The following is a 288,358-nucleotide window of genomic DNA, read 5'->3' on the forward strand; positions in this document are numbered from 1 at the left end:
GAATAGCAGCTATCTTTGTTCTAGCTTAAGGTGGACATCAAAAATCTTAATGCTGAAACCTGTAGTATAGCTTTTAACATTGCTTTTTGTCTTTTAATGCTTTCAACCTCACAGGGACTTCACCTACGAAGTATGCAAAAACAGGGAAAACACTGGTCTCATGGCTACCCAGTGGCATTTCTGTGGATATAACGGAATGCTTTATAAAAGTAATGGACTAGCTTTTATAAAAAGTGTCCTAAAGCAAAGCTTTTAGAAGACATCTAATAGTATGCTATGAAGGATTTTTTTGTGGGTTTTGCTTTGTGTTTCATGGTGTACTCTTCATAATCAGTGAAGTGACGGGCAAGTTAGACAAGCTGCTACATGTGAATAAATGAATCAATACGTCAAACTAATGTAGTAGTGTGGGAAAGCAAGAAGGTGTCCATTGTCAGTGAGAAGAGGCTGGGGGGGGTGAGAGTGGATACGCCTTGCAATTTGCTCTGACAAACATTTTTCCACAGATTTCAGAAGTAGAAGGTCTGTGTCAAGACTGAAGACCTGCATTATGCTTTCAATCTTCTCTCTGTTTCGTACACCTCAGAGGGAAATAAAATCCTGTCTTCTCAAAGGGGAGACCGAATGTGAAGTGCTAGAGTACTTCTCTCTCAGACTTGAGTCACAGCTATTGTTCATGCAGATGGGAGCACCAGAGAGAAGAGTAAAGCCCACAGCAGTCTTCTGCTCAGGTGGTTGATTCGAGTAGAGGAAACCAGCAGCACTCTCAACTGGTCTCACACAGCTATTTCAAAGGGGGAAAAATTCCCTTTCAACAGATAAATGTCAAACTGTATGATTGCACTGTATGATTGTATGTATTGCACTGTATGATGCCAATCATCTAGAGAAGACCGTGCCATGGAAAGGCATAATTTATGTAAGACGAACTAAGTATAGTGGCTCTCCAAAGCTTTCATATCCCAAGTAGTGTTGAAGTTTTGTTGCTTTACAGCACTTGCTAGTAAGTAAACGTAGCAAGACCAGAATTCTGATACAGCAAGTATTTCTCCAGATCTAACAATTTAAGATTCTTAAAGATTATTCCTTTTCCCATCCCCTTTATAGTGTTTTGGGACTTACATCAGTTATTGCTTTAAGTGTAATTCTCCTCGGATGTCCGATTTGCCTGAGAGATGTAAGTGTTTGTGCCGGCATGGCATTTCACTGGAAATGAAAGCCACAGTTCAGCAGTTTAGATTTAAGCCTGCTGAATTTTGGAGAGAAAATTCCTTTCCCGAATTTGGGAGTCACCCCAGCAACTCACATGCTATGCATGCCAAGTGGAAGCAGAAGGGTGGAAGCTGAATGGAGAGCAGGATTGCATCGAAAGGCCTGAAAGTTAGATACGTAAATAATGGCTGAAAAATGTACTTTCTTAACTAGCTTTAAAAAATGTTTTCTAGTAAAAATACAGTGAATGGAGTTGCTATAGCTACCAGCAGGGTTTTTTGGAGAACTTCTTTAGGTACTTACTGTTTAGTTGTACACAAATGCATAGTTTTTCTTAGTCTGAGGATTCAGCATCACCTTGTGTTTGGATTCTCTCCTGAAGCATTTAAGCTGCCACTGGTAAGCAGCAGCAGCGCTTAGAGTTTCTGGAGAAAGTAGAAAAAGGTGAGGTGTTATGTTGGTCTTGAGAATTCTTTTTTTTTCCTCTCTTTATTGCACAAGTGAAACGTTGCTAATGTAGCTGAGCTAGTGTGTTATTTCGTTTCTTATTTGTTTGTCTGTTTGGGGTTCTTTTTAGGCTAAGGAATGGGGTTTCATGTTTACCTTAGTAAGGAAAAAATTCAAATTCTTTAATTATTAACCACCAGCCTAGCAGCTCATTCTGGGCCCTAGAAGCCAGGGAAAGGTTTCAGATTAAAACATGACACTGCAAACAGAAGATGAATGCATTCATTCTAGAGATCAAGTACATCAGGCGATGGTAACTGAGCACTTGAACAACTTTCTAGTTCTGGTGTGGGAATATTCTGTCTCATAAATCAAGATTGATGGCTCTCTAGAGCAGGAAAAGTATTGCAACTTTTGTACAAGATATAGATGAGATACTGCTATTATTAAGAATAATGTTGGACTTATGTTGGCCAGGAGTTCAGACTGTACATAATCGTTCCTTTCGTCTGTAATAATCTATAAATAAGAGTTGTTCCCTGAATACATCAACATGAATATGAAAAACTTTCGTACATTAAATTAGGTCTCATAAGTATCCATGGAAAACAAGAGTTATAACACCTGGTTTTATCTAACAAAGAATAGGCTGTCAGTCTTGCTAACAGAGACAAAACAGCAAAACAAGCACAATCCCATCAACTTTTTTTTTTTTTTTTAATTGGCAACAGATAGATTAAAACAGTTACTCTTCAGAGAACAACTGTGTTTGAAATATTTGCTTATCTCTATATGGGGTAAATTCACGTGCATCTGTGCCCATCATGGTGGTGTATCAGTACTTTGGCATTTTCCTTGGCATCAGAAGGAAAGCAAAGCAAAGTACCTGCTTGCTGCTCAGTGGGGCAGGAAATCTAGTGACAAAAAAGATGTGTAAAAGGCCAAGGTACTCAGTGCCTTTTTGTAACCTTTATTTTACTGGTGAGGACTGTCTTCAGGCCTCCAGGTTCCTGAGCCTACTTGCAGAGTCAGCGAGCCCAAAGCATTACCCGCTGGCATTTAGGACAGTTGGACCTCAGGGCTGACTTCATCCAGTGCAGTTTATGGGTACAGAAAATTCAAACTGAAGTTTAACCCTTTAGGCAATCCAGGATTCCATGAATGCCCCGTAGTTTTAGTTCCCATATTCATTATAATTCACCCAGAAACTGGACTAAATCCTGCACAGGATGTTCTTAAGCTCTCTTTGTGTAAACTAGTGTGAAAGTTCAAAAAGACATTGCTTTTCCTAGCTCCGTTTTGGTCCTTCTACCCAAACCTGCTTTTCTAAGACGATGTCATCATTCAGGAAGGGGTATCTCTTTAGAAATCTAGATGTGCTGCCTTCTGTTCCCCATTAGACAAAGACTTTATACTCAAGTCTTTTCACCCCCTGCCTCTGAACTTGCTAAAGTTTCCTATTATGACCCTTACCATCTGTTAGCTGTTGCTGCTTTTGGCTGACTTTCTTATGTCATCTTGACCAGATAGACATCTGTTGAAATATCAGTATCTGTTGAAATATCAATATCTAAATCTTAGCTGTTTGTCTAGGCTCCTTTTATTGCGTCTGGGTGAAATAAGCACTTCTTGTGAGTAGTTCATTTATTTTACTCAATCTCCTTAGAAAGAGATAAAATCAATCTGGGTATGGATTTTTTTTCTTTTTTTCTTTTTCCCTCCATGAAGCTGAAAGGGGACCCATCCTCATGAGCTCAAGTATAAAACCACATACAATGTTAGTTAGACACCTACAATCTAAACGTAAATGAGATAAATCCCAGCCAAAGCTCTGCAATGTCTTAGGAAATAGCCTAGTGTGAGACAGTATCTTAAATTCATCTTTAAAGTCTAGAAAGGCACAGATGTAATTTGATTTAAGTTCTAGCACTGCTGTCTAAGTGGGTATCTCTTTTCCATTTCTACAATTTTTCCATGTCTTTTCTCCCCCACCAAAGTTTCTAATTTTGCATTTGCTATTATTTTCCTGGTAACTATTGTATGTCCTGCCATCTGATCCTGTCTCTCCCATTTTCAGTCGTCTCTGTTTTCAAGGAAATACTGCTTTCCTGATGTCATCACATAGCCCTTGGCCATCTACCTGAACAGAGCACATGGATAAAGATAGAGTATCATAAAAGACCTACACCTAAAGATCAATACCCTGTTCCTGTGATAACAATTCAGTCTGCAAGGTTGTCACCAGTTTTGGAAGTAATGGGAACTTTGAAAATTTTTGCATCCTTATCCATTTGAAAATATCCTCCCTTCAACTATCAGATAAAATCTTTGATATCTACTATTGCCTTCCCGATAGCTGTATCTTCTTTTAAGGTACAAATTCAGAATATTACATATGAAGAAGTAAGGAAAGGGAATCGAGTAAGTTTCTAAGTTACAGGTCTTTTTGAGACAGCTTGGTGTCACACTTCTTCCTACAGTTAATTATGAAAATTTGAGCTATGAAAAAATGAGAATGTTAGGAAGACCTGAGTTTGATGTTGTTCCATGTTTCATCCATGTGATTCCTTCTATTCCTTTATTTCTTTCATGGCCCTTTCCCTTTCTGCTTTCTCTTTCCTGCAACAGAGTGACTGCTGCTGCTTCTGAGACTTGTGGGAACAATTAAAAGGAAGGAATCAGAGTGGAGGGGATGGGACGGGGTGCAAGTTGAGATGGTTCAAAACCCTTCCAGCCAATGTCAGAATTATTGACCTGACACTGTCGCACCCCTTAAGCACGGACAGGTAGACCCAGCTGTTGTGCAGGGGTAGCTGGTAGTGACATTTCTTATCAGCTATTAAGTGATAGGGTTCCTGCGGCTGCCAGTTGCCTGGCGCGAGAGCTGTGTATGGGCAGTAGAGCACAACTTTCAGTTTCTTATCCTTTCTATGTGGGTGACAATGGTGATGAGAGGCCTTCCTGGTAGAAAATAGGGGTAGTTTGCATGTTTTCTCTGTTTTTTCCTGTTTAATTTACAGCTTTCAGAACCTTATTTGCTGTACTTCTTTTAAGTGTCTTCTTCATCAGCTTCCTGTTTTCCATCTTACTCACAGCCCTGGAAGCAGCAATGCCAAGAAAAGTGACAAGGCAGAACTTCGCTGCAGGTCTCCCACTGCCAGGATCATGGCAAGGTCACAGAAGGATTCACAAGCAGTGATTTCCTGTGTGTGGCATTCAGAAAGTGAGAGGAGTAAAGTGTGGTTTATCTCAATCTCAGACTCAGGATCTCTGTGACACTGGATAAACTCTGCTTCTGCTTGACTCCTCTGTGTTCCCCTTACCTGCTAGTCCCATGTTGATGATGGCCACCGTGCTGGGCAGAGATGGCTGAGATGTAAAGGATATGCTATCTAACTTGTCTTCACTCAAAGCTGCTGCTGCATTAAGGCTGTGCTGCTTATTTCTCTTATTTCTTTTACTTTAAAGGAATCTATGATGTTGATGGTGAAGACATCCACAATGCAGACCTCAATGATCAGAGAAGATGAGTCCTCCTCTCTCCTCCTAGCCCCAGGTCCTTTCATGGGAGAGAGAAGCATCTGAGGTTAGAGCCAAAAAAGACTTGTGGCACTCGCTTCCAAGATTTTCAGTCTCAAATCCTCCATACAACCTCCCCGCTCTGCAGACACCTAAACTGGTTAAGTTGTCCAACCTTAGAGTTCTGTTGTTGGGTCTTCCCAGAATTGCCTCTGCTTTAAATGATTTGAGTTATGCAATTATGAGAAATAAAAGCAGCAATCCTGCGTGGGTTCCAGTCCCACTTTGTGTTTCAGGTCAGTTCCCAAAATGCTTTGCTGCCATGCTGCAATGTCAACTAACTGTGAATCGCTTTCTACAGTGGGGCCCTGCTGCAACAAGGAGGCAAAGAATGGCCTTTTCCCAGAATACCTGGTGGGAAAAGGTTGCTTGCCAGCTGCCTATATGCGTTCAGCTGTCCTTTTTCTTTCTTGTGTTTTAAAAGAGAAGTGGCAATGCTTGTTCTCGGTAGACAAGAGCATGGAGATATTCAGCTTGGGTGGGTTTCAGGCAGTGGATACTGCACAGGGGACAATGCCTCCTGCAAGTGTTGGGTAAAGAGGGAAAGCTTCAGAAAGGGGCAAGGCCGAGGATGTAACCCTGCCATCTGCAGCTCCCCAAGTAACAACAGCTATCTCTTGTTTTCATGGTCTTTCTTCACAGATCTTTCACTTTTGCTGGTATGTTGGTGTCCACAGTAAGCTCTGGGTTTTATTACAAAGACCAAGACCATGGAAATTAGACCATGGAAAGGCTTTGCAATACTAAATCTCTTAATCAAATGTAGTTGTTGTTTCTGAACAAACTTTCATGACATTAGATGACCATCAACTTCTTGGAACATGTGGAGGAGAAATTCACCCACATAGTCCAAGTAGGAGGCATTGATGTGCCTGTATTTGGGAAATTTTCTGTCATCTGGACAGTGCAGCAGAAGCGTTGGGAAGTGGTGGGTGAGTGCGTGGTACACTTCAAGTTAGCATAGTCCTGTTAATAACCCTGAGAGTGACAGACAATTGGTATGAGCTCATTTCTGGAGCTTGTAGGGATTCTGCTAATCCTTATCCAGGCCATTATCATAAGGCATAGGGCAAGAAATCCAAAGCAATTCTTCCTTGCATTGGCCCCAGGAGAAGTTCTGGGAAATGCATTCACCAGGCTCCTCTTTGTTCAGAAAGTATGTTGCCTATTTTCCAGACAGATTTAGGCTGTTAGCCCATTCCGATTCCTCGCTCCAGCTCTGCTAGCTGACTATATAAAGCCATGACATATGGGTCTTTTTACTGACATAATCCTCTACTGTACTAAAAAAGAAAATATTAAGTTTCATTCCAAGAGCTGGAAGAACTTCCATGAGGATATAAAAAGCAGGAAATGGGCTCTATAAGAGTAGAGCACTTTCATATTGAATAGCCTCGAGGGGCTCAATGTTAAAGGCTTCTTCCTAATAGTTAATGTGGGCTGGAACAGCTCTGCCTCTGCTTGACAGGAAATGGGATTTGTGGGACTTTCCTACAGGTTATAGGGCTTAGGCCAAAGGACTGGTGTTCTGTGATCCTGGAATAAATCAACATGCTCCACACACACAGCAGTAAGGACAGCCTGAGCCTGTAGTACTGGGGACAAATCTCAGGATTTTCCATTCCACAGCAAACTATTTCTGCAGTTTGAACTGTTTGCTTCCTCTGTGGACATCATTTTCATCTTTGTCTTGCTTACATCACTCCTCGTTAATCTGGACACCTTGCAGCCAGCAGTGGCTGTGGATTTAAATGGATGAATTGGGCTCCTCTTCCTATGAAGGCCAGTGAATAATGTTATTTACTACCCTAAGTAGCCAATGTGCCTTGTGTTACATGCAGGTGGTGGACTTTCCAGTTCTAGGACGTGTGTATGCTGCAAACCCTGCTTCAGTGACAACACGAGAGACATTTGAGAGTTGTGTTAAGTTTAAAAGAAGTAGGCAAGGGACCATGGACAAAGTTTTCTAACTTAGCCAGGGTGCGATAGAGTCGTTACTGGGATGGGTGAGCTGTGCAACTGCTATTAAGTCATGTAGCTTGACGTGTGTGTTCCCTCCTATTAAGTCCATCACCATTCATAAATTATTATGTATCCAATCATTTCATTGTATTAATATCTGCAGGATTCAAACACATTTGTACCCCAATGGATGAGTCACTGCAGAGGCATAATATGTACTAACGTGCCGTGTAAATGACTTGCAATCTATGTGACTCAAATTGTGTGTTTGGGGATATTTCGGGGGTAGGAAAGGATAGCTCCCAAATAAGATTATGACAAGTTAACTGACCTCTGAGTCTCCTGTTCTGTTCCTAATTCTCTGCTGCATGCTAAAGAGGTTCAAGCTAGTGTTTTCCAATGGTAAATAACTAAAAATCAAGGAGAAAAAATTGATTTATACAAAACGCAGCACTGAGAGGCTACTTTGCTATAAAGAAAAATGAATCTAGAAGTATCGAACCGATGCTTCAGTTTCAAGTTCAAGATATTCTTCCTGGTTTTGCCAGCTAGTAAATAAACCTGAGGAAAGAAGCTGTCAGTATGAGCACTACAGGTGCTGGCGCCTGGTTCTTGGGCAAACCCTGCTTTCCAGGCATTGTTTTCCCAAATCAGATAGGCAAAACTTCCCCTTATCAGGTCTCCTAATCCCTTGGACCCCATATACATGCTGAGACACTTCCTGTGAGTCTTTTCCTTAATAATTACTTCAGTCAGATTAACTAAGATGCTTGTGGAACAATGTTTTATACAGAGACAGCATTTGAGATGTAGAATTTCTTTTGAAATTCAAATTCCTTATTAGCTGCAGTGAGACAGGGTTACCACTTGGCTGGTCAATAAACACATGTGTTCGTATGGTGCAGTATGGATTTTCCTTACAGACTGGTTGATGATGCCAAAGCCAAGAACTGCTGGGTGTAACTTTCTCAAACATCGCTTGAGAATGTACTTTTTCTGCACTAGCAAGGTATGTAGCTTGTTTCTAGCTCCTGGCAAGTTATGTCAGGAGACTGAGAGACAGTTGCACTTTGTGGCATGCCCTTAAGACTTGCTTTAGCTATTTGGCCAGATCTAAAAAGTTTGGAGCATCATTTTGTGGCATCTGTTCTCCTGGGCACAGCAGCAGGGGCACCGCAGAACAGAGTGCACCCATGTCTTGTCCCATCAGGGAACTGGGATGTAGACACAGCACGTGACTGCTCCCACCATGTGAGTGCAGCCTATTTATAGGAGAGATAAGAAAATTAATTTGGCACGGGTTCATGGAAGACAGGTCCTGCTTGACCAACCTGATCTCCTTCTATGACCAGGTGACCCGCCTAGTGGATGAGGGAAAGGCTGTGGATGTGGTCTACCTGGACTTCAGTAAAGCCTTTGACACTGTCTCCCACAGCATTCTCCTAGAGAAGCTGGCGACTCACGGCCTAGACAGGTGCACTCTTCGCTGGGTAAAAAACTGGCTGGACGGCCGAGCCCAGAGAGTTGTGGTCAACGGAGTTAAATCCAGTTGGCGGCCGGTCACGAGCGGTGTTCCCCAGGGCTCAGTACTGGGGCCGGTCCTGTTCAATATCTTTATCAACGATCTGGACGAGGGGATCGAGTGCTCCCTCAGTCAGTTTGCAGACGACACCAAGGTGGGCGGGAGTTTGATCTGCTGGAGGGTAGGAAGGCTCTGCAGAGGGACCTGGACAGGCTGGATCGATGGGCCGAGGCCAACTGCATGAGGTTCAACAAGGCCAAGTGCCGGGTCCTGCACTTGGGCCACAACAACCCCAGGCAACGCTACAGGCTTGGGGAAGAGTGGCTGGAAAGCTGCCCAGAGGAAAAGGACCTGGGGGTGTTGGTCGACAGCTGGCTGAACATGAGCCGGCCGTGTGCTCAGGTGGCCAAGAAGGCCAACGGCATCCTGGCCTGTATCAGAACTAGTGTGGCCAGCAGGAGCAGGGAGGTGATCGTGCCCCTGTACTTGGCACTGGTGAGGCCACACCTCGAATCCTGTGTTCAGTTTTGGGCCCCTCACTACAAGAAGGACATGGAGGTGCTGGAGCGTGTCCAGAGGAGGGCAACGAAGCTGGTGAAGGGCCTGGAGCACAAGCCTTATGAGGAGCGGCTGAGGGAACTGGGGTTGTTTAGCCTGGAGAAGAGGAGGCTGAGGGGAGACCTCATCGCGCTCTACAACTACCTGAAAGGAGGTTGTAGTGAGGTGGGTGTTGGTCTCTTCTGCCAAGTAACTAGCGATAGGACAAGAGGAAATGGCCTCAAGTTGCGCCAAGGGAGGTTTAGATTGAACATTAGGAGAAATGTCTTTACTGAAAGAGTGGTCAGGCCTTGGAACAGGCTGCCCAGGGAAGTGGTGGAGTCACCATCCCTGGAGGTATTTAAAAGACGTGTAGATGAGGCCCTTAGGGACATGGTGTAGTGGGCATGGTGGTGTTGGGTTGACGGTTGGACACGATGATCTTAGAGGTCTTTTCCAACCTGTATGATTCTATGATTCTATGATTCTATGATTCTAATGGTGGTGTGGATTTGGTAGTACCCTGTAGGGTACTAGGATTTGGGAGATTCTATCATAAAGACTTTTTAGGTTTTGGGTTTTGTTAGCCAATCTGTAGACAGATTTCTAAGCTTGACATGCAAGGGTACAATTTAAATCTGGAGTTACTTCCCCTGGACAAATCACTGAAAAGTTATACTTGGGGGTATTGCATCAAGGTTTTAGCCTGCAGACACTGCGTGGCTGCAGCAGGCAAAAATACATTGCAAAGTCCTCGTCTAGCACTTAGGGTATTTTAGAATTGCAGCGATTTGGCAGGCAACCAGTAAGAGCTTGTTTTAAAGTGTAGATGCATTTACAAAGGGGTCAATTTGAGGGATGCATGATCCAAGCACAGGTTAAGGAGTCAGGAGTGGCTGAATTCTAATTCAGACCTTCTCTCAGGTTTCCTTGTGCGTGCACGTGCAACACCACAGAGGTTAAAAGAATGTTTCTAAGGCTGCAAAGTGGAGCATGCAGAAATTAGGAAATGCCCATGCTGAGTTAATCCAGTCCCCCTTGGAGAATGCTTTATGGCCCTCTAAGACTCTTGGTTACGCTCCTCTCTATGATATTTTTTCCCATTCAATTCCTGTCTTGTTCTGTCTCCTGGACAGATACCTGTCACTTTGGAGACAGCTATTTATTATTTTTCCCCTCCTAATTGTTCAGTATGGACTTTATTTCTTGCACGATCAAACTTATTTCCAATTGCAGCAATATTAATCATTCATGGGCCCTGGTAGTTCCCGCACCAAGTACTTCAGACAGTAATGGAGTTCAGCTAAGGCAAATAAATTGATGGGTCTGAATGGTCTGCTGATCTTTCCCACCACCCTATTTCATCTCCTCTAAAGCTGACGGATTGCTTTGGCTAGCATTCATGCTAACCATCTCCCTGTGTCTGATCAGTTTTTTAGGGATTGGGGTAGAAGTTGCTCTTGAGACATGATACTGCAAAAGAAGAGAAGAAAGGTCTCAGCCCCTGCAGCCTCGCCGGCACTTAGAGCAGGCATTGGAGAGCTGTTCACTAGCAGCGTGCATGAATGTCCCCATCCAACATACTGCGGGGCTGCTGACAGTCTCCTCCTTGATTTCGGCAGACTTTGGATCAGTTGTAGTTGAACAAAGAACCTCAGGAACAACTCTGGTGTTAGCAGAGAATTTTCTGCTCTATTATTCACATGGGTTTTGAAATAATGCCCACTGAAATCAATGGTCCTCTTTTCATTAACTACAGTTGGCTTTGGATCAGGCCTGGGAAGATGCATATCTTCCAGAAATGCCATCGGATGATTTCTTTAAAAAGCGTCGAACAAAGATGTACGACCACATGGGCTGATCGGGGGGAAGAAAGTCCCATCTCTCTTTTATACGGTTGGCTTCCTGCTCATATCAGCAATAATTTAGATAATTAAATTGCTTAGTTCAGTAGTTGGAAGAGGCACGATCAACAAGCTGACTCTACTAAGATGTCAGATGTATTAGTGTTCTGGGTTTTTTTGTTGTTTTTCTTTTTTGTGTGTGTGTGAAAAGCTGTATAATTGGACACTGTCTTTTTCACCCTAGGCTAACCTCTTCTTCAGAGGAGCATACCAAAGACATTTAAAATCACATTATGAATGCCAGCATAGTTAGAACATTTATATGGCGTATGGTGATGTTCAGTGGCAGCAGACGAATGGATGAAATTAAGCACAATAATAGTATCAGCCCCCCTTGGATTTAACAGTAAGATGAACAGTTCAATGGTATAATTTAGTAAAACATAAGTAAAAGCTCAGATATGTTAATGAGTAGACTAAAGTCCATAACTGGACATGCTTTTTACATTCAGCCTTGAATCACTGATCTTTGTACTGTCCCTGTAGGGTTTTTGAACTTTTGCTCGCACGAGGTAGAAGCAGTTTTATTAAATCACACTCCTGAAATGCTCATCTTACTATTGACTCCAGTTTTGCTTTGTTTTGTTTTATTAATATTTGTGACTGAATCACTCCTCTGAAGGATGAAAGAGATCACAGAAAGTGTTCTGGTTTTTTCCATCTCTAACTCACGTGGTTTTTGCTGTTGGTGACATCTCTCAAACCAGGGCAGAAGAGCAGTCTCTGGAGAGGCTGAGACAGGGAATATCTTGTGCTTAAATTGCTTGTCTTAGAAATGCCGTGAAGATTTCTTCCCTGCCACATTCTTTGTATCTGCCCCTTCTTTTCCCTTTATTTTTTCAAGTTGCCATTTCTAAACAAACAGTTTTGCTTCTATCCTTTCATACAAGTTTTTCCCTCCTTGTGCCTTGAATTACAATGATGCGACAACATTATCTGAGAAGCAAGGTTAGAACAAAGTCACTATATGTCCCTTCAGGATCAGGCTCTGGCAGGACAAAGACAGAGAGTGGGATAGAAAACACCATCATCTTATTTGCAATGGACAGGGGTTTCATTTTCTAAATAAACTGATGTCAGGATATTCTTTGACTTTGGTTCAATCAGGAATAAACCCCATGATAAAATGCAGTTCAGTCAGGAATAAACCCCATGCACAGCTGGCCTGCATTTTATCATGTGGGTATGTATGTGATTCTTTGGAAAGCAGAGCCCTAGCTCTGTTCCCAGCCTCAAGGGATAAAGCTTACGAAGAGAAAGCAGCACCCCTTAAAATGCAGGAGTGCAAGGAAAGCCCAACAGTGAGCAAAACATTCAAATACATTTGAGATGAGAAAACCCAGTTCTTCCTCAGCATTTTTTTTTTCATGCTGCTTTTTATGAGCGTACATTGTCCAAAGAGTGTTTACTTATTCTCCAAAAGCAGAGAGGCCTTACCATGGATGCTCGCTGACCTAAAACTCTATACCAACCCCCCTGAAAAAGCCATACCGAAGCTGAAGGTTATATAGAGCTTGTGTCTATATCTTCTGCATATTGTTTGTTCAGCTGTGAGGCGGTATGAATAGCTTAGTACTATGCCTGTATTTTAAGTGTAGAGAGCTCACTGTAACATTTACCAGCACGCTTTTCAGCCTGGATGCCATTCCCACATCATGTTTGCATGTAGCCAGAATTATTCACCTTTTTTTTTCCCATTAAACTATTAAAAACGGGGCCTCAGACACAAAGTCCGCAGTTTGGTAATAAACCCGGATGTGATAGGATTTGTTAATTCTTTTTGCAATATCACTTAATACATCTAAATATGTCACAGGGGAATCCCAAAGTGATGTTTGTGAGATAAAAGGAAAAAAGGAGGTATTTTTAAAGGATGTACATTGACTTAGGCCACTTTGAGGAAAATTATTCCCACATGATAGGCTGAACTAAAAATAATAGTAATTAAAAAATCCACATTGGCCATTTGGAAATAGGGTCAGCTAAACAGAATTTCTTATTCTTGGATCACTCTGAAGCCTAAACTGTCCCACTTTTGGCTCCTTTTCGACCCTTTCTCCTGGAAGGGGAAATAAATGTTGATCAGCGGCTGTAATCTCAAACTGGGCTCAGGTTCACAGTGACAGACTGAGGTGGGAAAGAAACCAGTATGGAAAACCCATCACTAAAAATGCTTTATCTCCAATCTTTCTTCTAATATCCCTGAAGACTTTCTTGCCATGATGTGAGGCCTGTTGATGTGAATGGGGCAATTTTCTGTCACTGATATATCCACACATAAAGTAGTTGCAAGTTAAGAGACTTGGTTCAATTCTTCATGCTATAAAAATGGATGAAATGATGTATTTTGGCCTGAATGCAAGAATAATATTGAACCACAAATGTGTATTAAAGCCACCACAGGTTATGATTATAGATTTTAAGCAGATGTTCTGATTTGATTTGGTTTTTTTTTTTTCCCACTATTTATAGCCTAAATGACTGTTCTGAGACACCTTTCAGCATTCATAATGCAGCAATGAGCTCTTGAAGAGTTTTGGCAAAAAATGGAGAGGAATGATGCCTTAGAGACGCAGCTCTCAGACCTGGTCATGTAGGTAGTCCTTCTGCTGGGGCAGAAGACACGCGTGTACCAAGTGAGCCACCTCCACCAAGCTCCCCGTCACGCCGCGTCTGCTGCCTGTCGAGCCAGCGTCGGTCCATCCCGCCGCCGTTCTGCTGACTGACACCAGCTGGTGCTCTGCTCCTTTTATCCTGGCCTCATGCGGGTTAGCAGCTGGCAAAGACTGTTTTTAATAGTGTATTTATAAAACTTTGCCGCCCTGCAAGTCCAGACACAGAGAAAGGACGTTTTGAGCTCTCAGCACTGGAAGTGCAGAACGCCCCATGGCAGATCTGGTTTCCCATCTCTCGCTGCCGCCACTAACCTGCTCTTCCATCACCAGTGCCAGAAAACAATGTTTCCTAAAAAATACACAGGAGGAAAAACCTTGGGCTGAAGGCTCCTATAGCTATTTTAAGTAATGCTTGTCCTGATCCCTCTGCAGGCAGCTGCCTGATCGGTATTTCAGTAATGTACTTATTTAAAAGGAAATTCTAACTACTGTAGGGCACGGTGATATTTTCATGCCCTTTTTACCCTGCAACCTTTTCCATCTCGCTCAAACCTGAGCACCTCACTGTCTCGTAGGGACACCGTCTGGCTGAGGTGTAAACTACAGCACCTGCTTGTGCCCTTTGGATTTAGGGGTGGTACTTGAATGAGCATGCTTTCTTTTTCTTTTTTTTTTTCTTTTTTTTTATTTTTTTCTTGCATTTAAGTTCCACTGCTGGCAGATGGAACTGCCGAAGATAGAACTTCCAAATTTTATTTGCAGGGTGCAGGGTTTATTAGATGTATCGCTTTCCTCCTTGTCTGCATATGATACGGACTTTTGAAAATATAGGGGCCTGTATTTTGTCCTGGGAATAAGGATTTACAGCTATGTCTCAAGGACTACATAAGATTTTCCCCTTTTTTATTTCGTAAACCAGAATGATGTGCACTTTATTTCTGATATACATGGTAGAGATAGGCTCAGCATTTGACAGATCAAGACTGGTTTTGAACACATGCTGACATTACCATTCTTTTGTCTGTGATTCCCACAGAACCCTATTGCTTTGAAAAGGAATACCCTAGAATGCATAACTGACCTTGCAGTAATGATCTACAACGTACAGTGTCCCCTTCATGCCTCTTTTACCTGGCAATCAACAGCAAGAAGCTGATGTGCATGTTAAAAGACAGAGGAAGCAGAAATTCCCTAAGAAAATGAACAAAGAAATCTGTGCATTAAAGAGGAAAAGATGGATTCAGGAGCTGGGAGAAAGTTTTCCAAAATGATTCCTTAAGCAGTAAAGAGCTACAGAGTGGAAACGGTTTTCCTGCGTACATAGTATATAGAACTGCAATGATTTTATGGTCTGTCTAATAAAAAATAATAAACCAACAGCAATAAGTAAATAATAAAATTTTTAAAAAATGACTTGGTCTAGTGTTAGAAAACACAGCTAAACTTTTAACAGCCCAGCCGCTTTGCCTGGCTCGTTACAATACCGGCTGCCTTCAGTGGCTTCAGTCAAGGTAAACTCAAACCAACGACCTTAAACTGAAGATCATCCACCTGAGCTTCCGCACTCCTTTAAACTAAACAGTGGAAAGATGTGTTTTGAAGCTGCTGAGTTTAATCCTATAGAGAAGGACCAATAGCAACAAATATGTAATGAAAACAGCCATGTATTTTTAGCGTTCGTCATTTCTGAGACTCGGGAACTGAAAGCAGCAATGGGTGAAGTGGCAACCAGTTGTGTGATATTTGCGGTGGTTCCTATCTCGGCTCTGCGTTGTGTATCTCCTAATGATGAATGCGTGGGAGGGCCAGGTCAGGAATCATTTCCACTCCAGTGCGTTGATTGTGTAGTTGGCAGTGGGCTCAATTAAAGTATAATAATCTGGTAATCTCTGTCCTTTTTCCATTCAGGCTGCTGCACACTGAATAGAGCCAGTGAAAGGCCATAGCTTTTGAAAAGTAGGTGAACTCCTGCCTCTTTGTCTGAGCAGTTTGTGTCTAGTCAAACAAAATGACAGGCAGAAGGGACAACTCCCCAAAACGTTGCTCCCATGACTTGCACCATTACTTCTGTTTGTGTTTCTATGAGATAACACTTGCTTTTTATTTTAGGCTACAGATTGGATTTCTAGCAAGATTCTCACCACGGCGAAAAGACAAGCTGATGTGAGACAGGAGATATGTCCATTACGGGAAGCTGCCGCGTGCCCCATCTCCTGGTTCTTCTCACATTCGTGTTCAGCGGGGAGAGAATTGAGGCACAAAGAGCAGGTACGCGCCGTTCGACTTACTGCCTCATGCTAAGTAGCTGCTACGGCTTTTACGTGGCTGAGAAGCTATCGCTGCTAGGAGGAAAACAATATAAAACCCAAGCAAGACATTTACTGCTGAAAAGACATAAAATAGACCTTAGGAATGGAGATAGCTCTGGGATCAAGGTTATGATTTACCTAAGGTCTCTGGTTCTGCTGCAGGCTCAGAAAGATTAGCTCAGCTACCCAGAGCAAGGGGAGCAGCATGCAGTTTACTCTGGATATGCTTCATCTACCCCACACTGGCATGGAGATCAGTTCTTCCATGGCCTTCGGGGGGTTTCAGATTAGCTCTGGTGAATCTTCTGTCTGGCTGGGACTTTCCTAGTGAGCTAAACAGGCCCAGGGCACTGTTCATACCCTCTCTTGGTTCATACTGTCTAGTTGCTAGCATGGTCCCTGGCATGGCTTTCGGTCTGCGCTGATGAGCTCTCTCTCCCAAATGCCACTGAATGCATTAGAGGATGGTGCGGCTGAGGGACTGTTCCTACAGGCAGTCTTGACAAGGACACGTTTTTTCGGGGGGAGTAGGAAGAGATGAGTTATCTGGCTGTGAATGATGCTATACCTCAGGGACAGAAAACAGCTGTATACCCAAGCAGTTTATTGCTATAAAAGCCCAAAGGTACTTTGAGATGGAGGCTTTCTGTCTCTTTTTCTAGGAAAGATGCTATTCTGCAGCCGTGGGTAATTTATAAGAAAGAAAAGGATTTTTTAGACATTCTCTCAGTCTAAGGAATAGAATCATAGAATCATAGAATAGAATCATAGAATAGTTGGGTTGGAAGGGACCTTTAAAGGTCATCTAGTCCAACCCCCCTGCTGTGGGCAGGGACATCTTCAACTAGATCAGGTTGCTCAGAGCCCCGTCCAACCTGACCTCGAATGAAGATTTAGCTGCTTTACAGTTTTGTTATGTGATCTATATAAGGATTTTTGGGTGAAGTTTAATAGGAATAAGCACTTAGTAACAAAACAAAGTGAAATCTCATCTTTTTTTCTGCCTGTGGATCAGTCACAGGAAGGATATGGTGGTACCATTTATATGTTCATTCTGTGATTATTTTAAATAATTTTGGGCTTATGGCTTGTTTGTGAACTATTTTTAATGGTAATATTGCAAAACAGTTGACTGAGTGTCTGACTGGGTGAATACAACTCCTGGAATTATGCTTCCAGAGAGTTTTCCTGTAATTACAAAACTGAAGGTTCACTTTCTATGAATTATCTCCCATATTCCCTTAACGTGAACCGTTTCTGCCAGTAAACAATATTATTATAGCATTCTTGGAAAACAATCAATTTTGTCCAGCAGTGGACATTACTGTGTTAAAAATGCAGATTAATATTTACTAAAAGCTTTTCTGCAGCATTCCATCTCACTGCCATCAGGTCTGTAAGCAAAGAATCACTGACTCTGAGAAAATGATCCTGAAAGACCATCTTTTTCATCCCTGCATACTGCCTGAATAGGCGTCACTTTTTAAACCTTAAACCCCCCTTGTTTTAAGGCTCATTGCCCTTGAACACCAACAGGATTCATTCTGTCTGTTCTGTTTGGTTTTTAATTGCTGTCATCTCACCTGCTGAGAGTCGTTAAAATAAGCAACAGGAAGGTCTGTACCTTGTGGGTTTCATACTTAAACCTTTATATTCTCTGGTTAGTCTCACTTAATTAATGTTCTTTTAGACAGAATAGATTGATATAATAATGAATTGGGGGGGCAGAGTGGAGATTTCTTGCTTACCCTTTACTGTTATATATTATATCCTTCATATTCTGCAAAAATCAAGCAGAACTGCACTTGGCAGTCGAGCCGATATACACAGATGTCGTGTAACTTACACTGATAATATAAAATTATATATTCAATCATCTCCACACTCTGATTACCTGTGAGAGAGTTACTGTGTGTTTCCAGCCAGACCTTTCTTGCTCTGTGGTTAGGGACAAGTGTTCCCTCACTCACAAAATGCCATCATAGAACATGATCCGATGTGGACAGGTTGTTTCCAATGTGATCACATGTGGATGGGTTGTTCCCAATGTGATCCCAATCCCATGTCCATAGGTTGTTCCTGTAGACACCGAAGGAACAGCAGCGGCTGGGTCAGGTCTCTGGGATGTATCCTGCTATGGAAATTAACACAGGAACAGATGATGCTCATTTTTCATCGTCACTCACAAAACACCGGGTGTATACTCAACCACTCTCACGGCCATCGTGCAATACCATGAGCATTGCCCTAAAGCATTATAATGCCTACCTATAATGCTTTTACTCTTATCTGAAGGCAAGTCCTCTTCATGTGGTTGAGCCACCCACACTCCCCTTTCCTGTGCAGTGGGCTGTTCTGGGATTCCTGTCCTCTTCAGGGCAGGTGCACAGCGCCAGGATGATCATAGAATCATAAAGGTTGGAAAAGACCTCTAAGATCATCGAGTCCAACCGTCAACCCAACACCACCATGCCCACTAAACCATGTCCCTAAGCGCCTCATCTACACGTCTTTTAAATACTTCCAGGGATGGGGACTCAACCACTTCCCTGGGCAGCCTGTTCCAAGGCCTGACCACTCTTTCAGTAAAGAAATTTCTCCTAATGTCCAATCTAAACCTCCCTTGGCGCAACTTGAGGCCATTTCCTCTCGTTCTATCGCTTGTTACCTGGGAAGCAAAAAAGCACCAGAGCTAATTTATGAACCGTAAGGTCAAATTTGGGTGTGGGAGAAGACTTTGTGACCTTCTTGTAGGCTCAAATGTTGGAATTCAGTGAGGAAATATGGCAACAGTATCATTCTCCCCACCTTTGGGTAGCATGATTCATATTTCTGTTCACTGAGCTGGCTGTCGAGCAAGTGCTTGACTGGATGAACTGTGTGTGATACCTCCATACTCTTTGGTCTGTTCCAGGGGAAAACATCCTAGTCCTCAGCTAACATCCACATTGGGTGTACATACATCAGTGCTTTAGCTCTGGTCAGGAGTGCAGCAAGGACAGACTACTTCCTAATGGATGGGGAGTCAGGAGCTGGAGGTCTCCCTGGGCTGGAAGGACAGGGTGTCACCAGCCACAGCCTGTCCTACCACCCCCAGCCAGGGAGCAGGGACGGCTGGGGGATGGCAGCCAGGCTCAATGAACAATCCAAATTCCCAGACAAGCTCATAGTGATGAAGCAGGTCCAAGATCAAGCCAGAAACATAAGTCAGGAAGTCAAGGTCTGGATCAGGTCTAAAGACAGCAGTCAGGGTCAGCCATTCTCCAGGCAAGGCCACATAGGTGAGGCAGGTCCAAGGTCTTAGTCACTGACGGACATTTAGTTGCTGGGACCTGGCTGGAACTAGTCTGATGTGAAAACATGCAAACTGTACATGGGAATGCCACTTTTTAATGTATGGAGACCTAAACTGTCCTTGGTGGGCATACCCTGGAGTTATGTATTCTCACAAATACTCTCAGACTTTCTGACCAAGGGAGGTAGTTTGGTCAGTCCAGGTCATAGCCCAGAGGAGGTTATTAACACGGTTGTAGTGGGAACAGTTGGGGGAATCAGGGTCCTCCAGTGAAACGGGAGTCAATAGAACAGATCTGCTCTCAGTGGGTGTGGGTAGACGTGGGCTACCAGCTCAGATCCTGGTAAAGCAGCAGGGTTTAAAGGCAATTGCCAAGAGTTTAGGGGATAGATATAACATCTCCAGTTCAGTGGGACACGGAAGAGCCCTGTTACTCTGAGAGGAATAAAGTGGCACAGGCACTGGTACGGACCAGCTCTCTGTCTTGTATCACTTGTGCTTTGTTCTCCACAAGATTGGTCAAATTAGCTTTTTACCATTGGTTCAAACAAGCAGTTGTACTTTGTGAGATGATGTGAGACAAGAATTACTGGAGAAAAAATGGTTGTTGGTTGTGACCATAGATAAATTGACTTTGTAGAATAGCTTTCAATCTTAAAACGCATAATTTTTTAGGGACTATGGTCTGTAATAGTGAATTAAATAAACATATGTATATATACATTTTGTCCAGTTGGGGCATTATATTGATAAATCTTTGGCATCTGTGGGACATTTATGAATATACTGCCTCTTGGCTTCATATATTCAGAAAGAGCTAGAAAACATCTCCTGGGAGATGTACTTTCTTGGCAAGTGGCTGACAAATATATGACCAGCCTGGCTTCATAGGGCAAGCAAGCTGTAATTAAAATACATTTGCCTTTTGGATTACACAGGCCTCAGATTACAAATATCGTGGCTGGAGCCAAAAGGGTGGTTGTGGGGATAAGTGAACTTTTCCCTTACAAAGCAACTGCCCTTTGTTGTCAAGGAAGCCATCCCAGTATTCAGTGAGTCATCCTTTAGTCAATAGTCAATGGCAAAGAGCCTGAAAATCAAAATAATCTTGTTATAAACTTGTTTCACCAAGATATCATGCTGAGCAAAAGAACTGCTTCTAGCTAAGCATAAATAAATCATAATGTTAATGCAAGAGGAAACATGAAAGCTTCACTACTCAAGGTCAGGATTGGCATAGGCAAGGTCAGGGCAGGTCTCTTGATCTGCCAAGGTCATTTTAGAGCATTGCCTGAGCAAAGGCATTGCAATGAAGTTTGAGAAAAATAGCTTCATATGCATGCAGATGGTGTAGGTGAAAGATTGAGCAAAGGCAGTTAGTAGTGCAGGCAAGAGAAAGGGTTTGCATTTCAAAGCGAAGTGTGTGCTGATCTACCGTAGATGTCCTGAAACAGATGAGGTGAATGACACAGAAGAAAGGCTGAGAATCTGCACTTTCTCTGCAGGATAGGGAGAGTGTTTGCTGCCTCCTCCAAATTGCTCACTAGAGAGCTATGCCTAGGGAATATTTAGTATGTCTGATACTCATCTTTCAGCTTCCCTTAGCGATATTTTCTGCCACTCTTGCAGGCTGCAAGAATGTTCACTATGACCTTGTCTTCATCTTGGATGCCTCCTCCAGCGTCGGAAAAGAAGATTTTGAGAAAGTTCGGCAGTGGGTGTCTAATTTGGTGGAAACTTTTGAGATCGGCCCAGACAAAACCCGTGTGGGTGTGGTGCGATACAGTGATCGTCCAACCACAGAGTTTGACCTGGGAAAGTACAAAACCCGTGAGGAAATCAAAGAGGCTGCACGAAAAATTAAGTATTATGGGGGTAATACAAACACTGGAGATGCTCTCAGGTACATCAACACCTACAGTTTTTCCAAAGAAGCTGGTGGGAGACTTAGTGATCAAACTGTTAAAAAAGTGGCTATCCTTCTGACTGATGGAAGGAGCCAGGATTATGTCTTGGATGCAGCCACTGCAGCCCATCACGCTGGGATTAGGATCTTTGCCGTGGGTGTTGGTGAAGCTTTAAAAGAGGAACTCGATGAGATTGCTTCAGAACCCAAGTCTGCTCACGTGTTTCATGTCTCCGATTACAACGCCATCGATAAAATTCGGGGGAAGCTGAGAAGACGTCTCTGTGAAAGTAAGTAGCGCTCCCAGTTCTTCTACACAATTAGAATTATAATTATAATAGGTTCAGTTAGCATATAGGTATGAAAAGCTGTGATTGCTTTCTTTCATGCTTATAATTCTATGCAGATAATTCTTTATTTTAGTGTCTTCCACCCTGTTCCACTCTGTAAGAAGTCATTTTACTACCTGGAGAGTGATGAAGTGATCACTTCTGGGTTCTTCTGCCCAAGTCAGCATTAACTATAGGTCAGCTTCTAGTGGTCAATTACAGACCAAAAAGTGAACTCCCTTTTGGTTCTGATATAGTTCAGTTATTTCGTAATATTTTGGTCTACTGAATATGAAGGGTGACATCTTATTTATACTCAGAATTTGGTTTATTTTCCTTTATTTTCTGGCATTGGTGTGTGTAAAGAGTGCTATGGATGCTGCAAAAGGATTCTTGTGCTTTTCTGCCTTTCAGCATCCCACCTCTACTGACAACTGGTGTTCACTAGTGCTCTGGCTATAAACCACATAAACTTTGGTGATGTTTTGAATGAATTTTAATGGAGAACAGTGTATGAAATTCACACTGAATAAATGAACTTCGAATTTCCAGCACCCTGAAGAAGACTGTAATGGCATTACAGCTGGTATCTCCCAGCTCTTTAACAGGAACAGCAATCACATATCCCTTTCTCCTTCCATCACTGATAAATCACTCTCTCGTTCTTGGTGACTACATGAAAGTTATCTGGTTTTGCTGCTTTTTTACAGTGTGTGTTGTGGTTACTGTGAGTTCTTTGGGTCAAAATCATGAGACACTGCTCTAGCTCCCAGGTCTGAACTTGAAAGACAACAGATGACTCCCTGTGTAATGCTGTAACACATTGCAGTGTTACAATGACCAGGTCTGCAGGCCAGCAACTTGTCTTACTGTCAGGTAGAACAGAACAGAACAGAACAGAACAGAATAGAATAGAATAGAATAGAATAGAATAGAATGTTTCAGTTGGAAGGGACCTACAACGATCATCTAGTCCAATTGCCTGACCACTTCAGGGCTGACCAAAAGCTAAAGCGTGTTATTAAGGGCATTGTCCAAATGCCTCTTAAACACTGACATGGGGCATTGGTCACCTCTCTAGGAAGCCTGTTCCAGTGTTTGACCACCCTCTCGGTAAAGAAATGCTTCCTAATGTCCAGTCTAAACCTCCCCTGGCTCAGCTTTGATCCATTCCCACTCGTCCTGTCACTGGATCCCAGGGGAGAAGAAGTGACAATAAGTTGCCTGAAAAAAAACAGGCCTTGTAGGTGGTGTTGTGAGGCTCCTTTATTGCTCTCTGTGACCTCCATTTGCAAGAAAAAAGTGCTAGCATAATGTTCAGGGCTTATGTATGTTTCTTAAAGAGTGACTAGCACAAGAGGCATAAACCAGTTGACATTGCCCAACAATATCTAGGTGTGACTGCTTTTTTTGCAGCCTGAATAGAAGGGGGTATGGATAGTGTAATCCCAATACAAATGAAAGTCATGGTGGATGTTGACTGTAAACTGTGCAGACTGAAGGGGCTGGGTCTTTTTGCCTGAAAATCTTATGTGATCATACACATGACTGGGGTAGAATAAAGACGACACCAAGTTGGGCGGGAGTGTTGATCTGCTCGAGGGTAGGAAGGCTCTACAGAGGGACCTGGACAGGCTGGATCAATGGGCTGAGGCCAACTGTATGAGGTTCAACAAGGCCAAGTGCCGGGTCCTGCACTTCGGCCACAACAACCCCAGGCAACGCTACAGGCTTGGGGAAGAGTGGCTGGAAAGCTGCCCAGAGGAAAAGGACCTGGGGGTGCTGGTTGACAGCCGGCTGAACATGAGCCGGCAGTGTGCTCAGGTGGCCAAGAAGGCCAACGGCATCCTGGCTTGTATGAGAAATAGTGTGGCCAGCAGGAGCAGGGAGGTGATCGTGCCCCTGTACTCGGCACTGGTGAGGCCGCACCTCGAATCCTGTGTTCAGTTTTGGGCCCCTCACTACAAGAAGGACATGGAGGTGCTGGAGCATGTCCAGAGAAGGGCAATGAAGCTGGTGAAGGGCCTGGAGCACAAGTCTGATGATGAGCGGCTGAGGGAACTGGGGTTGTTTAGCCTGGAGAAGAGGAGGCTGAGGGGAGACCTCATCGCGCTCTACAACTACCTGAAAGGAGGTTGTAGTGAGGTGGGTGTTGGTCTCTTCTCCCAAGTAACAAGTGATAGGACGAGGGGAAGTGACCTCAAGTTGCGCCAAGGGAGGTTTAGGTTGGACATTAGGAAAGATTTCTTTACTGAAAGAGTGGTCAGGCCTTGGAAGAGGCTGCCCAGGGAAGTGGTTGAGTCCCCACCCCTGGAGGTATTTAAAAGATGTGTAGATGAGGCCCTTAGGGACATGGTGTAGTGGGCATGGTAGTGTTGGGTTGACAGTTGGACTTGATGATCTTAGAGGTCTTTTCCAACCTTGATGATTCTATGATTCTATGATTCTATGAAAGGGTAAACCCTTCTGGTGGGCACACTCAACCAACTCAAAAAATTTCCTGCTGCAGCTGCTGAACTCCCAAAATGTGATTTTCCTTTGAAATTTTATTATGTTCCTTTTGTAAAGCAAGTGTTTTCAGCACTTTGTACCTGGGTCTGTTTGTCACCTTATCAGAAAATCATTTACCCATCTGTCAGAGTATAATGCGATTTGTCTGTGGCTTTCTGAGCCCATACTATGTCCACACGTGTGTGCCCACCACTCCTCATTAGATCACAAAGGATTACTGGGAGCATCCTTCATCCTGAGTGTGATAGCAGTCACTTCCCAAGGTGTTTGTTTCCACCCGCACTAGTGGGTTTGGTGGGGAGAAATAAAGCCTCTAAAAGAGTAAGTGAAAGGGAAGGGTTGAGTTTTATTAGACACAGGGAACTTGTAAGGGGAAAACAGGCTGCTAATGGATTGGTTTCCATGTTAGAACAAAGGGAATCAGACTACCATCAATGAACGTTAATAAGGAAGGGAGAAGAGAGGAGGTAATTAGCTGAACAAACATCGAGCAGATAATGTGCACATATTGAAAATCACTCAGGCAGAATAATGAGATGTAAGGAAGTTAACAGTGACAAGGGGAATTGAGTATCCAGGTACACAGACACAGTGAATGCAGGTGGATTTGAAGAAGTGGATGCAGGATAGAAAGAGAGGTTATATCAACTAAGGCAGCAAACACAGGTGCAATGGACTGATTTCCACAGCAACAGCACTTACAGAAGGTAGATCTGCCATAGGTGTTCCTGAGCAGTGTTCTTTAGATCCAAGGACTCCGATGAGATGCTGTAACATCCCTAGATCCTTCACTCCAGCCTTGATGGGGGACACCTTCTTCTCAGTGTCTGGCCTCAGTCCCTCTCGCTGCAGTTGGAGTCCGTTTTTGTCCTGTTTTCACTGGATATCAAAAGGAGTTTATTCTATTCCTCTGTACATCAGTCTTTTCTGCTTGGAGGGATGTTACATATCTTCCCTAAGTCTTTTCTTCTTAGATTTAAAGCAGGAAAACTGCTCTTCGGCAGTCTTGTCATTTATTTAATTTATTGGTTTGCATGCAAAATGTTTTTAATGAGCATGATGTTTAGATCAGATCTAAACAAACATGAAATTCTTGCTGTCACTGAAGCTGACTGTTAAAATACAGGATAAGACAGTAAGAGCACCATCAGCAGAAGTATTAATGTAGAGGTCAGGTAGCTCCTTTGTTATCTCAGTATGTGATGATGGAACTGTTTGGGGAGATGGGAAAGGGCTGGCAGAGAACAGGACCAAGGGTTTTCTAGTGTGTGTGCCACTTTTAAATTTCATGTTAACACAGTAGGAACAGGAAAGGAGTTCACTGTAAGGGCTATGCCTTACATATATTTAGAAGGTAAAACTTTTAATAGCTGTTGTAGTTTACTTTCTGTAATTTTAATATGACAGCACTGCATAAAACAGGAACATACAAACCACCGAGTGGGTGGAGGACGTGATGAGGGCACACGCCAAATAGCTGTTTAGTTTGTGCACATTCTAAGACAAAAGCATATATTGCCTCAGCCAAGGTAATGTTTTAATAGACATAATCCTTCGTGAGCTCCTGGGAGACGCACGAATCAAAGAGCGGAAATGGTAGAAAGTTTTTTTGTTGTACTGACCAATGATGAGTCTTCCAGTCCTCGTACTGCTGCACTACCGAAATGTGAAGTCGTGCAGTGTTGCAAATACTGAATTTCATGCCAGCAGCTGTTCAGAATCACTTGTCTCTGGTCTCACTAGTCTGTCCTAGACTCATTCATTCCATCTTGCTATATTTGACTGAATTTATTGCTAAGAACATGTCATTAAGTGCATTAATAGCATTTTAGCTCTCATCAGATCTTGTGGAAGTAAGCATAGCAGAATCAAAAAATAACATGTCTGCTCAGTGGGATACTGTGGCAGTAGGAGATATTTTTGCCAAACATCTCCATTACATTCTGGACTATAGTTAGCAGGCAAAAATGGGTGATGTTTTCACAGGAAAGCAGGAGAGATGCATTCTGCTAAAAATTCCAGAGATGCTACATGTTTCCTAAATAGAGTTTCTGCTTATATGTTGTAGAAATAACAACAGACAGCTATGGAATATTTAAAAATATACTAGCATCTGCTTCTGATAGGTAAATAGTAGGTTTATGCTTGTCAAAGAGAACCAGTTTCTTCAATTTCAACCCAGATTTAATTTAAGCTGGATTTGATAAGTTAGTGCATGTACAAAGTTGTCAACCTGGCTTGGATGTGCTAGCACTGGGGTTTAACACTGTCATCTGACATTTAAGCCTCAACGGGGAGAGACGTTGCAATGGTGACCTAAAACACCCGTACTTGCTCGGAGGTAATTGTTTCTTAAAAACACTGATTGCAGTGCTTTGGATGCTGTAATATTTGAGTTTATTCTGTTATCATTAAGTCAGGCAGGTGACAAGATACAGTTTGCAAAGCTGAGCAAAAACATGCCCCAAAACATTCTCACTCTTTACTGGCTCCATAAAACAGAAGCCTGTGACTTGGCACCCGCGGAGTACACGGCGTGTATGTGCGATTACTAAGCCTCTGCTCTACTGCAAAAGTCAGATTTCACAGCTTGAAAATAAATTTGGCTTTAGAGGTACAGTCTCTGCTAAGATTTGTTTTTTTTTTCCTACAACTAGTAATAGGAGAAACACAAGCAGATGTTCTCTAAGGAAGTATTACAGGAGTATTGCGCTCAGCATTGGTCTATGTCCAGTAGTGACTTTCATGTATAATGTAGCCCTTTCTACAACCAGTTTTTAGTTGCCTGTGAGCTTGACCAGCTCCTTGCCGTAATGAGTTCCTCTGCAAATGTGTGGAAGACCAAAAGACGATGTCATATGAATCTCAAATGCTTTGCAAACACAAAGAGATGAAGCTGAAATGTTTCAATGACTGGTTGGTACCAATGGTTTGTCATTGATTTCAGTTGATATAGTGAGGCCTGTGGTAAAATATCAAAAGCACTCACATGTTCTGATGATTCATAACATTTATTTTTCTATTTGTACATGTCTTTGTTGACTTTGGGTTGTGCATGCAGTGCATAAAATATAAGTCTTATGCTACCACTGTTCTGTTTCTGATGCAGAAGGGCTTCCAGCCTTCAAGGCAACACCTTGAACACCATTCAAAATAATAGTCTGCAGGCTTTAGAAATGTCTTTTTTTTGAAGTCAGCTTTGCTCAGGTTCATGATATGTTCACAGGAGAACAGCAAACTGTTTCTTCTTAGCCTTCAATGTTAAAAATATCTCATGCACAGAGACCATAACAAAGGGTAGGCATCTGAATTGCCATATCTTGACTGACAGTTCCTAAGAGACTTATCAATATAGTCAAATCTCGCATGAGTACTGAAATATGTGAATGCATCAGCACCTAACAGTATTTGCCTAACTGTTGACCCCCATTTTATAGTCCCTGTTGAGCTCTGAGATTTCACTGTAAAAACATTCATTTCTAGATAGCTTTGCATTAGACATCATGGAATACGAAAGGAAGTGGAACTCAACAAGCTGGCAGGAGTGAGAATCCTGAAGTATTTTAATGAACTAAGTTGTGGTAGTAGTTTTAATTCTTTTAGTTTATTGAGCAGAATTTGTGGACTTGGGAATTTGTAGACTGGTTTTACTTTCATAGGTGGAGCATGACTTTATTGGGGTTCTTCAAAAGTTCAGCTTAGCAGTAGTTCCAAGTCTTGCTTGGTCTTATTGTAAGAGCCCTTTTTCATTGTTGTGATGGCTTGTAGAGACCTCTTACAAACGTGGACATAGCTTCTTGTCATCTGGCAGAACTCGGTACATGCCACAAGTGCACCTATACATTTACTTGGAAAAATCTGTGGCACGCACCTTCATGTTGAATGCACAGAAGGTTGAGGTGTTTTGGAGTCATAACTGATGTCTAACAGACTGGTTAAAGTCTCATTAGCACAGTATGTCCCATGAAGATAATGTAACTCTTGTGCTTCTAGCTCATGTATACATCACACCTGCCACAGGCAGCATTCTTAGTGGAATATTCCACATTTGGTTGCTTAAGACTATGTCCAGGCTAAGTCCAGCTACTAACATTTTGATTCTCACTTGAAAATCTAGTCATTTCCAGGTGGTTTGGGAAGTCTGTTAAAAGCTCAGCAGACAACTGCTGCTTTTTCAAAAGCTGCAGCTTTGCAGTAACCCAGCTGATATCACCTCTGATATCTCCTGTTGCTTTTTGATGCTCTTCTTCCCCAGCTGCAGTGGTGGCTTTCTCAAACTCTGTAACATCTCCAACTTCTAGCAATCTCTCATGTCACAGATGACAGGATCGCACATCCTTTCATCACCACATTTGCTGGCTAACTGCGGTTTCCTGTGAAGGCGCAAAAGGCCTGTGACAGAATTTCCAACTGATTTATCTTTTGCTTGAAAAAGAAAAAAAAAATCACTTTTCATGGATGATATGCTGGGAGGAGATAAAGTATTTGATGGGCTTAGTGGTGAATGACATTACACAACTTTCTTCTGCCATTGGGTGGGTTGAAGGACAGCCTGCTATCTTGGATTATGGCTCCAGGCAAGACAGCAAAGATATTCTTTTTCTCTTACAGCATTTTTTGTTTTCAAATCAAACGCCCAAAACCCTCAGATCTGATTTTTGACTTGGTCCAGTCATCACCAGTTTAGAGCAAGTCAGTTCCAGAGCTGGTGTCTGACAGGCAGAACTCCTTCAGCTCAGGGAGTGCGCAGTGGCTGCTGGTTGGTCCTCAGTTCCTCCACAGATCATGACTACACTTTTCCCAGATCATGACTACAGTTCTGTTCTGCCACTGTGTAATCTCCATATCATTTAAATAACTTCCTATTTTTCTTGAGACTCTGAAATGAATGGGTTTATTCTGAGAGTAGCAACAGTGCTGTTTTATGACCAGTTAAAGCCAACTCCACTGCTAAAAAAGAAAGTCTTATTCTTCCTATCTTCCTTCTCCCATCTGCCAGCACAGCCATTTATGTGGCCCCACCACGAACTACAGCAGGGAGCCAATGAATGTTCTTGTTTTCTTTCCTGGATTAGTTTTTACTCAGATTTAATTGACCATGCAGCCACATGGACATTTGCTGTCCCAAGGGAGGAAATGGCACAAGGTGAGAACAAATAACTAGGAGTGGGAAGAAGACCTGGATTGCGTCCTTTGGTACAGTGCTAGTTCATATCAGCTTGATGAACATTCGCTAAGGACTTTGGAAAGCTGAGGAAAATCCTCCATGTGCTCCCACCGTAAATGTGAGCCTGTGCTCCCCTATCTTCTGTTTTAAGTGTGCACAAAGTGGATTGCTAGGCAGGTTCTTCCCATTCAAAGTCCGCTTCTAGGCTTCAGCACAGCTTATTTGCCTTGAATAAACTGCATGTTTAACAAAAATATCCCACTGCAGACAGATCTCGTCACGATTCTCTTCCTTTTTCCTTAAATAGGCTTTTCAGTATGCATAATTATTGCTGCTTTACTACTGACTTAGCTTCTGGTTGTTCGAGGGGGTAGCTGTGATGACAGAGCTCTCCCACCTTGGACACGCACTGTGGCTGACTGGGAGCATCTTGCTGGGAGTCACTGGTAGGTGGGATGAGCAAGCTGACCACCAGCTTCACTTCGATACAGACTGTCAGTCCCTCCAGGCAGCACTTTGATACGTCTGTCATCCTGCACCCGGGTACCTTCTCTCCCCCAGAACGGATGTTAGCTCTGTTACAGTTTTGGAAAGTGATTTATCGATTTATTTTTCTTCCCTTGTACGTTGGAACAAGCAATGTCTTGGACATTGCCTTCGGGTGAGGAGGAAATTCAGCCTTGCAGCAGCTGTGGCCTGATTTCTCTTTTTTGCTTAGGGAGCAAAGGTATGAATCCAACAGTCATCCAAACAACATAGTTTTAGAAATAAAAATGGTGTTACTTCTACTCTGTATCAAAATACAGCTGAGAAAAGGAGTCTGTTCCAAACCTGCAGCTTCATACAGACTGCTGGGAACCTTAATAAGGGACTCTGAAGGTAGAAGTATAATAAAATGAGATCGATTAAACCTTTTGCACTTGCCTTTCTTATCTCTAGTTTCTTTCTTTAACAGTTACATACAAATAGTAGCATCATAAAACATGGACAGTCACTTTACATAAAGCAATGAATCTCTGGACTTCCAACCACGTTTTGTCCAAAATCACAGAATCTAGCTGAATGATAACATCTCCTCTAACCTGTAATAGTCTTTCTTGCATTTCAGACAAGAAATCTTTGTGAACAATGTTTGATGTACAGTAAAACTAATTGTAAAGGCAGAGAGAAGATTAGACTCATGACAAATAAAAGTAAGTCCCAAACATTAGAAAGAAACATTGAGACAATCAGGAAAAGTATGAGTCTCAGTGGCAGGAGAAATTACATCTTATGAAAAAGTAATGTGCCGTTTAGAGAACAAAAAGAGGAAAAATATGGTGACTATGGGAGCCATTTCTAAATAGTGTAGGAATGAAAGAGAAATACAGAAATAGGAACAGGCAAAAAGCTGGAACATACTGTCATGTGCTGAAAGTTATTAGTAACTTGTTTTCAACACCGCCTGCAGCCCTCATTGATTTTCAGGAGCTGTAGGTGCTCTGCGCTTTCAAAATCAGGCTGTGTAGCCCAATACTTACCCAGCTGCAATCAGAAGGAGGTTTTCTGTCTGCTCCGGAGGAGTCCGAATGACGGGCCAAAAGAGAGGACTCATCCTTGGGGCAGCACTGTCTGTCTTGGTGTTTGCTTTCTGCTGGACTGATAAGGAATGCTCAGTAGAAAGAATAACCTCTGAAGCTGGGCAGATACTCAGCAGGAGACTGGAGCAAGGCACACAAAAACCTCTGAGGTTTCAGGTTTAGTTACAGGCTTTTCTGTCTAAGCAAGAGATGAAGAAAAAATCCTTGCTATGTGTCCTTCGCAAAGCTAAAAGGTCTTTAAACTTCAGCAGCTCTTGTGCAGTCAGGGCTTTCTTCCTCCTTCATTAACAGCCCCTAAACAGACCTCAGACTGAAAGGACACCACCTATTTAATGTTCTAGGCCTCCTTTTTTTTTTTTTTTTAATGCTTTATGTGGCTATTCCCATAAAAATCTGATAGTATCTTTCAGCACAGGCTATAAATGGAGCTAGACCATCACCTGCCCTGGTTAGGTGCACCTGTAAATTAAAGATTTCCTCTGCTCTCCCTTGATCTGGGAATGTACTTTTATTTAGGATAGGGAAAGCCAAGCCTGGAAAGGTGCTTGGAGATTTAGTCCCAGTTCTGCTGATGGAGCTGGTAGAATTTATTACAAATGACAGAGAAGTGTGAATGTTTGTCAGAGCACGCGAAACCCCATGCAATGTATCAAAAGTCCCATCAGAGCATATTGTGCTTTTCCTGAAACCCAGGTCGTTTCCTGAACCCCACAGCTTCTTATGAAATTAATGTTTCTGTAAATTCCCTATAGCAATAGTGAGCTTTGCCTCACAGGGCTGTTTTGGTTTTTTTTATTCTGGCTCCATATATTCAAGCCTCAAAGTCTTGTGATGAATAACTGCAATGAGAGCTGTAGGTCCTAATATTCCAGGTAATGAGGGAGCCTGGAGGGACCACGGAGGGTGCTGGGTCTCGCAGGGGGGACATGGCTGGTGCTGGTCGCAGGCTGCCCATGACACTTGGGCAAAAGTTTAGCACAAAAACTCTGGCCTGGGTAAATGGCCACTTTCTCTTCAAATAGCTTTGCTGGAAAATTTGTGACCTTTTGCAGTATTGAATCAAGGTCTTCACATCACCTGCAAGTTAAACTGATTTTGGAAACAATTTTGCAGGCAGAAGTGAACTGTAAAAACAAAACCGTGCTCAGACCTAGTTAAGTTGTCACATTAACACCTGAAACAAAATGGGCAGGACCATCTATTTTTAAGATCTGGGATGAAACCATTGCTTCCAGTTCTGTGTCTTGCTGAGCTGTCTTTAGAAGCCCGTGTTGTTTATCCCTGTGCCCAGGACTGAAGCAAAGCTTGTCATTTAGATTTCCAAGGGCTTATTTTGAAGCTGTAGGTAGATTTCTGATACATATAAACCTTGAGTGGACTCTCTGCAAAAGAAATCTTCATGTTATTACTGGAGTTCAAACTCAAATGACATAACCATTTCCTTTTTCTTCCTTCGGAAATATGAACGGGTGCATCCTTTCTTCTGCGGAAGTTTGTAAAGGTTATCAGCCCTTTCTGCCACTGAATTTCAACTTCTCATTTTGTTTCCAAATGAACTGAGCCAACAGGCAAAATTGAATTGTAATGTATCGGTCTGCTGAGAATATTTCTTCCCCAGTGGTAAAGCTGCAGCATGGTTTAGCTGGTGGGCTATTTTTGTTAGTAAATTGTAGGGTTAGTGTTTCAATCCCATCAAGTTCCCAACAAGTTACACCCAAAGACTAAATTCCTTTTCAAATCAGTAATCTTGTTTATAACGTGAAACAAAAGCAGTGGGAGCATTTTGAACACCTAGGAGAACTGCTTTTTGATAAAGTAATAATTAGGTTCTTTAAAATGCAAAGAAGAGATTGTAGCAGGCTCTGCTGTATTAATGTAGTTACAAATGATGGAGTTCAGAGTTCTGCATAAAATGCCTTTCGACATGCTCTCCATTTTGGGAACTGTGACTACTGCTGCTAATGCTGACCTGAAGTAGGGAGGGCATCTTTCAGGGAAGGTAGCTCGGTTGGATACTGTGGGTTTGTCACTTGCCGTCCTAAACTGTTGAATAGCAGTCTCGTGTGATGTCAGGGTTCAAAACCCCGTTCATTTCATTACAGCTTAATAGTCAACATTTAGTGTCAGTTTGGCTATAACTTGATCTGTACTCTAGGAAATTAAGAAATTTCTATGTAAAATATATATGTGTGTGTGTGTGTATAAGACATATTTATTTATATATTTATATATATATTTATATATTTTTTTATATATATGTATAACTCTGGAAAATAAAGCTGTGTCCTTTCAGCCTGAAGCATCAGTCTTTTTTTTACAGTGAGGTAGATAAAAAGCCATAACACGTTAAAGCCCTAGTGAAGATGAAATACAGGACATTTTTACTGCAGTGTAACTACACATGATCAACCCAATCCGCCACCTCTGGGCGAGACTTCGTTTAGCTACACTGCAGTAGAAATCACTGTGCTTTGCTCCCCCAGGGTTTTATAGCAAGATGGATAGCATATATTAGTTATCTACTATAAAAACCTCTCAGTTTTGGCAGCGAAGACAGCTCTGTGAGAGGCTGCAATACTAGTATGACACAAGTAGGATGGTGCAGCAGAATTTTAGTCGCTAGTGCTAACGCTTCCTGGCAAATGACTCTAATAGCTTGAGGGTGTTTCTGAGTTTAAAACAGATGTTGGATCAGAACTGAGATCCATAAATTGAATTAAACAATATTGTATCTTTATATTCAAGTATCTTCAGTTGGGTGATATGCAGTGGCCTGAAAGTTATTTGTCTAGACTCTTTTGATTGTCAGTGGAAAGGAATAGACACCTCCAGAAAGTGATTCATCCTTTTCGAAGACGACTGCCCAAGACAGGTGGCATGATTCAACCTCTGAGTGCCTATCTCTTTTCATTAACTTTTGAGAGAGCTTAGATAACTTGCTCGCACCAAATTCCTCACTTTGACAGCCAAAAGCAAAAAAGTTGAATCTTTCCCTGCTGCATTCTGGGAATACAATAATATTTGGTTTCTTATGCCAGTAAATCAGTCTGTTGGGATTTACGTTGCTGATGCATGTATAGGCCAGGGTGGTTGCAAGCTCAGATGTGTGTGTTGCGTTCCTCATCTAGCTACCTGACGCTGCAGTATTTGTGCAGTCGCAGGAGACAATGCCAGTTTAGAGAACTATTTTCAAGTATTGCCATATGTTTTGGGTCAAACATTGTACTGCTAAATTGTACTTCTTCCCTAAGGGACTACTCCTGTGAGAAGAGTGGGTTCCTCTCCCTTATCTTGGGCTTTTTCCTAAATGTTGTAATAAATCGGCCCTTGAAGTAAAGTGCATTGTGATACTACCTGCTGCAGTCTGTTGACTCATTATAGCAAGGAGATAATGCTTTAAAAAACAGCTAATGGCTGAAATACAATTAAGAGTAAGAGAGAAGGAGACAGCTTTTTTAATTAATGTTGTTGAAAGACACCTTTGCTGCAAATAGCCTTTTTTTGTTGTTAATTGAAGCATGAAGGTTGCATCCTGAGACAGGCCCACAAATCCACTCCTGCTTAATGATCTTTCCGGTTTTCACTGCAACAAAATCAGATCCCAAAACAAACTGTACTCTACTGGAATCAAAACGGGAAGGATGCCAGCTCAGACCAACTCGCATGTTAACGAAGTCTGTGTTACTGGTCCATACCAATTGGCCTCCCATACAGACGAGCAAAGAATTCCCTTGTAGGACCTGGTAAAAAAAAACAGTGGAAGAACTGCTGGTGCATCTTGTGGGTTTGGGGCTATGAATGGGACTGGAAAGCTGGCAGAGCACTTTGAACCAGCAGAGTTCCTAAGTATGGGTTTAGGTAATTAAAAAATCTCTATTCAAGTTTTTGACGAATTCACTGCAGATGCCATTTGTAGAAGTGTCCGTGTGAATGGTGGTTCTGCAGTAGTCTCTGCTCTGCTGGAAGATGGCACGGCTTGTTTTAAATATTTTGACTTTTGTATACAAGCATGGCACTCATAATAAGGATCATGATAAAGGGAGGATGTGCTCAGGGCAGACAAGCCCAGGGGACTGCAACGATCCAGATCGGTCTTTGAGTCTCAGATTCCTGAAACCCAGTCTCAGTGCTCTCTGGTGCAACACACTGCACAGCTCCAGCAAAGGTAAAAGAGTCTATTTGCTATTTTGGGAAGGAAAGTTACTTAGGTGTCTAGGTTAAGAACCTTGGATATCCATTTTTTTCAGTTCCTAACACTGTATTTCCCTGTTCAGTTCCTAACACTATATTTGCCTATACATTTTGGCAGCACCCAGCCTCAGGAGTCCTGTTAGAGTGCAAACACTGGGAATCATGTTCCTGCCCTAGTCCCACTTATCGACAACCTGCAGTCACGGCTCCCCTTCCAGAGAAACGACCCTCTTTCTTGTCACACTTCTGACCCTATTAGTTCAGAGCTCACTGCTTCTATGAAAAGGCTGACACACTATAAAGCCGGAAGGAAGTCATCATTACCTTAGCTGTATCCCATAGGCCATGAGACTTACTTGAACTTTGAGTATATAACAACTCATGGAAAAAAAGCAAAATGTCTTAGAAAATTTACTGTGTTCGTTACAAATCAATATATTTAGGGATGTATGTGCTAACTGTTCCTCCAAGCTATCAGAGCTCTGTGCTGGAATAGTGAGTCATGCATGTTGATTTTTAACAGAGCTGTTTAAGGACTAGTGTAAAATTTGCAGAGCTAGAAATCTTTCAAAAATTCAACATCATTTCCACTAGCTGTTCCTATTTCTATTAGCAAGCATAGCAGCTGATGTTTGGCTTGTTTACCTATCTGTTCTTTGACTCTGTAGTGGCCTTGATACTATCCTGAAGAATTAATTTCCTTGGGCTAATATTATATTTATAATGCGTTTATCACCAACTGAATATTTGCATGCTCACAGCTTTCTATGCTGTGAGACATTGTGGATTCACACAATGTAAGATGGTACACAGGAATCTCTTTAATTTATGACTGGTTCAGAATCAAGGATTTTTATCGTCTATAATTAGCAGCTTATCCCAGTGGGTAGGTTTTTTTTTTTTCATTGTAAATCCTTTTGCATATTATTATTTAGTTAAAAATACTGCCCTGGGTACCTGCTAACAGCACAAGAATACAGCATAGGACCTCTAAACAAATGGAATTAGTGGATGGATTGCTACACCCTGCCACCACATTCAGCTCTACAAACTATTTTTGAGGTGATTACATCTCTCAAGTAATTTGGCTTTGGAGGTGGGTATATTTATTTGTTTTAGTGCATGGGGTCTGTAATAAAGAAAAGCCTCAGCTTTTTTCCTCGATTTTCATGGGTGCATGCCTTGATCATAAAATGTTACGCCCGGATGAAATTTCCAAACCCGTCTCTTGGTCTCACAGGGACAAGAAAGTTTTTCCTTGTTCTGATCCTACTGCAGGTTGTTTCCTTTTTTTAGTTCTTTTATCATTAATGGTCTTAGTTTAGATTATAACTAAAGCAGTAAGTTTTATTTCGGGACTCTCATCTGGAGCATGGAGTAGTTTCACTCATCTGTGTTTATGCTCAGTAATATCTCACTGCTAATTATTTTCCCTGAACTAGTAGTGTAGCAAGATAATAATCGTTTAATTAACCAAACATCTGAGAAAGTATTAGACTCTGATTTGCCACAACTTTGTACAGCTATTGACATCAGTTCTGAGTTATTTCTAGTGAATCCAATGGTTTTCTTAAGCTCACACAGCAGAGCAGTAAAAGACCTCAGAAAAAACCCTTGGCTGACCTGATTTACACGTGGTGCAGTTCCCTTCCTTATGGGAAACCCTAAAGATTTTCCACGAGCACTTTGGTGCACCCAAGCATAAAGAGGATGCGTGTTGGGGCTTAGAGATCCTGGTGTCAGATCCAACCTCTTCAGTCCTAAAATAAATCTTGTCCTACTAGCAGGGAAGATATGCGAAACAAAGGTAGAATTTCTTCTGAGCAGATTGTTCCTCACCCCTGGATATATATGGAGGTATTAGGTATGGGGGATAAGTCCCTACATGTTCCTAGTGTGCTCAGCACAGTCCAGCACTCAAGGTGGACCTGGCCTGGCTCTGTAGGTTTCCAGATGGTGTTTCTGCTCACGTCTCTTCTACTGCTGATGGACAGGCGTCGCCAGTGTCGCTCCAGGACGATGCTATGTTGGTGGAGTTCAGAAGTGGTGCAGGAGCATTTGAGGCTGTAATTGTGCGAGGCTGGCCCTTTTATTTTCTGTTCTTTTCTTTTTTCTTCTCAATAATTGTCTTCCCTTCACCACAAAACGTACAGGAGAAAAAAAGCTTTTCAGGAAAAGTGTTTTCTACCCGTAACTGTGCTGTGGTGGAACGAGAGGGAGAAATGCCAAGATAAATTTATGCCAATAAGTTCATAGTCACAGAGGTTGGTTTGCCTGTGGTTTTCCTCCCCCCACCCACACTTCATTATGGCATAAGCTTCCAAGTAACCTGCTGCCACCAGAAAGCAATGGCACTGAGGGCACCAAGGGCATCCCCCCTTCATCTGCTTTGCCCAGGGAGCCGCTGCCTGTGATTGGATGATTTCAAACTGAGCAGGAGATGAAGTATTGATCAAGTCACTAAGGGAAGGTGCTGGCTGGTCATTTCATTGTGGATATGGGCCCTTCCTGGTGGTCACTGATGGGGGACTCTGCAACTCCCATGGACTCGAGCATCCTCCACAATCCTACCTTGAAATTAGCCTCTTTGGGAGTACGGGCTCTAGCCAGCATCCTTTCTTTTCTCCTCTTCTGCACTCAGTTCTTTTTATAGCATCCACTTTTTTTTAACGTATATATATGCTTTTATATATATATTTAACTGGAAGTGAATCAAGTGATTTTCTTTCAGTCAATGCAAATAAAATCTAGGGAATGGAAACCACAGGGGTGGCTAAACATGCTATTCATGCTGGGTGGATCTGTGCTCCCACGGGGGGGAGCGGAGTGGCCTAATTTCAGAATAGTACAGACTGAGTTTTCATTAAATCAGTAGATGTTTAATTTTATAATTTTGGATGGGAAAGTGGAGAATGTAGACATGTATCTGCAATGTATCTATAATTGTATAGTCATTTCTGCATTTTTTGTTGGGTTTTTGGTGCTGGGGTTTTTTTTTGACACGTTGTGGATGATTTTCCTAGGGTTGGTAGGAGCTATGAAAAAGTAGCTGAAGTCAGTAAAGAGAAATCAGTGTCTGGGTGTTTTCCTGCTCTTAGGCTGAGCTTTTCAAGTCACTTTCTGTCTGAAACATCAGGCTGGATGCTAAGTTTTATTCTTGCTGCGCTTTTGGGTTTGTAGCTGAGGAGGAACTGTGCTAGGGTGAGAGCGTGAAGAAGTGTTTAATGTTATTTTTCACCAAGGAAAACATAACACAGTGCTTACTCCCCTACGATTCTGCCTAGCAACATTAACCTTCCCTGCTGGATACACTCGTTCTGCTGTGGCAGCTCTTTTCAATGAAGGTGAAGCATAAAGAGATGAAATCCAACTGTGGGAAGTGGATACTCTCTTAGTTAAAATGGGCCAACTGAAGAAGTGATTCTAGTAACATTAGGCAACCTTAATTCAAAAGCAATTACATTTAGCAGTTTATCTACATGTATAAAGTAGTTAATGCAAATAATAGATTGGATTTACACGTGCAGCTTTGTGTTTGTCTGGACAGATATTTTGTGATGAAAACTTGGGCTGGCTCAGTGTTTGTGCAAGATGTCAAGAGAGTCATGGCTCTGTGGACATGGTATAGAATCATAGAATCATAGAATCATACAGGTTGGAAAAGACCTCTAAGATCATCGAGTCCAACCGTCAACCCAACACCACCATGCCCACTACACCATGTCCCTAAGGGCCTCATCTACACGTCTTTTAAATACTTCCAGGGATGGGGACTCCACCACTTCCCTGGGCAGCCTGTTCCAAGGCTTGACCACTCTTTCGGTAAAGAAATTTCTCCTAATGTCCAATCTAAACCTCCCTTGGCGCAACTTGAGGCCATTTCCTCTCGTCCTATCGCTAGTTACTTGGCAGAAGAGACCAACACCCACCTCACTACAACCTCTTTTCAGGCAGTTGTAGAGCGCGATGAGGTCTCCCCTCAGCCTCCTCTTCTCCAGACTAAACAACCCCAGTTCCCTCAGTCGCTCCTCATCAGGCTTGTGCTCCAGGCCCTTCACTGGCACTGCCTCCAGTACAGACCCATTGAAACACTGTTCTGCCCTTAGCTGTTGCTTACCCAGCCCTCCTTTCAAATCAGGAGAGATGTGCCTATAGTCTAGTCGTATGTCTCTGTTTTCTGTGTATAGGTCCAAATTCATTCTTGCTCAGTAGTTAGAGCAGGTGTGAATCTGCCTCATGATTCAAGACTTGTTTCTGACCAGAGATGAATCTGGCCTTTCATCAGAACTTCACTGCCCAGAGATAATACTGCCATTCTCTCTTTATGCTCTCAGTGTTTACTAAAAAGACTGTCTCTCTGGTGCTTCTCACTTTTATTATATTTGGAGAAACATGATCTTAGTAACATATTCTGATTAAAAGAATGGATATATTGTGGATTTTTTAGTTATCCTAGTCTAAGGAAACAGTTTAAAATATACTTCCCTTCGAACAAGACTGCCAGACTTAGTGTATCACTCTGCTTTGAGCTGAATCTGAATCTTACCTTTAAATTACTCTTTTATTTGGAGTTGTAAATGACCTTGCACTGACGTAGAATATTCTTGCCACGTTAAACACCGGTATCGCTAATGATCAAAATTCCCAAACCACTTACGGAATAATATGTTAGGAGATATGACCATCAGTGCCCATCATGCCTTTGGAGAAGTATGGAAATGTGAAAACAGTGGGCCCATCAGCTATGTTAAAACGTGTTGCACTTAAGGGAATTGTTGAGTTGACCATAACCCCTGCGCTACAAACCAGACTATAAACACTTTGAAAAATAGTATGGCACGCTGATTGTCTGAATCCCTTCAGCAAGACAAAAGTGGAAACTAAAGGTTGCTTCTTAAGGGGCTTGTAAGAGTCTTTTTTTTCCAACTCCGAGGATAATTAATGACTGGAACAAGATGACCACGGGTGATGGTAGAGTGTGTTCCTCTGGCTTCTTTAAAATGCAGACTGATGCCTTTGAAAGAGATGTGGTCTTGTTCAGCTCAGCCTCAAACTGCTGGCTTTAACAGCATTTTCTTCTGAGAAAGGAGAGATTTGTTTCCAAATGAGCATATATTGCTGTGGGACATGAGATGTCTGATGTCTCGTGTAAGAGGCCTTGATGCTGGTCATAGTTTTTTGTAGCTGTAAAATCTGTGAATCTGGCAGAGAGAGCTGAAAAAAACTCTGTTGAGAGATCACCAATACATTTGCCTTATGCTTTCTCCCAGCAGAAGAGCCACCAAAGTGTCTCTCTCTTAGACTCTGAGCTTTCAGACCCTGGTTGGAGGGACATTTAAAGCTATAAGTGTCTATATGTGTAGGGTTGTTTGCAGAATCTTGGCCCTGGCATGGATGGAAGATGGGAAGAAGGAAAAAATGGCAAACGTTTTTTTGGAAAACACTTCCTTTGATTAGAAGGAAAACTGTGCTTTAATGGAGCTCTAATGGAGATGATTAGAGACAAATTGAAGACTTTTTTTGTCCGAACGGCAATAGAGTGGTTTTCTTGTGTGGTGGCCTGGAAGCCTGCCAAGATGTTTCTCAGTAACTAATCCTGAGTCAGTTATGGGCACAGAAAACAACGCCACGTATCTAACACTTAAGAGGGAAAGAGAGCATACACTCATGCTGGTGATCACTGCAGAAAGCAAGCTCTCACTTTCCCACCAGGAGCGCTGGGTCCATATCGCTCCCCTTGACTTGTCTGCTTCCCAGAGAGGCAGTGGCGGAACAATTCAAGAGGAACTGGCCTTGGGACTGACCGTTATAAAGACAGTCAGTTCTGCTGTGAAACTAATGATGTGGTGGCTAGTGGATGGCTAGGAAAGAAAAGATCCAAGATGGATCAAGTCTAACTTTGAAAGGACTCAGTCCTGCATTGTCTTACTTCGTATATGAAAATTCCCTCTTTCTATAACATCATATGTCATATAAAAACATGTCCTGCCCAAAGAAGTGCCCCTGTGTAGGCCTTTGTAGGATGCCGTCACTGCCATCTGGAAGGCATTCTGCCTGTGTCTCCTCTTGTCTGCCAGGACAGCTACCACTAGTAGCTTAGGGCAACGTCCTGGTGAGGCTTAAACTACCAGTGGCAGCTACCACTGGTACATAAGGACTTAACACATACTTGTCTCCTTTGTGCTCCGTTGCAATTGGTGCTGGAGTAACTCGACCACATCCCTGCTGGTTCTAGATAGCTCAGAGTGAGCTCTGGAATTGAGGCAACCACTTTAAAGGCATCCTTCTCTGTGGATGACTGTGCTGAGGAGTAGTGATGGAGAGCCTGACTCTACACATGCGACCACACACAGTGGGGCAAGGCGGAATGCAACCCCGAGGGATGTGCTGTGTTAACGCAGGTCCTTGGAAGCTACACCACTGCCAGTACAAGGCCTGGGCCCTGGCACTGTCTCATGGGACACTCGGTGGGATGGGTTCATGCTGTGCTAATGAGCTCTTTCTAAACAATGACCAGACGTGGTCCAGGGAATAGCACAGTCCCAGGCCAGGAACCTTTCCCTAATAGGCAGCGGGAATGTGGCATCCTGGTTTTGGGTGGATGGGAGTGGGGAGAATAATTTGGCTCTGCCTTCTCGTCCTCCTGGCCAAAGAACGAGTTTGGTTTGTATAGAAATATAGAAATGTTGAGCACTGTAAAGCAGATGGGATGTTTTGAGTGCGGAAGCATTGGGCTCTACTACACTATTTTGGGGCGTGGGTGGGGGTTCCCTCAGGTAGTCCTGAATGCTGTCATTGTCTTTCCTTTAGTGGCACAGCTATCAGTTTTGTACGTAGTCCTTACGCACATCACATCCTTCACGGTGTCTTCTATGTGGATTTGGGTTTTCATACAGTGAATTGTGAAGTCTAATCTGAGTTGTTGCTTGGATGGGGAGCCCAGTGAAATACAAAAGCTCTGGAACCACATGGCCAAAGCCAAGAATGTAATGTATTATATATAAGGGTTTCTCACTGTTTACCAAGCCAAGGTTGTCTTTGACCTCTCCACAAGGGGAACTTGAGGCATGCTGCCCTTCCTACTTCCTTCCTTTGCTCTCCAATAATTCTGGAGAGCAATTAAAATAATTCTGTGTGAGCCTTATCTAGATTAATCTCTGTTCACCTGAATGTCTCTGCATCCTCAAATTGAGTTTTGGGGGCTAGCAGCCGTAACATGGCACATGGCTGTTTCATAGCAGGCCTTGGTCATTAGGGATTGGGCTTAGTTTGTGGTGTCTTATGTTGCGCTTTTAGCTTTGTTTCTCTGCTATCGGCAACAGCAGTAGACGGGTGTTCGCAAAACAAAACACCCAGCCACATTCTGCACTCATTTACATTGATCTGAATCCAGATTAATTTCACTTTAATGAATGAGTAACTAAGCAAGAGAGTTGGCCTATCACCACACTTAGCACTAATTAGTATTTTTCTTACCAGTGCCTGCAGAAAAGCCAATCTGTTTTGTATTCTGAGCTGAAAAACACCCTCTGGTTTGCAGTAATTTTCACCACCAGCATGTATGTCATTCCTCTGGGCTTCCACAGCTGCTGAGAAAATCCTGTTGCAGGACAAAATAATTTAGCCAAGCTGCTGGTGCTCAGCAAGTGTGGGGCGCGGAAAGCTAGACATGCTCTCTGCCATGGGGACTTTCCTGGTATTCATGCTGGCCTCCGTTTGCTCGTAGCTGTTTTTTGTGATAGCTGCTTTCCATGCAAATAGACCAGCTTTTGTGAAATACCAGCGCGGACCTGTGTGAGTGGCAGCTGTGCTCTGCGGTGAGGGTAGCTTTGCCTTTGTTGGAGGGGTTGGTACTTGCTCTCGGTTATTCAGAGCCTCAATTAAAGGAGGCGAGCCGTGGTTATTAGTTGTGCTCATTGGGGCAGAGCACAATGAGGTCGGCTCGGTGTGCGAGGGAACCCCCTGGATGGTTCAGACAGCTCAGGCCTCCGAAAGACCCAGGGGGAGACGGGGAGGGGAAGAGGACAAAGCTCCGGGTGCTGGTGCCAGGCAGGGACACTTGGACTAAACATGTCATACGGAGTCCTGCTTTCCAGAGGGGATGTGGAGCGATGCGTGGGAATGGTGCCTGTGCCAACAAATCCTGGCAGTGGGGCCTTTGTTCACCGGCGGCTTTTGCTGAGCTGATGGATCCCCTTTCCATTGCCCTGAAGTAGAAGGTGGCAAAGGGCCAACTGGTCCACACTGGGACTTGTGGGGTGTGTTTTGGAGTTATTAAAAGGTTTTTTTTAAGAAATGGATTAACTTCCTTAGCTCTATCTTCCATCTTCTGCATTCCCCTCTCATGTGTGTTCTGCATAATTTTTATAATGAACTTATACTTTCTGCCACTTCCTGCTTTTGGCCGCTCTAGCTAATGGTAATTATACGGAATATTTATAATCTTATCAGAAAGTGTTAATGAAAAGCTTTAATGTGTCTAGCTGTAATCCTGTGGCAGGCTTCACCACTGTTCCTTCATTCACACACAAAGTCCCAGCCCAGTATGTGCTGATACACTTCTGCAAGCACAAAGGTGTTCTCCTGCGATCCTTGTCCAGAAACAATTTCTTCTTCAGGTCAGCACGTAAAATATCCACTCTCCAAGGCTGTACCTCTGCAAGCTAGGTCATGTAAACATGCACAAACCTTTACCACATTCAATTAAGGCTCAAGTTTCTCTTTAAGAGGGGAGGAATCCAGCCTGCAAAAGGTAGCTGGTAACTTCCTTAGGCATCGCAGTCCCTACGATAACATTAGCTCCTCTTCCAGTTCTCCCTCTACATCAGTAACGCATAGCTGCAAGCCAAACCTCACTGAACAGGCAACTTCCCTGGTAAGTAAAGCTGCGATACTATTTTCCCATAGCCCAGGAGGGACAGATGCTATGATCCAGCCCAATTAACAGCTCTGCATTTATCAATAGCTGCATAGCTGTCTAACTCCTCTGTAGCACGCACCCACCAACACCTTCCCCATTGCTTCTGGATCTTATGGGCAACTGGGAATGACCCTCAGGGAGCTTTCTGCAGGGATGATCTTCTGTAGTGCTCCCTGATAAAAACCAAAGCTGATTGCCCTGTTCTTTGCCAGGTGCGTGTGAGCCCTTCTAGCTGTGCCCTCTTTGTGCGTAGAGACACATGAACGTCCCAGCCAAACTCTGTCCCTGCTCCTCCCTGCTTTTATTTGCTTTGTGCCCAACACGCTCTGTATAAAGCATGGGAAACAACCACTAAAGAACTCAAAGGACTACTTTTTTAGGTATAAACTACACTAGCAGTAAACAGCCTCTATGCTAATGCAGAAAGGGGGAGCAATATCTGAGGTAATAGATGTGATAAGGAAAAAAACCCAATTAAATTAAAGCAGTAGAGTCTGCCCAGTTCTCAGTGCCTGTGTGCCTCTTTGGTGCAAGGAGAGCATCTTCGTTTTAGCACTGTGCAAACGCATGACTGGCGGGGGTTTGGAGGCTGCATGACTGTGCCTACCCAGTGCCGTGCTGGAGCCAACGGAGGCGAGCTGGCCCACGGAAAGACATGGTGGGTTGTGCTGAAGAGGATCACAGTGGATCTCCATGCTGAGTGATGCAGATCGAGGATGGGGAGCTTACTATGAAATCCCACTTCACAGCTACACAGCCCTGCCTGGTGATTCTCTAAGCCAGCAGTTCCCAGTATATGCTCCGCAGAAGAATCACTTAGAAGAAAAAAAGACCAAAAGGAAGAAAAGCAATTGTTACTTTGCCTTAAATTTGAAATGCAGGTTCCAGGGATCCCTGAAAAAGAAATAGAGGTGTGCAAATTAAAAAAAAAAATACACAACAACAACCTTTGGGAATTAGTACTTTAAAATGTGCAGTGACTCTGTAAGGACACCTTCTGGAGATGGGTTTCACTATAGACCACTTCTCCTGCTGAACTGCTCCCGAGGCATTTGACGAGAGCAAACGTGTCCTTTCCTGAGTCCACAAGAGCTTTTCTGAAACTGCTTTCCTTCTCAGACTGGAGAGGAGCGTGCAGGATGAGCAATTGCTGAAAGTTGTCCTTCAGGACTCATCAGAGGCTCTCGAGCTGAAATACTGTACTTCTGCCTGCAATTATTTTATTTCTGATTTAAACATCAATTTCAAATCTTTCTTTCCTAACTGGCAGCAGATAAAATAATCCACTTCCCACACCATATAACCCTATGTGTATGGGCTTGCTTACATTACATTGTGTAGGAAAAGAAACATCTCAGAATTGGGATGTTGGGAATTTGGGACCTCTAATTAAATGCCTGTCATAGGGAAAACACTGATTCGTCGAGATTGAAACTTCCTGGGAAAAGCCAATTTAGATAAGTTTTTGGTGATGTAGAGGGATTGGAAAAAAAGTTTTGACGTTATTAAAATGTCTTATTTTGGTCTTTTTTGCGAAGTGAATAAGTTCAAATAAGTTCAGTTCAAAATGTCAATTACTTAATATATTTTTAAAAACCAATGCAAACCACGTTTCCTTTCAGACAGTCAGCTCGGCTCCCTAGAGAGGAACTGTGGGGACGGGTACAGTCACTCCCAGCTTGCAGGTCCTCCGGAGGCACTGATTCTTTCACGCTGTGGTCTACCTTTCCTGGCTGTGTAGCTGAAACTTTTACAGCATTAACTCATCCTGGCATGTCTGTGTGGAGGCTTGGGTTGTGTGGCTGGCAGGCTAGCAGAAGAACAGCACAGTTTGATTCCAAATACATGAATAAGACAGCACAGGTGTGTTGCACAGTGTGGCAGCCCTGTATTACGGCACAGGGCTTGATAAATGGGAGCTTTTCTGGCACAGATAGGCTCTTAGTGGGGAATGAAGACCTCAGTATCCAGAAGCGGCAGGGCTGTAGCTGCTGATTGATACTTGTGTATTTTCTGTCCCTTGAATGGTTTCCTTTTTGTATTCTAGGTTGATTCTCTCCCTCTCCTCTTCTTGCAGAGTTGTCTTGTCTGACGCATCATTTCAGACCTCTTTTTCCTCCTTAAAAATGAGTGATTGACATTTTTGAGCGGGGAAAACTCTGGGGAGGGAAAGGAAGAGGAAGAATGCATTTGAACTATGTGCACCTGGCTTGAGGAACAGAGCTCAGGTCATGCCTGCTTTGATTTATAGCCCCCAAACGCTTGCTTTCCAGGCTCCAGTTGTAACATCCTTTATGTAGCAGAGAGAGGAGGGGGCAGATGCCCTCAAAAGCACTTCCCACTTAGTTGCTTTTCTTTCAGCTGCTCTTAGGCTTCAGAGGAGAGATTCCCGCAAGCCCATGGGATTGAAGTGCTCAGATGCCATGTAAACCTCCCTGGAAAGTATGGGCCTGGGGGCATGTATGGGAACTGGCAGGTGGGTAAGGTTGTTCAGCTAAAAGTAATATTGGACTGAAGTTATCTTTAAAAACATAAGTCAGAAATGCACCCAGTGCTTCAGTCTGGCTTTTTAAAATGTGTTTGAGAGCTGTAAAACCCAAATAGTCCCTTAAAGGTCTGTAAATCGGTAATGATGCCAAACGCCGATGCCAATGACCTTTTTAAACTCTTTGCATGTAAGGAAGCAGGCATTGGGCTTGATTCTGCCATCCTTCACTGATTTTGCATAATGTATTTTTCCAGCTGGACTCTGTAGCATGCAAGAAGGCAGAACCGGAGAGTTTACTGAGCTCTGAAAGCCGACAGCTTGTGGTGGTACCCGATCTGGGACAAGCCCTTGTTCTCACATGATGAGTCACTTCATCCCTACGCTGTTTCCAATGGCGTTCCCAAGGTTTATCCCTGTGAGGATTGTCAGAGGGATGGTTTGCTCTTAAAGGATCTTTTCTGAAGAGCTTTACCACCAAAGAAGTGTCAGGTTGGTTTCTCTAGTTGATGATAGGGCCTTGTGCATGCCCCCAGCTACCTTCTGCCTCTATGTGGCCAGTTCAGCGTCTCGCCCGTGAAAGGTCAAATTCAGGTAGCAGAAGGCTGCAGGCTGCAACCAGGCGAATTGCTGAATTTGCTGGGGTGCATTCAGGTCCTTCTGCCAGGACGTTAATTTATCCTGGCTTCTTCTAAGAGGAAAATAAAGTCACTTCTTTATCTTCAAAACCCCTCTGTTTTGCAAAGGTGATGTTACAATTCTTTACAAAACAAAACCTCTTAACCAGAGTCAAACCTTGTATTTATACGGAAATTTCCTTGCTTTGCTCTTGCAATATAATTATACTGGTTCGAGTCCCAAAGCCACTGTTACAGTAGCCCCCAAAAATACCCACGTGGAAGACGATACTGTTCAATTTGCAGTTGTATAATTACACCAGAAGAGTAATGCCAGTCACAGTCCCTCTTAAACATGTCCTTGAGCTATATTTCTCTCTTGAAAGTTATTTGAGAACAACCAGTGTATATTTATTGATCAGCTGAAAAGGCATCAGCTTTGAACCAAGTTACTTCTAATTAATTCACTTCTGGAAGTACTGTGAAGTAACAGTATGCCATACCTTGATTTCTTGTTATTATTCTGGAGAAGTCGTTGTTTTTATAGCAATTTAACAAATAAAATAACATTTTCAGGCTTCTCAGGATTTGCTTTTTGAAAATCAATTATAAACCCTAACTTGGCACCTCACCATTTTGACAGCACTCAGATTAGGAGATTCTGTGCTCTTGTCTCTGTGTTGTGGCACATGGGAGGGTAATGGACAGACTGGCTTGTACCTGCTGCCGGCAGTGGGATCTGGCTTCAGCAGATCTGCAGCCGTACCGCTCCGTTGGGCTCATCTGGGGAATATGCCTTTCATGAATGCCGAGTGCAAGTGAGATTGATGGGGTCTTATAGCAGAAATACTGTAATGTTCCTATTCAGTGAGAGCCAACCTACCGAAGCTTCGCACTGAGTTTATCTTTAATCTCAGTTGTTTCAATTACAGGACTAACACAGAATTGCTACTTTAAAACCCAAATGAAACAAAAACACCTTCTCTGTTGTGTCAATAGCATTTTACAACATTCGAGTTCACCCTAAAACCAGCCATTGATACAAGAGATTTAGCATTTTTTTGCTACTGTTGCTATCATCTCCCTGTTGTGAAATTTGCTGCTGGCAAAATTTTGCCTCCATATTACTTGTTTAATAGCACAGGAAAAAAGATAAGAGAGATCTGCTTCTGTTAGTGGAGATGCTTCTCCTCCTATTTCTGCAATCAACACTTGCACGTGTAGTATCGATCCTTACAAGTTTTTAAAGGAGTTTAAAGCACAGATGTTTCAGCTCAGCTCTTCTTACAGACCATAGGAGTCTCATTTGTTCGTTACATTGATGGATGTTGGAATTGCCCCATAGCCAATGGTGCAAAATCCAGGAAGAGAAAAGCCTTATTTTATAAGTGAGAAGGGGAGAGAAAACAAAGACATTTTTGGATGCTTGGCAGTTCTGCAGCTGTGAGATGGTCAGCAGGTTAGACGTCTCCCTGGAGTGCTTTCTGTTGCCATCCACAGACTGTTCATCCTCATCTACGCCCCTAGAGAGGCCGTATGTGCTGATCTCTTCCTTCTGCATTTTTGGGATCCTCACTTTGGTAGCTGGTGTAGCTTTCTCTGCCCACAGCCAGGTAAGAAGTACCTCTAATTCTTGTTCTTCATCTGGGCCAAGCAGGAAACTTTCTCAGCCTTGCGACACCCTGCTTCTCTCCAGCCTACGAAGTACAGGCAGCGAACTCAGCTAAAATTCCCCTGAGGAGCCCAGGAGTTGGGTCAGGAGTGACAGGGTCCATTCGTGCCCCTAGAGCAGCCACTGGGGAAGGGCTTGTCGCTGTGGCTGCTGGCTCCTGGAGGTTGTGCTCCAGCTCAACTCCAGACTGTCATCCTGTTGAATATTTTATAGGTCATCAACAAGAAGCCGTTTTCATGGCAATTTATCTGCTAAGGCAATGATCAACCAATGATCAGGAGAAACCCTGCGGTTCGCTGGGATCAAGCACACTCTGCAAGGTGAAGCTTCACCTCTTTCCCAAGGTAGGAGAACCAGAGAGAAAGGGGTGGACTCATGCCCCAGAGTAGCAATCAGCTCACAGCCTGGGTGGAAAGCGCTGCAGCTGCTAATTGCTTTCCTCAAAACCTTGTGCTGTTTGCCGACAAGCTCCTTGGCACACAGTCTGTGTATTTGTTTAGGGGCAGACACAAGCAAATTAGCTTGGAAGTGCCGAGACCTGATGCTATATTCATAGTTCCCATAGTGCCGTTAATTCCCTGTGGGAGCATGTGCAAATTAATTCTGTATGCTGCTCACTTAAATGGTGCTAATTACATCGGTCCCCTTGACAATATACGTCTGCTGTCAGCCGTCCATGAGTTTCTTGCATTTGTGTGGGTGCGTTAGAGAGGGAGAGGCTATCAGTGAGTCCTGCAGCGTAGGTATCCCTTGGAAAGACGAGTCCTCACCAACATTCAGGAGCCTCTCTAGGAAATTTTAAAGGACATCTGAAGATAGGCTAGAGGTTAGAGTATGGGGTCAACCTGGAGATGGGGCTGTTGGGCGTTCAGCGTCCCCTGTGTTGGTGGGGTCGTGTAGTTGTCGCTTCATGTGTGCTGTTGGGGATGAGTACCTGTAGTAGGATGGTCCCTTTTGGAATCAAGATCCAGAGCACGGGACAGACAGAAATGAGAAATAAAAAAGGCAGTGGATGGTGACAAAAGGAGAAGAGAGAGAAGCTTGGATCCGGGGTGAGAAGGTGGCATGAATGCATAGCACAGCCTGCCACACTGTGGGGAAAACAATATTTTGCACATTTATGTGAACAGTTCCGGTGTAAGCGGGGCAGGACAGGAAGCAAAGTGTAGGAAAAGAATTTAATTTTTTTTTTCTTTTTTCACTTTCAAAAAGACTTCAAGTGTTTTGCAAATACCAGAACTCCCTGCATTTCCCCTGTCCCTACTTAAATAAGATACAACATTTCTTGGCTGTGCACTTAGCCCCTTTCCCCACTTTCTTGTTTGAACTGAACACGTTTAAAAATAGGTGACCTGTGACGATAAAATGAATTTAGCATTTTTGCCCAAGAGGCTCCTTTTGATCTTTATTACAGAGCTCTGCTCTTAGCAAAGGATGATATTTACGGGCTGTATCTAAACTAGTCACCGTAAATGTGGCCAGAAGAATTCCTGGCCAATGTAACGCACTCATCTGCGCCGGTGTCTGGCACATTTTGGCCCAGGCGAGCTAACACGTTGTTGGAACATTTCTAGGGCCCAGATGGGTACTTATAACGTGCCAGGGAGTGTTCATGGTCAGCAGCCGCCTTGTTTTGGAGGCTAAGACCATTTGCTAGCATAGACGTGGGCTTGAATATGCCTTGGCCTCGGTACCCAGGAATGCACCCAACCATGCTTGTTTTAATTGGATGGATGTAACTGTGGTGCCTTTGATAGATGTCTAACTTGGGAACCATGTGTCCTTAGGTTCCCCCTGTAACCAGTAGGAAGAGACTAGCTTTTTCAGGGGTAAATCAGGGCACCTAAATTGGGTTTCTGCTCTGAATTGCCCTCTGAGGGAGCCTTGCTTCCCTGTTCCTGTAGAAGGAGCCAAAAAAGAACATCCTCTTGCCTGGGACCTTAAATGTATGTTGCATGAATGCTCTCTGGGGTATAATACCTAGTAGTTTTGCCAGCTCTCCGTGTGGAATATAAAATCTACTGAAGAGTGCGGGGCACTAAAAGTGCGGTTACTCAAAGAACCGCATTTGCTGGCTGCTGTGCTAATAAAGGGGGAGGGAGCCCTGCAAATGCAGAGATCTACACTCCTATTGCAGTCACTTGGGACCTACTCAGCAGCCAGGGGAGTCTGGAGAGCGATTCAGCTGGGTGCTGGTGCATTTTTAGAATAACTTTTTAGTGGTAAAATGTGACAATGTCACAGCCTGGAGATATTATGAGGATGGGTCGTAGCTGTGTTTGCTCTATAAGCTGTGCTGTCCATTTCATTGTATGCATTTATGAGGCCCATCACTGTGATGACAGAGTGCCTTGGGGTGCAAATATGGAAACCTCATCCACAATCAATGTAGGCATTATTTGAAGGGAAAAAGGCAGAATCCACCTTGGCTGCAGTGGCCGTGAACGGGTGATTTTCCTAGCACTGATGGACTTTAATCTTCACAGTTTGAAGGTACAGTGTGATTTCAGAAAGGAAGTGAGAATTGCATAAGGTATTAAACTGCCAGGTGGAATCATATAATTGCTGTGATGCTCTGTTTTATCTACAGCTTGCTACAAATTATAATGTTAGTACAGAAGCAATTGCAGTATCATTACACTGTCAGTACCACCACTGTAGTTGAAAGATATGCCAGTTTTTTTCCTTATGAATTTGTTTCCAAGGGTGGGTGGCACTTTAAGGATCGGTTCATTTGCTGGGAAAGAGTATCTGACAATGAACATTTGCAAAAAGTATTTAGTGAATATGGGCAGAACGTGGAGGTATTCTTTAAAAAAAAGAGGTATTTTTAAAAGAGTGGGGAAAAAAAAAACTTAAATGTTGAGGCTTCTTAATAGACCATGTACAATGTTTTATAAAAGAAAAAAAAGAACAAATAAAGGTGATGCTATATATAGGAGTCACTTTCGTCATCAACTGACTGCAGGGAGTTAAGTGTGCTGGAGGAACTGCTGCACAGCAAACTGTCTAAGTAATTGAAGAGCAGAGCTAATGGGGTCTGGGAAAGCTCCTCTGAGAAACTACTTTCATGAAATCTTCTTAACTTTAAGAAAAATTGTCTCACCAGGCCCTTCCCCTGTAAGTGTAGGCTTCAATGGGAAAATTTGTTTCAATGTAGAAAAAATCTGCAATAGAAACTATTACAGAAAAAATGAAGCTTCCTCTATGCAGGTGCCCCCACACCCCCAAACCAAATCCCCCAAATCTCTCTTATTATTGTTTAGCTCTGGAAAGCACACAAGATCCAGAATTCATCTTTGGACGGTGGCTAAAGAACAGTTATTCCTTGCAAATATTTTGAATTCTGGTTTAAAATTTTTTGGAGACAGCATTTAATGAGGCCTGCATTTGCCAGACTATTTCCTTATCCATGGATAGAATTTGTGGTGGGCTAAAGATTGGTGTCAGAGGATGAAACAACTCAAATGTTTAGGTTGGGAATATAACGTTTTTTTAACAGAAAGTGGGGACTTTCTGTTAATGGAATGGAAAAATGATGGAGATGCAGAGAGTAGCTGAATCTCTGGCAATGCACTGGGTGCTACTGAGATTCTGCAACCCTAAAATTCTTGGTTTGCTGAGAAAAAAAAAAACATGGCAATAAATAATGTTTGCTTTAACCTTCTTGTGTTTCTGTTCTCACCTCTCCACTATATTCTTGTGTAACTTGACAGCTACACGTGTTCAGCATTCATTATACACAAGTCCCTGGAGGAGCCCTTGGCAGCTGAGGGCTTACTTATTTTTGAAAGAATAAAAATGAAAATGAAGAAACTGTTTAAGCAGAGTCCTAAGGACAAAGGGATGGAGCGCTGGCAACTGGGGTTTGTGTTTAGCACTTTACAGGGAAGGTTTCTCCATAGAAAGCCCTAAGGGACAGCAAGATCACACCATTCCTGGCCAGGGATCACCATAACAGACATGATGCCATGACTTCAACCAAACTTTCTAAGTGAGGGAGTTGCCTTCAAAAGGGAGTTTTAGGAAACAGCTACTCAGATTGGCCTCATAGAGAAGGCAGTTCTTCCAATAATTATTCCTATGGTACAGATGGAAATGGAGATTCATAAACTTGTGGGGCGAGGGGGGGAACACCAGGGCCCATCGGTGTGAGCTCCCGCAGCACTGCAGGCTGTGCAGTTCCCCCGCGCGTTGCCTGAGTTCCAGCTCAGCCCCGAGGCAGACAGACGCACAGGCTGGATCTGGGGTTCTCAGCGGGGGGAGAGCCTCATGACCTGCTCATATAAGTCCAGAGGTGGGAAAAGGAAATGTCAGAAAGGAAAAAGTGCCTTATGCTTTCAATCCGTCTCGCTTCGGTTTCAAGGGAGAGTTTGGCAGATTTAATAGCCCACTACTGTGCAAAATAATTTCTTTTTTTTTTTATGTTTATAAACCCTAAATGAATCATTGTCTGTCAAACTAGCCCTTTTTGCCCTGCCTTTGCCTTTACCTTTGCCTTTGCTTTTCCCTTTCCCTTTCCTCTTCTCCTTTTCCTCTCTATCTTCTCTCCTCTCCTCTCCTCTCTTTAATTTTTCTTTTCTTTCTTTCTTCTTTCTTTCTTTCTTTTTTTTCTTTTTCTTTCTTTCCTTCCTTCTTTCCTTCCTTCTTTCCTTCCTTCCTTCTCTCTCCCTCTCCCCCCCCCCGCCTCTCTCTGCTCTTTTCTCTTTCTCTTTCGCTTTTCCCTTTTTCTATTCCTTGTCCTTGACTTTCTTTTGAAATGGCTTGGAGGCAAAGAGACTTAAACTATCAGATCATTCACATTGTTCTTTTCCAAAATCACAGCCCCACTATTACAGTTTCATATCAATATGTTATTAATGTTAATTTAACACTAGTGAAAGTTCCTGAGCTGACATGCTCTTCTGACATGACTCTTACAGTGCATGTACTTTGTAAGACGTGCTGTCTCTTTTAACTTTAAAATATTTGACAGCTTTGGGATTTTTTCATAGGGAATATTCTAAAGGATGATATGTAAAAGTGAGGCTTAAATCACTCATTATCATCAAGCAGATCTCAGCATGATTTCCTTACAGAAAAGGGTGTTACCTGCAGTTAGATCACTTTCAGAAAACTACATTGCGCTTCCTTGAACAAGAAGCTCATACAAACCAAGTCAGCTTGTTCAGTGCTGAGCAGGATTCAGAGGAGGTTTTCACGGTCATACGAGGCAGAACAGAGAGCCCCATATCCTTCAGATTCTTAAGCGTATTTATGATGGGAGTTGCCTCACTTAACTTTACCTGCTTTAAAGTAAAGCATCTATCGCAAACGACATACTCAAGTTCTGTCACTATTCACTGAAGAGGGAGAGTGGTGCATCCCATCCTAAAAATGATGTTCAAGACAGCTGTAGAGGATGCTAAGATAGCTCAGATTAGGTAAGAGTTTCTCAGTGCCCAATGTATTGCATCAATTCTTGGTGTGTTCCCTCTGAAATGAAGTCTGACTGTGACCAAGGGCATCTCCTGAAAGTGTATTCTTGCTGGAAAATACAAAGCTCTTTGGGGTAATTTTAAGTGTTTCTGTCTGTGTTTCTTCTCTAAATCACCACTTCTCTAAATAACCAGGGGTATTAGAGGAAATCTCATAGAGAGGTGTAAAGGAAATCTAGGGAGAGTAGTCTTTCTATGCGAAAGCTAAGCTTTGTAAATGCCAGTCCTAACTATCTTCTTTCATCAAAACCAATAATACTCTACCAGGCGCGCTGTCACTACGAGATGTGTGAGCATCTTTTGAAAGCATTCAGGATACGTTTTCCATAAGCAAATGTCCCCAGTGCTTGGAAACGATTGAATGCCTCTTTCAAAGGTATACAGTGTCCGTTTCTCTTGGAGATTCAATGGTCACTACAACTACAATATTATTTCCTGATATTTTCTGTTGTTACTCATTTGTACTTAAGCAGCTCCTGCAGCAGACATCTTATCAGATGTCCCTTTGTTGCAGAGGACCTTGTAGGTTGGAGTGAGGGAGGACAGGGATCAGGGTGGAAAAACAGAGTACTGGATGTGACACCCTCACCTCCTGCCGGTTCTATGTGCCTGTGGTTATCTGTAAAGATCAACCCAGAAGCAAGGCAGGTAGAAAACTGTTGTCCTTGAGTCAGCACCAAGGCTTGTGTGAGGCTGAACTGGATTCTCTGTTTTCTCACTGATGTGGGATCCACAAACAATTCTAAACAATTTGGAGATGTGTGGAAAAAGAGTGAAAAAGGAGGCTACAAGAATGAAATGGTTATCCTGCATTGAGTAAGTCATCTGCTGAGGAGTCTGTCTCCAGAGGAAGGAGATGATGTTTCAGGTGACACCCTGGGTGGACCTTCTGGTTGTAAGAAGCAAGTGACTCTAGGAGAAGTTCACCAGCCATCCTAATAAAACACAGTCGCCTTCGGCACGTTTGGACTACTAGAGCATAACAACAGTAAAAGAGAAGAAAGATACCTGGGAAAACATATAGCTTTAGTAGAACACTAATAATGGGGCTTTGAAATGATGATAATGTATCACTATTAAAAAATGAAACATTATTCCTATGTATAGCTAGAGACCAGTTTGCCCCATCTCACTCACAAAAAAACAATAAATGATGTTGAACCAGTGAATAAAGCATTACAGAATGGGAATTATCAGGTATTCCTATTCAAGGATTATAATTTTATGAGAAAGAGGTCATCTCTAACAAAACTAATTTCTTTCTGTGGAGACTTACATCTTGGTTGATATGGTAACTACCTAGATATAATACATTTGTTCTTAGGCATTGCTATTGCTTATTGAATTACATTTGCATTAAAAAGTAACACTCTACAATGGATTAAGAGCTGACTGATCTCATGTAGCAGGTGTCAGTGGAAAGTCATCATTTCTAGTGCAACTGTAAAAGGGAATAGCAGTTCTGGTGCTATTAAAAATTTCCATGAACTGCATGGACATAAATGGAAAATCTTTGCTGATAAAATTTGTGGATAAAGCAAAGGATTGACAGAATATTACGTAAAGTTGAGGATAAGGAAGTAGTTTTAAATAATATGTATTTAAAAGCAACTGCAAGCTCATATAGATTTGAATGACATGGCTAGAGAGGACGTAACAAGGACCAGTGGCTAAAAGCTCAGGTCAGTCAGTTATATCTTCTTTGCAAATCTGTAAATGTTTATAAACTAGTAGAGGTGTAGCTGCAATGCAGATTTTACTACTCTTTCTGCCATTTCCGTTGATGCTCATTGCTGCAAATCTAAGCACCGCGAGCGTTTGCTCAAAGTTTGACCTGGGAGTAGCAGAAAGAATAGGCATAAACCCTCTGATGTTAAAATGTTCACCTCTGTCAAGGATCTCACAGAAAGTCTCCACAGGAGAGGAACAGCTTTTGTCTCGCCTTTCCTATCAATGCACCCCTGGGTGTAGCAATTGGTCGCTGGTTGGGACTAATTGATGTGCTGTCAGTCTGGCATACTGCTCCTCTGGACACAAGTAGCCGTGCTGCTAACTTGGATGGTAAAGCACTAACCTCTTTTGTGCCTCTGTGAATTATTCTGTAGCTGGAAAGTGAGCATTGCAATTGTTTTCTTTCCCTTGTGGACTGTTTATGCTTGTGCCTTAGATGCAGACAGGAAAGGAGAAGCCGAAAGGAGCACAGGACATTTGTAAAATGAAGGCCAAAGTGAGGCCATAGTTCTTTAAGAGGTTATAAGAGATTTAAAGGACAGGACTGGAAGAAGGGAATCATTTTATTAACATTGGCATTTCTATTTTTTGTGGCAAGACAGTTCTGCACCAAGGCCAAGCGCATGAGTTTGCTGTATAGTCCTGGTTCCAAAATAAGAGCTAAAACCAGGAAGATTTTGCTAGCTCATGCTTCCCTGCTAGGAAGCCATGGTTCTTTCTAATTGGACCTGGTGCAGAGTGTGCGATGTCATTAAAGATTGAAAATTAAAGATTGAAGTGATAATTTAGATATCTATAATTCAGACATTACCTCCCTGTTGCATGAAGAAGTACACTGCTGTGTCTGAGATGTTTTAGTCTTCCTTGTGTATCTCTCTGCACCAGTCCTGGGCAGCAGAGGTGAATGACATTTTTGTGATTTTATTCATGCCTTCCATTTGTTTTTTCTTTATTTGGGGGAGTTTTGCTCATTTTGATTTCTTATGTTGCTTATTTTACTGCATAGCCATACATCTTCCAGTTCTGAGACTGGGACTCAGAGGTGCTGTTTATTGCACTGACTCAGTGCCTGTAACCAAAAGAGCATTTGTTGTTAGCAAAAACAAAATTCAAAGCATCAGTATAACATCTCCACATTTTGACACTTTTAAGCAAATCTTTTGTCAGGACTGCTTAGTTTTGAATGGGAATAGAGGTGGCCTAACTTTGGCTCTTGCAAGTCTTAATGGTTTAAAAGTTTTTCAACTTTTAAAGTTCTCTTAGAAGAGGAGAGGTTCCCTATTGTCTTGGGAGTGGAGGGGAACCTACTACATGGTTTCACCTGCCTAATGTTAAGACATAGGCAGGTTTGAGTGAAGTATCCTGGCTTTCAAACAACAGGCATCAGGGAGCACAAGGGACCTCTGGCTAAAATCTACATGAAGTGACCCTGTGCATCAATCAGTATTGGTTGTGGTGGTGAAAAAAAAAAAGTGACTACTCTGAATTTTATCTATAGAAGCAGCAGTCTTAAAGATGGTCCAGAGAAAATCTGAAATCCCTGGGTAACACACACTTGCATGTACATTTACCCACGCTCCGGCCTCCCTCACTGCTGCGGCAAAGGGGTGGCTGAATGTGTTCGACTGATTTTGATTGCTGCGTTGGCTGTTGGGGCTTCTGGCAATGGCTTTTACAGTCCCCTTTCTTTCCACTGAGCTGAGACGTGCCACATCTGCAGCTGATAATCTGGAGCGTAAATTCATTAGCACAATAAAGCAGGAAAAATAATCTGATTTCATTGCTAGGCTTAACGCAACATTGTGGAATATTGGATTTTTTACTGAGAGTCAGGAAGCAGGAGGAGAGGTATAGGGCCTGCTGGCAATGTCCTCAGAAAATTCGTGTTTTGTCTCGTGATTTTGGATGTAGCCTCACACACAATTCAAGGTATGCCTGCTGTAGAAAGTCTTCAGAGACCCCTGTGAGATTGTGCCCCATTGGTGAGGGCATTATCTGGGCTTGGGTCACCCCCAGCTCCTGGCTCCCCATCCCTTAGGGAGCAGTTGGCCCTTGCTGCTCTTTACAAACACAACAATTAATGATACTGAAGGAATAACGTACTAAACACCAGGTGGAGATGATGCTAAATACCACATGTGTCAAGATAAGTATTGCAACTGCAGAGGATGTGCGTATTAGCATGTGTACAACGGGGCAAATGAAGGAACGGGAGTTGGCTGTCCTCACCTGGCTGTTCTTTAAATCAGAGAAAGGTCATAAATGTGGGGCTGTGCAAGCGGTGAAAAGTCAGAGGTTCATTTCTATATTCTCATTAAACTGATTGCTTGAGCTACCTGTCCCCGTTGTTTACAAGTGTGCAATTACCTATCAATCTGGAAAAACAAAGCATAAATTGTTACTTCAAAGATATGGCAGGAAAGAGATGGCTAGGTAGACAGTTCTCTGCAGAAAAGCATTTACCTGCGATTGTGTTGACACTAATTAGGAGCATAAGAAATGGCTGACAAAGGCTGGGTATTTTCATGACTTTTTAAAAACCTTTTTGTAGGGGTGAATATTCTTCAAAGTTTTAGTCACATTTAATGCTTTTTTCTGCTTGGACAAACTCAAGGAGCAGACACTTACATAGTCATGGTCCTGGAGGAGCATTAACTGGAGAATCACAAGTAATACAGCAAGATATAGGAGAGTGGGCTTCATTTTTTGCCTCTGACACTGGCCTGCGTTGGGACCTTGGTGTGACTAAAGTCACTTCATCGTTCTGTTCTCTGGATTCCCTTTCCTGTCTTTGCACTTTAGGTTTGAGGTTTTTCTGAGTAGGAGCTGTCCTTTCTGAAAAATTTGGGCAGCACCCCAATGTCAGCTGGGCCTTCAGAAACTCCCTTCCAACAGAACTGGGAGTGGAATAATATTTTGAATTTTCTCAAGTTTTTGTGACTGTCATGTAGATTTACAGACTAGTGAAAGAGAAGAAAACAGAGTGATGTCCTAGCTGAGGGAAAGGCTCAGATCATCTATTCTGTTTGGCTTCTTGGCTGGCCGGTCAGCAAAGAGTGGCTCAAAACTAGACACAGTGTATTGGGTCTCTTGCCCAGCGTGTGGTTAGGGGATAGGACAGGGGAGGGGTATTTAGGGCATAGAGAGAGAGGTAACCAGAATTATTGCATGGGACTATGTGCAAGTGTTGGACACAAGCCAAGAGATCAGCTTTTGTTAGTATCATAGCGTCCAAAATGATGTGTAATAATTTTACACTGGTTCTTTTGCTTTCCAGACGTTCTGTGTCCAAATGTCCATGTGGAAGGAGATCGATTCAAACACACCAATGGAGAGACTGATGAGATTCCAGGTAAAGAGACACTTTTGTGCTGTACATCTGGGAATTGATATAGTATAACTGTACATTTCTAGTGTGGTGTTCTGACCCATTACAGCATTCCTAGTTGGCATTTTCTTAATCCAACACCTATTTGATGGTGGAGAAGTACGTTAGAAACTGCAGGGCTGGAAAAGAGTTATCTGTTGACAGTCGACAGCAAATTAATCATGAGCTTTCTTTTGATATGACAGCAAATTAAAGAGCCAGTGGAGCTTAATGTAGTAGATAGAGGAATGTCTATCTAGTCTTGGAGATGACTTTTTTTTCACCACTCCATGTTTGGTGAGTTTTAATGTCTTTTTTTTGATCTGTGATTGTTATGGAACATCCAAGCACAATGGTAATTGCCACGGAAAAAATGCTTATATATGTGCATATAAGAAAAAAAGAAAGAAAAGTTAACAAGTCCCAAGAAGAATCATCTTTTCTGAAACGCTGGTGAAAAATCACGAGGAGAGCCAGTCTGGTGACAGCTCTGCTTTTCTGTGAGTTCTTATATATCTTTCCAGCCAGCTGAAGGACTTAATCTGTCAGATAAATGCATGGGCTGCACCTCTTTTCTAGCCCCCCAAGACTTTGGGCTGTTGGCAGAGAAAACCTGCCCATCAAGGATGTACTGGGAATATCTGTAACCGACCCAAGAACGTAAGTCATTGCAGTGGGAGGCCGGAGGCTCTTCTGCAGCTTGATTATGAGTAGAAATGGTCAAGGTTTGACAGCTCTGCTACTCGCTCAGAGTTTCGTCATCGGGGGATTTTCACTGCCTGCACAAAATATCAGTTCCGACCGTGCTGTCTGTAGGCAGCTTATTTTGGCTGCAGTCTGATTACATCTAAGCCTTTGATAATGCTGGGTGCTAACATCTTTTTTGATCTTTAGACCCAAACTCTTAATCCCCAAACACCCATTTTCAACTGCTGTCTTTTGCTGGGTCTTGCATCAATCTGTTCTGACAGTCCTCCAGTCACTGGGCTGCATTCAGCAAATAGCCCTACTGATTCTGAATGAACCTATTCGCAGTGGAAGCTGCTGCTCAGAATGAGTAGGAGGATTGTGACCCTCCCCAGATGATCATCTTCCGTGTGATCCTTTCCAGAAGATGTTGCAAATGGCTGTCTATGTCTAATCTGTGTTTATCTGAGTGGAATTTTAATTCATGTGCTATTTAATAGGCTCTATGCTTTTATGTGACTTCAAAAATATATATATTCTGTCGAGCAGTATAAAGGACAAGCATCCCACTTCAGGTCTGGTGCACCTAGAGTGAGGTGTGGATACAGATATGCCTATATATTTATATATGTATATACTTAAGCTCTTCTGTAAAGTTTTTGACTTATTTTTCTTTTTATCTTCAAATCCCACTTTCTTCTAGACTGCAAGTCAATATTCAACATTTTAACTTAAAAAATGACTTTGCAGTCTTAGATCTGAAGACTATTTCATGTTGGAAGGGCCCTATGGAAATCATCTGGTCCAACTTCCTACTCAAAGCAGCGCCTACTTCAAAGTTAGGTCCACTTTGAAGTTAGGACAGGTTGTTCAGGGCCTCGTACAGATGAGTTGTGAGTATCCCCAAAGATGGGCATTCCACAGGTCCTCTGGGCATCTCTTCCAGTTTGGTCACTGTCACACTGATTTTTTTTGTTTCCCCCTAATACCTAATCAGAATTTCCTTTATCGCAACATGTCTGTTCCCTGGTTAGACTGATAGCATAGGGCTGACATTTATTTGACCTAGAGAACCTCTGTTCACTGTAAAGAGTAATCATTCACCATGCCATGCAGTGACTTAATGACAAGATTGTTATATTATTTGATTGAAGTGACGTGCCTGGCCCTTCTTCACCAATACGAGAGGATTTGTAGAAGGTCCCTGATTGCTCTTACGTGGTGTGACAACAATGATTTCTTTCTTCTCCTGTTCCTGGTGATTAGGAAATTGTTTGCCTCTTCTCTGGAAAAAGTTGAATGGATAATGTGGGTCTGCTAAAGGTCATTGTGCTGCTGGAGATGGATCGGTATAGGACCAAAATGCTGATCCACTTCTTATGTACTCCTTACATACTCTATAGCATTTTCTGAAGATTGTGGACCCTTGGGTCCAAATCCAACAGAAAATCATTGCCTTCTCCCAGCTGAAGTAACTGGAAAATTTCTGTTGGCTTAGTATGGCGTGTTTCCTCTTCCAAAAGGATGAGTTGTGCTGTTAGTGGTTGCTGAAAGGCTGAAAGGATTTTCTACGCTGCCCCAAAGAGGACTGCACTTCAGTTTTGAGAAGCAGCCTGCCTCCTGCTCCCTCACACTTGTCAGAGCATTTCAGCTCTGGAATTTCTGTGGATTCACTGGTGACAGCACTGGGGGCTGGCTGTTCCTCTGCTACACAGGTCCTCATATGTTCATGGATTTGAAGTTAACACCTGTATCTTGTGCTCCACTTAATGACAAGCAAAATTGATCCTTGCCCAGCAGGCTCCTAACACAGAACTCTCCATCTTGCACAAGCTTGTTTCTAGATGAACACAAAGTGCAGCCCATAGAATGGAAGCTGCAGTAAATTTCATTTTGGGGACAGGGAAGATGGTAGTAAGAGGCTTCTCAGATTAAACACCTCTTCCCTCTCTCAGACAGGGACAAGACATCAGAACTGCAGGTAAGAGGGACAAAAGTCTTTCTGGGGATTTTTTTTTCCTTATATTTTTATCGGGTGAAATGCACGAGCAGATGGCACAGCCAATTCTTTCACATAGAACATCACTAATGCCAGCCCTTTCTTGTATACCCTACCTGCATACGAGCTATAGCATGACCTGCTACCTTTAAGTCTGTGTCTGCAGTTAAGTGAATGTGAATTGAGTCACTCTGGATTAGTAGAAGTAAAAATAGAAGTTAAATCATAAAATGAGCTATAAAAGGACAGACTTTGAGAGATGAAGGGAACAAGTAGTGTGACTGAGAGGTGGAAGTTGCATGGGATTTTGTTAAGTCAGAGGCTGAGAGTAGGGATGGGGAGGATGACTCCAAGTGAATAAGTACATCAAAAAGCACATTATGACCTGGAAGAATGCCAACAGCCTAAACTGATATTTTTCTTTTAAGAGACAGGTGATTTTTTTTCTTTAGACAAACAGAACTAAGTAAATCTCATCTATCTGGACTTCAGCAAGCATTTGTTGAGTACTGTATTGAAAATCACTGCTAAAATGAAAAAGGGAAGAGATTAATAAAAGTTGTAAAGGGAGCCAGAAACTCGTTTGTGGGAGATAATGATGAAGTTTCTAGGAAAGAGAATAACAAGCCAGAGGGCAGACATAGATGGACCTCCTCAGGGTCCAGTTTTAGGTCTGATCTTCTCTCTGAGTTACCACTATATAGATTGGGATCGGAATATCCTTGAAGGAGGAACTGATTGGCCTCAAAAACCTGGGAGTTTTTCCAACTGACTTGGGACTACTAGTTTAAAAGGTCTGTTATGGCATTTATGGATCAATAACAGGACTTTGTGCTATAAACTCATACTCTGGAAACTGATGGTGTCTTAGTCAGCAGTAAGTCACAGTGCTGTACAGCTGGGGAAAAAGGCAAAGGACATTATTGGACAAGGTAAAGTAGGTCTTGTAGAGATAAGGAAGAATTCATGCGAGTGGACAGGGCTTTGGTTACTGCTTATCTAGAAAAGTGTGCTCAGACCTCCTTAGCTCAGAAAAGATGGATTCAGCCTTGAGGACCTATTAGTGTGTTCAGGAGCCAGAGAGACTATTTTCAAACAGGCGATTAAGCAACTGGGTTTGGTTAATCTTGCAGTGTGCAGGTGGAAAGGGGAGATACTATTGCTTTCTGCAAATAGATCAGAGCAATAGCAGAAGGAAGATAGGGGAATCACTCAAGCTAAAGGACAAAGAGTATAATAAGAAATAGGTATCAACTGTTTAAGAGATACATTCAAGACATTAGAAGAAGGTTTCAAACTGTCGGAGATATGAAGTACTGGAACAAGCGGTGAAATAGTAGTAATGGAGGCAAATAAACAGTGATGGACAGTCATGAGTCCTCTCAGCAGAGGATTGTACTCTGTGACCCTCTGGTATCATAGCATTTAAATAAAAAATCACTAGCTCTAGCATTCAGTAAGGGCTGCCAAAGTGAAATAGGATTGCATGAGGTAAGAATATATAGGCAGCTTTACTGATACAAATTTTGGCAGTGAAGTGAAGTGGCATCTGCTTAACAGTTCATAACACGTAAATTCAGAATATAAACATTGCTGTATGCATTAGAAATCACACAGGGAGTTTTGAGAGAAAGCGAGAAATCTGGTTAGAATACCAGGATAAACTGTTTCTCCTCCAGAAAGTCTGATATTTTGAAGCAATGCTTAATGATACTTTAAAAAAAGTTCTTACAGCATCCTTATGGGTACCATGTTGGTTTTTTTATCAAGTAGAGAAATTAAGACAAAAGAGAGTTTAACTCATCTGCCCTGAAGTATTCAAAATAAAACCCCAGTTGTAATACTTACTGTCTCTTACATTGCTGAATTGTCATTTTGGTTCCATCAGCATTTAACAAAGGATCATGGCCTACTATTAATCATGACCAGGCAGGAAAACACAATGATAACATTTTGCACCCTGAAGATGTGCCCTTGTGTATTTTTATGAATGATTATATTGCATCAAAACAACACATGAAAGTTATTGAAAATGAATTATACTTCTTGAGGTTTTAAAACTTCACATTTGAATTATTTGTACTTTAAACTAGACCTGCAGGACATGGGGTTTGGCTGCAGAAATCTGGATGATCCCTAGAATTAAAAATGGGCTGAGCATTATCCACCAGAGGAGACAATACTCCTTAACAGATACTGACTGCTCTTTTCAGAGGGAATCTGCCACAGAAGGAAGACCTGCAATGATTTCCATAAGTGCTAAGAGAAATTAACCCTGGGGAGCGATACTTCCAACCACTACATCACATTATACATCCCATACAAGCCACATTGGATGGTGTTAATGGGGCAAGGCAGGAACATAAAAGCCCTGACTCTAACTCTTAAGTAGTCACAAAGGCTGTTGTGTATGAAGAACAGCAGAAATTGCATTATGGGTTGCACCACAGACTGACCTCAGCCTCTAACTGTCTTCCCCATCTCGGAAACCTCCATGCGCAAATGAGCAAAATGCCAGCATATTTATGACCTCTGTGTTTTTCTGTAGCTCTATAAAGGATGTTTCGGCATTTTACGATAGAGGCACTGGTTGTAAAACTAGTACCCTACAATTATAGACTGCAGTGGCTGGATTTAACTGTCAGCATGTCTCCAGTGTCCTGCGGTTTGCAGCACAGGGTTCGCATTCCAGAGATGCCAGTGACTCACCAGCTAATTATAATATCCCTGGGACTATTTATATTTGCCCACTAAAACACGTGGTAGCAGGAGGAAATTGGAGTGTCCAGGCTGTTGAACCTGCAGAACGAGCACATTAGACCGATGTCCTCCGGGGGACAAAAGCGTTTTTGTGGTGCCTGTGTGATGGGCATTTTGCCCTCCCTTTGCACTTGGCAGTCCGTATTGTCCCTCTCACAGCCTCCTTGGGAAGCCCCTGAGAGGCAAGTGGAAAATCCATGAATAGCTGCAGAGATTTGTAACGGATCACTGTCTTCAGACAGTAGATGCACAGACTCGGTGGTCACCAGCAAAGACTGCACATATACAGTGAAGGTGAAGCTGATTCATGCGGACACCAGCCACTCTCCTCTCCATCCTCAGTGTTATACCTGTACGGGCAGGACTGGATACACCTACGATGTGGACGGGAGATGGGGCAGAGGGGTGAAGTTTTGCTGTGCCATGGCATAGCCACTTTGCTGTCACATTTTTCAGTGACCCCTCACTAGGCAAAGATAATGGGGAAAGGATTAAGGGCTTCCTATTTCCTCCTCCCCCCACACTTGCCCTAGGAAGTTCCCCATACAAAATTTCATAAAGAGTGATTAGGACTGCCTTGAGTGCTAATGTTCTCCATTCTTTAAGGATCTAGAGAGCTGAATTTGAAACCTGGTTCCTGAGACACATACATCTGGCTACAGCTGCTGAATATCCATGAGAAGTATATAGGGAAAGAAGCAGCTGGCCTGTACCTGTAGTCCCAAGAGTCATTTCAGCCTCCTGTGAGTTGGATGGACTTGTGCTGTGGGGTGGACTTGTCCTCTGGGCTCATAGGTGGGATACCTTCAGTGCGGGTGACCTTAGCAAGTCCCTTTTAGTTTTGTTTTCCAGGAGTCTATGTACTGTGCAATAGCTCATCTTAACGTTATAGTCTAGATCATAGCACTTAAAAGATCTTTGAAGTTTTTCAGAGGTTCCAAGTGATTCACCCCTGTTCAAGGACATTTTAAGACCCAGTAACTCCAAGAAAACTAGGTCAAGCAGGCAAATAATTACCAATAAGTCATCTGTGACTTCTAAGTGTAGCCACTGCAGTCCTATGGGCTAACACTAACCTATGCATTAGATATGCACTGTGGCATGCTGGGTGTCCAGATCCCCCAATTATCCAGCGTGGGGACCTGTGGTGGTTTCTTTTGGGCTTATGTACCAAGGAATTTCCCTTCTACAGAAACTAAAGAATTGGGAAGTGGAAGTGTACAGTCACCCCAACAGGGGGTAGGGTGCCACCAAAGTGTGCATCTGGATTAGGAGCCTGGAAACACTCAAGCATCCTGCAGAGTACGCATAACCACGCAGTCACCGACAGAACTGGGTTCATTTCTTTGAATAAAAACCCCATGTTTTAAATTAATATTTTTCCTAATATGGGCAGAGATGTAGCTATTACCCAACATCATGGATCTCAGTAGACTTCTGGCACTGTGAATGATCTGGCCGATGATAGGCATCAGATCTGTGCTGGAGCAGGTAGCCTGGCTGAGCTGCTCAAAGACATCAGGAAACATGGAGGACGAACACTGAAATTACTTTAGAACCTGCTACTGCAGGAAGAAAACTGGTAACAGCTGAGCAGTTCCTGTGAAAGCCTTTCTCTGGTCTGAATCCCAGCAGTGGCAAATTCTGACTTCTGCATTCACATAAAAGACTTATCAAGGGTTAACCGTGCACAGGAATGTGCACATGAAGTATTCAGATCTACCTGCATGTTAAAAAAAAAAAAAAATAAAGCTATCCTTAAAGGCTTTTTATAAATACTTGTAGCATTTGCTTCTCCAGAAGTTAAACAAGCCAGGATTTTTTCTTATTCCAGTGCATTTGATGTTGATGAAAAGGAAATAAATTTGATTTTTGACTATTCATAGCCCAAGGAGCAACCAGTCCTTTGGCTATAAAAAGACTAATAGATTGGCTAACGATGAGGTACTTCCAGAAATTTCTTGGTCCAAATATTTGAGATTAATTCTACTTCAGAAAGAGATTGCTGCAAAAGAGGGGCCTGGAGAAACCATCCCATAGATTCTTCATCAGTGCAAGCTTTTTGGCCATTGTGCACACATGATAGGAAGAAGGCACATATATCATTTCAATAAACTCCTCCGAACACTTGGAGTTAAATCAGTCTGTCTGATGTGAATGGTCTCTGATGACAGCTGTGGCCAGGTTTTGGTTTACCTGTAGATCTAATCTGTTTTGTACTAATCAGCTGGCATAAAGCAACCACCACAGTCTCGTAGAGAGCAGTACCTACCTGCTTTCATGTTAGGCCCTGCTCATAGCACCTAAAATTAATGGGGATATTTTTATTTTCATGAACAATATGTTGGTGGGGTTTTCCTATAGCCCAGATAGTAGCTCTATAAGGATACCCTAGCAGGCTATGTCTTCATAAGGTGTTTTTCCTCAAATACATTTTCTTACCCTGAAAATAATTCTCGCCTCTTATACAAGCAAGCAGTAGGAATTGTTGCTGGTTATGCTGAATTCATCGGTCTTGCCACTCTGCTCTCATAAACACTTATCTGCTGTAACTTTTTCTCAGCCATATGCATAGACTCCTCTTGGGTGCACCGTGCTGCCAACAAAACTTTTATTCAAAGAAATGTAGAATCCTCCCCTCCGCACTGCTGACCCAAGAGGTGGGTTTGCAGCTATGCCATTTTATGACTTTCCAGAGGAACACAGAGCACCTTAGCGCCCGAGGAACTCAAAAGAGGACTTCAAAATAGAGGAACTAATTAAAATCAGAACCTAATACAAATAGTCCTGGTAAGTTCAGCTGGTGCAAACCTATCTGGCATACAAGGACATCAAAGGAATAATGAACCCCTGTTTAATCTTGTAAATCACTGGAGCAGGAAAGGAGCTGAAAGAGGGACTGTGGCACTATGCCAAATGTCCATCACTGAGAAAATGGAGAATGACTTCAACACAGAAAAGCCTTCAGTAATGAGGCAAAGAGTTCAGTGTCAAAAACAAGCTTTCAGTGTCGTTCAATATGCCACTTCCAACTGTCCGAAAACTGAGAGGCAAACGGGTAAGAGAGAATGAGTGGACTGTTGTAGATCAAGAGGACAATGCATCACATAAAGTGGTGTGTTATTAACATGGGATCAGGCGTTGAAAGGTGCTGCCTCAGAGGCAGCCGCTCTAGACATGTATTTATTTCCTGTTCTTACAACAGGCTGGGGGTTAGATTACAACAGCTCTTTCCAGCAGGTGGGATGACTCTAACTCTGTGTTCACTTCTTTGGTTATGGTTTTGACCTCTCTCATACTGTCTCTTTGGCCTAATTTTCTCATTGGTTTTATATCCCTTTTATCTTTCCTGAAGTGTTATCTTTCCTTTCCTGTGTAAGGCTACCAAGTGCTGTATCTGTCCCCTGTTTTTGACTGATCTTTCCGAAACAGAGTGGCCCCGTAGTTCAACCTGGCCATTGCCTGCTCACCTGCCTCACCGCCTGCCGAAGCTTGCTCCTTTTTGAGGTATAACTCTGTTATATTCCTCAAGCAAGGTTTCTGCTTCTCATAATCCCAAATGAGGATTGGTGCTGGAGCTTTTTGTGATCTGCATGGGACTCTCGTGGCTTGCTGCTTTGCTGGGGCCAAGGAAAAGTAGAAATTGCGTCTCCTCCCACGTGTTGTGATGCAGAGGAAGCAAACCAGGATCAGTAAACCAAGAACTTGAGTAGTGGCATCGTGTATCAGGGGTAAATCTGGTTTATTATTGTTATAAAACTGAGACCATCTAAAGGGTCCTCTAAGCCACCTTATGGAGTATCACCTAGAAGGGAGTAGGCTTGCTGGAAGACACCTTCTTCATGCTGGTGTAAAAGCTGTTTGTGTGCTTCAAAAAAGCTTCATTATTAGCTTAAGCTCTTAGCTGCTGTCCTCACTGAAGTCCGGCAGATCTGGTGAGAAGAAAGTCAGACCAGCATGAAGTGCTGCTTAAATCCCAACTGTAACATCTGTGGAAAAAAAGGGCAATAGGTTAATAGCAAGAACCTCTTTAAAACACTCTTGAGGCCCTTTAATCTATAGACTTTGGAAAATTTTAGAGTTCCAAAATTCCCTTGCAAGCTGCTTGTAAAATATAGCAAATTAATTTTTTTAATGACTTGTGCAACCCCTTTAGTCACCACACTACTTCAGGCAGGGCTTGTAGGCAGCCAGTAAATCTCTCTGGTTTGTTCCTCCACAGGTGCAGTCCTTAATGCTTTAGGAATAAGTCAGATAACCACTGCTGGATGATGATGCTGCATCAAACTGTTGAGCTGGGAGTGCTAGATGTGGGCTGAATTATCCAGGCAAAAAATAAGCTGCTTTTTCTGTCTTTGCTGGAGAGGTGAACTAGAGAGGAATAAAACAGTGCAAGGAGACAGAATTCTTATCCATTGTAAGTCTTCGGAAAGACTTTTAACAGCCAGAGGGAGTTAAAAAAAATTAGTCCAGCAAAAGACTTTCTTTCAACCCCATTTTTACAATCATTGACAATAAGACAGGTCTAAACAGTATCTGAGCTGCAGGACTCTGATCTTACCTGTTGTCTAGATTACCACGAGCAAACAAGTGACACCTGTGTGCCCCACAAGGATGCTGGGACAATGTGAAGATTGAGTGTCTGGCTGCTTTGACGTTGACCCCAGTGTTGTCATCATAGACAGCTCACCAACCCAAGCAGCTGGTCATCAAGAAAGAGGAAAAGGGCTTTCTGACTGCCTCCTGCCAGCACGCCAGAAAGACTAGGACGTTGAAGGATGATAGCCGCAGTGTGCACCTCACCCCCCCTAAATACTACTTCTTGTTGCCAGGTGGAACTATGGTTGGGGCAGCGATATGCTGATAGGGATGTAGGTAATTTTAATGCGATGGAAGAGCCTTGGAGACTGAGACTTCAGTGACCACTTAAAAATATCCCTAATTATCTGATGTTCTGTCAACTCTTGACAGATTTCCTTTCCTGTGGAGGAAGGAACGTCAGGAACAGCAAAAATGCTGTGGCAGATGATGGCTACTATACCAATATCATCAACACACAGTGAATAAATTAGTAGGTCTCCCCTTCACGGTTTGGACACTTTTACTTCTATCCCAGCTCTGAACTGAGATACATCTTGGCTGTCCAGGAATAGCTGTCTTCAGCCTAGAGCATTCTGGAAGATAAGGATGCTAAAGGTACAGTAGAAGAAAAATCATACCCCTCATCTACGCTCTGATTTCAAGTAACTAATTGCCAGACATAGCTGGTTAAATGCACTATTTAACTTCAGAATATGGCATGATAGCACATTTTTTTCTGTTATTTTAGAAGTATATATTAACACAGAAAGTAACTAAGTCAGGTAACAAAAATGAGGGCTCCTTATAGTGGTAATAGCCTTACAGACAATAGTGGAGGAATTGAAAGGGATGTTCAGGACCTAGTGAGCTCTCAGGCTCTTCCTTGTGAGCACAGGCAATCCATGAAAGCTTAACTTTCAAAACCACAGAAATGTTAGGCAAGAAAATTGGTAAGTTCTTGTATTTGGTGAAAAACTCCCAAGTGATACTGTTCTTCCTAGGAATTTATATACTCCTCTAGTCTACCATAAAGTTTATTGCCATTGACTAGTAAAAGTAACAGATGCTGTTTTATCACAGGCAATACAGATTGCTATTTTTAGAAGTCTCAGAGAACCAGTAGCTGATGACAACCTCCCTGACCTTGGCTATTGGTGATACTCCATCAATACATAGTCAAGGCTGATTATTCAGCTGAGAGTTTAAGCAAGACCAGAGTATGGAGCATTTCCTGCAAAAGCTGCTTTGTTTTATATTGGTGCTTGTGGCTGGAAATCCTCCATAATTCATATATTCTGGACACATCACTTGAGGGTCTGATGTCCAGTGCCTTTCCCAATTCCTTTCTCACCTGCTTTCCACATTCCCCTGTGGAGGCTGTTGTCCCACCAGAAACTTTCACAATTAGAAGCAGCCCAGTGGTTCCCCCTGTGGGTGTTATCTTGGTCTCCTTGGGAATGCAAAGCAGGAGACTTTTCTCAGAAGGTTTCTTCAGACTAAAGTTGTTAATGGCTCTCTCCGACTTTGAGAAGACCTTCCAAATGTGCACACTGCTGTGTTTCCTGGCTATTAAAACTTCCCTTTGTTGCTCTGGTTTTCTGGGTTTGGGTGCTGTTTTAATTTGTTTTTTTTTTTGTCCCTGAACACAGGACAGACAGGAAAAGCTCAATATGCACACTAGCTGCCCATATCAGATCCTTAATGGAGCCAGGCAGAAATACAGCTCATGCTCAGGGCAACCAACCATGGCCCTTTAGTCTGGTCTTGAAATAATTACCTGGAAACAAATGTCGTGGCACCACTGGACAAGTACAGAGCTGTTTGATCATCCTTTGGCCACGCTTTAGGGTGTGGTTGGGTGCAGTGTGGACATCTTTCCTGTAAAAGAGAATCTGGTTGCATATTACAGTTAAACGATACAGAAATTGTCCAGTGCCAAGTTTGGCCCATCTTTTCCCTGTAACAGGCAGATCTGGGTGTGTGTTCTGATTCTGGAAAAATGGGCTGCTTCCTGTAAGGCAGTTATTACTCGCAAGTAAAGAGACATTCGGCTGATTTGATCAGCAGAGCAGTGCATAAGAATTTGCTTTTCAAGCCAAGTATGCTGTTAGGAATCTGAGCTTCTCTTTCAGGTCACTATTTTAATTTTAATGTTAATGGACTAGAGTGTGCTGCTTTTCAGGAGATGTAATCATGTTAGAGGGTTTCAGTGGCCCCATATTGTTTTAGTAGCTATAATGAAGTTGGAGGCTTATGATCAAAGAGCATTATTCATCTTATTAATTGCCATATTTATGGCATTAGTGATTAAAGAGTTTATAAGCCAACTGGGAAACCACACCTGGCCTGGTACACAAGAAAACACCTTTTAAACCAAAGCAACTGAGAACAGGAAAGTCCCACCCTTTCATCCTGTGCTCGAGCGGGGTGCAATGACTGGGTAACAGTAGCTTTGTCCTTGCTAATTTAGGCAGGTATGCTCTTTCCCATTTCACTTGTGGAGAGGACTGGGGAGCTATGTGTAGGATCTCATTTTCCCTATGGCACTCACAACGTGGTCCCTCCTTGGTGGTGGAAAAAACAATGGACGGCCCATATTTCTGCTGTCACTCCAGCTAAGAAATGCTGAGTACGACAGACTAAACGGCAAGTGAAGATGTTTGGGGAAAGATCCAAGTGAGCTGTCTCCACTACACCGTTAGCAGCCAGACAGTGCCAGGTGTAAACTCCTCTTCAAGGTTTGGAGAAATGATTACAGCATCCCCTTTTTTTTTCATGTGAACATTGCAGTTCAAGACTGAATTAAAAGCATCATGCTGTCTCCCTCACAATCCCAGTTCCAGTCCTGAAGTCAACAAGGGAACATACTCAAACCAAAGTACTTCCAGGCACATGAAGTAGACAAATTAATACCAATAAAAAATACTATATTGTCCTTCAGCTGAAATAATCTTAGAAGTTATTTAAAACACAAATTCATTTAGAACTTTCCCTATGTGTCTTCTTTCCAGTCCCAGCTGGGCAATCTGCCTTGACTAATTTGTCAGCTCAAATGACAATATTTTGGATTTGCTTTTTTCTTCTCCCACTTAGAAATGCAATGGTATCTGTTTAAGGAAACTGTTACATTAAATGGTCAGGATAACAAACATAAGATATTGCTGGGCTGAATTTAAAAATCTGCAACCTTTATTCAATCCTGATGGCAAATGAGACAATGTAAATAAAAATTGGATGTGATTAGTTAACATTTTTTCCCTCTTTACTTCTGTTTCATTCACTGCACAAAATGGATAGCATTCCCTATGAGTAGAATATATCTCACCCCGCTTCAGCAGTCTGAAAATCACTGTCTGTATGGGCTCCCCTTCTGCTGAGTGGAAGGAGGTAGGCACTTCCAAATACTGATTCAGCCTATCTGTAGATAGGTCCGAGACAGACACGATGAGACATCTTCTTAGAGACTCCTACATCTCTCTGCTGACCCACAAGAGAACCAAGGCAACCTGCAGACATCAGATGCCTCCTTTTTAGACAGCTAAAATTAGGTGGGATGCAACTCATCCTCAGCACAGTTCTTTGTTGTTTAGTGTATGGCCCGATGCCACATTTTCTGTAATGCTTTTGAAATCCTTCAGCAACCGAAGTGTCCATTACCTCATGGGCTTTGGTTGGCAATGGAGTATCTAAGAGTGGAGGCTATCTCACCAGCTATAGCCCTTTACTAGGTGAGGTTTAGCATGCAATCTGAGCATCCTAAGCTCTCTAAGCTAAGCTCTCTTAGCTCTCTAAGCTAATGGAGGGAAACATGCATTTTTGGCATCTGTTTTAGTATGAGATTAATCTTTCCCTAGAAGCACCTGTATTTGATTGTCTGTGCCTAACTGAATGAGAGTCTCTGTTACTACCCTGTCTAGAGAGATGACATTTAACCAGATGAACCCCATGTGAAGTGCTCTGTAAACATGAATTGGTTTGTTTCATAGCTGCCTCTAAGGAAAGTGGAGGCAATAGCTCAATTGGACACAGAACAAATTGATAGTGTGATTAAAACAAAACCATTTGCTGGTTTTGAGTGTGGACTCTGACACATCTAGGGCTTAACTTTCCCATGGACCTACATGACATTTTTCAAAGAACAAACGTGATTCATTCTTTAATGAAAAATATATCAAGAAATTTGCAATTTGCCAATCCATAGCCTGAATAAGAAAAATCTTATTATGATTTACCTGTGTGCTTTATTCAATCCTGAGTGCAAATGAGATAGTCTAAGTTATGAGCATGACTTATTTTCATTACTGCAAGTTCTGCTTGCAAAATAGTTTTAATAACCTTGCATATGTTTCATGGTGTTATTTAGGCTCTCTAAACTGCATGTTGTTAGGAATTCTCAGCAAAAAAAGAAGAGAGATTGATTAAATCTGACTCTTAACTTGTTTCCATTGGAAAAGCATGCTAGTGTGCACACTTCACAGTTGCTTATGATGTGAACATTAGCTTGAGTTGTCAGAGAAAGATGGGAGTAAGTTTAGGTCTGAGCTAATGATGAGAAAACTTAGCAAGAAGTTCATGTCACTGTATCTTGCACTTGTGTATTTTGAGTGATGGAGCTTTATGAGCTCCATGAGATGAGCAATACTCCACAGCTTGAGGACTCTGGTGACTTGACATTACGACATCACTTGGGCAGCATTTTAGCCTTCACCATTCGCAGCTCAGCTGCTGCGAATGGTTAACAATTTCCCTTGCCACTCAGTGTGGTCTCTTCTTACCAGCAACCCTCAACTGCCTTCCTCACATTTCTGTGGATGGTGTAGATGAAGGATACGTACTGCATGGTGAAATGAGCTATGGGAGGGTTTACATGGACAGGTCATACTGGTTTTTTATGAGATAGCCAGAAGGGAGCTCTCATGTTCTGGTAGGCTCTATTTGCTATGATTTATAGCTGCAATCGTGGCTGATTACAGTATGTCAGAAGGGTGTATCACTGGAGTTGTTGCAGAGGTGATTATGAGGTGGAGCCATGAGGCCCTAGAGCATCTTAACTGCCTTATTTGCCCTCCTGAATGTCCAGTAATAGCTGAAAATAGAGTGGACAGGAGGGAAAAGCTGTTGACAACCTGGAAAGTTACTGTAATAGAAAAGTCCTCAACTTGGCACCAGGCAACCATTTCTGTCTTTGCAAAGAATTAAGATTATATTTCCTCAGAAAAAGCTATTTTTTTAAAAAAAAGCTCCATATGGAAGCTTTATGTTTTATTTGCTGTCTGCTGTCATATCTTGATTTGCCTCAAGACTGGCCCACACAGGTTTTTTTGCACCTATTTATTCTTTTAAATTTGAAGAATAATATCATTAGGTGGGTGCCTTTTCCTGTTGGAGTAGTTTTCAAGTGCTGCAGTGGCTTTCAGCCTGTGGGTTGTGAAAGGTTCACGAGGGCAATTAAGAAACCCAAGAATCTTAGGGCCTAAGTTCACCACACAGAAATGTTTATCCTATAAAAGTTTTCAGAGCTCATTAACTGAACAAAGTTAAAAACACTGCCATAGTTTAAAATCAATTTATCAAAATAAGCTACTATACTATCACCAGTTTTGTGTGCTGGAATTACACCTGCAGGAGTTAATTTATGTAATTGTGCATGTGTGAGGGGGAGAAGAGGTTGCAATAGCCCAAATAAAAGAAAAACACAGTCACTGCTCAGTCACTCTCAACCTGGCTTTTGCAGTGTTTTTGCCTCTAACTCCACAGTGTGTCTGGTTCTGGGAGCAGCTATTAGTTTGGATGTGCATCCTGTGGAGCCGGTTTGGAGCTAAAAGCAGGATGGCTGCATCCACACAGTACTGCACCTTCAGGAACTGGATGCATTCAGGAGCATGGCACAATTGTACCCCCCGCTGTCCCTGGCAGGGTTTAGCAGCTGGAACTTCATGTCATAAAAGCATGGGTGCATTGTGGCTGGGACCATATTGACTCTGGAGCTCCATAGACCCCCATGTGTGGTTTATGCCTGGGCTAATAAGCCTTGTCAGAACAAAATCAGAAGCTTTACACAAATGCCTACAATCAATATTAATAGCTTGTGATAATGAAGAGTTGATTGGACTAAGTCATATTAAAATTATTTGAAAAGTGTATGTAGTCAAGTGTCTTGGGCTAGCTGTTTTCAATAAAGACATGGACCTATTTGATTGTATCCAGAGGAAGGCCACGAAAATGATCAGAGGGCTGGAACATCTCTCCTATGAAGAAAGGGTGAGAGAGTTGGGGTTGTTCATCCTGGAGAAGAGAAGGCTCCAGGAAGATGTTATTGTAGAGTTTCAACATATAAAAAGGGCTTATAAGAAAGACCGAGAGAGACTTTTTACCAAGGTCTGTAGTGACAGGGACAAGGGGCAACAGTTGTAAACTGAAAGAGAGTAGATTTAGATTGGAGATAAGGAAAAAAAATTATGGTGAGGGTGGTGAGGCACTGGAACAGGTTGCCTAGAGAAGCTGTGGATACCCCATCATTGGAAGAGTTGAAGGTCAGGTTGGACGGGGTTTTGAGCAACCTGGTCTAGTGAAAGATGTCCCTGCCTGTGGCAGGGGATTGGGACTAGATGATCTTTGAAGATCCCTTCCAACCCAAACCATTCTATGATTCTGTGGTTCTATGATTCTATGAATAAGTGTTTCAGTCTGCACTTGTGCATTTTTCTACATAGGGATTAATGAATTATACAGCATTTTCAGGGTGTTGTGGCAATGCAAACAATAACTATTGATTTCTGGAGAACTCTGTTCTAATCTCTCCAGGACTTTTTACAGTTTGAATTTATGCTTGGTTTTGAATTTTTGGACTAAGAAAATTAGACCATGTCAGAATTTTGTTCTGGCTTTTCCCAACAAGAACAAGGTTAATCTCTGAGGTGCTGTGTTGGTGGGCTGAGATAACTACCTAAGTACAATTGAAGACATGTCCCACTGCCTGAACAATGTCTCGTATTTACAATCCCGTTATGGACAGGATTTGACCTGATGGATTCGTTCAGCGTGAAACAGATTTTTGGAATGAAAGAAAATGGAATTCAGAGCGCTTATGTACGACTTGGAAGCTTCCCTGTTGTTCAGAAAACTGAGTGAGTACCCTGGTTTTTCACTTTATTTTCATCTGAGCCTCTGCTTTACATTGTTTGGTTCCTCCAGGTTAACTCTGTAGTAGTTATCTAGTACCCACACATATATTGCTGCTTTGATCAGCTCTTTCAGTTCTGCTGGCACAGAATTTACACAACGTGGTCAGGAACCTCCACACCAACTACGGGCTTCATCCTGGTAGAGTATGAGCTGGTTTTGGTGTCTCTCAATGGTTGTGAGCAGCAGTATCAAGAAATTCACAAAAGAACTTAAGGCTTAGTAAATAGCCTCTAAAAGGAATATTTGGTAGCACTCCTATTGAGATATATATTTGATAATCACAAGAGACCAGTTCCTAGTAGATGTTGTTATCAATTAACTAATATGAGTTTTGGCCCCCTAAAAGAATGAGCAATTTTTAATCCTGTGTCAACATGGATTCAGTCCTTGGAGCCTTTTATGACCTGAGGCTGCCAGTTGTGTCATAGTCTGTCAGAACAGTTTCTCTTCGGGTTGTCATTTGAGTCCTGCTAGCATTAGCCTTGAAAAGAGCGAGTGCATAATTTCACTGAGTAACCATGAGCCATAGATTGAATTGTCATCATTTACATTTTTGCCGTAAATTTCCCTGTGCTGGTTTGAATTTCAGCTTAAAAAATCGATAGTAATTCTTTTCCTTCTTATGGATGAGGGCTGTTATTTTTTATTCTGTTTTAGCTCTTTTACTCAGCTCACTGCATCTTTGAGATTGTCCTGTGACTTACATTTGCTTGATTTTGCAATATTTTTTTCATCCTGGAGCCAACCTGGATTGATTTGCCCTTATCCCCTCCCTCTCTTTCTCCATATAAACACCCAGTATTTAAAAATAAAAAAAGTACAAATATGATACACTGAAAGGAAAACTGTTTGCTCTAAAGTCCATAAATGATGTCAAGTCTCAGGGTAAGTAAATTCATGATCTGGGAGAAGGCCAGCCAACTGAAGACACCTTGGTCTTGATCAGTAGTATATACATAACTGGTGTGTGTGGGGAGAGGAATAACCTATTTTGTTTGGCTCACAGCAGTCTCTGGGTAGAAAGTCTGCTTGCTGAGGCTTGTAACAGCTAGTGGTAGTGTACTTTATCACTGTAAAACATTACCACCAAGTCTACATAGAAAGAAGCCCTTGAAGTGAAAAAGTCCGATTTCCACTTAGAAATTCTGAGAATGATGATCTACTGAATCTGAGCTCTGGGAGATACTATGACAAATAGGACTAGTGCAATCCTTGGGTGTATGAGCAGGAACTGTCAAGTATGAGCTGACTATCTCCATATCAGGCAACTGAATCACCATTGCTGGGATGCTGTGTCCAGTCTTTATTTCCATAATTCAGTATATAGGAATGGAGTGAACGAAAGTTTAAACAACTGGGAAACAAGTCTAACAGTGAGAAATTCAAGAAGTGCAGTGTAGTCAGGTAAAATTAAGAAGTGGTTAGCAACTGAGGTGATCGCTCTCTGTAAGAACCTCTGGGGAATCAAAATTTAGTAAAGGGTCTTTGGTGCTAAGGATAGTGGTAGACTGAAAGTCGGTGGTTACCTATTGATGACATCAAAAAACAGCATGGAAGAAAGGGCATGCTTTTAACAATGAATGTAATTAAACACTGGAACAAGTTAACAGACATTGCAGACAGTTGTCCATTTGCATTCCTTTTTCAAATTAAGGGTTAAAGTACTTTGTTTTTGTTGTTTCTGTTGTTGTTTTCCCAGAAAGACTGAGGGAGTGAAGCCAGACCAACCAGCCATGTTGACTTTCCTTCTGCTCAGATTGCACCCATTTATTTGTTGTTGTTGTTGTTTTTAAAATAAGTAGAATATTTTATTGCCCAGGACAATTAGAGGTAAAATATTGTCGTGGTTTAACCCTAGCCAGCAATTAAACACCACACGGCCGCTCGCTCACTCCCCCCACTTACGGTGGGATGAGGAGAGAACTGGGAAAGTAAAGTAAGAAAACTCATGCGTTGAGATAAGAACAGTTTAATAATTGAAATAAAGTAAAATAATAATAATAATAATAATAATAATAATAATAATAATAATAGAATATGCAAAGCAAGTGATGCACAATGCAACTGCTCACCACCTGCCAACCAATCCCCACCCAGTCCCCGAGCAACTATCACTGCCCCCTGGCCAACTATCCCCAGCTTATATACTGAGCACAACATCATATGATATGGAATACCCTGTTGGCCAGTTTGGGTCAGCTGTCCTGGCTATGCTCCCTCCCAGCTTCTTGTGCATCTGGCAGAGCATGGGAAGCTGAAAAGTCCTTGACTACCTAAACACTACTTAGCAACAACTAAAACATCAGTGTGTTATCAACATTATTCTCATCCTAAACCTAAAACACAGGACATACCAGCTACTAGGAAGAAAATTAACTCTATCCCAGCCAAAACCAGGACAAACATCCTTAATTAGTATATTGAAATGATTAAGCTTCCTTTTGAATGATTAACTGAAACACGGAATTAAAGAAGAACTTTTATATTTTCAGCCTTTTGTATTTTAACTTCCATACTCCCGTGGTTTGGGAATGAACCCAAACAGATATATCACCATGGAAGGTGTCTGCATATTTGGTTCATTTTAGCCTTTGGATGTCAGGATTCTGGGATGGTGCATGTAGGGTCATTGCTCACAGAAAATGCAATCTTCTAAAGCTGCACAAAACTGATAACTGGAATAATAAACACAACAAAAACGTCTGTCTTGTCTTGCAGATAACCTCGAGTAACATTTAGCAACTGATAGCAACATCTCATAGTTAGATACAAAATCATTAACTGAGTAATATATGTAATTCACTTTATTATCTGCTTAAAGGATTTGTATCCTTTTATATAAGCACTAGTACTTTTACAGAGTGCCAGCTTAGCTCCCTGGGAAATGTGCCTATTCATCTTCCAATCTGGAGCCTACAACTATGAACTTTCTTCCCATTTGTGATGAGGCATCCTGTGATGGTTCTGTGAACAAGCAAGCACAACAGCCAGGAAAGTGGTCGCAATCAATGTACTGGTCACTGAGGGACTTACAGATCTCTCTAGCTGGCTGAAGACTAGTCCCTAAATCTGGCTGGTGCTTCTTCCCACTCCTCAGGTAACGGCGGCTGTCCTACTGTTTGCTTATGGCTCCTCAATTGGTCTTCTGGCCAAAGCTGTGCCCCAGATGTCTGGTTTTGGGAACTCAAGCTTGTTTCTCGTTACTATTTTCTTGGCTAATGCCAAGCTTTTAGCTTACTATCCTGTTCTGTTCTCCATCTATTTCACCTAGTACTGACTCCAGAGCCTTCCTCCTGCCATGTCTATCCCTCAATTTTCTCTTGCCTGATCTGGTTCCAGCCTGGCTTGATCCTCATCCCAGCTGCCACCTCATAGAACTTCCTGATGCTTGGCCTAGCTTCTAGTCATGATCTGTTTGCTCTTTATAAGGGTACAGTGTTGTTTCTGAGTCTTGGTTTTTTTTGGCACATTTTTTGATGTGTTTGTCTGGAGACTTTGGCTCCTCACATCAACTTTGACTTCAGTTACCTGCTTTGGGTTTCTCCATGAGTTCATGACCTGGGCTCATCATTTGTTCTGCTCCCCAGAGAAGAAAATTCTACCCAAAGCTGCCAAGACCTCCTACGCTAAACATGAAGCCTGTTGAACGCTTCCTTATTCCTTACCTCTTCCCAAACATATATTTCATATGAGGAAAGGCAGAGACAACTAAGATTCTTCAGTTTGGAGAAGGGAAGGCTTGGGGGGGATCTTATCCATGTGTATAAATACCTGATGGGGAGGAAGCAAAGAAGAGGGAGCCAGACTCTTCTCAGTGGTATCCAGTGACAGGACAAGAAGCAATAGGAACAAATCAAAAACATGAAATTCAATCTGAACACAAGGAAAACCTTCCTTAGACTAGATGATCTCAAGAGGTCCCTTCCACCCTCAACGAATCTGGGATTTGTGATTCAGTGCTGCACCCTCTCCCACTCTGCTGGCCCCGTCTTTCCCTTTCCCCCACTCTTCCCCCGTACCAGAAGCAGCTGTTAGGCCTGGTCTGTGACCTGTTCCACAATTTCTCATGGTGCTGGAGTTGGAAAAAGGCCAAGATGCTGTGCTGAAGTCAGGGATGAGAGACACGGCTCCTTGCTCTAAGGAAGTGGTGAGAGCAGCCTTCCCAGCTGAACAGCTGAAGGATCTTGCTGTGGCCCCTATCTGATCTCGTGACCTCTGTTGCCAGACAAGTGCTTGTCATCTAGAAGAAACGTGTCTGTCCAAATGTGCTCAAGTTAGTAGGAGAATGTCTATTAGGAGCACACCTGAGGAATTCCTTGTATGCTTCTTCTTTACTAACCAAAGAAACAGGGTGAATTCATGGCCCCCAGCTCTAGGCTCGTATCATGTGTGCTCTTCACCTGTTTGTGTGCTCATGTCAAGTTAGTTTTGGCTGATGTCAAGCAGCATTATCTCAGACAATGCCTGGTGGGCCTGGTGTAGAGGATGGAGCATGCCAGAGACTGCTCCCCAAAGGCAGTTTGGATACGATCACTCTCTTTGGGAAAGAAGCATTCAGTTGAACTTCACTCATGGCTAGCAAATGGACTCTGACCATTATTTACTAGTGTGAATATAGTCTCCTACTTCTAACAAGGTAAAGGAGATGAAGCATGGCTGAGGTGGAATGACTGAAGGCTTTTTTTGTCTTTTAGAGAACAAAAGACTGAGGGGAGAGCTGGTAAACATACAAAAGGCTGCAGCCAAGAGGGGAGAACAACTTGTTCGCATAGTTCCTTGTGGAAAAAAGTTATTTCGGGAAGATTAAACTGCAGCAAGTGAGATTTAGGATAGACTTTTTTTGTAGCATGTAGGATAGTGAAACACAGGAAGAAATTACCTAGGGAGGCTTTATCTATTCCATCACTGAGGTTTCTGAAGTAGAGGCCAAAGAAATGTCTGCCAAGGATGTATGGGTGGTGTTGGTTCTGTGTTGTGACAATCCTTCTACAGTCCTTGCTTTTTCTTTTTCCTTTTCTTTTTTTTTCCCCTTTTTATCATTCTGAGATCCTCCTGGTGATGTGATGCATATGGACAAGAACTGGCTTTCTCCAGCCTTGTTTCAGACATGAAAACCACTAATAGTCAATGAGTTACATTGAGTATTAGTGGGTTTTAGCTGTTGTAGAAGTGGTCAAATTTCCCAAATACATTAATTATGCCCTTCCTCACCAAATGCAGACACCCTATTAATTGTAGTTACATTCAGTGTCTGAAATGAGAACTGATACTCTTCTTTTTCTCCATTGTGTTATTCTTATAGATGTAGGATCTCATGCTGATTGTCACAGATGTAGGTGTTTATGTCAAACAAAAGCATGTAAGAAGGAGGCTATATTGTGAAAATGAGCAATGGCTAAGAGAATCTCCTGCTTGGTTATTATATTTTTTTCTTTGTAGAAGTTGTGATTCACCTGACCTTGGAGTTGGGTTAATCAACCCTTAGACTAACCTGCAGCACTGGGGGATTCTCTTGTCTTGAAGTTTTATAATGGCCTCTTCTGCAATCCATCCTGTTGTCAGAATTATAGGCCAAGGAGCTGGCAGAGTGCTCCCTGTAGGTACCAGGCATCCAGCAAAGCTCCATAATATGGATCATCAGTTCAATTCAGCCTTGAGTGAAAGAAGGAAATAAAACATTTCTGGGGACAGCAATTCCTGCCCTTGGATTCCTAAGTAAAGCTGAGATTCTAGATGGAGATCACTTTTTAGTGAGGAAATAAACAAAAACTCATAAACAGTTTTTGTTATTTATGCAGTGATGCATCTTCGTAAAAGATGCATGAACGAAGGACTTCAGAAATGGCTTTAATCATATCTTCAGAGCAATGAGAGTGTCTTTAAATTCACTTTTGCATGAAGCTTTTCTCTGTCAGGAACTTGCAGCGAGTTCTTTGGCACCTTTAAAAATCAGTTGAGGGTGATAGGTCCTTATAGGTTTCTATCAGTTTAAATCTACCTGATGGGCCATTTGTCAGCCTCTGTGTGATGAGGTGTGGCCAGATTCACAAGGAAATTTAGGTACCTAACTCCCAGTTATTTCTGTGGGCATTAAGCAGCTGAAAACCCTTTTTGAATTTAAGATCGCATGGTGATATTCCTATTCCCAGCTCAGAGGTATCCAGAAAGACTATCTTAGCACAGAGGCCAGCAGTTAGCTCTTCCAGATTTGGTTGTAGATTGTCAGGCCCAAGACTCAATCTTGGGGGATTAATTTCAACCACATGCTCCTATACCTCCCTGCTCAGCAAAGCAGCGATGCCACAGTCACAGCCACTCCCTTTAATTGATACTTGGAAAGAAGCACACCTGCATATGCAGAGTTGAAAAACCATTAGGGAAAGGCAGCACTGAAAGCATGTGTCTGGCTCCTGTTGATGTGATGACAGCAAAAATGCTATGGATCAGGAGGAGAGCAAAGCATCCCCAGAGCTGTTACTCCACTACCTCGTGCCACCACTGGGTTAACTGAGGAACCATTTCTCTGCTTGGTTTTCATTCAGTAGGAGGCTGGAGTTGGTGGTGGGCTGTAGCTAGGAAAGTAGTTCAATATTCTGTATTGGGCACTGTGTGTGCCTAAAATGCGAGTCAGAATCCTAAAGGACAGGAAAGAGAGGGAACTTATTAAACCCAGTTGTGACAGTGACGGTAGGTGGTGAGGAGTGAGTGAAGGTAAATGCATTAGCCATGTATGCTGAAATGACAGAGTTTGAGGAGCTGAGCCATAGGGAAGTGCCCCCACTGGCAGCACTCTCATGTAGAAACATCCATGGTTTTTGTTCAAGAGGATGGGGCGATAAGCAATGCCTTTTCAACTATCAACATTGCCACCTTGCTGAAGTTTCTTGAAGGGGTGGATGTTAAAAACTGAAACATGCATCTTCTTCTCTGACAAACTTGGACACAATGAGTGTACAGAGCCATGTGATAGGAAATTTGCACTAAGACATGTCAATGGTGAAGGGGACCTGGCAGGGTGCCCTGTTGGGAGGGCTGATGTGATTGACCCGACTCTCTCTCGCCAAGCATCCCATAGACTTTCTTGGTGGCCTTCAGTGTCCCAATCATGCCAGTTGTATTCTCCATGGCAACTCTGTCACAACAGTGGCAACTGACACACTTCTTGTTTTGTCATGAAGGGAGGCAGTGCCTGGCTATTTGTGTGCCATGGGAGAGAGGGGTGCTGGGGTGAGGTGGATCTGTGACCAGGGAGGGCTAGTTTGTGAATAGCTGGTACCAAGAAGTGAGACAGCCTTGTCTGCTCTCCTAAAGGAATGATTTTGTAAAGGAGCTACTGGGAGCCTGGTTCAGTTTTCTCTTGTATTGGAAGACTTCAGAGAGTGCCTGTGTCCCCAGCGGGAAGACCAGCTTATAATGGTGGATAGCCTGCATGGACGTTTTATATAACAAAAGCCACAGTAGTGGATGAAACCACAGTGTTCTGAATTTTTAACTTGGCTAAAAAGATAGGAAATTCAAAGCACAGATTAAAAGATGACTGAATATTTTGGCATTAGGAAAGAATGTCTTTCAACCTTTGCTGTAATTGCAAAACAAAGTGTTTTGGAAATTTTGAGGATTTGTACTTTAAACACTATTAAGAGCCTCTAGTTTTGTGTGCCTTTGCGCCAGTTTCTGCATAGTGATAGACTATGTCAAATATTTCTTAAGAGAATCTGTCTTCGTTGCTTTGCTCTTCATTAATTGCTGCCGTTGTGTTTTGTTTTCTAATGGGTCCTTGTGCCTGACTGCTCAGATGTCCGGAAGCAAAGACATGATATTTAGGAAGGGCCTATTTAGGAATGTTCAGAGGAACAGGCTGGCTTGGGCATGAGGAACAATGAAGTTAACTGGGACTCTTCAGCTGGAAAAAGAGATGGCTTAGAGGCATTATAAGCGAAGTTTGCAAAATCATGAATGGCATAAAAAATAGAAAAAGAATAGGTTCATTGTGTTGTCCCTTATAAGAACTGAGCTGGGTCCTAAAGAAACAAGGGGAGGCTCATTATACAGTGGGTAGCAGAGCTATGTGTTTCCTTGCAAAAGGATGTTGTGTATGTAATAAGTTTACCTGAGTTCAAGGGGAGACAGGAAAGTCCATACAAGATAAATCCATAAAAAGTTATTAATGTAGAAATTGTAGTTGTCTCTGAATTTGACCCCTGGATCCCAAAGGGTTGGAGGTAGTTGGAGTGCTGGTTTTGGTTACCTCAGACTTATGCATGGATCATGGCGTCACACTGAGTAAATTTCTAACTAACTAATGTGTTTGTAATGTTTGATTTGAGAAGGTTCTTCTGTTCTCCCAGGCCATCAGCCAAGGAACATCTTCTTGGGCAAGCATGAGGTGTAGTGCCTGTTTTGGGGCAAATATTACAATATTTGTTGCTATAACTGTATATTTATAGAGAGTTTCAGGTGTGCCTGCCCGTTGCCAGATGTCACAGGTCTCTAGTGTATCTAGAGAACAGCAGAATGGTTTATAGATTGCATGAACTGAAGCATCAGGTGAAAAACAACTGCTTTCACATGATGGATACTAGACTACAGATTTTCACCATTTCTTATTTAATTTGAGAGCTTCTCCATTGTTCCAAAAAGGGCTCCTCAAGGACAGAACCACCTGGAGGGCATAAGCTCATGTTCATCTCTCTGCAGGCTGCCAAATACAGCAGATTTTGTAGGAACTATGTGATACTTTTGGGAAGTGTTGCTGGGACAAGAAGTTCTGCTTTTCACTGCTAATCCTGATACATTGCTCTCTTTTTCCCTCCCCATGCCAGGGATGTATTTCCACAGGGTCTGCCTGATGAATATGCCTTTGTAACTACCTTCAAATTCCGGAAGGCTTCCAGAAAAGAAGACTGGTATATTTGGCAGATTATTGACAAGTATGGCATACCACAGGTACGAGGCCCTTTGCAGCCAGCAAGAGCAGCCTTGTTTCTTTTTTGTTGCATGAACCAACTTTCTTGCCTTAACCTCCCACTCCTTTTTCCTTGTGGACTAGTAAAAACCCCTTTGCATGTCTTTCAGTTCATTTTGCCGAAAACCTTTAATTCAAACCCTGGAGGAAGGTTTGCATGGACCTTGATTGTTGTTAGCATGCAAATAGATGTACTAGTTGGAAAGGGGGAGAAAAATGTACCATCCTTGCTCTTGAAACCACTTTCGGGTTTTTGGTTGTTTTGTTCAGGTGGTTCTTGGTTCTGTTTAGAGAAAATATTTTGCCTGTTTGGAAAAACCCAAATGTACCACAGAGCAGTGAGCTATGTCAAGTTTTTGCACGGACTTCTAGATATCATGCAAAGGCATTATGGGTTCCCTACTTAGGATGTGGATTTAACACCTATTATTGCTCCACAAGCCTGAGTCCTGGCTGCTGCAGAATTTGTTCTAATAATTTTTGTCAACTACTCTCAGGTTCTCAGAAGAAAAATACAGTAAGGGTATAATAAAGGGCTGTCTGTTCCTATATAGCATGTTTTTAGCAGCATGCTATAGTTTAGGGGTTTGAATGTGCTTGAGGAGGGAGTGCTTTGGATGGGCTGTATGTTTTTCTGCTCAGTACAAACACGGTACTGATGGCATTACCCATGACTCTAAACTGGGCTCTCGGCGTGGGCTCACATAGCCATATAACGCAGTATTGTTGCTTTGGGACTGGTATTTGAAAGGATTTTGGGAACTCACAGTGAAGGATAGGTGCGGTTTGAGGACTTAGCTAACTGAGTTTCAGGCAATGGTAAAAGGTTCATATGAAAATTATTATCAGCCGCACTTTGTTAAATGAAACATGATTTACTGTGCTACATGTATTCCTAATTCCTGCAGTGTGAGAATGTGTATATCACTCAGTATTTCTTGGAGACAGCTGGAAACTTGAACTGCTTAGGTGCGGAGAGAAAAAAAGCACTCAAGAGTCTCAGTAATATTTTCAAAAGTGCCTTAAATTGTGATGCCAGAAGTACCTTAGAGCCTCATGAGCCTTGTATCATGTAAAGTCAGTAGCGGTTTGGCCACTACATTGCAGACTTGCACAGCTTACAGACTGCAGACGCTTCTGAGCTAACGCTGATCTGAGCTGGCATTTCCAGCCAGCATGGTGCTCAGCTGCATGGAGATGTTGGGTCAGATCTGGAGTCAGCCTACCTTGGGCTGCTTACATCAGACACGGCTCGGTGCCGATGTGGCCAAACTCCTTCCAGCACCGCAGCTTGTGGACACACTGGTGTTCCCCTGGCTCTGCACTTTGCTCCATTCCCTGCTGCTTGCTGGTAACTGCCTGACTTTGGTAAAAGAAGAAATCAATTTGTAAATGAACTAAAAGTATAATGTCTTCAAAAGCTTATTCTTGCCTGCCCCATAGCTTGCAACACGGCGGGCGGGCGTAGCAAGATGCTATTAGGAATGGCTTGTGGGGGGAGAAAGGCAGAGACAGGTAGAGGGAGAAAGATGGAGGGAGGCAGCAGTGGGATTTTGATTCTGCAGGGATCAAGTGGAGTGACATGATTTAATACAGAATTAAAATGGACTTTTTTTTCTACCCTCACTTGAAAATGCTTTGCTTAAGAATGGTCACTTAGGACCTCACTTCTTGTGTTACACTTGATTATTTTAGTCAGAAAGGAAGACATTTGAGGTCATCTGTTCTTAAACCCTTCTAAGGTTCCTGTATTCCTAGGTATCATGTCTTCTATTTCTAATTAACTGGATTAGGCCAGGAACCAGTCTCTGGCACTGCCTTTAAGAGGCATGGCCTGGCTGTGTCCACACTGTGTAATACATGGTCCTAGGTCTCCTCTGAGTCTAAGGCATGATCATTATTGTGTGTTTCAGTTTTCTGTTCAAAGCATCTGAAATAAAGTGTGGGTAGTGCTACAGCTCAGCAGACTGGTTTCATACCAGGCAATGAGGGATTTGTCCATGCCCATGGGACGGTTGAGAACATGTGATGGGTACTAAAGAGCACAAAGCACACAGAGGGAAGTAGTGGAGGAGTGCACAGGATAGAGGGATCCAAAACTGTCTCAACTTTGTCTATCTACCTTTGGGTAGATGCCTCTGACATGTGCTACCACCCAACCATGCCCAAGCATTGCCTGGGAGGCACCAAGGTGGCATGTGCTGAAACCACGCCGAGGATTGTATCCAAAAGAGAATTCTTTAGATGGTCATGGGTCTGCACCAAGCCTGTGCCCTGCCCCATCTTATTTACTAGAATAGGTGTAGGCTCCCTGTCCAATTTCATATCTCAAATAAAACTCTGTCCTCTGCTCTTTGCTTGGGCTTCTCACCACCTCCTGTACCATCCCTGACTTTGGGGTGTCAGTCACAATGGAAGGCAGGCAGGAAGAAGGAGGAGGCTTTGTACTTTACTAGCAAAATCATTTCTGTCTGCCCGTAGGTCTCGATCCGACTGGACGGAGAGAACAAAGCTGTGGAGTACAATGCCATTGGGCTCACCAAGGATGCCGTGAGAGTGGTCTTCAGAAATGCACGAGTCAGTGACCTTTTTGACCGCAGCTGGCACAAAATTGCCCTCAGCATTCAGTCAAAGGCTGTCTCACTTTACATAGACTGCAGACTGGTGCAGATGCTGCCTATTGAAGACAGGGAAAACATTGACATTCAAGGAAAGACTGTGATTGGCAAACGCTTGTATGATAGCGTCCCCATTGATGTAAGTACTGCGTGTGCCGATTAGAGCTGGGGTAACTTTCAGCATTGGGTTTGCAGCATGTGAATGGGGTTTTGGAGGTTATATTGTAATTGACCCTTTTCCTGAAGCAACATCACTGAAACGTTACCTGTGTTACATAGCTAAGACAGATTGGCATCTCATTATGTACATGACTTACTGTTTTCCTATGTGAGACTGTCAGTATTTCTGTAATAGGGATTAAAAATGAGAAATTAATTTCATCTTTCTGTTTAGTCCTAGAATGTTCTATAGTTAAAATCAGAGACAAAGTCATCCACAAATACTGTCAGACTGGGTACTGAACCACACACATAAAGGTCATTTGCAGTCTGATCTTGGCATTATGAATGTTTCCACCTGTGATAGGAACAGATGGGGAAAAAAAGAAAGCTTGTTAACTCAGGAGAGTCATGATATATTCTCAGTTCCTCAGAAAAGATACCTGATATTAAATCACTTTTGGTCCAGTTGAACCGAAGTTGAGACCTGCAGGTTGGACCTGATTGTCCAGTAGTAGTGTTAACCCAGTATAACTTACGCGTGATTGTTTGGTGTTTTGAGACTTGTGTAATCTTTCTTAGCTGTGCAAAATGGATGGAATGTGCATATTAAATGTGCTAATAGCATTTCTCACGCAGGGGTAAATGGTCAGAAGATGCAAGGCACAAGAGAAAAACAAACTTTATGTCTAGATGAAATTCTAGGAAGAATGGAGGTGGTCAGAATATGTCTTCTCAGACAGAAATTTGGCCAGGACACGGGGATTAGCATGCCTCCTTATTTGTAGGAAAACCTGCACCAGAATTTTAATAGGCATATTCCGGTCTCATTAGCTCAGCACTCTTGAAGCACGCTGAGATATTGGACCATTATTGATACAGAGAGAGATAGATATTGACTACAGGATCCATAGAATCACTATGAATTTAGCCCCATCGGGTTTTTGTTTGTATTTCTCTGCACTGTTTGTATCCAAGCAAAAGAACATGCAGTCTTTAATAATTTACTGTTTCTGAGACTATTGCCTCACTTTGTCTTCTAGTTTGATCTTCAACGGATGGTTATTTACTGTGATTCTCGGCATGCTGAGCTGGAGACCTGCTGTGACATTCCCTCTGGACCAGTAAGCTTCTTTTTGTCATTTATTCATTTTCACATGAACACTTTTTGTTGAAATCTATTACATAAATCAGGGAATATATGACAGTGTGGGATTATCAGTTTTTTAATGATGGTGAATGAAACCTAACTATATAATTGGTAATGTAGCAGCGCCAGAAGAGGATCACTGCAGAGGGATGAGTATGAGAAATTTGAAGTTTCCAAGTTACTCTTTCTTTGTCAAACTGTCAGGGGAAACAAAACCCTGAAGTGATGATGGAACAACAAATATTCAGCATGAAATATTCAACACGTTTCCCACTGGTTTTATTTGGGAAAAGCTAAAACAGTACCAGTTGCTGCTTAGTTTCCTATGCCCAGCTCTCATTAGAAATTTCCACTCTCCTTTCACTTTTCTCCCCTCGATCCTGGTTAAAGAGATTCATTGTTCATTTTGCCACGTTTTTCCCTATTGCTTGAATGAGTAGCTTTTGTGGGATTTCATTCCTCACTACGACTCATTTAGCTGTGCATTATCCAGTAATGCCTATGCAGTTTCTCTAAAGCGGGTGGAAGAGCAAGCTTTCTAGCATCAAAGGCTTCATCATGACCTTAAGTGTTTGGGTGTAGTGCCAGGTCACGGTCCTGACAGAAGCACCTCCCCTGGAAGTGAAGCCCACTGTTGGCAACGAGCAAGTTGGCCACCTCAAGACTTTCAACTGCTCCTGTCCTGCTGGACAAAAGGTGAGTGTTGAGATGAGTGTGTTTCATTTGAGACATGCTGGATGGGTTTGGAAATAGGGGTATGACACTGTGCAAGTGAGTTATAAGGAGGGCAGTATTTGTTTGTGAAGCACTTTAAGACCTAGTGGTGGAAAGCACTTCATAGAAAGAGCCAGGCATGTGGTATTGACAGGTGGGATGTCTGTAGAGGTAATGGCAGTCTTTCCAGGTGTTTTCTCTTTACCTAATTCAGTGATTTTGATCATGCTGGTAGTCCTGGTAACAACCTTGAAAACAAAGTGGTTATTCTTATCCAGCCCAGTTACGTGCATCCTTCTTCAAATAAAAAGGAAGAGATTCTGGAGGTAAATATAGGCGCAGTGAAAAAATCTCATAAGCAAGCACAAGCTTTTAAAAGTAGTGTGCTTGCTTGTATTGGTAGTGACTGGGACTTAGAAGCCAGTTTCACTGTCATTGCTCTTGAGAGCATGTAATTTTTAGTCTGTTCTCCACTAAAACCTGAAAACTTTTTTGTTGTCCTCAGTTGCTGTGGGATTGGGCCCCTTGCTCTGTTATATAATGAGAAGATCAGTCTGACTAATCATGTTTTTTTTGTCTTAGGGGGAGAGAGGTCCAGTTGGCCCTGAAGGTCCTAAAGGTCAAAAGGTCAGTAATATGTGCTAGTTCATTTGTTCAATAAAAACAACAACAACAACAACAAAGAAAATAGTTTCAGAGTAAGTTGAAGAGTTGATTTTGAGAAATAAGAGTCAATTTGGCATACAGGAGACTCTGGCCATCTTGTATCTTTGCTCCAGACTTGCATTTGAGCTTCTCTGTTGCTGCTTTATGTCATTCTTAGACTAAGCGTGTTCCAAATTCTTTTCTTGTAGCTTCTAAACTGGCATTTTTGCAAGTTAGTGTTATTCACTAGGTCATGCACAGCTTTCATAAGTCACCTGGAAAACCATGTGCTGCTTCTGTGCTGTGCCTTGCTCAGCGGTACTAGATATGCATAGGTTAGGTAGCAGCCTCCCAGTCACACTTTACAAAATTTCCTGAGGCTAGGGTAAAGGATTAGCCACAATCTGTTATCCTTAGCAAGATTGTCTGAGTCATGAGCTGATGTTAAATATAGGCTACTTTCCTCAGGACTCTTCTTCCTAGATAACAGGGTAGGAGAGTGGTTGTGATCTCTGTTTCAAGTTTCACAGTGCAACCTCTGTATTATTCTACATATTCTGCAAGCTTCTTTGATATGCACATGTGGACATTCAGCATACACACATTTTCCTTCTGTGTTTGGTTACAAATAGAGCTGTGAGACAAATGACTTAAAGGGAACACTTGTACTGGAATAAAACAGATTCACAACATTGCTGAAGAGGTGAAAGTTGGTGGTGTTGGTGGTTCCCAGTTTCACCATCTGTGTGATTAAAAAGATGTTTGGGAACAATTTGTATTCAAAACTATTTCCATCTGACTCACTTCTGTAAGTTCAGTCACTGAATTTATACCTGTTTGGTGAATAAACTAATTGCATCCCATCAAAAACACTGTGAGAGGGGAAAGGAGAAATCTTTGGGTCTTGAAAGGTCAGACATCCTCTGCAATGTGTTGTGGTTTTTTTGGCAAGGCTTGGTCTGCTGTCTGCAGGCAGAAATTTTGGATGATGATGAGATGTGTTTTCTGATAACATGAAAGAACATGGGCACGTTAATGCTCAGATGTGCCCAACTGAAACTGCAGAAAATGTTTCCTTATGCTTCCATGTGTATATAAATAGCAAGTTTCTATTTTAATCTGTGACAACTTAAATAATGATGGGCTGTTTTGAAGAATGGCAGAGTCATGACTGTTGTGAGGAGGTTGCAGAAGGACAATGATGATAATAATAAAAGTACCCTGCAGCAACATCCCGTTGTCTTTCATCTCCTTGACAAGGTCTGTGCACTGGTGAGGATATCTGTACCAGCTAACATGGCACACTACTGGGGTACAGGAGATACTTGATTGAATACAAAACAGTGTATATCCCAGCACAGCATCAGCAGGTTTTCTTTAACAGATCCCAAAATGGCTGTCCCACTCCTGCAGGCAGGTTGCTGAAGAGTTCTGCAGGTGTGTGCGCCTTTTCCCTGGCTGTAGTGGTCTGAGACTTGTATACAGCCGAGGCAGGACTTTGTCACAGTCTCAGGGAGCTGGGGATGATGCTATTTAAATCTAGGCTTTGACAACAATTTGGTACAAATGTGATGATTTGAGACAAATTACTTAGCTTCTCTATCTCCTAAATAATGCAAGTAATAGATTTTGCTCCTGACTTGCAAAGATGTTGTGATTAAATACCGTATACCACCCTTGACAGTAGTTCTTGCATTGCTATTGCGAAGGACCAGCTTGTCACAGTCCCTGCCCTATGTGCAGGAACTAGTATCTCTCTCCTCCTCCCTCTCTCTCTCTGCAACATTATCGAGCCACCCAGGCTAAAATGCTGGCCATGAGGAAGAAAGTGAATGCTATTTGCATCTCCCCAATATTACCACCTGTTACTTTATTAAGGAAAGACTAAGGGCCCACAAAAATATGAGTGGCTTCTGCATTATGTGGTTGTAAGCGTCCACAATATATTTTAGGATCATTCAACTTGGCTCCTCATTTCTAAGGTGCAAGGGTTGTGTTTTAAAGCTTTGTTGTTGTGTAATGAGGAGGGCTGTAAAGCTTTTTTAAGGTAACGAATATCAAAGATTTCCATTTGTTACTTGAATCCAAGAGCTGGGGCTTCAAGAAACACTAAAAAAAAAAAAAAAATTGTAAGATCTCTACTATACTCTTAGGTTTGATGAGAACAGGCTAACAAGCAAGTATAGCATAAGAAAAGGCCAAGCATTCATTGACTAAGCAGAGAGGTGGGAGTAAACAAATGAATAAGGAAGCAAATTATCAGAAAAAGGTGAAAACAGAGTGACATCAGGACTCTGAGTCAAAATTCATCATTTTCTCTATAGACATCATTACTACTGAGCATCTCTTACTTGGGATGAATTGCAAAGCTGAAATCTACCCCTAAATAAGTGGGGCCAAGGGATATTTAAGTAGGCTGCAGGTACTTGAGCATTGTCCAAAAATATTTTACGGGCTGATAGTGAGAAATGCCCTGTGAGAGACTATATGGCCATATAAGAGCTCAGAAGAACATCTGGTTCAGCTGTATCAGAAAAAGAGCACACATCTGGTAGGAGTCACCTGAGAAATGAGTCCCACCAGGTGATACTAATAGGGAGAGAGGTCAGTGTTAAAAAAACAAAACACTCCCACACACCTTTCCCTCAAAACAGGGATCTTTGGAGAAGTTGACAAAGGCAGGAGGACTGTGAAGCTCCTTCTCTAAGCTAAGACAGTTTTTGGATTTGTGTTTGTTTTGTTTTCCCTAGACCAGTAGTAGCTGGTGGCTTTTTCACGCTTTATCCAAAGAAGGAATAATGGCTATGTGGTTCATTCTGTTTTCTTTAAAAAAAAGGTCAGTTTGAGGGTCTGTTAGGTAAAGTGAATGTGGCTGTCGACTCTGAGTTGAAGATGGAGAGATTGGTGTTCAGGTTCTGCTAACCTGAGCTCCTATAGCATATTCCTTCTTTTAGGGGAGGAGGTTTGGACAGGCTTTTCTTATGGTACCATCTGACCAGTGGAAATACACGAAGTGTATAACCAGTGTAGGAAGACAATGAGTTTCTATTCCTCTCTAATTTAAGTCTCCAAAGGCAGGGCAAAACAGGAGCGCTTGCAGTTATTAGAAAAAGTGAAAAAATCCCTCAGAGATGAACACCTCTGTCTCAATCATTCACGCTGCCAAACTGAAGGTAATGCATGGAGACACAGAGTGCACGTTTTGGAAGGAGACACAGTCAAGAACATTATTGGGGAAGAGTGAGGCAGGAAATAGCTTTCAAAGAATTGGTTAACGTGCCCGAAACTTGGTCCTATTGATAAATTTTAGATGCTAACGACAGCCCAGTCTACTTTATTTTCCTTCCGTGCTCGCTCCGCGTGCTGTGTTGTTTGCAGGCAGCCAGCCTGGCTGGTTGGGGCACTGGGTTGATGGTCAACAGGCTTCTGCTCTCTTCCAGCACTGCTATCGATCCGAATTTAGAGAAAATCACTTCTCTGTGAGATCTGGTTTTGTCCACATCACAGAAATGATATTGGTTACCTGCCTTTGGGAAGATTTTGAAGACCAGTGTATTAGACATGCTCTAGCAGGATGTATTTTTTCCTCCAAATTAGAAAGAAGTTTTGATGTACTTTAAGTGACTTAAAAGAGACGGTTGCATAAAAACTTTTACGAATTTTGCCACAGCCTACTTGAATTGACTATGACATTGTTTTTGCATATATGCTGCTTGCTCTGTGAGGTTTCTTTCTTTCGGCAAAAAAATGACAAATGTTAAAGAAATAAACTTTTGTATTTCCTGTGCTTTCAAAAGCCTGTCTTCATCCGAGGAAAAGCAGGCATGATCCTGACAAATGTTTCAGTGTCTGGTGTAGCTAAGCACGTTTTTTGGGGCATAGATCAGGACAAATTGAATAGAGCCACAAAATTAAATCCTACTGTGGTCCATGTGGGGAGATTTGGGGAGTACAAGGGTCATTGGACTTATTGCTGCCGTGGTACTGGAGGGTCCTGCTCTATGTCTGAGACTTTTTCTGTCTATTGCCATGTCTACACTGAAGTCCAAAGTGCCTAAAACTCCCTACAAGCAAAAGACGATAGGTGAGGACATTGTATTTGTTAGTGATGGATAGAGAGCTCAGCACAGCATATTTCTGGTATATACCTTTTGGGTGAGAATCAGGCAGGAGCTAGGTACAGGTGTGTCGGCAGAGCCCTCTGCTCTCCAGCAGCTCCTGGTGCTAGAGGAATCGAAGGATCTGCTGGCAGCACTGCACATAACCTTAAACTATTCTTAGTAATGGGTATATCCTCAGCTGGTCCTTCTTCCAATTTTGAGACTGCGGAGCAGTATGTGAAAATGATTTGCAGGTGTTTTTTCTGCACTTGCTGTTTTTGGCACCACTTTTAGTTCTGTATCTGATGAATATTTATGAAATGATGCATCTTCTTTGATTCTTTATCCCTTTCATCCCTGTCCTTTTTAGGAGACAAGTGAAGAAAAAGTTTTTTTTGGTTTTTGATTGACCATTTTTCTCTTTTCTTCCCTGTGTATTTGCTTCTCCAGTTTTCATTCCTCTACCTATCATAATTTGTATGTTTTCAACTGTCTTTTTCCTGTCTTCCCTTCCCTCTCTTCCACTGGAGCAAGCAAGGAGAACGACTCTGTGTGTTGCACGCTTCTGCGAGGGAAGGGAGGAGTTAGCTGATCATGAAAATTTAGCGTGAATGAAAACAATGGGGTTTGAATTTTTTTAAAAATAACTCTAAAATCTTGACAATGTTTACGGGTTTATTTTTTCCATATTTTAGGTGTGCACCCTCTAGGTCTTACGCAATCCACCCTTCCAAGTCTTTCCTGACTTACTTCAAAAATCCTTGTTTTCTATTACCTCACAAGAGAAAGCTCTCTGCCTTGCCAGTGCACCCTGAAGGCTTCTAGTAGTATTTTCATATGAAAAATAGAATATAAAATCAGTCTGAGAACTTGGACATTCAAGTCAGTATAAATGCAATGACGTATACCCAGTCCTTATGGCAGGAGCTGAAATCTTGGCAGCAGAGCCTGGTGGGATCAGAAGTGTCCACAATCTCAATCAAACCCTTGTTGCATTGCTTCCCAAAAAATCAAAGCAATGGAAAGCTGACCACAAAGTACAAACACTAATGCACACTTCACAAATGAGTCCAACATCGAGGTGTCAGAGGAAATCTCATCTGTTATTTCTATGCCTGTCAAGAGAGGAATGAATTAACTCTATGGTATTAACACCCTTTCTTTTTCAAGGGAGAAAGTGGCAGCCAAGGGTTTCCTGGACTCAGAGGAGAAAAAGGAGAGTCAGTAAGTAAGAAATACCAGAATGATTTTACTTAAGGAGATGGAAATACAAGTAGTTGTTTTCTCTTTTATGGTGAGAATTTGCTCACAATGTCAATGTGCCCTGTTGAATATGTTCCCTCCGCTGGGCCTTTACCCCAGGGGAAAGTTGATCTTTCTGGCACCCAACGACATTTCTTGGAGGGGGAGAAATGGGTGGGTTCATCCCTGAATACAGCTGATAACTGATTTAGTATTGGCCTTCTAATTAAAATATGTAACTTGTGTGTACTTGATTATAGCACAGCTGCATATCCAATGGGGACAGTATGAGGCAACTGAACACAAGAAGATGCAAATCTCTCTCAACTCTTTTACATTTAGATGACCAAGATACAGCTTTCCCCAGCTGCAATTAATGCAAATGCCAGACTGAGTTTTTAGGCTAGAAAATCTTTAACACTCTGTAAAATTCATTCTAATAAGGGTTCTTGGCATCTTTGATTTTGGAAATGTAGTATCAGGCTCTGCCCTGAATAGAAAATAAGATTTTTTTCCTGGCTGCAGTAGGAGAGTTGGGGATAGGTTTTCTGTTTTAATTTGTCACTGAATTATTATCAAGGAATTATGCCCAAAGAAAATTACTTTTGCTATAGTAGCTTCCTGTGACTTGTGTATAGTAGCTTCCTGTGACTTGTGTGTGTATATATATATATAGAGAGAGAGAGATAGATGTGATATATATGGATAGATAGATATATCTCAGATATATAACAAGGAAAACATGAAATATATATTTATAGTGTCATTTGACATCCTTGCTATCAAATGTTCCTTTCCCCCTCTTCTTTCATTTCTAGGGCAGAGCCTATGGCAGAGGAGAAAAAGGAGAAAAGGTAAGATCTAATTCTTCATTGGACTAATTAAATGAGAATTGCTTGCTTTTGCCTTCCGTAGCTCGGAGGTTGCTTCTGGAGTGCACAGGATGCAAGAGATGTGATACAGTTGGATCTTTGTGGGGAACTTCTATATTGTCTTATGCCTCCTTCTGCAGAAAAGCTTTTGAGTGTTCATTGCTTTTCCCCTTCATGTTCTTTGAGTTTCCTTTCTGCATTGGCCATGTAAAATGCTATCAAATTGAAATCATAATCTTTGCTTTGTGTAAGCAGCAGTGAGTTTGTGAAGGATAATGCAGCAATGCAACTGGCTGGAAGGATGAAAAACAAAGGGAAAATATAATTTTAAGTTTATTGAATTTTTCATCAGGATTAAATTTGGGTCATGAGGAGACTGCCACACTGTTTCTTTTAACTGAATATTTTCATTAATAACCTGAAGGACAGAAGCTGGAGTATTTTCTAACCACAAATATTAGGCAGGATAGAGTATTAAGACTCAGAGGTTAAAACTGAGGATACAGAATAAACACTGAAAATTGCTAGGTTATCTGTCTTGGAAAATATGTTCAATGGTGATCAACAATGGGAAACAAGTAGCATGACTGCACTAATTTGCATGAAAAAAAATTTTGGTTTCCAGGCAATTCTGGCTGCAAACTTCCCATTCCCCACAAAAAAAATGAGGCTGCAGACCTAGCCTGCAGAGAAGTAGTTCTTTCTCTTGTAGCTCCATATGACACCTGGTTGTGGGTGTTTTCCTTATCACCAAAATGAAATTTCAAGTGGTGGGGAACAATGGAAAAAGATTGACAGGAGAGTCTAGGAGATAGATGGATGTATTAAGGAAGAAGTCATGGTTCATACTGAAAACGGGATTAAGAATCTGTAGAGCTCTGTTTTCCAGGGGGTCTGTGGCTACCTGATTGCTCAGGGAATTTAAAATAATATTGGATTGTGGTCTGAAAGGAAGAATGCTGCACTAGCGAGAACATGGCATTTATGGTCATTGCATCTTCTCATTTGTTCTTTCTATGATTATGATATATATTGATTGTATATAGTGGTAATGCATCATATGAAATTACAATCTAAATGAGGGTTGCTCATGGCAGGAAATATTATCGAGCCAGGCTAGAGACATGGGGGCTATAAACCACACATTTCTGCATCCATCTTGCTGCAGTCCTCCCACTGACAGCCATTATTTAGCCTTTGAGACTCAGGATTCAGCCTTTGGAAACCAACTCGTGTTTGGCAGGTGGTGAGAGTCAGCAGTCTGATGGGAAACATGATGTTTACAATATGAGTTGTGCTGCAGTTGAAGCAAATTCTTGTTTTCTTATGTTTTGATCTCTGCAGAAAAGTGTTGGAAAACATCATTCCATCTGTATTATCGTCATGCCTAGAAAAATAGGTCTGCAAGTCTGTATTGGAGGGGAAAAAACAAAAAGACCCCACAATATGTGCAGAACTTCTTTGATTGGGATAGCCAAACAACATTGACTGGCCCAAATGAATGCGTAGGCATGGAGATCCCTGAGTTTATGGCCAGCTTGTTTTGTTTATTTGGTACTCATGCCAGCTGAGGTAGCTTGTCCTCATCTGTGGAGGAATTGTATTTGGTACTTGGTGTGTTTGTGCCCCATGTCTGCCCAATTGCTGAGTGTCAGTGCTGCTGTTGAAGGAGAGCAAAGATATATCAGCTGTACATTGCTGGCTTGATTGAAAAGAGAGCCTGGGGATATAGAATCATAGAACATCTCAAGTTGGAAGGGACCCATAAGGATCATCGAGTCCATCTCCCTGCTCCTCGCAGGACTGCCTAAAATTAAACCATATGACTAAGAGCGTTGTCCAGATGTTCCTTGAGCTCTGACAGTCTTGGTGCCGTGACCACTTCCCTGGGGAGCCGGTTCCATGACCGACCACCCTCTCAGTGAAGAACCTTTTCCTAATGTCCAATCTGAACTTCCCCTGATGCAGCTTCATCCCATTTCCTCGTGTCCTATTGCTGGTCACCAGAGAGAGGAGATCAGCACCTCCCCCTCTGCTGCCCCGCTTGAGGAAGTTGTAGACTGCAATGAGGTCACCCTCAGCCTTCTCTTCTCCAAGCTGAACAAACCAAGTGACCTCAGCCGCTCCTCCTAAGTCTTGTCCTCGAGACTTTTCACCATCTTGGTCGCCCTCCTCTGGACACACTCTAATAGTTTGATGTCCTTCTCATATTGAAGCATCCAAAACTGCACACAGTACTTGAGGTGGGGCCGCACCAGTGCAGTGTAGAGTGGGACAATCACCTCCCTCAACCACCTAGCTATGCTGTGCTTGATGCACCCCAGGACATGGTTGGCCCTTTTGGCTGCCAGGACACAGTGTTATTGACTCATATTTAACTTTCCATCAACCCAAACCCCAGATGTCTTTCCGTGGGGCTGTTCTCCAGCCTCTCGTCCCCCAATTTGTACGTATAAGCAGGATTACCCCATCTTAGGTGGAGAATCCTGCACTCGCTTTTGTTGAATTTCAAACAATTGGTGATTGCCCAGCTCTCTAGTCTATCCAGATCTCTCTGTAAGGCCTCTCTACCCTCAAGGGAGTCCACAGCTCCTCCTAGTTTAGTGTCATCAGCAAACTTACTTAATGTACGTTTGATTCCTGTGTCCAGATCATTTATAAAGACATTAAAGAGCACTGGTTCTAAAATTGAGCCCTAGGGAACCCCACTGGTGACTGGACGCCAGCCTGATGTAACTCCATTTACTATAACTCTTTGAGCCTGACTCATTAGCTAATTGGTCACCCAATGTATTATGGATTTGTCTAGCTGTGTGCTGGACTCTTTGTCCAGAAGAGTACTGTGAGGGAGAGTATCAAAGGCTTTGCTAAAATCCCAAACCAACCACATCTACTGGCTTCCCTTGGTCAACTAGGTTAAAAAAGGAAATTAAGTTGGTTAAGCAGAACTTTCCCTTCGTGAACCCGTGCTGGCTATGGCCAATGACTGTCTTGTCTCTCAAGTGTTTTTCAATAACTCCCAGAATAACCTTCTCCATAACTTTACCAGGCACTGAAATGAGACTGACAGGCCTGTAATTACCAGGGTCTTCCTTCTTTCCCTTCTTGAAAATTGGTACATTTGCCAGCTGGACCTCTCCCGATTCCTGTTGAAAAATAATGGAGAGAGGTCTCGCGATAACATCAGCCAGCTCTTTCAGTACCATTGGATGAATCCCATCGGGGCCCCATAGACTTATGTTCATTCAGCTGGAGCAGCAGGTCTCGAACAAGTTCAGAGCCAGCTGGGAGTTTATCATCCCCCCAGTCACGGTCTTCCAATATGGGGCTCTGGGGATCCCAAGGCCCATCATTTGTGTTGAAGACAGAGACGAAGCCTCTGCTTTGTCTATGTCCTTATTTGTGAGGTGACTGACCTCATCAAGCAGTGGACCAATGTTATCTCTGATCTTCCTTTTGCTATTAACATATTTTAAAAAACCCTTTTTGTTGTCCTTCACAGTGCTGGCCAGCTTGTTAACTCTAATTGAGCTTTGGCCACACAATTTTCTCCCTACAGTGGCGAACAGCATCTCTGTAGTCCTCCTGTGTTTCCTTTTTCACCTAAGTTCTAGAAGAAGATCCCTGCTCAGCCAAGCCAGTCTTGTGCCCCACTTGCTTGACTTCCGACACTTTGGAATTGCCTGCTTCTGTGCTCTTAAGAGATGGCTCTTAAAAAATGACCAGCATTCATGGACCCCAATACCTTCAAAAGCAGTTTCCCAGCAGACCCTATTAACTAGCTTCTTCGGCACCCTGAAGTCTGTGCTCCCCATATCCAGGGTGAAAGTTTTGCTGGCAGTTTTTGTCCTGTCACCAATGATTTGAAACTCAACTACTTCATGGTCACTGTGACCAAGAGAGTCACCAATCACCACTTCACCCACGAGTCCCTCTCTGTTTACAAACAACAAATCTAGGAGGGCACCTTTCCTAGTCGGCTTCCTTAGTACCTGCAGCAAGAAGTTATCTTCAACATGCTTCAGAAATTTCCTGGACCTGTTTGTGTCTGCTGTATGATATTTCCAGTTGATGTCTGGGAAGTTAAAATCACCCATAAGGACAAGGGCAGTTGATCTAGAGATACCCCTTAATTCCTTGTAGAATAATTCATCAGTGTCGTTGTCCTGGCTGGGTGGTCGATAGTGGACTCCCACAAAATCCCCTTTATTTGCTTTCCCCTTCATCCTTACCCAGTCGATCTCAACCATGTCATTGCCAACTGTAAGCGCCTTAGAATCCAACCCCTTCCTTACATACAGTGCCACCCCCCCCCCCGCCTGCTCTGCCTATCCCTCCTGAAGAGCCTAGAACCGTCCATCATGGCACCCCAGTCACAGGACTCATCCCACCAGGTTTTGCTTATGCTAATGATGTCATAGCTCTGGGACTGGGCCAAAGCTTCTAGCTCCTCTTGTTTATTCCTCATGCTGCACACATTAGTATAAAGACATTTCAAATGTGCTCCAGTGTACTCAGCACATTGTGGAGCAGACTGAAGGACCTCGCTAGGACACCGTCCCTCAAACATCGGCATGCCGCCCCCAGGCTTTGGCAAGCCTGGTTTTATCCCTTTCCCCCCTTCAAATCTAGTTTAAAGATCGTTCAATGAGCCCTGCTAACTCCTGCGCAAAGATCCTTTTCCCCCTTTGAGGCAGGCGTACCCCGTCTGTCGCCAGCAGGCCTGGTGTCATGCAGACTGACCTGTGATGAAAAAAACCAAAATTCTGCCGGTGACACCAGTCTCGGAGCCAGGTATTGATCTGCTGGGTCTTTCTGTTTCTTTCCTCATCATTCCCTGCAACTGGAAGGATAGAGGGGAACACTACTTGTGCTCCTGATCCCTTAACCAGTCGTCCCAAGGACCTGAAGTCTTGATTGCCCTCGGACTTCTTATTGCAACTTCATCACTGTCTACATGAAAAAGCAGTAACGGATAATAATCCGAGGGCCGTAGTGAAGTTTTCTCTTCACATCTTTAACCCAGGGAGGCAGCAGACTTCCCTAAGAAGTGGGTCCAGTCGGCATATTAGGCCTTCTGTTCCCCTCAGAAGAAAGTCTCCTATGACAGTGCCCTGTCTTTTTTTCTTTATGGAAGTGGTTCTGACGCAGGGCGTAGGCCGACTTAACCTTGGTGACACCTCCAACCTAGGTGAACCATCGTCCTTGTCATTGTTCGGTTCCACTTGCAGAGCCTCGTACCTATTACCAAGGGCACCTGGGAAGGGGGGGTGGTCACGGAAGAGATGTGCCTGCTGTGCTGGGCAGGAACTTGTCACCATTGTCCCTATCCCTCAAGTCACCGCGTTCTGCTGGGGGGAGAGAGGACAAGGAGTCCTCTGTGTCGTGTGTCCTTGTCTGCCTGTGGGCCTGTCCCAGGGCAGGCAGGGTGCGGTTCCCGTGGTCTCTCCCCCTCTCAGACTCCCTGATGCTCCCCAACCTACTCGCCTCCTCCCGGAGCTCTGTCACCCAGCGGAGGAGCTCCTCTGCCTGGGCCACCTCCCTCAGGTGTGCTCACTGCCGCCGGCCGGTCCTGGCCTAAGAGCAGGCACAGCCGGCAGCCCGGCACCTGGGTGGCTGCGTGCTCCCGCCGGAGCCCTGCCTGGGAAGCTGCGTCAGTCGTGGTGGGTGCGGAGCTTAGGGAGGACTCGGCCTTCTGCCGGGTGGATGCCGTTGCTCCCTGGTCGAGCCGGCAGAGCTTCAGCGCCCTTCCTGCACGCCCTTCAGCACAAACTTGCGCTCCCCAGGGGTTTCCTTTACACGTGTGGGGGCTTGGCCACCATTGCTCCTGGCCTCACCCAGGTCTCCTCAGCTGCTGTGGCGCGAGCTGCGGGCTCCTGGCGGGTCTCTTCACTCCTCTCAGGTTCCCCCAGTTCAGGAACCCCCCTGTGCACTGCACTAGAGTGCTCCGCTGCCGATCGTGCCGGCACTGGAGCTGCTTGCCTTGGGAATGTGTTTGTGTGTATAATTTTTCCCGAACACAAAAGATCATCTTCGAGGTCAGCCTTAGGTGCAAAGGTGAGCCTTCAGCAGCAGAAAGGGGCAGGACTGTAAGTGGGGGGACCAGCCATGCAGGCAGTGTGCCTACGGTGGATCAGTATTGCATGTAGGAGCGCAGTACCGTGTCTGCGTCTTGGTGTCAGAAGAAGTGCCCATGAGAGGGAAGAACCACGGGGAGCCGGGATGCAAGTGCCTGCAATGCTAGTTGCCATCTATACTCCTGAAAAAAGGAGAAGAGCCTATGAAATGAAACCCTTCCCAGGTAGGAACCCTTCCTCAGTTGGAAGAAGAGGATTCACGTGGCTCCTTTCTGTTTGCCTGCTGCGCTGCAATGGCTGCATGAGTGTGAATTCTTGTTTTTCACTCTGGCTGTGACAGCTTTATGTTTTCTTGATTTTTATGAGTATAGGCCAGTGCTAGGAAACTGGATCAGAGATGCTGGACTTCAAACAGCTGCAGTCTGTGCAATCATTTCTGTGCATGTGCTGTGGGCTCCTTTATAAGCACAAGGCTCACATCCTACGTGTTGATAGAATAAAGTTATCTCACCTTTGAAAAGACTGAGATGACAAGATTAAAATCATCCCCTTATTATAGTATTGCTCCTCAGCTGTGCTAGTGCCAAACACCTGCCAGATCATGCTTTTGCCAAGTATTGCGTGTAGGGCAATTATGTGAGGTCTGAGGCATTTGTTAGAGGGCAAATCCTGCGCTTTTCCAGGAGGACAGCAGAGGCACTGGCCTTGCTTCTCCAGGCCATTACCTCAGTTATATCACTAAGTTAAAGCCAAAATGATGTTTGTATTAGAATACATAACATGCCAAGCACATCATTAGTGATAAACCAAAAGATGATAACAGCTGTAGCTAAAAACCTAATTCATATCGACAGGAGGTCTTGTGTGACTTTGATAACCAGGAAATTCACTGTGATAGCTCAAGCAACAGCCCAGCGTGTTCTGCCAGGCCTAAATACCTCAGCCTGGTAGCGGATGCTTTTTATGTGCAGAAACATGCACGTGCATATCAAGTAATTGTGCATAGATATAAAAAAAGGAAATAACGTAATGCATCCAGAGGTGCTCATGTAAACTGCTCTCAAGTGGATTTCCTGCTTAGGTGTCATTCAGCTGCCACTGCTCTGTACTGGTTCTTAAATTTCCACTGTTGACTGTCATCTTTCAGCCCTTGGAGTGTTTAATCCCTGTGGCATTAGATATAGTCTGTTATATTTCTGCCCATAAATATGTGCCCCTTTACTGTGTGTTCATTCACTTGTTTTGTACACACTTATGTTATTGAACTGATTATTATACATGGGCAAATATCCAATTCTATAACAGGATCACCATGAAAGGCAATGTTTCGGCTTTATTCCACAGGTTATTCAAATGGACATTTGCTAGACCAGATGGCCTGGTCCTGCAAGGGTTATAACTCAAATCTTCAAACCTCTGTTGATCCAAGAGGAGTAGGTGCAGGAGAAGAGTGAGGGCAGAAGGAACAGCTGAAAAGCATTTTTGAGGATGATTCAAGCAAGATGGGGTTTCAGTGACTCTTGATCAAAGTCAGGGAAATCATGTTTGACAAGGGAGGTTCTGTAGAGTATGAGGTCTGCATTCCTGGGGCACAGCCATCCACATCATGAGCCAGCCTGCCCTTCTAATGCCTCCATATAAAATTTAACTTAGAGACTTTCAAAAACTTATGCCCTTGTCTTGCAAAGCACAGAGTATTATGCAATGGTGCTGAGCCACCCTTCTAGCATCCTATAGGCCAACGGCAGTGAGAAGGCTCTGCGGATGGGAAGGTGCTTGGAAAAGCAATGACTTTGGAGATGATATGATGAAAATCTGTCAAACTTTGAGTGGTGTGGAGATATCAATAGGAAAATTTTTTTCACTGTTTCTTCTGTTGTAAAAGCTAAGGGGAAGCAAATGAAACTAGCTGATGGCAAGTTTAAAATGAACAAAATGAAGTTGCTTTTCATACAGTAGGTATTGGAGCGCCTCTTTGCAGTCTGCTCTGGAGGTTAAAATTTTCTGAGTTTAAAAAAGTGTGTATGAGTTAATTAAAGAGAGACATCTGTAAACATATAGTCAGTACAAAGACATTATCTCTGCTTCAGGATATCAGTGAGTCTCTGCAAACTGCGATTGGTGATAGCAGGACAGTAGGCTGGAGAAGTCTCCCATAAGGCCATTGCTGCAGATGCGATGGGAGCTAGCTAGACCTCTGGCCTGACTGCTGGTAAATATTCTTAGACTTTTGTACAACTCTTGAATATTCCTAACACCCTCATTGCCCAGAAGGGGACAGAAGTTTCCATAGTCAACTCAGGGCTTGGGCCAACACTGTCTATAGCTGTTGAAGAAGAGTAGGAAACACAAGAAAGGTGTCTTGAAACAATTGGGTCAAGTGATCGCTACTGTGATTTTCCACAGGAAACCAATCTGTCAGAGGAGAAAACTCTAACCAGGAGCACCCACCTTCTGCAGAGGTGGTGGATGAAGGTTTCATTATGGTTTACATTGGCACTTCCCTCACTGATATGTTTCCAAGAGTATCCGAGCTTTCCCTTGTGTTTTATCTGTTTCCCTTCATACTAATAATAACATATGCAGCAATGGATATAAGAAACAACTTCAGTAGATTAAGTCTATATTCTCCTAACAATGTTTTTTTTTTCATGGTAATGACTCGCTCTGATAAAAACGCAGAAGGATTATTATAGGGTTTCTAACAAGAATAAAACCTCTGAAGTGGCTTGGCTTATTAGAGATGCAGTGACTGCAAGACCAAGCATAGAAAAGAAAAGCAGGCAGATAGTTCAGGCTCTGGGCTAGGCTGCAGGAGACCCAGGCTTTCTGTCTTTGCCCCGAGGCAGCCAAATATAAGAAAGGTCTGACCTGAAAGCCATGTAACCTTTTTACCCCAGTGCTGTGCTGTCAGCCCAGCTTACCAAATTAGCACAAGCACTGTGCCTCTGGGTCGGGGCTGGCTAGCATCCAGTAACTTGGGGCACAAGAAAATGAATACAGTTCTTCCTGCAAGAGGTGCCGCAGACATAGCTGGAGTCTGATATTGCATGCTGGTTTGATGGCAAAGGAGAGCTTTTGCTTGGCTATTTTTAAGGGATGCATTTTGGGACCAGAAGGGCTCTGTGTGTGACTTTGTTGCAGGTAAAGCTCAGGCTGGAAGTGGTATTTTAGACACACAGAGCTATAATAATGTTTGAGAGTCATGTCCCTGAGTGTCAGGCTGCAGCAAGGACCAGCTGTGCCCTAAGGGAGATGGAGCTGGGAGCAATACCATGACTGGCAGGGCAGGGACCTCACCAGCCAGGGCTTATCCCATAGCACCCCAGCAAAGGAGCAGGATGGGTCAGTGATGGTAGCCAGGTTCAGCCGAGAGTCCAGATCACCAGACTGGTCCACAGCTGATGAAGCAAGTCTAAGTCCAAGCCAGGAAAGTGATTCTGCAAGTCAGGGTCAGGATTAGCAGGGTGCATTGCCAGGCTGCTGCAGTGTAGTTCAAGCCAGGGCCAAAGGTGAGAGCTTAACAACAGCTTCAACACCAAGGAGGGGGAGCTACCATCTGAACTTCTAGAAGCAGGATGTGCTCTCTGAGCACTTACACGATATGGAGCCTGAGCTTGCACGAACCAAGAACTAGTCCTTATCCCTGCAACTTCCAAATAAAACTAATTATTGCTCCAAGAGATTATGTGTGTGTCCTTTTCACTGTTGAAACCTTGAGCCCGGTGCAGGGAAGGTGCTCCAGCGAGGTTACAGGCCTTGTTTGGGCTGCTGTGGTGTTCAGACATTGTCACCAAGTCCCAAAACTCTTAAATACCACCCAGTTTACCCAGGGCTGGTGAGCTGATGGGTGTCTCCGAGAGCCTAGGGAAGCAGCAGGCAGCAGGAGCCTTTGCACATCAGCACCAGGTCGGCGGGCAGTGCTCTTTCAGTGAGCACATCTTGACAGTAATGAGACGGGAAAACATCTCCAAGTTTAGAGATACTATTGAGTTTGAAATTTGAAAACAAAACAAAACCCCAACTGCCGAGTAATTTGTATTCCTTGGAGACAATGGCTGTGGAAATATTGCCGCCTCGGGGCTTGGTTCTTACCGCTCGGATCTTCTTACCTTATTGCAGAATAAAAAATAATGCGAGTGTAGCTCAAACTGACCTGGTAGTGAGAAGTGAAAGTGCAATATCTGCAGGTTTTTTTCTTATTATTTTTTGTGCTGGGAATCATCTGTCTCGGGAACCATTCTTAGCTACTGACTTCATCTGGTTAAGGTCACTCAGCACTTAACCTCTCAGTCCAGCACTTGTATAACAACACCCCATCTCCATTATAAGGCTGTCATGCAGCTCACTGGAGTCATTCGTATCTGTGATTTCTTTTCTGAATCTTCTGATTAAAAGATGAGGTGTATTAATGTTAGTATCTGCCTTACTACTCCGAGTATATTCTGAATCCTCTTGTGTATGTAGGCAATTTCAGTCTGCATGTTGAGTATTTTTGAGTCCTCCTAACTGTAGTTAAAGTACATTCTGCACAGCTAAATAACCATGGTTTGATGGAGTTCTTTTTCTTAACAATAATTAGAGGGTTTTAGATAAATTTTGTGGTTTTCTGTGACCCAGAATAACAGCTGCAGATTGTAATAAACAACTCGAAGCCAGATCACATACTAATTGTGCATCGTGACAGCTTAATTCTCAGCAGTGCAAGAATACTGGTAACTTGGGGTTTTTTCCTTACATAAACTTAGAAAACATTTCTTTCTTTTCAGCATTGGCCTCTGGCTGGCAGGTACATTGCTGGTATATAATGACATCTACTGGCAACCAGAAGTTTGCAAAGTCTCCAGAGCTTGTTTCTTTAGAGGATTTCTCTGCCAAGATCCACTGGCAGTGTGGAGAGGAAGCATGTGAGAAAGATTTGCCAACTTTGTGCTTCTTCTGATAGAAAAGCTGGGGGGGGGGAAACAGATTGCCTTGATTCTGTCATTGATAACTGTTGTTCGAATGCGGGATGCTCCTGAGAGTGATATTGCAGTGGATAGGTATGGATTAGCTGCCTGTTAGGTGGAAAATATAAAAGCTTTCCTAACAGTCTGGAGCATACACTCTGAAGTGGATCTCATAGCCTAATGAATCACAGAGAGCTGAAGCATTCCACGAAGCAAGTTGCTCTCACCAGTATATCAAAGGCATCTTAAGTGTTCCCTGCCCCTCTCCCTGCTACACGTTTTCACATCTATCTAGTTAAACAGCCAGATTTTCCCCTTTCCACTGATCAAAGCTGTTGCCAGGCTGAGTTTCCTTGTTCATGGCTGAGAAGGTGCAGGTGCCTTGTTCATGGGCTCCCTGAAGGTGCAGGTGAGGTCAGGTGAGACCATGGCAGCACCGTGTTTCATGCTGTACTTGCCCAAGTACAACCCTGGGCATCTTTAATTTCCCCTTTTGGGTCTCTCACCCTTTTTCTTAAGCACTACCTAGAGATTTTATGTCTCCCAAAGTCCACAAGGCCTGTTGTCTCTGGCTTTGATAGAAAGATGGTGATTTGTGTCTCAGACCCTGCTGGGTAATGAACATGCACATAGTAGCAATTGCCAGATGAGGAAAATGTGGGATTTTTCATGGCAAATGTTTATGTTCCTGGTGAAACTGTGCATAGACCATTAGTAGTTGTCATTTCAAGAGAATCTGATACATTTGGTGTTGTGAGTGGGTTTGGGTCTCTGGAGACTCAGTTTGTATTTCAGGCTGTATATCATTGGCTCCATAGGGGATCTTGGCCTTAGTTTTTCCCCTTCTTGTGTTCAAGTAAAATGGGGAGAACGATCATGACCTTTGTAATGCAGCCTAAGATTAAAAAGACATAGGAAGTAGCATCACTTTATAAACAAATATGTCTGGTTGGACCAAAACAGTTTATAATTTTGGCAAAGACTTGACTGAGCAGCCTCAGGTATATTTGGCAGTCAATAGAGGCGTATCACTGCAAGTTATAAGTAGGTGGTGACAAGACTTAAGGCAGAATGCTGTCTCCAGTTTGGGCATGACATTTAAAGAGAGACGTGGAGAGATGTTGCTCATTGCAGAGAGCAATGAGAAGAATGATCAGTGATTTTGCAAATTTAACCAGCAGGGAGAGATCGAAAGGAATGGGCTCTGCAAGGAGGGGAGAAATCATGGACTAGATGATGTGATTAATCTTGAGGAAAAGCTTTCTACGTATTTCAGTGAGGCACTGGAATAAATTCTAAGGGGTGAATATGGAATATCAGTAGCAGCAGATGTTTAAGAGCACATTGGCACTGGAGTTTGGAGGGCTCTGATACAGTACTCTGCTGCCCTAATGTGCTCTTCTCAGAGCTACTGAAATTTTTGAGGGGTGTGTGGAGATTTGAAGCATCAGGAACTTCCCAGAAGCAGAGCAAAAGGAATTAACAGATTTTTCTCGCAAGGCAAAATATAAACCAGTACGTAGCAAATCATCCACAAGACCAGAACTATTTTCTGTGTGCTATTTATAGATGTAAGCACATAAATTAATCAATGCCATGATACATGACTGGGTTATTTTTCTACTTCAATGAACACTTCCCCTCTAGCACTTGGCAAGCTGTTTGTCTGGTCCTGAGCAGTGGCAGATGCCAGCAAGGAACATCAGCTTGTACTTTGAGACAAGGAAGTTTTTGGAGCAGAGCTGTTATGTTTTTCACATTTCAAAGTGTCTGGCAAATGTATCTTTAATTGAGGACCCTCTTTTCCCAACCATGCAAACAAGAAAAACTGGAATTTCAGGAACTACTGGTCCTGCTTCTGGGATTCCAACCCACTGTAGTCCAGTTTATTTCTCAAGTTATTCCTCTGTGTAGCAGGATTGTGGTACCAACAGATTCCAGTTATCTTCTGCCTCCTATTCAGTATGTTCAATCGTAAATAAGTCTACAAACCAAACCATTTGACTGTTTCTTCATTTGAACATTTCAGCAATTGATTGAGCAACTCTTCTAGCTTTTGAACAAAAGTATTTCAAACACAACAGCTCCCCGTTGCAGAGGTAGATGCTTTCTTCAAATAAGTACTCCAGCTGGGGCAGTCTTGATTATAGATGAACCAGCAGTTCAATAGTTGTCAAAGGTGTCTGACCACCCCAGTCTTTCAGCAATTACTTATGTAATGAGTGAAGGAGTGCCGTGGTGGGGATGCAACTAATATGAAGGATCTTGGGTGCCAATGACAGCTTTGAAGTCTTTAGGACATTTCCAGGATATTCTGGAAAATTACCTTGATTAGGGTATAGCTGTGTATCACATCAGTAAGCTCTGGTGCATCTTCTCTCCTGCAGTGCCAAGTTTATGGGTGACCATGTGTCAAATTAACTGCTACACAGCTGTTGTTTTATCTATTTTGATGCAAAGGTGGAGTATCAGGTTTCTTCAGAGAAAGATATCTGTTGGTATCCCTGAAAAATGATGCACGCACTTACTCTCCCCAGAAGAACAATGACTAGGACCATATGATGAAGGGTCAGAAGGACCCTTCTGGTCTCATGGTAGGGTCCATGGAGTTCGTGATAGGGTTCAAGGGTTCAGAGACCCTTGAAAGACAAGATCTCCTGAATTTCTCCTGGGGAAGTACTTTTGGGGACTTCTATGCAATGCATTAAATAAAATCTTTGATGTTTGCAGCACGAAAAACGCCCCTAACTATCATTTAACCAGCTGTCTGCATACTGGGTTGGGTTTCCTGATAGACTAGCCAAACCTATGACTTCTACTGACCCCTGTGTATCATGTCCACATGACCTTTCTGTTTATTAAATCAGAATATAATACAGAGACCCAGCAGAGATGATTTTCTTCATTTCTTCACTAAGTGAATTCCAAGTTGAGATGAATGTCTTATTTCTTGTGGAAGAAGAAGATAATGCCAGTTTCGGTGTCAAATTTGCCAAGATATTAATAGGGTTTTAGCATCATTAAGCTAATAGAATCCTGCATCTGTGCATTGGAGAATGGCAATCATTTGTGCTGCCTGTCTGGTCAGCAGATTTTGAAAATGGAGTTGGGTGACATATATCCACTGCAACTCTGCCTCTCAGTTGATCTGCAGATCATCCCTGGCTTTTAATGAAACCTTCGTTTTTGCCTCGCCACACTAAAAAAAGACAAACCCAAAATTTACAATACTTGTCAAGAAAATATATATTTTGTATGGCTGCTGGAGGCAAAGTTGTGAAATCTTTCATTTCACCCTCCTCAAGTTGGTAGCTCCTGAATGGAAAAACCTAGAAAAAAAGATATTACATCCTTCCAGACCATGCGGTCTCTTGGAAGTGTTACATTTGAACCTGAAGACCACACTCAACTTGTGACATCTCTTCTGTCCTCCTTCTTCACTTTTCTCACCAAACAGTGAAAACAGTTTAGTGCGTAACCATAGATCAGCAGTTCTTTTGAACATCAGCTTACCAAGTTAAATGCAGGCCAAAGAGCCAGGAGAGAGAAAGAATAAACTTATCGTTAGGGCACTGACCAAGGACACAGGAAATCTGGAGTGAGTTTCTATCTTTGTCCCAGACTCTGTGACCTTCCATATGTCTTCTGCTCAGTTGTACCTCTGACTCGTCACCCTCGTGAGATGAAAGCTGTATTACAGTTGCTATAACTTCCTTCTCATTTCACAGGGATGCTGTGAAGTTAATTAACAAAGGAGGGAGGGGTGTGCTAATGGTGAAATGGTAACACTGCACAGTTCATTTTTGCTCCTGTTTCCATTTCATCCTGTCCATTTTGTTCTGTTTCTCTTCAGCCCTTGCTATTTTGTCTCCTACCTTGGATATAGATCCCCCAGTTTGCGCAGCTGTCAATATGCTGAGTGTGTGATTCATGGGGTTCTGCTTGGCAGATTTTTGAAGGTCTCCCAATGACACTTTTATTAACATTTGTGACAGGGTTAGAATTCTTTTATTTCATTTTAGGATTAGAAAAGCGGTACTTTTGTGTTAGATGTAGACCAGTTTGGAAGAGAAAATAAAGAAAATGTATAGCATTGACCTTAGAATGATCTATCTTCTGTCATCTGCTCTGTAAGATGAAGGAAAAGACCAGTGATTTACTTGAATTTGACAGGCAAATGAGAATCTAACCATGTGTTTTGGACTGATTTTTTCCCATTATTTTCTTGTTTAGTTTGCTCTCATTTCCATTAACGTAGGCCACAACCCAGAGTTTGAAATAAAATATGTGATTATAGGCCACAGCTGTTCTCAAGTTGGAAGAAATATTTGTAAACTTGGCAGCTGCTTGAGGAGCTGCAAGTGGAGGAAAGAAAAGCAGTTAAACTTGAGTAGATTGCTTAAAAACATCACTGAGGGATTATTCCTTTGTGTGCTTTTGATGTCTCTCTAGGATCCGGTAATACTGAATTGTTCTATCTCTGTACCTTTCCATATACCTGCAGATCCCTTCCTCCTCCATTTTAGGTCTCTTTCTTTTCAGAGAAGTTCTGCTATGAAGCTGGATGTGGCAAAATCCCTGTATTAGTATTCCCAATTTGAGGAAACATATCTCTAGCAATTAGGTTATCTGCTTTTTAATTTCATAGTTATCTCCATTGAGCCATCTGAGGATCTACATGGGATGTAGATACAATTTGGTCCCAGACCATGTACATAATGTTCAGGTGATTCTGGGGGGTAGTGAGGCTCAATATAACCCAAGTGAGGTGAATCATTGGATGATATGCAACAAATTAAGATATATGTGCATATGGTGAGCATGTAATGGAAGGTTTAAAAAAAAACCAAACAACCTTCATGACCATGGTGGGATCACTAACCTAGAGCTGGTATGATCTGGTAAATCCATGTGACGCTGGTGTACCAGGAAAACATCCTTGCTCAGATGCAGAAATCGGATAACTCTGCTCATGTACACCAGCTAATAAAGGAACCTATGTGGGTGTGTCTCTACTTCCCCAGCGTACCTCTGTATTTTTAATGGATGATATGCTTGAAGCCAAGGGGTGTATCTTTATTCTTTGTCACCCTAGTACTCTGTCTGCAGCAGCTGACAGTTGCCTGTGCTCTGAATTTCCTCACAATGTGGCATTTCCTTTTGTTCGTTGGGTCTGGAGAAACCATGTGCCCATATAAGCCCTGCTTTGAGACCCCCCAGGAAGGACAGAATTAGTGGTTAGGCCTTGCTCTGTATCCATTGTAGCTCTGAACACTTCCATTAAAAAGTAAATATAAGCAAATTCAAAATTCTATCCTTTTTACTGAATGCTGACTAAACTTTTCAGTTTAGTATGGCTCAGAAAACCTTCCTAATTTGCTTGCAGTATTTATATAAATTCTTTGAGGAATGAAAGATGGAGTTTTCAGAGTGATTTGTCTAGTGCTACATCCTCGGAGCTTGCAGTATTCAGTATTTTAGGAATTTCCTAAGCCAAGCTGCCATATTTGTTAATCATAGAATCATAGAATCATAGAATCATACAGGTTGGAAAAGACCTCTAAGATCATCGTGTCCAACCGTCAACCCAACACCACCATGCCCACTACACCATGTCCCTAAGGGCCTCATCTACACGTCTTTTAAATACTTCCAGGGATGGGGACTCCACCACTTCCCTGGGCAGCCTGTTCCAAGGCCTGATCACTCTTTCAGTAAAGAAATTTCTCCTAATGTCCAATCTAAACCTCCCTTGGCGCAACTTGAGGCCATTTCCTCTCGTCCTATCGCTTGTTACTTGGGAGAAGAGACCAACACCCACCTCGCTACAACCTCCTTTCAGGTAGTTGTAGAGCGCGATGAGGTCTCCCCTCAGCCTCCTCTTCTCCAGACTAAACAACCCCAGTTCCCTCAGCTGCTCCTCATAAGGCTTGTGCTCCAGGCCCTTCACCAGCTTCGTTGCCCTCCTCTGGACACGCTCCAGCACCTCCATGTCCTTAATGCACTTCTTCACAGGTACAACCACCTACACATTCAAGTTTTTGTCCACAAAACTATTGACCAAGGAAGCAACAGGTCACCCCACCTACAGCATAAAACTACTCCAGAAAGTGTAGGCTGAGCCTAAGGGAAACTGCCTTAGAAACTATACTGTATATATATTGCCCTCCTTAACAACAGTCTCTTCTGCCTTTGCTGTTTCTTCCCAGTTTCCTGGAGGGCCTGGTCCTTGTTACCTTCCTATTCTGGTCCAGATGTTTCTCTAGAAAGGGACTGCCTTCAAAGTTCAGATATCTATAAAGTAGGTGGGTGGCAATAGAAATGCATGGCAAAACCAGAGAGGTGTATTTACATGTCACCACCAGAATCTCATCGTGTTGAAGCTGGGAAGGCAGCCAACCTGTGGGTATATAGTATTATTTTTATCCCTCTCAGTGCCACAACCAGATTTGGCCTTGGTGCAAGGAATGCCATAAGCTTTTCTTCCCCGGGGCTTGACGCCAGCCGCCAAAGCCTACCCGTTTTCCCACTGTGGTGGCTGGATCCTTCAGCCCAGCGCACTTGCAGACCGTGTCTGCTTGGCAGCTATTTCACTGGCCTGTGTTCTCTGCTTCTGCTATTTCTTTATTATATTTACACATTGCTTACAATTTAAACTGAGTTTTGGAAGCACAGTGACTGTAATTTAATATTTATTCATACAGTGTCCAGCAGAGTGATCCAAGCAGGGAACGAATGAGGCATTGCTGTAATTCAAGTAAATAATCGTAGAATAACTACTGAAAAGCAAAAAATGGCATTTGTAGAAATATGTAGCTACCTCTGCACTACGTAACCTCTGTATACTCACAGTCCGTGTCAGTATACGACTTCAGTGCTTGCAGCACCTGCCTGTCCTCTCTCGCTCGGCGGTGTCTGCTTCCGTGTGACCGATTGCACTTCACAACCATATTGCAAGAAAAGTTCTCTGGTTGCTGTAGATCAGATGGCAGCTTGCCAAATCTAGGCTCTTTTGACAAATATTTTGTCAACGATGAGCTAATGAACGTATTTATTCTCTTGCTAACTTTGGTGGAAATGTTCGATTAAAGGCCACTGGCTGTGCAGCACAGAGGATGAAACTAAACATAGGCGGCTGGTTTTTCAGTGGATAAGAAAAGGACAGCATGCTCGTGAGCCTGAAAAGGGAAAAGTACTCAGGAAAATCTGCTGCCTTCTTTTTGAGTTTAATTGCTGGAGCTGAACCTCCCCAGCAAGAACTCCTCTTAAATAACGTTATTTCAGGCCCCTGTGATTTCTTCTTTGGCCAATTTTGTCATTCTCTAATTGCAACTTTCCATGGCTGTGCTGGAGAGAGAGGCGAGCTCTTTTGCTAACCCAACTGACCTAATTGGAAGGGTTGAGGGGAGGGAAGAGACACCTTTTGGGTACACCAGCGCTTCTCTAGGTCTTAGCAGCATGCTGAGCACAATGCTTGGGATTTTACCTGATTAAAAAAATCTGGTGGACAAGTGAAAAGAAAAGGTGATTGTTCTGCGGTGCAGTTCATGCAGCTGGGTAGTTTTTTTAAAAAAATCAAACAAACAAACCAAAAAAAAGTTGCTTAGTGAAGTAAATTGCTCTGGCAACAGGACTCCGTTCCAGTTAGCTGCATCCTCAGCGGGGGTTTTGGCATCTGGCTGCGAGTTAAGGGTGCAAGCTGTTGCTTGCTTTCCCATCCCTGCCCGTAACAGCTACTTTGGCACTATGCAAGCACAGCAGCGTCGATGCTTTTCTGCTTCCTGCTCTCTTCCACTGTTCACTCCTGTAGGTTATGCAGCTTACTTCGTGAACGTGAGAGGTTTGACATAGGCAATACAATCTCTTCTTGTGCCTTTTTTGAGGTTCAAACAGTTGCTGGACTTACCCTTAACCTGGCAGTTTTTTCTGCTTAGTGAGGCATACAAAGCAGCTAGCCAGGGTTAATGGGGAATCAGTGAAAGGGGAAGAAGTAGGAGCCCTTTCCATTCTTTAGCCTGGAGGGGTTCAGTGGTGGCTCCCCAGGAGACATTAAACCTGTCTCTAGAGTCTAGGTTGCTTCTGTGTAGTTTTCTTCTTGGGGAGGAATGGGTAAAGTTGGTGGATACTCAAAGATTTCCACTGCAAACTGGTAAAACTCTCTAGCTTTATTTCCAGTAAAGGGTCAGCTCTGTGCCGGGCTGTCTGATGTATGGCAGTGCTGGGCTTCACTGGATCACATATTCCTGAAGCCCCTCTCCCCTGCTTGGTGACTCTGGAGCTGGTCAGTGGGTGGTAGTTTGGGTTGACCAACTGCATCTGCATGTATGATCACCAAGTAGAGAGAGTCTACAGTGCTTTCCTGTAAATGTCCATGCAGTCTCTTGGCTGTGAGGGCCAACACATCTGCTCTGGGCTTCTCACCTTTGTAGGCAGCTGCTTGAGATCTGTTAAGAGTCAAAAGGACAAAATCACACTGCTTTAGTTAATTAAAAAAATGCAAAAGGAAAAGACTTTTTCTTTTCCTGTGATTCTATTGGCTTAGGAGGCAAGTTACCATTTGCATCTGGGATGAGACGTAACCTTATTGTTGGAGGTTTTCAACACCAAATTGGATAAACCCTGAACAACTTGGTCTGAATTCACTGTTGATGGTGCTTTGAGTGGGAGGTTGGACTTGAAACCTGATAAGGTCCTGTCCAACATGAATGGCTCTATGAGCACTGTACATCAAACTTATTGACTGATGCTAGGATTAATTTGTTCAGCTGTGCCAAGGAGTTGCTACGTCATGGAGAAAAAAAGAAAAAAAAAAAAGGCAAAAGAAGCAGCTAATTAACTGTATTCCTTTACTTTGCATAGAAAAGACACAAACCGTTCTCCTACCTACGCTGCACACTTTGCCATGGAACAGCAGTTCCTTCAAGTTATATTGACCTCTTAGAGCAAACGATTTCCTTAAAAATTACATTTGCTGTTTGATGGGTTTTCTATCTCATTAGGGAGCCATTCAAACACAGCAGATCTGATTTCTACCACTAGCTGCATTGCAAATTCTAGACAGAATGCTTCATGAAGGTTCAGTTAGCAAAAAATGTGATTATAAACGTATCTAATGACTTTAATTTGCGTATACAGCACAAATACTTTCCAGATACTATCTTTTATTAACCTTTAATAAATAAGGCCAGATTTTGTCACTCTGTCTAACATTGACTGGAACCTTGCCCTAGGAATACATCCATCTAAGTCTGCTGAACTACCCATGCAGGGAAAAAAGGTCATATATAAGACTGAGTGTGGCAGAATTTGGCCTGAATTTATCTGCATATGTAGGTAGTCCTTATGTATGTACAGGCAACTTAGAAATATATACATCAACTGCTTAGCCACTTTAATGCTCTTTCAACACGATTCTTCTGTGTTATTGGGTTTTTACAAAAGCAGATGGGGAAAAAGGTCTCAGTCACTTAGCTCTGCTTTGTGGCATGACATTTGCCAGCAGTACTAGTGGCTTTACATCCCACATATGGATGTACACTGTTTCAGGTAGAAGAGACACCGGTAACAGTCCATTAAAGGACTCATGCCAACATCTGTAAAATCCAGCAACTGGGTGCATCAGTCGGAGCATGAACGTGCAGGACAGGCGTAGGCAGGCTGGTGCATCACAACCAAGTACCCCACAACAGCAGGCATAATCCTCCTCCGTTCACAGAGCTCTGGCTGAAACCTACTCTGAATCTTTGGTGAAGTTAGCTGTTGACTATGAGAAGTACCTATTGATAAGGTCTAAACGGAGTGGCTTCCAAGGTTACATTTTGGCCTAATGTGAGCAGGTAAAGAGGAATAAATTCCATCATTTGTTTTTTTCCAAAAATTTCCATGCCGTTGGAAATTTGGCATGGCAGTAAGTTGGCCATGCCAAATTTCAAGTTGTCGTGCTTTGAAATGTATCAACAGGAGAGTTTCTCAGTGAAATGTTTCTATGCTTTAAATACTTTTATTTAACAAGGATAAGTCTCTAATCTTGTTCTTGGAAAAAGACTGGTTCTGGATGGTATTTATAAAAAAGAGGGGAGGGAGGGAGGGATCAGCCAGAGGAAGACACTGGAAAGGAAAATTGAAAGTGAACCTGTTCAAACATGGGCAAGTTGCAGGTGACTGAGAACAGCACCATTACAGCGAGGCAGAGAAGTTGGCCTCAACTCTCAACAGATGATAACTGTGCCGTCTAGAATACACAAATATACCACAGAATGGTATTGGCATTTCATATGAGGTACCTCTTTTCCATTGGTATTTTAGGGTGAAGAAGGTCCCCCCGGCTTTCCTGGACTGAAAGGGGATAAAGGAGAAAAAGTAAGTCCATGTCTTTATTAATTAAACTGTGAAAAGTTAAGTTTAAGCTATTGGGGAAGGTTAGTGAGAACAGGCACTCTTCTAAGTTTTTTGTTTTACCTCTGTGTTTTCTTGTTTTGTGTTAACAATGTACTAAGAAAAGGAGATTATGCTGTTCTACTATTTTTCAGCAAAGTGCACCTTAAAATCTTTAAACCTATTGACGATGCTCAGGCACATTTGACAATTGTATGGAGATCTCACGGGCATGAACTTTGTCTAAACTTTGTAAAACCTCAAAACAGAGTAGAAGTGTGAAACAGAATAGAAACTCAGTGCTAATGCCTCCACAGACAGAAACACCAATATTTCTTCAATATGAAACATGGAAAGCCAAAGATTATCATGTCCTTTCTTGCACCGAACATAAATAAGTTTTGGATTGAGATAGCCTTTAGCTGCTTACTGTGTTATCATCTTTTAAAAAAAAAAAAAAAAGATTATCCTGCACCGAGCTTGCTCTATGGACTAGTATTTACTTTGGACATATTTGTCAGATATGCCTTAAACAACATTTAGGAGGGATTTTAGGAATTTAAACTTTTTCCACTTCTTGTAAAATAGCAAATGTTCAGAATTGCAAGGCAAGATCCCCCTCCAAGTAATACACAGCAAACCAGCTCAGTTTAATCAGAGCCCAGAGTGGCAGTTTGCAGCGCCCATGTCTGTTTCCCATTTGAACCTTTTTTCACAATGCACTTAAAAAGAAACCACTGCAGTGCCTAGAAGTAAAAACACTGAAGCCAGTTCGTCGACATGCACATTGGCTTGCCTGTTGTGTGTCTATTCTCTTTCCATTCTCCATTTGTTCTTTAAATTGCCAGCTGCATGCAGCAAAACTTGCCTTTTCCCTGCGTTTGCTATAGTCCCCGTTAGCTGTGGTGCTGCCAACCTCAATATATTTAGTCCCATTCGTCCTGATGCAAAGGAAGATTTTAAAAGTGGTGCCTGGTTTTCTGTTCCTTTGTTTTCTACAGCTTTGCACCATTCACAGCTCTGAGACTCGCTTGCCGGTGGCCAGGGTAGTTTCTGAGGGCTGCTTGAGTTTTTTAAGACTTACTTTCTGTTTGCTTTTAGGCTCATTACTTCTGTGCATTATAGCTGTGCCTAGAGGCTTCTGAGCTTTGGGATGGGTCCTGTACAAGCATGGAATTAAAAAAAAAAAAAAATAAGAGTATTTAGTGACAAAACAGCAGGTTTTTGAGACGATGGAATGGTGGACAGAGAGACTGAGGGGAGATGGTATTAAGATGACTCAATGGTTACGTGTCTAATGAGCTGCAGAGCTTTTATATTAATTTATTCTTAAATAAGAGTTAAGTGGCCAAGAGTGCCTAGTTCCTCATTAGCAGCTCATCAATTGGCCATAGTGTGTTAATGTCAGCAGCAGCTCCTTCAGAGACTGTAAATAATGTTTGCACTGAAATGATTCTCCTCATTCCTTATTCTTGGCTTGATGCGTTACTCATGTCCTTGCACTTGCAACGGATGTTAATGTTGTGCTGATGATAATTCTGTTGCTGTTACAGGGGTCCCTGGGCTCACCTGGCCCCCCTGGGAAGGATGGAGCAAAAGGAGAAGCCGTAAGCCTTTTTGTTTCTCCCATGTAATCCTTGACTTTCAGTGCAAGGCAGGCAGTGGAAATCAATCTGTATTGAGTGGAACATGTCTTGGGGATTTGTATGGCCATTTTAGGAGTGGCAGAAACAAATGGCAGGAGGTTAATAGCCCCAGCACTCTCCCTCGCATGTTTGCAGCGATGGCAGGTGTCGTATGGATTAGCCATCCTGAGAGGCTCCCGGAGCAGCTCTGTGACCATTCATTAAGATGGGAAAGGGGACAGTCGTGGCAGCCTGCGGTTTGGGACCCGCTGCTGCGGCTGTGTTTGTTAACAGCTGCAGCTGCAGAGCTTGGCCATTTGTTTTTAGTCTGGCAAAGAGTCATCGGCTGGTGGGGATGGCAGGGGGTGCAGGGAACCATCCTGTGCTTGCACAACAGACAAGGGTGAGAGAAATAGATGTATCGGTCACAGAAGCAAGGACCTGAACTCCTCTCGTGCACTGCTAAAAGCTAAGGGCAAAGGAGGAGGTGCAGGGTTAGCTCAAAGAAGGATGAAGCGTACCAAATATTGCCTCTAAGAGGACTACAGTTGAGGCATAAAACCAAAACCACATTTTCCAGAATCTTATATAAGTGTGGTTTAGAGCTTTCTCTCCCCTGCTTGATCACCATCCCTTTGAATTATCTTCATCCCAGTGGTGGACCTTTATAATCTCATTCACTATCCCTTTGGGGCAGTCATTTGGTGGTGATTGGAGGAACATGGGGAAAGGACTCTTTGGAGGGTCAGGCATACACAAAAGTAGTGGTACGCAGCAGAAAAGCTCTTTTTTTCCTGTTAGTTACATGCTGTGTCTGCTTTGTGCCACACTTGTCCCACTTTGGAAAAACTGATAATTTTCCAATGTAGCTTCAGAACTCATGCAACTTCATCACATCACATTTAGCGACAGGATGAGAAGAAATGGCCTCAAGTTGCACCAAGGGAGGTTTAGACTGGACATTAGGAAAAATTTCTTTACTGAAAGAGTGGTCACGCCTTGGAACAGGCTGCCCAGGGAAGTGGTTGAGTCACCAACCCTGGAAGTATTTAAAAGATGTGTAGATGAAGTGCTTAGGGACATGGTATAGTGGGCATGGTGGTGTTGGGTTGACAGTTGGACTCGATGATCTTAGAGGTCTTCTTCAATCTTAATGATTCTGTGATTCTATGATCACACATGGCGTGGTCTGGGATTGGACAGTGACATACGTGGACTTGCAGAATTTCTTATAGGAAGTGTTTATTGCGCTGCAAAGTGACTATTCAAGATCAAATGCATTATGTTATCTCCAGGGAATCCATGATTGTAGACTGTAGTTGGTGCAAGCTGTTCACAACCTAGGGAACTCAATTCTTGTTACTTAGGTGGTCGTGTTTGAAGAGCAGATGAATAGCTGCTACAGTTTTTGGGTTGTCTCTTTCTGCTTTCATTTTTGCAAAGAAAGCACACTGCAAGCTTTCAGATCTCTGGATAATGGTACTCAGGTCTGTATATATTAGATAGAGCTTCCATTTCTAGAGCTGTATGTAATGACTGTTTTGAGCCATCCTAGCCTTTATAGATAAAAGATTAGCATTTACCATCAATATTGCTGTTACTTGCAGGGTGAACCAGGACAGCCAGGAGCATTTGGATTGCCTGGGCCAGCAGGTCCAAAGGTAAGCTTTCCATGTCTTCTTTACGTGTCTTCTTTTCACTGATGTTTTGTATGTGTGGATTGCTTGAATTACTTTTTTTTTATGACTCTTGATATTCTCACTGGTGAATGAAAAACTCAAAATTTTCATCAGGAGTCTGCTAGGATATCAGCAATTAGGCAAGGTATGTAAAGAGAGGAAATTCCCTTTGTTCAATCAACAGCATAGATGGAGAAGGTGAAGAGAACGTGTTTTGGAGCAACACAAGGCTTGCTTCATGTCTTCAGTAAGCCTCCTCAACTCTCACAAAGATGCAGGTGAGAATTATTATCCCTAGTCTATGACTGGGGGAGAGAAAATCATGGAGAGATCCTAGCCTGGATGTTTCTGCTTATTTTGGGAGCTTCACCAGTAGACAGCCGCGAAGTGATACAGGACTTGAGCCAATGCTTGTATCACTGGGTTTGCTTCAAACAAGGTGCTTCTGGATGGGGATCTGGTGAGACTTAGCTGAGCATCAGAAATATGACTAAATTTTGAAGTCCTTCTCCTGAGCAATTCTTTACTCTCAGCTTTCCTTGCCTTGTTCCCTAGTTATTGAGGGGATAAATACCCATCAGCTGGTTTCAATCTTGTTATAACACAAAAAGAAGATGGTGCCCTAGATCGACAAGTGGGTTTTCAGGAGCATCATGCACGGCAAGTTCAGCTCAGCCTATGAAAGGTGCTGCAAGGACAACAGATTGATTGCCCAAATTTACTTCATCCGTTCTGCTCTGGTACAAGCAAAGGTCTTTGAGCATCACATCTTTCTGGAAGAGCTGTATCTGGTCATCTAAACCTCCCACTAAGTTCACTGGTGCCTTTGTCCTCAAATAGGAGTTAAGTACCTGAACACCTTTCCAGATGTAGTCCTGATTGTCACTTGGCTCTATCTAAGAGGACTCTATAAAGCAGTTCATTTATATAGGTCCTTCTGGGTTCCTCAACTATGGAGAGGCGCTTTCTCCAAAATGTCTTTTTTTTCATAGAGGGAAATGTTCATCATTTCCTGAAGTCTCATCAGGAGGATATCAGAACTAATGGTGTGTTTGTGGATTAGCAGAAATACTTGGGTCTCCCATGGTTCTCTGTGGGAGTCATATTGCCTTCAGCAACACGAAGGGGTTGATTGTGGAAGCTGCATGGCAGCCTGTTCACCAGGGGATAAACGACAGCTGCAAAGCAGGGCTGGGCTGGGCTGAGTGGAGGCACGCTGGATATTGTTTTGTCCTTCAGTGGGATTTGGGAGTGGATGAAATCACCCACAAAAGCCTGTCAGTGGCATCTCTCCTATCGTATAAATAAATACATATTTTCTCTCTCCTGCATGTTTCCCACAGTGGAATTACAAACCAGTAGACTATATGATGCTCCTCATGGTATGAAGTTCCTCACCCTTGCTTTGCAAAGCTTTTACAAACCAAGCTAAACTGAAGCATCTACCTCCAGAAGGGCTTGATCCTGGAAAATGCTCCCTATTTCCCACCAGGATCATCAGGCACACATAGTTCAGCCAAGTAATGAGGCAATGCTGAACAGAAGTTCAGCTCTATGGGCTGGGCAGGATAGGTGCTGCTGGGGCTGGACCTAAAGACATCTGACTAGGCAGTGCCAAGTGCTCCCAGGGAAAAGGTGAGCTTGGCTAACTCCAGCCCCTCAGCTACAGTGGCTAAATATAAAACGATGGCGTGCTTTCACAGTGACTTTTATTTACTTCAGCGGATGTGCTGGCTATATGCAGTGTCCTTGAGCTGGATTCTGGCCTGAGCTATTTTAAGAAACAATCCTGACTTTGCTGACAGGGCTTTAAAATCTAAAACATGAATCCACACTTCTTTACTCCTCGGTGTAAAGCCTAACCACCTTATCAGTGTGGAACGCGGTGTGTAGAGATGGGCAGAGTTGGCAATCAGGAAGGTCACATCTCCAGCTACTGTTGTAATGATTGTCTTTTGCCAGATCACTTATTTTTATTTAAAATCGTCAGCATCAATACAGTGGCTCAGGGCTCTACCCCAGGCTCCATGGAGAGCTACCTTGCAGTTTCTCTGGTCGGTTGGGATGCAATCCTTCCCAGCTCAATCCATCTTCATTTACATCGAGCCAGGCAAATACAGTGCACGCTCAGCAGCTCTACGTGCACCCCAGGAAATTCAGCCCCCTGCTTATCTGCTTGGCTGAGGGATTTCCAGTCTTTTGCCTCAGTGGGGATTGCCGGCACTTTCTTTCTTTTAAGGAACTTTTACAGACCTCATTAATTGTGTGAAGCTTCCAGTAGCACCAATAAGGGTCCTGCAGACTTCTCGTAACAGGACTTCAATCCGCAGAGGTACCGTAATGAATGATGAGCTCATTAGGGTACGTGAACGGGTTACAGGAATTAAATGGCCTCGGTTTGTCATCTCTGGTTTTACTGCTTTTGCTGGTCAGTGAAGTCTCCAGGGGAGATTGTTGCTAGCTCAGTGTCTTCATTGTAAAAATGTGTGGGGTTTTTGGTGTTGGGGTTTTTTTCTTTTTCATCAAGCTTGGTGGGTAAACTTCATTGCTCACCAAGAAGGATGTATGATCTTGCTGGCTATGAGCTGGTGGAAGCAAAGAAGAGCTCTCAAAATCAGCGTTGTGCTAATCTGTGTTGGAACTTCTGGTTATAGAAGATGCCACGGTGGTCTGAGATGGCAAGAAATATCCATTGGTCAGTGGAGAAGGCTCCCACATAAATACGTGGGACCTGGCAGGTTAATTTAAATGCAGTAAGTGGGTCCAGAGAAAAAAGGCTATAGCACAGGTCCCTCGCTGTATATTATAGCAGTGAAACAAAGCTTGAATTTTTGAGACCAGGCCCTTTAGCCAGTAAAGTCCTGCAGCAAATATTCAATATTTCCTTCTTTTTTTTCTGTATCTTTAATAAAAGGTTAAAGAGCTTTTTTGTGGCTGTCATTGCTATGGCACCAACATAGCTATAGCATTCCCATCTGAACTGACAGTTATCTGCACTTGATAGAAAAAACAGAGGGAGAGGGGAAAAAAAAATCAAGCCTTTGAAATATAAAGTATTAGGTAAGAGTTTCATTTTGACAAATTTCCTTCTTGTTGTTTGCTTCAGCTGTCTAAGGTCTCACACTTCTCTGGTTTACCAGACATGATCTCAGCACAGGCTTTAAATGGGATCAGCAAGTCTTCTCATCCAACAAACCCAGTTTCTCTATCTGTAACTTTTGCTGAGTGTTATAACCACATTTTATGTAACGGTACTGAGTTGGACTTTGATAATTCGGACAACTCAGAGCAGGCCTTTATTTCTGTATGGGTTTTGCCTAGACTTTGATAGTAGCATTTTTCTGCAGGCTGAAGGCAGAAATTAAGTTCATGCCTGCTGCTCTCCCTCTGCCATTAGAGGACTTGCACCGCTTCCTGACCTTGTAGAGGTCCTCAGGTGCCTGATGTTGTAGAGATCGCAGAGCCACCTCTGCTTGTGCCTAAGCCCAGCTCTTGTTAACCTGCTTGTGAATCTCCCCTCCCCGAGTTTGTTATGTCATTCGCTTCCATACTTAATATGGGTTCAACCACTTTACAGCCGGGCTGATGAACTGCTACAAGCTTCAGGGCATGGCTTCATCTGCTTTAACAAGTCAAGTCCTCTCTGGCAGAGGGAGGGGACAGTTTTGGCAATGCATTCCTTAAAGCAGTGGTGAAACAATAGCCAAGTACAGTCCAGCCAGCCTGCCAGGTCTGTGCTTAACGACTGCTCCAAATGAGATTGTCATTTGGGCTAAGGCAAGTGTAAACAGTGGTGTGACATGACCAGCCTCTTGGGCACTTGCATTGGGACAATAAGCCTCAGTTCTGTTAATAATTCATTGCAAACACATCTTGACTTTTTAATTTTTTTTTTTTAATAAGAATCATCCATTAATATGAAATGTAGAAATGGTTTAAAAATAAAATCTTGATCTGTTTTGAAGCCTTATCCACTACAGCCACCCAATACAGGAGTTAACCAGATTGGGGAGGGAAGTGCGATAAGTAACAAAATAATCAGCCAAATAGGTGATATAAGATGCCAAACCAGTTCTCATAGCCAACTTGTCAGGCCCAGGCTGTCTCCATAGAACGGCTCTGAGGGCTGAGCCTGTTCAGCTGAGGATCCAGACCATTTGCAGACATTGTAAGGCACATAAAAACACACAGTGAGAGTTATCTCCATTTCAGTTTACCTTCTCCAGGGAGAGAGTCAGTGTGCAACCAGCTGAAGGACTGTTGAAATGCACCTGATCCTCTTGCATTTCTCCCACTTATGCTGAAAATAAACATTGGAGAATATAGTTCTGATCTCTTTCTTTTCATTTACTTTTCAAAATATATAACGTTTTGAAGTCTGTGGTTTGTTTATGCTGGGATATAGCCTTTGCTGCAGCATTTGCAGCAATGTACACCCGTGCTGTGTTCCACTAATGCTGTGTTCAGGAGTCAAGACAGAGCTCAATCACCCTGCACACAACAGGCAGGCAATGACTGACGTTGCCAAAACTTCTGAAATAACCTGTAGAAGTACTTGCATGGGACAGTTTGCCTTTGTAGGGCAAGACTGAAAGCAGAAGGCTAAAACTTGCTCGGTCTGAGGACTGGGGGACAGGAGAAAACTTTGGGGAGTCACTTTGGGTAAGTAGCTGGAAAGTCAGATGCTGCTCTGTGTATTAGCACTGAGACAGTCGAGAAGCCTCAACAGCCCCCCATGAGCCCAGGAGTGCAAGCTACAGTTCTGAATAACTGATTTTATTCTTGGTCTTTTATGTGAAACAGTTTCTGATGTTTTACTGTATCTCAATTGCTTGCCAGGGATCTGAGGGAAAACAGGGTCCTCCAGGAATTAAAGGCTATGTAGGAGCACCGGTAAGTCATGGCTTTTATTAAATTTTTGACACTCTAGAAACTTTCTCCACTTTTTGACTGTGTTCTGCCCACCTATCTTTTTTTTATTATTTTTTTATTTTTTGTTAAGCACTATAGGGTATGTCAGACCACTTACCTGTACTATGTCCAAACAGTGACATTTTCTTGACTTCAGTGAGTTTCTTCTGACTTCTTTAAATGAGAACAGACCTGTGGCCAGTAGAGAGATGTCAGCAGAAATTACTTGATTACTGAGATAACAGCTGGTGATTTTGTGATGCTCCCACTGTAATGCAATTGTTTTGGTCTGTGTTGATGCACCATTTATATGGTGCTTGAAAACTTCATCATAACACCAAGAAAAAATACTACCTCTCAGCAAGTTTCCAATCATATTTTCAAAACTGTCAGGGAATAGCTTTTGGGCTCAGGGGACAAACCTGCCTTGAATGAATGGACAGCAAGACCAAAATAAATCAGACTTTATCAAGTTAACATCTCTGTCTTGTGGTCTCACCTTGGCAATTATGGAGGCAGCCTTTAAGCTGGTGTTGTAAAGGCTGATTGGATTTTCTGAGGTTTAATGAACCGACTGTACATCAGTGCACTTTAGTGGCATACCAGACGTGCTCATGCACTGAAAGATTTCCCTCTGCCGTCCAAGGACTTGCTTTACAACTCGCTACAAAGCGGTCCAATGTGTTCAAAAGAGCTTGAGCACTTTTGTCTTTGCCCAGGTGCGTGCCATTTCCCTGTATGGTCTAAGGCTGAATTGTATTAGGCTTGAAGATGATGAAATGAATATGAGGCTGGCATTATCTGCCCGTGTGATAGACTCTTGCAATATTAATGAGATAAATGGACAAAGCTATGAGAACACTTCCTTTCTGCTCCTTGAGTCACCTTTTTGTGTGAGAAGCAAAGAACTCATGTGGTGCACTGGGGGTCCTATCCATTTCTATCGTAAGATTGACATTTGGCTTGGGCTGCTGGGGAGAAGCAAGGTAATAATCATCTACTCAGTTTACATGAGAGCCCCATAGATATTAGTGCATTAAAGGAGTCGTATTTTTAAACCTCCTGCCATTTGCTTTTTGGAAACAGTAGGGTTATTTCTTTGCAGCGTGGGAAGATGTGCAGGCTCAGTTTGGGTTGTTAGAGATGGACAGGGCTGTACAGAGTTTGCTCACAGTCAACCATGGCCTGAAATGTGAAAATCTTAATTATCTAAATCATCCTACGAGCCAAATAAACCCAGACATATAGCTTTCATTAGCATGGAGGTAAGCCTCCACTACAGTGTAAAGTAAATTGAAGTTTAAATACAAATGTATTATTAGGATAAGAAGCATTTTAAGCTTTGGCAGTTTTAGAGAGGTCACTACTGACTGAGCATATTTGTCTGCCTGTAGTCATTAGTTGGTTGCTCAGTTGCTACCATAAAGGTAAAATACAAGGTGCTTCCCGTGACAAGAGAAGATGAAATCTGTTCCTGCCTGTTGAGTCGATCGCCTGTATTAGCATCTCTGTCTTTCATCAAACTAAGCCCCAGCAAATGGTTCTGGGGTACCTGGGAGGAGATGAATAATGCAGTCCAGATGAACACTGGTATTGGATTCACAGCACAAAAATCTGCTTGGGCGTCCAGGACAGGGATTATCTAGCATTTGCCAGTTCTCAGAGGTACCTGCTGTCTGCCTAGCTACTGCATCCAAAACCACCAGGAATGGGCATTCTTGCTTGTTTATGCAATAGGTTTTTCCATCAGTATTGTCCTCTACCTAGGTCCTCATTGTTTATGAGCAACGTGAAAAATGCAGAGCACTGGTTGTTTTCCAGACCATCTGCAGCTGTGGTGGGTTCCCTGTCCCTCCACACTGCTCTTGGCAGGAGGGTCATGTGTCTGTGAGCAATATAATATTACAGACGTTCTTGGGCCCACGGGTCATCCCTGCTCTGTGAGTCTGCTTAGACCGTGCTTGTGGTCAACTTTGAGGACTGGCAACACAGAAAACGTCCTTGAGGTTCACTTGAATAGGTTGTGCAGACATGCACAGTGTTTTGGAGAATATGCCTCTACTTGGATTGAGCTTTATAATCTTTTTTTATTTTTATTTTTAGGGTCTACAAGGAGAAAGAGGAGAAAAGGGAACACGAGGAGACAAGGTATTCCTGCTGCATGCTACGAAAAGCCAGGCTGCTCTTTGCCTTTGCCCCTTGGGTGGGGAGGGCTGCCAGACCAGCAGCTCTGGAGGGTGACTGATGATGGAGTTTCCTCACTGCGTTGCACGTGCCGGTGCTGTCTGGGAATGACCTCCCATGGGAACGCAGGAGGGCTTTACGGATCTCTGCTGTCTACTAAGCACACATTTAGGGACTTCTTGTCCGTGTGTAGCTGGGGATGGAGGAGAGAGAGGAGGGGTGGGGTAAAGGGATGCCTCTGAGGAGATGTAGCAGGGTGTCCACACTGTGTGCACCACCTGAGAGTTGTGAATGACCACTGACTGCTGCTGACCACGTCTGCATCCAGCATTTCCCCATCTCACTGCCATTGCTCAGGTTATCCAATTTCCTACGTTTCTGTCTTCTCCCGTCACCATAAGCTCAATTTTTAATGAGTATCAGGTAATTTCTCTGTTAAAGGTTTCATTCAACTGGTGCTGCTTCCCAGTTCTCTGCTCTTTCCTGTCTGGGAATAGCTGTTTTACACAGCACAGGACTCTCTGGGATTTGACCAAGTGCTTATTATACCTGGAATAAGCATTTAAAAGGGCAGCTGGGTGGACACCAAATCTTTCATTATTTCAGTTTGCTTGTCATGTTCGGAGACACCTCAGATATGCCCACACTTCTGCTGCAGACCTGTGAGGCGGTGCTCGAGGCTCCCCAGAAATGCCTCCAAAAATGCATTTTGCTGCCCCTGCCAGGAGAAGCGGGTGCTGGCTCGCTCCTGCAGTACTGCGTCCAGCTCTGGAGTCCTCAGCACAAGAAAGACATGGACCTGTTGGAGCAGGTCCAGAGGAGGCCACGAAATGATCAGGGGGATGGAACGCCTCTCCTGTGAAGAAAGGCTGAGAGAGTTGGGGTTATTCAGCCTGGAGAAGAGAAGGCTCTAGGGAGACCTTATTGCAGCCTTTCAGTACTTAAAGGGGGCCTATAAGAAAGATGGGGACAAACTTTTTAGCAGGGCCTGTTGTGATAGGACAAGGGGGAATGGTTTTAAACTAAAAGAGGGTAGATTTAGACTAGATATAAGGAAGGAATTTTTTACAATGAGGGTGGTGAAACATGGCACAGGTTGCCCAGAGAGGTTGTAGATGCCCCATCCCTGGAAACATTCAAGGTCAGGTTGGATGAGGCTCTGAGCAACCTGATCTAGTTGAAGATGTTCCTGTTCATGGCAGGGAGGTTGGACTAGATGATCTTTAAAGGTCCCTTCCAACCCAAACTATTCTATGATTATATGACAAGCAGTGGGAGATGGGGCATCACCAGGCTGTCAGTCAGACCCAAGTCACCCCTTTTCTCACGTAGGCAAAACAGGCAGCACGGCCTTTCTTGCAGCCCTGAGCAGTGGCCTCTCTTGCTTATGTCTCAAGCTGGTCCTGAGACAGGAATATCTTAGTGCCAGTCTGGCAGCTTTGCCTGTGTTCAAGCTGTCTTTAGTGATATCTGGCTGTATGTGTTTGTGCAAAGGAAGGAGTTATTAGCGTGCTAGCACAGCCATGTTCCCATTTTTCACTCTCCATCTCCTTCTGGAGAAGAAACCCAAGAGATTTACACCAAGCTTTCGCCTGCTGGGAAAAATGATCGATAGACCCTTAGTGAGAGATATTGTGTTTTGCTTTACCATGTGTTAAGGTGTCTGTTCGCCGTGTCCATTTTGTTGTTTATGATAAAGTAGCCACGACCATGTTTTGTATTATCCTCGTTGCGGCAGCTAGAGCAAAAGGCTGGATCGTGCTTTATCTTCCTCGTGCTTTTGCCTCAGCCCTTTGCAGGACTGTCTGTGGGTTGTGTCTAGCCAGTGCCTCCGCTGCTTTTCCGGAGGCGAGGTTGTCTAATCTGCTGGAATATTTGGCTCCCGGAAGAAAATCCATCTTTCTGACATCACCGTGATGGGAGAGGAAGCTGGAGCTGTGTGTGGGCAGGCAGCTGACTAAGCTAGAGGAAGATTAAAGTGGGGAAGAAATGAATTAGGGTTTGTTTCATTAAAAGGATATGCATAATTAGAGCTCCTTTTTTTTTTCTTTTTTTTTTCTGGTGCAGCCAGATCTCTGCTACAACAATTGTACTTTGATGTTTTCCAGGCTTTAATGATGGTCTCAGAGCAGCCACTGCCATTGCTTTAACTTCTACCAGTCACTACTACTGTGAAAACAGTGGGCGTAAATTTGGCGGGCCAAATATTTTCTTGTCTGCTCTTCAGACTGCAACTTGAATACTGACACCTACGCAACCTGTGTTTCTTTGTGCCTGAGGAGAAAAGTGTTTATTATATCAGATGAGAGCACTAGCCCATGCACTGCGTATTTGTCTATTGAATCTAGTATCAAAAAAAAAGGCTAAATATCCCATAATACATCTTATTGCTATGTTCTTATATGCTGGGACCTCATAAGCATATTGAGTTTTATAGTGAGGTTCCCAAATCCAGTATTATCGGTTACACCTGCATTTTAGCAAAGCCACTGCACAAATATGAGTGATATCTCATGTCCTTTTGCATCCAGCGGGCTCGCTGGATCTGAGGACAGACTCTGCAGAGATAAGCATGACGCACTTCCCTGCCGTCATAAGCCATATATGTATGTGATACTTGGTGTCATGGTTTAACCTGTCAGGCAGCCAAACACCACGCAGCCGCTCGCTCACTCCCCTTCGCTGGTGGGACGGGGAGAGAATTGGAAGGGTAAGAGTGAGGAAAACTCGTGGGTTGAGATGAAGGCAGTTTAATAGAACAGGAAAGGAAGGCGAAGGAAAAAAAAAAAGAATATACAAAATGAGTGATGCACAATGCAATTGCTCACCACCCGCGCTGACTGATAACCAAGTAGCGATTGCTACTTCCTGGATCACGCCTGCCATTCATATACTGAGCATGACGTCACATGGTATGGAATAACCCATTGGCCAGCTGGGCTAGCTGTCCCGGCTATGCTCCCTTCCAGCCTCTTCCAGAGCATGGAAGCTGAGTGTCCTTGACTAGCAGGGTACTTAGCAACAACTAAAACCATCAGTGTGTTATCAACATTCTTCTCATACTAAATCCAAAACACAGCACTAGGAAGAAATTTAACTCTATCCCAGCCGAAACCAGGACATTTGGCATGTTAATTTAGGCACGTACAGCAGTTCAACATGACATGGGGCATTGCTTTTGCAGCATAAACATGTGTCCATCCAGTAAATCCTTCTCTGTTGTATTGGAGAAGAGCTCATGTAAGGAGGCAGTGGGGCTGGTCTGCTGCTGTCAGGTCCCTCTGTGCAGGGGGTTTGGTCTCCTCCAGTCTTTCCCAGGGCCCTGCAGACTCTTGGAAAATAATTTTTCCAACAAATCATTACACTTTCTAACTGGTAGAGGTCAGAAATCAGCACTAAAGTTTGTGTGGAATTGGGATTTCCACCGGTTGCTTATGACTCATCATCATTTTGTTCCACTGGTTAAAAGTAGAAAAACCAGCACAGGGGAAGGAAATGGAGTCTTGAAGTGAAAATTTGAGAATAAAACTTTCATTGTGTTTTTCCTTTCTTTTGGAAAGAAACCCTTTCTCTAGCCTTTTTTAAAGAATGGAAAAAAAATATATATAATGACAGATTTTTCTGAAGAAACAACTGAAAGCACAATTGTTTGGAGTGTTTTCAAACAGCTTTATTGTATACATTTGTATAAATAATACACTTGCCTTTCCCAGCCCCCATTACTATCAGTAAGAACATTGACACTTTTCTGTTTTGGCAGCTAAAACAGCATGTGTGAAGTATTCATTGCTGCAGTGTATTGATGTTAAAAATTCTCTTGAGAATAGACTGCACATTTTGTCAGCAATCCATCAGACTTTTGCTTACGGAAAGTCTCAAATTCAGGATACTCGTAGTTCAGTCAGTGCAAAGGAAACCATTAATGTGGAAGCTATTGCCCCAAAAGCAAGTAGATCTGGATGTCTAGCGCTGGTTTTCAGCTGCTTTTTGTAGGATACAGGTCTCTAATTTCATTCCTTGGATACATAATTTTGAGATAACATTTATGTTACAAGGCTGATTGACTTTCTAAAGGGAAAAAAGAAATAAATTGATTTGCAAATCCATTTCTGACTTGCTGAATCAATGTAGTTTTCAAAAAGAGCTAATTAAATCCAATGCCATAAGTGTGGGTTTGCAGATAATAACGGAGGACTAACCTGGATCCTGTGGGATAGTAATTAGAATTAAAATGTCTGAAACATTAAAAAAAAATAGAGTAAAACTAATATTTTGCTATCACTCCTTGTACTTGTAGGATTTGTTTTTACATGCACATTTATGTTAACAGTGACACTGTGTGTGTGTGTATTTGATAATTTATATTCAGCTGTGTGTGCAGGATCCAAGCAAAATCAGTGCTTCATTTTACAGAGGTTTAAGCATTTTACAGAGTAAGAGAAACTCCCTATTTCAAAGAGGTTTAAAGTAAAGAGGCTGGAATGGGCAAGGGCCACAATCTGTAAGAGAGAAGTGAAGTTCAGCAGGGGTATGTTATTGATCTGGTCATCATCTCTATCAAGGACTTGGATTATAAAATATGGAATATGTTAAGTTTGAATGTGGAAGTATGGTGGAGGTCAGGGTTCAGAATTCAAAATGATCTCAAAATCATAATCCCCCAAAGCAGAAGACGACATTGAGAAGGGGCAGCTGCAGGATGCTTCATACGTGTAGGACAACAAATTACACACTGCTACAGGTTGGGAACAACTGATTAAGGAGCTGTCCTGCAGAAGGGGTTTGGGCTAAAGTAAATATTATCCTGGGATTTAAACAGAATAATACTCTATAAAGCATGAAATAATCTTAAGGCTCAAAGTTAACCTCAGCTGTGTCCAGCTTTGGGCACCTAGCTACAGTGAAGACGTGGAAAAAATGGACAGTGCACAAATGAGAGTAACAAAAATGATCAGAGGTCTGAAAAACATGCCCATGAAGAAAAGTTGAAAGTATTGACGTTGTTTTGTTGAGAGAGTTTGAAGGGAGAGTTTTGTAAGACTTCAAATACATAAAAGGCCATCGTAAATATGAAGGGAACAGTCTGTTCTCTGTGGGCGGTTAGGGAAAGACATACTAGTCTGAAATTGTAGCAAGAAAAAGTTAGGTTTAGGTACAAGGGGAAAAAACATATCTTCAGGTATTAAAAATAAAGTAGTGCAATAGATTGCCTGTGGACTTTGTGGACTGTCCAACTCTGAAGACATACAAGAATGGATTAATTTTTCCCTCAGGTTACGGAAAGCAAAGGTGAAAAATAAAAGGTTTTTCTTAACTGGGTAAAAATGAGCTATTGCTGGATTGTGGATTCATTACTTTTGTAAGAGCTATTCCGGGCTGATGTTCGCCTGGTGCACTTTGTCCAGTGTACATGAACCCACCTCAGCAGGCAGCGGAAGCATGCCCACGTGGAAAGCTGGCACACAACTGCTTCTCGTCTCTAAATTCACATCTCAGGTATTTGGTGCTAAGTTTTCTAGATAGACAAGTGCCAACAGTTAGCGAAGTTGGAGAGAATAAAACTTTCCTACTGACTACACTTGGTTAACCTCCGTGTAACTGGACGGAGGCTCCCAGCCACTCTTCGTAGTACAGATGTGGGAACTTCAGCCATTTTCTCTGTCGGGCTGGCTTGAATTTCTTTCCTTATTCCTTACTCTTGGAGCAGATAACGCGGACATCTCTTGCAGAATGGTGACTTAAACACCGCAGATTTGAGTTACAGTGGTTCCTTCTCTTCTTTCTCCAGGGAGAACAAGGCCTAGACGGGTTCCCTGGAAAGCCAGGTGTGGAGGGGAAACAGGTACGTGCCAAATACTCAATGACTGGAGTCTTTTCTTTGGAACGAGTGGAAGTTTGACGCCAAAACTGAGACTTATCCTGGGTGGCTGCTGAGTCATGGCAGGACCCCACAGCATCGGCAGTTTTTGTACTCCTTATTCTAAGGATCTTTGTTGACATAGTTTTCTTTTTTTGTTTGTTTGGTTTTAGAATTAAACTGTAATGCAGCATACACTTAAAGGAAATGCCAGTCCTTTAAACATGATAGGTTAGATGTTTGTCTTAATTTTCATTAAAGACATAAGGAAACATGTATAAAAAATCAGTTGTTTAAGCCTGATTTTTATAAACTTTTTTTTCCCTTTCACAACATGAAAGGGGAAGAACTGGATTTAATATATTTGGTTTGTTTTCAATAAGAAAGGCTTGGAACTATTTACATTTTTAAGACAATATGAAACCAGAACATGGTCTAAAAGACCAGTACATTTCTGCTGATTAGACAGATAATAATTTGTCTAAAACTGCTATCTGTAGATCCCACAAGACTGTTTTCATTACTCAGGGTATGATACCTTATGAAAGGCATCCTTTACTCCCAAGGATCTTCTGGTTTAAATAGCAAAGGACAGAGTAAGAAGTAGAGGCTAAAAAGTGATTTGCCAAAAGCCATGCAGCTAATCATTGCCACCCTTGAGCCTGAAGCCTCCAGGCTGCTATGTCTGCATCCGATTCACTAGCCTTTGCTGTTTCCCTCTCTGGAAAGGATCATCTGGAGACACGTTTTTGTATTTGCAGAAGTGGAGGAGCTGCATGTCAAATCCTCAGGATAGCTCATCTTCAGGTGGTTGATCCTGCCGCTCACAGACAAAGCTGCTGCTGGGTCTGACCTGAACGTGCTTTACAAGCACGGCAGCCATGTGCTGCCCGAGTGCCTTGTTCTTGCTCTTTTAGCAGCCAGAGTTTCAACTTGATTTTGTTGGGAAGTATTTTTGTTTCCCTATCAGACACATCTTTTGTATTTAGATGGTGAGGTATAGTGTCATTAGCAATCTTAATCGTTGTTAAATCTACACCTTCCTCTCTGTGAGGTGATAAAATATTATTGCACTAAATTTTTCTCTGCTTGTCCATGGGGGATTTGACAGTTAATCATCGTTTTCTCTGTGCTCTGTTCCTCAGCCACCGTTTACCCTATACTGAGAAGTATTTGTCTAGTTAGTGTTTATCACTATCCTTATAAGATGGAAATGTTTTCCAGTGCTTGGTGCAGCACTGGAATCACAATGAACTATGTTCACTATGTCCATTACATTGTTTACGGGACTGGTTTATACTTGCAGCAAATGTGGATGAAGTGAGAAATTGCAGAGGGATGGGAAGGTGGATGCTGATTGTTTACTACTTCTAAGGAACAATTTCTCCAAATGACACCTTATTACAGAAGTTGGGTTTTTCTGAAGTTTTTTTCGCCTTTTTCATGTCTAGACACCTAGCAGCGGGCAAATCTTCATGCCTGAATTTTATCCTAAATTTTTTGTTTGACACTGATGTACTCCCTAAACTGCAATCCTTCTGAACCAGCTGAAATTGGATTGCTGTTATCGTGGCTCCTATGGCATCTCCATCCTTATTCTCCTTCCTTTCTATGCAGCCAAGCCAAAGCAGCCTTGCATGTTGTATTAGCTCCTACCCCAGTGCAATGGGACATAACTGTTTGTGCTGCCGATACCCAAAACTTCAGCCTTATGTTTCTCCTGTGCTTTAATGGAATTGCAATTGATGACCTGCAGTATGTAAACCAAGGATTTTTCTCTCCATTTTACCTGTTTATAGGGCCCTGCTGGCAGCCCGGGCCCTCCAGGTGCCAGTGGGACCAAAGGAGAAAAGGTGAGTTTGGGTGGGATGCACCGGAGGGGTTTGGACACATATTTGTTAATTCCTCCTTGGGTCCCCAGTGCTGGAAATATCAGGGGTGTTGGCCTAATATTTACCTCATTTGTGTATAAGTGAAACTTATATGCATTTAAATATTTCACTTTTTTGATGTTGCTTCAGTCTGAAATGGGTATAAGTGAGTGTTAAATCGTGTCTTGTTCTAGCTTCTCTACTCTTGGTTTAACCCTCATAGTGGGAGTAGAAGGAAGTAGAGAGTAGTTTGGCTCAGGAAATCTTCCTCACCCAAGAAAGGTCAGTAGAAATGTCAATATGTTTGTGTAGATGTTGGTTTTCTGGCTGAGGAGATGTAGAATTTACTCAGAAAGTGCCAATCAAACAAGCCCAACCCTCCTACCTGCAAAATAATTATTCACTGCTTTCAGCAGCAATTTTGACCTCATTATTTTACAGAGTTGTTAGAGTTTCCAGGGCAGCCTTATGTTTCCCTTTCTGCTGGAGGTGACGTTTGGTATTTCCTACCTAGTTCTTTGGCATGAGTGGAAAGGCATGCCCAATTCTGGATTTTCTTTCTCATTTTCTCCTTCAGATAAGGCAGTGAGCCTTAGCCAAGAATGCAGAGATCAGAAGCAAATCTATTTCCCATTACTTTCCCACTCAGATTCAACAGCTATAGGTGAGGTTTCAGAAGCACCTTCAAGCAGGTCACATCCACTGTGGTGATAAGCAACAAGATCTTTGTGCTCCAACGTGTGTGCAGTAGAGAGCAGTCTTGAGTTCATAACACTTCATCTCTCTCTCTGAAGTGGCTGCATTTGGTGCTTCCAGAAGATGGCTTTAGAACAGGCTGCCCAGGGAAGTGGTTGAGTCACCATCCCTGGAGGTATTTAAAAGACGTGTAGATGAGGTGCTTAGGGACATGGTTTAGTGGGCATGGTGTGTTGGGTTGATGGTTGGACTCGATGATCTTAGAGGTCTTTTCCAACCTTAATGATTCTATGATTCTATGATTCTAAGATGTTTAGCTCCTTGCTCCATTACTTTCAGTGCAGCTGATGTGTGTCTCTTCAGTCCTTCTGCCATAGTATTGACTCTTTTTAGAATAAATAACAAATAGTAATTAAACTTGCCTTAAAAGGAAATAACATGAAAGATGTGTTGGGTCATTCGGAGACCTACATAAGTAATGAATAAATAGAGTGTAAAGGAAGCTATATGATAATTTTTGCATTAGTCTGTACCTAAAGTAAAGGAGATACCTTCTGGAGGCTTAGTCTTAAAGCATAATAAATAGTGGACACTGCTGGAAAAAAATGTGCTGGGACAAACTGATAGCCTAGATGGCAATAAATCATGTAAAGAGGGTGTAGCATCTCAGTGTCCTGCAAACACTTATAGCGTGATTCTGCTCTATAAAATGACTTGGGGAAAATGGTACCATTTCAACTTTTTTTTTTCTTTTTGCAAAAAAGATTTTTTTCTCATTAACAAACAAAAGCATTTTGGCCCCTAAATATCCATCCTGCAGACTCTGTTAGGGATCTGAGCATCAGTCAGGTTTATTTGTGTGGTATGTGTACACCAATCATAAGATTTTTGAAGCTCAAATTTAATGTTATGATGCATCCAGTGCATCATTCATTTTAAGTCACTAAATGTCATTAAAATCAATGTATAACATCACAGTAACACAGAACACAACCAGTTCCTGCATGTATTCATCTGCAGGGTAGGGAAAACAGAGTTAATTGGGATTGCATGTTCATATCTATTAATTATGGGCTGGTATTGAAAATAAGAATGTGCAACAGCAGTTGGAAAACATGCTTGGAGGTTTGCTTTCATTTTGTGTTATGTTATGTATTGTGCTATGTTGTGTTCTGTGTTATGTTGTGGTTTTTCATTTCTTTTGTGTTTCCCTGCAGGGTGAACCAGGACTTCCAGGATTGCCTGGCTCTTCAGTAAGAATTTTTTTTTAGCTTTCTCAAACATTGTAGGCATTATTGCATGAGAAGAGCAGGTGGAAGCTGGGGGTGGGAGGATTTTACTAAATGAGAGATGTTCTTAAATGTTTTTTTTAAAAAAAAAAAAGAATTTTAAGGCAGTGAAGATTTTTGAAGAAGGCAAGTGATGCGTTCCAACAAGAGATGCACTGCCACAATTTTAGGAGATTTGAAATGTGAAGATTAGGACTTGAAGAGGCAATGAAAGCATTGCCTCAAGTACATCAGAGAGAGCAATAGTGTGACAGGACTATGCGGTTTCCAGGACAGTTGTTGAGTTGATGCCTAGTGGCCTTTGGAAAGTAGAGCCTGTGAAAGTTATAAAAGCAAATGAAAGTTCAGAATTGAGTTGAATTCCTGAGTGCCTTTGTCATGGGCTGGGTGTGAGAGTCGGGAGGGGAGGAAAAGGAAATTTCTGATGAGGGGGAATGATCTTTCCTCGTATTATGTCTGAAAAAGTCCTGGTGGAATAAGAGACAACTAGGAGCTGATGTGCTGAAATCAGGAAAGCAGTGATAAAAAAGCAAACTGAGAAAATAGGAGAGGGGGGGTTGATCTTTCCCGTGGATCTAAATTTACATGCCTTTGTGCATCTGTCTGCCTTCAGCAATGCTTTCAGTGACCCCAGAGGTGTCACTAGCAGGGACATAAGGATGTCCAGAGGTTAGTATTGTCTCTATGAAGAGATCATCTCCAAATGAATGGAAAAAGAAGATTTACCGCAAAGTATGCAGAGAAGAGGTCTAGGATTGAGTTTTGCAGGGGCTGGTAACAAAGAAGTTGGGGAGTATCTTTTTCACTTTCTGTGGTGGGTTGACCTTGGCTGGATGCCAGGTGCCCACCAAGCTGCTCTGTCACTCCCCCTCCTCAGCTGGACAGGGGAGAAAAATACGATGAAAGGCTCATGGGTTGAGATAAGGACAGGGAGATCACTCACCAGTTATCATCACAGGTAAAACAGACTCGACTTGGGCAAATTAATTTAATTTATTACCAATCAAATCACAGTAGAGTAATGAGAAATAAAACCAAATCTTAAAACACCCTCCCCCAGCCCCTCCCTTCTTCCTGGGCTCCACTTTACTCCTGATTTCTCTACCTCCTTCCCCTGAGCGGCGCAGGGGGGACAGGGAATGGGGGTTGTGGTCAGTTCATCACACGTTGTCTCTGTCGCTCCTTCCTCCTCACACTCTTCCCCTCCTCCAGTGTGGGATCCCTCCCATGGGAGACAGTAGTCCATGAACTTTTCCAGCGTGAGTCCTTCCCATGGGCTGCAGTTCTTCACGAACTGCTCCACCGTGGGTCCCTTCCACGGGGTGCAGTCCTTCAGGAACAGACTGCTCCAGCGTGGGTCCCCCATGGGGTCACAAGTCCTGCCAGCAAACCTGCTCCAGCCTGGGCTCCTCTCAACATGGGTTCGCAGGTCCTGCCAGGAGCCTGCTCCAGCACAGGCTTTCCACAAGGTCATCCTTTGGGCATCCACCTGCTCCGGTGTGGAGTCCTCCATGGGCTGCTCCACCGTGGACCTCCATGGGCTGCAGGGGGACAGCCTGCCTCACCATAGTCTTCACCAGGGGCTGCAGAGGAATCTCTTACTCTAGTGCCTGGAGCACCTCCTCCCCCTCCTTCTTCACTGACCTTGGTGTCTGCAGGGCTGTTTCTCTCACATATTCTCACTCCTCTCTTCTGGCTGCTGTTGCCCAGCAGTTTTTCCCCCTTCTTAAATATGTTATCACAGAGGTGCTACCACTGTCACTGATGGTCTCGGCCTTGGCCAGTGATGGGTCCGTCTTGGAGCCGGCTGGCATTGGCTGTATCGGACATGGGGGAAGCTTCTAGCAGCTTCTCACAGAAGCCATCCCTGCAGCCCCCCCCCTACCAAAACCTTGCCACACAAACCCAATACATTTTCAAAAAAAATTAGGATTAAAATTAGGAAACAGCACTGTTGGACTATTAGTGGAAAGCATTAAAGGGCCACTGAGACCAGCAACATTAACTGTAGCACTGCCAAAGAAGGACTGGGTGCTAAAGACAAGAATGTGAAGCTCTCTGCTCATCATGAGAAAGGCAGAAGGGAATTTCCTTACCCAGAATGTGGCAGAAAGCAAAGGAGGGAGAAAGAGAGAGCTCTGAAAAAAAACTGTTTGGGTAAGAGCCTTTTACTGTCCCACTTAAATGTGAAATTAGTGACGTGACAGTAGTTGCCAAGAGATTTTGAAAGATATGTATAAAACCTGAAAATGAGCCTAAAGTTCCAGGAGGTGGGTGGAAAACAGGCTGAGAAGACTGACAGCTGTCAGTCACAGCCACAGTGGCTTGCATCAAGGAGCCAAAGAAAGGTCTGAATCATGCGCAATATCCAAAGTCAGCCTGCGGTTTTTGTGATGCCTTCTTCATTCAGTATGACTCTGTAATTTAAAATAAGACAAGAGCCAGGGAATTTACTCACTTATTTATACCAATGAGATAATGAATGCAGTTCTCACTGTTCATACAGCTACACAAATCACTTCACAGGTAACTGAGTGAGCAAACCTTGTGTCAGTCTGAGCTGCTTCAACAGAAAGTATTCCCCAGCCTGCAGCAGGAACTGAGGAGCTGTAGCAGTTAGCGTGCATCTCGAGGGAATGGCAAGGGGACAAAATTACACTGTGGGGGACCACCATACCCCTGGCACCTTCTGCGTTGTCCTGCCTCTTTTTCTCCTTTATGACTCTGCATTTTTATTGCAGGTGCATACTGAAGGCCTAAAAGGAGAGCAAGTAAGAGAGATTCAATATCTATTCTTCCTTTGCAAGGATGTTTTTATGTAGTTCAAATGTCTGTTAGATTAGATTTTGCTATAAAATAATGCTTCAAAATTAAGGTGGGTAGAAGCATTTTCAGGACATCAAGAAACAAGTTTTCCTATTTGCGGTGGAGAAAATAAACAAGAAAGGAAAAAAGGCAATGTCCTTTTCAAGTGCGGTGAATCTAACGTAAATGAGAAGTATAAATTGGAGAGAGTCAGCTACGCAATACTTTAAGTCCAGGGATGTGTTAATATAAAAGCTAAACTGTATTTGAGTTTTATGCTGAATTTGTCTCTGAACGTGGGCACTCAAATAGGGAAAAGACACCAGTTGCTTCAGTCTGTTAGTCCTGCATATAAATAAAATATATTTAATTTTTTATTTTGTGTTGGTAGGTGTGTAATTTGCATTTTACTGTTATTTAATATAATGATATGCATCATATAAATGATACTTGAAGGCCCTTCACAGCTGTGCTGGCTTGGGGGAAATGCCCGCGGAAGCCGTTTTTGCAAGAGTTGCTTTTCTCCACCACCGAACCCCAACCCAGAGTGTTTTACTGGAATATCCAGGATAGCCCAGTGTCTTCAGTAGAATTACTACCTTTGAAAAAACAAAGACCCAGTTATGGATAAATGCCTGTTGAGCGTGGGTGGATCAGTCTGTGTGCAGTCTAATGAGTGATGATAATTCAAGTAGCCGAAAGATTAAGGAGAAAACCAGCTGGTCTCAGCACTTCGGGACCTATGAGGAAAGGGGTGGTATAGGTCCTGTAAAGATGACCAACATGAGTAATGAAAAATATAATTTTTCATACAGATATTTTAACACTTTTAAAAAAAATACATTTCCGTAGGGAGAGCCTGGCCCACGAGGACCACAAGGCCAACCTGGACTTCCTGGACCTCCAGTAAGTTGTTTCTCTCACCACTTGCAATTCCCAGAAACTGAAACTCAGACTGGTGTGAGGTATACATGCAAAATCTTATACATTTTTCAGGCACTAAGAGCTTAAACAGGGTCCCCAGCCTCCTGCTTTCTTCACTGTTGAGAGAAGGTCTCCTGCTGTGCATGGCCACTCTGAACATATGGAGGTGGCACCCAGGACATGGGCAGTCATTGCACAGAGGCAGACTTTGCTTCAAGGCTGTTGTCATGCAGAACCTGATTGTTTTTCTATTTCTAATGTCCTGAAGAGCTATATGGGCATTCAGCACATCTCAGAGAGGCACTCACTGGTAACTTGTAAGCTATCATGTAATGAAGGTCAGAGTACGGTTGCTGTAAAAGGGGTTGGCTTTATGCCACAAGGTCCTGGCTATTGTTGATGAAAAATAAGACTTGGGTATGCACGTTTGTATTTCAACACAATTTTTGCAACAATTTAGACATGCCAGCATTCTTACTTTTGACTTAATTATAGCTTATTCTAGTTATATTTTATAACTCAGCTCTGCAGGATATCTCAGTTCAGACTGCCACTGCTCCTTCATTTGCAAATACTCTGGATTTTCTCACTTCTGAATTGTTTGTTGTGTTTCACTGTTGATTGGGTTTTGTAAAATTGATGGCATTGTGAAGACGCGTTACTTAGGTAAATCTGGTTTTAATTATGTAATATAGTCGTGTGCTCTGTATTTAATCAGGGCATTGTCACTTTTCTCTATCCTGTTTTCTTATTCTCTTCTGCTCACAGGACAACATAATTATCAGGTAAGAGTTGTCTAGGTAGCCATGCAGTAACGGTAGCACAAAACAGCTAGGAAGTGGTTATACTAGTTCATTAGTTTTTCTTATTCAGTTAACTTTCTAAAACTTTTCACTTTTAAAGGGAGAGTCTGGTCTGGATGGCAAGCCTGGAGTCCCTGGTTTACCAGGTCAAAGGGTGAGTTGCTGTTTTTATTTAAATTAAGTCTCAAGAGGCTGGGGACAGCTTTGCTCAATAAGGTTTGACCCACTTTACATATACTTTTATACTTATCTAAGGATCCTGGAGGCCCAGATCCTTTCCTCTATTCCATATGTATGGTCCAGCAACTTTCATTACCTCTTGGAGTCCACAGATTGTATGCAGTGCCCTGTGGGACCCTAGGAAGGTTTCTTTCTTGTCATTTGCTCTCCTGTCTTTGTGTCTGCTCTTTGTTGCCAAGAGGATTCTTGATATGACTCTGAGTGTGCAGAGCCACTAGTAATATGGACAGGTTGAAAGTTCAGAGAAATGCTTTTGTTCTGGAAGTCAAATAAATGCAAAGACACTTGCAATACTTACTTTCTATTCTGTTTGGTCTGTACTTAAACAGAAGCTCCCACAAAATGGGACCTGGTGTACCATTTTCCACCAGGAGCTTAGATAGTTTCCTCTTGTTAAAAAAAATATTGGATTTTCTCTGACTCAGAGTTATGTCTTGAAATATTCAAGTACTGACAAGAAGTAAAGTTCATAGTGGGCCTGATCACATTACATGAATGCTCTGAACCTGCCTTTCCTTGCTTCAGCCCATTCGTATGAAGAACATCTCACTAGACAGCAGGTAAGGGTGGAAGTGAGATAGCTATTTAACCTTTGTGGAGGCAGTCATTTCAGTCTCAGTACTGCTGTTTGATGGGTTACTTTTTTAAGTAGTCACAGAGACTTGATCATAGCTTAATTCATAGAGGAGTTTGTGGGGGTTGCCTGTAATGCTTTGCACTTGAGTCAGCACCAGTGCTGCTGAAGAGTGGGTGTGAAAGAGCTACTTGTGAGCATGGGAGGCTTATGGGCAAAGGACAGTACAGGGAAGAAATGTGTTCCTTGGTAGGTGGTTTTCTACAGACTTTCCATTGAATTGCATGATATTAAATTGAGCTGTAAGCTTGGCTTTTAGGAAGCTTCTTCTTGGGAAGATGGGGCATGCAGTCTCATGTTATTGCCACAGTGGAAACAGGCGTTTACTTGTTTTCTTGTACTTTTCCAGTCTTTGGAAAATATCACCTTATCACTTTAGCAAATAATTGTGCTGTGCTTTACTTATGAGTTGACAAATTCTGAATTGTCCTGGTTTTAAAGCCTGCTGTGAAACATTGCTTCTTGAATAAGATTAATAGAACATATTAGCTGGGTAAAGGACAGTGATCTGTCAGGATCTGCAACAGGACACAAAATGCTCCTGCTAATGACCATTTGATTAGAGATGTCATTTGATCCATACTGTCTTTGAATGTTTCCCTGTTGAGATTCTGTTGAGTCTAGCTAGGTAGACTTCTTCTCCTAAGGGTCTTTATTAGTCATCAGACATCTTAGGTGGATACATATATTTTTTTAATTAAAGGCCATTATTCAATGACTGAATACGTGAGATGAATCAAAGTCCTGGGCTTGGTGGATCTACATGGATAACCTACATGTGGAAGAGAGAACAGATTAGAAGATACTACTGATTCACCATTAGTACAGTTCTTGACAAAGCACAAATATAAATCCAGGCATTGATTACCATCTTACATAAATTTGGCTGCAGAAAGCATTTCTCTAGACAAGCTTAGAAGTTAAAATGCCAACAGCAGAAATCTCCTCAAATATTTGTTTTATCTAGTTTTAAATGACTGGATGTGAGGTGAGGGCAGACTCTGAAGCCACAGCTCAGAGCTGTAGCAAACCCTCTTGCGCACACCCAAACAAGAAGGCTTTCTAGCAGCACAGCCCAGTGATGAGGACTTGGCCGGGGTCACGTTGCCTCAGTTTCATTTGTGGCTCCATCCTTGGCTTGTTGATTGGATATTAGGAAAAATTTCTTCACTGAGAGGGTTGTCAAGCACTGGAACAGGCTGCCCAGGGAAGTGGCTAAGTGACCATCCCTGAAGGTATTTAAAAGATATGTAGACGTGGCATTTAGGGACATGGTTTAGTGGTGGACTTGGCAGTGTTAGGTTAATGGCTGGACTCGATCTTAAGGGTCTTTTCCACCCTAAATGATTCTATGATTCTATTCTAAGACATTCACATCTCTTCACCTCTGCACCCCCTGTAAATAGGGGTAGGAGTGTAAGGCTGTACAAGTATGTGAGCAAACCAAACGGCCAGAGCAGCGGTGTGAGCATGGGTTTGTTTATCACTGAGCATGTTCCCCAGCACACCTTTGGGTCATGCTAAGTAGTTGTCTCCCAGAAATGTCCCTGCATTGCAGGGTGACTGTATCTGGCAGGCTGGATTGACAAAGGCCATCTTCTTTTGTGAGAAGGAGAATTTAGCTGCCTGAACGCAAGGTCCTGTGCTCTTTGCATGTGGAGCCCTGGCCCATTGTATTTAGCATAGACGTAGCCTTTTTCACTTTGGTAAGGACAGAAAAATCAGACTTAGCAAGATTTGGGACTACTTTTCAGTATTGTTAGCAGACCTGTGCAAAATAGAAAATCACTAACCATCTGCTTGGCTGGTCCCTCTGCTGTTTTATGCACGGCAGACATTATGCTATACCAACTTATATCTCCTGAAAATTTGGTTCCTGAGGTACTTTATAACTATTCTGCACTAATATCTTGTAACTTAAGGGACAGACTACAATATAAGATTGACTTCAGGACCCTCTCAAGTAGCATGCTACAAAGGGGATGATGTAAAACAGTTACTGTTTTGCAGTATGATTCAACCTCAGTTTTGCTTTATGGTCCTCAACCAAGATGTAAATGAAGTCAGCACATGCACAGAGCCCCTGTCCTGACATAAGGATGCAGATATGACCATTTGCTGGAGTTCTTGGAAGCCTGCAGTACTTTAATTAGCTGTAATGCTACTGGCACAAACTACTAATGGACTAAAGATGTGTTTGGAACCATTTCATAGAGGAATTCACCTCTCATAACACAGACCGCTGGAAGTGAAGGATCCTGAGCTGTGTAAGGACAGAGGCAATGTTGGCTGGTGTTAGAAATACGATGCAGGAGCCACCTACACAGTGTGTAGATTTCATAGAAGATGACATATTGTGCCAACTACCCTAGCGACAGTTTGGCTGACAGGAATAGGGTCATACATTTCGGAAAGATTTCTAGGAAAAGAGGAAGTATGATATTCTTTTAGCCTGAAGTTGTTGTTCCTGTTATTGCTGAAGAAATAAAAGAATACATGGGATAGTGCAGTTGCCAATAAACAAGGCATATTCTTTATAGAGTCACCATTTTTGTTATAGTAAAGAAAGTGTCAGTTTAATTTCTTAAGATGGGCTACTGCAAGTTTAATCATTCATTTAAATGCATTCGTTGTATTCACATAAAAATTTTTCCATTACCTCTGCTTAGACTGCACATTTCTTGGAGCAGTTGCATAGTCTTCTGCTAATGTGTGGTACAAGGATGGCTGAATAATCAAATGGGGTGATGACCCAAGGCTTCTTCTGGCCTTGGTATTACAGATTGCTTAAGACCATGCTTAAGACCAAGAATCAGGGCTCAGTATTGGGGCCAGTTCTGTTTAATATCTTTATCAATGATCTGGATGAGGGGATCGAGTGCACCCTCAGTAAGTTTGCAGATGACATCAAGTTTGGTTGATCTGCTTGAGGGTAGGAAGGCCCTACAAAGGGATCTGGACATCAATGGGCCAGGGTCAATTGTATGAGGTTCAACAAGGCCAAGTGCCGGGTCCTGCACTTTGGCCACAACAACCCCAGGCACCGCTACAGGCTTGGGGAAGAGTGGCTGGAAAGCTGCCCAGAGGAAAAGGACCTGGGGGTGCTGGTTGACAGCCGGCTGAACATGAGCCGGCAGTGTGCCCAGGTGGCCAAGAAGGCCAACAGCATCCTGGCCTGTATCAGAACTAGTGTGGCCAGCAGGAGCAGGGAGGTGATCGTGCCCCTGTACTCGGCACTGGTGAGGCCGCACCTCGAATACTGTCTTCAGTTTTGGGTACCTCGCTACAAGAAAGACATTGAGGTGCTGGCACGTGCCCAAAGAAGGGCAACGAAGCTGGTGAAGGGTCTGGAGCACAAATCTTATGAGGAGCGGCTGAGGGAACTGGGGTTGTTTAGTCTGGAGAAGGGGAGGCTGAGGGGAGACCTCATCGTGCTCTACAGCTACCTGAAAGGAGGTTGTAGCGAGGTGGGTGTTGGTCTCTTCTCCCAAGTAGCAAGTGATAGGATGAGAGGAAAAGGCCTCAAGTCGTGCCAGAGAAGTTTTAGATTGGACATTAGGAAAAATTTTTTCACTGAAAGGGTTGCCAAGCATTGGAACAGGCTGCCCAGGGAAATGGTTGAGTCACCATCCCTGGAGGTATTTAAAAAACGTGTAGATATGGTGTTTAGGGACATGGTTTAATGGTGGAACTGGTAGTGTTAGGTTAACAGTTGGACTTGATGATCTTAAAGGTCTTTTCCAACCTAAATGATTCTATGATTCTATTCTATGTCTCTGTTGCCTTTAGAGGGCTTGCTACCAAACCAGCCTTGCTATCTGCAAGCGTTGAGAACTTTAGATATAGCCCAGCCATACCCAGCAGGTCACCTCTAAGCAGTTTAGAACACCACTGTATTGCTCTCAGACAAGCTTTCCAGAAGTTGTGGACAAGAAAGCAGCATACTCACAGCTGTTCTCAAAAGCATAAAGGTTGCTGCTGAGTCACAGAAAGTGTGCCCGAAGGCTGGGATTTGCTGCTGTGCAGGAGGGTGGGATCTGAGGGAGCAGAGGACAGACTGAAGAAGACACTACAGGACCCTAGTGGGCATTAGAAAAAGAAAGGCTCCTGAGATGACTGAAGAATGTGATAGAGAATCTTCCTAATACTTTATTTAGAAAAAAATGAAACCAGATGTGTTTGGGGACAGAGAATGAAGGGGGTGTTGTGCTCCAAAAAGAGCTGATGGCATTATAGAGATCTGATTGCCAAATTTATCATAATCTAAGTTTGCTGTATATGAACCTCTCCCTCCTGCAGCCCATTGCCAGGATCTCCAATATGGAGCATGTATTTTCAATGTAATTATAATAATGCACGCTCAGAGACATAGTTCTTTAACATGGAAAGCTAATTGGAGGGCTGCTTACATTTTGGGGAGTAGTCCAGTAGTGGAAACACTAAGAGGAGCATAAGCTGGGAAGACAGGTCATCTTTCGGGCATTTAAAAGCACTTCTCTGTTAGCCTGCTTTAGTTGCAGGTCTTGAAGTGTTTTATGGGCACAGAAAATAATGTGCGCGGTCTCCTCGGTACATCTGCTGAACTGCTAATCTGACAATTCATGTCCATCCTTTGATCCTGCCTGGGGGCAGGAGATAACAATTCCACCCTGAACCAGGCAACTGGATTATCTTCATTTTATTAGCCAGCTGCTTCCAAGTGCCTGGCACCTGACATCTAAATTTTGACAACGATACCTTCATATCAAGAGCATGCAATGGGAAGAAAGAATCTTTTGCTGTTCACATCTGTCCCGTAAGACCTTTGAGTGATAGACATTACAGTCTCTCTGATTTTACTAAAACCGTCTGAAATAGAGGTAGAATTCTCAGAGTCTGGTTTCATTTTAGGTTGGTTTTGTGGTTTTTTTTCCCTCTTCCTGTCCTTCTCTTTCTTCTGTGAAATTAAAGAGAATTGAAGTGCTTTGATTCTGCTCTTAAGGTTTTTGACACTTGATCTACTGAAATATTTGTTGGAAATAAACCCAACTGTTTTTGCTTGATAGACACAAAAGGTGCAGGTGTATGACATGCTCCTGGAAAGCGTGCAGATCTTTGGGTAACCCAGCCTAAACACAGGGTTCTTCTGAAGTGTGCTCCAAATAACTTGGATTTCAAGAATTTGCCTCTTATTGAAATGATGTAGGTTCGTTCAAGTTGAAATTTCAGAAGGAAACCAAAAGAAAACATCTATTTATCCTATAGCAGTACTTTCACATAAGCATGAGGTAGCAGCTACCTAGACTCATTTTGAGTTTGATGTGCTGTACTGCAGCCTAGTTTTCTAAATTTGCATTGTCAAAATTTTCCCATGCTCAAAGAACGATCAGTGCAAAACAAAAAAAAAAAATACAGGAGGCTCATAGGTTAGTAAGAATAGTCTTATGGGAAAAAAAATTAATGGCAAATATTTTTTTAAAATAGTAACCTTTAATGAATGTCCTTCTCCAAGGTTAAGACTCCAATATACATGAGTCAGGCAGATAAGTAATAATAATTCCCCTTTTTTAAAGTTACTTCATGCACAAAATAATTTATGCGAAACACAGAATGAGAGTGAGTTGACTGTAGGAATAGAGATAACTTAAAAAATTTTACTGCAAGACCCTTTTTTTTGTGAGCTAATTGCGAAGTTCGGTGTGTCGGTCTGTCAGGTGGGAGGCAAGAGGAACGGATGCAGCTCCAGGAGTGAGTTACAAAGGGGTATCTCCTGCATCTTTAATTCAGCTGTCATGTTTCAGCAGGTTTTCATCTTCGTGTGTCCACATCCCCTGAATATTTATCCCCAAAGTCAGAGTAGCACAAAAAGCTTAACAGACCTTTCTTGACTCTTTACAAGTAGATTACAAGGCTATGAGTCTCAGTAAGTGCTGTATATTTGTTTTACAATAAAGTCTAAAGGGTCCTGTTAAAACTAGGGACTACTGGGTTCAGGGCACACCCTTCACCCAGAAGAGATGTATTAAGAGCACTTGCCAATACATGAGAGGTTTATCCCTGTTAGCTGTCACGGGGGACATAAATTTATCAGATCCCTGGAGGGCTGCTGAGCTCTTTCTTTGTGCATTTGATGGCGGGACAGAAATACATGTATTTGACTGTCCCCTTCTTGACCCATCTCTCTCCTGTCTAACTGGGTTGTTGTATATAATGTTCCTGTTCTGGCCAGTCACAACTTGAAATGGGCTGTCAACACTGCTTCAACTCTTATTTCTCTGTGTATGAATGACTTGCCTTGATTTGAACCACCTTAGACTCGCAGGGTCCAAGGGAAGGAGATAGTTGATTGGTATCTCCAGGGGGAGATGTGTAAATAATCCAGGAGAGAGAGGAAAATAAGTTTGCCCAGACTTTTTGGAAGACGCCAGTCCCAAGGGGGGGCAATCTCCCTCAATGTCCAAAAGCCCTTATAACCCTTTTTTTTCTCTGTTACAACAGCCCCCATGATCAGCCATTAGCTGGCCAACCCTGATGGTATTTGCATCCTCAAGCTAGGGAGATGCTCTCACTTCATAATTTACTGTCATTATCTAATACATATGGAGACTGTAAAAGGCTGGTGCCTTCAGGGAGCTCAAACATTGATTAACAGTGCTGGATTTCTTCTGGCTTCTCTAGTAACGTAGAGATAAAAGGACAGGGCTGAAAGGGGTAATCCTCGTATCCCATCAAGCTTACAGAGGAAACAGTTGGCATTTATATCAACAGTCATGTCCATTCACAATTAAGGATGCTTCCCATGCACGTGGTACCAAATCCACTTCTGTTCCTGGGGCCAAAACTCAGTGAAAAACATGCTATGAAAGTATATGACCATTCTGGCTATTGGACAGCAAGATGAGAAACAGTCTTGGGCTATGATACCTTTCAAAATTTCTCCTCTAGCAGAGTGGAGCCAACATTTTCCCCTGGTTTCCTGTCTTCTGTATGATAGAGATCTTTCCGATGGATGGTTGTGTTCATAAATATTTGTGGGTGCTTGAAATGTTCGGATGACATTGCCTGCCCTGGCAAAGTTCAGCCGTGCAGAAATCGAAATGTAAGCAAATGAAAAAAAGAAGGAAAAAAGGATTGATGGCGTAGATTAAATCCAGAGTGAAACTGTAATTGTCAGTGAGGTAAATATATCCATTTCCAATAAACCACACATTTTTAACTGTGCTATTGTTCAAATTGCTGACGAAGGAAAATAACGTCTATTTCATATAGTCGAAGGGTACACATTCTTACACACTTAGCTGATTTTTACTGTAAGTACCAGAGCATAATTGCTGGTTTTCTCTGTCATATTATTAGGTGATGTGACATTTCGCTTAGCTTCGTTTTCATAGGTATAATTTCTCCCAGCAAGTGTTTCTGTACTTTATAGACAGGCTGTAATATTATGGAGCAAATCTGTTGTAGTTTGATTTTGGCTAAACTCTGAGTGGCCAAAATGTCCCCCTTCACAATGCTAAATTACACTGTCAGCTTCTCTGTCAGTATAATTATATGCTGCTTTAAGGGGTTTCTCAGTGTTTTGAAAAGCACCGAAGTTTCTCAGCATTATACCCAAGGAAAGGGTAGGTTCCTTTCACATCTCTCTTTGCTGCCACAGATTAGCGTGCCCGGCCATCAGTAAGGAAACAGAACAATCAGTATATGCTTATCACAGGAGGCAAAATATATCCTTCCTTCGGCTTTTGAGATGGGTTTGGGGAGAAGGTGGTGCTGCTACAACCTTCCTCAGGTTCCCCAAGTAATATTTTACAGGTAGGACCAAGTTTCCAAAAAGCAGCAGTTCAGATAATACCCTTAAGCTCTAAAGCTGTTAAAGCCGCACCCTTGTGGACCTCCAAAGTAAGGCCTGCGTGTACTACTTGCATCTCTTCATTTGCAAGGTTACAAGGCTCACTGGGGTTTTGTTACCCTGAACACTAATGTATGTGTCACCCATTGTGATTTTGTATAGAGTACACAACAGCGTGTGTTCATGCTCTCCAACCTGCGATATCTGGGTGACCACTTAGGGAGCTAATTCCATTATGCTCCTTCAAAGGGTTATCAAAAATGTATCAGATTCCTGCCTTAATGCAGTCTCTGACTTAAAGTCTAAGAAGATGCAAAAACATTGCAAGGGGAGGTATAAGGTGGGTGATAATTATGCCCAGACCAACGAGGTTGGTGGGACATGAAGGAATCGGTTACACTGTGTTGGATGCTGGCCTCGGTGTTGTACCTGTGGAACCAGCCACCTCAATGCATGGCTCCCACGTTGATAGGAGCATGCAGTCATGCTCATCTCCCATGTCTGGCCCCACGCACCGCACCCTGTATGCTTTATTCGTAAGCTTATTTATTTATTTAAATGAGTATTTTAACTTGCAACTGTCCCTTGCATGGTCGCCTTGGCAGTTGGCAAAAAGAACATCTTTAACTAGAAAACCTGTGTTGAATCATGCAGTGACATGAGTCCTTCAGGTTAAAAATGGGCTCTTTTTGGCTTTGACAAGCGAAGAAGTGATGGATTTTGAAAAAGTAGAAGGAGCACTCATGAATAGTGCATGTACTTGAGTATTTAATGCAAATTTTTATTGGTATTAGGGAAATGGAAAAAAAATAATTTCCTGGAAATGACTACAAACTTCTTCTGATACCCGAGGACCTTATAATCACCCCTTTAATTTTCTTCTTAAATTCTTCTGTGTATAACAGCTGCTTTTTTTGTTATGAGAAAAATAAGGAAAAGATCAGATTCTGTCACACCAGCTAACGAAAATCAGTCAAAACTGGGGAAAATATGATGAAAACTTGGTTTGTTTGTGATGTTTTTAGTTTTTTTACTCAGCAGAAATTATATAAATTGTTTCTGGACATATTTCAATAAATAAAAATAAAGGGAAAATTATATATCTGTCTCATATTTCTGTATGACCAATCACATCACTAGTGACATGAAACTTGTTTAGTTTATTATAATATCTTCTAAAAAGAAAATTAGTTTGGGTTAGAAGTAGAAATGAGGCGGGGAAAAATCACTTTGTCTCTCAGATATTTATATGACCTGCTAGTATATTACTAACACCCTGAGAAGTATTAATGATTCAGTGTCTATTACATGCCAGCGAAGGATAGATTTTTTTACAGGAAAGCTGAGCCACAAAATATGTGACTTACCCAGAGTATCACAGCAAGTCATCTTTGAGTTCAGAAACAAATCCAACCTCTGCCTTAACTCCAGTGCTTCAGGCATCCTTACTACATCCTTTATTCCTCTTTTTTCCTTATGGAGGATTTTTTCATTGTGAACTATTTGAGGTCAAACCTATGGGGAACATAGGTGCCACAAGGTGAACTTGTCTCTAGGGTATACTCCAGGTCCTGGCTTATCCTTCCCTTGCACCGGCAAAGCTCTTTGGTTCCTCTGGAGAATCTTTTTTTGCTTGCAGAGGAGTGAATGAGCTCTCTCCCTTGGTGGTAATGCCAACTCTAGTTAGAAATGCCTCCTGGATTCCTGTTTTCTGGCTTAGAGATTGTGAATCTTTTATATTCATCCATGCACCAGAGTTCTTAACTATTTTCTTTTTTAATGCATGAGACAGTGCATGGAACACAAGGGACATTGCTTGGCTTTGCTGGGGAGGGGTGAAGGGCTGGACTGTAGCAAGGAAAGTGCCTCTCGGCATGTGTCTACACATGGTACCTCCCTCGGCTGCATCTCAGCACTGTGACTTCTCTGACCCTCTCTGGGCAGCACCCAGGTGGGACTGCTGAGTGTAAGAGATGCCAAGATGTGCATGAGACCAACCCTCGTCTGTGGGGGCTATTATCACAATCCGGAGACGTACAGACCTGTCAAAGACAGCTGGAGTTTCACATCCAAATGGTGTCTGCTGCCTTCGTTTCTAGCCTTCGTGTTTTGTGTACGGTGATGAACCAGTTTTGGGGTGAAAGACTTTGGAAAGCCAGTAGCAGTCTTTGCCCTGGTGTCTAATATATTCTCTTCTGTTGAACACACAGGGTAAAAAGGGAGAACCTGGATTCCCAGGAATCAATGGGCTGATCGGCCCTCAGGTAAGTGATGATTTCTTCATTTTCATATAATATGTGGAAAAAACATATTTTATGGCAACAGGTGACTTGGAACCACAATGCAGCATGCCGTGACCTTGTTCTCTTCTCATCTGCACCGTCTTTGAAGTTGGTGTTTCTCCTTTAAGAGCTGAACTAATTTATCCTGTTGTGATTGAGAGAAGTCTGCCTGTCTGGCAGCAATTACTTTTACTTTCTACAGTTTTTCAGCATCTTTGAACAGGGATATAAGGAGGTGTTTTATATGTGATTTCCCCATCGCTTGTGCATAGAGCAGTATCATTCCAGAGGGAAAGCAATGATTTGTGTTTTGTAATATTTAGGACAGTGTCTCAGTTAATTGTTGGCTGTGTGAATTAGCAATTGCAGATATACTTCCTGTGCTGCAGTCTTGAGGGAAGAAGCATTTTAAAAGGTATTTGCTATTCAGAAAGCACACTTCTTTGAGCACAAGACTGGTTTTGTGGCTTTGATATTCACATTTCTACTTGTTATAGAGGGATAGGTGTAGGCTTATTGAGGAAGGTAGAGACAGGGGCTTAAAACTAAATGTTTATTCTCCCTGTGAGGAAGGACGTCTTAAGTTAATGACCCCTTAGCTCCTTATTTTTTAAAGCTTTTGGCAAATTAGTGCTCCAAATTGCACCATCTGTAACATCATAAAGGCAAAGTAGTGCTGTGTATGTTAAGAATCGTCAGAGAGGATTTGGCTCCACCTTGGATCAGCCCATTCTGTCCTGTGTTATAATAACACTGACACTTGCTTCTGGCTTGGTTTCTTGCTAACTTTGTAGCCAAATTCAGTTGACCCAAGTCACTTTGTAGAGTTACCCCTGCAATAAGAAATATATCTGCGGGAATGTCCTCAAGCAGGAAGGATGCAACCTCACTTTAAGCTGACCACTCAGGATAAAACTGAGCATTTCATTCATTCCCTTTTCCATAATAAATGAATGAACTAGGTCTTTGGCTTTGGGATTTTGCTTCAATAATCGGTTAAGTTTTGGGCAGGAATGTAGAGCCTCCATTACTACAGCTGTTGGTGATGTATTGCAACAAACAGCACACTGCTAGACAGTAGATGCTGATTTTTCATTTATTTCCTCTGGCAAGCTATGCCCTTGTAACCAGGAAACACGATCTAGAAATGGTTTCTGTGGCAGACGTTTTGTAATGAGCTGCCCACAGGTCTGTGGAGGATGTCAGAGAGGCAATCCAAGGGTTTGCGACCCTGTGCAGGTGAGGGCCCTTCTGTCCAGCTGGGAACCTTGCCCTGCGAAACACCACTTGATACGGGTTTACATATTTTTAAGACTTTTTCCTTTGGTATAGTATCTGGTTTGCAAGTATTTCATCAGCAGCCTTCAAGAGGAATGAAGACAGTAATTCTAACAGATTTAAAAGTTTTGTTGTTTTTGTTTGGTTTTTTTTTTTTCCATTGGATAACATTAAAAGGTCCCCCCAAACCTTCTGAACCATTGGGAGAGGATTTTCCTCGCTTTTGGGGAAAGATTTTTCTCCATGCATTATTTCTAAGATATCTGACACTCTCCATCCAAACAATGTCACACTTGCTCAGCTCAAGTTCCCTGCAACTTTAAAAAAAACCTATATGCATGTGTTAGCGATTTTATAAATGTATCTGAGAAAATTGCTGACATAGCATTAAGTAATTTTCCTTTCCACACAGACTAAATAAAGTTAGCAAATTTTATGTTAATTAAAACCGCATATAATGCTAGCCCCATCGAGGGATACTTAAATTGACTTTTCCTGCAAACTAATTGTAAGAATGGAAAAACATTGTTCCTATTCTTGCAGTGGCACTCTGTTCTGGACATATTACTGCAGATTTCCATATTTCTGTTTGGAGAAAGTGCTTACATTCCGTCTGTGACAAAACTACTTTTCAGCTTAACCGCATTTTTTGTGACATTAGATCTTTTAAGCACTTTATCAGCTTTTTTTTTTTTTCTTAATCAGACTATGCCCCAAAAATACCCAAGAAGAAAAAAAGTTTTCTTATGCTGTAGCTATATGGATATTCTTCCAAGTCACGTGTGGAAGTCTGTGTCACCTGTTCCTGTGCTATCTCATCTTCATGGCATTAAGGGCCAACTGAATTGAGCTAGCCATACATAAATCAAAATAACTCCCTTTCCTCTGCTATTTTAAATTTAAATATACTTTTGTTTTCTGACCTGATTCCCTCCATTGATAGCTGTATGGACAAAAGGAAGGAGTGGATATAGGAGCTTTAGAAGGCACATTGTTGCTGAAAGACATAGAAAAGACCATCTGAAGTTATTGTTGGGCTTTGTCAAGAAAAACAGTTGCAGTCATGCTCAGTCCAACTGAGAAGCTACAGAAGCTGTGCAAGGGAACCAGCCTGAGAGCTACTCTGGAGCAGGGTCAGCAGATCCAGTGATGAACCGCAGCTGAGATGATGTCAATCCGACTCTCAAGGACCGTTGACTGGGTGTGCTCACGTTTGAAAGTTAATTTGAGTGTCAAATCCTGAAGCAGCAGCTAGGAGGCAACTTCTCAGCTAGCCTGGGGATGTTTTGTGACAATAGGGTAGCCCTAGTTTTGCCTCTCTCCTTGCACGCACCAACACAAACTAAATTTTAATCCAGAAAGATTTGTAAATGTTTTTTTCCTTCTAGATCAGCTGTGGTGGTGACCCAGTCCATTTGCTTATTTGCTCCATGTTGTCCAGTCAGCACCCCCAAAAATGAGCATTTATTTTCCAGTAAGCTTTAGAAAAGGTGCATCTTGCAACATCAGTAAGCCATGGAGTAGACACTCTGGGTCTTATTTCCCCTCTGGATATGAATGTTTTTCCTGCAGTAAGGACACAGACATCTAAACTCATAATGTTTTTATGTTGTTATTATTTATTTGTACTATTTTAGTTTCCAGGAACCTTAATCACGGGCCAAACTTCTATTGCAGTAGGCTGTTCAAATGCAGACTGAAAAATGAGCATTTCTGTAAAGCGCTTTCAGTTGAAATAGATGGATGGGTACCAAGCACGGGAAACAACGAGGCTGTGCATTTCTGCATGGTCACCCCAGATCCCGGTATACCTTGTCTATTCCATCATCTGTTGATAGGAAGGGTTCAGAGAAGGGGTTGAAGGCAGTTGATGAGGTACCTTTGCAAATGTTTTTCTAGGCATGAGGGGTATCCTGAGGAGCAAGGAGATCTGCAGTTAGGCAGTGTACACTAAGTGAGCCATGAAGGCTGTGTTCGCAGGCTCAGCAGAGGGGGGAGCTGATGTCCCAGTGCTAACCGAACTGTATCACTGAATTACCAGGGCTGGGATTCAGCTCCGAATGCAAGCACCTGTTGGGTTAAGGTTGGGGGTGCAGGTGTCTGAGCTATTGTTGATGAAGATCCAGTTAATATCATCATCGGAGCCTGAAGGTCTCCTAAAGTAGATACCTACAAATGGTCTGCTAAGCCACTCTCTAGATTCCCCGAGCTGAGCAGGTACATGCTGTCCACCTGTGAGATAGCAAAACAAGTCAAACTCTTTGAGTTTTAAACAAAAACGCCATACCTCACACTTGCAATATTATTGAGGTTTGCCTTATGCTAGAAAACCTGGTGGTATAACCAAGACCTGCGAGGAAGACCTGTACAAGCTGTACCTTTTATGGTCATGGCTGGGAGTGATTTAATTAGTACAGACTTGTCCGTAGGGTGTGAGCTCAAGCTTTCTTAAGTAATTCAGGAAATAAATTATATCCTCTGAAATGCATGGTGTCCTTAACATCCTTTTTATAATGCAAGTTAATACTGCAGAATGTAAGAAAAGGATACAGGCCCCAGCTGCAAAGCTCAGATTGAATTCAAACTATGCCAGTGCTGCTCGAAATTGGAAGATATTGCTCAGAGCTATCTTTAATAAGATCTATACCTTTAACAAAAATAAAGAATAAAAAAGTCTTCACCTGTGCAGATCACTAATAGTACTGAAACGAAAGACCATAAGGGAGTTTTTTTTGTTGTTTTTCTCATTTGCTGCACTGACTCAGTAAACCAACTCAAAGCGAACACATAGGGATATAAATCTTCCTCTGTAGACAAAAGAGATCATGTCCATATCTTACACTAAGTGATGAAATTAAACAAATACTGCCTTTCACTGGAAGCTAGAAATTCTCCTGGAGAGACTGCTATGTACAAAGTCAACTTTATTCAGTACTTTTACAGAGCTGGAAAGACAGTTCAGAGAATTTTTGTTGAAAAAACCTTTATTTTTAAAAATAATGTTGGTACTCCAATTACAATGCCACCTGGTGAAATAACTGGAGACCTCATCCGCTTATGAATTATGGCACTATCACTGAAGCTGACTATAGAGCATGCATCATAGGTAAATGCTCAGCTCTGTTGGCTCTTTAGGCTTTTGGTTTTCATTGTCATCAGCAACAGCCTTTTTCTATATCCTCTTATCTTTGTCTTGGTTTGTAAGGCAGGATTTAATCAGAGACAGCAATATGGTGCTCTAATGCAGCATTACTGAAAATAATTCACAGTAGTTGTGCTGGTGGATAGTGTAGTGCCTGGGGTGAGAAATGAAGAGCAGATTTGAGGAGCTGATCCCAGAACCCACTCAGATGCAGCAAAGGAGAAATGGAGAGTTGGAGTATCAAGGGACATAGGGAGACACGTGGACTGCTCCACAAAACTAACTGCAATAGCTTCATCTCTGATGGGAGAGAAGTGGAAATAAAGGGGAGACAGTGCAAAGCCAACAGGAAGGGTCTCTGGGGACTTTCTGAGAGGTGAAATTTCAGGGAGTAATTGGTTTTGAAGAGGAGACAAGCACAGACACTGGAGGGGAAAAGGCTGTCAGCACCGTAGTGATGCATTTTGCTATCATTGTGGCAGCAGACAGGATGCTCCTGCATGTCCCGGAGGTTCTTCTCATTTGTAAAGCTGCATGTCCTGGAGGTTCTTCTTGTTCACACTGCCGAAAAAGCCCAGACTACAGTCTGTTTTGAACATGGGTTAAGGGCTTATCTAAGTCTTTCTCATAGTGTAGGAAATCCAGTCATTGGCATGGAATAATATACAGAAAATATGTCTGTGCAAGCTTTGCCTCCAGAGACAGATATCTGGAGAAGCCATCAGATTTCAGTTTCCATCTTGGAATGGCATTTATTCACTTCCGTCTAAAACATAACCATCCCTTCTTTCATGGAAAAGAGATTTAGGCCAAGCAGCCTACTGTTCTAGTCAGAGACAAAGGTTTTTGTTCCTTTTCAGAGCTTCCTTAGGGAGTGCAGGACCTAGATCTTAATAGCTTTGCCTTTCCCAGCCTGTCTTTCAGCAAAGTACACATTGGAAGAGGAGAGCATCCTTTAGTGGATCCTGGAGGACAGGCACAGCTGTTCCTCCAATATGCAGAGCGTCAGATTTCTTTCCTGAGAACTGTCCCTGCATTACATTGGCTAAGGAATGGAACTGGATGAAACACAAGACTGAAAAAATCCATCCCCCTCAATGTTTTTAAAGATGTCCCACCCCATGACAAACACACACCTCTATACACCTTCTGGATTTTATTGAACATTTGAAATCTTTTTGTTTCAAAACAACAGTTTGAAAATACTTTGGTTTAAACATTTTGATAAAAGATCCATGTTTTGCATTTGTTTTCCAAACGCACTTTGCGTAGTCCTGTTTTAGAATAAAGTTTTCATATATCAGTTTTTTCTTCAGCGTTTAGGAGGCACACATCCCAGTCTTTACCAGCCAGAAAAAAAAACACTCCATGATTATTTTCTTCTAGATCAGAGTTTTAAAGGGACAACACTGGGGACTGGCTTTGGGACTCTCACCTGTATAATTCATCAAATGATCTCTGAAAAAGGTGATCATTTAAATCAGGTACTTTAGCCTGGATTCAGTTAAAAAAGGGAAGCAAAGAAAACAGATGGCGTGAGATTTTGGGGTTAAGCATTACAAGCTGTCCTGCCGTTGTTCTTTATGGGTTTTTTTTAATCACAAATAAATTCTGTCAGTTTGGTCTTTTCTAAACACTTAGAAATAGTAGTGCTTGCTCTGAAGTATGCTCAGAAGTCAGGAGAAGGGCTACAATAACAGAAATTTATATACAAGTGAAACGGATTTGCTCTGGACAGTAGCAAAAGGGAGGGCTATGATGTATTTCATGTGATCGTGCAACTTTCATGTGATCGTGCCATTTTATTTCTCTGTGTCCCAGTCACTTGCTGTAGCCCAGGCTGCAGAAAGCAAGAAATCCAGTAGGACAGTAGATGTACTGGTGTACGCAGTCAGCTGGAGCAGGCTGTCAGCATCCTGTGCATCTCCCAGGGGTACTGGGGGTCATTACATAAAACTGTTCTTTCTACGTCCATCTCAGAAAGGCTTTTATCAGAAGAGCTTTCCATTAGCGGGTGGACCAACATTTGTTGATGCGACATGTGGTGAAGCTACCTGAGTAAACCAGTCTTGGGTGTGATGTCCCAAATGGTTGCTCTGATGGAGAATGATGAAACGGAATTATTGGTGGCAAATTAGGGTGAGGATCATTGTGCTTCTATTTCAAGACTTATGGTTGCATAAGGTTATTGTGGTCCAGAATACAGAAAGTTGAAGAGAATAATTAGAAATTGTCTTGGATAGTGAGAATATCAAGAGTTACCAGGGAAAGTAGTTGGAATGAGGAGGAGGTAGGACCTCGTCTTTCAGGGATTATGCTGGTTGCTGACAGATGCTTGAGTGAGACTTTGCTTTTAGGTCAGATTGACCCCTGTCTGTACTGGGGTAACTTGCATCATACCTAGGGATGCTTGGGCTGAGGCGGGGTCCTGGCTGGGGTTTTTTTACCTCTTGATAGAAGCTCCCTGTTGTAGGGCCATGGAGAATATGTGTTTGATGGTGGGAGGTGGTTCAGTTATTGGCACAGAGAGAGAACAAAATTAGGCTATTAGGGAGGAACCAATGGAATTGGCAAGGAAAGTCTGCAAAGATAAATTTTGCATTCTTTCCTGCACTTATGCATAGACCACTCTGTCACTGAATCGGTTTGTTTTTGTTTTTCTAAAGGTGCCTTTGCCTTCTTTCCCAGTACTGCATCCACTCTTCATGGAAGCCCCTTCATGGAGCCCATGCCTTCTGCAGGGCCTCTCAGCAATTCCATCCTTGTAGAGGTGGAGTAGGGCCAAGCAGAACTTCCAGGTCCCTGGTGTCTAAGGTCACTTCATCCGGTTGTGTCCGCAGTGTTGTATTTTCTTTTGTGCTGGGCTAATTTGGACTGTTGATTCTTTTCTTTGAATGGCAAAGCCTTTTTTAAGTGATGGGTGGTCTTGACCAGGTGTCTCTTGATGGGACTAGAGCTCCCTAACTGCAGGACCCTCCTGCAATAGCAGCTGAACCAATGTCTGCAGAAACTGGGCTCCCCAGGAATTATGTCAGCAGCGTCAGCTCATCCCAAGGCACATATTTCTGGTGATATTTTAGTTGTGCTCACATTTGAGGCGCTCTACAAATGCTAATGTTGGTCCTTGTCTGTTCTGAGTTGCAATGAAAGCAGATCATGGGAGGCAAGTGCATCTGCAGGTCCCTTTTTTGGTCGCTTTGCCCCATCTATTGGTGAGAGGCTGTCTTCTCTTCTGGCTGAATTTTACAAGTGTATTCTAAAAAGACTGCTTATCTGCTACCTTCTCTGTCAAACCATGGCACAAATAACTCCTTGACTTCACTCTTTTATACTGTTTTCTTCTCTTCAGCTACATTTTTCCTTAAATGTGAAATGCTAATATTGATCCATGACTCATAACACCTTAATCACAACAGTTGTACTTTGTGATATTGAATGGTGATACAGGACTAGCAGAGAAAATGCTGACTGGCCATTTTCTATCTTGTATCAGTTGCTTAGTTTCAATTCTTTACATAGGATTTGGGCAGGGGGGTGGTTTTTTGTTGTTTGTTGGTTTTTTTTTTCAAGTACAAACACACCAGAACTCCCCCTATGTTGAAAACTGAAAATGAATGAAATCATCGTGTTAGAAAGACAGAAAGAGACAGCCAGGGTAAAATTTCAACTCAGTCATATATCCATTTCTCACATCCATCTTCAGGTTGTTTGCTTAGGTCCTGAATCTGAAAGGAGATTGTAGCGAGGTGGGTGTTGGTCTCTTCTCCCAAGTAACAAGTGATAGGACGAGAGGAAATGGCCTCAAGTTGCGCCAAGGGAGGTTTAGACTCGATATTAGGAAAAATTTTTTCACTGAAAGAGTGGTCAGGCCTTGGAACAGGCTGCCCAGGGAAGTGGTTGAGTCACCATCCCTGGAAGTATTTAAAAGACGTGTAGATGAGGCCCTTAGGGACATGGTGTAGTGGGCATGGTGTGTTGGGTTGACGGTTGGACTCGATGATCTTAGAGGTCTTTTCCAACCTTAATGATTCTATGATTCTATGATCCAAAAAATGAATGAACACATGCTTCATTCTGAGCACAGGAGAAATCTTATCTTCAGTGAAAGCTGGAAGTAACAAACACTTCTGCATCTCAGGCAACCTGTTAAGATTTGTCGAGTATGGAAACAAATTTCTCAGCTAGGAAGCCAAATTTAACAATTTGCTCAATACACAAAAATAAATCCCTCTGAAAATCGGATGGCTATTGAGAGGATATTTTCCCTAAAAGAAACAGCTGTTGCAGCGAGATGAGTAAGAAAGACTGTTAGGGTATTTCCAACTGAATGTGTGCCTTGAAGTATGAGTTTGTGAGGACCTTTTACTATCAACAAGGTTAATGTAGAGCACTAAAATGGTGGTGCATTTGTTTTAAAACACCTGATCCACTACATTGTTTCTCCATACTCTTGGATTTATATTTTTACCCCCACCCCTCAAAAAAAAAAAAGTCTAAACCACAAGCCAGTTCTATTCATCACTTACTTCAGAGATCTTTTTGCAAAGGTAAATTGTTCAGTTTGAAACAACGATAATCAAGATTAAATTAGGCTGGATGCTACAAGGAATCCCACTGGACGAGCTTTGTGTTGTATGTTACCATTGATGGCCTTCAACTCCTGCGTCTCTTATACTGCAGTGGAGGATGGAGCTCACCTTTTAGCAATAGTAATGAGTGGCTTAAGCAGAAGATCCTTTTCTGCTCATTAGCATGGTTCCCTTGGAGCTCAGTTTGGCATCTTGCTTTTTTTTTGGTAGAAGTTAATGAAATAAAGCTCAGTGCTTTTGCCCATTTCAAACAGGGCCCCGACTGCACAGGGAAGGACCTGAGGCTTTCAGCCACTACCAAAGAGTTTGATAAACTGATTTTGCTTCTTCTCTTACAGGGACCTCCAGGGCCCCCAGGCGTTGCTGGACCCTCTGGACCACCTGGATCACCAGTAAGAAAACAAGCTTAGGTTTTTTTTTGTTTTGTATCAAGGAGAAGAAAAAAAACAGCTGGGGAGAATTCTAGGTCATGGGTTTCAGTGGGAACTGAGTCAGGGCCTCTGGCAATGTGTGTTTTCTCTTATATTTTCTCACTGAAAAGCCACAGCTGGTCCTAGAGGACAGCTGCTCTGTGCCAAGCGTTGGAACCACGTTCACGCTACCTGGGGATAAGTCAATGTTTATAGGACTCCCTACAGCAGAGACCTGACTGCCGTGGAAGGGAAAATTGCATTTAAATTGAAAGCAGCAACCTCCAGTGGGGTTGCTGCAAAGGACAGAAATACTGATTTTTTTTTTTTCTTCTGATTTCATTTTTCAGGGACTGCCAGGAGAGATTGGAGTTTCTGGTAAAACTGGACCACCGGGACCACCTGTAAGTGTTGAGGAACTGCTTCCTTTGCTTCCATGCTCTCCTTGACTTCAGATACTTTCATTCTCAAGTCTTTGCCTCCTTTCCTGTGGCTTGTGTGCACGCAAAGTTTTAATGTGGGCTCCACACTGTCTGCCTTTAATGAAGACATTAGCATCTGACACCTTTTACAAACAAGAATTTTACCAGATGCAGCTCCACTATTCCTACACACTGGAACCATGATGTTTTCTTTGTAGGATGCCTTTCAAAAGTCATTTTGCATTTGGCAAGATATTGTTCTTCCAAACCTGGAGTTTCCTGAATTAGGCCAAAGAACTGAAATTAAAATCTCAGATTTAGCAAAGCATATCAATTTCTGTTGGCTGTTAAGTCAAGAAAGGTTAATTATTAAATACTTAGTATTAAGAAGTGCCACCTACAACCTGCAATGTTTGGGGGTTGACTGACACTCAAAAAGGGAACAAAACTTTTTCTCGCCATTTTAAATGCATTAGAGGAAGTGATTTTAATTCTTATCTTGCTGAACAATTCTGTCACTATGTATTGTATAATTTAATTTTAGGAGTCTCTGTATTGTATAAGAAATTACCAATACTTAAAAGGAGAAACAGACTTTAAAAAATCTTTATAGCTACAGGTAATAGAGACTTATAGAGAATGATAAATAAAAATGTAGTTTTTAAAGTTATTTAAGAATCCACAGTGCATAAAAGCTCTGTACTGTTGTTTCTTTGTAACAACACTGACATCCAGTGGTCGTTCACCAAAACTGGGACACTGGAAAAAGGGCCGAGCAGGTATGTGCATTGTGAGAACTTTTGTATATTTTGAGTCACAGTAGGGAAAAAGTCAAAACAAAATGCATGAGGTGGCTCTTCTTTTCTTAAACTTAGGTCAGTGGCAAGAGGGACAAACTGAGCGTGCTTATGCTGAGCTTGCTGTTAATGATTTAAAGAACAGGTGCTTACAGCTTATGATTTTCTCTTGTTTAGGGGTTGCGTGGCAAAGATGGATTAAATGGGCTTCCTGGGCTTCCCGGTCAAAAGGTAAGTGACACCACATAAACTGGTATTAAGCTACTTAGCTGGGCAGCTTATTCTGGGTGAGCTAGCATGTGCAAGCAGGAAGGGGAGCAGATCTCCAGAGCCAAACACACCTCACCAATCCCACATCACTGAGCCACCCGTGAAGCTCCAGGGCCAAGTCAGCTGGTGTGATTGTACTCTACTGAGTCGTTATGACTCAGTTGGTTGTAAATACAGCAGGGATGAGAGATCGTCTTCCAGTCTTCAACTACTGCATCCTGTTTGGCAAACACAGCTGAGCATTGCAAACAGAGAAGCTTCTACTGTCACTCAGGAAAGCCAGTGACAATGGCAAGTCAAGGCATGTGTCCAAGGCACAAAGAAGAAGAAAAAAATGTGGCAGGCTCCAAAGGCGTTCCTTTCTTTCCTCCTTGAAGGGCTGGAAGGAAGAGATGCCATCCCCCTAAAGCTTCTGTAGGTCTGTGTGGCAGAAAGACAGTTCTTCATTATTTCCTACTACTTATGCCCCATTTGAAAGGTTCTACAAATGACAGACTGGGAAGAGTTGTTTCCTGTGCTGTCTCTGCAGTAGGAGAAGGGAGATAGGAGATTTAGAGGTAGGAGATACTCTGGTTGACTTGCCATCACTATGTAAATAAATGTCAAAGAAATGTGCCATATTTTGACTATGAAGGCTAAGCTTAGGCTTTGGGGATGATGACACTATGTTGGAATACAGACAACAGCTCTTAACTATCTACTGCCTTGGTTTGCGTTGGGAGTGGTCTTCTTCTCTCTGATACTTGAGCACTATGACCCGTACTTGTTCCAATAACACACTACATTTATACTTACCTCTCTCAACTGAGTGCACCGAGTGCTTGAGCCCAGGTCAGCAGACTCCCCAGCTCCCATTTATTGATGAATAAAGGTGAGGAATTTGGAGCCTTTAACAAATTTCTGAGGCTAAATAAACTTTGGATTTTATCTACAGCCCTGCGTGGTACCTACTGCACTTCCCGGCTATGTAGCAAGTTTCAGCTCGTAATCCACTGCAGTCTCTGCTCTCCATGCTGACATCACCCACACTGAAAGATCAGTTTCAAAGTATTTACCTAAGAGGCCCAGTGGCCAAGGTCCCAATCCCCCAATTATTTATTTTTCTTTACAGAAATAATGTAGGCTTTCTAACCACATATAGTTTGGAGAAACTGAATGGAGTTTTTGTTTTTCAGGTAATTCACTATGGACATCTTTAATGTAACAGTGGTTGACTTTGTGTTATTCCAGAAATATTGTAGTGGGGTGATCGGTGCTAGAGATGTGATTGTAAACAGCACTAGAATGGAAAAACATTCCAGGAAACATATTCTCACATGGCTTCATTTACATCCTCAGGCTGGTACTGAGGATCTGAGTCAAAATATTCCTCGCCGTTGCCTGCAAACATGCTGCACTACCAGAGGAGTTTGTATATTAACTTCTTGTGTTCCCTGCAGGGAGAACAAGGTGAAAAGGGTGAGGAAGGCTTTCCTGGAAAAGCTGGCTCTAAGGTAAGGAATTTAATTTCATAGTTTGCTGTAACCATTGAGTCAATCAAGGTGTGGTTTGGGAAGGTCTTGTACGGAAGCAAGGAGAGTAAGATTCCTCTGAATTTGGAGGCATAAAAGGATGAGCAGATGCGGCTCATTGGCTTTCAGAGTTCATGGTGTTCCAAAGTACCAAACCCTGTTTGATGCTCCTCTCTCAAGTCTACATGCGTAGGGAGATCTGACCTGGCCTTTGTGTTGGTTCCCTGTGGTCTGGGTTCCCAAGCCATGAAGAAGGCAATTTCGTGCCTTATGAGAAGTAGGTAGAACAACATGGGCCAGGACAATAGGGGACACACTTTACTAATGAGAAAGTGTTCTTACAACAGGTTGGGTCCTTGCAAAGTTAAAGTTTTGCTTTTGTTTTTCCAGGGTGAACCAGGGAGCCGTGGCCAACCTGGTGAGCAGGTGAGCAGGAAAAATAGTCTTAGTAGCAAGGCCTATCTGTTAGAGCAATATAAAGTGACCCCAAGCAATAACAAAGCCATTTGCTAATAACAAGATCTGTGCATGTCATTTGCATCTGTGATTGAATATGCGACAGATGAGTGGATGAGACTCATGGTTGGACAGAGTAATGCAAAAATTCCAGAACAAAAATATGTTAAATCTAACTTTTCATTGTATCCTGGAAAATTCAATCATCTTGTTCCTGGTGGTTAGGGAAGAAAAGGAAGGCAGAGTGGCTTAAAAGTGCTTGTTTTCCTTCACACCTCACGTTAACCCAGGGTGCTGATTCTAGAAGATGAGGACCTTATTTGTAACTATGTGATACAAGGGGTGGTGCTGTCATTTCTAAGTTGTAAATGCTTGTTAGGAAATAACCCCAGATGACTGTTGGAAGTTACACAGTTATCTTAGTCTTTCTGTATTGGAATTTGGGTTTCAGCAGGCAACTGATGAACTCAGTGAAGAACCAGGGAAATGTCCTGTGATTTCCTAAGGGACACAGCTGTCTAGAGTCCAGTCAGGACCACTAACCGTAGATGTTAACATTGTCATCCGCATGCCAACTTTTCAGCTGTAGTATGAAAATCTGTAGAAAGAGAAATCTGTATGAGACAGAGTCTTGTATCTTTGGCATATATCTTAGGATTTTGGGGTGCAGAGCATACGCCAGCAATGGAAGAGTCTCAGAGCCTCAGTCTTCTCTTACTCCTACCGGTGTTAGTCCAATCTTCTGCTGTAAAGATGAAATGGGAGAATGGTCATCTGCTCCCATGTTGTCTTGTGCAATAAAGTAGAACATGCACCATAAACCGGACTTAGAGGGAGTAAAGGAAGAAGCTGTCCATGAAGAGTCTCATATGACAGCTTTCCATAAGCTGTGGCAGTCTCTCCATGACCCTTACATTTTAGGAATTGCTGACCATTTTTCCTATTTGTCAGAGTGTCACGATCAGACTCCCTGCCGCTATCTACCCCTTGAAGGAATAAGGTTCCGAGTCCGAGGTGCAAAGTGAGGTTTATTGGGATAAGGCACTTATTAAGCGGATAACAATTACACCACCGTGCGAGTGGGGACTATTTTGCTTCTATTCCAAAATTCCGTATAATCTATATAATAGGTATGACTCAATTCCCAGCAAAGTATCCTTACCTGGCGTCCCAAGTAAGGGGAGATCACCATGGCACGGGCCAGCCGTTCCTCAGGAGCACTTGCCTTGGGCTCTCAGGGACTGGTTTCTGTACCCTTCCTCGGTGGTTCCTGCGCAGCAGTGTCATTTCACTGCTGGGCAAACAAACTGCCGGGCTTGCAGTTGCCGGGCAAGCTCAGGCCCAGTGCAACGAAGGGTCAGACCCCCGACCAAAGCATCGTCACTGGGTCTGGATTGTCTCCCCACACAGGGCTCTTTTGAATTCTAACACCACCTTCCAAAACACTTGCCTCTCTCTCCACAGCGTGATGTTCTCCACACATTTCATAAATGTTCTCTTTTCTGTCATCTCAGTCATAAATTAAAATATTGAATAGTGCAGACCCTTACAGGACTTTACTTCATATATCCTCTGAATTTGACAGGAAACAGCTAATAACAGGTGTGTGAATGTAGTTTCTTCGATCAGTTGAACACCATCCTCCAGAGACCCTTCTTCTATGCTGCATTTCTGTAGTTTGCTAATGAGAACGTCATGTTGGCCTGTGTCCGATGTCTTACTAATGTCAAGATACATCACACAAATCCTTCCTTCCTGTCTGCTTAGTTATCGTGTCAAGGGAGGGAACTGGATGGGTTTGTTATGATCAGTTTTTAACAAATCCACATTGGCTGTCTTGTATTATTTGTATTTTGTATTTTATTATTTGTATTTTGTCCTTGAGCTCATACAAACCCATTGACGTTTTGCTTCAGTACCTTTCCAGAGGCCAAAGTTACACCCCATATTTTTATTTTTCCTCCAGATTCTCCTTTTTTTGTCTTTAATGTTATGCCTTCTGTTTGTCCTCATGATCTCTGGGATCTCATCACCAGCCAGGATCCTGCAGTGGCTCTTATAAAGCACCATTCCTTCTGTCACCAAATGTCAGTGTCTTCAGAACTCTCCAAACATCACCCTGATGTTCCTAGTCAGACTCAGTCACCACAGCATCTTGTTCCTCACCTCATTTCTTCTGCAAACTCCTTGCACCTATATCATGATAATGTTTTGACTCTTCCCATACTTCAGAGATAATATCTCTAAAGCGGGGATCACTTCTCTGGTATTCGTTTAGTATTCGTACAGCACTTAATGCATTTGGGGCCTGTCCATGACTGACATCCTCTGTGATATTGTACTACAAATGCAGATAGCAGAATAATTATAAATACAAAACCACATGGTTATTTTCAGCTGACAAACTGGGTCAATCTGGAGCTAAATTTGAGAATACTTGATATATTTAGAACAAATCACATGACACAGAGATCATAATTACTCCAATAGCAAGTATTATAAAGCAGAAACTCAAAGGTAAGGTTCAAACAGAAAGAAATCCAAATGTACAATAGTGCATCCAGAAAATTCTAGATCTGTTCGTCAGGCAACATCTGTACCATTCAGATTAATACAGTGCAGTTTCTGTACTTCCAGACTACACCGGATCATTAAAAATGAAAATAAAAGTTAGATTTAATTTTTTAAGCTGCTTTTATTCGCTTGCTTGGTCCTGCTACAGAGCAGCATGAAGAAAACATGTCCTAAATTCCATGGTGTCTGTTAACAGTGTAAGAGCAAAAAAAGAGAGGGCTTAGCTGCTGTTTTAAGTAAGGATTTTCCAAGAATAAGAAATTTTTTGATAATCAAACTAATCCCATTCTCTCTCAGCAAACTACATCTATAATCAGCCCATGAAAAAACTGGGGCAGGTTCTGGCCTACAGCATAGACCATATGTACCGTGGTGTCACTAGGTACCAAGAAGAAAACATCTGCAGTCACTATGAGTTCTGAAAAACTCCCAGTCTAGTAACAGACATGCAAAGAGATAGACAGCTAAATCAAGGTTTCATCCTTCCCAGCCTGAGGGCACTGTGGCTAGATTAGCCTACCCTGAGGAGCAGAGTTGATGCATTTTTAACTGCCATGAGTGAGAGAAGAATTTGGCCCACCACTTTGCCTTTTCTTTCTTAATTATATTTGAGAGTAATGGTGTTTATTAATAGAAGCCATGCTTGATGCCTCTTCCTAGATTTCACACACTTCTTTGTCTTACTTTCAGGGTGAAGCAGGTCTTCCCGGTCCTCAGGGTTTACCTGGACTGAGAGGAGAAAAAGGAGACCGGGTGAGTGACTCTGAGCCACAGCTTGGAGTTTTTTTGGCCATTTGGCACGAGGAGGACTTATCTCAAGTGTCCCTAGATGATGTTCTCTCTTGGTGTCATTGCTGTGGTGAGCAGCTGATTGGCATCCAGCACGGTCACCAAGTACCCCTTCCAAAATGGTACTTCACTGCCTAGTGACTGTTCCTAATTGCAGCGGAGGTGCTAGTGAACAATGCTTATGCTAAATGCAGAAGGTTATGACTTGTGAGACAGTAGAGGAGGTACAGTGGTCTTTAGGCCTTACTTTCAGAAATACCTTCTGATTTAAAAACATTGAAAAAAAAATGAATAACAACAAAAAATCACAATTCCCCCTTGTCACTGAGCCCTGGAGAAGGCTCCAGATGGTTGAATCATTTTCTGATGGCCTAACTTCCATCCAAGTGCTGATGTCTACTGCTTCCCCTGGCTAGCTCCAGACCTCCAGAGGCATTTACATGCTGGGAAATAGTTGGATCAGGGGCCTGACAGTAAATTTAGCCATGTAAATGGGGCCTGTACTCCTGATAACTGACTGCATGCTTGAACGTGAGCAAGAAGGATCTATGTGGAGCGTAGGATATAGAATATATTCTCCCTACCTATAAAATCATAGAAGCGTAGGTCAGATAGCTCCTATTTGAATGCAGGATAAATATATTTTGTGTATATGCTCTTTGAGGAGTATTCACATCATCCTTGTTAAGCATCTCCCGTTCAGACGACCAGGTTACCTGGCCAAAATAAAGAGGTAGGCACCAGTGAATTCATGACTCAGATATCTTTAACATAAACAAAACTGGTAGTATGAATGTCCACTTTGAGTCTTAACTCCTGTTCTTGTCCAACTAGAAAAAATCTGGGTTTTATAACTGCATCAGGCAGTAGGATCTTCTACATGAAAATTGATTTAGGATTGGTGCTTTCCTTTCCATGAACTTAATTTCTATTCATTGGCTTTTGAAAATAGTGTGGATTTTATGAAGCCATCTCCAAAATGTTACGTTTTTAATTGCTTGCACTACATCGTGGAGGACAGGTAAGATCAACTGAAAGTGTAAAATATTCTAGTGGGACTGATGTAATCAAATAAAAACATGTATATTTCCTGCTTGCTTTTCTCTGCTTTTAGGGAGAAAAAGGAAAAGATGGTCTCCCAGGATTGAAAGGTGAAAGAGGAGAAAGGGTGAGTCATGAAATGAGCATGCTCCTCCTAAGACAAGAGAGGAAAAGAGGCAAGGGCATAGAGACAAGTGATAGAGGAGAATATCTGAGGAATATTAGAAACATTAGAAGTCTGTTAGCTGAGCCTTACCGAGAAACAGCAGAGAAAGCTGCCTGTGCGACAGAGACAACCATTTATTGAGTGATGCAAGAAACTGTAAGCAGTTGATGAAATCTAAGGACAGTTTCTTTAATTAAAGGAAACTTTTCTTTCTTTTAAAATTGTCTGATAGACAATTAAATTCTAAAGAACTTTTCTGTGCCTGCCTGTGGTGTGCTAGAACAATAATTTAAGGAATAGTCTGGGATTCTGCCATCACAATACTATTAATTTTAGTGAAAATGAGAGAACCAGACAAAGGTGATGTCCACCAAAATTTACATTCAACCACTGAGAACATGAAGGTGAAGATGAAGCACTGATCTTGCAGATGCCTATGGTTGTATAGTGAAAAACTTGCCCTCATCATAATGGCAATAGCCATCAGGAAGTAGGTATTACTTTGTTCTTCTTCCTAGGATACACCAGCCCCCAGTTTACCAGTGACTTTTACCATCTATGGAGGGCAAGAACTGGATTTAGAAACTTATATTTTTGATGAAAAACAGAGGATTTTTGTTTTCCATCCACGAAAGAAGTTCAGCTAAAACATGTTTTTCAATCAAGAATTTTGATCAACTTTAATTTAAAATGCAAATTAAATTCCATATCAATCCTATACTGGATGGGCTAGCATTAGAAATTCATTGACCTGTGAAGTCAGATCAATGATAAATTCATAAAGTGATAAAGACAGCGAAGTAAGAATCCTGTATGCAACAAAGCAAGGACAGCAGAAATTCTGGCCAGAGCGATGGAGTGAATTCCACCCGTCAGAGAAGTGCTATGGGATTTTCAGTGTCACTGAGCTGACAGGTTGTCATTGGGTTACATCTCACCTGGTAATGTTGCATCTTCTAGCTGATAATGTTGGGTTTTATTGAGGCATCTTTTTATATCCTTAGTTATATTTTTCTCCTCTCTATAGGGTGACACTGGTTCCCCTGGACCACCAGGCTTACCTGGAACAGTAAGTAAGATTGTGTTCTGTGCTGTAACAACACTAAGGCATCATCACACTTCTTCCACACAAATTCCTCAGAAACAAAGCTTTTCAAGATCCTACTTCTCTGCAGAAACTTTAGGACCCATTTACTCTGAGATTATCTCCCTTTGCTTCAGAGAAGCAATATCAAGGTGTTTGATAGCAAGGTATTCATTCTTTTTATTTTGAGGGGAAGTTGTGCCCTCCTCTGCCTCTTTACAAACAGCATTTTTGTACGCCCTTGACTTGTGGTAGCACTTAAACTGAATTTGTGATTTGTTTAGCCGCTGTGGGAGCTGTCTGAAGAAGGTCATGGCTGAAAATGGAGAGTGTGTTCATACAGATTTGCCAGGGTGAGCTAGATTTTTTCCAACTGAGAGCTCAGGATAAGACTGACTGAACAGATACCAGTGAACAACAGCTTGTCTTCTTGGGGAACGATTCACCTTTTTCCAAGAAGAGCAGAGGGTTCCACTTCTCATTGACATGAACTTACGGGGTGGAGCATTCAGCTTCAGCGATGCTGCAGCCTCCCAGAGCCTCCATCGCATACAGGGCCATGCCCAGAAAGACCCTCTCCTCCCAGAGTTCATTCCATGTTCCACACTGGATCCAACATACAAACCAGTCATACCTGATTGCACGTACCTTTTCTGCTAATAAAAAAAAAGTCCAAGAAAACATCAATTTATTGTTTTAAAAATGAGCCTGCAAAATTACTTTTGGGAGCATGAGCATAATTACAATGAAGTTCACTACAGGCAATTAAAGCAGCATCCACTGTATTATGTAAATACATAAACCTCACGGTTCCCTCCAGCAAAATCCGAGTAAGCAGCTTGGAGTAAGCACTAGGAACAGGCCTGTCATTGCAAGAGGAGGGCTGATCCCAGTCACAGATCCTCCAAAAAATGGCAGATACCACTTTTCAGCTTTGCTCACCACCACTGGTTACAGCTGCCACAGTCACATTATGGAGAGAATTTGAAACAAAGTCTGTTGGCGAAAATCAAGTGCCTACAGACCTTCATGCAGCAATGGAGGAGGTATTATAATTTATTCTCTGCCAACTCTGAAGAGTTGGGCCTCTTCAGTCTGTGCCAAAGTGTGCTTCATGGTATCATGTAGGAAGACTCCACACATATCACACAAGAATGATCCAGTCACAACACCAAGGATCAATCTGTCTTAGTCAAGGCGGAGAAGGCAGCTTACAAACACAGTACAACATGGCTAGATATAGAGAAGATATGCCCTACTGCTCAGGCTTCCTGTGTTTGTAGGGAGAAATTATTTCTATTATTTCAGCTGTAAAAGTAGGTGATGGTTTCGACATATCCTCATTTCATTAAGGACTAAATTTTTCTTCCTAATTTTATCAGTTTTGATAAAAGATACTGCCTCTCTCAACAAAACTCGATGCTTTTTTTGTGGCTAGTCCTTCAGGATGACTATGTAATCCCTAAGACAACCATGTTGAGATGTGTATGTCTTGTACATGGTACAAAGAGAGAACACCGAGCTCAGCCATGGAGTTAGGAAATTTAATAACAGAAGATGGCTCCAAGTGGAAAAGTGAGGTGGAGATCGCTAACTGTAAACTTGCTAACAAGGTTGAAGGTTGTTTGGTTTTTCATAGCAGTGGGACATACAGGATGTTTTTGAGTTTATGTTCATATTTCAAATACTCTAGGAAATGTCTGATATTTGTGGGCTTTTTTCCAAACAGCCAGATGTTACTATGAGTTGTTCATTTATAAACTTACTGATGGATATATGGAATGTGTAATCTGTAATGACAAGGAGAATACATAAGTTATTGCATTTCAAGGAAAATAGGCAATGCTTCTTTTAACACTCCGGTTTCTCTTCCAGACAACCTTCTTCACCCCACACCCTAGGATTGCTGTAAGTAACATCTCCAATAAACATGGCCTCTGGCTTATTGTCTCTTGTATCTGATAGACACACAGCATCTTATTGTTTTCCATGTTATTTAAATGCTTTCAGCAAAGAGCTCAGCATGAGTCTGGTTCTGGCCAACTTCACCATTGTAACCAGCCATGGTGAGAAGCCCACAGCTGTCCTGGTAACAGCAGCATCCAAGCCAGCTGTGGCCGGGACACACTGTATACTGTCCCAGACTCTTAAATGAAGAGTGCTTGCAGCACATAGTGGGAAATATCTGGTATTATATAGGATCACACCACTGGTATGTGAATAATCTTGTTAAGGCTCAGGAGGCTTTATGGCATGTATTAGTGGCAGAGGTAGTCTGTAAGAGTGCCATTAGAAAAGAAAGTGCATATGTGAGGTTCTTCAGAGGGTGAGGAAGGAAATAGGAATGTGAGGTAGTATTGGAAATACAGACAAGATTTCTTTGGTTCACTTTTCCCCTTGGCTTGTAGTTTGCTAATATATATACTAAGGAAATATGCAGAATAATGACATCGTATGTAGTCTTTGTGGTGCTACAAACATAGAATGACTTATCTCTTTTGCTTTGAGCGCATTACTCTTGTAAATGAGCTGCAAGACAATAAAGAATAAAAGGCTTGAAGTGCGTCAGCAGGTCAGGTCTCTGGGATTTCTCCATGTGCAATGAATGTGATGATACTGTAGCACAGGTCCGCACATAGTGTTGCAAGCTTTGGGAGGAGAAGGGGAGGTAAGGATAGCCTTTGATTTACAGCTCTACAAATTAAGGTCAGAAGGCAGTGATAAGCCTTAGGAAAGTGTCATGGGTTACGTTATAGAGACTGAAGGACAGGCAGCATGCTGAAAGTTGTCACGCACTCTCAAAACACAATACTTGCCATTGCTTTCCATTGAGTATGGGGTGTAGAGCACCAGGGAGCAACTTACACAGGCGGAGACAAGAAACACAGCCTGGATAGAAGGCAGAAGCACCATTACTCTATTATTAGTTAAAATCAGTTTCATTTAAAACCCACCTTAGTAATTGTCAGAAATAGACAATCTCTGACCAAGTGAGTCTGAGCTCCCATTTACCCACCACCGCAGCTCCGTTGTGTGTTTTGGGTGCAGCCTGTGCTGTGAGCTCTGCGATGGGCAGTAGGTGGGGGGGTCAGTTTCTTCCATAGGGTGCAGGGAACTTTTTCATGTTTATTTAGGCTGGTGAGTTAAAAATTATTAAATATTTCTTGGAGGTGGGGTGTGTGAGAACCACAGTGGTGGTCAGGTATGATGGCTGCAAAGAGGCAAAATTAGTAAAACAGGAGATGACTCCTCACTTTGCCTTCTGTCTCCCCCTGCAGCTGGGCACAGCTGAACCCCCACTGCATTTGCTCTCCTTTAAGTGACACAGAAATGACTAACGTGTTAATTGAGACTACAGGAGGACACTGGTGAGAGCAGGTCAAGGAAGCTCTAAGCAGTGATCTGGCTCAGGTTGGTAGCAGCTGCTAGCTGTCACCGCATCATTTCTGTTCACTGAGCTGTAGGAAAGAAGTAGGTGATGGTGGATTAAGTCCAGCTGCCAGGGGCAGAGGTCTCCACGACGTGCAGCACTAGCAGACAGTGTTAACAATCTCAGCAGATAGTCATGGGTTCGGCAAATTTGGAAGGACTCGCAAGCAGATTTGCTGGCAGGTTGGGTTAAGAAATGCTGCCTCTACCCATGTTTGTGGCTGTGCAAGGACATTAGACTGGAATTTCGCCAATTTTGCATTAACGTGCAAGTCAAGTATCAAGGAAAAAGTGGGAGAAAGGAGAATATTAAAAAAGCTTCCTCCCTTTACTGGTTGAGTTACTTCTTCCCTTTGCAGTCTTGTTTTCCCTGGTAAAATGTGCCCTTATTCCCACTTAGTAACACCATCCCTGCCTGCAAGTTCACTGCCGTTTGTCTGTGCTTTGTTGCTCTGCTCTCTCAAAAGGGTTTCAGAGCTTGAAATGTCATTACACAAAACAACTTCCAGGCACAACCATACAGGTTTGTTGCACAGGATCCTTTGCTTGAACTACTTTGGGTGGTCCCGTTATCTTTCTGAAGGCCACTAGATGGCATTAGGGACTGCCTGACTACAAGTTGATCTAACGGAGTGCTACTTGTAGAGTAAAATTCCTCCTATTATTTATCACAGATGATAATATTTATTCATAATGCATAATAAATACAGACATAAGTAATATTTATGCAGTTACATTTATTTTGTCTGTTAAAGAATAATTTGCAAATGGACTTTGAATTCCCAGGTGTTGCAGAAATGATTGGCAAATAGCTGACGCGAATAAAATTCAAGCTGATTTGTTTTGGGCTCTGCATTTTGGCTGATCACTATTCCTCGTGTGTGTGTAGCTTAAATCACTGATGTTCTTACTCTTCCTTGATTGCATAATTGAAACACCTTGTATGATAAATAATGAATAAGTAATGAATGCTGCTGCCTGAATACGTATGTTCATATAAATATACAAACGTGTGTATTCATGTAGTGCCTGGTTTATTCCAGCTAGTTCCATAATTGTCTGCCATTCCTTTTCAATTTATAAAAAGCAGAAATATGAACTTATTGATTATTGTTCTAGAGCTCAGGACAAAGCTGCTGAACTTCTGTCTGAAAGCATCTTCAATTTACTGTAAGGAGGAAGAACAGGAATAAATTAATCCTATTAGTCAATGATGGTGGTGCATGAAATAATGTACTGACATTGCAGGAGGGAGGGGAAGTTGCATGGATGTATGGAGATGTTAACAGAACTAGAGATCAAGAAAAGCTGCGTAATGCACATCTCTGGAAGTCCTCACGTTGAGACCCTGAACACCCCTCTCTTATAGGCGGAGTAGGGAACTGTCTGTATGTGGGGTAGGTTCCCCAGTTGTAGGATGACATCAGGTCTGTGGTCCTACAGAGAGGCAGTGCAGTGGCGCTGGTGCTTTTGCTCTTGGTCACGTCGTTTGGCCTTTTAATACATTGCAGCTGAATTGATCAAATTTTGGAATGGAAAATTCTTTAACTGCTATTCTCTATGAGGGAAAACTGTTCTCTTTTTAAATTGAACATTTTTGCAATTAATATCATAACAGTCCAAGAAGTCTAGACAAAGATCTCCAAATCTTAGTGTGTGATATCATAGTTTTGATTCAATGACCTCAAAGTCCTTTGAGGAAGCTACTCTATATTAGAAATTGATATCTGATTGAAAGAGCCCTCTTACAAAACAGGGCTACTGTGATATACAGCCATGGAAATAGTTTTTATTTCTCTCTTTGTCTTATTGTTTTATATCAGGGTGAACCTGGACCAAAAGGGGAGAAAGGAGATCAAGGAATGAGCGGAGAACCTGTAAGCACAGCCAAGTGTTTCTTCAGTTGGTTTTGAACTTCAGCAGAGAGAGGACGTAACAGCTGCCTGTTTTGGAGGGAGAAGGGGGACGTGCTCCTTCCATAGTTGGGATGCTTCTTTCATCAGAAATGGCCACAGTGGTGCTCGGCTTTGTACTGATCATAGAGGAAGCTACATAACTACATTTTAAGCACCTAATTTATAGCTGAAAGAGGACTATGGGGTTGGCTAGACAGAGCTTGGCTGGCAGTAAAGTTGTACAGGATTTATTAAGGGCTTTTGAAGTGATGTGGCCCAGCTAAATTGTGCATTTGGCTACTCCATTTGTATTCTGGAGTGCTCTTTTTCTGGATGGAGCCCCCAGGAGAGACAGAGTCCTGTGCAGTCACAGCCTCTGTAAAAACCACCCTTTCTTCTCTCAGTGGGAGGAAGGAGAAACATGTTCTTCTGCTCAGAAGAAAGGAGCAGTTTCCTTAAGGTTCTTCATCTCTCCCTCTGTTTTTGCAGGGATTACCTGGGGTCCCAGGTGAACAAGGGGTCCCAGGACCTGCAGGAGTACAGGTAAGAGGGCCCAGCCTTGAAGAAAATCTTTGTCATGACCAGAGAGGGGTGCCTTCAAGGTCTATATCTGTAAATAATTCTTCCCCTATACACCAACAGCCCATTCCTCCTTCCTCATTATTGTAAGTTCAGAGACATCTGTAGAGGTGTTTACTTACATGGGACATCAGGACAACATGAGGAAAATCAAAGCAGAAACATGGCATCTCTGCAGCATGGTTAGTATTGTCTGAGAGACTCCTTCCAACTTCAGAATCCTTCAAGAGGGCATCTTGTATTGATGCCACTGAACCACAGGTCTCACAGATAGGTTACTGCAGTACATTGGCAAAACATTGCAGAGCAGTCAGATTCAATCCCAGCCCACTTGACCCTGAATGCACTATGGCTCATGTGAAATGATTTATAGTCTTAATTATCTTCTGAAAATTTCTTGGCTCACACATATTATTTCCAGTCATCATCTAGGTATGTTTTCATGTCAACATGGGAGGGTTCACTCTGCCATCATTTGTGCTGTGCCCAAGCCGTATAATCAGCTATTACTTGGGCATCAACAGCTTAAACAGGTTAACAGCAGTCTTAGCATTGTGAAAAAAAACAGTAATAACCATGTAACTTTTAACTAACATCTGCTAAATGGGGGACTGTTCAGTAACAGTTCTCTGTCCTGCCAAAATCCTTAAGAAAGTGCTATGTGGTATGTAGGACTGGGACAAACCCTCTGGACTGTGATCTATTTTGACCATTTCTAAATGGCTGTGGTTTGTATTTGAGAACTGCAGGCAAAACTTCCTCTGCACAGGGAGACCGTCAGAGTTGAGCTGGAAATGAAGTAGCTGGTAGGCCTGAGGATAGGAAGGAATTTCACCCTGATGAATGCCTGCAGGTTTCAGCATCCTGTGCTGAGAAACAGCCTCTGAGCTGATCAGTCATTAGTAACTCTTCTTATGTCTCAGTGTTTTATTTTTACGTTTCATTTTCTCACTGCACAGAGAACTGGGAGCCATTTCCTCAGCCATTAAACTCCTCTGTGAATTGATTAATGAAAACCATTGCCTAGTGCACGTTCAGGCGTCTTGAAGTCTTTTTGTCTGGCAGGCAGTCCTGTCCCATCCCTAATCAGCTGTTATCTCTCTTCTTTCTGCACAGGGTACAAAGGGACAGAAAGGAGCCCAAGGTGAAGCCGGAGCCCCTGGAGAGACTGTGAGTAACTGCTTCCCTTGCAGCATTTTTCCCTGAGAGTGAGACACCTGAAGGGACTCTGAAGTCAATGCCTTGCAGATTCGCAGTCGCAGGCTGCTCGGGCGCAGGGCACATCCTAAGCTGCAGCTGGAAGTCGCTGCTTGTGGGCAAACAGGCACAGCTGCACCAAATAGGTCAATGCCCCAGCCAGCCCAGCTCTAAGCTGTGCATCTTTTGTTGGCCAAGTCTCTCCCTCTCTAACAAAATGCCCTCTTTTCTGGGTGAGGTGCCGGCAGAGCTTGTACTGCACTGCGATATCAGCCAAGCCCAGGCAGCCAGCTGGTGCAGGCAGCTCACTTCTCATCAGCAGCCTGAATTAATTTTTGATCTCGGTTGGTTTTAGGCTTCTTAGTCGATTTTGCTTTCTTTAATACAGGCTCATCACCAGAGGAATCATCACATACCACTTTTTGAGGCATGTGTTGTAGGGAGTGCTGCTATTGTCTGACTGGGTGCTAAAGAACAGCAAAGGAATCAAGTCCTGTTTTATTACTGTGAAAGTGTGTAAGCGGCTGAATAAAAGGCCACATACTTTCTTTGCAAGCAGAGAAGGAAGACTGGAGAACTATTTGAAATAACGATTGAGAGAGAGGATGTTTGTGTCTGGGAGAAAAAAGGAATAAGAAATCAAAATTAAGCATCCTAGAGCACGGAAATTTCTTTTTCCACCTTTGTGCTCATGGTTTTCCTTCTTGGGCTTGTGCTTAGATACTGTCTCTACCAGTGCTTTGACCCTAAACTCTGAACTGCCTGTCCCCAGCTCTCCTTCACTCTTGGTTGAAGGACTCCTTAATTTTTGGGGGGAGAAAAAAAAAAGGGGACAAAAACGTCTCCTTTCCACCGAACCTGTCCATTGGGTTTATTTCTTTATATAACCTGGTGGCTCGGAGGATGTTAATGATATGGAGATGCAGGCATATGCAGGCATCCTTTTTTTTTGCCATCCTTTCACAGACTGCCACTGCTCCAAATGTTTCTTTTGGCTCGTAGACCAGTGACTGTAAATAACACAGAAATGAGGAAACCTTTAATTTTCTTTTAGTAAGCCAAAGGCAACAGATAGATATTCACTTTGTGAAGAGCTGTGCTGTGGAAGATTTTCATCATCTCCCAACTGTTTGCACTGTCCTTCTGCAAGATAATACTGCCCAGCCCTTCCAGTAGAAGTTCTCTGTACTCTACTCCAAGTCAGACAGATTATTTCAGTCTGCTGATGCAGATTAGATAGCCTGTCTGGTTTAGCCCTAAATGGATTAGGTATGCTAATAGAAATCCTTTTCCTTGCAAAGCTGTGGTGACAGGTGAACCCTGGCCAGTGCAGGATGACAAGCAACTACAGAGGTAGCAACTTCAATCTGATATGGTCAGGTAGAGAGGAAAATGTCTAAATATAGCCTGGTAACCCCAAACATACATCTCTGTGGGGGCATAAATTCCCAAATATATGTCCTCTCATGCACCCCATGCTTTTTTGGGGACACACATGGGCTTTCCCACCCTAAAAAGCTTTCACTTGCAGGCAGAAAACACCTGCAATTCAGAACCATAACACTCTGAATGGTTTGAGCTGTTCATCTATTTAGTGCAAATAAGTGTTTTCAGGTTTGGTTCCCTGGAGTAAAGAAGGTAGAATTGTCAACAAAGCATATTTTGTTGACCTAGATTTTTATTTTAATGATAAATCAACATACTTTCCTCTGTGCTTTTGATGTTTCAGGCCCAGACTTTTCTTCCTGTATCTCAGCTAGATTTAGGATTTGTTTGGATGGAGGGTAATTTTAAGCTCCCAAAGAGAGTCTTCATCCCTTTTGTATTGTTTCATGCTTCTTTACACTACAAAGTGTTTCACAAAAATGCTATTTTTTGCTTTGTGCTTGTACAACGCCTTGTCTGACATGAACTCCAATCTCACTTGGAACATCTTGTTTCTGTGGTGGTACAAGTTGTGAATTATATATGCACACACATTTCATTTTCTTAAAACAGGGTGTGACTGGACCAGCAGGGCCCCCAGGTCCAAGAGGCTTGCCAGGAAATGTGGTATGTATGCACCAGTGTATTTGTTTTCCCATCTGTGCCCTGATTTCTTTATTTAATATGTTTAGTTTTCCCTACCGCAGAGTTTACTATCAGATTCAAAAGGCTGTGTTTCATTACACCTTTTTTATGGTTGAATTGAAAGATCTGGAAGCACCTGGGAATGGTGTATCCATGAAACATATTCTTATATTCATTTGTAGCGAGAGGGACTCATGGAGCTGCTTCATTCCTCACCAAACTGTCAAAAGCAATTTTTGCTGCCAGCTCTTCAAGAGAAAAATTGCAGTGTTTATTGTCTCTTTGGTTTTGTTTCCTTTGCCTCATTTTCATTTGTCCTTTCCTTTTGAAAACATGACTTCTTGATATAAAATTCTATGGTAAACTCCCATTGTTATTACGAAAGCATGTAAGTATTTGATCCTACAGTCAGAGCCTTGAAATGGACACGGCGTCCTCCTTACTTCAGTAGGTGTTCATCACCATTATTAAGTTGTGCATGATACAGCTTTTCATGTTTGCAAAAAAATCTTTGGACTAACTCTACTCCCTGCTCCACCAGTCATTTTCTTTCTAGTGCTTGGGGTTTCTCTGGGTTTACACTGGAGTAAGCGAAAAACAGCAGTTAGACCCCATGTTATAATGTATTCAGGCACAGTGGTTTAGCACAGAGGGCTCTTTAAGGCAGAGTTTATTACCTGGACAGTCCAAGAAATCTTAAATTGCCTTTCTACTAATTGTTAAGATGCATTTGATTTAACTGTATTAATGTAGTGATTTAATTTCAAACTGAAAGATGATATAAAAAATGAAGACCTTTTCCAATTTCATATTCCTTAAGCAAACTTCCGTACCAGTAATACCAATATATTACCTATAAAAGCTAATATAGTTGGAAATAATTTTTACTGGTGCAAAAAGGAAAATAATTATCACATCCATCCTGTGAGGAGGCCAATTCAATCTTACTGGTGCCAAGACATCATTTTACATCTTAAAATGGAGTACCACTCCACAATGCTAACTCATATTTTGGTGAGTTAGGAAGTTACAGTATTTAATCTGGAGCTCTAAATCGTCTATACTTTGACAAGGAATCCTTCGAGATCTGCCAAGACTTGAAAAGGATTGAAAACACAAATAGAGGGTAAAACAAAGATAGCTATGTTTTCCAATGTATAGGTTTGGAGAGCAGTAACCATAAAAAATTAATATTGTGAGACTTTTGGCTTCTCTGACACAGAGGTGATGATTGGGGGTTTGTTCGTAATGGATCGAGAACTGCTGAGGATTTCATAGAATGAAAAAAATCATTATTGGTAGAAAGAGAATGCACAAATCTGGGATTAGCTCAATTTCTGCTTTTGCTGTTCAGCTTTTTTTTATATTGAAAAAAAAACCCCTCCTTTGAGGACTTGGTACACAGCTTTTCTGTGGTGTTCTCTGGATTACAGGTTGTCTGTACCGGGAAATGTAGAACTGATACTAATCCTTGAGATAGATTGTACTGAACCCACAGGTCTATCCATTTGCTTTAGGATCAAATACTGCCTAAAGTTTTAAGCTTTAAAGTTCTTTTCTTTCCAGGGTATGCCTGGAGACCCTGGACGACCAGGAAAGGAGGGAGCAAAGGGGGAAAAGGTGAGTTTGTTCTTTCATGGATTTGTTTCTTCTCTTCTTGGGCATTTTAAATAACTTGGGACAGAAGCACTCTGAACTGGGAAATGATTTCATAGGTTCATGGATGGTTAAGACACATGGGCTCAGTAGATCATCTTGTCTGACCTCCTCCATTACACATGCTATAAGGTTTTCACCCTGTTGCAGCTTTATAATTTACCTAATAAACCCACTGAGATACAACTGGATGCAGTGAAGTCACTGCTACACGTTTTTGCAATGATGATCTTCTACTGACGAGAGTGGGCATTTGGTGTTTTAATACCTCCTGTTCACACTGTAAATCCAAAGCTGGAAGAAAAACTGGCTTTCATGGTTAGGGAACTGAGATTTCTGCTTTCCTGATAAGCTATTGTAACTGGACCATTGGTTCAGCTTTCCAGTGCACCCTCGCTTACCTTTTGCCTGCCTTGCCTAGTTATTATGTCCCATCTCATAGCTAGGCAATGAGCTTCTGAGGTCAGCGGTTTGTAATGTCCTCATATGTTGCACAATGCCCAGCATGCTGGAGTCCTGATCTTTGTTTGCTGGAGTAGGAATGATTGATCAGAAACATGGCCCCATGTATGCATGTGTATGGGGTTTAAAAGGGGATGAATCCCAGCCCCTTCAGTCAAATAATCTTCCAGATTACTGACATCTACGTCAGGGTCATGTGTGGACCAAGGGCTCTCTCATATAGCTGGTTCCCAAAATATTTTGAAGTCTCTTTTTAGTTTCCTTAAGGAAAACTACAAATGCCTTGAGATTACTGAAGGAAATGTTTCCCATAAAAGAGGATTTCCTATGATATCATGAGAAATTCAGATGGCAAGGCTAGAAAAACGCATATCTTTCAGTCCCAATGGAAGACTTGAGACAGGGATGGTCTTTAGTATGCTACTAAGAGTTTTGCTGGATTGTCTTCTACAGGGTGATCCTGGAAAAGAAGGAAAAGTGGGTTTACCTGGGCCAGCTGGTGAGCCAGGGCCTGCTGGAGAGCCGGGTTTGCCTGGTAAGGGTAAAGATGGAGAACAGGTAAGTACTGCTGGCAAGCTCTGCGCTTGGGTAGATCAGTGTGAGATAGACAAGCATGACTTCTGCAGGAGAACGGTGGATTTTTGGTAGTTAGGCTGCATTGTCGTAAGTGCTCACAGGCTGTCTACCGAAGACATGAAAGGCCTGGTTGTACAAAATGCTGCAAGTCACAGTGCTGCATCCAAAAAGGCAGAGAGAACTGAAGCTGTATTTCTGAACTTTAAACCCCCTTCAGTGTGCCATGGTGGCCATCGAAAATGGAGACCTCCACAAGGAGTGACCGTTGTCCTTCTGACCAGTACAAAAATGCTTAGCTTGACGGAAGTTCTCGAAAAGCATTTAATTCTAGCCAAATTAGCAGATTATTTAATTTGCTTATATGTTATCACTAAAATATTGCTAAAATATTGTGTGAGGCAAGGAGGGTGGTGGTGGGGATGCTTGCTGCCTTGACTATCTCAAAGTCTAGGCTCCTGTTTGGCTGCATGGTGACTGTTTTCTGGTTTTGGCTCTGTCACTTTAGGGGCAAAGAGGCCCACCAGGCTTGCCAGGACCCTTTGGACATAAGGTGAGCAGGGGCTTTATTGTGAATTCATTGTGGATTACTTCTCTCCATCACTGGAACTGGAAAAATGTTATGGTGAAAACATGGCCGGATTTTCATTGGAATACAGAGTTTGTGGAACTTTCATTCAAAAATGGACTTCTAGCCTTTTAGGAGGTTCTTTATTATTCCATGTCTGTAGATGTAAATATTAAGATATGAATTAGCTGTGCTCACTTTCCACATTTAAAATTTCTTCCAGCATAATGTGAATTCAACACGGACTAAGGACTAAATGCTGCACACTTTTTCAGGGAAACTGTGACTGGGGACCTTTAATCCATACAGTAAAGAGACATTTCATAGCTAAATGATGACCTGCTCTTGAGACCGCCTGACAGCCCCCCAAAGAGCACTCCTCCATAGCACTGATTTCCTTCACCTCTCTCAAGGAAGATGTGAATTATTTTCCAATGGGACCAGAAAGTCCTGGTTTGCCCTCCTATATTGTAGTTAAGGCAAAGAGTAGCTAGTTGATTAAGTTAATGACACTAATTTCAGCAGAAAATAATGTTTATTCCCTTAGAAGGGAATAGAGCAAATAGAGAAAGGAATAAAACAGCAAAAACATTTCCTTCTGGGAGCATCTGGATTGTGCTTGAACATTCAATCAGATATGTCAGAAATTCTCCACTTTGAAATGACCGTGTCTTGATCTGGATTGGAAGAATATGATGTTGAAACTGATTCTGTAAATGATACAAGTAGGAATATAGCAATATGAGACTAGCTCCATCTAGGTCCCATATTTTTGGAATAACCAAACTGCTATGAAATGTTTTCTTTTCATTTTGCTGCATTCTGTATAAATGCATTGTAGTCTGTTGTATGTATCTTTGACAGTTCAGAACACACGCACAATAATAGACTGAGTATTAATATAAAAGTAAAAAAAAAACACTAAAAGAAATCTCATTAAATATTCTATTCAATATCAACACAAGATGGTAAGAATCTTAATTGTGCACAGGGAAATACTATTGAACTTTTTGTATTGAAATTATGTTCTTGAATAAAATAACAGATAAGGGATCTGCCGGAGTGTTTGAACTAATCTGAATACATTTTCTCTCACTGTCCTTGCAGTATTTTTTCTTTGTAATATAAGATTAGTTAAAGAAGAAAGAAAGAAAGGGGAAAAAATTAGGAGATATTGCAGACTGAATTTTGGGTGGGCAGAATCCATGGGTAATTATTTTTCTGTCATGCGTCTATGTAGCTGGAAATAGTGTAATAATAAATAATATAAATAAGATTCATTGTTATAAGTCTACTGCCAATGTGAGACCAAATCTCACAACTGCAATGCAATCCATAAAAATCTTATTTGATTTCTCCCTATAACAAGAGAACTGACATTAAATTTAAGTATTGCAGCTGAATTCTTTCTTAACCCTCTGTCTACAATGCCCATTAAACAGTGTCAAGTAGTTGTCTGTGCTCTGCAGGTTTTACTACTGAAAATCCTGTTTTCTAGAAGGGAGGTCTCTCCTTTTGTAGTGTAGTCCTCTAGAGAGAGTGGTAGAACTGTTGAATTATTTTTTTACAAAAAATTATTCATACACTTCTGAGAGTAGGCCTATGTTGGTAAAGGAAAGGAGAATATTAAAATGTAACCAAACATCCCTAATTCTGTCTTCCCAGGATAAAAAACCTGTATTTAGCAATGTCTGCAAGTTAGCCATCTACCATAGAAACACAGAAAGAAAAGCACATGATGGTGCTTAGTGTTTCCCCAAGAAGAGTGCTTAATGCCCTGCAGGCAGTTGCAAATGCTGGAAATTGGATGCTGTGCACTAAAATAAATTAAAATACTTGTAGAGGCTGTGTTCCCGCTCAGTTATGTGATGTGGCACACATCGACGTGTGAGTGCTCACAGAGGTGGGCTGGGGCTCGTGTGAAGGAAGGGGACAGTTTTCTTGGCATGACGTGACAGTAACTGTGCCATACGCCCATGCTGCCACAACCTGATACCGTTCCTCCGTGGGCAGGATCAGGTCAGGATGTACCAGTGTTATGTTGTAAAACCTGACTGCATTTCAGTACATTTTCTCAACAGTGCACTAAGCCTTCAACTTCTTCCTTTGTTTCAGGGTGAGAGGGGAGCTCCTGGCCTCCCTGGACAGCCAGGAGACAGAGGCGTGCCAGGAATCGGTCTGGCTGGACCCCCTGTAAGTAGCAGATGCCGCTGCAACCTGTGACAAGGTGAAAACTTATCCATTGCCATCTGGGGAATGGGTTCCCTGGGCTCAGCTGTGCCAAAAGCCTGTGGGACATTTTACCCTCTGAAGATGCAGACTAATCCAGAAGCTGCCATTCGTGGCTCAGATGTCTACACGTCTGTTGTGAGGGCTCTTGAGGCATTCGGTTTTAGTTTTAGTTTACAACCCCATGTAATGCTACAGGCTTGGGGAAGAGTGGCTGGAAAGCTGCCCAGAGGAAAAGGACCTGGGGGTGCTGGTCGACAGCCGGCTGAACATGAGCTGGCAGTGTGCCCAGGTGGCCAAGAAGGCCAACGGCATCCTGGCCTGTATCAGAACTAGTGTGGCCAGCAGGAGCAGGGAGGTGATCGTGCCCCTGTACTCGGCACTGGTGAGGCCGCACCTCGAATCCTGTGTTCAGTTCTGGGCCCCTCACTACAAGAAGGACATGGAGGTGCTGGAGCGTGTCCAGAGGAGGGCAACGAAGCTGGTGAAGGGCCTGGAGCACAAGTCTGATGAGGAGCGGCTGAGGGAACTGGGACTGTTTAGCCTGGAGAAGAGGAGGCTGAGGGGACAACTCGCTCTACAACTACCTGACAGGAGGTTGTAGCGAGGTGGGTGTTGGTCTTTTCTGCCAAGTAACTAGCGATAGGACAAGAGGAAATGGCCTCAAGTTGCGCCAAGGGAGGTTTAGATTGGATATTAGGAGAAATTTCTTTACTGAAAGAGTGGTCAGGCCTTGGAACAGGCTGCCCAGAGAAGTGGTTGAGTCACCATCCCTGGAAGTATTTAAAAGACGTGTAGATGAGGCACTTAGGGACATGGTTTAGTGGACATGGTGTGTTGGATTGACGGTTGGACTCGATGATCTTAGAGTTCTTTTCCAACCTTAATGATTCTATGAAAGAGAAAGGCAGAGAAGTGCTATAGGAGTGATTGATACCACTGGCTGTTACTCCTAAATTTTCTGCATCATCTTGACACATCAGCTATGGATGTGAATCGAGATCTGTGCTGAGCCAGCAGGTCTGGTCTACTGGGAAGACGTAACCTTGCTGTCACCCTGTTAGAAGGGATCAGTGCAATACACATACCCACATCAGTGACATAGTCAGCACTCTGATGGGGAAATACAAAATCGTATTGCTTAAATTGCTGCGTTCCAAGAGAGCCATCGTCCCAATAATTTCCCACAAATCTTTAGTTGGACCTCATGCAGCTCTTGCCTCACCTCCTGCTTATCAGTAGGCCATGAGGTGTATCTGGGAGTCTGCTCTGGAAAGTTTGGATTTTCATATCGCTGGGGTTCGATCTTTCCAGTTCTTGTCATGTACAATTCCTCTTGAGACGAGGGGGATTTTGGAGTGCTCTGACTGTAGCCCTGCTCAGAATCCTCCAGATATGCACTGAATTTGCAGGTGAAATATGTTTAGGAGGAAGCAAACTTTATTCCTAGCTGTAATTGCTAGAGGACATCTGAGACCTTGCATTCTTTTGCAACCTCTTGTACATGCCATGATACTGTACCAATCACAATGCTTGCCTGCTCTGATTATCTAGACAGAAGTTTCCCAATTAGTACAGGAAATTACCTTGAAATGATCCGTCATATTGCTGTGTAATACTGGTTGACAAATCTAGCTTTCTGAGGTGTATCTCCGCTTAATATTTGCTTTTACCATGCTGAATACTAAATAAGGTAAAGCAGACTGGGTCAGTCATGTTTCACACTGTGGCTGTGTCATGGCCTTCATGGTCCTCACAGGGTTACCAATGACTGAAGATTTGGTGGGTGTTATGATTTATCTAAGGAACAGTGTTGTTCTTGCATTTCTTAATGTTCAGTCATTAATATTAAAATTAAAATGAAATTAGCAAATTAGTATCTGGCTTGTTTGAAAGTCACGAGGCTGCGGCTAGTTTTTAATTACTGATTTTTAGATTCAGTACAGGGGTAGATGATTTCACTTCTGCATCTTGATGTACACCAGATGACAAAGTTATTCTTCACTGGGGCTTTAGCATCCGTATATCCATGAACACAAATGACTAAGAACTTGATTCCAAATGTAGACATCAATTTTCTCACACCAGAGAAAATTTTTTCTGTGTTTGACCACTGTCAGGATGTGTAGCCACCTACGTACCACTATTCGCAATTGATTTGCTTTTATTTATTTAATCTGCTTCATTAAATACTTTTTTTAAAACAACTATTATGATGGTTTTCTCTATGATGGTAAATTCATCATAACTATCAGCTCCAGTGCAAAGACTCTGGAATTTGAAAAACACTGTATAACCTTGAATCCATCAGGCTTTCACAAAGACTGAGTCCCACAGAAAAAAATAGAATAAAGTCAGTGGAGCTGCTTCAGTGCATATTACATACCGAATTAAAGGTGTCAGCCTATACCCTTTTTAGCGATGTGATAAAATTGTGTGTATAATACTTTCAGCTTCAGAGCTGAAAGCCAGCAACTCTTTTTAATTGGAGTCCTCTCCCTGTTTCCTCCTGTGCCCTTAACCTCTCTTGGGCTTTGCTCCCTGCATAAAAGGTATATATAGATAAGGATTTTTTTACTTTGTCTGCTAAATTATTGAATTACTATTTACATAACACTGAGCCATAAACTGAGTATTAGCAGAGTGTATTCTTCCCAACAGAATCACAAGCGGAAGAGGGGACTGCTTGGAGAAATGGGGTGAATTCACATGCTTATGCTGAAGTTGCCTAATGGACGCGTGTGCTGCATAAGTAGGAGGGTTTTGCTCTTGCTCTGTCTTGCCCTGTTCATATTACTATGGGTTCAGAATTATGTATTTAGCCTTTGCTTGAGCAGACCATTAAAGCATCTTGCATGGAGGACTGTATGAGGATTAGTGAATTAATGTGCCTGAAATAGAAACCAAAGGGAGAGGAGTCATAGTGTGAGCCAATTTATTCAAACACAGTCCCAGAGATGTGAGGTCAAGCCTTGTTTTGGGTGTGTCTAGAATGCCAGATTGACTCACACATGCTGGATATGGGTACTGCACCACTTCTGTGGTATTCCTATAGAAATGGGTACCTTCTAGTGGCTCACTCTACTCAGTTGCACCTTTTTATGTTGCATCTCCAAACAAAAAGCATATGCAAGCCCACTAGACTCCTTGCTTTGACCTCATTTAAAGACCACACAGGTCCCGTGGGATGCTTTGCCTTTGTTAGAGGTAGCTGAGTACAGTGGTCTTCAGGACCTGGGGGAATTGTCCTATCCCTGCCCAACAGATGCAAGGGTGCTGTGGTTCTGTGTCCCCAGGTCCAGCCAGTAGCAAGGCTGAGCACGTATTGCCAAAGGGCATATGCATATACAATGCACACACATATACACACATGCCTGCGGCCACGCAGACCAATGCAGAGAATAATGCCTTTATCAACACTCATGTAAACCTAAACAGCACACTCAGAAACATGAGCAAGAATGTCTTGATCCCACTCCTCCTCGCTGGCGGATGAGGTTTGAAGGCCACTGTTGGAATATATAGGTGAAATGTGGATCTCTCCAGCAGCTGGTCTTGGACACCTACTCTGCCCAGTACCCAGGCCTCTGCATCCCAGTGTCCTCCAGTTGCTGGCACCCAGACCTGCGAGCCCCCTGGGTTCACAGTCTCACAACCCGGTTACTGGCACCCAACCCTCTCCTACTCACTAGGTCATCTGGCTTGAAGCTCACTAAGGTTCAACCATAGGAGCTCAGATTCATGAGCTCACCCATGCTGAAGAGTGTTACAAATAAGATTTAATGAGAATATAGTAAATGGGGTTACATCAGGCTGGTGGCCGGTCACCAGTGGGGTTCCCCAAGGCTCAATTTTAGGATCAGTGCTCTTCAACATTTTATAAATGATCTGGACACAGGAATCAAATGTACATTAAGTAAATTTGCCGATGACGCTAAACTAGGAGGAGCTGTGGACTCCCTTGAGGGTAGAGAGGCCTTACAGAGAGATCTGGATAGACTAGAGAGCTGGGCAATCACCAATTGTTTGAAATTCAACAAAAGCGAGTGCAGGATTCTCCACCTGAGATAGGGTAATCCTGCTTATACGTACAAATTGGGGGACGAGAGGCTGGAGAACAGCCCCACAGAAAGACATCTGGGGGTTTGGGTTGATGGCAAGTTAAATATGAGTTAACAACAGTGGCAGCCAAAAGGGCCAACCATGTCCTGGGGTGCATCAAGCACAGCATAGCTAGGTGGTCGAGGGAGGTGATTGTTCCACTCTACACTGCACTGGTGCGGCCCCACCTCAAGTACTCTGTGCAGTTTTGGGCGCCTCAATATGAGAAGGACATCAAACTATTAGAGTGTGACCAGAGGAGGGCGACCAAGATCGTGAAAAGTCTCGAGGACAAAACTTAGGAGGAGTGGCTGAGGTCACTTGGTTTGTTCAGCTTGGAGAAGAGAAGGCTGAGGGTGACCTCATCGCAATCTAAAACTTCCTCAAGCGGGGCAGCAGAAGGGGAGGTGCTGATCTCCTCTCTCTGGTGACCAGCGATAGGACACAAGGAAATGGGATGAAACTGCGTCAGAGGAAGTTCAGACTGGACATTAGGAAAAGGTTCTTCACTGAGAGGGTGGTTGGCCACTGAACAGGCTGCCCAGGGAAGTGGTCACAGCACCAAGCCTGTCAGAGTTCCAGGAGCATCTAGATGACTCTCTTAGTCATATGGTTCAGTTTTAGGCAGTCCTGCAAGGAGCAGGGAGTTGTACTCAATGATCCTTATGGGTCCCTTCCAACTTGAGATATTCTATGATTCTATGATTCTATGACTGTCGTGATGAAGTGCAGGGCTCAGTCAGACAAGCATCATGTTAGCATACAGCTGACCCCTCTGGTCCCATTTTCTCTCTTTTTTTCTCACGCTTTTTCCTCCATGATCCACCTCAATTTCTTCCTTACTGTGCCTTTGATCCTTCCCCTAAACATCCTGCTGTGAGTATTGCACACTCCAACAATGTCTGTGTGAGCAGCTTGTCAGACTTGCTCCTTTTCCTTACCCTTCCTTCTCCAATTTTTGTTATCTTGGTGCTTCGGGACCCAGCCTGATCAGCCAAGGCAGGGTGTTAATTTTAAGTGTTTTGATTGTTGTGTCTTTTCTGTTTGCAGGGCCCTGTGGGACCCCCAGGAGACAAAGGGTCATTGGTACAGTATGTCTTTCTAACTACACCCAGATTTTATGGGGAGGGGACAACCACATTAATTGTGTTTCTACCAGTGATTTCATGAAGGCATGTTTAATTAGTTTCTTTTTGACCAAGGATGGTAGGGTCACAGGGTGGCTGATCCTCCAAAGGGGACTTCTCTTGTGCATTGCCAGCTACTTGTTTTCTATATTGAGTTGTGAGAAAGAGTTGATGGAGACTCTTGGCATGGTGACAACTTTTCCTTACCTGCCAATAGTCGTACAAAAGAAAGAATGAGTCACTTGTTTAACCCTTCATTCAAAAAAAGTATTTCAAGGCACGTAATTCAAGGCTGCTATGCCTTATAGACAAATAAACCATTTTAAAGCATTTTTCTTACTTAAAACCCTGCATTTCAGTATTCACCAAATACACTTGGTTCCTCAATACGCATTTTTACAAGGGTGCAATCCATTGGTGTGAAACAAATAACTGTGTATTGTGGTCTCAGTATACACTGGCATGAATTTCCAGCACAACAGCCAGTCCTAGGGAGTGTACTAGCATGTACTGAGGAGCTGGACCTTCTTTTCTCCTCTACAGTCCTATGCTAAGTCATATTTTCTCCTGGTTCATAAATTTGCCTCCTATAAAGAGTCATTATTACCTTTCCAATCAAGGTGTGTAAGGCTTGACTTTAGTGATGCACATAAAGTCCCTTGAGGCACAGAAATGACGGGTACTGTGATAATGCAATGTGAGATTTCATTTTTTTTTGCTTAAACTCTCTCATAGTTGTTTAGCTGCTAGTTAATTTTTTTCCCAATAACTATTGTGTTGAGGATTTCTTCTTTTCAGCTAAGAAGCACCTCATAAGTACTGTTCATGTTATTGGGTTTGTCTGTTCTCTCCCTACCAGGGTCCCCGCGGTGTACCTGGTATCCCTGGACCACAGGGACCTCCTGGCCAGGATGTAAGTAAAATAAAAGTGTAAGCGCTCAAGAAATTTGCCAAAGCTCAAATCTAATTTCCCTAAAAATTTTGCTCATACTCAATCGCAGGCGTTGAGTGTTACTAGGATGGTCCAAGGGAGATGATTCACAGAAGTGGAGCTCTTGCAAGTTAGGATGTCAGGGGGGAAAACAGTCAGGCTAAGGAGGGTTGTCTCAAGGAAAACGGTGGACTTTACCTCTGAACCATTTAAAAACAACACTGGAGAAAGGACTTGGCAGCATACACTGGGGAACGATCCCACACTGGAAAAGGATGATTGTTAAGCTGTCTAGGAACTTCTTAGAAGCTGCTGAGATAAGTAACCTGTAATATTTCTGTGAAAACAGGGCCACAGCTGTTAAAAATCTTTGTGAGTTCATTTTGCTGCTGCTACTGTGCATGAGAGATGACATTTTAACCTCTTGGTGTGTTGTCCTCTCTCCTGCCGTTCTCAGTGGGTGAGTCATGGAGCTGAGGGATAGAGAGAAATGTGGCAGACTCCCAGCTGGAAAGCTGACCCCGCTTGCTGCCTGGCTTTGTCGCAGTGTTGAATCAGAAAGAGGAGCAGTTTTTTTCTCTGCTGGTCAGCCAGCTCTGTGATGTGGAAACCAGTCCTGGAGGAAAATCAGCAAGGAGGCTCTGAAGATTTTAAAAGGCTTCATCTTTGGATTTGTTCCTGTTGAGGGAACGCTGTGGGGACAGGGCAGTGGCCTTCTGTAACTCTCCTTCTCAGCGCTGCTTTATGATTCTGTCATGTCTGAAATAGGTACCAGTTTTCACGAAGTCCATAGCAAGCAATTTTCAACCCTAGTGTGCCTTTATTGATGTACATCAGCTGGCCTAAAGGGTGTACTTTCCTATGGGATGGATCTCCTTTCCTCCTGCAGTGTTTGGAGAAGAAGGTCTAGTTTTCTTCCCACCTACTTTGTCATAAGACAAATGATTATGGCCAGCGTATTCCTCCACATGGCCCAGGATAGTAGAAATGGTCCTTTGCCTCCATCACCCTCTGTCCGTGAGCAGGCACAGTCTGAGGATTGACTGTGTCCTGCTGATTGCCCCTAGATCTCCTCACCTTGTCTCAGATGTTTGAGATTTTTAATCAAGAGGTTTTAAAGAGGAGATACAATAGATAGGTTTATTACAACTGTGTTGTGTGAGATGAGTGCCAGAGCCAGCTTTTCTGGGTCTCTTTCTGGCCCTATGCAGATCAGCATTGACTGGTTAGGTCTTGGAGAGGCAGTACTACAGTCTTTACATCTTTCCTTTTCCCTGCAGAAAATTACCCAAACAGAACCATTCCTTATGGTACTTATAAAACACATCCTCTATTACACTAACTGTTTTAATTGCACTCAATATGTCTTTTAGGAGCTCTCTGTATTCTGGTTGACCACCTGTTAAGCAATTCTACCTATGTTTCAGGAAGTGTAAAAGTAACTACAGGGCACATTCCAACATTTCTTGGTATAGCAGCAGGGATACCTATTTTGACAAGATCAGGCATTTGCAATTTCTTGATCTCCACTTTCATTTATTAGTACAAAGGATTTTTTGTTCTGCTTTTGCACTCTTGTATATCAATGTAGTGTTCCTGTATTCTTTGAAGCATGCCCATTTTTGTACTCTGTTATGCTTAAACAGTATGTCATCAGTTAGGAAAGCTCCGATTTGAATTGCTAATCTGAATTTGCCACGCAACTCCCAAGTGATTCAGTAGCAATAGTCTTAATCACTTGCCTCAATGTCTTGGTTTTTGGTGTGGCCTTTGCAAATGTGTTCCGTGTTTTTTTCTGAGACTGAACAATTCTTTTATATCGCATTTACATCCATTAGTTTATTCTCTGCATTATTTTTTCCAGTTGCAGACTCATCAGATGCTCTTGGAAATGTCTGCTACAAGTTGTATTCCCTCATACTGCAAATCAGATTAACAGTTGTATTTTGAGAGGTGGAAGAGTCAATACTTCTTTTGCAATAGGTTTGGCCAGAATTATCTCCCATAGATGAATAGATTCGTTTCTTTACATGACTACATCCTAGCTTCCTTCTAGTGCCCTAAAAGCATGTGTCATATTTTTTGCAATAGCACTGCCCAAGGTCACCTTTTGAAACATCTATTAGCAACTCAATCAAATATCAAGAGTTCTGAGGACAGTGTCTTTTTTTTATTAAAATTTAGGTTTTGAAAATCCTTGTCTAGGTTTACAGTACAGTCATGCTGGTTTGGCTTTGTTCTGTTCCTCTTAGCAAAAGGCTTGGTGTTTATTTCTTCTCTAGAGTTCACTATGTCCATAAATCCCTATAGATTCTCTTCTTCCGGGACATATTGTCTTGTCCCATATACATTCTTTTCTTGTCTTTAAATTTGTGATTTTTTTCTGATTAACTAAATCTTCAGTTCTTAAAGCCTGAAAAGTGCTTTCTCTAGGCTCTTTTGTGGTCTTTGTTTTTTCCTATAATAGGACTAATTTGTTCAATAACAGGACTACTACGTATTGTGCCTACTTTCATGCCCTCCATTACTTCAAACATTACTTGCACTTGCTTTGGAAAAAAAAAAATCCAAATCACATTTTAAGCTGGCAGTATTCCTGTACTGAGTATTTAAAAAGCATAGCCTTAAGTACCTTCTTTCAGAGAAATTGGCCAATCTCATATTCTGAGAGTTATAAAAAATACTTCTACATGTTCAGTGATATTATGTGCATGGCCACCTCCTCCAGCTGCTCCAGACCAGGTCCCTCCTGCCTGGCCTCTGTTGCCCAGGACCTGGGGTCTCTGCTCAGGTGGAGGGATGTGGCTGCTGCTTTCCCAGTTGCAAGTTCAACCAGTAAGAAGCTGCGCATGAATCCCAGAGATACAGACATGGACACACAGACACAGAGGACACCGACGTGGCTGATCACACAGATTGCCACAGACAAGGCGCTGCCTTCAACAGCACCTACCTACAGGACTCACTACAACATAAGCACAGACAGCCAAGTCCCCTCCTTCTCTTCAGCTGGCAGAGACTGAAGGTCACCGGTGGTGACACACGCACCACTCTCTAGGCTCACAAGCACACAGATATTTGCAGATCCTTCGAGCATCGGCACAGCCCCTCTCTCCTGGCACCCCTGCCCAGATCCCAGACCCCCTTACCCGCCCCCATGGGTCCCCTACTTACCTGCTGGTCCAGCCTGATGCTCGCTGCAAACATGCAACACACTTGTCCCTCATGCACTCCACACTCGCGGTTCCCCATGGGCATACCAACATGGACCCTCTGCCCACCTGATACCCCGGCCTGGACCCAAGTCCCCCTTCTTGCCAGCTGGTCCAGCTTGAAGTTTGCTGATGAATACACACCCCCTCTGGGTGTGACTGGGGAAGATAGGGACACTCGCTCCATCCCAGCTGGCACCAGGCACATGAGCTGTGACCTGTGGTCTCACGCCAGCCACCACCATGAAGCCCTTCATTCACCTTGCTCATGCTGGTCCCTCCAGTAAGTGGTTTTGGGAACACACACCATTCCCGCCCCAGTGGCTGGAGGTTAAAGACCCCTGCACTCACTCCAGTAGCTGACAACAAAGGCTGGGGGAGCCTACACCCCCAGTCTGACTCCAGTAGCTGGCACCAGTTTTCACTCACATGCACATACAGGTCTCACCAGTAGCTGGCACTTGGTCCTTGCTGCACACATACACATTATGCAGAGAGATAGTTAAGAAAAGGTTTAATAAGAAGATATAAGATGACAGGACAAACCATGGTGATCAGGCGCATCAGCCAGACAAGTGCAGTGACCAGCCCCATTTTACACATGACCAGCACCTTTTGTACCCTTTTCTGTCTACCCTCTGTTTGTTCCTCTCTGCTCCCCCTTCCCCTGCACGTCCCCTCATGCGTCTCCACAGCTCTATAAGTTCCTGCACCCTTCCAGTTCAGGGTCCCCCTGGTTTACAATCTTATCACTTGCAAAGTCCAGGTTGATCTTCCTGGAAGCGCAGCCTGGGGTTTCTTGATAGCCCATCAATTAGTGTGAGTGGCAAGGTTTGTTTCCTGTGAGGTCTGTGTCTTGGTATATTTTGTTTCTGATTTCCTCCTTTTCCCTTTAGTTTCCAAATTGACAAGGTCCCGGACCAGATAACCTTGTTAGAATAAACCTTCTCACGCTCCCACATGCCTTCATCAATTAGCGTGACTGTCCAGGTTTGGTTCCCATCACTGCCTCCCTTATTTGTCGGTCAGGTTTGTGTCCCTGTACGTTCTTATTTATGGCTGCCTCCTTATTTTCTCTTGTTGCATTGAAAAAGGTCCTTGACCAGATACCCCTAAAGGAGCAGACACTCTCTGGCCAAATACCCTTAGACTACACGTTTTTTGGGAAGCGTCCACTCTCCTCTGTCTGCTGCGAGATAAAATGTTTCTGTTCAGCATATCTATTTAGTTCCCTTAGATTAGAAAACAATCTGAATGAGACATTCTCTTGTCCTGCTATTAGCAGTGAGGACACCCATTTAATAAGCTCTTTCTGTATTTTGATTATGATAATTTTAATTAACATAAACATTGAATTAATCGCTTTTTAATTATGTTAATTATTTTTGATAACTAAGTTCCAGTATTACCGGGAAGTTAATCTTCCCCTGCATTTATTTTCGTAATTACAAAAACTTTGTGGATGCATACATTACTGCCATTGGATCTGAAAAGCAGAGTTTTCTGTTCTGGGGTTGATTTTCCCATACTGTTAGAAGGACAGTTCCAAGGAGCCCTTGTGTTTGTTTTAGGGTGCATACACCCCAAAGAGTACACTTATTAAACCTCCTGTTGGCTTTTTATTCCTGGGACTTATAACCTATTTAAGCTATTGCATTTCAAGTTTAATTTTCAGTCTCGTAATAGAACTACCCCGCCATAAGCCTGTGTGACTGGTTTCCTTATACACAGAAATCTCTTTCTTTTATTTTCACATACATCACTTACCTGAGCATCATTTTTCAGCATGTCATCTGCACAGTTTCCACCAGTTCCCAGTTAGAGACCATTCCTCTGCGTCAAATGTTGCAGACTGATAAAGTACTCTCTATCCTGTGCATCATACCTCCTCGTTGCTGACACCTTGCACTGGCGTGCTGTACCACTCACACTGGGTACGCTACTTTGTGCCAGCCACTGTTGGCTGCAAACTGCTGAAAGTGTTCAAACTTTATGAGCTTTCTGACACTGGTTGTTATTTGGGTCTGTGCATGGTCCCACACCGCATGAGCAGCGTTTCTTTTCAGTGCCATGCGGTTTTTTGGGCAGACTCTTTTAAGTTCTTTATTTTATTTTCTGGCTTTCTCTTTTCCAGTTTCCTCCCCTGTTAGTCAGCTTGTCAGATGCAGTTATACCCTCCGTGCCTTCCTTCTAGCATTTTCATTCTGCTCTGAACAACTTGCAGCTTGGCCCTTGTTGTCAGCCTTTTGTAACTCCAGGCCACTCTAGTCCGGCAATCTTTCCTCTCCTTTGGACTCTGCTTCCCATTGCCTGTTCTCTGACAATGCAACATGCTGAAGTGCCATCATCCTACATCTGGTTTGTTCGTTTCAGCTCAGACAAGCATTCTTCAAAGGACACTCTCTTTTTGCAGTCTTGTACCTTTCAACTGTTTGACTTTTCCTGGGGATGCAATAGTTTTCAGATTTGTCAGCCATGGCACGTAGCTTAATTTCTTATCCTGGGTTATTTGCACCTTGTTAAAGACATCGCCGGCTCCACACCATACAGTGTTCAAGAAAAGAGGTCCATCCTTTTTTGTCTCAAGGCAATCTGATAGCACGTGGATATCACAGCCATGCTTAAATCTTTCCCAGGATTTCAGTTTTAGTCACTCCCTTCTTGTGTGTCTTTTCTCATAACTAAGAAGTCTTTTTCTATATTCTTCTTTAAATAAATCTTCTTTAAATGCTCAAATTCCATTGCTAGTACCATGTCATGTTTCAGATCCCTAAGCAAAAAGCTGTCAGCGAGCCCTATGGAAGAAATAGTTTATTTATAGCTACATTAATAGCCAACATGAAAGACATTTCTGAATTGTCTTTTCTGTGTTGCTCTCTGATCCAGGATGATTCTCACGGCTCAAATCTTTGCTTTGTATCGCACTCCTTAAAGCAGGTGCTGTGTGAGTCTTCCTGAACAAAGTAGGTCTGGGAATATAAGATCTGTGTAATCGTTATTTAGGCAACCCTCTTCCCACTTGCAGAAGTGGTTGAGAATCACAGTGGAGAGGATGCCAAAAGCATGATCTGACAATTAACATCTGTGAAAGAGAAGCGACTTTGGGAACATCCCACAATCTTCTACATGCACATTGCTGCTCTGTGGAAGAAGCAAAACTATAAATGGTTATAATGTTTCCTTATATTTACTCAGTTCCCCAGAAGGACGTTTGTGGGGAATGATGAGCTAAGAACCTCCTTCACACCTTATCTTCTCTTGGTTCTCACCTGCAGAAGGTTTAGTTCCTAGGGAAAGAAGCTTTCATCCGTGGACTTCAGTACTACTTCAGTTCCTCTTTAGCTCCACTTCAGATTGTGTTTAATCTTCATCTCTTAGAAAGTCAAGGTAACTGAAGGGTTGTTGTTCACCCAGAAGTGTTTAATGTGGACATAGAAAAAGAACAATCAACATATTTTCCTATTTTTTCTCTCCTCTGGCAAGAGGTACGGGATTTAAGTTATAAGTGAGATGCAAGGACGAGATTCAAGTTTGCTCTATAGCTATAATTATGGCGTAGCAGGGTATCACGACTTTGCCTGTGTGCACACACAGTGCACTTAAGTCATTAATCCCCAGGTAACCAAGTAACTCCCCATCTTGTTGTCTGCATAAATAATACGGTGAACTGACTGGAGACAACGGACCAACCTGAGACAAGGTGATTGACAGAAAGCCTAGTCCCCTTCCTGGCAAACCAGTTGACCAATTTTTGAAGGAGCTTTCCAGGTGGAAATTTTCGATAGTCTCAGAGAGTCCCCTAGGTAGCCTCTGCTGAGCCTACACCAGTTGAAAGCCACTACTTGTATCTCTAGTGTGTTGGTTAACGTCCTGGATGGGGAATCTGGCACTATCCCAGAGACCTCTCCAGGTGGGTCCTGCTGCAGAATCAACAAAACTGAACTCAGATAAGATGCTTTTAAATGGCCAGTAGAAACTGTTCCCGCAGATGCAAAAATGGTCATGTAGGACAGCCTTTTCTATGTGGTTAAGATAGAAGATATTTTGTACATTCTCTAAGGTACTCAACATGGATAGAACATGCATATATTTGAGTGATGACACAGGGTGACAGGCCAGCTGGATACAGGAATTTAGCAGAGAATGGTTTGGGGAAATCTCACCCAGTCCAACTTAAAACACCACTCAAGGATCCTTGCCATGCAGATTTCTGTCATCATCTGGATGGTGGCCAACTGTCCTGTTCAAAAGATTCGGTTTCCCATGTGAGCATTACTTTATGCAAAGATTCAAAAATAATCTTTAGTTTTGTTTTTGTTTGTTTTTTGGTTTTTTGTTTTGTTTTGGTTTGTTTTTTTAAAACAAACTAATGGCTTGCTAATGACAGGCAAAAGATGCCCATTGAGGGTGGGTGTGTGTGACCCTTTTCCAAACCATGACTTCCTGGACCTTAAATTCTAAGGATGCTGACCATTTCTATGCCTTCATCTCATGAAAACTGATAACAACACACCCCCACAAACAAACAAACAAACAAACAAAAAGGCCCATTGCTATTTCAGGAGCAAGGGACCTGTTTGCAAGGCTTGTGCAAAGCAAGGTCTTGATTTTGCATGCTAGAAGTGTCTTCAGGGATTTAAAGCTTCACCCTTCACACTAATGCAGTTCATAGTGTTTTCTGTGACCGGAAGACAAGCTAAAACAATTTCAATCTTTGTGTCACTCAAATGAATTCAACAAGGTCACACGGTAGGTAAGTGAGATTTAGGAGGAGATCAGAGGACGTTAAAGTTGCAGATGTTTAAGGGAGTTTACTGTTTGTCACATGCGAGGAGCAGTGGTGCTTAGTGGCAGAAAGTAAAATGTGTGCTAGTCCAGAGCAGCCAGCAGAGTGGGAGCAACCCACTCCTCCTGGGAGCAAACAGGGGGTTATTGTATGATAATTTCACAATTTTTTCTTTCTCTTGATCTGTAGGGTCTACCTGGAAATCCAGGGGAAAGAGGACCTCCTGGAAAACCAGTATGTAACTTCACTTCTATATTACATCTTCCTTTCACTCAGTTTCCACCTGTACACCTCACCTTGCACTTCAGTGCATTTCCACTGCTGCTCTTCCCAGCAGAGCAACTGGGAAAACACTAAGAACAACTAAGGGGTTATGATAAAAATATCTGTGATGGCTTTGGAACAGTATGAAAATAACTGGATATTCTGCAAGTAAATAAAAGCCAAAATTTTAAAGGCACTTTCTTAGCACCACTTAGCAGTACCCTCAGCAAAAACTCATCTCAGGTGTGATGAAGTGCATTGATAATGTAGGGCAGGAAGTACTTGTTTGGCCCGGTGAGTCCTAGGCAGGGCAAGGGAAACCAATGAGAGTCCATGTTCAGGAAAATTTTTAATATCTTGATGCCTTTTAAAGTTGCCTGAGATAATTAATTTCTCATTCCACAGGGTTCCTCACCCCTGCTCTCTCCAGAGGACATAAATCTCTTAGTAAAGGTAATCAGACTTTGATGATGGTGGAAGTTTATCTGTGTGTTTGATTCAGACCTGACTAACACTCTGTGATGGGAAAATGTCTGAGCTACAAGTGCAAAAGGTGCCTTTAAACACTCTGTCAAAGCTTGAAACTGGCAGTTCTCCTACTTGCACTGGTATTGGGACACTAGAGCACATGCTGGAGATCAAAATCCAGTGCCTTTTGACCGTCCCCAGCAGTGAAATGACCTACAAAGATCTTTATAACATGGTGTATGTTACAAAAGCTCTGAGACTTCAGGCTCTTTCTGAGGCATGCATTCCCAAGGAGAAATAAACATTGTAAACTTGTATTACCTAAACCAGAAAATGGAAACCATTTTAATAAAATGTCTGATTTTTCACGTATACCTTTAACAGTGACTGGAGTAATTTTGAACTGTGGGTGCAAAGTCAGTTTGCATCCTGCATCCAAAAGGATGCAGGTAATTAACCCCAGATGCACCCATGTTTCAAAAGTGATGATCTGTCTGTCTGCCTTCACTCTCCATGTAGAGAGTTGTCAGGGAAATAAGTCAGTATTTGATAGGTGTTGACTGCAAAATCTTTACAGATTTACATGGGCTGAGTTGGGAGATTTTTAAGCAGTCTTGGGACATGGCAAGAAATCCTTTCTTATTGATTAAAAGAAACTAAAAAATTACCTTTTTTTTACCAACCCCATTAACAAAAGGACTGTTTTAAGTTTGCTACTGTGAAATGCCTTCACTGAAGTACTGTCCTTCTTATGGAGCCAAGTATTTTTCTGGAGATTTCACTGTGTGCTATTGTTTGGGATTTCTGATCAGGACAATAACAAGAGACTGATTCTTGGGTAAAAGATGTCATTTTGATGTTCCTTTCTTTTCTTCCCTTGATTATGTTATGGTTAAACACACTCATATGCCCTGCATATTCTTTCTGCTTCGTATTTTTTCACTCCACACTTGGTACAGATCTGTATAAAGCAGCACCTTGAAATCCCAGATGAAATTAGGTCTCTCTTGTTCTGGGTGTTTCTCAAGCTCTTACATTAAGTAGATAAATACGCACGTAGGGACTGAGACTTAGAACGACAGTTTACCCCACAATTTTGCAACGGATCATTGACAGAGTTGGGTCTTGGAGCAAGGTCTCCTAACTCTCGACCTGATGAGCTGTCTGTTGTGCTAACGCTGCCTCTTATAGGCAGGATTCACTCCCCTTTTGCTGAAGGGAGTCTGCCTTTGAAATGGAAATGTCATAGCCATGGTATTGCCTGACTAACCTAGTGGCCTTCTATGATGGAGTGACTACCTCGGTGGACATGGGAAGGGCTACCGATGTCATCTATCTGGACCTCTGTAAGGCCTTTGACACGGCCCCCCACAACATCCTTCTCTCTAAAATGGAGAAGTATGGATTTGATGGGTGGACTGTCCTGTGAGTGGACGCATCCAGAGGGTAGTGGTTAATGGCTCAATGTCCAGATGGAGATTGGTGACAAGTGGTGTCCCACAGGGGTCCGGTATTGAGACCAGTACTGTTTAATATCTTCATCAGTGACATAGACAGTGGGATCGAGTGCACCCTCAGCAAGTTTGCAGATGACACCAAGCTGAGTGGTGCAATCAACACGCTTGAGAGACGGGATGCCATCCAGAGGGACCTGGACAAGCTCGAGGAGTGGGCCTCATGAGGTTCAACACGGCCAAGTGCAAGGTCCTGCACCTGGGTCAGGGCAACCCCCATATCAATACAGGCTGGGGGATGAAGGGATTGAGAGCAGCCCTGCCGAGAAGGACTTGGGGGTACTGGTGGACAAAAAGCTGGACATGAGCCGGCAGTGTGTGCTCGCAGCCCAGAAGGCCAACCGTATCCTGGGCTGCATCAAAAGAAGCGTGGCCAGCAGGTCGAGGGAGGTGATTCTGCCCCTCTGCTGTGCTCTGGTGAGACCCCACCTGCAGTGCTGCGTCCAGCTCTGGAGCCCTCGGGACAGGAAAGACATGGACCTGTTGGAGCGGGTCCAGAGGAGGGCCACAAAAATGATCAGGGGGATGGAACGCCTCTCCTGTGAAGAAAGGCTGGGAGAGTTGGGGTTGTTCAGCCTGGAGAAGAGAAGGCTCCGGGGAGACCTTATTGCAGCCTATTGGTACTTAAAGGGGGCTTATAAGAAAGACAGTGACAAACTTTTTAGCAGAGCCTGTTGCGACAGGACAAGGGAGAATGGTTTTAAACGAAAAGAGGGTAGGTTTAGACTAGATATAAGGAAAAAATTTTTTACGCTGAGGGTGGTGAAACACTGGCACAGGTTGCCCAGAGAGGTGGTAGATGCCCCATCCCTGGAAACATTCAAGGTCAGGTTGGATGAGGTTCTGAGCAACCTGATCTAGTTGAAGATGTCCCTGCCCATGGCAGGGGGGTTGGACTAGATGGCCTTTGAAGGTCCCTTCCAACCCAAGCTATGCTATGCTATTCCTATTCTATTCTATTCTATTCTATTCTATTCTATTCTATTCTATTTCTATTCTATTTCATTTCCTGAGGATAGTAGAAATGTAAAGACTACTGAGATGATGTTTCAAAGAGTTTTGGAAGGAGGGAGGTAGTAATTCTCCATGACAGAATTTGGCCAGGACACTGTGACATTCACTTGGTCTTCACAAACTCCATCAGATGAGTTCTCCTTGGCCATGCTAGCTGTGAATACAGTTTCCTTTGCAGAACATCCTTTCTGACATTGTGCTGCACCTGGGTTTTCCCTAACAATCTGCCCTCTGAGCAGTAACCCAGCCCTTTCAGGCTAGTGTAGACACAGTTTCCTAGTAGTCTTGTAGCTTCAAAACAACGTTGTTCTTGGTAGTCTTGCTTTGTGGCTCTCTGAACTCCCCATTAGGAAGAGCTTTTGCTTGGATTCTTGATACTGGATGATCAGTTAGGACCTGTCCAACTAGAACTGATGATAGGAAACTCCCCATGGGAGCATGTGTGAGCTCAGCTGCTGACCCTCACTCTGCTCCACACTGCCCTCATTTCAGTTCTGTAGAGCAAAGTAACCCAGATCCTATCCAGTGTGGTCAAACTGCAAGGGTCTACATATTATGCTAGGACCTCACTACTGCATTCATAATGGGTGTCTGTAGGGTCTGCTGAGTGCCTTCAGTCTATTGCTAATTTATTTCTCCTTGTTCTCTCCTAGGACGTGTGCAGTGAATGCCCTCCTGGCCCACCAGGACTGCCAGGCATCCCAGGTTTCAAAGGTGATAAAGGTCTCCGAGGACCACCAGGTAGAGATGGCCAGGATGGGAAAATGGTAAGAGTGCTGGGGAAGTGACCATGCCTTGGATGTGGCATAATGTTATTTTTCTTATAGTATTTTTAGATGATTGATTTTTTTTTTTTCGTCAACAACCTACTGAATCTTTTTTAGATGTCTGTGGAGTCAATGGACTAAACTAGTGTTTACCTCTAGCTCTTCTGCGTTGCAGGGGAATGCTGGTCCCAGAGGTCCTGCAGGCCTACCTGGGCTGGATGGCCCAAAGGTTGGTTGGTTCTCTTCAGTTGTTTAATGAAAATTTATTTGTGACTAGTTAGTACACCGGCTGAAGCAGGATCTTGGTGGCATCTATCTCTGTGTAAAGAGGTAGGACTGGCCTGTTGGGTGGGCCCTGTACTGGCAATTCACTGGAGTGCCACATGCACGCAGAACTGCATGGCTCCCCACATGAACACTGTTTCACTTAGTGTCTTTTACAATCCCTTTGTTCACGCACAGACACACACACACAGACACACACACACAGACACACACTCAAGTGAAGGGCCTCATTCTTGATGTTGAATTTCATTACATTGGTGTTTTGATGACAGTAAGTTTCAATCCAAATCAGGTGAAGAAATTAAAGCCTCAGCAGTTGCCACCCTGCCTGTTCCTCTCCTCTTTGAATCCTATATGCTTGAGTCACTTAAATTAAGGGTGATGCAACGGGCTGATGGGCTCCATATACACTATCTGCCATGGTGGTTTTATCCACAGACGACTATGAATGTTTTCTGAAATACACTATAGGAAGAACTCCTTGTTTCAGCTATATGCTTCTGCCTAACAGTCCAGGGACATAGGCCAACATAAAACTTCCAATGTCTGAAGAATTCCAATAATGTCACATTTCAAGCATTTCCCCATGACGAGGTCTATCATCAGTCTGCTCACAATGCCAGTGTCTGGTCACAATCAAAACCTTTACAATTGCCTAACGTGAAATAAATCAAAACAAATCAATGGAGGGTGAGATAAGGTGATTTCATGATGGACCACAGTTTTCTCCAGACTTCGCTGCGTTACTGACCTACTGCCTAAAACAGCTTCTGCTATTTTAACATCTTTGTATTTGCACTTATTAGAGTGTAGGACAAGCTAATAGAGATTAATGAATTAATTTTATATCTTGCAATTAAAAGTGTGGTGGGGAGAGCAGTAGAGTCTCAAAAGTAAATATAGGATTGATCAAAATGAAAGTATGTTGCAAGATAAAATTTGCAAAAGAATTAGTAACCCATAAAGACAATAACTGGCAGAAACACCAAGCAGTCTGAGACATACCACTGCTTTCTTATACGTTATAAGAAAGCAGAGATTTGGGTAGCAATATTGAATGTTTAGGTGAAATAACAGGACAAATTTTAAACTGTACATGTGCATAAAATAAAATCAAGTAATAGATAAATAGTCTAACTTGTATTCGGTAAAAAGGCAGATTCACAGAGTTTGCATATGTTAAAAGAAACTATTGTAAGACCCCTAAGAAGGTGCAAACACAAAGACAGTCTTTGTGACTCCTTTCTCAATACGTTAGGAGGATCCTTGCAGTAAAGACCCAAAGAGCTGTGCACTTTTGAAGATGTAGTACATAGTCCTTACCAACACCATCCAAACTAGTATTAGGTCTCATTCTGAAATAGAGCAGAAGAATTGCAGATCTTTGCTCATGAGCAGCTTCATGCCTTCTGGCAATATGAATTAGGCCTCTTTTAATTAATACATAGCAGCCCTCACTCTCCCACTTGTCTCCTAGCTCTTATGTAGTAAACCAGATTATTATTTCCATGGCCAGCAATTGATTAGTGTTCTGTCCATTGTTCATAATCTGTTCCCCACCATGTCAATATTTTTCACTGTGTGAGACTCATCTTGCCTTACTTTAAGCATTGATAATACAGACATCTACATTTCAGTTAGTTGCCTCTGTTCTGTTGCCACTAGGACAGAAAGAGAGAGAGAAAGAGGGGGGCACTTTCTGGGTATGCATTTTCTGATTGCACCTTAGAAACACCGTTTTTATTGCTGCTGTTCCTGAAGGGAGAGGAGACTACTAGCTCATGCTATGGATGCCTTTGTTGGGCCAAATGATGCCTTACCAAGATCTGATTTATTGAAGTTCCTAATAACCTTTCTACTTTCTAAGGATGTAGAAGTCCTCTTCATGTCCATGAGACTACAACATAAAAAAAAGGGCTATGCTGGGTCTGCTCAAAAGCCATTCGTCACATATATTCCTAACTCTAACACTGGTAGTGAAAGTCTAGGGAAGAATTTAAGAGGAGGGCAAGTAGGACTCAGTCCTAATTTATGTGTTTTATGCTCAAATGTCCCCGTGCTTTATGAAATAGGTCAAAAAGCTGACACAATACTGAATCTAAGCGACTTTCAATGTTTTTTTTTTTCATTATCAGGGTGCTAAAGGAGACCGTGGTATGACTGGGGATGCAGGAGAAAAAGGTGAACAGGTAAAAAGAGAGTATGGTTTCCAACGGTACTATCACTGTGATTGTTCATTCACCAATAACTCCTATGATGTCGGTAGAGGAATACCCTTCTGAGAGGCAGAGGAGGAAGAAGGGAGCTCTTCATCACTCATAAACCTCAAATGGGCTATGCTGAAGAGTGGAACTGTAGCAGTCCTCCACAGGCTTCCATCCCCATCTCCAATAAAAACCTTCCCTTATGATCTGTTTGCTCACCTCTATATTGGATGCATTAAATTCTCTACCTAGCCTTTAGTCATTTCCCAAGATTAATGCCTAGATGAGTTCCAGGAAGTCAGGTGTCTTTGGGTTGAAAAAGCCAGTGTTTGTCCTAGAAGATGAATGTAAGGATGACCTTTTTTAGGAGGGACTGACATGCCACAGCAAAGAGGAGAATGGTCTAAATTAGAGCAACTTTCATAGTTAATTTTGCCAAGGGTTGAGTCAAGAGTTTAAGGTGCAAATCAGCACCTTTTCAATGAGATTTGTAGGATATTTTAAATAAGTTTGGTTTCCTGCCTGATCTCCTGCCTTGTAAAATTCCACAATATCTCTTCTCATCTCCCATTAGTATTGACTAAAGTACACATTAGAAAAAGTACTCCTTAAATCTAACTATGTTTATTTCTGAAGTGCATCTTTGAAAACCAAGGTTTTGCTTTAAAAAGCCATGGTTCCTTATTTTCTTATAACCAGCTCTCTGTGTATTGTCTCATTTTGATGTTACCTCACAATGTTCAATCACCAATTAACTTTTATACAACTAGAGATGTAAATAATGTATAAAGAAAGTCTCTCCTTTTGTTCCGCAGGGCCACCCTGGAATACCTGGCTTCGCAGGGGCTCCTGGAAACCCTGGTCCACCTGTAAGTTCCTCTGTTGGTCCTGTATTTTCCTTACTAATAAAGGTTGTTGCAAGCTCCATATGGAAGAAAGGATCATTTCCACCTGTCTGTGCATTGCATTTGCATTTTCCAGCAGATTCCTAATGGTCTCCTGGGTGTCATAGAGTTCCCCACTCATGATAATTGCTATTTAATACATTGCCCACTTTTCACTGATTGCTTCAACTCACTCTGTAAATTGATGCTAAGCTTCAGTCGCTGTCTTTATACAGGGCAATGATCATGAAAACTCTTCCACAGAGACTACTTAGTAGTATGTGTAGAGGTGTTTTCTTATACGTGGAATAAGTTATCAATCTAGAACCAGCAGAACTAACAGTATTTTAGTTCTCAGTTTTACACAGTGGTATGAGACTGGATTTTCTCCAATTTTCATATCCTGTGGGTTACTTTTGAATTAAAAGGCCTTTTACATGTGTCCCTCTCCATGACAGTCCTTCTCACTCCTAGCTCTACTCTCTCTGTGAGTACAATTATGCTTCTTTGTATTTAAAAGGGGGTGACAGTGCAGAAGCAGGGCTGAAATAATTTGGCTCTCCTGCTTGTGGTATCACCACTTATGCCCTCCAAGAGTTGGGACTTTTCCTGGGCGAAGGGCTCTTCTTTCCAAACCACTTTTCTTTGTCCACAGTCATCACCCCTCATATCGCTGCTTACGGTGTAGTTTGGCTCTGCTATGCTAAGGGTGTGCAGCCTTCTTCTGTTCTGGGGATCAGCAGAGTCTCTTCAAAGCTGAGTTTACATTGCACTGACTAAATGACAGGAGGTACCAGAAAAGAGGATTAGATTAAAATTCTCTTTTCATATGGTAGCAGTGCCTAAAGGATGCTAAGTGGCAAAGGCCACTGGGACAACACATGGACCTGCTTTGTGGGTCATTTGCGCTCCCATGAGCATTATTTTAGGAGAAGCTAAAAACACAGACACATTTACTGTGTCTGTATTAACCTCATACTGCCACAGCCATAGGGTTATTCCAGTAGGATTAAAACTCATAAAATTGTCCTATGAGACCCTCTGAACAGTCCCACAGTCAAAGGAAATGTGTAGAACTGAGGCTGTCAAAGCAGAGCAAAATGTGATGTTCCCCTAGATATTTTTTTTCTTCAACTTTTGCTGACTTTTTCCTCTGTCTGCATTGATTCGTGGCTCCAGGATTTTGCCTGCCACAGAGTGTGCTTCAAACTGCTCCCATAATTTCTGTTCTTCAGAGTTATTTTTGTCACAAGATTGGCTTTTTCCTATTTGTCCCCTATTTTCAGAAGGAAGGGCCAGGACCAAACTCAAATATCTGTCTATTTCTGGCTTTGGAGGTTGATTGAATGCAGAGGTTGGCACCGCTTTTCTGTGATGAATGAAGAAATGATGGAATGAATGCTGAACTGAGTGACTGAAGAAAACTTCAGTGTTGCCAGCTGTGGCAGGGAGTGTGTTGACAAATGTACAAAATGCATTAATCACTCACATTGTTTCTACTTTATTTTGTTTAGGGACCAGATGGGGCACCGGGACCAATAGGACCAGCAGGAAACCCAGGAGACATAGTAAGCTCTAAGATGTGTGTTTTGCCACCAGTTTCACCTATATTTAGCTCTGTGAAGTAAAGCTGAGCTGGAACCCATGTAATGTCCTTTGAAAGCTCCCCAAACTATTCAGCCTGAATCAACTTTACACCTGCAAGTAGGACCTCCACAAATAACCACAAATTACTCTGTTCTTGCAGTTTTGTTTACTCACCAAAAGAAATTCCAAATTAGCCAGAGCATAATCCACTCCATGGGACCTCCAGGGAGGTTTTTGTACCTCTTGTGTGCCTGTCCTTGCTATTAACATCTCTCAGCTTCTAGAGCAGGATGACTAAATATGTTACGATGCTTCATGACCCAGGCTAACTCCTGAACTGTGCGTGAGGATTATCAAAATGAAACCAGCAGCCTGTTGAAGGATGTCACAGCACAAGCTGCTCAGATGCCAGGGCCTGAGACCATTCCCTGGCACCACTCAAAACGCTAGTACAGATGTAACCTTTGAGAAGTCCATGAAGAATTTTGCTACTGCTGTTTCATTTGAAGGGTGTTCAGATGCTACTTTATGGTAATGCATCAGAAAACCTGGGGAGAGACAGGTAATCTGATTGATGCTAACTTCAGGTTGAAAAGGAAAAAATGAACCTTCCCTGAGTAACGCATGCTGTTGAGCTGGAACAGTTTAAGACTGTGTAATTTTGTGATTAATTTCTAGAGCAGGGTTTCCTAATGAGCAAGGTGCCTTTTGCAGATCCGTTTCAACCTCAACTTCGTCGTAGTGAACAGTGATGGCTGTTATGAAATCAGTGAGCACTCTCAGCAGAGAGGCCAGAGACTGCATGGACAGGCTAGCTGAAATTCCCTTTCAAATGGATGATCAAGGTTGAGATACTGTGAAAGACCCGGGATGCTATTGTCCAGTCCTGTAGAGTAAGGGGATTTCTTGGGACTGCCAGCAAAGCACTTCTCATAACTGCTCATTTTAATAGGTATAAAATATAGATCTTCTACTTCGTGGCTGGACACCTCATGCAGGAAGTTAAGGACTAAATATTAAATATAATTAAACTTCAGAAAAAAATTACCAGTGATTTCAGTGGTTTCTCCATCTGTAACAACTTATGGATGTTTTATGTAAAAAGCAAGACCTCCGGTTTAAACTAGAAGGAATTCAAAGAAACCTCGTACACTGTGTGACATGGGCTACAAAACCAGCTTCTCACAGTTGCCCCTTATAAACTCCACATTTGATAAATCTTCATCTGATAGAAGCATCTGAGGAGATTGTCTGATCCACAGTGTTTCTGCTGTCTTTCCAGGGTAAAGATGGCCCTCCAGGTCCACAGGGCCCACCAGGGTTGCCTGGACTTCCAGTGAGTGCAATTCAGCTCCTTCTAATTAAATACATTAAACTATTCATAAACACATAGGTAAAACAAAGAGGTGACATTTTTGAGCTGCTTTGAAAGCTATGCATGGTCTGTAATGCTATCTCTCATGTTGATGCTATGTCCTTGGTCCAGGACAGTGTAAATGCTGTATTTGATCATTTTAAAGCTAAATGTTAATTACCAACGTGAATCAGGTCTGTTCCTTATCTGTCTCCTTATTGGAGGCAGATATATATATATATACTTATATACTCTTATGCAGAGCACAAAATTATTATACACTTATATACTCTTATGCAGAGCACAAAAATCAATAGCTCCAGTGTAAGGGCACAAAAATTCATAGACTGGAATACTGTCTTTATCTGAATCCACAGGCGAAAGAATTCCTTTGCACTGACTCAAGTTCAAGTGCATCTTGGGCATAGACTCTTCTTTTCTGGAAAATGTATTAGTACAACATTTTGGTTTTTTTTAATCTGTCATAGGGACAGGACCAGAGCTATTTCTAGTGTAAAGTAGTTTAGCTGAATGCAGATAGTGGCATTATTATGATTTATAGCAGCTGTTTTTAGAATCCTTTTTTAAGATTGCTGGAGTGCTTGCCTTTCTAAAAAGGAGGAAACCACTTAGACTTGCCATATTGGAAAGGGAAACAGTTTATGTTGTTACAGTGGTGTGGCAAGGAGAGGTTTATGGCTGAGCAACAGAATAGGGTAGTTTTTGGAGGGTTAGGCAAACTTAAGTATGCCATAATGAAGCAGAGTTGTTGCTGTGAAACTCACACTAACAAAAACCACACCAGTCTTCCCTATCGACTCCTTCCTTATACCCTGTTTTACATTTCATTTACAGGGCATTGCTGGGAATGACGGCAAAGATGGCAAGCCAGGATCTCTTGGGGAACCGGTAATGTAATTTAAAACTGTTTCGCTCAGGCAATCAGAGCCTGCATCCAGTTATTGCTTTTGGAGCTGCCTATCTATGGACTCCTTAGGGGGGCAGGGACCCTGTTTGCACATCTTTTTTTAACACCAGAAGGACTATATTGTCTTGAGCAATTTATAAGAGTCACACACTAGCAATCTTGAAAAGAAACTGGGTTCTTTTACTTTTACAGCTGCCATAAATACACTAAAACTTAGTGATTTCGCTTTTACAGCTACCGTAAATATTGCAGAGAAAGAAGGTTGTCTTGTAACATTAAACCTAGTGAACCATCTTTTAAGTAGAAGATTATGGGGCATAAAAAGTTTAGAGGAAGTGTCTTTAAAGAAGCATTTTCTGGATTGCTCTGTGACAGTGCTGTTGTCCAGGATTAGAGGTTTTATATTTGATTTTCTCTGCTTAGTCTATATTTGCATTTGTTGAGGGGAAAAAAGCTGAGCCATGAAGTTGTCAGCCAAAAAGAAGTGTTAATAAATTGGGCAGTGAGTGTTATTCCTTGCATCTGTGTTTGTTACATGAAGAATGTGCTTCCAGTACCTGGCATGGCCAACTTCTTTCTGTGACTTGTGAAATGGGACTTAGTGGTTCTGTGAAGAGCCAAGTCCCCAGTCATTAGGACAACTGGTATGTGGAGCAGCGCTTGTCACAGCAGCTGCAGACGGTTGTGTGCTGGCAAACAAAACACCTGGTTTCCACTTGCAGATGCTGATTTTTTATGTGCTTTCTAGGTATTGGTGCAGTTCTCTGCATTACCCCTTCAATGTTAAAACACTGTAAAGGTGCACCAGTCCAAAGGTTTAAGCTGCCTTTGAACCTCAAAGGCTGTTGTTCGTGGCAGTGTGGGTAAGGGTATGTATGGGAATGTCTGTCACTGCTGTCGTCCTTGCACGCTCAGACTCCAGCGTTGCTGGAGAAACCCTGGGCCATCACAGTTCTCAGTGCTGTTACATCTAAGGGAGAAGAGCAGGAGATTTTCAACAGCAGAGGGATGGATCTGAGACTCTCATTAACATGAACATGATTGTTTCCCATAGGGAAAGCCTGGAGAACCAGGGCTCCCAGGCCAGGAGGGTGCCAGAGGCTTGCCGGTAGGTGCTGCTCTGAAGGGTTCAATCCAGTCACTCTTCTGTACTGTAGCCGGGAAGATTTTGTTGGGCAGATGAAGGCCTTTACTGATGCAAACATATAACCAAAGAGATGGCCTGGCTGAGAATAGTCATGGCATTGTGACTAAATAAATAAATAATCAACAAAAATCAAACACAGGCATTTCCAAATCCTTCACACTTGGAGAAGAGTAGGTCCTTTACTTAGAAGTTAAAGCACATAACCTCATGACACCCCTTCTACCGGAAGGCACGGTCACGTCTGTAGCCCTTGTGCTCTGTTACGCATCCTATGAAAGGATGGGGACAATGAAATTTAGGGCTAAATAATCTATGGGCTGGTCACACCAGGAATACACACAGTACAGTCTTGGTCTTGCAGCCTAAGGAGCTATGGAAAGGGCTTTTCTCTCCCTGTGACATGGCCCTTCCTAATCACTCCCTGGAACACGGCAGCTCAGTGCTGACCATTCCCCAGTAATCTTAGGCAAAACTGGAAAGGTTATTAAATACGCACTCAAGCTAGAGTTTTCTTAGTGTTTCATGCATCAGAGTAATGGGTGATTGTTGCTTTCATTCTCTTTTGTAGGGTTTCAAAGGACAGAGAGGAGATACAGGTCCCCCAGGTCCCCGGGTAAGTAACAGGTATCACATGCATGATGATCCTGTGGAGAAAGATTGTGTGAACTGAAGTTGACCTTTCTGAGGCAATAGATAAAAATGATGACAGGGCTGTGTTCAACATGTCTGTTTTCAACCACAATTCCATGGGCCATACCCACGGCATAAAATCACAGCAGCTGTCTTCATTCCCTCTGCTGAAGTTCTGCTTCCAGGTAAGGTGAGGCAGCTGGTAGAGCTGAGTCCTCTCCCCCTTTGAGATAGCCCTTTCTGAGAAAGTTTCAAGGATGCCTCCATGCCACATCCCTCTGGTACAAATGCTGACGTACAAGGTGAGGAACCCTACTGCATTTGTTGAACAAGTATCAGCTCTCCTCCAAAAATGCCTAAAAAGTGCGAAGTAAGTTGAGGGACAAAACTTACAGAAATGAGAATAGAAATGTCTTTAGCCCTTTGACAGTTGGCTCTTGATCATAAACCCCAAAACTCTCAGAAAAGTCCTCTCAGTTCTGAGCAATGCAGTACAAAAAGCTCCTGGCTGTAGGAAGTGGAATACAAAACTGAATGTCCTTCTGCCTAATTCTGGCTTTTTACAGGGAAATAAAATGCTCTGCATGCAGGAGCTTAGCTGAAAAATCCAATGCTGGTGTTTCTCATCTCTTCCTCATTATGGTAGTTTCTGTATCATGAACAGGTTGATGGTTTTCAGTGACTGCACTGGCAGTAGCAAATATTCTGCTGGAAAAGAGTGCACTGCCTTGTACATCAGTTACAGAAGATGCTTCTGAGTTATTTTTATAAGCTGCGTGTCACGTATGATGTACGAGACTCTTGTCGCCTTTAAAAAGTTTTCATCGAGCTCAGTCCAATATTGCAGAAACTCCATACCACTTATAGTGGTGTTACTGGTCTGTCTTTGACCTTGAGCTGATCTCTCTTTCTTTTTTGCTGAATTGCAGGGCGAGCCAGGTGTGACAGGTCCTGCTGGGCGTGAGGGGCCACCAGGGAAGGATGTAAGTGTACCATTTTAAGCAGAAACTAATCTCCTCTTCCCTGAGAAATGAAGATTTTCATTCACAGTGACCCTGACCTAAAACAGCTGCAGAAATTGCAATAAAGGGTGAATTACTGCAGCAGTGCACAGGGAATGATTTGTGCAAAGATCATTAGGGTAACAAAGAATTTAAGGGCTTTTGTCACTTCTCAGCTGCTGACACTTAAATGTCAGCTATATCTTTGGAAAAGCAGAGAAAGCTTCATTGTTTGAATCTCAGGCTGTGCAGCCACGGACCTGCTTTCTGCCACCCCTCTCCGAGCAGTGCTTCATTCTGCAGGTCCCACTGGGCCAGGTTTTGTCACGCTTCCTCTGCAAAAGCTGTACCTTACTGAGTGCGTAGCTCCGCTGAAATCTATGAAGTACCTATGGAAAAAGCTGCTGCTCAGAAGAAAGAGAGATGGTACAAACAGATCCTCTGACATTATTCGTGTCAAATGCAGTCACATAACAAAGTCCTGGGAGAATGCAGCTGATGTGGGATCCTGCAGCAGCTGCTGAGCAATGTGCCAAGCGGCTGATGTGCCATTGCCACGGGACTTGGAGAAGTGGTTTCTCATTTGCACCCCCTTGTATCACTGGAAAACTGTTGTGCTGTAAATGGTACCCTACAAAGTAAAATGGAAGATAGACCTGAGGGAACCCCTCAGAGAAGATAGAAGCAGGTCTTAAGCCTCCCTCAGGAGAGAACAAAGTAGTCAATTCTTGAGAAATACTAGAGAATCTCTATCCCTGAGAAATCCAGCTTTAAGATAACATGATAATAATGGTTTCTGCCTGTAATCAGATGGCATTTAGTGATAGATGTTTAAAATTCAAAAGATTGGTCTTCCTCATATATAACTGAAAGAGTGAAACTTCTTTAATGCTGTTTCCCCCTAATGTGAACACTGTAATTTAGTAGGAACATTTTTAAATGCTTGTTTGCTTGCCTCCATGTCAGATCTTTCTCTCTCACCAGAATACTGTTCTTCATTTCAGGGTGATACTGGTCCCATAGGACCACAGGGCCCTCGAGGACTCAGAGGGCAGCCGGTGAGTTTTCTCTCCTGACAAGCCATTTCTGGAGGTGCATTGTGTATAGTGGGAATGTCCTGCAGTCCAGAACTCTGTTGTGGAAGAAGAGTCTTAAGCAAGATTCAGGTGATGTTTAATTAAAACACTTTGCCTACTTTGAGGACGACAAATCAGTATGATATTGCTAGAAACTGATGAAGAATTATAATAGCGCAATGGAGTGATGGTTGCTAACTTGGTGGGAGGAATAGTTTAATGGATTCTGCCAGGTCTGCAGTGTCAGAAGGGCTCATATTCCAGTCCTGCCTCTGGCATCTTACTCGCTTCTCGCATGGCCTCAGTTTTCAAAGGTGGACACTAATTGCGGGTGCCCAGTTTGAGATATGTGGGGTCCAGTTGTGATACTATTAATTTTTGTCATGCTTTCTGTAATTTTTTCTGAAAAAAAAAAGCATAATTTTAGGAAAAGGTTGGTTTAATTGAACACCTGTAGAGTTTTATTACAACTTAATGGAGAAATGGCAATTTAGTTGACATTTCAGAAAGTGTCATTTAGGATGGCTGAGAAATTACTTTTAATAATTTCATGGGGTTTTCAATTCTCTCTTAAAAATCAACCCTTTCCAAATTTGAATGCAGGTCTCTGTTGCTGAACCTAGGCACATCTTTAATATGTTGCAATGAGTGATTTCTTTTCCTTCTCGGAAGACCTGCTAATGAAACAGATTCTACAACATGTTCCATAATCAGGGCAAAATGCTGATTCAGCCAGCAATGCCAGGAGGGTAGGGGTTTAAATTAGACTGCGGGAACATATGGAGAGCTCCTGTGTCTACCTTGTAATTTATCTCATTATTCCTGTACTGCTGGCATCACTCACTGACATGTCATGCCCCTGCACATCACTAGCAATGAATAAAAAGATTTGAGGAGACAGAAATTATCATAAGTCCAGGCCATATTCTTCTTTGGAGAAGAGATACTTGGGGTTTTGTATGTTGGACGGCAAAGTATCAGTTTCTCTTGTTTTTCCTCTGCTTTGTTTCTTCTCTAATAAGCAGCGTGAGGCATGATTTTGAATATTGCCAGTAAAATGGCTGATCTTTATGGTCAGCTCCAATGCAGGGAAAAAATCTCTGCACGGTGAGTTGGGAGGAGAGAGGAGCAGGGTGCAGAATTTTATCTCACCAAACTTTAGTCAGTGTAGATGGTCAGCTCAGCTACTTTGATAAGGAATGGTGAGAAACAGGTCCTTTTAAAGGATGATTTGGTTCATTCTGAGTTGTCTGGTGTCAGGCAAGTATCAAATGCTTCAAGGCTTTAGGACAAGTGTTTCTCTCCATTCCCCAAAAAGGGGATCCTGAAATGATTAAAAAATAGATGCCTGGCCTCTGGACCATGATTCAGATGATAGCCCTGAGAAGAGGACAGTAGGCAGGGCTCACCTCAGTCCTGGAGAGAAAAAGTTTTCTAACACAGGAAGGTGTGGGGGGATCTGCAGATATCTATCAGGTAGGGCAGAGCACTTTAACATTGATCAGTGAGTTGCCAAGAGGTGCTTCAAACATGGACTAAAGAGGCTTGTCTGAACACTGGTGACTTGGAGCAGCCATAGTAGGTGGCTCCATCTGTCCAGGAGGATGCTGCATATGATGAGGATAAAGGTAAAGAAAAGGAGGAGGAGGAGAAGAAGTGCTGGTTTGGTCCTCTTCAGACTAGGGGATTTGGGTCCACATCTCAATTTTTGTCCTGAGATGGGGTCAGCCATGCAAGCAGGGATGCAGAATTTGTGGGGTCAATTGGAAATAAGAGATCCTTACTCTGCAGTCTTCCAAGAGAGGAGGTTCGACATAGATAAAGAAATCCCTGCTGGATAGGGATTAGGTGGATATTTTTAATTGTGGTATACGTTACTTCACTAACCTTTTTCCTTTTGACATAGGGCAAGAATGGATTGCCTGGATCTGCAGGAGAACCTGGCCCAGCAGGTAACCCAGTAAGTACCACAAAGGGAAACTCATGCAGCAAGCAGTTATGTCAAGGAGAGGTGACTGATGAAGTATAGATGGAATGGATGATGTGTAGCTGCTTACCATCCCTGAAGTTGCCATGTCTGACAATCGGTGATCTGAAAATCACTGGCTGGCCATGACATCGAAGGGGGTTTGGCTATGTTCCTGGAATTGAGCTGCTAGCTGGGTCATCATTTTTCCCAGCAAAAGTTAAGTGTTCACAAAAAAGGAAATGATTGATCACCTGGTATGGAAAAAAGATTGGCATGCCTCATCTCCACCAGCAGATTTAATTTTGCCAAGCAGAGACTGTGCAGCCAGCAGAGAGTTGTCACAAGGAAGGAGAGGGCCTCGGGGAGTTGGCAGACTGCCATTGAGGAATAGCAGCAGCAGAAAAATCCTCCCCAGGCACTTGGGGAAAGAGCAGACAGTGAGCAGTAAACCAAGATCACGAAGCAGAATGAACCCCCCCGGGGGCCATCCTGTGTGGAAGAACAGCACGGTAATGAAGAGCTGTAAGGAGGACAGTGAGGAGTTGGGTTTTTTTCTCTGTTCTGCTGCTGAAAATTGTTCGGGATTCAGCAAATCCATGCAAATGTACCTTTGTGTCCAGTAGCATCTATTGCAATGCAGGGCTCTTCCCTCTCTTTGTCCACCTAGACGTTACAGCTTGCTGGGTTGTTAGAGTCGGATAGAAACAAAGGCAGGAGAATCTGAAAAATTGCGGCAGGACTGGACTCTTTGTCGCCCTTGCAATGCCATAGAGCAACCTCAGCCTCGCCACAGACTTGTGCTCCGAGCACATATTGCTTTGCTGCAGGGATGTCTCCTCCTAAGTGGTCTCAGTGAAGCAAGCAACACCTTTCTGCATGGGGCGGTGATAATTCACAGATTACAGGTGGGGTGGGAGTGGTGCAGTCTCGCAGCCTTTCTGCAGCCAAGAAGTAGTGCTGCTGCTTTTTTCTCCTTGACATAACTTCTTCTTACCTTCCTGGGACCACTGCCATTGCTTCTTACCCTATGGATCCCCGCTGTTGCCTTTTCAACCTTCATTTCTTCTCATCACGCCCACCCCTGTTCCCAATTCCTGTTACTGCTTTTTGGCTTTCTGGGTTTTCACCAGGCCACTGTGGCTTTGGGATGCCCTGTGAGTGCCAAGTGGGGGTTATTTTTTAATCATCATCGTGTTATCACATTACCTAGACAGTCAGCTAGTGACCCAGGGACACCAGGCAGCTTCCTGCACAAACACAGAACTACAGCAGTCTCTGCTCCAGAGGATTTACAGTCCAAAAATAACATAAGAGATTGAAAAAAGATAAAGCGAGATGGTTGAAAGGGGAAACAATGAGACAGTGTTGGTCAGCAGAACAGACAGTCATCTCATCAGTATCCTTCTCTGTCATTAAAATGAATCCTCTCCCTTTCATAAAGGTTGTTATAGGAAGTATTTCCTTGTGCTATACATGAGCCCGTTTATTTCCAGCCTTGTCTGGAAATGCACTAATTTCCTTCGCAATGTGGTGTGACAAGCCAATATATTGTATTTTTGAAAAAAAGGAGAAGTGAGAAAGGTTATCATGGCTACAAGGGTTTCTTTTCCACCTTCACCATTGCTGACTTGCAATCACAAAGTAAAACCTGCCAGCAGCCTTTTCCTTTTGCATCTGCTGCGTGACAGTGCCCACCCCACCTCACAGTGCCCATGCTTAAGCCTGCACACAGCAATGCAGCCCAGCCCCTGAAACCTCCAGGGCTGATTGCACACCCGAAAGCCACGTGCTTTGTGCCAGTCAGGTTCGTTGTTACTTATTTTACACAAGAGGGGCTTAAAATGAAGGCAAGTTTTAGAAAAGGGATACGTTCTGAATTAGAAGGTAGGGGACAAAGCTGTGAAAGAAAAGGTTAAAATAAGAGTAAAAAAAGTATCAGAAACGTACATGAAATGGCTCTGTATCATGAGCTCCATTTAAGCTGCCCTGATCTGTAAGAAAAAGGAATAGTTTGACAGAATATCACAAGAGAGAAGTAAAAGGCAGATGTTTTTCAAATTGAACCTGGAAATAAGGTAAAAGAGCAACTTGGTAGCTGTCTGTTGGTTGTATTCTCAGATTTGAGCGGTATGACCATCTGCACTCCTTCCCTGTCGTCGCACATCACAGCGTTTCCACTCTGCAACACCACCTTATAAACCATGCCGCGCCAGAATAGCCACTGAACATACCTCCTGTCACTTCCATAATTGTCACTTCCTTTTCATCTTTTCACAGGGACCCCACATAGCTTATTAATAATGCAAACATGGTGTCTGCAATCTGCTTTTCTAAATGACTTTGTTCTTCCTTTCCTTGTCAGTTTTGGGAGTCCTGCTGCTACAGTGAAATTTCCCAGTTCCAATGTATCTGTAAATGCATGCTCTGGAAAAGAGCTGGTGGAGAAAGGGCTGCTAGTGTCTGTCTCATTTCTGTCCTAAGGGTCCTCGAGGAAATAAAGGAGAAAACGGCAGCCCAGGACTCCCTGGCTTCATAGGACCCCGAGGACCACCTGTAAGTACGTCTGGGGATGGATTAGACCCACTAATTGCCTGCTTTTAAATGTTGGACTGATGAAGGTGGAACATAGTCATCTTTAATTGGGTAAAAAAGGCAGATCCAGAAACCAAAATCTTTACTTCTAAAGGAAACTGGACTGCAAAAATAGCAATTTTCTTATGGACGAACATCCATAATCTCGTTTACTGAGCCTGGTTCCTGTCAGTCAGCCCTGATAATGTGTGCATTAATCAGGCTGGTTCAATAGTCTTCTTAATATGGGGATAGGGTATTTAAGTTACTCAGACTATATCTCTGCATGAACCCCAGAAGGGCTAAATAGGGAAATTTTAAGTGCTGAAAACAATATAGGTATTTTACCAGCAACAGAGGTACATTGCAATTAAAACATTCATATATCTCCCAAAGTGATCTAAAATAATACCTATACACATGAAAATATCACAGCCTTGAAATCCAGTATTTTTAGCCCTTCCAAGGCAAGTAAAATATGTTACATTCCACTGGAAGGATGGAAAAGGTGAATGTTAGGTAAATATTTTTGTTTCTAGCTCTGTTGTGACTTAAAATGAGATTTAAAAGGTTTTCATGCGAATCAAGCAGAGCTGAATCTTCTACAGGATGATTCTTTTTTTCTTCTTTTTTTTTATGATTGGAAAGGGAGTTTCGTGAATGAAAAGAGGAGAAAGAAATATTTCTCTGGAAAATTAATTTAAAGCAGGATACGTGGTGGCCATTTAAAACTGAAGTGGCCCTAAGGAATACTTGAGTGAGTCTGATGCTGCCTAATTTGGAGCTGATGTGATCACATAACTGTAATTAGTTACATTGCTTATGCACACATGGATGTATGCTAGCACATACAAGTCCCGGGTGTTATATGTGTTTCCAGGTTATGGTAAAAATACTGCCTGCATGCACACATTATAGATATGATCGTGTGTGTGGATTGTAAATGGACTATAAAGATGAATCTTTCCATTCATGATATGGGAAAGTGGTCAGAATTTTAGCAATAACTAGTTTAATGTTTGCTTTGCTTTATCAGTGCACTTCAGGACTGAAGTGACTTTTTTTTCACTGAAATGCTAAAATGAAGAGATTGTATTGCCTAATTATCACATTATAAATTTCAGATTATAAAAAAAAAAATCCTAATAGTGTGCTTGTTTACATTGAGGTTATTTGATATTGGGGGTTCGACTAGATGACCTTTAAAGGTCCCTACCAGCCCAAACCATTCTATGATTCTATGATATAGTTCTGAAACACAGGCAAGTTTCAGGCTCAAACTTGCTTTATCACTGGCTCTGTATCCATCATCTCAGCTCGTGTAATACAAAATGGTACCTCTTCTTACAAAATTTACTTCCTTTACATCTTTAGTATGGCTATAACATTGGCACTGCTTAAGCTAAACCAACCCAAGTAAAGTGTACGAAGCTCTGTGAAACATCTGTAAGAAAAAGGAATAAAATGTATTGAAAGCAGGAACACACGTTCAATGAAACATCTGTCCTGATCTCAGCTGGTTCGGTAGAAATGAATTCCTTTTATTTACAAACATTTACATGGTATGAAGCTTTACAGTTGGACTTGATGATATTAAAGATCTTTTCCAACCTAAACGATTCTATGATTCTATTTACTGAAAAATGCTTTCTAAATAGTCAGATGTGTCTTTCCAGGAATGGCCTATAGCAGTAGGATAAGGATAAATCATCCAAACCTGCTGCTGTGTAGCAGAAAACTTGGGCTCTAAACAGAAAGCAAGATTTGTGGTTGTTAGGTAGGGTCTTTCTTCCAACTCCTTGCAGCGCGATGCTAAATTCTCTCTGTATCTCTCAGGGAGAACCAGGAGAGAAAGGTCCTCCCGGAAAAGAGGTAAGTTAAATTCCCAGTTGTTTCAAAGTAGGGCTGGTGTCTTGGAAAAAAAACATCAAGGATGCTACCCGGGTTGCAATAAATTGATTTTTTTCTTGAATTGTTGATATTTGAGAGCAAACAGGGAGCTCGCGGGAATCTGTGGGACTGTCAGGAAAAGAAATTTTCCTCGGGTCATAAGAATCATTGCAAAGGCATGTGCTTTATTATTTACTGTTATTATGGATAGCTCTTTCATGCTCACCCTTATTTTGTTGCAGGGTGCACCAGGGAAACCAGGTGAAATTGGCTCCAAAGGAGAGAGGGTAGGTTGGAGAATATTATTAGTTATTTCATGACATTGAGATAAAGAGAGCTATTTTAAGTTAGGGGCCGAGGAAGGGATCATTCAAAAGTGAAGCATGGCCTGTAGACATCTGCCATGCTCCCCACCATCCCAGCCCTCTCTTTAATCATTCTCCGTCAGTAATAATTTGTGGATCATTTGTAATGCACCAGATGTTGTATTCAGTAACTTTGCCAGCTCAGCTGTTTGTGTTTTGCTGTGCTTGGAAATCAGAAGTTTGCCTCTTATTTTGTGGTGATAATGTCATTTTTTTCACATAGGGAGAGCCTGGCATCAAAGGCGAAAAAGGCCCTCAAGGAGAAAAGGGCCCTCCAGGCGACCCTGGGATACCTGGTCATAAAGGCCATCCAGGACTGATGGGTCCCCATGGACCCCCAGGAGATACTGGGCAGGTTGGACCTCCCGGTCCTCCAGGACAACCAGGATTTCCAGGACCAAGGGTAAGACTGCCGGAGAAGGGCTTTGTACAGTAATTTTACTGCCACAGTGTGTGATCAGAAAAGTACCTAAGATAACAGTAAGGCCAATAGAAACCAGAGCAAGTGTGTGTTATAATGGGGAGGCAGCATTTTTATCTCTTGATACACAAAAAGGAGAGCTATAACGTATCTCAGGGATGTGTTGTGGGGGTGTTGGATTAAGCTTCAGGAGAGCTGAGCAATCCAGACCTATAGCCAGGGTAGCCAGTCCCTGACACCTTACCCCCCTAAAAGCCTAAATCAGGTCATGCAACTATGGCCATGGGTCTGGAGTTTGAAAAAGGTTGTTTCTATAAGGGTGTTAATGCACAGCATTTCATACGGAGGCCTTAACGCCTTCCTCTGCTGCTGGTTGTTATGAGAGACAAAATGCTGAGCCGCGGAAAGGTCACTGCTCTATTCCTGGAAATCCTGGAGTCAGCTCATCAGAATTCATGAAATCCTATTTTTGTTAATATTCTCTTTTTTTTTTTTTTTTCCCCCTAACGGGAAACAATCTCTACTGAGAGTGCCTGAGGGTAATGTATGTAGAAGAATGAGAAAAACTACCAACACTAGTGAAACCGCTATGTGCGTCCTGAGGATGAATTTGAGATTACCTCAGAGGGAAATAAACAGTGAAATAATCTCTGATATAAAAGCTGGGTAAATTATAGACAAAGCATTTCTTTGTGTGTCTCAACAACATAGAGTTTTGATGAAATCCAGTGATGATTATGGAGGCTTAATGCAACTAATAGGGTTAAAACTTGAAAAGATAATTTGTGAGCCTTCAAAGTATGTTCCATAATCATGTTTACTTACTGGGATATTCACTAAGAGCCATCACAAATGGTTAGTACTTAATGACAAAACTGTTTCTTTTGTCACCAACAAACACATCTTTTTGTCATGCAAAATTTGTGTTGGGAAGAAGGCAGCAAATAGACCAACTCTGTACTTACCAGCAATGTTATTGGTTAAAATTGAAATGTCTCTTAGGTATTTGATAAAATCTACATTTCCTAATGAAGAGTAACTTCTGACTTAGAAGACCTCACGAGGTTTTTGTAAACACAGAGGACACAGACTGCATCCTTGTATGTTAAAAGGATAGGTGTGAGGGAAAAGCAACACTTTCATGCAAATAGCTCATACACAAAAGAATGAAGTCTTTAGAAGTATTTTCAAAACTAGCAGAAATCAAAGAATAATTTTAGTCAAAAAAAGAAAAGTGTATTTCAAGTGAAACATCTCATTTTATGATTTACAGAGGAAAACATTTGATCTTGCTGGTTCAAAATGGTTTATTTTTTAAATATAGTTACATTTTTTCTTTTGAATTCATGCAAAAACAGGAGTCTGGTTACCCTAAAACCACTTTTTTTATTTTCTTGGAAAGGCACAACCTAAAAAATTCTCCTTCCACCTGACAAAAATGCTTTCATCGTTTTTTCAGTTGCATCAGCCGGACTTGTTGTTCACATAGCTTTGAGTTTTGACAGCTATTACAGCTGTTTAACAGCAACGTCGCACAAAAGAGCTGAGAGAGGGGATGAAAGATACTGTCCCTTGGAGGCTGTGTAGGGGACGAAGGCCAGGCAGCCACATCCCCTGTCTCCCTTCAACAGCCTGAAATCAGGCAGAACCTTGTACTCATTTGGAAGAATGGGTATCGTATGCGTAAACTGGCTTCTGTTCCCTGAGATAAGGCCTGTTGGCAGGCGATGCATCCAGTGTGTTTAGAGCAAGTCTAGATACCCACCTGAACTACCCTGGGGGCACGCGTGCTTCTCTCTGCAAAGAAACGTGCAATGCTGAAAAAGGAGGTAGGCTTTCCACTGTGATCTAGTAGGGCAGAGGATGCCTCCTGGTTCGATTTCTACTACTTCTCCTGTGAGTATAGGAGGGATATTTTCTCTAGGAAGGAGATGGGGACAGTGTCCCCAACTATGCCCTCCGACCAGGCTCCCTGCTTACACCGTTGAGCCCATGGCTTGCCAGCAAGTTGGGAATTGTGGATGTATTGAGTCCCTTTACATTCTTCTTTCAGGTAGTCCCTGCAGCCCTGTGTATGCTGTGAGTGATGAAATGCAACCCATTAAACCCTTTGTGGAGGGTTTAATTTGCACATCCCCTGGCTGTGATTATTATGTCTTGTTACTGTTGTGATTATTACTCTCTAGGGGGAACCCCCATCTCTAGAGACTTTGAGAAGGCTCATCCAGGAGGAGTTAGCCAAACAGCTAGATGGTAAGTAATCAGCTCTGGGAAGTCAGCAGATATATCTGAGAGGATGAAAGATACTTTCCACAGCTGTGGTGGTGATACCTGAACCTCTCCTGCTTATGGAAGGCCATGTTGCAACAAGCCTGCCTGGAAGGAGGAATGTGTAAAATGAAATGTGCTTAGCAAGCTTTACTGTTCCCCAACCTTGATGTTCCCAGCAATAGCACAGGGGCTTTCTCCCTTCTTCAACCCAAGGCCGTCGCCTGTGCTAAGCACCTGATGGCTTTTTGCTACCAAAACAGCTTTGCTGCAGACGCATTCCTGCAGATGCCTGGGCTGAGATGGTAGGACAAGAGAAGATACGCATTCAGCCAGATTAATTTGGGGCCCTGGAAAAGAAAGTAATCAGAGTAGGACCTAAACTTTCTTTTGAGGTCCCAGCGGGACGAGGAATGTTCCTCATTTCTGGCTGTGACATTTGATACTTATCAGTATGAGAAGAGGGGGTGGAGTGGATGTGGACGGCTGCTTCTCTCAGTACATGGATTGCAGACCACTACTGACCCCATCTACAGTGAAATGCAGAGCTGTAGTGCTTTTTCTCACACAGCTCTTGGAGCAGCTGACATATAGCTGCAGGCATTTTCCTCCATTCTAAAGATCATGGTTCAATGGAGTGGTTTGTTTGAAGGATTTTATTTACACACTCTCAGACTTCAAATTCCATGCCAATCTAAAAGCATTCAAGATTTTGGATCAATGAAGAGAAGATAGAAAACCCTTCTCCCTCTATTCTGTAGGATGGTTTTGTGATGCTGAGTGTCTCTGAAGAGCTCTCTAGGCTGTTCAGGGTCTTAATATGGAAGTAGCAAGCAATGTGCATGCTTGGAAATTGGAGAATATGCTGACGCAGGGAGCTGCCTTAGTTACAGTTTCTGACTTCACTTTCAGAGACGGGTACATGAGCTTTAACTCCACATGTGTAACAGCCCAGAACAAGAAAAGTAAGCTTTCTCCCTACAGAGCAGCCATGTAGCGTTTTGCTCTGTGTAGCAGAAGCAGTGGAAATAGGCTTCTTCTTTTCAGAGCAGCATTGAATCCAGTTTGACTGAAATCCACCAGCTGCACAGCTGAAGGAAAGGACATTTCAGATCTTTGGTGGACGAGGAGCAGAGGATGAGAGAAGTGTTTAGGATTAAGTATGAAACTTAAGAGAAGTTTCAAGCTACTGAGAAATGAGGTTTAAATAATTTAAAGAGGGTCAGGGAGGCACCATCATGGCTTATGGGGAAGGATTGTGTGGGAAAAACAAATGAGTGACCCTGAAAAATTGATCTGTGACAATACTTGGACTTTACTGGGCCACTGGTTCTGGCTTTCCATCTCTTGGAGCACTGACGTTCTAGCCTAACAAACCCATTTCCCTCTCTTCACAGCGAAGTTAACCTATCTCCTGGCTCAGATACAGCCTGCACATGTAAAAGCATCCCATGGCAGACCAGGACCTCCTGGTCCCCCTGGGAAGGAAGGACTCCCAGGAAGAACTGGCCCTCCAGGAGAGCCTGGCCGGCCTGGACAGACTGGGTCTGAAGGGCCACCTGGACCGATTGGTCCCAAAGGTGAGTGAAACTTGGTGTGTTTGGGCAGTCCCATAAAGGGAGGTGTCCACCACACTTTGGCAACCACCTCTCCTGTTAGTAGCATCTAAGTGGTCCTCAAAATGCATGTGTTAGAAGCAGCCTCACTCTGTTGACCTAGAGGAGGTGAATGTAACCAGCAATTGCTGCTGTGTTCCACCTCTGGCCAGAATTGGAGCAGGGCAAGTCTTCATTCCCAGTTAACATCCCATTTCAGAGGATTGGCCACAATTAGGAACTATTTTTAGCAAAGGTATTGGCGTCAGTATGGATGGAAGACCTATGGTAGTTTACTTTTGTTCCGTAGATCATGCTCATCAGTTTATTATTTTTCTTTCCCTCTCTACAGGAGAAAGAGGAGCAAAGGGTGACAAAGGAGACACTGGTGTTGGCCAACGAGGGGAAATAGGTCCTCCAGGAATTCCAGGTGTGTTTATTCAGAACACCCCACAAAACACATCATTCAGAACCGCTACAAGGACATAGGTCTCTGCCATATTAGATAGACGATCAGGGTAACGTAAATACGGCATACACAATTTCTGTAGAAAGTGGCCCAAAGGGATGAATTCTATCACCAGCATCGTATCTGGCCACCTTTGTTTCCTCAGCCTGATTGACAGGTATAATGATCCACCTCACTAACAGCTACGTTAACTGACCTTTGGGACAAATACAAAGTGAAGCTTTAATTACTGGATACACTGTGAGGTGTCCTATCTGCCCTTGCCAGAATCTTGTCGTGACCAAGCTGAACCCAGAGATCCAGGCAGCTTCAGATGTTGTAAAAGGTCATATCCAACACCTGTGCCTCAGGCGTACAGTTCGTGCTTTACCTTTGCTGACAAAGAAACAGCAAACATATTTAGTTTCTAATTTGAAATTAGGAGCCATTGATCAGTCTTGCCTTCACCCTGCTTTGTTGGGGAAGGAAACTATGGGAAGCCTTCATAACTCCATGGTCTGCATCTGGCATACTGGCAATGCCTGCATCACCTTAAAATGACAGTGGACCCACTGTGCTTCATATGAATGAGTTATCTATCTCCCAAAGTTGGTCTTGCCTCAAGCTTTCCCATCCTCACCTCCTCTCTATAAGGACTATATGTTGTTAGTTGGCTCGTGCAGGTGCACAACTTCAACGTGGTGACAGAGGGAGAGCAGCCATAGGGGAGTTGTGCAGCCCAAGGATGCCATAGGGGGTGGAAATCTTTCTTTCAGAGGACACACTTGTCACATCCTTGTAGATACATGCTAGCCAGATCTTCCACCCAAATCTGTGGAAGCTGATGTCTGCATCCCAGTTTGGCAACAAAGCCCTCTCCTGTGATGTTACACTGCTGAGTACTGCACCCTGGGGGTGTCACTCACCAAGGGCATTTTATTTTTATTTTAGGCCTCCCAGGGGAGCCTGGCTATGCCAAAGATGGGATGCCAGGACCACCCGGCCCTCAAGGCGAAGCTGGTATGCCTGGTCTCACGGGTCCACAGGGACCTCCGGGAGCCAACGGACAGTGTGACCCCACTCAGTGCGCTTACTATGCAAGCCTGGCTGCCAGACCCGCTAACGTCAAAGGGCCCTAGCGTGCAGGCAGTGTCCCCAGACTTGTTTTTAAAACTTGAATTCATCATGCCTGCCAAGAGGTCTCAGATGTCTTCAACTGTGTTTCTTTCGTGGGAGGCCTTCTAAAGCCAACAAATGCTGCCGGTCGGTCAGATTATTTTTATGAATTATAATTATAATTATTATTATTATTATTATTATCTTTGATGTGATATGTGAATTTGTTTTTGTTTTCTCTAACATCAGGGCATATTACAACATTAAAAATAAGTGGTTTTTCCCTCTTTTGAAGAGCATACAGTATCGATGCATTCTGTAGCTGTTTATGCAAAACCATTCCGATGCCAAAATTTTGTCTGTTATCTGGTTAATTCTTTCCAAAGCTTTACCCCTTGCCCTTGAAACTGAAATAAAATCCTGCACTATGCAGCCCGGGGCATTAACTGTGAGACACAGGCTGATCGCAGGATTGTTGTTGTTGGTGCTATCTGCCATCCACATGGAGGGGAGGAAGGGAAAGCCATGCCAAAGCTGGGGAAGAGGTCTCCAGTTCATTCAGCTCACAATGGACGGACAGTTATGAAGAGCCAATGTGTGTTTCCCAGAAATTCCCTATTAAATTTTATGTTCTTCTGCCCATAAATGAATTTGTATCCTATAGGAGCTAATTTTTATGGGATCCTGTGGGATCTCACAGTAAGGCCTGAAGAGACTGCAGAGATGATCTAAACCTCCTCACTGCTCCCTGTGCAAGAACTCCAGTGCTTGGAGGGTTTGGTCTTACCAGACGGAGCTTAGCTTCCTTCTGTCAGGAAGATGCCTCTGCAAAAAGCCGCGATGCTGTCCTCCATCAGCTCAGGGATGCCGAATCCCCTTTTCATTGCCAGCGCACACACAGCTCCCTACCATTGCTTCACCCAAAAGTCAGCCAGAGCAGCATAGAAATCACTCTATCACTCTATTAAAAATCTCAAGAAGCCAAGTGTGACCCAACTTAACCGTTTTAGATGATCCACTATGATTATAACTTGGGAGGGTCGTGTTTTAGAGGGTAGGTGAGAAGTTGCAGGCTGGTCTAGAAGAAGGTTGATCTCTGATGAAAGGGTCAGAACAAAGAGGTCTTCAGAAACCCAGAGGAAATTTTGTTTGAGGGTGAAAGCAAAAAGTCAGACACTGTCCTGTTTCCCCTATCAGCTAATTGCCAAAATCAACTTGAGAATGCAAAGAGAAAGTAAAGAGGGGATGGAGTCTGAAAAGACCTTCACAATAGGCCATTTGTGAGTCTAACCCTCTGACCAAGACAATCCCACCCACAAAGGTGTGGATCTGGGAGGTGATCAGGCCTCAGATATATGTGCCAGCCAGCAAAGCAGCTGCATTTTCAAAACTCATCTGCACAAAGCAGTTTGTATTGAGAGATCGCGGTAATGAACCTGACACAGGCACGAAGTGCTGAATGTGTTTGGAAATCTCATCAGGTCTTTTGGAGACAGCGAAGAGGCACCCTGCCCTGCTGGCAAGTTCTCCATACGGCATGGTGCTTCCAAGCTGGCGAAGCTGAGCATAAGCCACAGCTGTCTGTAACCACCCCAGAATAAGACCCCACTTCTAAAACCCAGAGATAAGTATTTACCAGCCTTGGAGTCTTTTTCTCACCCAATAGCAGATAAAATTTGCCTCTGCTTTTACTGAAAAATGAAATTAAATAACATGTTCACATGCCAGGGTTAAACAAAGCCTTTACTGTGTAGCTCTCAGTGGTGCTATTTTTGCTATTTCCTATGCAAATAAATTCTTTGATTTGATTTTACTGTGTTTCTTCCTATGGAAAGACCAATCAAAGTGAAAATATCATAAAGTGAAAAGCTTACCGCTTTTAAGTAACTCTCAATGGTATCTCTGTTACTGTACTGCATCTTAGGTCAGCTTGCTGTATTTCAGTATTAAGCAAACGTGTTGATCACATTGTATTTAACAGCACCGTTTTTCCTAGTCCAGGCTGAGTGAGATTTCATCCCTCCAGTGGTGAGGCAGAACAGGTTTTCTACGCAAGGAATACCTCTCGACATGGCACGAGACATCATTTTGAATAAATGTGATGGCAATGAGCAGGTTTTATGGAGGTCAAACATGTTAACTGGGCCATGTTAATGTGACATTTAATTCCTGTCACGATGGTGACTCCTCAGCCTCTGTAGATTGTCTCTCATCATGTGTGTCTGCATGTGCCATGCATGGCATAGAATAATACGCTCCAGTGCACCATGCGAAGGGTAGATACATAATGATGTTCTGTTAAACAAATTTCAGGGTCTTTCACGCTTGTGAGATCACAGAATCATAGAATAGTTTGGGTTGGAAGGGACCTTTAAAGTTCATCTAGTCCAACCCCCAGTGGGTGAGATGGTGCAGTGGTATCTAGTTGAAGGAGATCTAGGGGTTTTTTTGGATAACCCTTTTCATTTGAATGTCTGTTGGAGCCATTGCTAGAGTCTGTGTTAGGAACATGAGGGACACACCTGTATCTTTAATAGCAGTGAAAAGATCTGCATGGATTAGGCACAGACTACGGCTCTGCAACTTCTCCACCCAGAAAAGGGGACACAGCCTAATTCCCTTTGCTCCAGCATATTCCCCAGCATATGGTTGTCTGTTCAGTCTGGTCCTGGAGACACCCCAGACTGTCTCTGTGCCCTGAATTCAGTGGGTGCCATTTCCCTGCTTTTTCTTAAATCTCATTTTCTCTCCAGCCAGTCAAATGGCATTTACCAAGCATAATCTGTTGCTGCTGAGAGGAGTCCGAGACACATGCTGCAGACCCAGATCAAGACCCGTGTTTATAGCCACCCAGTTACTACGGGTATAGTCATCAAAGGGAGGCTTCTGTAGCTGCCACCTCTTACAGAAGCAAGCCCTATGTGAATGTGCCTGAAAAGTCACCTGCAATAAAAGGTAAGAAAGGAGGGTTTATTTGCAGGATTTCTGCCCTGCAAGCTCAAACACCCAAAGCTGCAACAGTTTTTGCTTCAGTCTGTTCATGGGTATTTGCAGTCTTTGGAAAGGTAGCCTGAGATTACTTTCCAAATTAGATCTGCCATCTGGGCAGACAGTAAACCTACAAGTACAGCCCTGGGCATGGTCAAAAGCTGCCCTCCAGAAAATGCAGATGCCTCTGTGCCTGAGCAGGTGACTGTGTGTGCTGGAAGGCGACAAGCAGACGTGTATTGTCTGTCCAGCGTCTTGCAAGGTGACCACGCAGGCAGGAGGTGGCAGATAGGGCAGGGACAGTGCTGACAGCCTCTCCTCTAACCGCTCTTGAATAAGGGAGGGCTGCAGCTTTTGCATCTCAATGTTCCTGTCTCTGCAACAAAGCGGCTGGTACGTCACCATAAAGTCTGAGGTTTAAAGCCAGGAATACGCTGATATTTTTGTCGGATTTTGTTTTGGCTGGTCCTGTGGTTAGAGAGGATATACTGTTAAAATTGCATTAGAGAGCCAGACGATGTATTATTTACATATTAAAAAGGTGCTAATGACACGTGGGTTTTATGGCATCACTGTGGGTTGTTTTTTGTTTTGTTTTTAAATCAAGTGTGTAAATTATTGCAATTATAGCAAACAGACCATTATTCCATTACATTTTTTCCCTGTCAAATAAATAAATTAAAAACCAAACCAAACCAAACCAACAGGACCATTTGAGGAAAATATTTTTTTGTGTTAAATTATTTAACAATTTATACTTGTTTTCTAAATTTTTGAATTGGCTGCTTCTTGGAAGCTGTAGCAGGGAATGGATTCCCACTTGTGAATGGCCCTTCTCAGTACAGCCTTGTGATGCTGTTTTCTTGAGCTGTTCTTTTCCCACCTCTTGTTGTTAATATGGGATAATTAAACCGTGTAAGGCTGAACTCTGTTCTACATGTTTATTTGGAGATGTGTAAACAAAGCAAGACCACTCTGTTCAGGACTAAACCAAATGTTTGTGTTTTTTTCGCAGAGAAACAATAAAAATGCTGTAGCAGCTAAGCCCAAGCTCTGTGCTCTGACACAAAACTGGCTGGGAGATGAGCATAGCTTTTACATTCCGGGCAATTTTAAGAAAATAATAATTAAAATTATTAAAAAAAAGAAGAAAATAGAGTGTACTGATGGCTCAGTGTTTTCATATGGAAACTGGCCAAGCTCTACCCTGCTATAGATTGCATTTTGGCAGCTTCTGGAGCAGGACTTGATGCCTAGGCGTAGCTGGGTATGACCATCCAACAATGTCTTGGGTGCCAGAGACACTGACAGGGCACTGGCAGATATGGAGGGGACCTAGGGGAGTCTTTCCAGATCTGCAGTGGGTGACCCTAGGGAAGGTTACGTATCACATCAAATGATGTGAGGTGCTTATATCTAGGTATCTGAATCCCATGCTCAGTCTCTCATAGTGGGAATCAGAGTCAGGCCACGGCACCTGCACTTTGGTGGCTCCAGTGTGAGCTGTGGAGCCTGGAGAGCGATTCAGCTCACCCTAAAGTAGTCAGCTGAAGCACTCTGGGCTGTGTTGCCTACATTAACTAGGTCTTCATGGAAAAAAGATCTTCTGGTAGCTGTCTTTATCTTCTACCACTACTGACTCATGTTCCCACTGAGTTGGTGTGGGGATATATGTGTTACAGACGATGCGATGTCGGGTGCTATGTGACTAGCAGCCAGGCAACTCAGAGGTAGAGGGACAAGGTTACGGCACAAACCTGTACTGTCCTTGTGCCAGGCAATAACAGGAAAATTTTCTTAAAGTGACTGCACTAACTCAACAGTAACAACATAGACTGAAAAAAATCCACTACCACCTCCTTCAGCCTCCGTGAGCTGGAGTCCAGCGCTGCTGAGGGTTAAGGTTGCTGCTCCATGGCATGGGCAGGAAGAGCAGCACAAGGACAAAGCCAGCCTAGGGGTGAAGACAGGCTCTGGACCCAACCTGCAGCTGTGCATAGGGGTGAGCATCCATCAGAGACCACGAGGAGTCCTCCTTGCTGCTGTCTCTGCAGAGCCAGCGCTGCTGGGGGAACAGTCTCTGCATCAGCCACCCAATTGCCTCCTATGTGCCAATCTGAGCACCTGTCTGAGGTCCTTAGGGTAATAAGGGTCCACCAGAGTCTGGACTTTCCTTTCAACACCTTTGTAAATGGTGAAGTGGAATTAAAAAAAGAAAGCCTGCTTAGCTTCATCAATCTGGATTAAACCTGGACATCACAAACATAGATTTTTGTCTTCTGACTTGGGAAAGGGGAACAACTGATTAGAAAAGCATGAAGACATGATGAACAGGAGACTGATTTTCAGATTTGCTCTACAAAGCAGATTTTCACTGTAAGGGCTAACTTCTGAATACCTTGCGTAGCTTGACTCAAGAATATTGATGCTGGCACTATTCTTGGAGTTTGTCTGAACTGAGAATGAGAATATCCTGATGAGTTTCTAGGGGGATCATGTGTTGAAAATATGGGCTCTTTCTTGTTATTTTACATTTTGGATCATGAACCATAAGTAGAAAGCACAAGGGGACAATTTGACAGAGGGACATTAATCATACTCTGACATTCCCGATGAGCCAGCGACCAGCATCAGGAAGAAGGATGTCTGCAAGATGGAGCAGAAAAGAACCTGCCACCTTAGTAAAGGAAAACCCAGGGTCAAACACCAGTTGTGAAAAAGTGCAACAGGAGAACAGTGCCCAACATCACAAAAACCTCTCTCTGACCACGGCCTTTGGCTCTGCAGGACATGCTTTCTGAAAGACTCAGGTTTTGATTTGGAGAGATAAGCATGTTTAAGCAGAGGGCAGGACACACAGCAATTCAGTTTATTTCACAGGACAGACGTATTTGACAACATGTTCTTAGAAATACATTTTTCCCCTTAATGTGGGAGATGGCTTTCGTCCAAGTCTGAAATGACTCTCATTGCAATAACTTCTTCAGCACTTTCTTGATGGGAGTTGAGTTTAACTTTGAGTCTTATTTTTATGGTCGATTGTGAGGTCTGTCATTTCTGGTAAGCAACTTTCCCTTGCAAGTGAAAATCTCATTTTTCTTTGGCTGCTGTACTCATCTCCGATGTACATATATTTCCAAGTTATTGTACCCGCTCTTACTTATGAACAACTATTAGACTTTCTCGAGTTCTGCTGAATCTTTTTAGTGTAAAACGTCCACCCTTTCTTGATGAAGCTAGCACAGCCTTCAAACCCTATTGACATTAATGGTGACCCTAAAGAGCAGGAGTAGCCACTTTCAGTGTCCCCATGATCTGCTCATGCCATTGTGCACTCAACTGTGATAGCCCCAGCTCAACAGCTTGCGCAGTCCCTGTTGGGAAGCCCAGCAGGCCTGTCTCCTGCCACCAGCATCCCAGGAGCTTATAATGCCAAAGTAACCTCACAACACTGCTCGATACTAGGCAAGTGATATAGTTTTCTCTTACAGATGTTAAAAATGAATCTGGAGGAAATTTAGGGCTTGGTTTCAATAGGTTTATGGTATTTGCACTCTGAATCCAAGTTAAGAGTTTTAGCCAGCATGCGACAGCCCTGATAATCTGTATTTCAGGGTGAAACCCAATTAAAAAACAGCAGAGCCTAAAGTGTAAGTTCAGAGGGTTGAACAATGATTCTGAAATCCTCTTGTCAGCACCTGATAGAGGGCTCCCAGCACTCGCCACTCATCTGTGCAGCCACACACCCCCCTGATGCTGGGACACAGGCTCCCGGGAAACTCAGCACCATCCTGGGCCAAGGAGATCAGAACTGAGCAGGGTGGGAAAGCAAAGCTGATGTGCCCCACCTTCACAAGACCCGACCTGATAGACCTGCTTACACCATACCTCTAACACATTGTCTTCCACCTTCAGCAGCCTGTGGGAGGCTGTGGAGATCCCCTCTCTTTGAAAAGCATTTGAAATAGTTTTACTAAGCATTTTTCAGCTGAAAGCCTTAAGGATCAGAGAATGAAGTAAAAGAGGTGGGCTCTTTCAGCCTGAGGCTTCAAACCCACAATTTTCTCCTTCCAGGAAAATGCCCTGCTCTCTATATCGCATGCTGTGCTGAGTGGCTTGGGATAAACCTGGCATTTTACATGTCTCCTACAAAAGCTATGCCAGCGAGGAATAAAAATTTTCTTTTAAATATGCCAGAGCAAGTGCAGCACAAGAAAGAGGGTATCTCTGTGGTGCAGGGGTTCGTACACTCAGCAGGAGAGAGAAGGCCTTCCAGATTTCAAAATTTATTCTTTATTGTGTTTGCTGAATGTTAAAGGCACAAAGTGACCTGAGGACAGGATCTGTTCATGGTTCCCAGCTCCCAAGCCACCAGCTATGAGTCTGCCTTCTCCTTGTCCCATTTACCATGTGCTTTATCTACCCAGCCTTGATGCTTCCATTGCAATCCCTTGGGACTGACCAACATGAATTCCTCGGACAACGGCACCCTAGGTGCTCCCAGAAGGAGAAAGCTACACACAAACAAGGATTTGAACCAATTTGCTGAAAAGCACAGGCACAGCACTGCTGTTTCGCTTTCTAAACACATATTTGCCACCAGCTCACTGGCTGCAACCACGAGAGGCAACGTCATAGCCCGGGAGCTGGGCTTTGTGTACGCTGCAGAGCTGGAAGGGAAACACCTGATCAAGTGAGAATGCCAAGTGTTTACTCAGTGGGATGTATCTGAGCAACCCAAACACTCTGCATGTGTGTTGGTAACGTGCCTGTCAGAGAGGAAAGCTGACGGAGGGCCGTGATCCACCGAGAACCTCAACGCAACAAATCATCAGTGACCGTCTCCGATCAACCAGCCACGGTTCTGGTGGGTCAATGGACACAGCCACCTCCTTCGGGTGTGCCTCCACAGGCCCCGATCCTCTCGGGAGGTACCTTACAGAGCACGATCCAAAGTATGAAGGGAAGAAGAAACTCAAGATCTCAGGCAGAGAGCTGGCGTCAGTTCCTGCGCAGGTCTTTGGCTTGGACCAGCTACAGGTCCTGGACATGAGCCCAGAACGAGAGAGCTGCCTGAGGTACCGCATGGAGCTGCTCCCCCGAGAGATCAGCCACCTCAGGAACCTAACCTGCCTCTACGTGGACTCCAACAACTTGAAGAAAATCCCTGCCGAAATTGGCACTTTGAGACACTTGGAGAGGCTCACTCTGAGCAACAACAGCCTGAGCTCGCTGCCTCCAGAAATGGGGGCTCTTCAAAGGCTGCACAGCCTCCACCTGGCCAACAACAGCCTCACCGAACTGCCTGCACCCCTCTGCCAGCTGGGGAGCCTCACCTTTCTAGATGTGAGTGACAACAAAATAGGCACAATCCCCTCCAGCATTCGGCATCTGGAGAAACTGGAAACGTTGCTATTGCTCTTCAACTCACTGGAGAGTCTGCCCGAGGATGTCTGTCTTTTAAGGAATCTGCACACGCTTTGGTTGGGAAACAACCATCTACGGTCTCTTCCAGCAAGGTTTGGGGAGCTGGTGAACCTGGACTGGGGATACAATTACTGTTCGTGCAACTTTGAGGGGAATCCACTGGAAAGTCCTCCCCCTGAAGTCTGCAGCGGAGGCCCTGAAGAGATCAGAGACTATTTCTTGTCATTTCGTAGGACTCAGAGAGACTAGACAACTGGTGTCAGTCCTCACAAAGTGACTGAGATGGATTTATTCTGTACAAATCAACTGCACAAGCAAAATGTGTTTCAGATAGAAAAGTCTGGTAAAAATCACTCTGTGGAACTCAAAAGCTTCCTCTCTGCTGTAAGGTGATTTCTCTTGCAGTCTTTTTTTTTGACAGTAGTATTGAACGGCGGTGTGTACCTTTCAAAAATTGATTCAAGGACAACTATAATCTTTTTTGTTATTTATAGTTGCGTAGATTTATCTCAGGAAATGTTGCGGCCAAACATTCAGTCTGGGAAAATGAACAATAGCTAATCTGAGAGGATAGAGTCAGGTAAACAAGTGGTCGTACATAAATAGCAATAATTCGTACTGTTTGTTTGCACACTGGGTTGGTGCTTGAGTCTGGACTTGAAGTAGGTGCAGGCTGAGATCTCTGGAAGCGTTTAAGGCCGTACAAGACTTGTGGATTTGGCTTTTCTTCAGGTAGTCCAGAATGTCATTACTTTTCATGGTATTTTACATCCAACACACAGGTCGAATCAGCTCAGGCTTCTGTCTAGCTCTGGATAAGAACCAAGATACCATGCAAGCAATGTCTCCATTGCTTTGGCAGGACATAGCGTATTTCTTACCCTGCTTCTCCTGAAGAGCAGTTTCAGTGCAGGGCTATCACACTCTCTGGAGGCAGCATGGACCTGAAGTCAACGTGCCAGTCCCTCCGGAGCAGACCTCAGTGATATTGCTCCACGGAGCTTGGTGATGCACAGGGGCAGCCCAGATTTAGAGCATGCAGCACTAACAAAAAAGTTTCCACTTCTACCGAGTCTGGGAAAGTGTTCAGAGATATTAAAATATGAGTATGCAAACTTCCTGCAAGGGAACATTTCTGAGAATCCCTGTCTATAATCATAAAAGGCTTCATCAGTGTTACATTATGGAAATTTGCTGAGACTCCTTTTTGTTTCATTTTGCTCTCTCTTCCCCTTAGCCTCTGATCAGCATCTTCCTCCCACCTCTCCTTAGCTTTGCTCTTTGTGGGATTTTTCTCTGTGGCTACTCCCTCTGACATTATCTTTGTGTTTCATTATTTTCTCCTCAAAAATCTCACATTCCCTTATAAATGCTTGTCTTGGCCCTCTGTCTCCTTTGTTTCTTATTTCTCCTTTGGCCAACGTACAGAAAGCTGCAGCTTTGGGTCTTTCCTGGAAAGTAGAAGGGCCTGAGTCAGGCCTGCTGGGAGATGAACGTGTGCTTCCAGGGTTCACAGAGAAAGGGAGAGAGGAAGGGTTTGAGACATCGATACACGGACCGTTAAGTCTCCTGTTCAGTCATTTGCTTCTCCTTGTGGCAAAGATCAGCACAAGGATAATAAGAGATCTGAACTGACGCTGAAATTTTACTGGGTGACAAAAGCACAACTCCAGATATTCTTAGCGTGAACTGATTTTTACACTGCTCTGATGCTGAGTCTGCCCCTGACCTCTGTGAACCTTTCAAACCATCCGTCACTTTTTGGTGGTACAGTAACCAGATTCAGTATAGAATTAGTATATCACACAGTGATAAACCACCGCATGGCAATAATGGGCATGCAATAACATCCCACCAGTTCGTTCGGTTTTCCTGCAGCTGATTATTTCTAAGATGTGTGATATAGAAAAGAAAGGAGTAAAGGGACCGTGGTGCCTTGCTCACTTGGCTCTTTCTGTGGCAGCATGAAGAATCAGAGATGAAGGAGCAGGACAATGAACTGTAAGTCCTTTGCCCTTGGTTGTTTTTCAGAGATTTCCAGCAAGATAAAGGACTGCGTGTGAAGTAGCTCCTGAAGCTGGTGCGAGGTCAGGCAGAGGATGTATCAAGGTGGCAACATTAAAGACGTTGAAGGACTGGGGGTTTGTTCCTCTTTCTGCCATTGTTCCATTCTCTGGACTCAAACAGGTCTGCTGTCTTATTTCCCCATTCCTCCCGCCTCATTCTATACGTGCAGTCATCCTGCCTTTCTAAAGCTTGTCTCGTATAGGGCATGGCATAAAGGCAGTACTAGCAGCGGGGCACAAGTAAAGACAAGGTTATTCCCCTGTTTTGGGACATGTGCAGGAATGAAATTCTGGTAACCGTGGTCTTTTTTAGAGGCTGGTGTCTAACACACTGAATCCTTCCAGGGCATCCTCTTAGACAAGTGGTAAGAGGGACAATTCCCCATGTCCCATCTCAAACTCTTCAGATCCTATCTCGCTGTTTTTCTTCTACATTGCACAGGGTTTAGGCTTGAGGATCTGTTTCCAATTTTGGCTACCTTTCCCTTCTGCTTCTTGGCTGGTGATTCCCAAAAGGCAAGCTGACTTTAGCTTGTTTGGGGAGTTTATAGCATCTCACAGCTTTCACTTCTGGTTTTGGCCAACCAGGTTTCACACGTTTAGTTTAACTACTCCTCTCTCAAAAAACCACAGACATAATTTCTGAAGCCTGATTGTATCTGTTAATAATATACCTGTCATTCCTGGGAGTGAATGGAGCTAAAAAGGGGGTTAAAGCCTGCAAGAAAATGCGATCTTTAATAAATAGTGCCAATACCTTTGCTGTAATTCTCCAGTCTGTCAGGATCAAGAGAAATTCTGAGAAATGAATGCAAGTGAGGGCACTTTGACCATACCATCAAGCTGCTTGAGCAGACTGAATATGTTATTCAGCTAGAGGTAATTCTGCCCTGACACCATGCTGTCTGTCGCCTCTTCCTCTCCCTTTGTCCTGGTTGCTTCCAAAATCCCACTTCCCAAAGTGGAAAACCCCAATAGTGCATACGTGCTGCAGTGTTCTGGCATCTGTGTTAGTGCCATAGTTACGCAGAGCAATAACTGGATCTTGGTGTTGTCATTAAGATGGCATTAAAATCTAATCTCAAACTGCTTATCCCATATTTGTTGTACTATCTGTATCGTTGCTAAGCTTCCTCCTTTGCCTGTGCTCATTAAAACTTCAAGCGTTAATATCCGAGAATGGCAAACTGCTAGGATATAGGCCCCTGGCGAAAAGACCTAGATATAATCCATACTCGGGGGGCAGGGGGAGGAGGGAGAGGGGAGGACTGTTAAAGCTGACATTCAGCATTGATGGGAGCTGTGCATGCATTTCCCTTCGCCCCATACTGTACTGCAAACAGACTGGTGTAGAACAGCATTGTCTCCTGGAATTGCATAGGACTTTCATTTGAAAACTTTGAACTCTTGCAGCAGAACAGTAATGAAATGTAAAAGCAGTAAGTGAAAAAAATTCCAAATAGAAATTCAGGAGAATAATATATATATAAGGGCAGAGGGCTCTTTAATTTAGCATACAAATGCATAACACTTCACAGGCTGGTAGCTCAAGCCAGACAAGTTCTGACTACAGATAAGCTGCATATTTTTAATGGCAGAGAGTTCACCTGAGGATATGACAGGTTCTCCACCACCTGAAGCCTGTAAAATCTAGTCTAGCTCACCCGAAGGTATGACTGTAACACTCCACCTTGTTTTATGCAAAGTGAAAATTACAAAGGCTCCTTCTGTCTTTAAAAGTATATGGCTACAACCTATGGCTACCATAAATCTAAAAGATTAGATCCCAGCGTTTACTTACTTCTCCCTCAATTTGCCTCTGCATGAACTTCAGCTTTTTAGTTTTCGATGGCTACGAGCAATGCTTAAAGAATTGAAGGTCACCAAGCCAGGAGCGCTGATCAGAGGGCTCTTGTGTTCGGTGGTGAAGTCTCTGAGTTGGCAATACAAAAATGAAGTGGCAGTTGCTGTTCTCTTCATGCTTTTTGGAGTCAGCAGCAGATCTCCAGGATCACAAATGGAAGACTGGTCCTGAATTCACTTTGAGTGGAGTTTAGCACGCACCAGTTTTTCAAGTCTTTGAAAAGTCTTGTGGTTGATCAATCAAATATATTACATATTAGCAGACATCAAAGGAAACACAACTTTGCAGACCCCCAGAAAATAAAAGACGCTGCGGCTATTGTCCTACATACAATACAAACATATCTGATATCTGAAAGGAGAGTGCTAGCTTGTGAACATGCAGTTGCTGGGGAGCTGTCCCCAGATGTTTTCTATGGGTTCCCTAGTCCAGGAGGGTATACAGTCAAAAGGCCATCATCACTGAGGGAGGCCACTGTTCCTGCTAGCTGGATGGACCCCAAAATCACCTGCCTTTCTGTCTTCCTCTGTGCTCTGTAGCCTCATCTCAGAACTTGACAGTCCGACTTCAGCAATGATGATTTTCTGGTGATGCAACACTGAGTCAGTGCGAGAGGCTCAGGTCTGACATGAATCCATGGGATCGATAGGTTTAATTATCATTGATTACATATGATCACTCACTGTCAGAGGCACCAGATTCAACAGAACATGTTTCCCTACGCTTAGGCAATGGTACCACAGGAGAAACAAAGCAATGCATCAGGAGCAAGTGCCATATCATTCAGCACATCAAATTGCAATGAAAGTCTAAGTAGCATAGCTAATGAAGATCACTCTAAGCCATACAAAGAAAGGTTTTTGACTCTGCAGAGTGTTCTGCCTGTGAACCAAGAGACAGGTAGTAAATGGTGCTTCAGTAAACATCACATCCAAGCCATGGATTTCTTGTGTTTGTTAAAGATCTCAGCGGTTGTCAAAAAGCTTTTTATTTTTCTGCCACCCTAGGGAAACTGTAAAATGTGTTGCTATTCTCACTTCCATGCAAACAAACTTTCCTTGAACAGTTCAGGCAGCAAGAAAATAGCAAGAGAGGAAGAGACTGATATCACGAGCAAAGCCCAGGTGTAATAGTCCACACTGAGTCTTTGTACTGAAGCTCACTGGATTTTGCCAGACTTAAGTGTCTATTAAGCTGGCCTGGAGCTCACTGCTACTGAGACTCCCAAAGTGATCCCACATCCAGTCATTTGAAGCATGAACATTATGAGGACTTGTATTCAGTAGGATGCAATGATTCTCATATCAAAGGTATTGTTTCAGCTGGGGTCAGGCCATTAGCAAAAAGTTATGTCTAAGGGAGAAATCATAGAATCATAGAATCATACAGGTTGGAAAAGACCTTTAAGATCATCGTGTCCAACCGTCAACCCAACACCACCATACCCACTAAACCATGTCCCTAAGGGCCTCATCTACACGTCTTTTAAATACTTCCAGGGATGGGGACTCAACCACTTCCCTGGGCAGCCTGTTCCAAGGCCCGACCACTCTTTCAGTAAAGAAATTTTTCCTAATGTCCAGTCTAAACCTCCCTTGGCGCAACTTGAGGCCATTTCCTCTTGTCCTATCACTTGTTACTTGGGAGAAGAGACCAACACCCACCTCGCTACAACCTCCTTTCAGGTAGTTGTAGAGCGCGATGAGGTCTCCCCTCAGCCTCCTCTTCTCCAGACTAAACAGCCCCAGTTCCCTCAGCCGCTCCTCATAAGGCTTGTGCTCCAGGCCCTTCACCAGCTTCGTTGCCCTCCTCTGGACACGCTCCAGCACCTCCATGTCCTTCTTGTAGTGAGGGGCCCAAAACTGAACACAGCATTCGAGGTGCGGCCTCACCAGTGCCGAGTACAGGGGCACGATCACCTCCCTACTCCTGCTGGCCACACTATTTCTGATACAGGCCAGGATGCCGTTGGCCTTCTTGGCCACCTGGGCACACTGCCGGCTCATGTTCAGCCGGCTGTCAATCAGCACCCCCAGGTCCTTTTCCTCCGGGCAGCTTTCCAGCCACTCTTCCCCAAGCCTGTAGCATTGCAGTACTTTGCAAGTCTCACTGTTGAAAAGTTCGAACTGAAACTTCTTGCTGTGATGCAAGTTTTTTTTTTTTGTTCCATTCCCCGGAGCCCCGGAGACTTAGAAAACAGTTTATTATATTCCTCTTTGCAACAAGCCTTTTATGTGCATGAAGCTTGTTGAAGAGCTTCTTATGAGACTTACTAAAGTGAAACAAGCACCGAGCCTGTCAGTCTTTCTGCTCTGGTCGTGTTTTCCACATCTCTGGTAGTGCCCTTCTCCTCTGGACTACGGCTACAGTCTTACTGAGCAGTCACATTCAAAACTGAATACAATATGGCCTCTGAAGTCTTTCTAGTGCCAAAGTAAGGACTACTGCACATCTTGAAAGTTATAACCCTGTTTGTTCACTCTTGTATGGTGGTGATTTCTCTTTTTTCACAAGCAATTCAGCTTGTCATCTACTGTCATACCACACTTTCCTACAGAGCTGCTATTGTCAAATTTTGGTATGGCTGTATTTGCATAAGCTGAAGTTTGTAACCTTGCACTTGTCCCTGCTGAATTTCAGCTTTCCCCCTCCCACCCCAGACAGGTTATACAATTCGTCAAAATCATTCTGAATTCAAATCCTGTCCTCCTGTGCTTACAATGCCTCCGAGCTTTATGCCATCTGAAAATTTAATAACCATACTCTCTTTTCTATCCTCTAATTCATTAACGGAAACACATGCCAGGATTGGATCCAGAACAGACCTGGCTGAACTCCACTTTCTACATCCTTCCTCTCTGACAAAGCACCACCGATAACCTTTCTGATATGTTATCAAACCAGCTTTGCACCCAATTGATCATGTCTCATCTAGACCATGCTGCTGCGGCTTACTTATGAGAATGTCACATGCAACCATTTCGAAAACCTTAGCAATGGTAAGATTTGTGACAGCTACTTTTCCTTTATTCTTAAAGCCTGTTACTTCGCTAAAAGTGGAGATTAGATCAGTTCAATGCAATTTATTCCTGACAAATCCACACGGGCTGCTTGTCCTTGCTGCTACATGAAGCAGCTGCTGCTGTGACTTGTTATCTTCCAGGTGCTTATGAAATGTGCATTTGTTCCAACAACTGCAAGGCTTGAAGGGAGGGGAGCATTGTTTACCATTCCTCTCCCCCAATAAAAACAAAAAAAAAAAAAAAGAAAAAAAAAAGCCTTTTAGCTTAAACTATCTATATTCCTTATAGCTACCATGACTTTTTGGCCTTCAGAAGCCTGGTGCTGTGTGAAACAACTATCTTTAATGCAATAGCCCCTTGCTGCTTCAGCCTCAGGAGAAAGATTCAGGGCTGGTCGGGGACCAGGGCTCCAGTAGAGCTCATTAGAGCACAAGCACATCCAGGCTGGAAGGATTTGGTAGCGTCTGTACCATGTCATGCCCAGTCCTGATGTGTCCAGGGTGGTCCCATGGTGGTAGTGGAAGGCTACGAGATCCTCTTGCAGTTTGGGAAATGCAGCCGTGGGAGAACATTAGCTTCTGTTTCCCTACTTGGTTGCTGTGCAGAGGACTTCAGCCTGGTCATGGTTCAGGGAGAAGACAGTCACTGGGAGGGGGAAATGACACAAGTCTCGAGGTACCCAACCTATTTTGGTCCTGTCTTGTCAGCTGGGAGCTCTCCTTGGCATTTCTTGCTGCGTCCTATTTTTAAATAGACGTCCTTAATCCTATTTCTTAGACCCCGAATGGGCCTGCGTAGCATGCAATTTCCAAGAAGGCAGCAGAAAACTGATCCTGCAGTAACTAGCTCACAGTGTGCATCTGTGTGTGTTCCCCGGGCGGCTATGAAAACCAGAGGATATCTATCTGCACCCATCGACTTGTAAAAAGGGTGTTTCAGATCAGCCCAGCCATCTTCTTTTGATCTAGATGAAAGGAGGATTCCTTTCTGTTCTCAACACTACTGCTGGCTCTTAGGAGGTTTACCCTTTGCATTGGGTCTGTACATTCACAGAAAGAATAGGAATAAAAAGTTAGCTCACATATAGGCTAAATATCTGCCAGACTGATTGCTTCTGCACAGTTTTCACACATAAAATACTGTTGGACTTCAGCTATTTCTAAACATCCACATACAACAACAGCATGGTTCTGTGTCTGGTTACTATTTGCAAAGTTTCCTTTTCAGATGTAAAGCAGGCCTTATCCAGATTGAATAACTGTGATTTGTTCCTAGAGCACTAGTAAACCTAAATTATCCCTTATTCCTAAATTTTTGCAACTGTGAGGTTCAAGCACTTTGGTCATGCCCTTGATTCCCTCTTCTAGTGTTTGGCGGTGTCAGGGTTTGCACAACTGGGAAGAGTTGCGTGGCCTATGGTATATAGGATTGAGAGACAAAGCTTCTCTCTAGACCCCTTTTGAGCTAACGTCTATCAAAAGGCTACCTGCCCTTCCAAGAAGTTAGACTTGATGACCCTGCTTGTTCCTTCCAGTTCCGTGTTCTTAGTTGTCTCTTTGCTTATTAGATAATATTGCTTGTTGGGAATGTGCTAAACTGATGCTCTGTATATGTAGACAATTTCTGTTTGAAATGTTAAGGTTCTTTCCTTTTCACTTTTTGTACTGTTGTTTGTACTGTACAGACTGACGCCAGTTCTGCACCGTTCTGACACATTCTGCACAGTCATATACACTGGGATATTTTTTTTTGTTGTTTCCTAGAAAACTTTTGGTGATTTCACTGGATGAAACTAGAAAAAAAAACAGAAAGAAATTATATGATGCCATGGGTATGTGTGCATGTAGATTCTGCATCCTCATTTAGCAGAGCCATTAGGCAGATGCCCTGTATGGATACCAGTTCCTCACCCTGTTTTAATATTCAAAGCACTTTACAGACTCTTCTGGATGTCATTGTGTTCATGCCAGACCTTCAGATGTTTCTTCAGAAAGAAAGATGATAATGGACTGACAATGTACAGAAAAACTAGCACTTGCTTTATTTGAACTAGGTTGATTGTCACTGGAAACAGCTTGCATTTCAAACTGGTAAAAAGAGCCTAAGCCAAAATGATCTTCTTCCTCTCTAGAGAAGAACACATAGGATATTTTACAATTATTTTTCAAAATGAAATGTGCTTTTTTAGTTGCACAAGTCCTCCCCAGTCCCCTCCCAAAAATTAAATAAGAACAGTGTTTTATTTCAGAAGTATCAAAAGTTTGCCTCTAACTTTTCTTACTGCAGACAATAGCATCAAATCTGCATCTTTTCTTTTTCTTTCTGTGAACACTGCATGTATCATATGTTGGCAAAATATAGACATTGTTGTTGGAGAAAAACCTGAAGATTTTTTAATCTAATCCCCTGGATAAAATGTGGGTGACTACTGGCATAATGTTAAGTTGATGTTTTCAGAGTTGGAGCTGTCAAACTGCAGGATCCTTCAGGAGTCGGCAAAGACTGATTCCTTCGTATCTCCAGGATCAATTGCAGTCATTAATCTCTGGCACTGATTGCAAAGAGCTCCTTAGGCAAACGGTCTCAAACCGGTTCCCACTGGAGGACCCCTCCATATGACAGTAGTGCCGTGTATTGCCAGCCTTCTTGGTGCTTCTTGGAGAAGAAACGAGGACCTGAGGGACCCCAGAGCAAAGCTCTTCTCCAGAGGGATTCCCTGCAGGCCCAGCTTACTGGAGCTGACGGGTGTTTCCTTGAATAGGATGCTCTAAGGTACAGACGGCTCCCTGGGTAGGGTTGCTTATATATTTTCTGAACACACTTGTCAGCAGTCTTCTGCAGGCATCTCCTAACCAACGGGTCCTGGCTTGACCCCACAGCTGGGGAACTGTTATAGCAACAGGCTTCAGTAAGCTCTCAAATTTAATATCTACCACAGAGAAATCAACCATCGCAGCTATGGATCCCTGCCCTTCACTTGAATCTGCAGCTAGAGAGGTCTAAAACAAGTTTTCAAACATTGAGGCCAAACAAAGTTTTGGAGGTGATAGGGTGGTATGAATTGCACACTGTGATGCTCAATGGCCACTTCTGTATATGATAATCTATACCTGTGATCCTCTGGTCGGTGAATATGGCTGAACTAGTTGGTCTCTCCTGGCTACACACCTAGAAAAAAATCTGGCGGGTTTAACCTGCTGGAAATGGTGCCTGGAAGCACCATTCTTGTAGCCCCAGTCTGTTGTATGCACCCTGAGCATGAAGGTTGGAGCTTACAGATGGATTTGCCTACACACTTTCCTGAAAGAGAGACTTCTTCACCCCCAAAATTTCCAACAGACCTTAGAGCCTCAAAAGCTGGATTGTATTACAACAGGAACGAGGGTGCTGATAATTTTAAACCCAAGAAAGCTCGGAGGGGGAGAGAACAAATGAAAATTAGTTATAAACACAGCTCTTGTACTGGCAATGGGGTCCTTTATTTGAGATTTGTTGTCTCTCCAGTAATCTTTCAATAACTTCTGGGATTGCAACATACTGCACATGGTTCCCTCTGGAGTAGTTTCTTTTCATCTTCTTAGTCCTGGCTGCCTGTCTCCAGAAGAAAAGCCATACTGGTTCAGATCAAGGGTTATCCTGGACCATCTGTGCAGTATTGTCTCTCTAATTAGGGCCATAAAAAGTAACTGAAGGAAAAATAAACACAAGGGAAAAACATTTAATACTACCCTCTAATGCTTTGCCAGTTTCCGAGTATTTACGGTTCAGGAGAGACCCTAACCTGATGTAGCTTGTTTGCTTAGCAGATAATCCCAGGATCTCTCTTCGAAATACCAGTCCAGTCTGCTTTGAGGCCACACAAGCTTCTTGCATCACCTTTGGCAAGGAGTTTCCCAGGTCTACAGCCCATTTCATAAAGAACCACCTCCTTCTGAGGTCTCCACTGGCCTCACTTCGCAGTACTCTAAACACTCAGTTCCCATCCACCCTCTTTTTGCTGCTTGTGAGATATGGGCACTTTCTACCTCCTGCCCATGCTGCAGCCTCCTTCCTGGCCATGTTTCTTCTCTGCCCATTTCACATGTCGTCTTGAAAGCTTTTCTTTTCCAGGAACGTTTAGTTACTCTAAGGAAGGCACAAACTTCTCCCTTCTTGATGCTTTTACCTGGCCAGGTTGTTGCATCACCAGCAAAAGGAAAACAGACGGCCTCCCTTCTTACTGCTCAACCACAGCCTTTGAAAGGAAAACACATAAACAACATGTGAAACACATATGACTGGTCATACTGAGTTTTTTATTGTAGTATAAGGAATCCGTTCTTTTTTTTCCAGCCCCTTCCACTCCGGCAGTTTTTCTTTGCTCAAAAAATTGCACTTCTTTTTCAATTAAAATAGAACAAGGACCATTTTTGAGCAAATATGTTAATTAAAACTAAACATGTTTGGGGATGAATTGCAAGGTCTCTGTGGAATAAAGGACATTCCAGTAATACTAAAAAGAAAAGATGCAGAGTCATCTAGCATGAAAGTGCAAGGTAGATCTATAGTAAAGACTGCTTTAGTTCCACTCACTTCTGTACAACTGCAGCAATTTACTGCACTTGACCTTTAGCATGAGATTTAGAAAGGAAATGTTTGATATTCTGCTCTATTTGCCAGAAACCTATGAGGCAGATAAGTAATACTGCCTTCTTTTCCAGATTGTTCCCTGAATAATTTCTTTGATACACAGTCACAATTCAGAGACCTTGATTTCTTGCTCAATGATCTCTTAGGAAGAGAGAGCCTGCCATTGAACATGCTACATCTTGACATCACAAGCCCCTACACTCCTGTTTCCAAATTCTTCCTTAAAGTCCTTCAAGAATTATACTGAGAAACAGCACAGATCTATTTAGGGAAAAATCTATGAAGCTTGTTAAAGTAGGTGGAAATCTATGTATCCTGGAGGTTAACATTCTGGCTTTGCTTCCTCCAGCACATCGTATGACTTGGGAATCAGTTCTAAATTTCACATGAAATTACCTCTACAGGAGTCCCATCATAAACGCACCATATAGTCTGCAGCAAAGGAATGGATCCTTTCTGCACCGCTCACTGGCAAGTGGTGCTGGCTATATATGAAGTCATCACAGAGTATTTTCTACTGGCTATTCTGAAACCCAGAGTTCTTTCAATAATGGATGAGAAGAACATTGATTTAATTCTTGACATGTTCATTTTACTCTAGAACTTCAATATATATATCCAGATATCTGCATATAGCCTTCTGGCATTATTTCTGCCTTTTGAAAAGGCAGAATGGGAATTGCATTTCTGAGAGCTTTAAGCCCTGAGCTTTGCAGGATATCACTGTATTACAGTACTATAAAATATCTACCAATATCTATCCATAAACCATCAGATGAAGCTCCCATACTGGAAACTGCAGTAAGAGAGTGCTGCAAAGCTGCACACACAATGTTTTCAGGAATGAGCCTCTCAAGGGTAACATCCAGGTCTTTAAGAAGCTGGGTTGCATTCATGCAGTTAAGTATGTAGTTCCAGAAGCCAGTCTGGCTGCTTTGTATGACCAATACTGATCTTCCCTACAGAAAAACATCCCTCATTATTAAAGAAGAACACAGGCTTTCTCTTTAATCCTCCCACTCACTTGCTGTTGAGTGATATTTACTAAGTAAATCACAAGTGCTTTTTTTTTTTTTCATGATTACTTCTTGTCCTTCATTCCTTGCCTACTTGACTACTAAAGTAGTCCATAAGGCCGAGTGAAACCATTACTAACTTAGGCAGCAGAGTTTTAAACTGGATTTTGTAGCAATTATTGAAGCATGGTGACTTTTGTACATGAATAGCTTGTCCAAAATGATGTCCAAAATGAAAATGAGATTTCACAAGACCAGGCATGCTTGTGCCTTTCTATTGCTGCTTTTTTTTTTTTTCCCCGATGCAAGTAAATTTTGTGCAGTTTTTAGTACATACTATATTGTTGATGCATAAACTTGCTACAGATAACAGTGCTAGAGATAGCAGCAGGGATCAAGAGCTACGGTATTTTTGTGTGGAGAAATTTTATAAACGAAAAGTGCCATGAAAATGCAAGACATGAATACATTATGGCCTCCTCAGCTTTCAGAGCTGTCTAAGGGCTCAGTAAATGTAATTACTTCAGTCGCATACTTTCTCCATGCCATGTTAACAGAACAGAAGGAAGACATAAAGTATAGTGACCGATAAACTCCTTTGACCCAGACTTCATTCATTCATTCACATGTGGAAAACAAAATGCCTACTGAAGTATTTTTTGCTGCCTTTATGGTGAAGTTATTAAGAACCAGGCTGGAATTATCATAACAGTAAGTATTGTGGGCCATTATGTATCTGGTTCAATAGCTGAAGAGAGAAGCACACCTCTTGCCTCCAGAAATTAATATCAGCTTCGTACAAGACTATGGTCAATGAGCATTCACGTTCACACTTGTCTGCCTGGGCTAATGCTAAGGGATTTGAAAGAACAGTAATTGGAGAAAAGGCATCGAATTGTACAGGTGGGATTGCTGTTCAGTCTCTGCTTACTGGACCAAGGCTTGAAAAGTCATCAGGTAATGTGGCGAAGAACAAGTCCAGCACAGCAAGTGTCACAGGATGCTTGTCTTTACTAAGGGAGAGGAGTGACATGCTGAATTAGAGACAGAAGAAGACAAGGCTGATATTACATAGGCTGCTTGATTTGGCTGCTGCTCACTCACCTATCAAAGGTATCTCAGACTAGACTAGATTCAGTATGCTGGCCCACAGCAGCATCTCATTGTATATAGATTTTTCTGGCTGCTGACTTTTTATCAAGATCTTTGGAACAACAGAAAAAAGAGCAAAGTCAATAAGATTGTGTGCAAGTTATTGAAGAACCTTAAATCCTTAGGGTTAGCAGCAGTAGTTTCTATCCATTTTTTATGCAACAGCTGTGGAAGTTGTCTGGGAGCAACACAAAGTGTTTTCAGAAAAAGATTGCTTTTATTCGGTTGACAGTCTTCTATTTGAAGTTGGCAAATATTTCCACAGTGCAGCTTTATAAGCACTCTGTAGGCTTTGGTATCATGACTCAAGCTTAAGCCAGCTATAGCCATGCAGCAGGTTGTATGTAAGGCTTTTTTGCTGGGAGGAGCAATAAAGGATCCGACAGTTACACTCATCTCAAGGACAGAGCTGCCAGCCATAAGGTCCAGTAATGAGGAAAAAATTGTTTAATGCCTTTAAAAGTCAAGCTTAATAATTTGGTTTGCCGATGAATAAAAAAAAATAGAGAGGTAAGGTACCCAAAAGCTGCGAGTCCCCTTGCTTCAATATATTCAATGATAATAATGAGGAAACAAATCCCAAGCAGAAAGTCAACAGTCTGCACCTCAGGCTGTGGGTGCTTGCTGACTATAATCACTGCTGAAGATGCAGCTATCTTTGGGCTCTGTCCTGTGGGATACCAGGCAGATATTGTTGAATTTTGGTATCTCAAAATACCAAAATATTGTTGAACAGATCTGGAGAACAATGGCATTACAACATTGTGTGCTTCCTCGGATGCAAAGCAATGATACACTTGTGTGCCAGTCAAACATTTAGAGGGGGAAAAAAAGTGAGCCCTAAAACTTAGGCAATGTGGAAGAGATCTTTTTCAAAGCTGGAAAAGAAGAAGAATGTGAGCTTTCAATGTCTCTCACTCAGAAATTGCAGGGGTTTGCATACTATCCTTAGTAGTGGAGTGAATATCAGCTCTTCTCTTCCCAAAGAGGTTAAGCTGCCACAGCATCTTCTGTCATTCAGATCAGTCCATCATTTACTACACGTGAACTGTCAGTTTACATCTTGGACATATTCCCTGCAGACTTATCCCTTGTACCCCAGGCAAGAACACACGGGGAGTGTTCAGTACATACAGGAGGGAATTTGAACAATCGACCACAGAGAGTGTCACTGACGTCCCATGGGAGTCTGCATCTGTTGGAGATGGATTACAAGACCCTTTCAGAGTAGAGATGATAAGGGAAGACAAGGGGAATCACGGCTGTATTTGTAATTTATACCTTGCACATGCCTTGCACTCTATCTAATATGCCCACTTCTTTGGAAAACATGGGATTATTTATTCATGTTGAAATAAAACCAAAAGATAGAGACATACTAATAATTAGAGGAAACTTCTTTAGGGGCAAGACAAAGTGTACGACAACCTGCAGTGTATCTGGATACTGGGGTTTATTTAAGAACCAAGGAGACAGCAGTTTTTACCCTACTTGATTGTCTCTGACTCACTCACACACTTTGTCACACAGTGTTTGCATTCATCAGGATTCATCTCCATCAGGATTCATCTTCTCTTCCCTGCAGGGAGGTCACTGCTGGCCTGGGACATTTGGGAAGGAAGTTCTGCTGCTACTCACTGTTACAACTCTTGAGGTCCCTGGGTGTCCCCCTGGACTTATCTCCCATCTCCGGGACCTCCCCCCACTTTCAGGATCTTTTCTCCAGCCAGGATCTTCACCCTCTTCTTTCCAGGTCCCCTGTTTCTTTTCAAAATCAGTTCTTCTTTTCAAGTATATGTCTTCTCTTCTTTCCAGACTGAGAGCCCACGGTTTTCCCAGTCTGAAGGGTCTAGGTACAGAAGTGCAGTAAGTGATCCGTCTCCTATCTGGTGGTCCTTTTTCATGTCTCTTTACTGATAGGAGGATTCAGGATGTGTCATTTCTGTTTAGACCAGAAATTATAAAAATTTACAGCCAGCCTCTACGGGTTGCAAGTAGCAAGTAGCAGGCTTCTGCTTGAGAGTTCAGAAGTTCAGTTTCAGACATTTCCCACAAACGCACATGCACCCAATTATCTGCCGTCTGTCAGCTTTCACAATTTAAGCTATTTTTTTTTGCCTACAACAGGTCTATAATCTGAAAAAAATATATGGATCACTAGATGAGAAGTGTTGTCATTCAGTATATTCAAGCAGTCTTAAATTGTTGTCTCCAGAAGGCATCACTGGAGTCAGGTGATACTATTTTTGAAATTTCTGTCTATGGCTTAATAATGAAGTGCCTCCGCTTCTATCCTTTCATCTCCAAAACTGCTTAAATTTGATACTTTCATAAGCCCATCAGAGATCATTCAAAAGCAAACAGCCCTTACTCTTCTTACCTCCAGCATCTTTTTTTCCCTTTTTCTCACTTTAGTTGTTGGAGAGACAAATTATGACGGCTACTGTTTTACCCCACACAGCTGTGCTGTCAGCTACAGAGCTGAGATCTCTGATCATAACACACTTGTTGCTGGGAGGTTGAGCCCAGAGGAGGTCCTTTAGCACACACTCTTGGAGGGCAGAGAACTGGGGCAAAAGCAGAAATCCTTGCTGATTTTGACTTTGACTGTAGGCAGGGCAGTGTAGCATCTCTTTCGTTTGTTGTTTCCGTCTATGGGAGTCTTGAAAATGATTAATTAATAATGGCTTTCAATGTGTCGTGTAAAAACTTTAGAATTTTTTTAACTGACAGATTGTTATGATGATTGAGGGTGAGACATTTCTGGCATGGAGTGGTTGTCTCCCTGCCTTGTCCTCACTCTTCATTAGCAATGGTGGCCAAACTGTGTAGTGTGAAAGTAAACATTTCAAAGTTCATAGCTCGGCAGCTGGTGAGTCACTCCTGAGCCAAGGGGAATATCAATAAGAAGAGATGCACTGTGAGAGGTGATTAGTTTCTGTAGAGAGATTCAGTGATTCATTATCAGGTCTTGCTGCATTTTAATTGAAACGGTTAGAAAACTGTGTTTTGACCTAGCAGTTAATAAGGAAAATAACACATTTTTGTTGAGTGGAAGGTCTTAGCTGAACCATTTACTAAGATCTGCTTGTAGCCATTAGCTGTACACTTCTTCCATGTCTTTTATTTGTATCTGTGCGCTGGTATTAAGAAGGTGAGCCTTGTGCCAGGATTGCATTGGAAAGCTGTGGAAACATAGAACACAACAGTGGTCTCTGATCAAAAAAGATATTATCAGTGTAGAGCATGAAAAAAGTTTAGATGTGTACAGGTGATGGGGAAGTACAAGGGGAAAAAAAGACAATGCAGATCACATGGAAATCTCTGAAAGAGGCAAGGATTTGAGAAACAGTCATTTAGGTCACATCAGGGTAACCTGAGAGGAGGTCAGATGAAATGAGTGGAAGTACACTGGCAGAACTGAGAGAAGACTGACTTTTCATTTATTGAGGCAAGAAAAATAGGTTTGTGCTTTTACCAATAAGAGATAAGAACAGAGAATAGGACGCTCTCTGCTCAAGAAGTCAGTGAAAACAAAGAGGAGAAAGATCTGTGTGGTGTTGGTTGAGGAAAAGGTTTTATTGTCATGAGCTGAGATAGTAGAGACAGATAGGGTTAAGATTATGCAAGACTTGCCCTCATTTCTGTTACTTGTAACTTTGCCAAACTTTAATTATCCTGGCTGAAATTTTCTTGCTGGGTGTGTGCCTAAGACTGAAGGGTGTGTATGTGTCTCTGCGTGTTGTACTATTTCAGTCATTCTGACGACTGAGAACTGAAGAAAGAAATTTTTTTCCATGTGAAAGAAAAGACATTAGGCTTTTTTTTTTTTTTTCTTCTCAAGAGGCTCTAATGCACAGAGTAACTGAAATTCCAGTTGTTGATAACCTTAAATGTTAGAGATGTGTCTTTTGCTGCTGGCTCACAGATATCCACGTTTATAAATCTTCTGGAAAATACAGTAGCAGCAAAAAGCTCTCAAGACATGGGTGCTCTTGAACATGCTCCAGCACCTCACAGCATTCCCATATGCAGTGGCAGCACATGCACCCTCCGTAGATTGGGCAGGACCTTCTCTTCATTGACTCCAGATTATCACAAGACGTAAGGTCTTTCTGAGTGTCAACATGCACGTCAGTTATGTGAATGTTCATACAAGTAAGTGTTAACATGCACAATAGGCTCCAGAGAAACCTAGAGGAGAGCAGAACTACCCAACAGTGATGAGAGATGAACTGTTCTCTAGGCTTTCTTAACTGATTGATCAAATCTCTGTTGACTTAATGGGAGCTTGGACACCTACATGTAGATATCTAGATGTAGGTACTTGAACTTGGAGTTGAATCCCATCCCTCCCACCTCTGGTAAACTGGAGCTAAAGGGTGTTGACAGCAGAGGGTGTTGACAGAGAATGAGTGTTGACAGCAGAAAGCTTATCAGTTGTGTTCACGCTTGTTTCTTGTGCAGGCACCATGATGGAGGAGAAGAGATTCTGGATAAAGCTGACAGTGGGGGTTTGCAAGCCAACAAACCTGAGAGCAAAGTCCAAGGAGCCCTGATACAAGGAGACATGAGACTGGACTAGGTAGAAAGAGGGCGTGGAAAGAGGGGTGAAAAGGAAAGTCGGCTGGAGCGGACAGGGGACAGAGCAGATTGAAATAGAGCCAGTAGGAGAGGATTTTGCTTGATTGCAGGAAACTATTTCCTGGATAGAAGGATGTGAGCAGCTTTTGTCCACAAGAAAAGCAAAATAAGGCTCAAAGTGTGCCCTTGTGTAACATGCAGCACAATGAAATTCCTAGGCTTGAGAATAACCTAATTTCTTCAGAAAATGAGGGACAGATGGGGGAGAAAATAACTTTTAGAATTGTTGTGGTTTTCATTAAAAATAAAACAAAAAACCACCATCAACAACAACAACAAAAGCCATTAAAAAATCTTGACAAAACCTCTTGCACACTCTCCATAGCCACCCAACAGGCATGCCTCCTGGTGCTCCCAGCTGGCAGTGACCTTGTACAGGGATCATTGTACTGAATCTGGGCTTGCTCACATATACGGCTGAAATTTGGGTCAGAGGCTGGGGAAAGACACATCACTGAGCAACTCATTCACCTCTCTCTCCTTCATTTTTACACCCAGAGTAAATCTTTAGTGCATCTACATTTCTTTCTAATTTTTTTTGAAAAGAAACCAATTAATTTGTTTAGCTAGTAATCTAGCTAGATTATTAATCTAGCTAGATTACTAGCTAACTGTTCCAACACAATGACGTATAAGCAAGTATTTTGCTGAATTACAGCAAATCTCATCTAGCATTTCTGGAAGCCCTGTAGCGTTTACCCGAACTTTAACTTTGGATAGCTTTGCAGGATCCTTACATATCAGCGTTTCAGACTGCCTGTGCTTCATCCTAAATGTAAGAAATTCACTGGGAAGTGCTTCAGCTTGTGTTTTTAGACTTGTATTTTCACATAGATGGATTTTATAATTAGTATTTTGTAATGCCCAGGAGTCCTGGTCATGGATCAGGAACCCTCTTGCATTAGCAGCTGTACAAACACAGACACAATGAGCTCTCCACCCTTGTGGATAGCATCCCTTCCCCTCTAATAGAATATAGGTTTGCTGAAGTCGGGTCAAATTCTGTCGTGAGCTACACTGGTGTATATCTAAAGCCACTTTGTTGTTATTTCAACGTAAACCGAGAGCAGAGTCCAGAGTAAGGGTTTTTTCCTTCAAACTGAATGCCCTTCACCAGTGTAGAATTGCCTCCTACAGCAGAAACATATCACTGAGCTCTGCTGCCTAATCTGTCAGGCGCTGACAGTTAATACTCTAAATGCCAGCAGTGCCAACTGGCAGCCTGTTGCTTGGGTGGATTAAACCAATTATTACTGTTCTCTCTCTTTCTGCTTTGTGCTCTCCCCTGACTGCCCAGGTCTTTCTGATTTCATATGTGATTTTCTATGAATGTGATAGAGATATGTTGTCTTTGTGTAAGAAAGAGACATGGAGATGCTCAGCACGGTGCAGGCCTTCTGCATATGGCTGTTAGCGTTATGCAGACTGACCAGACAGAGGTCCTGGTGTGCTGGACACATTTGGAGGATGCCTTGTTTGTGGCTTTCTGCCTCCCTGCCTCTTTCTAAACCTGATCGTGATGTTCGGTTGTTTGCCTGATTCTGAAGGCTGAACCACCCAGTGCTTTAGAGGGATGTCTGTGCATGAGGAGGACACCCCAGTATATAAGACAGTGCCCCTCAAGGAGACATGCGGGCTCAGGAGATAATCCTGAAATCCCCCTTGGATGGTCCTGCCTCTCTGGATGTTCCCAGGGTCGAGTCCACGGTGGTAGTGCTGAATGGGTGTGTGGAGGTTTAGAAAGGTAGAATCATAGAATCATAGAATCATTAAGGTTGGAAAAGACCTCTAAGATCATCGAGTCCAACCATCAACCCAACACCACCATGCCCACTACACCATGTCCCTAATGTTGATGTTGATCTCTGTGAAAGTTGCAGGTCTTCTTTCCACCTGTGGTCTAGAAAAGGGTGTTTCCTAGCAAGAGATTGGGGAGGGCAATGCAGTCTATCATGGTATGTGCACAGCACTGGATAGCCTCACCGTCTCCTTCTTCTGTTCCCTTCACTGTAGATCTTCAGTGGGCAAAAATATCTTCCCCGTGACACTAATCTGAGTATCGCACTCCATCCATGCCCGAGCACAGATCTGAGGTAGCCCCACGATACAGGGACTCCTCGCGTGGCAGGATGGTTTAGGCTCCATCGACATGGGGCTGCTCTGACCCATTCCTGGCTGATGAACCTACTTCTCCACAACAAGCATGCCCACGCCTGTGCTGGGCACACTAGAGTTTCACACGTTTGTGAATGTGTTTCTTAAAAAAACAGATCAACCTGCTGGGAATTGGCAAGTCCTGGATAAATCCTACCAATTATGTTGGATAAACTCAGACCCAAATGGGACAGGCTTTCCTTTTTCTTTTTCTTCATATACATTGGCAATGTATTTATTCTGTTACTACTGTGAATATCACATTTCTGTTTCTCTTGACATACTATGCTGCGCTCAGAGACCTCCAGAGGAATCGCAGGCAGCTATGCCACAGACTGTGCCAAAAAAGAAGGGTACCTGCTCTTTGCTAAGCCTCACCTTGCCTTTCACATCTGCTCATGTTCTACTTGGATATTACTAGTTATTTCCCTTTTCTTTTTTCTTTTCTTTCTTTTCTTTTCTTTTCTTTTCTTTTCTTTTCTTTTCTTTTCTTTTCTTTTCTTTTCTTTTCTTTTCTTTTCTTTTCTTTTCTTTTCTTTTCTTTTCTTTTCTTTTCTTTTCTTTTCTTTTCTTTTCTTTTCTTTTCTTTTCTTTTCTTTTCTTTTCTTTTCTTTTCTTTTCTTTTCTTTTTCCCTTCCCTTCTCTTCTCTTCTCTTCTCTTCTCTTCTCTTCTCTTCTCTTCTCTTCTCTTCTCTTCTCTTCTCTTCTCTTCTCTTCTCTTCTCTTCTCTTTTTTCTTTTCTTTTCCTTGATGTGTAGTCATTGCCTGCCCTATATTTCAGAGAATAATGTACAAAAGTCAGGCAGTAAACCAATAAAAAAAATTAGTTTTCACCTTTGCTGTTGGTCTTGTATGACTCCTGTTTTTTCATCTATTGCATTCTTTACCCACTGTGCAATAACTGTGCTCCGTTATAGAATGTTGTTGATGTTTTTTGGTTTTAAGATACACAGAATGTCAGATCCAACCAGATCTACTAAGTTTAATGAACAGGGTTGGGTTTTCTCCTCTTTAATACAGTTAGATTCTTGGCTTTCCTAAATAATTTGGCAAAGGAGGAATTCTAATGAATATAAACTTGTTTTAAGATATGATCAGATGTCCCTGGGATAATTTCCCTGTGACCTAAGATGGAAATGCAGAAAATCATGTGGTGGCTGAATTATTTGATGTATGATCTTTCATGTAATATTTATAACTGGTTTAAATACTGATATCTGAACAAAACCAAAGTTGACAGAAGTGTTCTGAAGCCTGAAAAAATATCTGCTTTGTACGGTAGCTTCCATTGAATGGTACTGGGGCCCTGTTTCTTTTACAAATAAAAGAACAATAAAGACCCCAAGACTGGGCTTTGCTTTTACTGGTTGGATGAATATTTTTGCACTGGATTGTGCATAACCAGTTTATACAAAAAAGTTCCAGTATTCCACTGTATCTTCATTTCATATCTTCAAGGCATCTGTTCTGTAAGTGTTCAGTTACACAACCTGTAGCTGAACTAGAGTGTATTAATGCATTTATCAGTGCTCCACAGGTCTGATGTCTTAAGGCCTTCAGCAAATAGATCCAGTCATGTTTGTAGGTGCATTTAGCTGGGAAGACCAAGGAGGTTACTCCTCCAGCTCTCCAACGCGACGGTCTTACAGAGCTTCCTGGGTATCGCTGAATGGAGTGTTTTAGCATTGATGAATTCCTGTGATTTAACATGAGCCGTACCAGGTCTTCCAGAAACAACAGCACAAACATTTTCCTGAGAAAACAGAACATGCATGAATATTCCACCTACACATGTGCTATGCCTCTTTGCCATGCAAATAGCAAACTGAGATCTCGTACCAGACACAGAGCATGAGAACTAGCATTTGATGCTTCTGAAAACGTATTATTACTTTTTTCACAGCCAAATGATTTTATCAAATAACATCCAGTGGTTAGATTGGAGGCTTGTTTTAGAACTGGTCCTAAGTACCATCAGCACTACAGCATGACCTCAAAGATATGTCTTTATTCTAGCTCCTCCTTTCCCTAGATAAAAGTAGAATATCATATACTGCACTGATGCAATAAGCCCTGCTGTGACTTCATGTCTTTTGTATACATGGCAGCAAAATGGGTGAGGAACTGCCTGATTCAGGTTTTGTCATCAATTGGTAAGATTTCTCAAGAGGATGTCCTACCTAGAACTGAAATGTTCTTCACATGTGCAGTATCTTGTAGTCATGTTAATGTGAGTAAAAATGGAACAACAAAGCTTGTATGGCAGAGGACCAGAGGACTCAGGATTTATGCTGGACACTTTAGCTTTACAGTTTCTACTTGTCTGCTCTGCATCTTAACCCAAATGACCACCTCTGTGGAAAAGGTGACAGAGCAGGCAATGTCCTAGCCGAGCCCACTAAATTAAGCTGTCATCCATTTAAGTTTATTCGCTAATATATGAACTGTGACAGCTGAGGGCTCCAATTCATGATCTTTATAGATGTTAATATATTAAGCTGTTATAAGACTGTGGCTTGGGGTTTTGAGCCTGATTTGAAGACCTCTGTACGAAGCACCTTGGTCTGCCACAACCTCTTCTCTCAGAGGGAGATGATAATATAATCCTGTGTCTGGGTTGCATGTAAGCTGCATAACAAAGAAAAGTGAATGAAGAAAACTGTGGGGGGTGTTAAAGTTATGGTACCAAGCTAGCTGGTGACCTTCTCACCAGTAGCTTAATGACTTTGACAGCAATTTGCAGCTGTTCGTCAAAATTTAAAGGTGAGACTTCAGCACAGAACATCTGAAGGATTTCCTCCAGGTACGGTAATTAGGGCGTAATTCGAACAATTTGCAGAGGAAGCATGTACTGTTCCCTCCCTGGGAACACGGAGATCTCTCCTCCCCGTGCTACAGCTCAGCTGCATCCATCAATGCAGGGGCCGGGCATCGCATTGTTATTCCTTTCCTATTTCTGACTAATTATTTAGGAGAGTCTTAGGCTTCTGCTGCACAGAGAATCATGTTTAGGGAGAATAGAAACATAAGAAATCTGGGAACAGGAGATTGGCATCTCTCAGCCACTCCTATTGCCAGGTGCTGAGCCTTTCCCTTTGATCTGTCTCAACGGGCAAGAGGCAGCAAGTTTTCTGCCTGTGCCAGCTTTAGGTCTTGTTAAACCATCTAAGCTCACTGTTTCCTGTAAATATAAGTAAATAAGAGTTTCCAAGGGAAATCCTGATCAACAGTGTTAACAGCTAAAACTGGAGGACCTCTTCCATCTAAAACTCTAAACCTACTTCAATTTCCTCCTCCAAAGGTGGTTTTTCACCCTGCTCTCCTTCTCATGTGGGTCATCATGTCTGAAGATGACTCCTTGCATGTTTTATGTATTGCTTTGGTCTTGATAATGGAGGACATAGGTTTATTACTAGTCAAAAATCTTCATCTTCAAGCTGATAAGGTTTCCTTACTTCCAGCTGTGGAAGACCAGAGAAATCCCTGGTATTGGCTAAGAGGGTGATAATCATAGAATCATAGAATCATAGAATCATACAGGTTGGAAAAGACCTCTAAGATCATCAAGTCCAACCGTCAACCCAACACACCATGTCCACTAAACCATGTCCCTAAGGGCCTCATCTACACGTCTTTTAAATACTTCCAGGGATGGGGACTCCACCACTTCCCTGGGCAGCCTGTTCCAAGGCCTGACCACTCTTTCAGTAAAGACATTTCTCCTAATGTCCAGTCTAAACCTCCCTTGGCGCAACTTGAGGCCATTTCCTCTCATCCTATCGCTAGTTACTTGGCAGAAGAGACCAACACCCACCTCGCTACAACCTCCTTTCAGGTAGTTGTAGAGCGCGATAAGGTCTCCCCTCAGCCTCCTCTTCTCCAGGCTAAACAGTCCCAGTTCCCTCAGCTGCTCCTCATAAGGCTTGTGCTCCAGGCCCTTCACCAGCTTCGTTGCCCTCCTCTGGACACGCTCCAGCACCTCCATGTCCTTCTTGTAGTGAGGGGCCCAAAACTGAACACAGCATTCGAGGTGCGACCTCACCAGTGCCGAGTACAAGGGCACGATCACCTCCCTACTCCTGCTGGCCACACTAGTTCTGATACAGGCCAGGATGCCATTGGCCTTCTTGGCCACCTGGGCACACTGCCGGCTCATGTTCAGCCGGCTGTCAACCAGTACCCCCAGGTCCTTTTCCTCTGGGCAGCTTTCCAGCCACTCTTCCCCAAGCCTGTAGCGTTGCCTGGGGTTGTTGTGGCCGAAGTGCAGGACCCGGCACTTGGCCTTGTTGAATCTCATACAGTTGGCCTCGGCCCATCGATCCAGCCTGTCCAGGTCCCTCTGCAGAGCCTTCCTACCCTCGAGCAGATCAACACTCCCGCCCAACTTGGTGTCGTCTGCAAACTTACTGAGGGAGCACTCGATCCCCTCATCCAGATCATTGATAAAGATATTGAACAGGACCGGCCCCAGGATTCGTTTGTGATACTTCGCTATTGCGTGGAGGCCACTTACTCCAGGGCTGACCACACTTAGCCATTAGAAGATGACATCTGATGAGATGACCACCTATGTAGTGTCACTAATGTTTCTTTTTATGGTCTTTTTGCTTCCGTCTTTTGCTGCTCCTGTGAAGCAGCATCACAGATAAGGTCACGTTAGCCTACCACAGGAGGAAGAATTAACCAATGCAGCACGTATTCAAAAGTGACATCTATGTGTTGCTCAGATTCAGCCTCTCATCTATAGCCATCCAAAATTTAGGAATCTAGTCTAAGTTAGTTTCTAGAATCTCTCAGTAGTTTGTGGAGAGAGAGAGGTAGCTCCACGGGATAAAACATCCCATGGTAAGACAGGAGTCTAAGATAGGTTGGAAGACTGATGCTCTGGGGCACATGTTTCTTCTGGCTGAGTTTTACCCTACCCACCATGAATTTGGATTTTAAAGCCAACTTTCTGGATTAGCTTTTTTTATTTTTAATACTATCCACAATTTAAGATAATGTGGTGGGGCCTAGCCTACATTAGCCTATCCAGTCTGCTCAGACAGCGAGAGCTGTTACTGATGCAGTGACATTTAAATACTTACCTCCTGGAGAAAGAAGCCGGGATATGGGACTGGAGAGGACCTTCTAAGTGATAGAATCCAACCTGTGCTGTTGGCATTCATATGGCAAATATTTTCCCTATTGCTTGATCAAAAGGATGATTTATTACTTCACCACTCTGTCAATAGGAAGTCCTCGTCTAATTTTCAACTTTTTTTCATAGAATCATAGAATCATAGAACACCAGGTTGGAAGGGACCTCAAGGATCATCTGGTCCAACCTTTCTTGGCAAAAGTACGGTCTAGACGAGATGGCCCAGCACCCTGTCCAGCCGAATCTTAAAAGTGTTCAATGTTGGGGAATCCCTGGGGAGATTATTCCAATGGCTGATTGTTCTCATTGTAAAAAATTTTTGTCCAATTGGAATCTCCCCAGGAATAACCTGTACCCATTACCCCTCATCTTTTCCATGTGACTCCTTGTAAAAAGGGAGTCTCCATCTTCTTTATAGCCACGCTTTAAATACTGGAAAATAGTGATAAGTTCTCCCCTAAGCCTTCTTTTTCTCAAGGCTGAACAGACCCAGTTCTCTCAGCCTTTCCTCATATGGCAGGCTTCCCAGTCCTTTGATCATCTTTGCGGCCCCCTCTCCAGCCTGTCCACATCTTTTCTGTATAGTTTTTTCCCGTATAGAGCTTGCTTATACTAAGTTATGAGCTGAGATTGTCGTTTGGTTGAAGGAGCTCTTTCCCAATCCTGCCATCTTCTCTCTGCTCACCCTCCCCTGTGCTTGGCTCTCGTAGGGCAGGCTTTCTCACCCTTCTCCTAATCAGAGTAGCTGCACTGCCTTCATTTCTTCTGCTTTGAATTTTTCTGTAACACAGAAGATCAGAAAACTGGAGTAGGACTTGGTGGAGGACATTACCTAGCCCAGTGAATAACGTGGTACCAAAGAAAGAGAGTGGACCTGAGAAAATGGTTGTCCATTTATTCTCCCTCTGGCCCCAACCCTCCTGTCAAAAGCTGCACACAGATCAAGGAGGTTAATAAGGAAGAAGAAGCAGAAAAGAGAGAATAACAGTCCAGGGAAGAAATGATTTTTGCTTTGGCCAGGAAGGCAACTCTGACTAAAATATTTCAAGAGTGTCTACAATGAAAAAGATGGTGTTACTTCAGTTTTAGTCAAAGCTAACAACTGTATTTTGTGGTATTTTTAATTAAATTTCGTAATGAGTTCATGTCCCTGAGAAGTGATGACAAGCCCTAGATACAATGCCACTCTGCTATAGGGCAGTTACAGCATGTCAGCTGCCATGACAGAGGGAATTATGCTGAAGAGCAGAAGACCTTGTTACCTATCATTTCTGAAAAAACAAGAAAGGTGATAATTAGGCCTATTTAGGAGGTCTGGGTGAGCATCACGTATCTTTTACATAGGCCAGTGGGAAGATTTTATTAGAAACAGATTTAGTTCCTGAATAATCTGAACCATATTTAAACCATGACCTCACTCATTCATTAACTTCTATCTCAATAGGATGCACTGGAGTGAGGAAAATGATAAGTGTGCCTTTTCTTCACATCGCTTGTTTACATCTGCCATCTTTTTCCATGAAAAGTATCAGCCTAGAAACAAAAATTGCTAGACCTAGAAAGAAACCCCAACTGTAAATCTGAGTCTTGTGGGGCCATAGCACAATACTTCCTCTGGAAACATTTCTTTCCCTTTTAGGTGTAATCATGCAAGAAGTTTAACATTAAAAACAACAAAGAAAATTCTTATTGATTTATACAACATTGTAAAGGCATAACAAAAAAGCAAGTAGTTATCCCTGAAGTGCATTTTAAAGGACGTGCACTGCATAGCAAATGGATTTTAAATTAAAAATATGGAAAAATGTATTAATTCAAAGTTTGCTCATGATACCTGAAACAGAAATGCATAAATGAAAGAAGAGTGGAAGGAAAATGCTATGCAGGCATTTCAGTCTAAAAACTTACTGTTGTGGAGAAAAGGAAACAATTAGAAATTATTACATCCACAAAAATAGGATTTAGTTATGGATTCATGAATTTATAGAAGTTTATATGCTTAAATCTTATTACCAACTGTAAAAATTAGTGGCTTTCTTAAAAGTCTAGATTCATACTGCTAGTTTTCAGATACTTAATGGAAACCACTGCACATATCTGCTTGGCAAATGCTTCTTCTGTAGAAAGAGAGAGCCTTCTTCAGAGTAATTTATCCCATCCTAAGGTCCGAGTCCCTGTCTGGAGGACTCTGGCTCTCCTCACCGGCTACACGGGCTCCTTAGAGAGAGGATGGATGAATGTTTTTCTACCTAATGGATTGAGTCTGGTCCTCAATGTTACTCTGGATATTGGCTTTTCAGAGTTCACATAGTGATTCCAGATATAAGGATATCTGATAAAGAAGGCAAAGTTTGTTCCTTTCAAGCGTTGGTATACAGGCAGCTCAAATAACATGCACACATATTGTCAGATTCTTAAAATCATGTGTTTCCTAATGCAAATAGAGCCACTGGAGCAACTTATAAATAAAAAAAAAAAGTAATTTTGGTAATGAGATTAGCTATCGTTCAAAGAATACATTTTGCTTTATCTATTGGGCTTGATGCATGGTAATAACAGGTGAGTTAGACAAGTAATGATTATGAACCCCTGTGTTATTACAACTTTGCAGATGTCTGGACGGGTCAAGAACCAGTGGCATATGGGGCAATTTTGAATGGGACGTCGCAGAGGAATGTGAGGGCACCTGGGCATAGCACCAGTGAGGAGCAGCAGAGTCCCAGTGTGTTCCCAGTAGGCACTTTGTAGAGCTGGGGCCCTACTCTGGCAGCATCTGGACTTCATGTCAGAGCAAGAGGTAGATGTCATCACTTGAAGGAAAGCTGGGAGCAATACTGTGTTTCATTTAATCCCTTAGTGTTAAGGCTGGTGGAAGGACAGCAGAAATTGGTTTTGTTTTGAGGTACTAATGAGTCAGCTAAATGGAATGGGGGATAAATTATAAAACTGCTTAAAGGAGCTTGTTTCCAATGTGTAGAGGAAGATGAAATGATCAAAGGGAGCTCACTGAGAGCGATGTGTCCAGCTTAGCTGTAGCTGGGTGAATGAGCAAAAGGAAAGCCGTGGTAGCCAAAGAGAAGAAAGGAGTTGAACTGAGGAAAAGGTTTTATCTCTGTGCACAGCCAAAGTAGAAGAAATACCATTTGAGAGGGTTTTGTTAAAGAAAGGACTTATAATATAGAAGGGAGAAATTTCTATCCTGGCTAAAAGTAAAAGGCGACAACCCTAAGTAACAACCAGCTGAGCGCAATTCTGCGACAGAGGTAGGATAGAAAGAATCATCTGATAAACATAAGATCATGAGCCTAGCTGGGATAACTTTGAAAAATGAATGTTAATCAGCCTTGTGGGATAAAACTTTGATAAAGCATTATATACCACTTCCAGCTTTTCTGGTGCACAGCTGAGAAGTTGCTTTCATTCCCACTTTCATAGGACAGTCACATGAAATAACTAGCTAGCCAGTAAACACCACATCAAATGGGAAGTAGCACAAGCTTTTTGTAATAAGAGCAATTAGGAATGACATAACAATAATTTCACTCTCCTTAAATATAAGTCAACTAGTACAGAGACCGATCTCTGTTAACAGAATATGGCTGCTTGAAATATATCATATAGGCAGAGGGACCAGCTCTGGAAAACCAGTGACGAATAGAGACAAGGGGGCAGAAGGACTTTGGTAAATAAGCCTTGCTAAGTGCTTGCTTTGGTGTGGGTGCTCGGTAAGTCTCTGCTCAACTGCCTTACTCTGGAAGTACCAAGGTTGCAGACATTGAGTTTACAGAGGTAAATTCTTCAGACACTCACCACTCTGCTCTTGAATGTATTTAGAAGTGCCTCCGTTTTGGCAATCCTGATTCACTCATATGTCTATCCAGATTAACAATCTTTCATGGTGATCATTTGCCTGTATCTCTCAGTCTGGTAGAAAGGCTTGGAGCCTTCCTTACAGATCTGGCCTTGCACCCTTTCATCCAGCAGATCAGTAACTAGAGCATTCATGGAGGTTTGGGAGATTTAACTCCTTCTTCTGCCTAAAGGAAACATAGAGCCACGACTCCAAATGTAAGGAAAAGACCTTAAACACTTGGTTTGAGGATGTTCACAAAAGCACTAGGGAGTAGCTCCCCTCCTCTAGTTTATTGAAGTGGTTTCACTTTGATTTAAACAGTGATATATTCTTTAGGATAGGAGAGAGGGAGAGTGTGATTGTTTTGCTTAACGGTAAATTTCCCCTTGGTATGAAAAAGGGAAACATTTTTTTTAGTCTTTGCTTCACTGCGCACCTAAGGAAGGAAATATAAATTAATGAAATGTTGAAGGCAGGCAAGGGGAAGTTCTGTGTAGTCACTGGTTTCACATGATCTTTTTTAGACTCTCAATGCCCAAATAGTCCAACTTCACCACGAGGTGCACACTCATTCCAAAACAGCTCTTAGTATTTCACAGAACCAAACCCTTTGGGCAGATTGAGGGGAGGAGATATGGATTAAGGTCAACACAAGCAGGGCAAGGGAACTGATCCTGAGAGTCTACCGTGTGACTGTGAATAGTTTATTCATTGAATTTTTGGATGAAAGACATAGCTGTGGCTGCTCTAGCTGTGTTTTGTAATGAGCCTAGGTACAGAAAATACAGTTATGGAATGCTTATGTTTCCCTTATGCTTTCCCCATGCAAATCTCTTTGGTAATACTGGAAGAGGAATTGCTATCTTACGGGTCCTCCCTGGGTTAGATATGATCTAGACCCTCAGCTGCTCTGACCTCCCAAAGCAAAAATATGTACACTGCATACACTGTATGCAGCAGTTTAAATGCCTGGAGCGACTACTGTTATTTCTGGTGTATCATGGATAAAACAGGAGCTAAAGAAGGATTTTGCAGCTCCTAATTTTGAGGGCTCTCATCCTGAAATCCTGTTGACTCACAGCAGTAGTAGTGCATATGCAAGCACATGGTGATGGGAATTAAATGTATCTTATGTCCAACAAAATACAGGAATGTGTAGTTAGTTGGAAGGAAACATCTGGGTTATTGAATGCAACTCAGCATTCTGTGAACACCAGGAAAGATCAAATCAATGTTGCCTTTAGATGAGTCTACAGAAGGCTTGTTGCATATGTGTAGTTCTCTGATACACGCGTGTGTAAATACACATGGTGGTTGCATCTGCAAAACAAAGGTACTAGTGCCTGAAGACTCTGAGTGCAAAAGAGAGTGATCAGGGGTGTTTTTGTTATCTTGAGCTCCTGCAGTAGGAGGGAATTAGTTACTGTAAAATACAACTGGATGAGCCTAACAACAGCTTCTTGTTAATTATGGATCTGGTTAGGCATATCTTAGCCATCAAACAAAAGATCACAGATCAGCATCTCTGATCTACAGCCACTGAGGTCTCTAGCCCAGATCCACAAAGCAGTCAACGGATGTGAAGGGTCTGCTCTTCTCTGAGGGCCATAGACCACAAGTGCAGGATACATGGAGGCACGCTGGCCTACCTTAGATTTGAAAAATTTCTTTCCTCTGAAAAGAAAGTCAAAAGACATCTGAGCTCCACCCTGCAAAGTAGATGGCAAGATGGATCCCATCTAACTTATGTGGGGTGAATCAACTGCAGGGGACTTTTTTAAAAAGAATAAAAGGTAAACAAAAGGAAGCCGTGTGTGGTTTGAAAGTCATTCTGGAGTGGGGGGCAAGCCTCACGTTTCTACTACTGTAGTGTGACGTGCTGCACCCCCCTATGCTGCAATGTCAGTGATATATAGGCTTTTAGCTCTCTCTTACTTGCTTCTGCTGTAGGCTCAAACCCACTAGGTATGCAGGAGGCTTGACCGAAATCTGACAAAGCTAACCAACCAGACCTACCAACAAAACATGCATCTTTAAAATAAAGTTTGATCTTTATAAAGTTTAATCTGATAGCAGCTAGAAAAGGAATCTGCTTCAAGTTTAAGAACTAAAGTTAGATGTGTTCAAGTTTATGCATTTCACTTGGGTTTCCAATTTTTTGAATAACCTAGCTGCATGAATTTTTTCCTCCTAACAGGAAATTAATTTTTATCTCTACCTTTGGGCATACAATTGATTTCTCATCATACTGAAGTTCCTATCAACCTGTGCTAATTGGCACCCTAAGCAGTCAAATTAAAGAGGGAGGAGGCTTATTCTGTCATCCCAGAATGACAGAAGCAGTTTCTCCAGAATAAGACTGGACCATGCTGGCAGAGCAGCATGATCAAGGTAGGCTTTACAACGCCCGTGCTGTAACTGTCTTGAAGACATACAAGGTGGGTCCCCAGGGATTGAGTATATTACAGTTTTCCCTATAAATTCACTTCAATCTGTTTCAAGGGATTATTGATCCGAATGTTAAAGTCATTAGCCTCAGCACTTAGCTGAGGATATGAAGAAGTACATTTAAGTTAGCATCACCTGGTTAAAGACACACATGAGATGGAAACATTTCTGGAGTTCCCATGAATCGATCCAATAAAAGTTCCCATGAATCGATCCAATAAAAGATAATATCTCTGCTTTAAGTCCTTGGTTCCCACACGTCACACTTTATTTCTATATACAGTCATGTCTCCATGGTAAGCCACTCTGAAATTTTTTTTTTTTTTTAACAAGTCAGTAGCAAGCTAATGGAAAACCAGGAAGGTGATAAGTTTTAAAGAGAAGCTAGAAATTATTACATCAGAGAGGACAACAGGAGATAATTGGATATAATTTATCTTCTACTCTGTACTTTGGGCTGATAAATAGTCATATTCAATTGCTCATGGAGATATGTTTTGAAGTAATGAGTAGCAATGTGCCCTTCAGCACCTGCAGTTCTCAGATACTCTGGGCACGAGGACAGTATGGTTTAGGGCTGAGAAATTCCAATTAGCCCGAGACAAGCAGAGGCCCAACTCCATTCATTTGAAACCATAGGGTAGGATTGAAGTGTCAGAATTAACAACTGGAAGATGTGAATAATTGGCTCTGAGAGCTGGGACTCATCCAGAGTCCTTAATATTTGGAGATTCTCTTAAGCCCTACAGCATGAAATTTAACATCCTTTCTTAATATTTGGATAGGTTGAATTATTTTAATTAAAAATTTTAATCATCAATATAAATAACTGTGGGTACTCCTGATATCTATGTAGATGTTCTATCCCATTTAGAATTCTGCCTTTTTTTGGCCTCATCCCCATCCTATAGCAATTAATTACAGTTTAATCACATGGTGAGTTAGAAATGACATTCCTTTGATCTGCCTTTCATTCCTCACCTCTTAATTTCCTTGAACATCTATCTGGATTCGTGAGAAAGAAAGAATCTTCTCCAGAGCATTTATTATCTTATATTCTTTTACCACATCCTGTCCTAGCCATCTGCTTTCTAAAATACATAATTGCAGCCTTTCTGAGGTTAAAATTTAAAATAGTCTACAATGTCCTTTGAAAAACGGATCACTCTCACTTGGAAACTTTTTCCCATGAATAGCAACTCTTGATATTCTACATTCAGCAGTGAGCTACTACTCATATTTGAATGCTACTTTACTTTATTATCTTTATGTTTCTCACTCATCTGGGTCATTTAATTGAAAGGGATAAAAGCATGTTGACTTATAGCAACACTGAGGCTGAGATTTGGATTTAGATAACAATTTAGAAGTTGCCTCTCGTTGCCCAATTCATCTTGCCTAATCTGTTCACTACAATTTGTTATGCTTCAGACTTCTCAAGTGCAGAAATGTGAGCGCCCTGGTTATCTGTTTATGTGAGTGGTGACCTTCTCCTTTGACACAGACATCCATTCCATAGCAGTACTCCACCAAAACCCCCAAAACCAATCAAAAAAAAAAATCTTAACCAGGCCAGAGGGTTTAACTGTTTCCCTCCTTCCCGACTCTGCTCCCATATGGAAAACCCTTGACTGAAGCCCATGACCCAGGAATTACTTTTAAAGCAAGTGTAAGATCCACCACCTCATTCGAGTTCTTCTATTATGTTGGTGAAGGTTTGAAACTATGTAGGTTTATTCCCAACAAAAAGATGCTTCTCTTTGCTGGAGTGGTGAGCTGCTACCAGCTAATTTGGGACCGTTGGATAGTGGAATTACCGTAGTCCTGCAGCTACGGGATATAGAGCATTAATTACGTGCTTTTCATTGAAAGCAGAAGTTGTGGGTCTGGGCTGTGCCTGCTGAGGGATCAAAAACGTGAAAAGGAGACATGCATGGCTGCTCTCCCAAAAACCAGGGGGAGCTCTTCCACACTCTTTCTGGGTCTCATGTAAGATAAAGAGCCATGCTTCAGCCCTCAGTTAAGTAGACTGAAGGATAGGATGTGCAGATATGCTAAGATAATTGGGAGTCTGAGACCTTGCTTAATGAAATAAAGGTAGAGATAACTGCCTATAAATATACTTAGGAAAAAAAAAGGTAGCACCACAGAGGGAACAGAGGTATTTAAGCTAAATAATAATAGACTTTAGTAAATAAACGTTGAAGGTTAGAAAGATTTTTTTTTTTTTTAACTGGTGAAGGTCCACATTGGCAAACCTCTCTGAAATGACCCAGAGGAGGATAGTAAGGAAGAAATTAAATCCTGCAGGGAGATAAAAATTAATGGGTTCATCTTGGATGTCTGTCCTTCTGCTTCTGAAAAAAATAAACCAAAACCAATCTGCTTCTATGTGACTTAAACTTGAAGAGCCAGGACAGGGATAATGGGGAGGGGACAGGAACACTTGGAAATTGTCTCAGGAGTAAAAATAGAAAGAAGAGCTAAAGGTTAAAAAAAAAAAAAAATGTTTGAAATGTGATTCTTTGGAAATACGACCTGCCCTCACAGCAGGGAGCAGAAAGGAAAAGCTCAGCACCTGAGATCGAAAAATGCAGGAGAAACACAACAAATGGCAAGTCCTTACATGTGGTGGTTGCGTAGTTATATGCTTAGAGGGCAAGAGGGCGCATCAGGAAAAGTCACATTGCACAGGAACAGCGCAGCTGATACCATCGATGTTTGCACATCACCTCATTAACACCAGCAGGTTCTTGCCAGGTGCTGTCTTGTTTCAGGGCTGGAGAGAAGGGCTGGACACAGCCCTGTCACCACGGTGCTATTTTTATCCATAAAAAGAAGATTTCTGAGTTGGAAAGGACTTCAGCTGGCAAAAAGTAGCACATTCCTTTGCTTTTGGGAAAGACTCACAGCAGCTCTCTACTCTGTATTCAGATGCAACAAGCAAGCATTATACTTGTTTTATTCCCTAGTACAGCTGCATGGTGCAAGTGAAAATGCACAAAATATTGTAAAAAACACAAAAAGCCTGCTGTGTTTTTTGTTTGGTTTTTTTTTTCAGAGGAATTAATCACTTATTACTCCAACTTGAGTTGTTAGACTCTCAGCTTCTTAAACATTAGGCCTGAAATATAAACTGAAAACAAAATAGTTTTGTTCCAGACAAAAGAAAGGGGAAAAAAAAATCACTGGAACATCATTTTTCCAGGCTGACAATCATCATGGTCAGCTATATGTTATAGCGGAATCTCATTATCACAAAATGTAGTTATCTGTATCGCTCAAGTAAAATTTTATTCAGCTGCTATCTCCATTGTTCTGCTGTTGCAAACACCACTGTATTAAATGCATATGTCTCTAAAAGGATGGCTGCTCCTTATGCCAATACACTTGCGTTCAGAAGAAACAAAACAAAACCAAGCTTCAATATTATACATATAAATATATGCTTTGACATGAGCCACCACTTGCAGCAAGACAAGCTCACCTAATGCTGTCAGTAGTGCTGTGGGTGTAGATGAATATGTATGCACATGTTTGGGATCTTAGTCCTTCCCACCACTTAACATAATCTAGACTGTGGTGGAGCTTCTCCTATAAACACTCTGCATTCTAAGGCATGTATCTCTATTTCTAAAAGACACCATCCAGAAGAGCAAGCTCGCTGAAACTGGTAAGTTATTTCAACTAAGAAAGAATGAAGATAGAGAAAAGCAGGTTTAGAAAGAAAGAAAAAGTTATTTTGCATTGGAATAGGATAAAGAGGTAAAATAAGGGTTGGAAATAGATGTTGGAGATCAGTATTGTTCTCTGTGCAAAGATGCATTTCAAATCTCCTAGCTGTCTGTCAGTCTTGACGTTAGTTCATTATTGGGCAAAATTTTGGTTATTTTCTTCCTGTAATTGAAATGCATTGAAGACTCCTGTTTGAATAAGATGTCAAGATCAGCTGTCAAAAACAGACTGTAAAGGAGGAGAAATACCATATAATCCATAACTTCATTAATGGTATTGTCTTCTCCTTGGTGATGGCATTCTGTTCTTGCTATCATATTGTTTTAGTTATTCGGCTGAGGCAAAGATAACAGTTTAAGGTATTTACTGATAAAATAAGGGAAATCCATGTTGTATGGAGCTTCCAAAAGTTATTTCTGCTGTGCTGCATGTGGAAATTTGGATGCTAGTCCCTGAGCTTTCCTTGAGGATCTTGGTATATTATATGAAGCGTGATTTAATAAAAACCTTGTTGAAACAAATTATTCAAACAAAATGAAAAGAGTAATCTGTTTATTTATTTGCTGATCCCCAGCTTGACTTTCCAGCTCAGTGGCTTGTGTAAAGTTCTCCTGTAAGTTATGGACTTGCACACAGTTGTATTAGGCTAATCATAGAAATGAAATTAAGCTTTCTAATATGAGACTATTCCGACGACTTTTTTTTTTTTCTTCCTGGGTAAAATATCTATATGTCTGCTGCTTCTAGAGCTGCAGAAGCTCCTCCAGAGAGTAGCTGGGAGAGAAGGATTGCTGTAGTGGTAGATTGTTGTAGTGATACTGATCTTAGGACACGATGCAGTCTTCTCCGCTTGGGATTGACTGGTTTGGATCAATTAATAGGTTCAGCTGCTCAGGTGAGTTTGACTGTTAGGGATGAGAAAATTCAGAAATGTGATTTTATTTTAAAAAAGAAAAAAAATAAAAATTGAGAGCAAGCTGGAAATAAAAGATCTGAGAAAAAATTACTGTTGAGCTCCAACCCTTCGGGAAAGGATGGTCAGCAGGGAAGGAGGAGGAGTCTATTTGGAAAGCTATACGCAGCAGGGGACATTGTACTGTTAAGTGATTCCTGCAGGGTGCAACTACAATGTATGGCCCTGCTGCAGAAAGTTTTGTGGAACAGCATTGCAGACCAGCTAAAATGGAATTAAATTAGTTGTTCACCAGCTCTCTGTTTGTTGAACACCACCGAGGAGGGCTGAAGGAGGGGAAGTCCTCCAAGCAGAGTACTTGTCGTCAACATGCTGAGGAGAACTACTGAAGACCTAAGGGAAGACTAAACATACAGACATGGGTGTCTGTGGAAGTGTGGGTTGTTTGTTTTGGTGGTTAGGTTTTTTTGTGGCTTATTTGAATTTCCTGGAGTGATGCTGGGAGAACCATGTGGCACATTGTCCTGGAAGAAAGGCAGAATCATTTTCAGAAAGAACAGAAGTTGTGGACAGCCCCTTTGGTTGTTGTACAGGCTGGATGTCTCAGCAGAGCTCACAAAGTAACAGGTTGCGGGCAGAGGGATGGGTGGCATCCATAACAGATCATTAAAATACTGTGTTTTTATTGTGGAGGGGTGTTCCACAAGAGTCAGATGAGCAGCCCTGCTCCCAGGGAAAGCAGCTGCCTACCTTCCCCTGGAGCAGGATGACTAAACTTCACATCCTGTTTGACGCACCTGAAGTCTTGGCCTCCGTGGAGCTTTTGCGTGCCATTTATCTGGCTCGACTGGGGTACAGTGGTTCACTCCTTCTGGGTGACCTCCTTTCTGTCATGAACTCAGACAACTTTTTCCATAGACCTTTAAACGTGGATTTCTGTGGTTTCCTGGACTTGGGAAGATATTGCACACACCCTTCTAATCAAAGGCAATGCCAGGTAGAACTTGCTGGAGCATTAGCAGTGGTTTAAACACAGTGAAATATAATGTGTGAAAGGAGAGACTTCAAAGGACATTTGAACTGATGTATATTTTTTTAATGTTTAGTGATGTTACACTCCACTGAAATTACCAGAGATGAAGGTACATGGTAAGAGCTAGTGAGGGAAGGCAGAAGGTTATGGGTGTTTTCCTGGGTGTTTGTGCGTTTCCCCTTTGGGATGTCCATTAGTGAGGTGGGCTGGGGCACTAGCAGTTCTGATCTTGCTTTGCTCTTTTTAACTCTCGTCTGGAGATCAAAGCTTCCCTGATAGGTATTTTTTATCTCTGCCATCTCTCCAGTTGGTATTTATTTACAGATTCATTAAGTATTATTTTCCATAGTTAGTTTAATTAGGGACTCCTCAGCTCTGATAAAAAATTGTATTAAAGCTTATATAATCCCTGGCTGGCTTATTTGTTTGCAGGTTAATTCTCCAGCCATGTTAACTTAATAAGATGTCTTTTAGTATTTTGCTCCACCCGTGTTTCTGTGATGCTAGTGGAAAGCTTTGCTGGGAAACTCGGCCAGCCTGTAGGAAGGGGGCTGCTCTGAGGCCCCAATTTTTGTACCTGTGAGCCTTGATTTTGGACCTTGCGCAAGCTCACAGTAACACTGAAATCAGTGGAATGGACCCCAAAAGTAGAAAGGCCTAGGCTTTTCCTAAGAGATGGGGTCTAAGCATTTGATTGCTTTTTTTATGATAATATTTTCACTCTGGATGTGCACTAGATAAGATTTATGGGATGAAATCCTGGCCTCTGAAGACTATTGATTCTGATAGTGCCAGCTACCAGTTGCTCTCAGGGCCTTAACTTGGGTGTTAAATGTTCTGGTGTCTGAGTTATTCACACAGAGCTGACGGATGTGACACAAGACCTGCAGGAGCCCTGGTCTCTTCTGGAGTAGCAGCTGGAGGCTGGCAGGGAAGCCTGGGGCATCTCAAATGGCATCAGACATCTCCATTTAGGCAGCTGAATCCCACCATGGGCGAGAACCTACCTGATGTAAACACATGTCCTCTTTTGCCATAGAAGAATCTTGTATTAAAGCATATTGTATCTAAATTTGATAGCTTATATTTAGATTGCGTACACTGTGGAGAACAGTGGTTTTGATGTTTGGCACTTCTGGATGTTGTTACAATGACTAACAACAAACACAGCTCTTCTGGAAACACAAAAATCTATTAAGCCACAAGGTTTTAGCACTTTGACCAAAGAAATACTGTCAGATTTCCCTGTTATTCAACATTTCTGTGCATGTCTTTTTAATTGAAAATAACAAGCAGTGATATAATAGGAAGACTATGTAAAGTTTCTTTTTTATCTGAAGCTTCAGAAAAGAAAAAAACAAACATGTGGAAAATAATCTGAATAAGGTGGGGGAAGCAGATGAAACCCTGTGGGTTTTTTTTGTTGGAAGGCTTTCCCCAGGCACTGTACTTTTAGACGCTTTCTTGCATAAGCATCTTGTAACTCAAGGCTGGGCTGTGTTGTCATGGAGACTTTCAGGGTACCTCATCATTTTGTTAGAAAGGACAAATTTCAGAGTGGCTGTCATTGTATTAATTTAGTCGCAGGACCAGACTTCCCACTGGTGCTATCCCTTCAGTCCTCATTCTTGTTTACACTAAATCTTTTTTATGCTGTTGCAGAGCATAAAGGGTGGTTGCATGTTCTTTTATGAAGCTGTCTTCACGTGAATTTACAGGGCACAGTGCAATAAATTACTGTGAAGGGGGATTTATGGCCAGGCTGAGAAAAGTGTGCAGAAAGGCTTCAGTTTCATGAAGGAAGAAATCTGTGCTGCCATCGCCAGAAACCTGGTTTACTGTTTGCTCTGTCATGTGGCACTGACCGCCCGGAGCCTGGAGAAAAACTGTGTATGTGATGTCTAAGATAAAACCTGAATAGCACCATTATTTCTCTCTGTGATAATTCCAGATTGTGTACCAAAAGATCCCCAGCTGACATTGGAAATGCTGAATTTGAATGCATTTAGTTGCAAAATGGTTTGTGTGTGCTAGGCTTTCTCTGCTCCCAAAGACTTGCAATGCAGAGATAAATTTGCATAGCGCAGTGCCTAGTGTTAGGAAAGCTTCAGACTTCCAGGGCCAGCGGTCTTAAACGCACACAGGTGCCTACCTCTCCTTCAAATGGGATCTGCCCTGCAGTTATGCACCAAAACGGATCTTACTCCTGGTGTCTGCAGCATTGGCCTCAGACAGCTGCCCACCTAAAAAGGTTTAAGAGAAAATCAACATATAACCGTCACAAGCAGCTTCCAAACATGATTTTTGCTCTGACTTGTCTCTCAACCTTCCAACTATTCTCAGCTCAACTTTGCTCTGACATCCACCCTAGCCTTCCTCTTTGGGAATTCATAAATCCTCCATCACTTCGTCCTCTGCTTTCCCTGCCCCAGCCTCGTATGCCCTCAGACCTTCGTGATGCTCTCGCTTCTCGCTCTCTGCTCCGCCTGCCAGTCTCCCTGCTGCGTGAAGCAAGGAGTTACCTGATGCTGCTCATATCAGAGACTTATGAAGAATTTGCAGGGATGCAAATCCCTATCCGGGCCCTTCCCCAGGAGGTATGTGTAGGTGGAGTTGACAAATGACATGAAGCCCTCACAAGGCTGTTTCAGACAGATGATGTAGAAAGAAAATGGACCTGTGGTAGTCTGGGTTGCTGTGTCCTGCTTGCTGTCCTCAGATTTATTTCACCTTTGCAGGATATAAAGATTATGTGAAAACTATTTCAGGCTAATGTCAAGGACTGTTTGTCCCTATGACTGCCTTATTTCTTTTTATTTATTTATTTATTTTTCTTTTTTCCTGTCCTCAGCTAGAGGGAAATCAAAACGTCTCTGGGTGGTTGTAAGTTGCCAGTGTGCATTCTCATAATATCTTTCCAAGTCAATTGATCTCAGGACTCTCAGATAAGACACCCACACACCCCTCTGTTTGAGGGAGAAAGGGGGTTACGCTTCGGGTTTTAGCTGCTTGGCGAAAAATATCTTTGCTTTCCCCTTCTGAATGATGTTTTCTTCCATGTTAAAAGATTGGGGAGTGGTGGGAAACCAGTAAACCCCTGACTGACTGTAGGGAGAGAAAACGTTCCCCAATGCTCAAAGGCTCTTCCCTTCCTTTTCCAAACATCTCCCCAAATGCTTCAGTCCTCCTTTTGATCACCCAGCACCCCAGACTTACCATCTCGCACTCAATGGGTTGTCCTGGAGCTCTGAGGAGATAGAGCTAGGGGTGTCCCATTGACAGAGCAGCAGAACAGGATGGCCCCTGCTTGCCCCAGGGCAAATTATGTGGTGGGGCTCAGCACCATTGCAGGACCGCCTGGTCTCTGGTACCTCCATGCAGAAAGCCAAAACGTGTTGAGACAAGTGATGAGACACTTGGGTGATGAGACATAACAGCTCTGCAACATCTGCTAGCTGTGCTCGGAGCACAGTGGCTATGCATCGTGGTGCAGATGTAAAGGGGAGGCTAGGTACTGGGTTGGTTGGTAGTGATTGCTGCGGTTGAAGTAACACCCAAAGCTTCATTAGCCAGAGGTGCTGTTGGAAATAAGAACAAATTTGCCTGCTAATGGGATGATACATTTTGTGAATCTCCCTGTGGTTCCTCCTCCATTTCATCAGGGTGCTGGATCCATTGGAAATGCTGAGGGAAATATCATCCTTAACACATGAATCTAGGAAGACCCTGCCCTTCTTGAGCCTTTTGGGTCTGAAAAAGTGAATTGAGAATCTCCCAGGAATTTGACAAGTTGCTCTTAAGTCTTCTGGGACCTGCTGCTGGTGTTCCCACACATAGTTTCCCACAAGTCTGAAATGGCCCCAAATTCCTAGAGATGCTCACATCCATGGGAAGGAGAGGCAGCTTTAAACTGTTACACTGATTGCTTTTGTAGAGCATCTTGGCTTCTCTTCTGGTCCCCGCTTAAGTCAGTGGATACCTGTCAAATTACATTTCCTGGCAATAGTTCCCAGAGAATGTTGTGTTCTGCTGAACAGCCCCATCCTGCTCATATTTATACCAGTGTTCAGCTTCAAGAAATGAAATGAGGTAGGAAGGGAACTCTCTGGTGTCTTCTTCACCTGCAAGTGTGTTGTAGTCTGCAGTACTGAGTTCCTACACAGTATGGGTCCCTGCATTGCTTCTCAAGAATAACCGAAGACAAAGGTACTATGTGTTCTTTCAGTAGTAGGATGCAAAATCTTTCTAAAGGTGGGCATTTACTCTTTATGCTTTTATTTTATGTTATTTTTTGGTAGTATATACAGGGTTTTACAGCAGAAAGTTGCTGCTTTGCTGATCAATGACATGTTTGTTAAGATTGTGTTTTTCGCAAAGCCATTGAAAGCATTAGAATCAGGTATGCAATAACAGAAGAGGACTGTTTACGGTTGTGGTCTCAGTACAAGATCCTAGGCAGGTTATTTAAGGCCTTTTGACATGATACTGTTGTAAAGGGTATCTTGATTTTAAATGCTTAGAATTTCAAATGTGTTGTAGGTGCTTAGTCCCACTAAAAAGCCTCTAGGTCTCAGGAAAGCTAGGCTAGGCTGAGTGTTTGATGGTTATTTTAAGCAATCATCTTCTGCATTTAGCAAGCCACCATAAATCTTACTTAGAAATGCCAGCATACACATTTGTAAAATATGGACATGATAAAGCAGATTGGAGCTTTTAAGAAGTGACAGAAAAGCTACTTCTTGTGGCTCTTTACCTGACTCTTGTTGGTCTTCTCCCAATACAGCACATTAGCCAAATTACTTGCAGTGCATCCTACTAATGCAAAATGTGCTTATGGGATAGGTAGAGATATTTCATAGCCCCTAACAACATTCCCCTACAAGCAGAGATAAAAACCTCTTAAGATGTATAAAATCCTGCAGTAATCTCTTTCTTTAAGAGATCTTTAAATCTGTTGTATGTAGTGATTGACTAGAATGTCCCAATTGCATTTGCGCACAGAGAGCTTAGAAGGGATGGATTAAATGATTTAGTTAATTGCCCACCCTGCTTGGCTCAGATGGGTGTTCCTTTCCTCTCTGTCCTTTGGACTTCTTGTTCCCTGGGCTGTTACTCAATCAGGGCTTATGGAAAAAAAGGGATAAATAAAAGAAATGAGTAAGATGTTTAAGCAGTCTGTACCAGCGCAGGAGTGTGGAAGGTGCCCAAGAAGCCCTGAACATCTGACCTTTTTTTCAGATACTGCTGCATGCCTTGTTAGATAGGAAAGCTGAGACAGAGGAATTAAGACCATGGCAATTTAAGAGAAAAGAAGAATTGCCTCACACTCGAGTTGTCTTTTATCTAAATACAGCATTTAGGTAACATTTAGCTCATCAGTACCTGTGCAAAATGTTAGTAATTCGATGTATGTCCTACTTCAGAGCATGCCTACAAGGCAGGGAAGTTCTGTTGCCACCTTTTTAAAGTTTGAGTGCCGTAGTATGCAATGGAGAAGTGACTTGGCTCATATGACTGAAGAAGTCTGGCCTGGGCTGGGATTCAGAGCTAATACTCCTGAGCAGCGAGCAAGAAACTCTTTGCCATCTACCAAATTGCCAGCTCTGACTTCATGTTACTGGAAAATGGCATACAAAGCTAAAGATATCCGCCAAAGATGTTTAGAAACCCACTGTGAGCAGACACAAGTCCTGTGGCTCTCTTAAGCCACCTCTGCAAGTCAGTGGGATACCAGAAATCTTCTGGCGTAGAAGAAAAAGCATAGATTCAGGTAGGATTTTAAGAGTTAGCTTTAGACACAAAGATTATGATGAATGGGACTTGCGGATAAATCCCCAGATGAGTTTTGATTTCATCAGCCAGTGGGCTGAGACCTCACTTTAGAGGATGCGTACGATCTCAGTGTCAACTTCCTCGCTTTTATTTCCTTCTTTATGTCCCAGGATGCACATATCTCTGTAATTTTATGAAACAGGTGCTGCGGCTGTAGATTATGGCAGCCCAGGGGAAGTCTGAGAATTGCATGTAATATGCCAGCTTGCAGTTACACACCAGTTCTGCCAGCTCGCGTGGGCAAGGGTTCGACCTTGCTGTTCTGTTTTGGGATGCCATCCCGGATGCCAGAACAGAACACACTGCACATGGGCACTGCACTTGTCCATAGCCTCTTCAGAGATGGAGAATAATCTTATACCCTTCTGTGCATCTGTGAATGAAGCCAAGGGCTAGACACTCTGACTTCTGTCACTTGAAATCCTGGGAAGGTTGCCGTAACACGCTCTGTTTCACCTTCCTTTCTAGCCATCAGCTTTACTGCTGCCTGACGTAACCCTGTCCATCCACCCAAGGCCTTCCGAAGTCAGAGAGTCCTCAGGTAGTCAGGCTGGAGAAGTGGCAATAAAATTTCCATATTGTGGTCCCACTTCTGCTCCTAACCTAATGATCAGTTTTCGCGTGTCTGTGTGCACAAGTAATTTTAAATATCTGACGTCATTATGAAACAGCTACCTGCCAATCTTGGTGGGACATCAAGGCTTAATTAAATGTTTGCAAAGTATTTTGCCATTCTGAGATGCTAGATGCTACTGAAGACAAAATATTATTACAAATAAAAAGTCTACTACAATCTGGGAAAGTAAGTGTCTACATTTAAAAAAAAATAACGTGTCTAGTATAGTCACTTTCTAATGCACTATGCAAGCACAGTGTAACTCATGGACTCTAAGAGATTCTCCCCAAAGGCAGGTCCTTGGTGGACACAAGAAGGTGTCTCACGCAAAGCAAGTAAATTGTGAGTGTAAAACAGATACAGAGCCAGAAGGTGCTTGATTTCTTGTTTCTCGCTTAATTCTGCTTGATTTTTTGTTTGTTTGTTTTTTTGTTTTGAATGCTTACCTTGTTGTGGTCAAGATCTGAGCTATCCACTTAACTTCTGTCTATAGCCAGGGGAGATAAATGAGTTCTTTTGCCACAATCCCTCAGTCTGGTTTTGGCTCTTTCTTTAGAGCAATATTATAGAATCATAGAATCATAGAATAGTTTGGGTTGGAAGGGACCTTTAAAGGTCATCTAGTCCAACCCCCCAGTTGTGCCCTAGATTGTTACTAGAAGGGTTTAGGCTTTTTGTTGTATTGTATATCTACACTGTATACATTTAAACAGTCTGTGTCTCGAAACATGGATCCTGTCAGCCAACAGACTGTAGAAGAATTTTGGGAATGAGCATAGAGCCCGCTTGTCATAAAGAAATCCTGCATATAGTCATCATGGGTCTATCATTCTGTAATGTATCTGAAGTGCTACAGTAAGTCAAAAATCTCTCCGATGAAGGTGAAATCTGGCTCACACTGAGACCATGAAGCTAACCTTATCTCAGACACTGAGTCTGAAAATCACTTTCACAGAACTTGTCCCCCAGAACGTCAGGTGTCTGTCAGTATGCTGTTTGGATAGTGCGTTTTTTTTTTTCCTGCAGATGGAGATCTACAGTTGTTGTGTATCATATCAGCAAAACCGCTCGGCTTGCTAAGGATGAGACCCACGGATTCTGCTTGTTCATTCACTTTCCATGCTGTTACTTGTTTTGCATTTGATATCCTTCCCAGGGTAAAGCAACTAGCACTTATGTGTCACTAAGTGGTAGCCATAAAGGAAATCAGATACGCTTGTCTCTGCTATCACTAGGGGGGAGCAATCCTAAAGGCAAAAGAATATGGTGTGAATCATCTGTAAGAAGAGAAAATTCCCATCTCCTTCTGCACAGTCTCCAGGCATCATTTGTACTCCAGCACAATCACAGCTAGCGGGAAAACTCTAGATATTACTACCACTCTTGTTTTCATTAGCACCAACCTGGAATTAGTGCCGTATGTAGTGCTATTTGTCACAGTGCAATCTGAGAACAGATTACAAACATCACGATGGAATATCACTGAGGATCATTTGAGGCATACCTCATGTTCTCTTGTAGGGGCAGTAAAGCTTGTCTGAACAAAAACTTTAAGGTATAGAAGCCAACAGGTTCATGTTGCTCGGAAGGAATTAACAGAAACATGAGTGCATAATATATTTTCCTGGGAAAATACCCCCCTTTTCCTTTCCAGGAGAAACTATATGGTATACGTTTTTGGGAAGTTATTGCAGAGCTAACAGGCCGCAGTGGAGAAGGTGAAAGTAGTGCTGGAAGACTGGAATTGTTGGAGCAATGGTGAGAAAAGATAATGCTAAATGTTGGGGTCTGTTAGAGGAAAGTGGACTTGGACCAGTCGGCAGAGGAAGAAAAGCATTAAGATCTAACATGTAAGCAGTGATCAGTGATGTTGCAGCTCCTGTATGCCCAGCATAACCTACTTGAAGGAGACTTGATTTTAATGGGGAAGCTTCCTCATGTTTACTGAAAATTTGGCTTATTAAATTAATTCTGATTGTGTTTAATTACAACTTCAAAACAATCTGCTATCATTGATTCTATCACTCCTGAATGGTTTGATAGGACAGTAAAGTTACAAGGGCAATTAATATATGCACTAATGCAGAAGCTGTAAATATTTTCAGTACAAAGTATCTTAAATAGCACTTACAGCATTGCTCTTTGCTGTCACTCAAAGAAAAAGATTATAATTCATTTGAATAGGTGTTAAAAGAATTTGTGCTTTTGGAAACATTTGGAGTCATGGTGATCTTTTCTTCTATCCTTCTGGCCTTAATTTTTCTCTTTCTTCACTAATGTGCGTGGTCTAATCCAGCGTACCCAACCATTAAAGCAAGAAACCTTGCAGGTAAAATGTAGGCTGGGACGGGTCAATAGCTCTCCTTGCTCCTTCCTACTTTCTCTTCCTGTTGTACCACTACTGTTGCCTTCATTTCTCCAGTAAGGAGGTAGGACTGGGAACGATCTTGAAAGAGCAGCTGTGCCATGTGTCCTCACACAGCCTCCCACCTCTGCTTAGCCAGTTATCCACTCCACAGTTAGAGTCAGCCCAAATTAATTGGAAGTTACTCATGCCCTAGTTAATCATTGGTGGTACTTGTAGCTCAATGCTTTCTGTCCCTCTCCCCTGATCTCCATCGATTTCCAGTATCATCTTCTTGTGGTTTAACCCCAGCCAGCAACTCAGCCCCACACAGCCACTCACTCCCCACCCCCGGTGGGATGGGGGGAGAATCAGAAGGGTAAAAGTGAGAAAACTCGTGGGCTGAGATAAAGACAGTTTAATAGGGAAAGCAAAAGCCGCGCATGCAAGCAAAGCAAAACAAGGAATTCATTCACCACTTCCCATCGGCAGGCAGGTGTTCAGCCATCTCCAGGAAAGTGGAGGTGAGAAGAGACCAAAGTGTGAGGAGAGTTGGCGTTCTGGGGAGAGGACTTAGAAACAGGTCAGGAGATGAACCTGCTGAGGCAGAGATGATGGGAGGAATTGGGATGGATGGACCTCAGATTGATGGGAATAATGGTGTATCAGGAAGGTTTGCTCTAAAAAAACTGGGAACCACTTGACTAAGAGTTTCTTTTTCCCATCCGGGATGTAGAAATGTTTCAGTGGTGTGCACCATGTATACTTATAAAACATACATGAATCTTTCTGTGAGAAATGCATAGGTAGACTTCTTTTTCTTTTGGTCTGACTGTTTGTAGAAAGCAATCTTTTTTGTGACAGATGAAGTAAACCAAATTTTAAAGATCTTTGACTCCTTCACTTTAATGTTTTTTTTTCTAAATCTCTTTCTTATTTGTCTTTGTGTTAAAGTCAGCTTGCTTATACACTAACTGAAGAAAGTTTTGTAAAGAGATGGATCCTGTAAAAATGCTTTCCGTGGTGTGTTATGGATCCTGCATTTGGGACTGAACTCAAACTTAAACCATTTTAAGAACAACTTGAGAGTTGTTCATGAGAGTTCACTGAATCTTGAGAGTTCATTAGTAACAGAGATCAACTAGTGAAAGATGTGGCCTGGCACATCAGACCCACAGGAGTATAAGGCTCTCGTAGACACCGGTGCGCAGTGCACCCTGATGCCATCAAACCATAAAGGGGCAGAACCCATTTGTATTTCTGGAGTGACAGGGGGATCCCAAGAGTTAACTGTGTTGGAGGCCGAAGTGAGCCTAACCGGGAATGAGTGGCAGAAGCACCCCATTGTGACTGGCCCAGAGGCTCCGTGCATCCTTGGCATAGACTACCTCAGGAGAGGGTATTTCAAGGACCCAAAAGGGTACCGGTGGGCTTTTGGTATAGCTGCCCTGGAGACGGAGGAAATTAAACAGCTGTCCACCTTGCCCGGTCTCTCAGAGGACCCTTCTGTTGTGGGGTTGCTGAGGGTTGAAGAACAACAGGTACCAATCGCTACCACAACAGTGCACCGGCGGCAATACCGCACCAACCGAGACTCCCTGATCCCCATCCATGAGCTGATTCGTCGACTGGAGAGCCAAGGAGTGATCAGCAAGACTCGTTCACCCTTCAACAGTCCCATATGGCCAGTGCGAAAGTCTAATGGAGAGTGGAGACTAACAGTAGACTACCGTGGCCTGAACGAAGTCACGCCGCCACTGAGTGCTGCCGTGCCGGACATGCTGGAACTTCAATACGAACTGGAGTCAAAGGCAGCCAGGTGGTACGCCACCATTGACATCGCTAATGCGTTCTTCTCCATCCCTTTAGCGGCAGAGTGCAGGCCACAGTTTGCTTTCACTTGGAGGGGCATCCAGTACACCTGGAACCGACTGCCCCAAGGCTGGAAACACAGCCCTACCATTTGCCATGGACTGATCCACACCACACTGGAACAGGGTGAGGCTCCAGAACACCTGCAATACATTGATGACATCATCATATGGGGCAACACAGCAGAAGAAATTTTTAAGAAAGGGAAGAAAATAATTCAAATCCTTCTGAAGGCCGGTTTTGCCATAAAACAAAGTAAGGTCAAGGGACCTGCACAGGAGATCCAGTTTTTAGGAATAAAATGGCAAGATGGACGTCGTCAGATCCCAATGATGTGATCAATAAAATAACAGCCATGTCTCCACCAACTAGCAAAAAGGAAACACAAGCTTTCTTAGGTGTTGTGGGCTTTGGAGAATGCATATTCCAAACTACAGTCAGATCGTAAGCCCCCTCTATCAAGTGACTCGGAAGAAGAACGACTTCAGATGGGGCCCTGAGCAACAACAAGCCTTTGAACAAATTAAACAGGAGATAGTTCAGGCAGTAGCCCTTGGGCCAGTCCGGGCAGGACAAGATGTGAAGAATGTGCTCTACACCGCAGCCGGGGAGAATGGCCCTACCTGGAGCCTCTGGCAGAAAGCACCAGGGGAGACTCGAGGTCGACCCTCAGGGTTCTGGAGTCGGGGATACAGAGGATCGGAGGCCCGCTACACTCCAACTGAGAAGGAGATATCGGCAGCATATGAAGGGGTTCAAGCTGCTTCGGAAGTGGTTGGCACTGAAGCACAGCTCCTCCTGGCACCCCGACTGCCGGTGCTGGGCTGGATGTTCAAAGGGAGCGTCCCCTCTACACATCATGCAACCGATGCTACGTGGAGTAAGTGGGTCGCGCTGATCACACAACGGGCCCGAATAGGAAACCCCAGTCACCCAGGAATCTTGGAGGTGATCACGAACTGGCCAGAAGGCAAAGATTTTGGCATATCCACAGAGGAGGAGGTGACACGTGCTGAAGAGGCCCCACTGTATAATAAACTACCAGAAAACGAGAAGCAATATGCCCTGTTCACTGATGGGTCCTGTCGCCTTGTGGGAAAGCATCGGAGGTGGAAAGCTGCGGTATGGAGTCCCATACGCCAAGTTGCAGAAACTGCTGAAGGAGAAGGTGAATCGAGTCAGTTTGCAGAGGTGAAAGCCATCCAGCTGGCCCTGGACATTGCTGAACGAGAGAAATGGCCAGTACTTTGCCACAGATGGTGGCAAATGCCCTGTGGGGGTGGTTGCAGCAGTGGAAGCAGAACAACTGGCAGCGCAGAGGTAAACCCATCTGGGCTGCCGCATTGTGGCAAGATATTGCTGCCCGGGTAGAGAACCTGACTGTAAAAGTACGTCACGTAGATGCTCACGTGCCTAAGAGTCGGGCTACTGAAGAACATCAAAACAACCAGCAGGTGGACCAGGCTGCTACGATCGAAGTGGCTCAGGTGGATCTGGACTGGCAACATAAGGATGAATTATTTATAGCTCGGTGGGCCCATGATGCGTCAGGTCATCAAGGAAGAGACGCAACATACAGATGGGCTCGTGATCGAGGGGTGGACTTAACCATGGACACTATTGCACAGGTTATCCATGAATGTGAAACATGCGCTGCAATCAAGCAAGCCAAGCGAGTAAGGCCTCTCTGGTATGGAGGACGATGGTTGAAATATAAATATGGGGAGGCCTGGCAGATTGATTATATCACACTCCCACAAACCCGCCACGGCAAGCGCTATGTGCTCACCATGGTGGAAGCAACCACAGGATGGCTGGAAACATACCCTGTGCCCCATGTCACCACCAGGAACACCATCCTAGGCCTTGAAAAGCAAGTCCTGTGGTGACATGGCACCCCAGAAAGAATTGAGTCAGACAACGGGACTCACTTCCGAAACACCCTCATAGACACCTGGGCCAAAGAGCACGGCATTGAGTGGGTCTATCACATCCCCTACCATGCACCAGCCTCCGGGAAAATCGAATGATACAACGGGCTGTTAAAGACAACACTGAGGGCAATGGGTGGTGGGACATTCAAGCATTGGGACACACATTTAGCAAAAGCCACCTGGTTAGTCAACACTAGGGGATCTGTTAATCGAGCTGGCCCTGCCCAATCAAGACTCTTACGTACTGTAGATGGAGATAAAGTCCCTGTCGTGCACATAAGAAATGTGCTGGGGAAGACAGTCTGGGTTACTCCTGCCTCTGGCAAGGGAAAACCCATCCGTGGGATTGCTTTTGCTCAAGGACCTGGGTACACTTGGTGGGTGATGCGGAAGGATGGGCAAGTCCGGTGTGTACCTCAAGGGGATTTGATTTGGGGTGAAACTAGCCAATGAACTGAATTGTATGATGTTAATTGCTATATGATATTGTATATCATTATTTCTATAGTTGCTATCAATGGTATT

At 42.8% G+C, this 288,358-nt stretch overlaps 2 protein-coding genes across 2 annotated transcripts; both read left to right on the top strand.

Moving 5' to 3' along the window:
- Window positions 1-15,887: 15,887 nt before the first annotated feature.
- On the top strand, window positions 15,888-229,441 carry COL22A1 (collagen type XXII alpha 1 chain). Its single transcript, XM_075141117.1, has 64 exons — window positions 15,888-16,046; window positions 21,012-21,578; window positions 59,246-59,320; window positions 76,378-76,489; window positions 85,370-85,493; window positions 87,994-88,269; window positions 89,333-89,413; window positions 90,022-90,135; window positions 90,736-90,780; window positions 96,069-96,122; window positions 96,959-96,994; window positions 118,344-118,397; window positions 119,966-120,019; window positions 121,645-121,698; window positions 126,556-126,609; window positions 128,731-128,775; window positions 134,600-134,653; window positions 136,468-136,521; window positions 138,453-138,488; window positions 141,266-141,295; window positions 142,182-142,235; window positions 143,157-143,210; window positions 153,969-154,022; window positions 163,388-163,441; window positions 163,810-163,863; window positions 164,856-164,909; window positions 166,388-166,441; window positions 166,850-166,885; window positions 170,180-170,242; window positions 171,393-171,446; window positions 172,513-172,554; window positions 174,445-174,477; window positions 177,822-177,875; window positions 178,383-178,436; window positions 179,589-179,642; window positions 181,668-181,721; window positions 183,306-183,359; window positions 184,311-184,415; window positions 184,939-184,983; window positions 187,114-187,191; window positions 192,379-192,414; window positions 193,315-193,368; window positions 201,574-201,618; window positions 202,054-202,101; window positions 205,298-205,411; window positions 205,587-205,640; window positions 207,832-207,885; window positions 208,716-208,769; window positions 210,299-210,352; window positions 211,654-211,707; window positions 212,581-212,634; window positions 213,708-213,761; window positions 214,369-214,413; window positions 215,360-215,413; window positions 216,436-216,489; window positions 218,414-218,467; window positions 220,958-221,029; window positions 222,884-222,919; window positions 223,180-223,224; window positions 223,526-223,705; window positions 225,910-225,976; window positions 227,389-227,571; window positions 227,939-228,016; window positions 228,986-229,441. The coding sequence occupies exons 1-64, from the start codon at window positions 15,956-15,958 to the stop codon at window positions 229,171-229,173; spliced, it is 4,845 nt and encodes a 1,614-aa protein (XP_074997218.1). The 5' UTR covers window positions 15,888-15,955; the 3' UTR covers window positions 229,174-229,441.
- A 7,572-nt stretch (window positions 229,442-237,013) lies between these two features.
- LOC142079778 (uncharacterized) lies at window positions 237,014-237,814 on the top strand. Its single transcript, XM_075144525.1, has one exon. The coding sequence runs from the start codon at window positions 237,014-237,016 to the stop codon at window positions 237,812-237,814; it is 801 nt and encodes a 266-aa protein (XP_075000626.1).
- The last annotated feature ends 50,544 nt before the right edge of the window (window positions 237,815-288,358 follow it).

Source organism: Calonectris borealis, chromosome 2 (assembly GCF_964195595.1).
Source record: "Calonectris borealis chromosome 2, bCalBor7.hap1.2, whole genome shotgun sequence".
Taxonomy (NCBI): Eukaryota; Metazoa; Chordata; class Aves; order Procellariiformes; family Procellariidae; genus Calonectris; species Calonectris borealis.

Coding starts and splice junctions, on each gene's coding strand:
- COL22A1 (XM_075141117.1), top strand. CDS start 15,956: ATGTCCATTACGGGAAGCTGCCGCGTGCCCCATCTCCTGGTTCTTCTC. Junction 96,123..96,958: donor GAGGAGAAAAAGGAGAGTCA/GTAAGTAAGAAA, acceptor TTTCATTTCTAG/GGCAGAGCCTATGGCAGAGG. Junction 179,643..181,667: donor CCGGAGCCCCTGGAGAGACT/GTGAGTAACTGC, acceptor TTCTTAAAACAG/GGTGTGACTGGACCAGCAGG.
- LOC142079778 (XM_075144525.1), top strand. CDS start 237,014: ATGGACACAGCCACCTCCTTCGGGTGTGCCTCCACAGGCCCCGATCCT.